The following is a 288,358-nucleotide window of genomic DNA, read 5'->3' on the forward strand; positions in this document are numbered from 1 at the left end:
ACAATATTTGTCTTTCTCTACCTCTGTTATTTCACATAACATAATGATTTCCAGTTCTATCCATGTTGTTACAAATGACAGGATCATATTTTATTTTATGGCTTAATAGTACTCCACTGTATATATGCAACAGATTTTATTGATCAGTTCCTCAGTTAGTAGACATAGGTTTCTTCCAAATCTCAGTTATTGTTAATAGTGCTGCAATAAACATGAAAGTTCAGATATCACTTCAATATAATGACTTTATTTCTTTTGATTATATACCCAGCAGTGGGATTGTTGGCCATACAGTAGCTCTATTTTTAGTTTTTGAGAAAGTTTCAAACTGTTCCCCATAGAGGTTATACTGATTCACATTCTTACAGTGTTGGAGGGTTCCTTTTCTCCAAATCCTCAAGAGCATTTGTTATTGCCTGTGTTTTGGATAAAAGTCATTTTAAGTGGAGAGAGATAATAAGTAATTGTCATTTTGATTAACAGTTCTCTGATAATGATGTTGATGACCATTTCCCATGCCAGTTTTCCATTTGTACACCTTATGAGAAATTAGTATTCAAGTCTTTTGTCCATTTTATATGAGATTATTATATTTTTTCTATGAAGTTCTTTGAAATTCTTATATATTATGGCTATCAGTCCCTTGCCAGATGACTGGTTTTGAAATTGTTTTTCTAATTCTGTGGGGTTTTTTCCACTTTGTTGATTTTTTTATTTGCTTTGCAGAGCCTTTTAAACTTGATGTGATTTTGTTTGTTAATTTTTGCTTTGTTTTACTTTTCCTGTGTTGTATTGCTCGAGCAATTTTTGCTGAGTTCAATGACTGGGAGAGTTTTCCATATGTTTTCTTGTTTCACAGTTTCATAGTTTCAGGATTCAGATTTAAGTCTTTAGTACAGTCTGATTCGATTTTTATATATAGTGAGAGATAGGGGTCTGCTTTCATTCTTCTGCCTGTAGATATTCAGTTTTCATAGCACCACTTCTTGAAAAAAAAAAAAAAAAAAAAAAAAGCTCTTTTCCCAACGTATGTTCTCAGCACTTTTGTCCAAAATGATTTTTCTGTGAATGAATTGAGTTATTTCTGAGTCCTTTAATCTGTTCAAATGGTCTATGTGCCTGTTTATTTGCCTGTCAACCATGTCATTTTGGTTACTATAGCTCTATAACATAATTTGAAGTGATAATATGGTTTCTATAGATTTGTTCTTCTTGCTTAAGATAGCTTTGGCTATTCTAGGTTATTTGAGGATTTATACAAAATTTAGATTTTTTTATTTCTGTAAAAATATCTGATATTATGATAGGAATTACATTATCTCTGTAGATTCATTTAGGTAGTACACATTTTAAAAATATTCATTCTATCATTTCATAAACAAGGCATACCTTTCCATTTTTAGGTGTCTTCAATTTTTTACATAAGTGTTTTATAGTTTTTTCTATAGCGACTTTACACTTTATTAGCTAAGGTAAATTTTATGTATGTAATTTTATTTGTAGTATTGTAAGTAATATTGATTTCTTATTTTTTCTCAGCTTGTTCACTGTTAGCAGATATAAATATTACTAATATTTATATGTTTATTTTTTATTCTACAACTTTGCTAATCTTATCATTATTGATCTTATAGCTGTTTGGTGGATTCTTTAAGATATTTTTCAAATGTAAGATTATATCATCAGCAAACAATAATAATTTGACTTATTTTTTTGTTTGTTTTTCTTCTGATTGCTCTAGGTAGAATTTTCAGTACTACCTTGAATAACAGTGGTGATGCTGGACATCCACTAAAATGTAAAATATTTTATAGGAACTACTTTCCTTTTTTTCCATTTAGTACGATGCTAGAGTAAGGTCTCTCATATATGGCTTTTATTATGTTGAGGTATGTTCTTTTTTGGGGGGTGAGAAGGTTTGTTATGAAGCAATTTCAAAGAAAGTGTGCTTTTTCAGCATGAATTAAAATGATCATATGGTTTTATTATTTATTCTGTTGATATGATATATTCCATTGATTGATTTAGATATGTTGAACTCTTCTTGTATCTCTGGAATAAATGTCACTTGGTGATGATAAACAGTCTTCCTAATGTATGGTTGAATTCATTTTGCTAATATTTTCTTCCAGATTTTTTGTATTAATATTTATCAAAGATATTGGCCTGTAGTTGTTCTTTCAGGTATTTCTTTGCTTTTGGTATCAGAGTAATACTGGTCTTGTAGAATGAATTTGAAAGTGTTCCTTCTCCCTGTATTCTTCAAAATTTTTTGAGGAGGGCTGCTATTAGTTTCTCTTTAAATATTTAGTACGGGCTGGGGATGGTGGCTCAGGTCTATAATCCAAGCAATTTTGGAGGCTAAGCAAAGTAGATCACTTATGGTGAGGAATTTGAGTGCAGCCCAGATAATGAAACCCTGTCTCTACTAAAAATAAAAAATTAGTTAGGTTTGGTTCTACCGGCCTGTAATCCTAGCTAGCAGGGAGGCTGAGGCACAAGAATTGTTAAATCCAGGAAACAGAGGCTTCAGTGAGCCACGATTGTGGCACTTTCCTCCTGCCTTGGTGACAGAGAAAGTCTTTATATTAATATTAATAATAATAATAATTTGTGGAATCAGCAGTGAAGCCATCTGATCTCAGATATTTTTAGCTGAAAGTCTTTTTATTACAGCTTTGGCATATTTACTTGTTCTTGATTTTTTCAGGTTTGAATTTTTCATGGTTGAATATTGGCATGTTGTATGGTTCTAGAATTTTTTTTTAAGAATTCCCAATGTATTGGCATATAGTGACCTTAGTGGTCATTATCTTTTGAATTTCCGGCCCATCAGTTCTAATGTTTTCTTTTCATCTCTAATTTTTTAATTTGTGTTCTCTCTTTTAGTTTATCTTGAAAACTAAAAGGTTTATCAATTGTATTTAGTTTTTCAATAAACCAACCTTTATTTCATTGATTTTTTCTTTTGTTTTCATAATAATTTCATTTATTTTTGTTTTCATCTTTATTATTTATTTTCTCCTTTTAATTGTGGATTTGATTTGTTTTTGCCTTTCTAGTTCTTTAATATGTATCAATAAGTGTTTTTATATAAAAGTTAATCTTTTTTTTTTTTTTTTTTTGAGATGGAGTCTTGCTCTGTCACCAGGCTGGAGTTGCAGTGGCATGATCTTGGCTCACGGCAACCTCTGCCTCCCAAGTTCCAGCAATTCTCCTTCCTCAGCCCACCGAGTATCTGGGGCTATAGTGCAAGCCACCACGCCCAGCTAATTTTTGTATTTTTAGTAGAGATTGGGTTTCATCATATTGGCCAGGATTCTTTTTTTATGTAGGCACTTGTAACTATATACATCATTCATAACTGCTTTTACTGTATTCCATAAATTTTGGGATAAATTTGGAATGTGGTGTTTCCATTATTTGTTTCAGAATTTTTTTAAATTTTCTTTTGAAGGTCTTTTTTAATTCACTTGTCATTCAGGAACATATTCTATTTATCTTTATGTTGATCCTTAGTTTTATTTTATTGCGGTCAGAGAAGACCCTTGATACTGTTTCAATTTTTTGAATGTTTTCATACATTTTTTACCTACTATACATCTTTGAGAAACAACCATGTTTTAAGGAAAAAAAATGTGTATTTTGCAGCCATTTGATGAATGTTTTATAAATATCTATTAAGTTTGTTTGATCTATAGTGCAGATTTCATCTAATATTTCTGTGTTGATTTTCTGTTTGACAAATCTGTCCAGTGCTGAAAGTATAGTGTTGAAGTCTTCAGCTATTACTGTATTGAGCCTATATTTCTTATTAGCCTTAATAATATGTGCTTTCAGTGTGGGTGTTTACACACCTAAAATTATTATATCCTCCTGCTGAATTGACCTGTTTGTCATGATTCAGTGACCTTCTTCTTACAGTTTTTGTCTTGTAATGTGTCTAGCGTGATATAAGCATAAATACTTCTGCTTTTTTTTTTGGTTTCCATTGACAGAATATTTTTTCTATTTTTTAAATTTTCAGTCTATTTGAGCCTTATAAATAATGTATGTCTTTTTCAGGCAACAGATTATCGGGCCTTGTTTTCTTATGTATTCAACCACTGTATATTTTTTGTGTGGAGAATTTATTCTATTTCTATTCAATGTTATTATTGATAATCAGAAACAGTTTACATTTTTCTATTTGCTATTTTATCAAATTTAGTTTTCCCTTCTCTTTTTAATAAAGGTAATATTTTCAGTTATATAATTTAATTGCTTTTTATTTTCTGTGTATCTGTTGTATGTTTTCTGATTTGACCTTGCCATAAGATAGGAAGATACTACTTTACAACCAATTATTTTAAGCTGATAACAACCTTGTTTCAGCAGCAAACAAACAAATGAACAAGCAAGAATAAAACTAGTAAACATTTACAGCTTAACTTTGCACCCCTCATTTTTAACTTTTTTTTTGTTTCTATCTTTATCTTATGTTCTGAAAAATTGTAATAGTTGTCTGTCTGTGGACGTAGAAGTCTATGGTGTTTACTTTCAGTTTTGTTGTCTAAGTTTGTCTTGTTTTTCTTGGCAAACATTTCACATACTTAAAATGTCTTGAGTGTTGTAATCTAAGATGTATCTGCATCAGGGGACACTCAAAATCCAGTCATGTTTTGGTTCTAGCAGACTTATATTGGTACTATCTTAATAATTTGGGTCAAGGTCTAGAATTCTCTGAATTTTACTGCAGAAATTTTTGTCCTGTTTCTTACTTTTTCTTAAGAAACTCTCTGTTTTGAGCCACCTGGAGTGGAGTGACCCAAGAACCCCTGCTGCCACCACAATGAGGAATGTGCTGGGTTAGAATTGAAGCCAGGACAGCACTGTGTTCAGCCCAGGGCCTACTGTAACCAAACCCTGACTACTGCCTTTGTTTGCTCTACATGCTGGGGCTCTATGATAATCAGGTGGAAAAGTCAGTTAAGCCTATGTTCTTCCATATGGGTGGCAAAATTCTCTGGGTCCATGGTTGGTCCAGAGTTGTCATCTGGGAGCCAAGGACTAGAGTCAAATATTTTACATGTTGACCTCGGTCTTCTATTGCACTGTGCCTCAGCTGGCAAAGAAATTACAAGACACAGTCTTCCTACACTTTTCTCTCCTTTTCAAAGGCAGAGGAACCGCATTTCCTGGCCATTGTGAACTCAAGTCCAAAGGACATAGTGCCAATCAGCTGCTGATATTGCTTTAGGACCCAACAGTTATTTAGTCAGCTTGTGTTAAATTTTGCCTTTCTGGGGTCACTCTTCAGGGCAGTGGTTTCCCCACTGTCCCAGTGCAGGTCCAGGTGTGTCATTTAAGATCCAAGGCCTTTAATTGGGCTCCCCAGTGGCCAACTTTGTGTTTTATTTTGCTGTGGAAGAGCTAACACCTATGGTGCAAGCTTACTCCCCTTTATCTTTCTCCATGTTTTTCTCCAGCAGAAAACGTCTTCTTCTATAGCCACCACAACTGGAAGTGAGTTGTTTCTCACCTGAAGCCAACAAATCTCAGATTCTTACCCAAAGTTTATGACATACTACCTTGTTACTGTTGTTTATTCAGGGTCCAAGCATTCTTCAGTTAGAAGACAATAAATGCTGTCAGGATTGTGTTTATTATTCTTCAAGGTAGCAGCTTCCCTTTTAGTCCAAAGTATTTCTAGACATATCATCTTGTAACTCAGTCCTGTATAGATGGCCTCACAAATCTGACTGCTGGCCTATTCTGTTGTGGCTAAGCTGGTATTCAAGATACAAAACGAAGTCTTCCTCCACTCTTCCCATTCTTTTATTCTAGTGGAAGAAAAGGATCTCTTTTGAGCTGTAAGCTTTGCAGGCTCAAGGTAGAGTAAGAGTGGAACGAGCACTCCCTTACCTGCCCCAGTTGATTTCTTAGTAGGTAATGTGCCATACCAGTTTACCGGCTTTGAGCCCAGTGAAGTTTTAGGTCTTGCATGAGTTGCAGGCATTGTGGCCTAGAGTGTCTTTCAAGTTTGTGTGTGATCCCTTAGCACTCCAGCCTAAAGTGGTGAGACTTGTAGAAACTCGAATTCCATCCACTGAGATGAACAATTTTTCTCTGGCTAGGACTTTTTAAAATACTTTCACAGTTTATGGGTATTACCTGAATTTTGTCTGATTTTGCTTTCTGCTGTAATGAGGTATGAATAGGTTCAAAGCAAAGTCTCACAATTGATCTATTCTCCACAGAATCTCCCTCCATGTCACAGCTGATGGATGAGTAACAAGTAACATTTGCAATTCACAAGTGGATCTTCTGCCTTTTCAGTGCCTCTTTCACTAACATGGAGACAAAAATAGAAACTATGAGTGCTCACTTAATTTTGTTTTTTATGAAGATGCTTTTTCTGTAGATAGTTGTTAAATTGATATGCCTATTATGGTATTATAAGTGCAAACTTCTATTTGAACATCTTGATCTGTCCTTATTCTAAATCAACTTTCTTAAATGATTGTACGTTATTCTAAAATGTCTTTGCATTGTACATTATAAACGTTTGGACACATTTGGCATTCTGGTTGTACTGGCTCTGGATTTATGATTATAATAGTATTTTACTCTGTTAAACTCACTAAGCAAATATTGTATAAATAGAACATATAAAAAGTAAGCCCTTGATCTTTGCCATCTCAAGCATATATATTTAGCTGAAACATTACTGTTCTTTCACTGGAAAATTTACCTGCTTGAAAATATTCAAAATCAAATAACTAAAATCCAGAAATACAAATGCAGAGTCTAGCACCAAGAATATTCAAAAGAGTTTAAATCTCAAGAAACATAATGTTCTGGTATCATCCAAAATGTAAGCACCTCAAATAACCCAATTTTGGAAGATTACAAGATAATTTATGACTTGTTTCCATAGAGGTTCTCCTGAACAGAAACACTACTCTTGTCAAATAGATATCTCCAAGTAAAATTTCAAATTACATTTTTTTTATAGTTTAAAATATCCCACTTTAAGTCAAATAAATATCTGGAAAATTGTGTAATTTGATAATAAGCTGTCTTTCAGTTGAACTGGCTTCTTATTATTTTTGAGATAAAAGAATGAAGCAGGTGAACTCTCCTCCTCAATACAGGAATGATTGCACATTTAATGCCTCAGCATTTAATTAATTAATGTGTTAACTTATTAATTAATTAATTTTGAGATGGAGTCTCACTCTGTTGCACAGGCTGGCGTACAGTGGCATGATCTCAGCTCACTGCAACCTCCACCTGGGTTCAAGTAGTTCTCCTGCCTCAGGCTCCCCAGTAGCTAGGATTCCAAGCGCAGGTGCCCAGCTAATATTTTTGTATTTTTGGTGGAGATGGGGTTTCATCATGTTGGCCAGGCTTTTCTCTTAACTCCTGACCTTGTGATCTGCCTGCCTTGGCCTCCCAAAGTGCTGGGATTACAGGTGTGAGCCACCACGCCCGGCCCTCACCATTTATTTTAATCAAGATGCTAGAATAATGAAAACAGTTTTAACTTCAGTCAAAAGAAGTTTATCTTAAGTCACAAAGTTCACTAAAAGTTTCATTGCTTTATGCAGGATAATTCTCAGTAAATAGTGCTAATCAAGTCTAGCTTTCTAAAGCAGATGTTGGAAAACTTACAGTAAAAGAGCAGACAGTAAATAACAAAGACTGTACCATTTGGTGTCTGTTGTTTTTATTCACCTCAGGCCTTGAAGTGAAAGTGGCTGAAGCTGCAGGTAACAGAAAAGGGGTGGCCAGTAAAGCCCTAGTCAGCAAGCCTTGTGCCTCTTCTCATTCCACACAGAAAAAGAGCCACACAGGGGGAGAGCATGGCAGGCAGTCCTGGCTCATTGCCCTTGCTAAATAGCTTCCTGCAGATGAGGCCCAGTCCCAGCACTAATTTAAAATGGGTCTGCTTTTTCTACTGAGTAATACTGCCCCAGTAAAGGGTGCATCTGTGGACCCACCCCTATACACATCTGAGGTTCTGCTGCAGCCCCTGATAAGGACACTTGACAGGCTTTAGATGAGTTCAGGCAGAAGAACATGAATGTCTGAGGGATTTTAGCATATTTTCTAGTCACTGATTGTATCTTATTCCTGAAGGGACAAGGGTCAGCTGAGCTTCTTGGGCAGGGGCCTTTGATGTGCTGTCCTGGCAGGGCTTTTCTTGCCTGTCAGATGCATGGGGTTTTAAGATGTTTAAAATAGCACAAATTCTTAAACCTCCAAACTTAGAAGCAGAACCTCCTCTTCTCTATGTTACCATTCTGCCCAAGTACTTATTTATTCATGTTTAAGATTTTAAATTTAGAAAACACTTTGACCACTTTTTAATTAAAACTTCCACGAATTTATTAAATTCTTATGTTGTCAGGTAGTACTTTTGAGGCATTCCTAAAAATATATTATAGTTTCAACTTTTTTTGTGACTGTCTGCATAATTCATTTGTGATTAAAAAAACCAGTATTGTAAATCTGCCAGGTATGGCTTTTAGAAGACTTTGACCTATTAGTAGCATTTTCTGACTCTCAAAATTTATTGTAGAAAAAGGGATCATGTAAGTCTATCTTGGAGTCAGATTAATAACTTTGTGTCATGAAGAATTTAGTATCAAAATTTACAAAAATTATGCAAACAAGTTGATATGTCCTATGTCTTGTTAATCTGGGTTGCTACAATGAATTTCATAGACTGGGGAGTTTATAAACAACAGGAATTCATTTTGTGCGTTTATAGACCTGGTCCAAGATCATGGTTAGCATATTCTTTGTCTGGAAAGGGATAGCTTTCTGCTTAATAGATGGTTATCTTTTTCATAGTGTCCTTACATGACACTATGAATAAGAAAGCCCCCTGAGTTCTTTTTTATACAGGCATTAATCCAATTTATAAGGTCTCTTTCCTCATAACCTAGTTACTTCCCAAGCTTCGACTACAAGTACCATGATATAGCAAATTAGATTTTATCATATACATTTGATGGGAACAAAAATATTTGGCTTATAGCATCAGGTAACCCTGAGCCATATGCACTTAGAAGAGTTGTATACTACTCTGTAAATATTTTCTGGTATCCTCTGGTTTAGAAAAAAATGGTGATTTCTGATTTAGCTATATCTAAGTTCTAAATTCTACAGTCTCCTGCACAATTTGTTTAAGGGACAGAAGAAATGTTGTAGGCAAATTGCCATTCAGTTTTAAGACAGTTCTTAAGAAGGTATGTTATCTTAATAAGAATAGGAGGCAGGAAAATGACAAAGTGCAGAAATAGATAAATCATAATGAGAAATGGTAAAAGGAACTCAGAGACATGGAAGTAAACTAGAAGACAAAAGAGTAGCAGGTTTACTAAAAACATAAGACTCTCCTGTTGCTAAAATTAGCCACTTATTTACATTTGGCTAGATACAAATCTAATAAGACAATTTTTTAGAGACAATGCCTTGCTTTGTCACCCAGACTGGAGGGCATCATTTGGGGCACACTATAGCCCCAAATTCCAGAGCTCAAGCAATTTACCCATTCTTGTCTTTTAAATAGCTGGAACTACAAACGTGTGCCATCATGCCCATCTAATTTTCTTTTTTTTACTTAAAATCAACTGATTATAGATGTTAAACCTGTCTACAGAATACCTTCATAGCAACACCAATGTTAATGTTTGATTAAATAACTGGGTACTATGGCTTAATCACATTGACACTTAAAACTGACCATCACACCATAGTCAGCAATTACAAGGAGCAAACTATTGATATACATAACAAACTGGATGACTCTCCAGTGAATTTTGCTAAGCAAGAAAGCCATTTCTAAAAGGTTACATGTAAGTCATTTTACTATAAAGACACATGCACACATATTTTATTGCAGTACTATTTAGAGTAGCAAAGACTTAGAACCAACCCAAATGTTCATCAGTGATAGACTGGGTAAAGAAACTGTGGCATATACGCACCATGCAATACTACGCAGCCATAAAACAGAATGAGTTCACGTCCTTTTCAGGGACATGGATGAGGCTGGAAACCATCTTTCTTAGCAAACTAACACAGGAACAGAAAACCAAACACTGAATGTTCTCACTCATAAGTGGGAGTCGAACAATGAGAAAACACAGACACAGGGAGTAGAACATCACACACCACGGCCTGTCAAGGGCTGAGAGGAAAGAGGAGGGAGAGCATTAGGAAAAATACCTAATGCATGTTGGGCTTAAAACCTAGATGACAGGTTGATAGGTATAGCAAACCACTGTGGCACATGTATACCTACGTAAAAAATCTACATGTTCTGTACATGTGCCTATCTAATTTTTATATTTCTTTTAAAAAAGATCTCCCTAGGTTGCCCAATCTTTCACATAATCTTTCACATAATCTTTCACATAATCTCCCTAGGTTGCCTAATCTTTCACATAAAGTGATCCTCCTGCCTCAGTAAACCAAATGGGTAAATTACAGACTCTAGCCACTTCACTCAGACTAATTAAACAATTTTTAATTCAGAATATTATTTTAAAGTTTCTGTTCTGTGTATCATCCAAAACATTCTGCTCATTGGACAGGATAAATATTTTTTAAGGGAATCTCTCCAATGAGCATTGTTCAAATCAAATGTTCCCAGAGTGGTCACAAAAGAATCAATTCTTGATGGAGTGAGGTTGTTCAGAAAGACAGTGACAAGGCCTGGTATAATGGCTCATGCCTGTAATCCCAGTGCTTTGGGAGTCTGAGGCAGGCAGATCACCTGAGGCTGGGAGTTCAAGACCAGCCTGACCAACATGATGAAACCCTATCTCTACTAAAAATATAAAAAATTAACCAGGCATGGTCACAGGGCACCTGTAATCCCAGCTACTCAAGAGGCTGAGAGAGGAGAATCACTTGAACCTGGGAGATGGAGGTTGCAGTGACCTGAGATTGTGCCACTGCACTCCAACCCATGGAACAAGAGCAAAACTCCATCTCAAAAAAAAAAAAATATATAGTGACAAGAATGAGAATTGCAATTTAAAAGTACAAATAGGAAATCAATAGCTTTTTCTGAAAGTAGAGAAAATATGGCTGTAGACAACTTCAAAGGAGATAGTACCATTTAGTAAAAACAAATGCTATACATTTTGTGTCTTGAGCTCTCATCCAAGTAGTGGGTCACCTCTGAATAAAGACACAAAAATATCTGCCTCCAGGAGGTGTAAAGAAAAAAAGGCACTCTCTTGATCACAAAACAAATGCACAGAATTAGGGAAGAAGAAAGAAGAACTTATTCCAATTGTGCATTTTTCCCTCAGAAAATTGTGTCTAAATTGATGCCTGAGCAGTGAGAAATGTAGATTCACTAGTGTGTGAAGCTGGCTCAGAAAATAGCCAAATAGGACATATTACTATGCTTATATGTTTATTCTCTGATTCTTCTCCCTATGATAAAATTTTTGATGGCATAACTCTAAACAATTATATAAATATTCAAAAGTACCTGAGATACTCAATGTAAAGACAAGATAGCTCAGATCTAAATGTGACTTATGACATTAGTACTTATCTGACAATCATGAGCAGAGGGTGGCTCAGTGAGTGCTGGTCAAATAATGGAGTCTAAGGTGAAAGTAAACGCAGAGGTTACTTCAGTAATACCTCCAAAATAACAGTGGCACATAATGGAGACAAGACCACCCAAATAAAATTATGAAAAGGCAATATATTTCAGCTTTGTTCCAACAAGGAAATTAGCCACCTTCACTTTTGTTCAGTGAAAACTCAAAGGCAAGCACAGGGTTTAAAAGCCACTGTTTCTGCAATGTCAGCTGTCACAGTAGAGAAGGCGATTGAGGCATATTGATGGACACCTTGTGAAGATTATGGAATTGCCACATGGACTTTCCAATAGGCCAAGCTGAAGAAATGGGAGCAACAAAATAAATAAGAATAACATTAATTTATAACCAAGATAATAAAATAAATATTTATGAGGCCATACTGATATAAATTGAATAAGAAAGAGGAAAACAAGAAGTGTTGTAGTCTCAACAGTGGACCAAGATGTAACAGTCTCTGGTTTTATGAAATTTTTTTTGACTCTAAACAACAAAATGAGAATCAGCAATGTTCCAAGCAAAAGTAAAAAATACTGCTTTAGTTTTCTATTAGTTTACTTTCTTTTATTAACTATTGCTCTGCTTTACAATTATAAACATTTTAGCTTTTCATGAGCTCTGTGTGATTTTCAGTTATCAAAAACATGCATTTCAGAACACCTTTTAAAATTTCAAAGTTGATTATAAACCATATTTTAAAGACAATTAAAACCAGACAACAATTGTCTTTAAATGACAAAATCTCCAGAGTGAATACAATCAGGAACACAATGAGCAAAGAAATTCAGTTGTTTTGGGGGTTTACAATAACCCAACAAAATAACCTGAACTGTGATTGATAGTACATATTCAGACATTAGAGCCTTAGATGTTCCATATGGTTTTAAAAAGTACATTAATATAATTCACTAAACTATAGCATGAAGAAGATTAGACATCACTTCGGCAATCTCATAAACCTAAACATGTCAAATAATCCTGTTTACCCCTTTTCTGGATACTTCAGGGCCTCTATATAGTTCCGAAAAGCTGGGCAACAGGGAGGACAACATTGAAATTGAAATTTGATTTTGGAAGTCTGCCATACACCAGCTAAAATTGCTTATATTCATAAAACAGGCAATAACAAATACTGGTGAGGATTCGAATAAAATGGTATCTTTGTACACTGTTGGTGGGAATGTAAATTGGTACAAGCATTATGAAAAAAAATTTGAACATTCCACAAAAAACTAATAATTGAGCTACCATATGATTCAGCTACCATGTATCTTACTGCTAAGCATATATCCCAGAAAAAAAGAAGTGAATATATCAAAGAAATGTCCGTGATTTTATGTTTGTTGCAGCACTGTTTGCAATAGCTAAGATTTAAAAACAACTTAAGTGTCCATTCTTCCAGAAGAATGTATGAAGAAAATGTGAAACATACACACAAAAGAGTACAATATAGACAATAAAAATAAAATCCAGTCATTTGCAACACCATAGATGGAAATAAAGTTATTATATTTTGTGAAATAAGCCAAGTACAGAGAGACAATGAACACATGTTCACACTTATTTAGGAACCTAAAAATAAAAACATATTTATACATAGCGGATGGTTGCCAGTGTCTTGGAAAGGTATTGGGAGGGAGGGGAAGAGGTGGGAATGATTAATGGTTGCAAAAACATTAGAAATAATTAAAAATACTTAATACTTAATAGCATACCAGTGACCATAATAAAATAATTGTGCATTTTGAAATATCTTAAAGATATAATTATATTGTTTTCAACACAGTGGTTAAGTACATGAGATTATGGATACCCAATTCCCGTATTTCACATTGCATGCCTATACCATGACATCTTATGTCACCCATAAATATATATACTTATTATATACCCAAAAAGTTAAAATTTAAAAAATATACTCATAATAATGTTAAGCATAAAGAAAATAACACAAAAGTCAATTAGAGATGTTAATTATATCAAAAGCTAAACAAATCTGAGGAAGTTTCAGCCAGAATAAGAAAAAAAAGGAGACCCACATAAATAAAATCAGAAATTAAAAACTGGATATAAAATGATACTACAGAAATTCAAAGGATCAGATGAGTAGGTTGCAAAAGTTTTCTCCCATTCTGTAGGTTGCCTGTTCACTCTGATGGTAGTTTCTTTTGCCATGCAGAAGCTCACAACCTACTCATCTGACAAAGGGCTAATATCCAGAATCTACAATGAACTCAAACAAATATACAAGAAAAAACAAACAACCCCATCAAAAAGTGGGTGAAGTATATGAACAGACACTTCTCAAAAGAAGACATTTATGCAGCCAAAAAACACATGAGAAAATGCTCATCTTCACTGGCCATCAGAGAAATGCAGATCAAAACCACAATGAGATACCATCTCACACCAGTTAGAATGGCAATCATTAAAAAGTCAGGAAACAACAGGTGCTGGAGAGGATGTGGAGAAATAAAACACTTTTACACTGTTGGTGGGACTGTAAACTAGTTCAACCATTGTGGAAGTCAGTGTGGCGATTCCTCAGGGATCTAGAACTAGAAATACCATTTGACCCAGCCATCCCATTACTGGGTATATACCCAAAGGACTATAAATCATGCTGCTATAAAGACACATGCACACGTATGTTTATTGTGGCACTATTCACAATAGCAAAGACTTGGAACCAACTCAAATGTCCATCAATGATAGACAGGATTAAGAAAATGTGGCACATATACACCATGGAATACTATGCAGCCATAAAAAATGATGAGTTCATGTACTTTGCAGGAACATGGATGAAACTGGAAGCCATCATTCTCAGCAAACTATCACAAGGACAAAAAACTAAACACCGCATATTCTCACTCATAGGTGGGAACTGAACAATGAGAACACTTGGACACAGGAAGGGGAGCATCACACACTGGGGACTGTTGTGGGGTTGGGGGAGTGGGGAGGGATAGCATTAGGAGATATACCTAATGCTAAACAATGAGTTAATGGGTGCAGCACACCAACATGGCACACGTATACATATGTAACAAACCTGCACGTTGTGCACATGTACCTTAAAACTTAAAGTATAATAATAATAAAATTTAAAAAAAGAAATTCAAAGGATTACTACTTATGCAAAGAAATTGGAAAATTTAAGTTGTCACTATCCTAGGCAAATATAACCTACCAAAATTAAGCCTGGAATAAAGGCAAAACATAAACTGCCCAATAAGAATTAATGAGATCAAAGTTATAATATAAAGTATTTTCTTGCCTCCAGCTTTTTTCTTTTTGCTTAGGATTGTGTTGGCAATGCAGGCTCTTTTTTGGTTCCATATGAACTTTAAAGTAGTTTTTTCCAATTCTGCGCCTTTATAGCTTGATGGGGATAGCATTGAATCTACAAATTACCTTGGGCAGTATGGCCATTTTCATGATATTGATTCTTCCTATTCATGAGCATGGAATGTTCTTACATTTATTTGTGTCCTCTTTTATTTCATTGAGCAGTGGTTTGTAGTTTTCCTTGAAGAGGTCCTTCACATCCCTTGTAAGTTGGATTCCTAGGTATTTTATTCTCTTTGAAGCAATTGTGAATGGGAGTTCACTCATGATTTGGCTCTCTGTTTGTCTGTTATTGGTGCATACAAATGCTTGTGATTTTTGCACATTGATTTTGTATCCTTAGAATTTGCTGAATTTGCATATCAGCTTAAGGGGATTTTGGTCTGAGACGATGGGGTTTTCTAAATATACAATCATGTCATCTGCAAACAGGGACAATTTGATTTCCTCTTTTCCTAATAGAAGATGCTTTCTTTCTTTCTTCTGTCTGATTGCGCTGGACAGAACTTCCAACGCTATGTTGAACAGGAGTGATGAGAGAGGGCATCCCTGTCTTGTGCCAGTTTTCAAAGGGAATGCTTCCAGTTTTGCCCATTCAGTATGATATTGGCTGTAGGTGTGCCATAAATAGCTCTTATTATTTTGAGATATGTCCCATCAATACCTAGTTTATTGAGAGTTTTTAGCTGACTAAAAACTACTTAATAGCGTATCAGCACTACTTAATAGCATACCAGTGACTATAATAACATAATTGTGCATAATTGTAGCCTTCTACAGTAACCAAAATAGCATGGTACTGGTACCAAACAGAGATATAGACCAACTGAACAGACCTGAGCCCTCAGAAATAATACCACACATCTACAACCATCTGATCTTTGACAAACCTGAAAGAAACAAAAAATGGGGAAAGGATTCCCTATTTAATAAATGGTGCTGGGAAAACTGGCTAGCCATATGTAGAGAGCTGAAACTGGATCTCTTCTTTATACCTTATACAAAAATTAATTCAAGATGGATTAAAGACTTGCATGTTAGACCTAAAGCCATAAAAACCCTAGAAGAAAACCTAGTCAATACCATTCAGGACATAGGCATGGGAAAGGGCTTCATGACTAAAAGACCAAAAGCAATGGCAACAAAAGCCAAAATTGACAAATGGGATCTAATTAAACTAAAGAGCTTCTGCACAGCAAAAGAAACTACCATCAGAGTGAACAGGCAGCCTACAGAATGGAAGAAAATTTTGCAATCTACTCTTCTGACAAAGGGCTAATATCCAGAATCTACAAAGAACTCAAACGAATTTACAAGAAAAAAACAAACAACCCCATCAAAAAGTGGGCAAAGGATATGAACAGACACTCATCAAAAGAAGACATTTATGCAGCCAACAGACACATGAAAAAATGCTCATCTTCACTGGCCATCAGAGAAATGCAGATCAAAACCACAATGAGATACCATCTCACACCAGTTAGAATGGCAATCATTAAAAAGTCAGGAAACAACAGCTGCTGGAGAGGATGTGGAGAAATAGGAACACTTTTACACTGTTGGTGGGACTGTAAACTAGTTCAACCATTGCGGAAGAAGGTGTGGTGATTCCTCAGGGATCTAGAACTAGAAATAACATTTGACCCTGCCATTCCATTACTGGGTATATACCCAAAGGATTATAAAACATGCTGCTATGAAGACACATGCACATGTACATTTATTGCTGCACTATTCACAATAGCAAAGACTTGGAACCAACTCAAATGTCCATCAATGATAGACTGGATTAAGAAAATGTGGCACATATACACCATGGAATACTATGCAGCCATAAAAAAGGATGTGTTCGTGTCCTTTGTAGGGACATGGATGAAACTGGAAACCATCATTCTCAGCAAACTGTTGCAAGGATAAAAAACCAAACACCACACATTCTCACTCATAGGTAGGAACTGAACAAGGAGAACACTTGGACACAGGAAGGGGTACATCACACACGGGTGCCTATTGTGAGGTGGAGGATGGGGAGCGGGGTAGCATTAGGAGATATACCTAATGTAAATGATGAGGTAATGGGTGCAGCACACCAACATGGCACATATGTAACAAACCCGCACTTTGTGCACATGTACCCTAGAACTTAAATTATAAAAAAAAAATTGTCAGGAAAAAACAGGTGCTGGAGAGGATGTGGAGAAATAGGAATGCTTTTATACTGTTGGTGCAAGTGTAAACTAGTTTAACCATTGTGGAAGACAGTGTGGCGATTCCTCAAGGATCTAGAACTAGAAATATCCTTTGACCCAGCGATCCCATTACCGGGTATATACTGAAAAGATTATAAATCATGCTGCTATAAAGACATGAGCATGAGTATGTTTTTTGCAGCACTATTCACAATAGCAAAGACTTGGAACCAACTCAAATGTCTATCAATGATAGACTGGATTAAGAAACTGTGGCACATATACACCATGGAATACTATGCAGCCATAAAAAAGAATGAGTTCATGTCCTTTGTAGGGACATGGATGAGCTGGAAACCATCATTCTGAGCAAACTATTGCAAGGACAGAAAACCAAACACCACATGTTCTCACTCATAGGTGGGAATTAAACAATGAGAACATTTCGACACTGGGGCCTATCATGGGGTAGGGGGAGTGGAGAGGGATAGCATTAGGTGAAATACCTAATGTAAATGATGAGTTAATGGGTGAAGCACACCAACATGGCAGATGTATACATATGTAATAAACCTGCAGATTGTGCACATGTACCCTAGAAGTTAAAGTATAATTATATATATACACACACATATATATATATACACACACACATATATATATATAAAGTATGTTCTTAAAATAAACCCAGGAACTAATGTCTTTGCAGCTGAATTCTACCAAACATTTATAAAAATTAATACAAGTCAAATTCAAACTTTTCTGAAAAATAGAGTAGGAGGTAATACTTTTAAAGTAACTTTACAAGACGAGTACTACTCTAATAACAAAACCAGACAAGAACACATCAGTGAAAAACTACAGGCCAATATCTCTTATAAATATTTATGAAAAATTTCTCAACAAAATACAAGCAAACCAAATTTCACCATGCATTAGAAAGATCACTCATTATGACCAAGTTGGATTTATTCCTTTGATGCAAGAATTGTTCAACATATGGGTAAATCAATTAATATGAAACATTGTGTCAACAGAAGGAAGGAATAAAGCCACATGATTATTTTAGTTAACTCTGAAAAAGCATTCGAATATATTCAGCACTCCCAATGATGAAACCCCTCAACCTGCTGGGTATAGAAATGACATGCTTTAACAAAATAGAATCCATATATTACAAATCCACAGCTAGTATGTTACTGAATGAAGAAAAACTAAAAGCCTTTCTTCTAAGGTATGAAATATGAAAAGAATGTCGACTGACAACACTTACTCAAGATAGTACTGGAAAACCTAGAGATATGAGATATTTGGAAATGTCACTTTTCTGGATGGAAATATCTGTAGCTGGTAGCTCATTTGCCTGCATTTTCTTAGGCCCACCGGGCTTATTCCACTAATTTGGCCTGGCAGGCTATGCTTGGCTTATGCTACTTGTCTGGATACCATCCTCTAAGAAAGATTACAAGTCAGGTGTGAAGCAGCAAAAGGTGTGTCAGCAAGAGTGAATTCTGGTTACTGCAGTCAGACACGCTGGCTGCTGCCATGTAGTGGGCAATTCCATCTGCCAGGTCTCTGCAAGGCTGCAGCTGGACCAGGGGTACTGAAAGTAGCTTTTATGACTAGCACTGAGAAATGTGGTGGTGCCTTGAGGCTTGGAGATGCCAGGAACCACAGTGCCCCAGAAAGAAAGTCATAACCTTGCCTCAGAAGCCACAGTGCCCCCAAAATAAAGTCACAAACTTGCCTCAGGGAGCTCACAGGTCTGAGGTTCCTGAAGACCACAACTTTTTTTTTCTTACTTTTTGCCCATAATGTGGGAACCAAGGGACATGTTTTAGCCCTGTTTGTGTTACAGCTTTCTTAGATTTGCCATTCGATAAGTTCCAAGTTCTTGTTCTGTGACTAGGAAGAATGATGTATGCAGACAAGTGAAGAGTAAGTAGGATGAGAAGGAGTTTTATTGAGTGATAAAACAGCTCAGAGAAGACCTGCAGTTGGTGGCTCAGTCAGGGTCTCCCTACAAATGTTCATCTCCTAGAAGGGAGAGACTTGTAGCGGAGAGCTCCTCTCTGCAGGCAGACCAGTCCTTCATCTCACCATCATCTATCTTCTTTTTGAGTCTGGCTGAGTGTAGGCTTTTTATGGACTGCAGTGAGGAAGAAGTGAGTGCTGATTGGTCCATTGGTTGCCATGGGTGGGCTCAGGAACAAGCAACACAAGTTTCCCTTCTGGTCTCTGGAACTGGTTGCCTGGACCCCAGGCTTTGGGCCCTCCCTGGCTTGAAGATGGGGTTTCATCTGAGTTCTGTCCCCTTCGGTCAAACAGCCTGTCTGCCTCCTGCTGCTGTAAATTGTTCCGAGACTGTTCATGCTAAGGGTCACCAAGATGCAAGCCCCAGGCTGCCCTCAGCACCCCCACCACACCACTGGTACTCCCTCCTGTGCTTGTTGGTGGCCAAAGTCTGCAGAGGGCCAAAATGGCAGGGGGCTGGCCTGTCAATTCTGCCCTGAGTGTGTGCATACTAGGCTGGGCTGCAACAGCACCTAGGCTCAGTGCCCAGCTTGCTCCAATACTGAAGGAGGCATCAACACTAGGGAGAATCCCGGCAGTGGGAGCAAGTACCCTCAAGCCCATGGGGAGGCAAAAGGGCATTTTCCAACCCTGAGAGTGCAGAAATTTCCAGCTTTGCAGTGGCAGAATGGCAGCAGCAGCTTTACCTGGGGAGTTACCACCCACCAACTCAGAAAGGGCACTGGTCCCACTTGTCCTCCAAGTGGAGACTGGCTCTGTGGAGCAAGCAGCCCCAGTCATGCCCTCTTGCAGCCTGGGGCAGGGAATCCATGTCCTCACTGGGCCTGGTTTGGTGTCTGGGGCAAGGGTGACATTTCTGTGAGATCGCTCAATGCCCCCCCACCCAGTGCTCAGGGTGGCCCAGGGCTTCCCCTTACCCAGGTTGCATCCCTTCTCAGGAAAATGCTTTCAGGAAGTGTCAGTCTCAGTGGTCACTCTGATATGGGGCAGACCCAGTGAACATGTGGCTCCACTCAGAGCCTCTCTCAAGGCACAAGAACCTGGCACCCTCAGAGGTGTAAGTGCCATGGCCATCCGATGTGGGCACCACTCACACTTCCCACCCTGGGCTCCTGAATCATGGTCTCAGCTCTGCACTGCAGGCCAGCCCCTGCACTCCATGTGGAAGTAACACACTACCCTTGTACCATCTCCACCTTGGGCCCTTCTTTGCCTGACCACGGTGCTCTCCTGTTGATAAGTGAATCAACCTGACTTTATTGCAGTGGCCTCCAGGGCAGTAGGCTCCCAGGGGCAGGCTCCAGTGACTGTCTTCCTCCTTCCGAAACCATCCTAGTAGTGGCAGTGTGTGAGAGCAGCAGTGTGGGGCCAGAGTTTAGAGCAATGAAGTCTCTGGGCCTGGGAACAAGTTTTGTGCAGTGGTGAAAGGATTGGAGCAGCACCATCAGCTGCCTCAGGGACACGGGGCATGGGGTCAGACTGCCACCACTGCTTCTCCCTCAGCCTGTCTTGCTGGCACCACTCATGCCTCACCACTGCAGCCTTTGTGATGGCAGTAGCTCCTCCAGACAGCTTGTTATTGCCATCACTAACTAGAGCAATCAGACAAGAGAACAAAATGAAAGACATCAAAATTGGAATGAAAGAAGAAATATTGTTTGCAGATAAAATAATCTTATATTTGAGAAAACCTAAAGTCTCCACCAAAAAAGTTAGAACACATGAATTGACTAAAGTTGCTAGATACAAAGGAAAACCCATAAAATCGGTCGAATTTCTATATGTCAAACATAAACCATCTGGAAAAAAATTAAAAATACTATTTACTATGGCTACAAATAAAATCCAATACCTAGAAATGTACTTAGCCAAATAAGTGAATGAGCTCTACAATAAAAACTTTAACTAACTGATTACATAAAGAGAGCACCAAACAAGTAAAAAAAAATTCATGTTAATGGATTGAATTTATTAATATTATTTAAACATCTATACTACCCGGACTAGTCTACTGATTCAGTGTAATCTCTATCAAAATACCAGTAACATTTTTCACAGAAATTAGAAAAAAAACACTTTTAAAATTATATGGAATTACAAAAAAAAAAGAAAAAGAAAATATGAACAACTAAAGCTGTTTTAACAAAAACAAAAACAAAAAGAACAAAAAAAACCTGATGTCAAATTATACTAAAAAGCCATAATAACCAAAACAGTAGGGTACAAAAAAAGCAATAAAAACAAATACAAAAACAGATGCATATACCAATATAACAGAAGAGAGAATGCAGAAATGAATTATCACAGCTACAGTGAACTTTCAACTTGTTTTCAATAGAGGTGTGAAGAACATACACTGTGTAGAAGAGAGTCTCTTTGGTAAATGATCCTGGAAAAACTGAATATCTATATGCAGAAAAATAAAACTAGGCCCCTATCTCTTTACATATAAAAATCAATCCACGCCTGTAGTCCCAGCTACTGGGGAGGCTGAGGCAGGAGAATGGCATGAACCTGGTAGGCGGAGCTTGCAGTGAGCCAAGATTGTGCCACTGCACTCCAGCTTGGGTAACACAGCATGATTCTGTCTCAAAAAAAAAAAAAAATCCAAATATACTAAAGACTAAAATTTAAGACCTCAATCTACGAAGCTATTACAAGAAAACTTTGGAAAAAATCTGAAGGACATTGGTCTAGGCAAAACTTTTTTGAATAATACCTCAAAATCACAGTTAATCAAATTAAAAATTGACAAAACTGATAACACTAAGTTGAAAATCTTCTGCAGAGCAAAACAATATCAAAATGAAGACACAGCTGACAGAATGAGAGAAACTATGCAAACCACTCATCTGTCAGGGGATTGATAACCAAAATGTATAAGGAGCTCAAACAACTCTATATAAATAAATTTAAAAATTTAAGTTAGATATTTACATAGATATTTCTCAAGAGAAAACATACAAATGGCAAACAGAAATATAAAATATGCTTAACATTATTGATCATCAAATAAATTCAAATCAAAACTATGATGATAGATATATTTTCTCACCCCAGTTAAATAATTTTAAAAAGACAAGCAATGATAGATGCTGGTAACGGTGTGGAGAAAAAGAGTACCCTCGTACACACTGGGTGAAAATATAAATTAGTAACACGAATATAGAAAACAGTTTGAAAATTCCTCAAAAAAACTAAAAATACACCTACTACATGGTCAAGTAATCCCATTCCTGGGTATATACCCAAAAGAAAGGAAACCGGTGAATCAAAGAGATATCTGCCCTTTTATCTTTGTTTCATCACTATTCACTATACTTAAGATTTGGAAGCTATGTAAGTATCCATCAGTAGATGAATGGGTTAAAAAAATTGTATACATATACACAATGGAGTACTATTCAGCCTTAAAAATAATATTCTGTCATTTATGGCAGCATATATAAAACTGGAGATCATTATGTTAAGTAAAATAAGCCAGACATAGAAAGAAAATGTTACATTTTCTCACTTACTTATGGTATCTAAATATCAAAATTATTGAAGTCATGGAGGGAGAGAGTAGAAGTGTGGTTACCAGAGGTTGAAAGGGCAGTGGGGGATGGTGGGGAGATGGAAATATTTACTGGATACAAAAAATAAGAATAAATACATAAACATGACCTATTGCTTGATAGTACAACAGGGGATTATAGTCAATTACAGGCTTTTCTCATGTTCTAAAATAACTTTATAATGTGTTATTTATTAGCTTGTTTGTAACACAAAAACATAAATGGTTGAGGGAGCATTTACCCCATTCTCCATGATGTGATTGTTACACATTGTGTGCCTTTATCAAAACAGCTTATGTATTTCACAAATTATACACTTACCTATGCACCAATAACAGTTAAAATTAATATAATTGAGAAAAAAATGTAAAAGTGTAATGAATTTTTACAAGTAAGAAAAAATAAGCGTTTGACTTTACAGTCAAACTTTCTTTAATATTGTGTCTGATTTTCCCATTCTTTATTTAGTTCTCCCTTTTTCCATCTTCTTCCTAACCTTGTTTCTTCCTTTGAACTAAAACATTTTTCTGCCTAATCTTTCAAAAGACATAAATATCCATAAATTGGCTCTAAAGAAATGAAGATGTGTAAATTACCCTTAAAAATTTAAAATAATTATCTGAGTAATGCTGAATGAGTGAAATAAAACTAGAAAGCTATATTAAATGAGAAAAAAGACTATTAAGAAAATAATACAAAGTATTTTTAAAAACCAGAAATTATGTCACCAAATAATAACAGAATTACTATGCAAAAAATTATCAAACTTAAGAAAAATACACTAAAAATAAATCTCAATGATCTCCAACTATGATAAACAGAAATAAATCAATAAGAAGATACACTATATGCAAAGTTTCAAAAGTTACAGATGAAAATGGAATCTTCAAGACAACAAGAGAAAAGTGATATGTCATCTACAAGGAATATCTTTTGAGATTACCTGTGGATTGTTCAAACAAAACCTCACAGGACCGAAGAGAATTTGCTGATACAGTCAATGTGCTGAAAGAATTCCATGCAGAAATACTATAAGCAAAAAAACTGTATTTCAAAATGAAAAAAAAAAAAGTCAAAAATAACCAAATGCTGAAAAGACCTTACTCTTTAGTTTCTGTCAAGAAAAGTGAATAAAAATCCTAATGACTCTCATTTCAACAATAAATTTTAACTTAACAGTAAATAAACATTTTAATAAATGTGAAGTGTCTACTCATTACCTAATTATCTTATAGAAAGTCAAAATATTTTACTTCATATATGATATAATGTTATGCTTGGAAAACTGCATATTCTCTGCCAAAGGCTCTTAGAGCTGACAAACAACTTCAGCAACGTTTCTGAGCACAAAATCACCATACAAAAATAAGTAGCACTTCTATACACCAGTAACATCCAAGATGAGACAAAATCAAGAATGCAATTCTATTTATAATAAACACAAAAAATCATAAAATACCTAGGAATACAATTAACCAGGGAGGTAAAAAGTCTCTATGATAAATATTACAAAACACTGCTGAAAGAAATGAGAGAAAAACAAATCGAAAACATTCTATTACTCATGGATAGGAAGAATCAACACTGTTAAAATGGCCACACTGCCCAAAGCAGTTTATAGGGTTAGTGCTATTGCTGTCACATCACCAATGACATTTTACAGCATGACTTTAAAACTATTATAAAATATTTACAAAACTAACATAAAGACCAAATAGCCAAAACAATACTAGGCAAAAATAATAAATAAATAAATAAATAAATAAATAAATAAATAAATAAATAAATGCTGGATGCATTACACTAACCAACTTTATACTATACTCAATGCTTCAGCAACCAAAACAGCATGGTACTGGTACCAAAATAGATACATAGACTAATGAAAGAGGTTAGAGTATCCGGGAATAAAGATGTACACTAGCAACCATCAGAATTTTGTCAAAGATGACAATAACAAGCAATGGTTAAAAAATATTTAGTAAATGGTGCTGGCATATTTAGCTAGCCATATGTAGAAGATGAAAACTGAACTGTTGCCTTTCATCATTTACAAAAATCAACTTAAGATAGTATAAACACTTTCACGTAAAAAGTAAAAATATAAAAACTCTAGAAGAAAACCTAAGCCATACTATTCTGGCCATGTGCTTTGGAAAATATTTCATGATAAAGATTCCAAAAGCAATATCAACAATAACAATTTGACAATTAGGACCTAAGTAAACTGAGGGGCTTCTGCACAGCAAACGAATATACCAACAGAGTAAACAATGTATGAAATGAGAAAAAAATTGTAAACTATGAATCTGATAAAGATCTCATACCCAGGATTTAGAAAACATTTTAACAAATCAATAAATGAAAAGCAAACAACAATCCTATTAAAAATGGGCAAAAGAAATTAACAGACACTTCTCACGAAAACCTCCATGTGTCGAGGAAAGATATAAAATGTTTAACATTGCTAATCATTACAGAAGTGTTAATTAAAATCACAATGAGATAATATCTCACATCAGTCTGAATGTCTGAGTGGATATTAATAAAAAGTAAGGCCGGGCGCGGTGGCTCACGCCTGTAATCCCAGCACTTTGGGAGTGAAGACAAGGGGATCACGAGGTCAGGAGATCGAGACCATCCTGGTTAATAAGGTGAAACCTCATCTCTACTAAAAGTACAAAAAATATTAGCCGGGCGTGGTGGAGGGCACCTGGAGTCCCAGCTACTCGGGAGACTGAGGCAGGAGAATGGCGTGAACCTGGGAGGCAGAGCTTGCAGTGAGCTGAGATAGCGCCACTGCTCTCCATCCAGCCTGAGCGACAGAGCGAGACTGTTTCAAAAAGAAAAAGTAAACAAAACAAACAAAAACTACAAAACCTGGTGGTAACATGGTGCAAGAAAAGGGAAATGCTTATACACTGCTTGTTAAAATGGAAATTATACATCAACTGCAAAATGAATTTGGATATTTCTAAAAGCATAGAAAACAAAATTAACATTCAACCTAAAGAACCCATTACTGTGTATATGCCCAAATGAATATAAATCATTTTACCATAAAGACTTATGCATGCATATATTCATTGCAGCACTATTTTCAAGAGTAAAGACATGGCATCGACCTTTATGTCCATAAATAGTGGAAGGCATAAAGAAAATGTGCTACATGTAAATGATGGAATACTACACAGAAATACTAAGAACAATTCTGTGTCATCTGCAGCAATACAGTGGTAGCTGGAAACTAGTATTCTAAGTGAATTTATCCAGGGACAGAAAACCAAATATTATGTGTTCTCACTTATAAGAGGAAGCCACACCTTGAGAACACATGGACACAAAGAATAAAGCTATAGATATGCAGACCTACTTGAGAGCAGAGGTTGGGAGAAGCTTGAAAATCAAAAACTAACTCTCATATACTGTGCTCACTACCTGGATTACAAAATGATTTGCACAACAAACCCCAGTGCTATTTAACTCTGTATCAAATCTGTACATGTACTCTCAAATTTAAAATAGCTACAATGTTTTAATTCAACAGCTTTAGAGTTCTATCAAACAGCATATAAAAATTATTAAAATTGTGAGCAGTTTATGAAAAAACTGCATAATAGAAAAAGCATAAAACAATCTATAGGTAACCAAAAATGTTAATCATTTAGAAACTGAATTAATAAAAATATTGTAGCCATAAAAAAGTGTAAATTCTAGAACACTTTTTGAACTTTTGAATGTAGAATTATAGAAAAAAATTGTTACCATCTTTATATCTCTGGGTATTCAGAATTAATCTCCTACTTATAAATGAGAATATGTGGTAGTTAGTATGCAAAGGTATTCCATGGTGTATATGTGTAACAGTTATTCTTTATTTAATATACTGTTGATGGATACCTAAGTTAATTTCATGTAGTTGCTCCTGTTAATTGTGCTGCTATGGACACAGGACTGTGTGTCTTTTTGGTGGAACAATTTATTATTCTAAATGTGTATCCAGTAAGGTGATTATTGGGTTAAATGATATTCCATTTTAGTTCTCTGAGAAATCTCCTTTCCATCTTAGGTGAATGAACATTTCCACCAACAGTGTATAAGCACTACCTTTGTTTCTACAGCCTTAGCAACATTGTTGTTTTGACTTTTAAATAGTGGTCATTCTGACTGCCGTGGAATGTTATATTATGGTTTTGGTTTGTGTTTCTTTGATTAATATTGATGTTGAGCCTTTTTAATGTTTATTGACTGCTTGTAACATAAAAATCAGAAAGTAAAAACACATAGGAAAAGTAACATCAGTAGGATCACAGAATGGGTGGATCCCACTTGTATACCCTCTCAGGGTAACAACATTTGTCAGTCATCCCTGGGCAAGTTTTTTATGTGAGCTTTGGGATACAGGTTGTCAGATAGAGGTTGTCAATCTCTGTTAGAGCCCAAGACCTAGAAAAGCTATTTTAAGAAGGCCTTCATTCACATGGCAAACTGAAAAGCGCATGGTTCAAGTTAAAGACCAGGAAATTGCCCACTCAACTTAGTCCCACTAAGAATTCTAATGTGATCTTGTAACTCCCTCCAATTTTTCCCAGTCACTATCTGGAAGTAGTCCTTCTCATCAATAGATTTGAAGTTACATATGTCCTTTTACAGCCATGTAGGCATGGAAAAAGCTTACAGACATTAGTTTTAACTGCGGTACCTAAAGCAGTTTGTGACTCAGTTCTAGCTCTCTCAGCTACAGTCCACAGTTAATAATTTCTGCATAAAACCCACAAAGTGACTGATGAAAATTCTTTCATGTATTAATTGAGAGCCACATCCATTTACCCTAGTGTCTTCTCTACTTATAAAAGTCCTGAGAGCAATATAGTTTTTTAAGACACCAAGGAGATATACATCTATGCAAGTCCTTTAGTTACATGACAACCAAAGGCCAACCCCACTGCAGATTCAGCAGCGGCTTAGTAACACAACTACAACCTCTCTCCATTGCAATCCAATGGGAGATTCAGTTATCCCAGGAATCCATAACTAGGCAAAACAATGTTTAAAAACCTAACATCCAAATTGGAAAGTGAAAGTAGAAAGGTTGCCATTTGTAAATGACATAATCTTATATATAGAAAACCATAGAGTACATAAAATAACTATTTGAAATAATAAGAATATTCAGTAAATTAGCAACATATAATATTAACATACAAACATTGGTTATACTCTCTAGTGTATCACTGATGATAAACTATCAGATAAAATGTAGAAAGCAATCACATTTATAACAGTATAAAAATATTAAGTTGGTGCAAAAGTGATTGTGTTTTTTGCCATTAAAAGTGCAAAAGTGGTGAAAATCACAATTACTTTCGTACCCATCTAACAGTAAATGTTATCAATGCATTTAACTAGAAGATAAAATATATTAAGATATTAATTGAAGAAGACACAAATGACTAAAAAGATATACCATGTTTTTAGATTTGAAGAATATTTTTAAAATGAAATATTATCCTGAATGATTTATAGATTTAATGCACCATCTATAAATATTTCAATGATATTTTTACAGTAATAGAAAACACAATTCTAAAATTTGTATAAAAACTACAAAAGACTTTAAATAACCAATGAAATTTTAAGAAAAAGCTAAGACTAGAGCATCATAGTTTCCAATTCAAAACTATATTTCAAGGCTAAGTTATATAAAAATGTGCATAAAAACTGACACAAAATTAATGGCACAGAATAAAGAGTCTCAGAATAAATTAATGTATATAAGACCAACTAATCTTTAATGAGGATCCCAATAATAATAATGCAGAATGTATGGTCTTTTTGAACTTGATACTGAGTAAACTATATACCCACAATCAATCAATCAATCAATCAATCAATCAATATATTTTTATGTCATACCACCCTAAAATAATTTGCAATAAAATGAAGTCATAATATATAAAACCCTGAAAATCTTAGGGAAACTCACACCCTAAAGGGAAGGGCAATAGACTGGCAGGCTTCAGTACCAACTAATTTAGATCCTTAGGTTCGTGAATGGATATAGGTAGTATACAGACAGTTGTTATAGTGGTTCTTGGGCAATACTCAGTACAGTGCTGCCTTCAGGTGTAATCAGGGTTGTCTCAGCTGTGGTAGCCACAGTGGTGGTTGTATCATCTTTCCTCCAGCTCCATGAAGCTCAACACGGAAAGAGATAGTGTTGCCATATCCTTACTCTTTAGTTTAGCAAGGTCTAAGTTCTTGCCATATAATCAAGAAGAATAAGACATGCGCATACCAGAGAATGCAAAACAAAATTGTACTAAGCAACAGAAAAGCTCTCAGCAGCTAGAAGGGATGTGAAAAGCGTTGCCAGAAATGTGATTGTGTTCTGGATCTTATTTGTGGCAAAAACAAGCAGGCTTCTGTGGGTTTCACAAAAATGGGAGGGGTAAAGTTCCCTGCTCTGACCCAGGGATGTTGCATCTGCACATGCCTAAGGTTAGCCATAGTGACTCCATCTGGGTTATTACCCATGAGTGTCTAAGCAAAACCCATGGTGTGGGGGTGGGTGTGGCAAAACGACAATGCTAAAGATATTACAATCAGGTCTGGATGAATGTATGGACATTTTGTTGATTTATTGCACCTGCACCTAAGTTGAGTCAGTAATTTCTGAGCAGACATCCTGGTGTAAAATGAAATTCTTAACCACATTTCTTCCCTCAAGCTACGGGGGAAGTGCAGATGTAGTCCCATGGGGGTTTTTTTCTTTCCCAAGACCCCTTCTCTCTATCTTCCTAGATAGCCTCTCACTTCCTTTTCTCTCAATAGCCAGTTTATTTGGGAGAAAATAAGGAAGAATATCAAGAGTGTCTGCTTGATAATTTAGATAATTCTTTCAGATAAATCAAACACCTCCAAGGCAGAACCACTGTGTCTCCAAAACCACACTGTTACTGGGCTAGTGGTGTCTCATATTGCAGGTACAGCTTCAGTGACCAAAAGCTTGGATCACAACATTGAAGTTTCTTTAAATATTATGATTACAGTGTGGTAGGAACAATATATGGCCATTGAAACTATTGAGTTATATCTGCCCTATGGTAAATAGCAATGTGGCAGGGGCAACACACAGACACACACAAGACGTCAATGTACCCTGTTATAATTGCTCTGTTTTGTATATATAAGCAGATGAGCCTACATCTCTCCTAAGAATATATTGTAATTTTAGGCTGAAATTTGAATTTAAATAAAATGTTTATGAGAACCAAATAATTTTTACATCTTTTCATGGTTAATAGTGTAGAAAATATTCTTAGTTTATTCTTCATATTAAAAAACTGGTGGGTAATTTGGTTATATCTCAAAGCCACATCTTTTACAGATTAATGAAATGCAGACCTAAACAGTGATGGCTATTCATTACTGTCATAACAGAAGATTTCTTAAGCCTTCCTACTTTGTGCTGTTCAGAAAATGAGGTAAGTTTCTGTGTTTTATCTTGTATTTGAGAATTTGAAACCTTCTTGTTGCCTCATTTAAAGTAACAGTTTCACTTGCCATTTGCTTAAAAAATAATAATTGTCTGCATTTAGAATAGAAATACCTATATTGTGGTTCAGTTGTTTTTCTCAAAAAACTATATTTTTCTCTCTATAAGCTTGCACAGCTATTAAGTGTATAATCGTATCTTCCTACTCCTACCTCTCCTAGTAGTATACATGAAGTAAAATAACCTCTTTGTCTAGGGATTCGAACCCACTCAATAACTGGTCCCTCTCATCTGGTCTTTTGGGCCAGCATGCACAGAAGACATTTTACCTGGATTAGGGTACAGAAGCATTTGTGAAGACAATGTGTTTTTAGCCAGTGTTTGAAAAACCAGAGAGAGCAGGCACCCTGTGCTTGTAAATGTATGAAAAACTGCAACAGCCAAAGCTTTATCTTCCCATATTGATGAGATCCCTTGTATCATCTGACCTCCAAAGCAGAGTAGCAACCTGCATACTTGATGTTCTGGATGCTTAGAATATTTTTGAAACAATTTCCAAATGCATAATATACTTATGAATAACGTGGATTCTTCCAGTAATCTTCCTACAAAGATTTTTCCACTTTCCTGGCAGATGTTATGGCTAATCTGGTTAGAACTTTTCTTTTTTGAATGTGAAATGTTTAGTATTCATTTTTCTGGGTACCAATCACTGACTATTATCATTCTTGCCCACATTCAGATCTAAGATTGCTGTTCTCAAGCTCCCCCCAATGAAGTCTTTGTCTCCACAGGACCTAGGTTGTTTTTGCAATGAATGAAATTATCTCCCAATTAAAAAAGAGGCATTGGTTGAACAATGCTCTATTGAATTTTGTAAATCATTTTACAAACTGCATGTGCACACAAGGCTCCATGACAATGAATTGCCTTAATCCATGGTTGCATATTCATCTCTAGTACTCTCAGAAAAGCAAAATGGACTTTTAACATGTAGTCCTCTGGCATAGTGAAGAAATTAGGTAATGAATTTGTTCATGAAACACTTTAAGTTTAACAGGCGTCTAACTCATATTTTATATACAGAATATCAGTCTTGAAAATAATATCAAATGACCATCTACTATAAGCATTGAATATACTTTACATTTATTGGGGAAAGTACCCTCAATATTTTCTTATAAAATGTAAACTTAAGATGTTCTCAAAGGTTTGGCAAAATGCATACCAGAGAAAGTTATTGTTACCATATGAGATGTGGAGCAACATGAGTGCTTTTGCTCTTAAGAATTTCTATCTGGACAAGATGAGGAGGAACAGAGTGTTATACTGAAAGTCCTGGACATGTGTAATATCTGGCACTGTGTGTGTTTGCACTTCAGAGGTTTTGATTTTAAATTTTAGAATTTTAGAACATATAAAATTAAATATATAGATTATAGAAATAGAATCAAGCTTAGAATATTTTTGAGCTGCTGTAAAACATATTTATGCTTTATGTTAAATATATGTAGAGAACTGTCTAAATTTCAAACAAAATACAAAGTTGCTTCATGAAGTAAAATTTTACACTATCGAAGCACATATTGCTCCTGAGGGAGGGCACTCTACGTAAATTAAGGGTAGTCCAACTATAAAGTGTTAATCAGGTATACAGTAGTGTATAGTAATGTTATGGACATTCACCTTTTCTCATTATTTACTTTGTTTGTCTCCCAGAGAACATACTGTCTTGCAGACTTAATTTATTATGAAAGCCCCACATAGGAATGCTATAAGTTAAGTCTTCCACATTATTTTAAGTGTACTCATTTATACTTACTTATGTTTAGTTACAAAGCCACGTTCCATTGTGTTATAACTGCCTACAATATTTAGTAGACTAGCATGGTATATAAGTTTGTAGCTTAACAACCAATGGCTACACAATGCATCATAGGTTTGTTGGCTATCACTTCTTGGTTTGTGAAAAATGCTATCCAAATGAAATATTTCCTTTAGTATGTGCTAGACTTCTCTTTTCTGTCTCTCATGGTTTGAAATAGATCTTATCTCTTCCTTTATGGTGTTTAAGAGTTTTGCTATAAACATACACGTGCATGTGTCTTTATAGCAGCATGATTTATAATCTTTTGGGTATATATATACCCAGTAATGGGATGGCTGGGTCAAATGGTATTTCTGGTTCTAGATCCCTGAGGAATCGCCACACTGACTTCCGCAATGGTTGAACTAGTTTACATATATTTAACAAACCTGCAGATTGTGCACATTTACCCAAAAACTTAAAGTATAATTTAAAAAAAAGAAAAAAAGAAAAAAGTTTTGCTGCAGGCTACAGCAATGTTGCTAAGCAAAATGAGCATTTGTCTTACTTAGCTGCCAAACATGCAAATCAGACCAACTGTTTTTAGAAGTACTGTCTCTGTCTCCACCCCAACAGCCACAGGCATGCATGGCTCAAGATATATTTTCTTACACTTTTCCCTTTTAGCTAAGTTGCCTAGACATGTCCACAGAATGCAAAGGCCTCACTGAACAGTCATGAAGGGGTGGAGAAGAGCAGCACCAGTCTCGGCTTCCTTAGCCTCTGCTGTCTTAGCCTGCAGGACCTTAGCCTCTGCTACCTGAGATGAGGGAGGGAGAAAACTGCAGCAGTAGTTGTGACCACACGGGGCCAACAGACAGATGCTTCTCAGCCATTGCACCCAAAGAATGTTTCTCCCCTGACCAAGGAATCCAACCCTGTCTGAATTGAGGGAAGGACACAAGGATTAAAGGAACCAGCTTGCACTGAGCAAGGGGTTCCTTCTCCAGGAACTTTTTTTTTTAGTTTAAAGAGTTTTTCTCATTTTCTCCACCTTTTCTAAGTGAGAGGACTTCCCCTTCCAGCATTCTATTTCTGAAAGGAAAGTTAATGGAGAATTGACCCCTGCTGGCTGATTGACCCCTGCAAGCAAATTTGGCAGGGCTTCTTTGCAACATTCTAAATGGATACTAACAGCCTTTGAAGTATCATTTTAGTCCCAAATTTGATTTCAAGTTTCAGGCTGAAGCCTTAAATAGAAATAACAGATTTCGGTGATCGAAAGCCAGGCAACAGGTACAATACAAATGGGCAGGATCAATTCCTGCTGACTAAATCCTCCACCCCATGGAAGAAGGCTATGCCCCATGACATAAACAAGCCAAGGAAACACAAAAGTTGTTGACAGCAGGAAGGCATAGGTAAGGGCAGTTAATTCTTATTCTCCAAGTTTTCCCTGCTTCATGGGGACATATCACATTGGTACCTATGGGAGGCAACTGCAAATGCCATAGGGACTCAGGGATAAAAGGTGGAAGGAAAGGGAGGATGCTTGCTTTCTCTCTCCATCACACATTGAGTTTTTGCTGAAAAAAAAAAAAGAGGGGCAAATGAGGGACACCTTTATTCTGTATATTTCAGAATGGGCAACCAGTTTACTTAACCACCCCAGCTCATACTTCTTTGGAGTGTATTCTGAACTATTAGTACTGCCTTGACCTTCAGAATCTTGAGAAAAAAAAACACTTCATAGCACTCTGCACAAAGGTTTTGCCAAATTATAATTTATAGCAAAGACTGGCTTGGGCTCAGGAAACAACCGTGTATTTTTCTACCATCTGGCATCTGAAAGTGTTTTGTAGATGTGAGGATAGATGGTCTGAGGCCCCATATGTGTATGCTTTCTATACCTTGCAAGACAATCCAGACCTTTGGCAACATTGTAGGATTGACCTAGCCCTCCCTTTTGCCATCTCAGGAAAGGTTGCAAGAGGCAAGACCAGGAAATTAAAAATGAGAGTCCCAAAGGGACTCCCAGCAGCAGAGCCAGGTCCCTCCAGCCCTGCTGTGCCAAGACCAGCTCGGCTGGGGAGACCCTAACCCAGTGGTGCTAGAGGAATTAAAGACACACACGCAGAAATATAGAGGTGTGAAGTGGGAAATCAGGGATCTCACAGCCTTCAGAGTTGAGACCCCCAACAGAGATTTACCCACATATTTATTAACAGCAAACAAGTCATTAGCATTGTTTCTACAGATATTAAATTAACTAGAAGTATCCCTTATGGGAAACGAATGGATGGGCCGAAATAAAGAAATGGGTTGGGCTAGTTAACTGCGGCAGGAACATACCCTTAAGGCATAAATTGCACATGCTATTGTTTGTGGCTTAAGAATGCCTTTAAGTGGTTTTCCACCCTGGGCAGGCCAGGTGTTCCTTGCCGTCATTCCCGTAAACCCAAAACCTTCCAGCTTGGGCGTTAGGGGCCATTATGAACGTGTCACAGTGCTGCAGAGGTTTTGTTTATGGCCAGTTTTGGGGCCAGTTTATGGCTAGATTTTGGGGGGCTTGCTCCCAACACTGCTTCTCTAGGTATCCTCCAACTTCTCCATCCAGCTTCAGCCTTTCACTTGCCCACTTCTAGAAATCCTCTTTTGAAACAAGCCCCAGTCTCCCTCTTTCCCCTCCAACATACACCCAGTGAATTTGGGCATAGTAAGGTCCAGGTCTTTTTTTTCCTACAGGACTCAGAGCAAACTGAGGATCTTGGCAGGTTTTCAGATGACCCTGCTAGAGAAATAAATGCTTTCCAAATTTCACTCAAATATTTGAACTCTCCTAGATAGATGTTATGTTCTTTTTTTTTGTTTTGTTTTTTGTTTCTTTTTTTTTTTGGAGACGGGGTCTCGTTCTGGTGCGATATTGGCTCATTGAAAGCTCCACCTCCTAGGTTCATGCCATTCTCCTGCCTCAGCCTCCTGAGTAGCTGGGACTACAGGCACTGACCACCATACCTGGCTAACTTTTTGTATTTTTACTAGAGATGGGATTTCACCATGTTAGCCAGGATGGTCTTGATCTCCTGACCTCGTGATCTGCCCACCTCGGCCTCCCAAAGTGCTGGGATTACAGGCATGAGCCACTGCACCCGGCCGATGTTAAGTTACTTTTGAATCAGACCCTGATGGACACTGAGAAATAGGGCACTCTGTAAGCAACAGAGAAATTTGAGGATGAGCTTGGCATAACACATAGCATAAGGGAAGGGGAAAAACATTATCCAACTGGAATAGAAGCAGTACCAATGGATGACCCTAAATGGGATCCCAATGACAAGATGAAAGACTGGAAGAGGAGACACTTTCAAGTGTGTATAATGAAAGGCTTATGTAGAACTAGTACCAAGCCACTTAATTATACTAAGTTGTCCATGATTGACCAAGGATTTGATAAACATCCCACTGCCTTACTGTTAAGGTAATGGAGCATTGGTAAAGTGCCCCTCTTTATCTCCTAACTTAGTTGAGGGACAACTAGCCCAGACCAATTCTGGTATCAGAAGAAGCTACAAAAACAGGTCCTGGATCTGGATAGTACTTTAGAGAACCTCCTGAAATAGCCACCATTGTATTTTATAATAAAAACGGAGAGGCCCAGAAAAGAGAGAAAAAACAGGAAAGAATAAGAAGACTTAATGGCTGCCAAGTAATCCCCACAAACTTCAGAATTCCCAGGGTGCACCTGGTAACTGTTAAAGATATGGCAAAAACAGTTATTTATCTTCTAAAGTTTAACTACCTCCATACAAAGTTTAATTTATTTTGTCAGGGTGAAACAACTCAGGTAAAATGTTTCTGTTAGTACGTTTCACTTCTTATCTCTGTAATCTTTGGCAATAAATTATTTCCTTTTACAATACACATGTTTAACCTATGCATACATAACTGTATAAAACGTGTTTCTCTCTGACTTAGCAGCCACAAAATTCCAAATGGTCAGACAATGGGAGCTTCAGATGATGGCTCCACTTACTAGGAACCCTTAGATAGACATCTGGGAGAAATCTGACTGCTGCTTTCCCTGTCAGCAGGAAGTAGCTTAAGACTGGTGGTCATCCAAATTCTAACAGCAATTAGATGTACCTCTTCAGGAAGGGCAAATGATATAGGAGAGAGATACGGTAATGCTGGATAGAAAAAATTGGTCTCTGGTGAGGTCTCTCCATCCTCTGGCCTATGGCAATGGACCTAGGTCAGGACAGGCACTCCTGTTTTTATGCCCAAATATTGCATTTCCCAAGAACACCATGTCCAGCCATGCCCTCCATCCTGTGCCTATAATAACCCTGAGACCCTAGTGGGCACACACACAAGTGGCTGGATGTTTAGAAGAACACACTAGCAGAAGAACACACAGGTGGCTGGACACTGAGAGGAGCAGAGGAATGGAAGAGCACAACAACAGTCACTGGCAGGCCATCAAGATGCAGAAGGACACTAACAATGAAGGAAATTTGGCTGGGGTTGTTGGAGGATAGTTCAGCCACTGAGCAGCCTGACTCCAGGGGAAAACCACCTTTTCACTGTATCCCCCTTCTGGCTTCCTATTTATCTGTAGTAATATGGTTTGGCTGTGTCCCCGCCCAAATCTCAACTTGAATTTTTCTCCCAGAATTCCTATGTATGGTGGGAGGGACCCAGGGGGAGGTAATTGAATCATGGGGTCTTGTCGTCCTGTGTTATTCTCATGATAGTAAATAAATCTCAGAAGATTTGATGGGCTTATCATGGGTTTCTGCTTATGCTTCTTCCTCATTCTCTCTTGCAGCTACCATGTAAGAAGTGCCTTTCACCTCCCACTATGATTCTGATGCCTCCCCAGCCATGTGGAACTGGAAGTTTAATTAAACCTCTGTGTCTCTTTCCAGTCTCAGATATGTTTCCTTATTAGCAGCATGAAAATGGGCTAATACAGTAAATTGGTACCAGTAGAGTGGGGTGTTGCTGAAAAGATACTCAAAAATGTGGAAGCAGCTTTGGAGCTGGGTATCAGGCTGAGGTTGGAACAGTTTGGAGGGCTCAGAAGAAGACAAGAAAATGTGGGAAAGTTTGGAACTTCCTAGAGACTTGTTGAATGGCTTTGACAAAAATGCTAATAGTGATATAAACAATAAAGTCCAGGCTGAGGTAATCTCAGATGAGATGAGAAACTTGGGAACTGGAGCAAAGGTGACTTGCATTATGTTTTAGCAAAGAGACTAGTGGAATTTTCCCCCTGCCCTAGAGACGTGAAATTTTGAACTTCAGAGAGATAATTTAGGGTGTCTGGCTGAAGAAATTTCTAAATGACAAAACATTCAAAAGGTGACTTGGGTGCTGTTAAAAACATTCCATTTTAAAAGGGAAACAGAGAAAAAAATCAGAAAATTTGCAGACTGATGATGCAGTAAGCCCTTGGTGCCCTGTGTCCCAGCTGCACCAGACATTGCTAAATGGGGAAAAGGTACAGCTTGATCCATGGTTTCAGAATGTACAAGCCTCAAACCTAGGTAGTTTCATGTGATGTTGAACCTGCAGGTGCACTGAAGTCAAGAATTGAGGTTTTGGAGCCTAAACCTAGATTTCAGAAGATGTATGAAAACACGTGGATGCCCAGGAAAAAGTTTGCTTCAGAGGCATGTCCCTCATGGAGAACCTCTGCTATGGCAGTGTGAAAGTGAAACGTAGGGTCAAAGCCCACACACAGAGTCTCTACTGGGGCACTGCCTAGTAGAGCTGTGAAAAGAGAGCCACTGCCCTCCATATCCCAGAATGGTAAATCCATTGACAGCTTGCACTGTGCACCTGGAAAAGCCACAGACACTCAGGGCCAGCCCGTGAAAGCAGCCAGGAGGGAGGCTGTACCCTGCAAAGCCACAGGGGTGGAGGTGCCCGAGACTATGGGAACCCATCTCTTGCACCTATGTGACCTGGATGGGAGACCTGGAATCAAAGGTGATTATTTTAAAACTTTAAAATGTCACTGCCCTGCTGGATTTCAGACTTCTGTAGGGCCTGTAACCCATTTGTTTTGGCCAATTTCTCCAATATGGATGACTCTATTTATCCAATACCTGTATCCCCATTGTATCTAGGAAGTAACTAGCTTGCTTAAAATTTCACAGGGTCATAGGCAGAAGGAACTTGACTTCTCTCAGATGAGACTTTGGAGTGTGGACTTTTGGGTTAATACTAAAATGACTTAAGACTTTAGGGGACTGTTGGGAAAACATAATTGTTGTTGAAATGTGAGAACATGAGATATGGAGGGGCCAGGAGTGGAATGATATGGTTTGGCTGTGTCTTAACTCAAATCTCAACTTGAATTGTATCTCCCATAATGCCCACATGATGTAGTAGGCACCCAGGGCGATGTAATTGAATCACTGGGGCCAGTCTTTCTTGTGTTATTCTCATGCTAGTAAATAAGTCTCAGGAGATCTAATAGGTTTATCAGCGGTTTGCGCTTTTACTTTCTCCTCATTTTCTCTTGCCACCACCATGTAAGAAGTACCTTTCTCATCCCATCATGATTCTGAAGACTTCCCAGCCATGTGGAACTGTATATCCAATTAAACCTGTTTTTCTTCCCAGTCTTTGGTATGTCTTTATCAAAAGTATGAAAATGGACTAATAAATGCAGAGAGCTATATTCATCATTTAAGAAAAACTTGGACTCATTATGCAAGCCCATGTGTGATTCAATTTTTCTACTACCTTAGGGGAAGAACTCCAGGACACAGGTCCTCTGTCCTTGCAATAAGGCAGAGGGTCTAATTGACCTGATTTATATGAGTTGCCTACAGGCATAAAACTAAAAAAGCACACTGTAACACATGCCCACTGGAACTTCAGGAGCTGTAAACATTCACCTTAAGATACTACCATGGGTTGGAAGCCCACACTTCACATGACCTGCCCATCTGCTTCTTCCCTTAGGGGTTTTGAGTAGCAGGGCACCAAAGAAGTAAGCCGTATCCCCATCACATGCCCTGTAAGGGGGTCAAGGGAACTTTTTCCATTTCAAAATGAAATAAAATAAGTGGAAAGACCTACCAAAAGAACATGCTGCAACTACACATCAGATAATATATCAAACACTGTGCTTCCTCAACTTGCAGCATGTTAAGATCATTTGCTTTCCTTAGTTCTATGAGAATATAAATTCAATTATGGGCAGTTTTTACCCAGTTCCATTAAGGTAACTTGTACTTTCATGTAAAAACACACATTTGTTTAATTTAGTGGAAAGCTGAATCATTCCTACAGTTGATGTCCAAAATCAACCACAATGCTTGGGGCTTTCTTATCTTCTGGCAAATATTCTCACCCTCTTTCTCAATCTCTCTCTCAGGTGAATAAACATTAGTGGAATAACTTGTCTCTAGGGCATCTATGTACAGAACATCAACACTAACATATACTAGTTCACCTGAGGTTTTAAAAAAGACAAGCAATCAGTACCTCATGAGCCTGTCCACTGCTAACTCCAAGAAAGAGTCCACCTGCAATATTAGCAACTACACTATTGTCTTCAGGGACATCTGCAGATGGGCACTTGAACTGTCATCTAAGAAAGGAAAAACACTGACCACTTCTGTAAGGAAAGTTGAATTACAGTATTCTCCTTTTTTAAGTCTATCTCTCTCTCTTTTTTATTTTTTATTTTGTGAGACAGAGTCTCACTCTGTCACCAGGCTGGATTGCAGCCTCCTGAGTAGCTGGGATTACAGGCACCAACAACCACTCCCAGGTAATATTTGCATTTTTAGTAGAGATGGAGATTCACTGCATTGGCCAGGCTGGTCTCATCTGGTTCCAGACCTCAGATGATCCTCCCTCCTTGGCCTCCTAAACTGCTGGGATTACAGGCATAAACCACCATGTCTGACCTTTAATGGATTAATTCAATGTTCTTGGATAATTGAATGGATGAATTCAAATGTTCTTGGCATTGAAGATAAGGTAGTACCATTCATAATTTAACTACTTGTTTGAAAAACCTTTAGGACACTAAAGATTATCATGTAAAGTAAATTTTTAGAGATTCTCTGTTTTCTCTAGTTACATTCACTTATCTTTAACTCATCTGTATCTCCAATATTAAATATCTGGATCTGTTTTAAGTGTGTCTTTGGAACCACAGTAAGGTTCTCTAGGCCTAAACACACATAAGGTTTTTTTTTTTTTTTCACCCTGTGAAAATGAAGAGTAATGCAGAGAGAAAAAAATTTCTCTCAGCTTGTTTATGTCATTTAGAGATAAACCAAACAATGCTTTTTATTAGAACATGAATTTCAGGCAGTTTACATCAAAATGTAAGGCCAGGCCTCTTTCTAAAATGGGGGGAGGGGGAAGGCTACCATTAGGAGATATACCTAATGTAAATGAAGAGTTAATGGGTGCAGCACACCAACATGATGCCTGTATACATATGTAACAAACCTGCACATGGGCACATGTACCCTAGAACTTAAGGTATAATAAAAACAAAACAAAACAAAAACTGACTGCTTCTTTACAACATGTCCATCCAAAGGGGTTATTTTCATGAGAGTTTTTCTTCTTACATATCCAACTATTTAAAATCATTTAATTTTTTTCTCTAGAAGAGAGAATGCTGCTTTTTATATACATAGTTTCTGTAGATTATTGCAATTACTATTTCAGTGTACTGGAAAAAAGCATCTATTTTTGTTACTATTCTTAATTACTTATTATACTTCTGAGAGCAGAGAGAAGTGCAACATCAATCATAATATTGAACAAAAAAACAATTTGAAGGTTTTAATGCAATATTTCTAGGTCTAAGAAAGGCCAGGTTAATTGTGGGGTAGGTCTATAAAGGAAATCAAGTGGCGATGCCTTTCTGTACAAGGTACTGACCTGAGTATTATCCTCTCTTTTCCATGGTGCCATCACAATTTTATGTTCATATGTAAAATGAAGGTCAAATTTTATAAAAATTTGTACATTCTTAATTACTGCATAAGTACACACTTCAGATTATCCCCATCTCTACAATTTTTGTTTTGTTTTGTTTCTACAAACTATCGAGTAGGAAAACACAAAGTCCTTTCTTTGAGGAATATTAGGCAATATTGAATATATTAGTCTACATCTTTAGCATTTTTTAAAAATTTTCTACCACACCGTAGGTGGCCTCAATTTAGGAGGCTGGAAACCCTTGTCTTTTAAACACAAGATCTAAAAACTGTTGGTTGACATACGTGGTTCTTTGAGGAAAACGGGATGATATTTGGAACATGTAGGAAATGCCTGTACTCATTAATGATGAAGAGCTTGAGACAATAAGCTGGCAAAAAGATTATATCTTAAATTTTTAAAGAATCAGGTTGGTCAACAAAGGTGTAACTAAATTTCCTGTTGGCTGAAGCAGAGTGTAAAACACATGGATTCTACTGAAAATGAAGGTTCTCAATTGTGTGTAAGCATGTCCCAGATGAAAGGACAAAAACACAAAAAGTAGATAGCTAATTTAGAGTCTCAGATCCTTTGTATCTGCAAAATATATATATATATATATGAGAGAGAGAAAAACTCTCAGAAAACCTACAGCAAACTTCTGTGTCACAGCTATGATAATTTGCTTTGTCACATTTCCAAAGCATCCCTTTATACCATAGCCCATCAGAAAATTGTCTTTACCAAACCTTTGTTTTATCTGCCAATGGCCTTTCTAGACTTTCCCTGGCTAAAAAAGACAGGGTGCTATGGCATTGCCAATAGTTTAGGGGCCATGCGGCATTCAGCTTAATGCTGCCCTTGTGCAGATAAAAGAGGGATGGTTCATAATAAAATTATATTTTATATTTCTATTTTCTGACTCAGAAGCTAGTGCCTGTTTTTCTTGGCAAAACCATGCACATTGTGCAAGTAAATAATGCTGCTATTCATAGACAGGTGTAGTTCTATAATCTCACATCAAAAATAGCCCCAAAACAGAGTCTACTAACCTAGGTAGGAGACTTGGCATAGGTAGAATTACAACTAGGATCAGTTGTAACTCTGTTGCAATTATACAACAACTGGGGTCAGTTATAACTGAAATTCTACTACCTATGATAACAATGTGGAAAACAGATACTTTTAAAAAAATTTTTTAACTATACTTTGAGTTCTAGGGTACATGTGCACAAAGTGCAGGTTTGTTATATATGTATACATGTGCCATGTTGGTGTGCTGCACCCATTAACTGGTCATTTACATTAGGTATATCTCCTATGCTTTCCCTCCCCCCTTCTCCCACCCCCCAACGGGCCCCGGTGCGTGATGTTCCCCTGCCTGTGTCCAAGTGTTCGCAATGTTCAATTCCCATCTATGAGTGAGAACATGAGGTGTTTGGTTCTTTGTCCTTGCGATAGTTTGCTGAGAATGATGGTTTCCAGCTTCATCCATGTCCTAAAAAGGGACATGAACTCATCATTTTTCTGGCTGCGTATTAGTTCATGGTGTATATGTGCCACAATTTCTTAATCCAGTCTATCATTGTTGGACATTTGGGTTGGTTCCAAGTCTTTGCTATTGTGAATAGTGCCGCAATAAACATACGTGTGCATGTGTCTTTATAGCAGCATGATTTATAGTCCTTTGGGTATATATTCAGTAATGGGATGGCTGGGTCAAATGGTATTTCTAGTTCTAGATCTCTGAGGAATCGCCACACTGACTTCCACAATGGTTGAACTAGTTTACATTCCTACCAACAGTGTAAAAGTGTTCCTATTTCTCCACATCCTCCCCAGTACCTCTTGTTTCCTGACTTTTTAATGACCGCCATTCTAACTGGTGTGAGATGGTATCTCATTGTGGTTTTGATTTGCATTTCTATGACAGCCAGTGATGATGAGCATTTTTTTATACATCAGTTGGTGGCATAAATGTCTTCTTTTCAGAAGTGTCTGTTCATATCCTTCGTCCACTTTCTGATGGGGTTGTTCATTTTTTTCTTGCAAATTTGTTTGAGTTCTTTGAAGATTCTGGATATTAGCCCTTTGTCACATGTGTAGATTGCAAAAATTTTCTCCCATTCTGTAGGTTGCCTGTTCACTCTGATGGTAGTTTCTTTTGCTGTGCAGAAGATCTTTAGTTTAATTACATCCCATTTGTCAATTTTGGCTTTTGTTGCCATTGCTTTTGGTGTTTTAGACATGAAGTCCTTGCCCATGCCTATGTCCTGAATGGTATTGCCTAGGTTTTCTTCTAGGGTTTTTATGGTTTTAGATCTAACATTTAAGTCTTTAATCCATCTTGAATTAATTTTTGTATAACGTGTAAGGCAGGGATCCAGTTTCTGCTTTCTACATATGGCTAGCCAGTTTTCCCAACACCATTTATTAAACAGGGAATCCTTTCCCCCATTTCATGTTTTTATCAGTTTTGTCAAAGATCAGATGGTTGTAGATGTGTAGTATTATTTCTGAGGGCTCTTTCCTGTTCCATTGGTCTGTATGTCTGTTTTGGTACCAGTACCATGCTGTTTTCGTTTCTGTAGCCTTGCAGAATAGTTTGAAGTCAGGTAGTGTGATGCCTCCAGCTTTGTTCTTTTGGCTTAGGATTGACTTGGCAATGCGGGCTGTTTTTTGGTTCCATACGAATTTTAAAGTAGCTTTTTTCCAATTCTGTGAAGAAAGTCATTGGTAGCTTGATGAGGATCGCACTGAATCTATAAATTACCTTGGGCAGTATGGCCATTTTCACAATATTGATTCTTCCTATCCATGAGCATGGGATGTCCTTCCATTTGTTTTTGTCCTCTTTTACTTCATTGAGGAGTGGTTTGTAGTTATCCTTGAAGAGGTCCTTCAAATCCCTTGTAACTTGGATTGCTGTGTATTTTATTCTCTTTGAAGCAATTGTGAATGGGAGTTCACTCATGATTTGGCTCTCTGTCTGTTACTGATGCAGAAGAATGCTTGTGATTTTTGCACATTGATTTTGTATGCTGAGACTTTGCTGAAGTTGCTTATCAGGTTAAGCAGATTTTGGGCTGAGAGGATGGGGCTTTCTAAATTTACAATCATGCCATCTGTAAACAGGGACAATTTGATTTCCTCTTTTCCTAATTGAGGAAATTTCTTTCTTTCTCCTGCCTGACTGTCCTGGCCAGAATTTCCAACACTATGTTGAATAGGAGTGGTGAGAGAGGGCATCCCTGTCTTGTGCCAGTTTTCAAAGGGAATGCTTCCAGTTTTTGCCCATTCTGTATGATATTGGCTGTGGGTTTGTCATAGATAGCTCTTATTATTTAGAGATACTCCCATCAATACCTAAATTATTGAGAGTTTTTAGCATGAAGGGCTGTTGAATTTAGTCAAAGGCCTTTTCTGCATCTATTGAGATAATCATGTGGTTTTTGTCTTTGGTTGTGTTTATATGCTGGATTAGGTTTATTGATTTGCATATGTTGAACCAGCCTTGCATCCCAGGGATGAAGCCCACTTGATCATGGTGGATAAGCTTTTTGATGTGCTGCTGGATTCGGTTTGCCAGTATTTTATTGAGGATTTTTGCATCGATGTTTATCAGGGATATTGGTCTAAAATTCTCTTTTTTTGTTGTGTCTCTGCCCGGCTTTGGTATCAGGATGATGATGGTCTCATAAAATGAGTTATGGAGGATTCCCTCTCTTTCTATTGATTGAAACAGTTTCAGAATGAATGGTACCAGCTCCTCCTTGTACCTCTAGTAGAATTCGACTGTGAATCCTTCTGGTCCTGGACTTTTTTTGGTTGGTAGGCTATTAATTATTGCCTCAATTTCAGATCCTGTTATTGGTCTATTCAGGGATTCAACTTCTTCCTCATTTAGTCCTGGGAAGGTGGATGCGTCCAGGAATTTATCCACTTCCTCTAGATTTTCTAGTTTATTGGCAAAGAGGTGTTATAGTATTCTCTGATGGTAGTTTGTATTTCTGTGGGATTGGTGGTGATATCCCCTTTATCATTTTTTATTGCAACTATTTGATTCTTCTCTCTATTCTTCCTTATTAGTCTTGCTAGCAGTCTATCAATTTTGCTGTTCTTTTCAAAAAACCAGCTCCTGGATTCATTGATTTTTTCAAGGGTTTTTTTGTGTCTCTATTTCCTTCAGTTCTGCTCTGATCTTAGTTATTTCTTGCCTTCTGCTAGCTTTTGGATGAGTTTGCTCTTGCTTTTCTAGTTCTTTTAATTGTGATGTTGGATGTCAATTTTAGATCTTTCCAACTTTCTCTTGTGGCATTTAGTGCTATAAATTTCCCTCTACACACTGTTTTAAATGTGTCCCAGAAATTCTGGTACATTGTGTCTTTGTTCTCATTGGTTTCAAAGAACATCTTTATTTCTACCTTCATTTCGTTATATATCCAGTAGTCGTTCAGGAGTAGGTTGTTCAGTTTCCATGTAGTTGAGAGGTTTTGAGTGAGTTTCTCAATCCTGCATTCTAGTTTGATTGCACTGGGGTCTGAGAGACAGTTTGTTATAATTTCTGTTATTTTACATTTGTTAAGGAGTGCTTTACTTCCAACTATGTGGTCAGTTTTGGAATAAGTGCTAAGTGGTGCTGAGAAGAATGTATATTCTGTTGATTTGGGGTGGAGAGTTCTGTAGATGTCTATTAGGTCCACTTGGTGCAGAGCTGTGTTCAATTCCTGGATACCTTGTTAACTTTTTGTCTCATTGACCTGTCTAATGTTCACAGTGGGGTGTTAAAGTCTCCCGTTATTATTGTATGGGAGTCTAAGTCCCTTTGTAGATCTCTAAGGACTTCCTTTATAAATCTGGGTGCTCATGTATTGGGTGCATATATATTTAGGATAGTTACCTCTTCTTGTTGAATTGATCCCTTTACCGTTATGTAATGGCCTTGTCTCTTTTGATTTTTGTTGGTTTAAAGTCTGTTTTATAAGAGACTGCGATTGCAACCCCTGCCTTTTTTTGTTTTCCATTTGCTTGGTAGATCTTTCTCCATCCCTTTATTTTGAGCTGATGTGTGTCTCTGCATGTGAGATGGATCTCCTGAATACAGCACACTGATAGGTCTTGATTCTTTACCCAGTTTGCTAGTCTGGGTCTTTTAATAGGAGCATTTAGCCCATTTACCTTTTAGGTTAATTTTGCTTTGTGTGAATTTGATCCTGTCATTATGATGTTAGCTGGTTATTTTGCTTGTTAGTTGATGCAGTTTCTTCCCAGCATCAATGGTCTTTACAATTTGGCGTGTTTTTGCAGTGGCTGGTACTGGTTGTTCCTTTAAATGTTTAGTGCTTCCTTAAGGAGCTCTTGTAGAGCAGGCTTTGCGCTGACAAAATCTCCTAGCATTTGCTTGTCTGTAAAGTATTTTATTTCTCCTTCACTTATGAAGCTTAGTTTGGCTGGATATGATATTCTGGGTTGAAAATTCTTTTCTTTAAGAATGTTGAATATTGGCCCCCACTCTCTTTTGGCTTGTAGAGTTTCTGATGAGAGATCTGCTGTTAGTCTGTTGGGCTTCCCTTGTGGGTAACCCGACCTTTCTCTCCGGCTGCCCTTAATATTTTTTCCTTTATTTCAACTTTTGTGAATCTGACAAGTATGTGGCTTGCAGTTGCTCTTCTTGAGTAGTATCTTAGTGGTGTTCTGCATATCTCCTGAAGATAAATGTTGGCCTGCCTTGCTAGGTTGGGGAAGTTCTCCTGGGTAATATCCTGATGGGTGTTTTCCAACTTGATTCCATTTTCCCCGTCACTTTCAGGTACACCAATCAGATGTAGATTTGGTCTTTTCACATAGTCCCATATTTCTTGGAGCCTTTTTTCATTTCTTTTTACTCTTTTTTCTCTAAACTTCTCATTTCATTTAATTCATTGATCTTTAATCACTGATACCCTTTCTTCCAGTTGATTATCTCCTGAAGCTTGTGTATTCATCACGTAGCTCTTATGCCATGGTTTTCAGCTCTGTCATGTCATTGAAGCACTTCTCTACACTGATTATTCTAGTTAGCCATTCGTCTAATTTTTTTTCAAGGTTTTTAGCTTCTTTGTGTTGGGTTCAAACTTCCTTCTTTAGCTTGGAGAAGTTTGATCATCTGAAGTCTTCTTCTCTCAACTCGTCAAAATCATTCTCCATTCAGCTTTGTTCCATTTCTGGTGAGGAGCTGCATTCCTTTGGAGGAGGAGAGGTGCTCTGATTTTTAGAATTTTCAGCTTTTCTGCTCTGTTTTTTCCCCAACTTTGTGGTTTGATCTACCTTTGGTCTTTGATGATGGTGATGTACAGATGGGGTTTTGGTGTGGATATCCTTTGTGTTTGTTAGTTTTCCTTCTAACAGTCAGGACCCTCAGCTGCAGATCTGTTGGAGTTTCCTGAAGGTCCACTCCAGACCAGGTTTGCCTGGTTATCAGCAGCGGAGGTTGCAGAACAGCGGATATTGGTGAACAGCAAATGTTGCTGCCTGATCGTTCCTCTGGAAGCTTCATCTCAGAGGGGTACCCGGCCATGTGAGGTGTCAGTCTGCACCTACTGGGGGGTGCCTCCCAGTTAGGTTACTTGGGGGTCTGTGAGCCACTTGAGGAGGAATTTCTGCCCATTCTCAGATCTCAAACTCCGTGCTGGGAGAACCGCTACTCCCTTCAAAGCTGTGAGACAGGGACATTTAAGTCTGCAGAGGTTTCTGCTGCCATTTGTTCAGCTATGCCCTGTCCCCAGAGGTGGTCTACAGAGGCAGGCTGGCCTCCTTGAGCTGCAGTGGGCTCCACCCAGTTTGAGTTTCCCATGTCCTTTGTTTACCTACTCAATCCTCAGCTATGGTGGGTGCCCCTTGCCCAGTCTCACTGATGCTTTGCAGTTCCATCTCAGACTGCTGTGCTAGCAATGAGTGAGGCTCTGTGGGCATGGGACCCTCTGATTCAGGTGCGTGATATAATCTCCTGGTATGTCATTTGCTAAGACCATTGGAAAAGTGCAGTATTATGGGGGGGGGGTGACCCAATTATCCAGGTGCTGTCTGTTACCCTTTCCCTTGACTGGGAAAGGGAATTCCCTGACCCCTTGCACTTCTCGGTGAGGTGATGCCTCGCCCTGCTTCAGCTCACACTCAGTGGGCTGCACCCACTGTCCTGTCCCCAGTGTCCAATGAGCCCCAGTGAGATGAACCTGGTACCTCAGTTGGAAATGCAGAAATCACCCATCTTCTGCATCGCTCATGCTGGGAACTGTAGACTGGAGCTGTTCCTATTTGGCCATCTTGGAACTGCTAAAACAGATACATGCTTGCGCAAAATAGCATCACTTGAATTTCTTAGCAGTGGCACTAATGTTAATCTATTCTACAGCCATAAAATATTCACGCTGTAGAAGTTGTTTCAGGATGGAAAACCCTTGGCTTTATTAAATATTGAAATATATCTTCATGGCCAGCAGCCATGTGTGAAGCAGCTGCAACCATCCCAAATATCCAGATCCTGGGCTTGTATTCTCTGCACCACCTCATCTTCACCCCCTTCTGTTGCATCTTGAGCTGGATTCATCTTCTCTTCTATGTTCCAAAATGGTTGTTTTACTCTGCAGACGGGAACTTTGCATTCTTGCTCCTAATCCAGCATAGTATAGCCATCATTTATCCTGTGGACTGTCTGCTGTTTGAATAGAACTGTAGGTGAGATGAAAATTTGAGAAACCAGACTGGTTTGCATGTCATGGAGGACACCTGCACTGCCTTGTGCATCTGTACAGTGTACTCAGATATTCAAATCCATTCCTCTGAGTTATTTGATACATTAAAATTGTCTCTTCTTTTTTGACAAGAGTCTGTTTTGTGGCTTTACTTTTGGTGTCTTATCCAGGATGGACTGTGACCTGTCTTAGTTTCTCCAAGTTTTTGCAGATGGGCTCATTTTTGCCTGCAAGTGCTATGGTAGAGAGTCTGCTTTTTTGGCCTGGCCAAGTTTTTATACTGGGAGGTCTTATTTCTTAAATTTGCAGAGTGTTCCAATCTGCCATGTCAACAAAGTTTTGAGACATATAATTCTTATGTTTGCAGGCATTGATTAAGCCTTTTCCATAGGCTCTGCTCTTGCTGGTAGAAAAGGTCCTGGTTGAAGTTGAGAACTGTGTACTTGCCTGTTGGTTGGATCTTCTTCTTCTATGCTTGATTGTTGTTCTAGCTTTTTTTATACTTGCGGCTTTCAGGATGGAATTGTGATTTTTCATGATTTGCCAGTAGACCATACTTCTGGAAATAACAGTTGTGGCCATGGACTATAAATTCTTCCATGGGCAAAGTGACAACAAGTTGCTTGCCAAACTGTCTGGGTGACTCCAATGGTTTAGCAGGGCTAATGGTCCTCTACGGTGCCCCATGGTTACTGCAGCCAAGTGTCCAGTATAAGGACACCTTGTGGGATAAGGACACCTTGTGGGATAAGTGGCTGCTATGACATTAGAGTTTTGTGACATCACTAAAGCAATGAGCAGTACTGCCTCTGGCATTAACCATTTTTTGAACTTTAGAAACATCCAATAAGCACCAGGACATAGATGGGAAATCTGATTCTGAGGTAATCCTGTTGGCTTTATGGGTTTCTCTTCTACTAACATTGTTTGAAAAAAATTGTTTTCCATCCCAAGTGCTTTGATGGGGTTAATTTTTTTGTCTTGAAGCAGGAAGATGCTACAGGACAATTAGTGATTATAGGACAAAAATAATTCTCTTAGAAAACCCCCAAAATATGTCTGGCTTTTCAAATCAGACATAAGAGATATAATTTTCTGCTTTTCTTCTCTCGTTTATTGCCTAATAAGTGACTTTAAAATGGGTAACTATCTTACAGTTCTGAAGTCTAGAGGAGCAGAAACATAATGTTGACTAGTTTTTGTTTTTGTGTCTATGTGAGTTGTCTCTCAAGCTGGATGTGGCAGTGTACTTACCATGCCATTAAATGGTCAATCCTTTCTTGTTTGAGTCTTATTCTTCCATGCTCTTACATGTGCCAATGATATAGGGTTAAGAGCCATCCATATACAAATATTTTACAGTAATTCCCCTAGTAAAAGTATTATATGCATACAAAGTCAAACTCAGACATTTTAAGCACAATGAGAAAACAAACAGAAACAAAACAATCCAAAAACACATGATTTTCTATCTTCTCTGGTACTTGGTAATTTTAGATCTATGTCTTTTTTTTTTTTAAACAGGAAATTTCTGAAACAACCTAATTGTCTGTGGTAAATACCAAGGATCTTAGTCTCACAGCCAAGTGGATCAAGGCTGTGGATACACACACCCATAGAATGAGTTTAGAGCAGGAGTTTAATAGACAAAAAGAACAGCTCTTCAGCATAGAGAGGAGCCCTGAGTAGGTTGCCAAGCTGTGCTAAAATCTCAGGGTTTTTGTAAATGGGCTAATGAGGAGGGCACTAGTGAGGAGAGGATGTCTTATCCTCATAAAACCTGATGATTTAGTTGGAACCAGGTATGCTTTCTGTATAGAGCAGAGTCTTTATCAACTCTCACCTTATTCCCTGATCAGGTAGGCAGACTTTCAGTCTCTGTTGCTCTGTGCTGCTTTGTGTTGCTTATCTGGGAGAGAGAGTTTGTGTGTCTATTCCCAGACATCTTAACAGCTGCAGGTATCTCTCACACTTCCACTTCTAGATTCGCTATTGTGTCTATAAGGAAAGGAATGTACTTATTAACACCCACTGTTTTTACTGGGACCCATTTGTAGGAGTGTGAAGTTTGGTGATTACCCAAGTGATCTCTCTCATTCTGTGCTCAAGGTGTTTATCTGTGATTTACAGTAGACTTATTCTTTGTTGAGTTGCCCGCATTTCTAGATTAATATTGGCTTCCACTAAGGAAAGACAAAGAGTTTGTCCTGGGGCCATGAGGATGCAGGCCTCCATGTAGGTAGGGTAAAATATTTCTACCTAATAAAGGAGTGGGACTTTCAGGCATAATAAAGGAGTCCTGTGTAAATAATATGTCCCCCCAACTACAAATAAGTAGTGGAGAAAAATATCAAGTTAGAGTCTTTTTTAAGACACCCACCATTGTTGTGACATGGGAAGAGGAGAGGCATGGATTGGTGAGGAGAACAGAAAGACTGGCTCCAGAATCCAGTGGGAGGCTTGCCCTCCTCCCTTCAATTTCCATTATCACCCAGGACTCCTGAGCAGTAATGGATGTTTGAACCATTGGAACCAGGGGTTTCAGCCCCAGAACCCATCAGTCCTGCTGGAGCATCTGTGAGAATGATTCCGTACTCACTGACCTCTGTCTTGGTGGTCAGTAGTGCAATCTCCAGTGGTCTTCACCACAAAAGTGGTCAAGGTGGCTTTTTCTTGTGGCTTGGGCAATTCTTCTTAAAGTGCCCTGGCTTTAACACTGGTAACAGGTAGCAATCAGTGGAAGTTCCTGGGGGATCCTGGACTCTGCAAGTCTGCAAAGCAGCCACTAGAGCCTCAGCCTTTCTCTTGTTCTTCCTGTTTTTCTCGTGGGCCTCCTCCCAGTCCTATTGTAAGAGAACAATGAGGCCACATTCAGGAGGTTCTTCAAGATACAATCTGGTCCTATAGCCTGTTTCTGTAGCTTTTTTCTAATATCAGGAACTGCCTGCTTTTCGGCTGCAGTAAGGGTTTGGCATAGGAGCAGCATAACATCCCTCCACTTGAGATTGAACACTAAGTTAAATTTTGAAAGGTCTCCAAATTCCTAGCCAGGTCATCAGAAGATCAGCCCAAGTCTCCCTCTATTTTCCTAAGGTCCTATAATGAAAGGAGAACATGTGTTTTAGTGGTGACCCTTCCATCTGGCATTTCTTATAGGGGTAGGAGTGAAGCAGGGGAAATGGTGAGCTTTGGACCTGGTGGAGGTGGGGGAGATTTTGGTGCAGTTGGAGGGGACCCTGGATAAGAGACACTGAAATAACTCGGGCACACATAGAATGCAAAGGTCTGCACTTGCAAAGGTCTGGGTTTTCTCCACAGGGCAAAGAAAGCCTGTTCATATCAAACTTTGGATCATTTGCTGTCCCATCTACACAAAAGATCTAATTGTTGGATAAAATTAGAATCAAGGCTCCTTTCAGCTGGCCAGGTCTCTTTATTCCTGAGACAGTAAGAAGGCCACACCATTGTGCAAAAGAAAATGAGCTGTTTTTGTTCAAAGTTCCAGGGTCAAAGGAGTCTCAATGTTTCAGAATGCACTCTAGAGAAGTGCAAGCTGAAGATGGCTTGTCATCCATCAAAAAAAGAGACAAAAGAAGAGGCATCCTTGTGTCTCTTGGTTCTTTTTAATGTGACCCAGATTGAAGGAGATGACCATTGGGGGACTCCCCCTGACCTCCCTCCTTGGTATCTGGGTCCCAACACCATAATTCCCATCTCATGATTGCAGGTGTAACCCTCAAACATGGTACAGAGAGGTGAAGTCAGCTGGACTTCCTGGGTCAGTGAGTGGGGACTTGGGGAACTTTTCTATCTAGCTAGAGGATTGTAAATGCACCAATCAGCACTCTGTGTCTAGCTAAAGGATTGCAAATGCACCAATCAGCACTCTGTAAAATGGACCAACCAGCACTCTGTAAATGGACCAATCAACTCTCTGTAAAATGGGACAATCAGCAGGATATGCACGGTGCCAAATAAGGGAATAAAAGCTGGCCACTTGAGTCAGCAGCGGCAAACACTGGGATCCCCTTCCAGGCTGTGGAAACTTTGATCTTTCACTCTTCACAATAAATCTTGCTGCTGCTCAGTCTTTGGGTCTGCACTACCTTTATGAGCTGTAACTCTCACCATGAGCATCTGTGTCTTCAATCTTGAAGTCAGCAAGACAAAGAACCCACTGGGAGGAACAAATAACTCTGAAAGCTCCACCTTTAAGAGCTGTAACACTCACTGTGAAGGTCTGTGTCTTCACTACTGAAGTCACCATAACCATGAACCCACTGGAAGGAAGAAACTCTGGACACATCTGAACATCTGAAGGAGGAAACTCCGGACATACCATCTTTAAGAACTGTAACACTCACCATAAGTGTCTGCAGCTTCATTCTTGAAGTCAGCCAGGAACCCACCGGAAGGAACCAATTCTAGACACAGAACCACAGGACCTAATCAATGGGGCTAGTAACTTTTACCCATGTGACATCAGTCCTTTTTCTAATAATAGGGTAATTATCCTCTGACCTCCTAGACCTGTGTGACTTGTGTGGCTCCTTGATAGATGAGCCTTGGCAGAGATTATGTAATAGTTGCATTTAAGCAAGACCCCTTAAAAGAGGGAGTGTACTGAACTGAGAATGTTTAGGTTCTAGTTAACTTCCAGATAAAAAAAATCCCCTTTCTATTTAGATGCCATTCTTGTTGTAGGCAGTATAGGTGTCTCAAGAGGACATAAGTGTCAAATGATGGTCTTCCTGCTAATGCAGAGAGTATTAAGACTAAAATTTCGTTTTGGAAGATATGTTACTCTTTACTGCTAAAAAGAGGACTAAAAGGCTTTTGGCAAAGGGCAGACAAGATTCCCCATGGAGAGGATTCCCATTCCACGATGTGGCACTGTAAGCACTGAAATACCAGGCAGTAACTGTCTCCATATGCTCTCTAAACAAAGGATGGAGAGGGAAGTTTAACTTGTAGCTACCTGTCCCCACAGCACACCTCCTAGAAGAAAAAAGGCAATTCACCTCATAGAGGGACTATCCAGTCTGACTAGTCAGTGCTGGCTTCTCACATGGAAAGCAACAACAACAACAACAAAAAGAGGCTAGGTAGAGAAAGGGGTGTTCAGTGATGGTTGTTTGGGAAGGAGGAGTAACCTCCTACCCAACCCCAGGAAGTGTTATTATTAGCAGTTAAACAGTCTTTGAGATTTGGTATAAATCCTCCTGACTGCAGAAAGTCACAAAAAATTGCAATCCCTTTACCTGCATTCCTGGTTACTAAGCCTGCTTAATTGAGTTATTTCACTGCTCTGTAAAAGATCCTGTGGCATTGCATCCAGAGAAGGGATGGGAGACACGATGATCTCAAAAAGTAAAGGAGGAAAATAACATTTGCAATAGGAAATCTTTGAGATACTGTGGCTGACACCCGGTTGGGTAGTTGGGAGGCTGGGGTCAGTCCAGAAACCTTTGAATAACACTGGGGTGTAGCCATGGCCAGAAATTCTCAGTTAATCCAAGACCTATTCAAGCTCCATGCAACAGCCAAGCTCTCCACGAAAATAAACTGGTTTTGACAAAGACTACATTCCCAGCACCCTGAGGGCACTAAGGGATTGACTAGGTCCTTCCCAGTAAGCCTCACATCTGAGTCTTCAAGACTAGCCCTTGTGGTTAGTCAGCCATCAGATGCTTGATGGTTTTTGATAGTTCTTTTAGTTAATAAAAACTGAGTGCATGCTAGCTGCGGTGGCTCATGCCTGTAATCCAATCACTTTGGGATCTCTAGAGATTGGGAGTTTGTGACCAAGCTGGCCAACATGGTGAGACCCCGTTTCTACTAAAAATACAAAAATGAGTCGGGCATGGAGGCTGAGGCAGAAGAATTGCTGGAACCCAGGAGGCAGAGGTTGTTGCAGTGAACGGAGATCATGCCACGGCAGTCAGCCTGAGTGGCAAAGTGAGACTCCGTATAAAAAAACAAAAAAAACAAAAAACTGAGGACAAGAAGCCAGAAAAATTAAAGTAGATGTTCACTCCTGTACTCACCTTTCAGGGAATACACCTTTAAATCCTGGGTGGGCCCATGAAATGAAGCAACCTTACACTTTATACTTGAAGTATATACTTTATACTTAAAGGGTTAAGTATAAAATGAACTGTAGAAAGGAGAAAAGGTGAGTTAAAAGGCAATATAATTAATGTATCTCTTAGAAAAATAAAATGCTTGCTAATTTAGTTGGGACTACATGTGCTTTCTTTACAGAGCAGAGGTTTTTGTGTTTTTTGTTTGTTTGTTTTCTTTTTTATCAGATCTCACACCATTCCCTGAACACATAAGCAGACTATTAATCTGTTGCTCTGTGTTGCTTATCTGGGAGGGAGCATTTCTGTGACTGTTCCCAGACATCTTCTTGCAGCTGCAGACATTCCTTCCCCTTTCTGCTTCTAGCTTCTACATTGTAGTGTGCCTAAAGGGAAAGGGATGTACATATTAAAGGCCACTGTTTTTACTGGAGCCGATTATATGGTGTGAAGTTCGGTGATTACCCAGCAGACACTCCCTCCTTCTGTGCTCAAGCTGTTTATCCATGATTTACAGCCTGAATTTCCATGCTGCCCTTTCTTAGGAAAGAAGTGATTTCTTTCAATGGTGTAAGTTAGAAAAGGAGCTATTTCTGAAGTTTTTTTGTTAGAAAAGTTTTCTTCTGGCTACTCTCTTTACCCTGTGTACCAAAATAATTTCTTTCTACTTCCTATAACATTGCCACAGCCAAAACTTCAGTTCATTCAGAAAACTAGCTATTTATAAAGATAGTCTGATTGTCATAAAATCTATTTATAATAAAATATTCTGGTTAGTCAGAAAATTGCTCACAATAATATTAAACAAACACAAATTATTATTAAATAAACAACAAATAATAATAATATTCACCTCAATGGAAATTTATCATGAAGTTGGAAAAGACAGACATCAATTCTTCTAATAGCCAATCGTGAGAAATTACTTGCATAATTATTCTTCAGATAAACAACCTCTGGCTTCCATGACAAAATTCCTTCACATAAATATTTCTCACACAGGGTTTAGGTTCCATTATTCTTCTATTTAGGGGGCTATCTGTGTTAGCTTACAGCATTTAGCAACAAAGAAAATGAGTTGTCACATTGTCAGAGCAGCATTATTTTGAAGTGTGGCATATACCCAATAAAAGCCCTAAAAGACTATCAGGGAGCTGGAGAAGAGCAGTTCTGTGATCTACCTCATCTGATTCATTGATATGTCATTAAGAAATTGTCTTCCTTACTTTGATGATCTATTCTATTACTATTAACGGGATGTCTCTCAGGGACAGGAGAGAGAAAAACTTTATTTTACAATTGAGAAACGGCTCCTGTGGGTTTACAAATATTCCTCATACGGTGTTTTCTTAATGTCATAGATTCTTAAGAACTATTATTTGAAGAAGAGCAGAAATACTGATTAGTCATAAGTTTGCTTTTCACTTATGTGTTTCATTTTCTGATTTTTGTCTGAGTGTGTTAATTTGAAGAACTAGTGTTTGTGCAATGAAATCTTTTCCTCAGATTGGTCTATTTTGCTGTTATAATTTCTGATTGTATTTAAAAAATGCTTGTAGTAATTATTTTTATCTCAAGAAGCTCAGCTTGGATCTTTCTTAAAATAGGATTTTAATCTCCCTGTGAGAATGAATTGTTCCACTATATGAATTAACTGTCTTGAATTATTTCAACTTTCTGCTCAATCTCAACTAATTTATTGCTATTCTGATTGTGAATTCTATCTCTGTAATTTCAGAAAGTACAGACTGATTGAGAGTCATTACTAGACAGCTGGTGTGCTCCTTTTGAAGTAAAGGGACCCTCCTAACTTACTGAAAATCCTGAGTACTTGTGCTGGCTCTTCTTAGCAAATGCAAATCAAAACCACAAACAGATAACACTTCGTATCAATAAGAATAGACATTATTTAAAAATATGAAAATTATGGAAGCTAGCAAGACTTCAGAAAAAAAGAAATACTTAGACCCAGTTGATGCAATGTAAATTCCTACAGTCAAAGTGGAAAGTAGTCTGGAAATATCTCAAAGAAGTCAAAACAGAGGGATCATTAAACCTACCAATCCCATTCCTTAGTAAATAATAATAATAATAATAATAATAATAATAATAATAATAAATAAATGGTGATACAAGAAAAAAATTTGTTTTCCTTCTTGGCTTTTAAATAACAAACACTTGAAATCAAATTAGTTGTTTTTAAAAGCTAGATTAATGAAGAAAATATGGATGAACATATGGTAAATATGGTCTATGTAGACCATAAAATACTATACAACCATTTACAGTAAAATTGGGTCCTTTGGAGCAACATGGATGGAGATGTTGCAAGATCACTTGGGCCACTGCGATGACTGCCTCTATCTGATATGAGAGTCACTAGATGCCAAGAGTGGGACTAAGCACTACCCCAAATTATTCCAAGTTTTCCCCTATGAATGCAACAGACTAGATAACATTTCCAAGTACCAAAATGAATTATGGGAGAAGTGGAATATTAATGAAAGATTGAAGAATCCAGAACATAAATTCTTAGCCATTAATGTACATTATAGCCCAATCATGGATATAATGTACATTAATGTACAAAATATAATGTACAAAATATAATCAGAGCCCAGATAGCCTCTGGGGCTGTCTATAGTTGAGTCAACAATAACTTTGTTAACAAGAAGAAAGCCCTATGTAGTGCCTGCCCAAGGGGACTGAGTAGTCTATGAGCAATCTTTTTGGAAGTTAACAGTTGGCCCTGGAAAAAGGCACAAGATTTAGATCCTGCCAACTTTTATAGGAGTAACTGAATTGATGTAACAATGTTTTCCATTTAATTAACAGAGACAGGATAACTTAACTATTTTCCCAGAAGAAGACGTTAAGGGTATCGTTTGTTCAACTGTAGGCATTTATTTCACATAAACGTCTCCTCCATAAGAATGTGGAAGTCTTATCACATTTAATCCCATTGCATTTAGCAGATTCTGATTTCAACTTCTAAATTTAATCTAAGGAAACACTTTCAAATGGGCCTTTTTTTTTTTTTTCTAAATCCAAGGGTGAGTACATTTTATTTATTTATTTATTTATTTATTTATTTATTTATTTATTTATTTTTATTATACTCTAAGTTTTAGGGTACTTGTGCACATTGTGCAGGTTAGTTACATATGTATACATGTGCCATGCTGGTGCGCTGCACCCACTAACGTGTCATCTAGCATTAGGTATATCTCCCAATGCTATCCCTCCCCCCTCCCCCGACCCCACCACAGTCCCCAGAGTGTGATATTCCCCTTCCTGTGTCCATGTGATCTCATTGTTCAATTCCCACCTATGAGTGAGAATATGCGGTGTTTGGTTTTTAGTTCTTGCGATAGTTTACTGAGAATGATGGTTTCCAATTTCATCCATGTCCCTACAAAGGACATGAACTCATCATTTTTTATGGCTGCATAGTATTCCATGGTGTATATGTGCCACATTTTCTTAATCCAGTCTATCATTGTTGGACATTTGGGTTGGTTCCAAGTCTTTGCTATTGTGAATAGTGCCGCAATAAACATACGTGTGCATGTGTCTTTATAGCAGCATGATTTATAGTCCTTTGGGTATATACCCAGTAATGGGATGGCTGGGTCAAATGGTATTTCTAGTTCTAGATCCCTGAGGAATCGCCACACTGACTTCCACAATGGCTGAACTAGTTTACAGTCCCACCAACAGTGTAAAAGTGTTCCTATTTCTCCACATCCTCTCCAGCACCTGTTGTTTCCTGACTTTTTAATGATTGCCATTCTAACTGGTGTGAGATGATATATCATAGTGGTTTTGATTTGCATTTCTCTGATGGCCAGTGATGATGAGCATTTCTTCATGTGTTTTTTGGCTGCATAAATGTCTTCTTTTGAGAAGTGTCTGTTCATGTCCTTCGCCCACTTTTTGATGGGGTTGTTTGTTTTTTTCTTGTAAATTTGTTTGAGTTCATTGTAGATTCTGGATATTAGCCCTTTGTCAGATGAGTAGGTTGCGAAAATTTTCTCCCATGTTGTAGGTTGCCTGTTCACTCTGATGGTAGTTTCTTTTGCTGTGCAGAAGCTCTTGAGTTTAATTAGATCCCATTTGTCAATTTTGGCTTTTGTTGCCATTGCTTTTGGTGTTTTGGACATGAAGTCCTTGCCCACGCCTATGTCCTGAATGGTAATGCCTAGGTTTTCTTCTAGGGTTTTTATGGTTTTAGGTCTAACGTTTAAATCTTTAATCCATCTTGAATTGATTTTTGTATAAGGTGTAAGGAAGGGATCCAGTTTCAGCTTTCTACATATGGCTAGCCAGTTTTCCCAACACCATTTATTAAATAGGGAATCCTTTCCCCATTGCTTGTTTTTCTCAGGTTTGTCAAAGATCAGATAGTTGTAGATATGCGGCATTATTTCTGAGGGCTCTGTTCTGTTCCATTGATCTATATCTCTGTTTTGGTACCAGTACCATGCTGTTTTGGTTACTGTAGCCTTGTAGTATAGTTTGAAGTCAGGTAGTGTGATGCCTCCAGCTTTGTTCTTTTGGCTTAGGATTGACTTGGCGATGCGGGCTCTTTTTTGGTTCCATATGAACTTTTAAGTAGTTTTTTCCAATTCTGTGAAGAAAGTCATTGGTAGCTTGATGGGGATGGCATTGAATCTGTAAATTACCTTGGGCAGTATGGCCATTTTCACGATATTGATTCTTCCTACCCATGAGCATGGAATGTTCTTCCATTTGTTTGTGTCCTCTTTTATTTCCTTGAGCAGTGGTTTGTAGTTCTCCTTGAAGAGGTCCTTCACATCCCTTGTAAGTTGGATTCCTAGGTATTTTATTCTCTTTGAAGCAATTGTGAATGGGAGTTCACTCATGATTTGGCTCTCTGTTTGTCTGTTGTTGGTGTATAAGAATGCTTGTGATTTTTGTACATTGATTTTGCATCCTGAGACTTTGCTGAAGTTGCTTATCAGCTTAAGGAGATTTTGGGCTGAGACGATGGGGTTTTCTAGATAAACAATCATGTCGTCTGCAAACAGGGACAATTTGACTTCCTCTTTTCCTAATTGAATACCCTTTATTTCCTTCTCCTGCCTGATTGCCCTGGCCAGAACTTCCAACACTATGTTGAATAGGAGCGGTGAGAGAGGGCATCCCTGTCTTGTGCCAGTTTTCAAAGGGAATGCTTCCAGTTTTTGCCCATTCAGTATGATATTGGCTGTGGGTTTGTCATAGATAGCTCTTATTATTCGGAAATACGTCCCATCAATACCTAATTTATTGAGAGTTTTTAGCATGAAGGGTTGTTGACTTTTGTCAAAGGCTTTTTCTGCATCTATTGAGATAATCATGTGGTTTTTGTCTTTGGCTCTGTTTATATGCTGGATTACATTTATTGATTTGCGTATATTGAACCAGCCTTGCATCCCAGGGATGAAGCCCACTTGATCATGGTGGATAAGCTTTTTGATGTGCTGCTGGATTCAGTTTGCCAGTATTTTATTGAGGATTTTTGCATCAATGTTCATCAAGGATATTGGTCTAAAATTCTCTTTTTTGGTTGTGTCTCTGCCCGGCTTTGGTATCAGAATGATGCTGGCCTCATAAAATGAGTTAGGGAGGATTCCCTCTTTTTCTATTGATTGGAATAGTTTCAGAAGGAATGGTACCAGTTCCTCCTTTTACCTCTGGTAGAATTCGGCTGTGAATCCATCTGGTCCTGGACTCTTTTTGGTTGGTAAACTATTGATTATTGCCCCAATTTCAGAGCCTGTTATTGGTCTATTCAGAGATTCAACTTCTTCCTGGTTTAGTCTTGGGAGAGTGTATGTGTCGAGGAATGTATCCATTTCTTCTAGATTTTCTAGTTTATTTGCATAGGGGTTTTTATAGTATTCTCTGACCACATACTGGGAAGTAAAGCGCTCCTCAGCAAATGCAAAAGAACAGAAATTATTACAAACTATCTCTCAGACCGCAGTGCAATCAAACTAGAACTCAGGATTAAGAATCTCACTCAAAGCCGCTCAACTACATGGAAACTGAACAACCTGCTCCTGAATGACTACTGGGTACATAATGAAATGAAGGCAGAAATAAAGATGTTCTTTGAAACCAACGAGAACAAAGACACCACATACCAGAATCTCTGGGACGCATTCAAAGCAGTGTGTAGAGGGAAATTTATAGCACTAAACGCCTACAAGAGAAAGCAGGAAAGATCCAAAATTGACACCCTAACATCACAATTAAAAGAACTAGAAAAGCAAGAGCAAACACATTCAAAAGCTGGCAGAAGCCAAGAAATAACTAAAATCAGAGCAGAACTGAAGGAAATAGAGACACAAAAAACCCTTCAAGAAATCAATGAATCCAGGAGCTGGTTTTTTGAAAGGATCAACAAAATTGATAGACTGCTAGCAAGACTAATAAAGAAAAAAAGAGAGAAGAATCAAATAGACACAATAAAAAATGATAAAGGGGATATCACCACCGATCCCACAGAAATACAAACTACCATCAGAGAATACTACAAACACCTCTACGCAAATAAACTAGAAAATCTAGAAGAAATGGATACATTCCTCAAATGGGCCTTAAGCACAATTGAAATACAGGCCTGGAGAAGCAAACAGGTGAGTGGTTAGCATGTCCAACTTTTGACTCTTCTGAGCTGGGCACCTGAGTATGTGATTGTTGGCCTTTTCTTTTCTGAAGCTTCCAAGAACATAGTTACATAAACCTGTAGTAAGGGCCTCACAAAGAGGAGTCAAAAGACTGTGTTTTAATTGTTAAAGGGTTAAGTATAAAATGAACTGTAGGAAGGAGAAAAGGTGAGTTAAAAGGCAATATAATTAATGTATCTCTTAGAAAAATAAAAGCACTTGGTAACAATACTCCACTTCTGTTTTATTCCATTTCCATGGGAATTCTGTGTTGTACTTATTCTAGATAGTTTCTGCTCAAAGAGGGCAGAAATATTAGGTCTCAAAGTGGAAATGATCTATTTGAAGTTAGAAATATTCATGAGTATCAAAAATTTAGAACTATCTATTAGATCATGAGGATGCCAGGTCTGGAAGGTCTCTCAAGAAGCCAGTATTGTAACCCCATACAGAGGGTGTAACAACAGTATAATCTGCAGTGCACAAGTATGCCTCTTCTTACAACCAGGTCTAAAGGTAAAAGTAGCCCCCACAAACAAAATTTTTCTGACCTGATAAAGAATTCTAACTATTCAGGGATGGAGCCAAGATGGCCAAATAGGAACAGCTCCAGTCTACAGTGCCCAGTGTGAGTGATGCAGAAGACAGGTGATTTCTGCATTTCCAACTGAGGTACAGGGTTCATCTCACTGTGGAGTGTCAGAGAGTGGGTACAGGACAGTGGGTGAAGTGCACTGAGCATGAGCTGAAGCAGGGCGAGTTATTGCCTCACATGGGAAGTGCAAAGGGTCAGGGAATTCCCTTTCCTAGTCAAAGAAAGGGGTGACAGATGGCACCTGGAAAATTGGGTCACTCACACCCTAATATTGCACTTTTCCAACAGTCTTAGCAAATGGCACACCAGGAGATTATATCCCACACATGATTCAGAGGGTCCTATGCCCATGGAGCCTCACCTATTGCTAGCACAGCAGTCTGAGATCAAACTGCAAGGCTGCAGTGAGACTGGGGGAGGGGCGCCCACCATTGCAAAGGCTTGAGTAGGTAAACAAAGTGGCTGGGAAGCTTGAATTGGGTGGAGCCCACCACAGCTCAAGGAGGCCTGCCTGTCTCTGTAGACTCCACCTCTGGGGGCAGGGCATAGCCAAACAAAAGGCAGTAGAAACCTCTACAGACTTAAATTTCCCTGTCTGACATCTTTGAAGAGAGTAGTGTTTCTCCTAGCATGCAGCTGGAGATCTGAGAACAGAGAGACTGCCTCCTCAAGTGGGTCCCTGACCCCCAAGTAGCCTAACTGGGAGGCAACCCCCAGTAGGGGAAGACTGACACCTTAAATGGCTGGGTACCCCTCTGAGACAAAACTTCCAGAGGAGTGATAAGGCAGCAACATTTGCTGTTCACCAATATCCGCTGTTCTGCAGCCTCCACTGCTGATACTCAGGCAAACAGGGTCTGGAGTGGACCTCCAGCAAACTCCAACAGACCTGCAGCTGAGGGTCCTGACTGTTAGAAGGAAAACTAACAAACACAAAGGACATCCACACCAAAACCCCATCTGTACGTCACCATCATCAAAGACCAAAGGTAGATCAAACCACAAAGATGGGGAAAAAACAGAGCAGAAAAACTGGAAACTCTAAAAGTCAGAGTGCCTCTCCTCCTCCAAAGGAATGAAGCTCCTCACCAGCAATGGAACAAAGCTGGACGGAGAATGACTTTGATGAGTTGAGGGAAGAAGGCTTCAGACGATCAAACTACTCTGAGCTAAAGGAGGAAGTTCGAACCCATGGCAAAGTAGTTAAAAACCTTGAAAAAAAAACTATACAAATAGCTAACTAGAATAAGCAATGCCGAGAAGTGCTTAAAGGAGCTAATGGAGCTGAAAACCATGGCACAAGAACTACATGATGAATGCAGAAGCCTCAGTAGCTGATTCGATCAACTGGAAGAAAGGCTATCAGTGATAGAAAATCAAATGAATGAAATGAAGTGAGAAGAGAAGTTTAGATAAAAAAGAATAAAAAGAAACAAAGCCTCCAAGAAATATGGGACTATGTGAAAAGACCAAATCTACATCTGATTAGTGTACATGAAAGTGACTGGGAGAGTGGAATCAACTTGGAAAACACTCTACAGGATATTATCCAGGAGAACTTCCCCAATCTAGCAAGGCAGGCCAATATTCAAATTCAGGAAATACAGAGAACACCACAAATACTTCTCGAGAAGACCAACTCCAAGACACATAATTGTCAGATTCACCAAAGTTGAAATGAAGGAAAAAATGTTAAGGGCAGCCAGAGAGAAAGGTCAGGTTACCCACAAAGGGAAGCCCATCAGACTAAGAGTGGCTCTCTTGGCAGAAACTCTGCAAGCCAGAAGAGAGTGGGGGTAAATATTCAACATCCTTAAAGAAAAGAATTTTCAACCCAGAATTTCATATCCAGCCAAACTAAGCTTCATAAGTGAAGGAGAAATAAAATACTTTACAGACAAGGAAATGCTGAGAGATTTTGTCACCTAGAAGAGCTCCTGAAGGAAGCACTAAACATGGAAAAGAACAATCGGTAGCAGCCACTGCAAAAACATGTCAAATTGTAAAGACCATTGAGGATATGAAGAAACTGCATCAACTAAAGGGCAAAATAACCAGCTAACATCATAATGGCAGGATCAAATTCACATATAACAATATTAACCTTAAATGTAAATGGGCTAAATGCTCCAATTAAAACACACAAACTGGCAAATTGGATAAAGAGTCAAGCCCCATCAGTATGCTGTATGCAGGAAACCCTTCTCACGTGCAGAGACACACATAGGCTCAAAATAAAGGGATGGAGGAAGAACCAACAAAAACCAAAAGAGACAAAGAAGGCCATTACATAGTGTTAAAGGGATCAATTCAACAAGAAGAGCTAACTACCCTAAATGTATATGCACCCAATACAGGAGAACCCAGATTCATAAAGCAAGTCCTCAGAGACCAATAAAGAGACTTAGACTCCCACACAATAATAATGGGAGACTTTAACACCCCACTGTCAACATTAGACAGATCAACGAGACAGAAAGTTAACAAGGATACCCAGGAATTGAACTCAGCTCTGCACCAAGCAGACCTAATAGACCCCTACAGAACTCTCCACCCCAAATCAACAGAATATACATTCTTTTCAGCACCACACCATACCTATTACAAAATTGACCACATAGTTGGAAGTAAAGCACTCCTCAGCAAACATAAAAGAATAGAAATTAACAAACTCTCTCTGAGACCACAGTGCAATCAAACTAGAGCTCAGGATTAAGAAACTCACTCAAAACCACCCAACTACATGGAAACAGAACAACATGCTCCTGAATGACTACTGGGTACATAATGAAATGAAGGCAGAAATAAAGATGTTCTTTGAAACCAACAAGAACAAAGACACAATATACCAGAATCTTAGGGACACATTCAAAGCAGTGTGTAGAGGGAAATTTATAGCACTAAATGCCCACAAGAAAAAGCAGGAAAGATCTAAAATTGACACCCTAACATCACAATTAAAAGAACTAGAGAAGCAAGAGCAAACACTTTCAAAAGCTAGCAGAAGGCAAGAAATAACTAAGATCAGAGTAGAACTGAAGGAAATATAGACTCAATAAACCCTTAAAAAAATCAATGAATCCAGGAGCTGGTTTTTTAAGAAGGTGAACAAAATTGATAGACCACTAGCAAGACTAATAAAGGAAAAAAGAGAGAAGAATCAAATAGATGCAATCAGAAATGATAAAGGGGATATCACCACCGATCCCACAGAAATACAAACTACATCAGAGAATACTATAAACACCTCTACACAAATATACTAGAAAATCTAGAAGAAACGGATAAATTCCTTGACACATACACTCTCCCAAGACTAAACCAGGAAGAAGTTGAATCTCTGAAGAGACCAATAACATGCTCTGAAATTGAGGCAATAATTAATAGTTTACCAATCAAAAAAAGTCCAGGACCAGATGGATTCACAGCCAAATTCTACCAGAGGTACAAGGAGGAGCTGGTACCATTCCTTCTGAAACTATTCCAATCAACAGAAAAAGAGGCAATCCTCCCTAACTCATTTTATGAGACCAGCGTCATCCTGATACCAAAACCTGGCAGAGACACAACAAAAAAAGAGAATTTTAGACCAATATCCCTGAAGAACATCGATTCAAAAATCCTCGATAAAATACTGGCAAACCGAATCCAGCAGCACATCAAAAAGCTATCCACCATGATCAAGTGGGCTTCATCCCTGGGACGCAAGCCTGGTTCAACATATGCAAATCAATAAACATAACGCAACATATAAACAGAAACAATGACAAAAACCACATGATTATCTCAATAGATGCAGAAAAGGCCTTTGGGAAAATTCAACAACGCTTCATGGTAAAAACTCTCAATTAACTAGGTATTCATGGGATGTATCTCAAAATAATAAGAGCTATCTATGACAAACCCACAGTCAATATCATACTGAATGGGCAAAAACTGGAAGCATTCCCTTTGAAAACTGGGACAAGACAGTTTTCACGACTCCTATTCAACATAGTGTTGGAAGTTCTGGCCAGAGCATTCAGGCAGGAGAAGGAAATAAATGGTATTCAATTAGGAAAAGAGGAAGTGAAATTTTCCCTGTTTGCAGATGACATGATTGCATATCTAGAAAACCCCATCATCTCAGCCCAAAATCTCCTTAAGCTGATAGGCAATTTAAGCAAAGTCTCAGGATACAAAATCAATGTGCAAAAGTCACAAGCATTCTTATACACCAGTAACAGACAAACAGAGAGCCAAATCATGAGTGAACTCCCATTCACAATTGCTTCAAAGAGAATATAATACCTAGGAATCCAACTTACAAAGGAAGTGATGGACCTCTTCAAGGAGAACTACAAACCACTGCTCAATGAAATAAAAGAGGATACAAAGAAATGGAAGAACTTCCCATGCTCATGGGTAGGAAGAATCAATATCGTGAAAATGGCCATACTGCCCAAGGTAATTTATAGATTCAATGCCATCCCTGTCAATCTACCAATGACTTTCTTCACAGAATTGGAAAATAACTACTTTAAAGTTCATATAGAACCAAAAAAGTGCCCACATTGCCAAGTCAATCCTAAGCCAAAAGAACAAAGCTGGAGGCATCATGCTACCTGACTTCAAAGTATATTACAAGGCTACAGTAACCAAAACAGCATGGTACTGTTACCAAAACAGAGATATAGACCAACAGAACAGAACAGAGCCCTGAGAAATAATGACGCATATCTGCAACTATCTGATCTTTGACAAACCTGACAAATACAAGAAATGGGGAAAGGATTCCTTATTTAGTAAATGGTGCTAGGAAAACTGGCTAGCCATATGTAGAAAGCTGAAACTGGATCCCTTCCTTACACCTTATACAAAAGTTAATTCAAGATGGATTAAAGACTTAAATGTTAGACCTAAAACCATAAAAACTCTAGAAGAAAACCAAGGCACAACCATTTAGGACATAGGCATGCACGAGGACTTCATGTCTAACACACCAAAGCAATGGCAACAAAAGCCAAAATTGACAAATGGGATCTAATTAAACTAAAAAGCTGCTGCACAGCAAAAGAAACTACCACCAGAGTGAACAGGCAACCTACAGAATGGGAGAAAATTTTTCCAATCTACTCAAATGACAAAGGGCTAATATCCAGAATCTACAATGAACTCAAACAAATTTACAAGAAAAAAACAAAAACCCCATCAAAAAGTGGGTGAAGGATATGAACAGACACTTTTCAAAAGAAGACATTTATGCAGCCAAAAGACACATGAAAAAATGTTCACCATCACTGGCCATCAGAGATATGCAAATCAAACCACAATGAGATACAATCTCACACCAGTTAGAATAGCGATCATTAAAAAGTCAGGAAACAACAGGTGTTGGAGAGGACATGGAGAAATAGGAACACTTTTACACTGTTGGTGGGACTGTAAACTAGTTCAACCATTGTGGAAGTCAGTGTGATTCCTCAGGGATCTAGAACTAGAAATATCATTTGACCCAGCCATACCATTACTGGGTATATACCCCAAGGATTATAAAACATGCTGCTATAAAGACACATGCACATGTACATTTATTGCAGCACTATTCACAATAGCAAAGACTTGGAACCAAGCCAAATGTCCAACAATGACAGACTAGATTAAGAAAATGTGGCACATATACACAGGGAATATTATGCAGCCATAAAAAAATGATGAGTTCATGTCCTTTATAGGGACATGGATGAAGCTGGAAACCATCATTCTCAGCAAACTATCACAAAGACAAAAAACCAAACACTGCATGTTCTCACTCATAGGTGGGAATTGAACAATGAGAACACATGGACAAAGGAAGGGGAACATCAGACACTGGGGCCTGTAGTGGGGTGGGAGGAGTGGGGAGGGATACCATTAGGAGATATACCTAATGTTAAATGACGAGTTAATGGGTGCAGCACACCAACATGACACATGTATACATATGTAACAAACCTGCATATTGTACACATGTACCCTAAAACTTAAAGTATAATAATAAGAAATTCTAACTATTTATTTAATATCAGCATGCAGTCAGATACAGCTTTAAACTATTGGTCCTCATCCCCAGGGCTATCTGATACACTTTCTAAATGTTCTTGAATGTACACACAGAAGTTAGTCTTAATTATTTTGCAAGGTTCCCATAATCAATCATAAGTAAATATGATGAGAAGTTAGGCAGAAAAATAAATAATATGTTGTCAATCCTGTCTAGTTTCTGAGAATAAATCAGGTTACATAACTGCCTCATTCAAAAGGTAGCATTGCAAATGAGCTAGTAATCTGCATGTGAAGAAGGCCCTCAAATTTTAATAAGAGCCATTTCTATGGAAATAAAAGAAATACATAGTTTAACATTTGACCAATTTATTAAGTTGTCAAACTAAAAGCATTATTATTTACAGAGAAGGAATATAGTGGTGGTATAATACTTTTTTTGCCTCTTTTAAGAGGAATAGTGTAGGAGTGTTTTCACGGAGACCAAATCAGAAACACAGACACACATAAACACGCACACACACGTGCGCGCACACACACACATCTATATATATATATATGCACTAACTTGGTAAGTTTAGCCCAAGAAGCACATAGCATTCAGCCTAAATGGTGGAAAGTAATAAAAACTCAGAAACAGTGGGCAGTACAAGAATCTAACAGCTTGTGTACTGGAGTTTTTAAATTATCATACTCTCTCAAGTTATGCTTCTTTTATTATTATTATTAGCTTTATATATTATTTTTTATTTTAATTATCCTCTTTCAAGTTCCTGTATTTATAAAGACAAATAATAGCAAGGGCAAGTTGTTCAAAAATTTAGTTCTTTTTTTATTCTCTTTGCCTGAGTATTTGCATTGAATGATACAATGAAAGTTATTTGTTATAAAGGCTCCTCTTAAATTGGCTTTGCTGGAACTTTGTTTAATTAGGATTATAGATTAGACTTTCCAAAGCCTTGACCTAAGCCAATGTTTTGTGTGTGCCTGCATATATTTGTGTTAATTGGATAAACTTCTCTACTGAGGGTCCCAGGATAATTTGGAGATCCTGGGCCTGTCAGAAAAGTACATGATTTAATCATCAGAGTTCAGGGAGCCTGTAGAGGAATCCCATAAACAAAAAATAGAGATAGATTTTCCAATGGTCTTTTAAAAAGCTGTATAAGTCAACTTTGATTTTTAAAGCAGTCTCTTTATATCTGAAAGTATGCCATTGCAGAAAAAAACTTTGGTAAGATAACAACTGCTTATAACGGCATTTTATAAGTCTAATGGAATGTATGCAAATAATTACACTGCTACATATTAAGTATAGTTAAATATAGTCCTCATTTTCTGGGGGTATCTGGTAGAGACAGAAAAAGACACTCCAACTTTTCTCGAAGTAATCAATCTTATTCAACTTTTATAAATTGCAAATAGCTTAAAAGAAAAAATATCATTGAAAACAAACCAAGAATAATAAACTAATTCAACAAAAAGTTATGAGAGTTTAGTATAATATTCTGTTAGTTTTGTCAATAAAATTTACTCTCTTTCTGATTAACATTGAATCAATAATCCTCAGGTATATTTTAGTTCTCCATGACAGAACAGTCCTGAAAGCTTTTGGCTCCATTCCAATGGCACAATTCTAACGTTATCAGGGACCCATTCTTAACTTATCAGGAACACATTCTTTAGTATACTCCTTAGAGTTTTGTAGCTGTTTACATACTGCCCTATAAAAAATCAAAGAAAAGGAGTGATTGTTGATGATAAAATTGTTAAAATCTCTATGATTATAAACAAAATCAACTATAAGTCTCGGTTACATATATGGCATACAAATATTTTGAATAATATTTGTAATTACAACTGATAACATATACTAAGAACAATTATAGGACACATAGTAATGGGAAATCTGTATGAATATAGCTCAGAGAAGCTTAAGCAGCATTATATTGCTATAGTTCACAATACTTTCTATATACAATTAATATACCAGATAAGCAAAATATGCCTTTTTTGGACTTCAGGCTACCTCATATTCAGAAAACGAATAAATAGATCAATAAGAGGCTTGATTTAGAATATGACTTTTAAAGCTTTTTAAATATATACATTTTAAACATTTGATGTTACAAAACCCAGAAAAAGATATCTTAAATACCTAAGAAAAGTTTTTACTTTGTTATATGGTAGACATATTTTTTTTGAAGGGAAAAACTGGTCAAATAAAATAATGTGAGAGAGAGAATCTGTATTTCTTCCCATTTTCTTTATCATTTATCCAAAGGAAAACAAAATTATTATCTTTTACTATATCATAAATATCCAGTTTAAAAAAGTAAGCAAAATTTTACATTTGCCTTAGTTTACTACGTTAAACTTGATTGATAGTATAACCTTATAAACAAATGTATTCAGCATTCTTTAGTTTGCTTATAAAGTAAGATTCTATAAACCTACGATAATTTTTTATAACTTCTGTGGAACAGTTGACAATCTCTGTAAAAACAACTTTAAAGAAATTTAAAAAAAAGTGTTTTAAAAGTTTCCTTATAAAAACCAAAGGCAAAAATTTTGGTTGCATATTACTGTAATTGTATTGTAAGGTTTTATATAAAGAAAAATCATTAAAGCCCCTTAACTTCAGGAAAACTGCTCCCAGCCACAGAATTTTTTTATTAATAAAAATTTGTTACAAAATTTTTTGTAACTGTAAAGCCAGATTTTACAAGCAGATTATGAGAAAGAAAGAAAAGAAAGGAAAACACCTAAAGTGACCAAAAGTTAAGTATAAACTATGGGGTCACTTTCTGTAGTATTTTTGTTTACTTACCTCAAGAATCAATATATAAAAATTAGGTCAGCTGTTAATATTTAGTTCAATTTTTGAAAGGAAAAAATTGGGGACTCTCAGTGTTCCAGGTAGATGACTTTCCCAGATAGGAGGGTGAAACAAGAGGTGCAGCGTGTAGAAGAAATCAGTGTTCATACAGAAATTTATGCATTCACAAATTCAAATAAACAGTGTGCTTCAAAATGAGTCCCAAATCAATAGTTTGGATAGGTCCTTGAAACCTCTTCCCAAGCTCTGAATTGCTCCATGGACAGCTGAGTCTCAGTCAAGCAAAGAGCTTCAGTGGTGCTGCACTTGACAATAAATACAAAGGCATAAAACATTCAAATAGCTTTTTGAGGAACCTATAGTCAAAAATTGCAGGACCATAGTGACACTCTAAGAGAGGCAGAAGGTGGCCAAATATTTATTGAGATCATATAGCTTACTTCCAAATGTAGCCATCTTTTTAGAGGTCACTTTCTTCTTTAGAAGTGTGTTGAAGGAAGTAAGGTAAAGAGGAGGTTTGCCAAACCAGAAACCATTTCTGTCAGTTGTTGAGAATTTTCTGAAAATTCTCATCAAAGAGTCAGCCAGGCATAAGCAGCTGTCACTCCTAGGTGCCCTCATTTTTGTTCAATAAAGTAATATGTCAGGTGCAGAGTAATCCACAGTGTGCAGCTCTTCTGCATATGGGCTACAGCTATTGTGATTAGAATGCAGATTCAGTCACTTTCTGCTTGCAGAGTCAAATTGACAAGAGTGATATACAGAAACTCTAGTAAACAGCAAGTTCTGCTTTAATTTCAAAACTAGCCTAGAGGAATAAGTGCAGGCTTTCTGTCTTTTTAGGGTATGATTTTACATTTGGAACAGAAAGGGAGTACTTTTAAAAGGGGCCTAACCTAATGGTCATTCAGATGAGGGAAGGGGGAAGGGAGCAGGTGGGGTTTATACCGGCTAGCCTACTGCCTTATCTACAGAGCAATTTACCAGGAGATTGTTGGCATTTTCCTAAGTCGGGATACTTCTGGTGATAAACTGACTGATATTTTTTAACGTATTCTGCTCATGGGAGTGTGTTTCATAGAAATTTAGTGTTTTATCTTCAGACAGTCTCCTGGTAGGTAAGAGTTCTTTTTAGGAACTGTAAGAGAGTAACTAGCCCTGTAGAAATCATCTACTGAAAGGTAGATAAAAGGCTACATCTGCCTTTCTAAATGGCCAACTAGGAAGTGGAGAACTAAAGAAATAAGAAAATAAGAGAAAGAAAAAAATACACCATCTCAGCAAAATGTGAGTAGACTTCAAATTATACTACAAGGCTTTAGTTATCAAAACAGCATGATGCTGATATAAAAAAAATGGCACACAGAACAATGAAACTGAATACAGAACACAAAAACAAGGACAAATACTCACTGCCAATTCCTTATTGACAAAGCAAACAAAAATATAAATTGGGGAAAGGACACCCTATTCAACAAATGATGCTGGGAATACTGGCAAGCCACATATAGAAGAATAAAACTGGATCCCATCTCTCACCCCATGCAAAAATCAACTCAAGATGGATCAAAGACTCAAATCTAAGACCAAAAACTATAAACATTCTTGAAGATAACATCAGAAAAATCTTGTAGACATTGGCTTAGGCAAATAACTCATGATTAAGACCCAAAACCAAATGCAACCAAAACAAAACTAAATAAATGGGACCTAATTAAACTATTCCTCCACATCCTCTCCAGTATTTTTTTTCCTGACTTTAATGATCACCATTCTAACTGGCATAAGATGATATCTCATTGTGGTTTTGATTTGCAGTCCTCTAATGACAAGTAATGATGAGCTACAGCTTTGTCAGTCACACTAGTTTTATTATTTTCTCCCGAAAATATCAGAGACTTTGAAGGAGAACATTATAAGCCTAACACAATCCAAGAAATTCTGTGGTTTTGCTTCTTGAAATGCACAAAACAACACCACAGAGATAGAAGGAATGCTAAGTATCAGCCATTCATGACACAACCAGAGAAATTTCATCAGACTTCAAAGAAAAGATAAAAAATCAGAGACCTAGAAATTGCCTGAAATGTAATTAACAATATGTCAAAAAGAACAAAGAAAACCTACAGCTGTGTAATATATTCATGGAATTTAAAATATCAATACAAAATTGCAACAGCATAACTAATCTGGTAGAAGAATTAAATGGCCATCTCAAATACAGTTTATATGAATTTAACCAATTAGAAGAACAACAATAAACATGGAAAAATGAAATAACCATGTCTATTAATGGATGCCTTAATTTGTAAAAATACACCAATTATAAAAGTACACAAAAGATAAGAAAGAGACAAAGAAGCAGAAAAGTTATCAGAATTTTTATTGTTCACATTCCAAAGTTTAGAAAAAATATGAACTCACAGATTTAGAAACTCAATGATCATATCAAGATTAATTTTAAAAGTTAATAGTCCTAGATGCATTTTAATCAAGTTATAAAAAGTAAAATTTAAAAAGTAATGTTAAATCTGTCAGTGGGAAAACTCATCCCACATAAGTGAGCTCTATCTGGGTAATTCCCAGTATTTCTAACAGGATTCTACAAAGACAGGAGATAATGTGATGCCATATTAAAAGTGCTAAGATAAAATTTAAAATACTGCTACCTAAGAGTAGTCTAGACTGCAAAGCTCTTCCTCGGATATGAAAAAAGGCACAAATAGATTTTTAAGTGAACGTCTTAAGCCTTTCTTAAAAGTCAATCTGTTAGATAATTAACTTCCAGATTCATTTTTTTTCTCTTGAAAATTATTTGTGTCTCACTCTTCAAAAGAAGACATTTATGCAGCCAAAAAACATAGGACAAAAGCTCATCATTACTGGTCATTAGAGAAAGGCAAATCAAAACCACAATGAGATACCACCTCATGCCAGTTAAATGGCTATCATTAAAGTCAGGAAAAAACAGATGCTGGAGAGGATGTGGAGAAACAAGAACGCTTTTACACGTTGGCGGGAATGTAAATTAATTCAACCATTATGGAAGACAGTGTGGTGATTTCTCCAGGATTTAGAATCAGAAAAACCATTTGACAGAGCAATCCCATTAATGGGTATATACCCAAAGGAATATAAATCATTCTACTATAAAGACACATGAACATGTATGTTTATTGAGGCATTGTTCACAATAGCAAAGACTTGGAACCAACCCAAATGCCCATCAAAGATAGACTGGATAAAGGAAATGTGGCACATATACACCATGGAATACTATGCAGCCATAAAAAAGGATGAGTTCATGTTCTTTTCAGAGACATGGATGAAGCTGGAAACCATCATTCTCAGCTAACTAACACAGGAACAGAAAACCAAACACTGCACATTCTCACTCAGAAGTGGGAATTGAACGATGAGAACACATGGACACAGGGAGGGGAACATTATACATGGGGGCCTGTTGCGGGGGTAGGGGACTAGGGGTAAGATAGCATTAGGAGAAATACCATCATCTACCTAATGTAGATGATGCGTTGATGGGTGTAGCAAACCACCATAGCACGTTTATCTATGTAGCAAACCTGCTCATTCTGCACATGTATCCCAGAACTTAAAGTATATATATATAAATTCTCCAAAAAATAAAAAATAAAAATTTTAAGAAAGCACAACACACCAGACAATCCCTTCTACGGCTGCTAGGATGATTATAATATAACAATGCTTATATGCTAAAGATTGTATGAACCAAGCCAAGCAAATTAGAGAGATCAAAAATTAAGCCAGGTGAATAGCTTACCTATGGTAATCAAATAGCCTATTTAATCTTCTGTAACTGTGTTTCTATAAGACTCAATCTATCCAGGTGCAAAAGTAGTGTCAACACTGATAAGCATCTACTTTCATATAGGTACATCTGCTGTCTTTTGATTACCATTTACTTTGAATATTTTTAATCCTTTCACCCTCATATTTTGGTGTACTGAAATCTAAAGATAGCTATTATCTTGGCATCAAATTATTGGGTTTTTTTCCTTTTTTATTTTACTTATTTTTATTTTTTACCACTTCTATTACATTAGGTCTTTTGGTTCAAAAAATAAAATCCAGGTACACTTAATTATTTATTGTTAACAACTTGCTACAGCAATTTTATTTTTAAATTTTGCCTGACTTTTGCAGTTCTTGTTTTGCTTTATTCCAATTTTACTTCCTTGATTTTGTTTTTGCTGTTGTCTAATTCCAGTTGTATACCGTATCTATTTTTTTTGTTGCTTTTGTATATGTAATGCAGAATTTTTTGTGATAACAAGGAATATTACCTAAAATGTCTTGTAATATTCTAATTTAAGAAGATATTATTTTATTTGAAGATTAACATGGTTTTTACATCCCCTCACACATTTTATAGTATTAATGTTCTACTATATATCAATTTATATTCAGAATCCATTGAGCAATTCTTTACAGGTGTATCTTATTGAAACTTTTTAAATTCTCATCCCAGAGTTACTAGTATTTAAATTAGATAATAATTATTTACTGTAGGTTTTCCTATATTATATTTTTTCCAAAAAATATTATAATTTCATGTTTTTTTATCATTGATTTGTTTCAAACAGTAAAACTGGTTAGGAAATTATTGTAAAGATATTCACAAGGAGATGAACATGCACAACTTTTTTTCTCTTTAAATGTGCTTTTTAAATATCAAACAAAGAGCTTTTCAGGTTAGAGTATTCTGAGCTAGCAATTCCTTATTTCTTTAGCACCTTCAATATGTCATTTCATTTTCTCCTTACTTGGTGATTTCTTTTATAAAGTGAGGTGATAACCTAATAGAAGATAAGTGATATGTAGCAAGTTTCTCCTATAGCTGTTTTACATTTATTTTTATCTTTTACTGTTTACAATTTCATTATAATGCTCCTTGGAGTATAAGATTTTTTATCTTGTTTTTTTTGAGTTTCATGAATTTCTGAGTTAATATTTCTCTTAGCATTTTAGATGGTTTGAACAGTATATTTCAATGCATTTTCTGCTTTTTTGTCTTTCTCTTCTGTCTTGGGTATTTCATAATTTGTCTTTTCATACAATTGACAGTAACCTCCCCACAACACTCTTACTTTAATTATTTTCCAAATGCTTTTGTTATTGTTGTTGGTGTTTCAATTGGCTGAACAAACCTGGAGAACAGTTTAGGCCACAAGGACTGCAAGTCTTTGGTGAGCCCAAGTGCTGGCTTGGTCCCAGAGACAGTGGACTGGAGGGAACATGCAACCTGCTGAGACACCAGCTGGGACAGTCAAGGATGTGCTGGCATCACCCCTCCACTAACCCTAGGCTGCACAGCTCATCGCTTTAAAAAAGACCCCTTCACTCCACTTATGGAGAGGCGAGGGGAAGAGTGGGGAGGATTGTCTTCTATGTTGGATACCAGCTCAGCCACAGCAGGATAGGATATGGGTCAGTCATGAGGCCCCCATTCCAGACCCCAGCTCCTGAACACATCCTGGGCTGGAAGGAAACCTGTTGCTTTCAAGGGAAGAACCCATTCCTGGCAGCATTCATCACCTGCTACCTGAAGAGCCCTTGGACCTTGATTAACCATCAGCAAGATCCAGGTACTACACTGAAGGTGTTGGGTGAAACTGGGAAACTCAGCACATTCCCAGCTGTCATGGCTACTGGCTGAAACCCCTTCCAGTTAAGAAAAGCAGAGGGAAAAGCAAAAGGGACTTTGTTGTATATATCAGATATCAGCTTAACCACAGGAGATTAGAGCACCAAGTAGGCTCTTGGGTCTCTCATTCTAAGACTTGTCTATTGAATGGAATTTCTAGACCTTCCTTGGGCCAGAGGGATGCCCACAGCCCAGAAGGTTAAGTCTCAGGCCAGGAAGCATTCACTAAGAATTGATTAAGAAGCCCTTGTGCCTGAAGGGTAAATTGATGGTAGGCTGGCAATACTCTCCATGGGTGTTTGGTCATGATAGCTACAAGGTGAGACTCCTCTGTCTTTGCAAATGGGAGAGAATACTAGGAAGGACTGTGTCTAATAGTTTGAGTTTCAGCTAAGCCATAGTGCTGTAGAACACTAAGTAGACATCTAAGGTTTTTGACTAGTCTCTAACTTCTGGAATGTCCCTCTGGACATGGCTGGGGACTGAGGAACTAGCTACCCTAATAGGAAGGACTTGTCTTGCAACTAGGTCTGGCTGGCTTTTCAACCTGCTTACTGTAGACCCCAAGGGACTTGAGCAACCATAGGCCATAGTCAGAGTGTGGTTACAGCAGCCCTTGGGTGAGACACAGTATTGTGCTGGTCTGACGTCTGATGCAGAGCAGTCCTGGTAGTGGAGGCCACAGGGGTGCTTCTTTTACACCACCAGAAGCTCTGGGTGGCTTAGAACAAAGAGAGACTGTTCATTTGGGAGAACGTAAGAAAGATAACAAGTGTATCTGCCTGGTAATCCAGAGAATTCTTCCAGAACTTGTGCAAGACCATCAAGGCGGCACCTCTATGAGTCTGCAAAACCACCGTGTTACTGGGTTTGGGGAGCCCCCTAAAGCAGATACAGTTCAGATCATAACAGCCAATTCCTTTAAAATATCTGAAAAGCCTCCTCAAAGAAAGAGGGGTACAAATAGACTCAGAGGAAGAAGGCTATTATAGATACTGAACTCTTCCATGCCCAAACACCAACAAATCTTTATAAATATTAACAACATTCAGGAAAACATGACCTCATTAAATGAACTAAACAAAGCACCAGTGACCAATTCTGAAGAAACAGAGCTATGTGAGGGTTCAAACAGAGAATTCAAAATTGCGGTTTTGAGGAAACAAAGATATTGAGGAAAACACACATATAAAATCATAATTCTATCAGATAAATTTAACAGAATAGAATAAATATAAGAGAATGGAATAAAAAAGAGTCAAGCAGAAATTCTGGATCTGTAAAATACAGTCGAAATGTGGGAGGATACCTCAGAGTCTCTTAATAGCAGGATTGATTAAGAAGAAGAAAGAATTAGTGAGCTTGAAAACACATTATTTGAAAATACATTCAGAGAAAACAACAATAACAAAAAACAATATCAGCGAAAATAGATTTTTAGACAAAAACTATCAAAAGAGATAAAGAAGGATTCTATATAATAATAAAGTTGTCAATTCAGAAAAATGACGTGGCAATTTTAATTATATATGTGCAAACACTGGAGCACCCAGATACACAAAGCAAATATTATTAGAGATAAAGAAAGAGATAAGCCCTGATACAATAATACCTGGAGACTTTAACATCGCACTTTCAGCATTGGACAGATCTTTCAGACAGAAAACCAACAAACATTGAATTTAATCTTCACTAGATACAGAATGAATCTAATAGATATTTACAGAACATTTCATCCAGTGGCTGCTGAATACATGTTTTTTTCTAAGCATATGGAGCATTCTCAAGCATAAAGTGTTTGTTGGATAAACAGTTTTAAAACATGCAATAAATGAAATCATGTCAAGCATCTTCTGAATATAGTAAGATTGGATTACAATGTAATAACAAGATAAATTTTGGAAATTATACAAATACTTGGACATTCATCAATGTGCTGCTGAATGACAAGTGGGTCAATAAAATTAGTAAAAGAAATAATATCATGGAGCACAAATAAATAATATTGAAAAAATAAAGACCAATGAAACAACATTTTTTTGTAAAGTTTAATGCAATTGACAAACCATTAGCTAGACCAGCTAAGAAAAAAAGTGAAAACATAAATAAATAAAATCAGTGATGAAAAAGGAAACATTATAGATTACTGCAGAAATTCAAAGGATCACTAGAGGCTACTATGAGCAAATATATGCCAAAAATTAAGAAAATCTTAAAGAAACAGACAAATTATTAAACATATATTACTTACCAGGATTGAGCCATGAAAAAATTCAAAACATTATCAGACCAATAACAAGTGACAGGATTGAAGCTGTAATAAAAATTCTTCAAGTAAAGAAAAGCCCAGGACCCAATGGCTTTGCAGCTTAATTTTACCAAACATATTAAAAGTACTGATCCCAGTTCTACTCAAACTATTCCAGAAAACACAGGTGGATACACTTTCAAACTAATTCTATAAGGTTAGTTGTACCCTGGCACTAAAAGCAAAGACACATAACCCCACAAAAAATCTTACACACCAATATATCTGATAAATATGCAAAAATCTTCAATAAAATACTAGCAAACCAAATGTAATAATACATTAAAAGGGTAATTCATCATGACGAATTGGAACTCATTTCTGGGATTCAAGGATAGTTCAGCATATGCAAATCAATCAATGTAATACATCATATCAACAGAATGAAGAGCAAAAATTATTTGTTCATTTCAATTGATGCCATAAAAGCATTTGATAAAATTCAACATATCTTCAGATAAAAATTCTAAGAAGAACTGAGGATTGAAGGAACATACTTCCACATAATAAAAACTATATATAACAGAACGACAGTTCATATTATCCTTAATGGTGTAAAACTGGAAGTCTTTCCTCTATCCATTATAATTATTAATGGCTAATTGCCACTGTCCTGACTGAAGATTTCTTTGGGTCTCTTATTTTGTGTTCTAGTAAACACAGTTGTTCAGGAAAATTAAAAGTTTTCTATTCATTTTGTTTTGGAATATTCTGCTCACCCTTCTTCTTAATAACTTGACACTGTTTTTGTTGCAGTTTTCTTATATGATGATAACTATCTTCCATTCAAAATAGATGTTTTTCTTGACTTTACATAGTTCTCCCCAAATAATATTTTCTCCTGTCCCAAAATTTTAACACATTGCATGTATGCCCTTACTTCGCTTCCACTGCCTCCTCTCAATATTATGTATGTAATAAAATGTCATCTCTGCTTAAGTAACTTAATCCAAACCATTACACCTTTTCTGAGTTCCTCTGTCCCAGTTTGCTCAATCTTGCCTGTGTTTCTTCCACCTAGTTCTGAATAACATGCTGTATTTCCTCCATTACTTCCAGATCTTACACATAAATATATAAATGGGCTAAAGATTGCTTCAGTATACTGGTGTCCAAATTGTTTATTTTTGATGGTGGACTAAGAGCTGTTAGCTAAAACCCCACTGGATTGAGAAAGAAATTTCCATACATTCACGTTTTTTTTGGAGACAGAGGCTTGCTCTGTCACCCAGGCTGGAGTGCAGTGACACTATCTTGGCTCACTGCAAGTTCCGCCTCCCAGGTTCACACCATTCTCCTGCCTCAGCCTCCCCAGTAGCTGGGACTACAGGCACCCACGACCACACCTGGCTAATTTTTTGTATTTTTTAGTAGAGATGGGGTTTCACTGTGTTAGCCAGGATGGTCTTGATCTCCTGACCTCGTGATTCAGCCACCTTGGCTTCCCAAAGTGCTGGGATTACAGGTGTGAGCCACCCCACCTGGCCAACATCCAAGTATTCTTAAGTAACCATAATTACTACACTTTAGTCATTCAATTTTTTAGGTGTGTAATCTTGCAAATTATTGCACAGTAGTTGCTGCTGATAAAAGCAAAGTCTTAATTAAACATGCCCAAACAAGTTCTCAACTCAAGGCCTTTGAAACTATTATTTTTGTAGGCATGTGGGACAACATAAGTGAGATATGCTTCCACTTGGACCCTCATTTGACCCAGAAATTACCTTATTCAACATCCTAATTGGAAAACCTGTACCTAAATTCTCTGTACATCTCATCTGTTAACTGGATCATATGGTAGGTCAATTTTTAGTTTTTAAAAGAAACTCCAAACTGATCTGTACAGTGGTTGTATTAATTTACATTTTGACCAACAGTGTACAAGGGTTTCCTTTTCTCCACATCCTTACTAGCATCTGTTACTGCGTATCTTTGGATATAAGGCATTTTAAATGGGGTGATACCTTATTGTCATTTTGATTTGAATTTGTCTGATTATCAGTGATGCTCAGCACCTTTTTCTATGCATGTATGCTCTCTATATATCTGCTTTTAAGTAATACCTATTTAGGACAGGCACAGTAGCTCATGCCTGTAATCACAGCATTTTGGGAAGCTAAGGTGGGCTGACCACATGAGGTCAGGAATTCAAGAGCAGCCCAGCCAAAATGGTGAAACCTCATTTCTACTAAAAATAAAAATTAGCTGGGCATTATGGCAGGTGTTTGAATGTCTCAGCTACTCAAGAGGCTGAGGAAAGAGAATCACTTGAACCCCGGAAGCAGAGGTTGTAGTGAGCTGAGATTGCCCCACTGCATTCCAGCCTGGTGGACAAAAAAAGATTCTGTCATTAAAAAAAAAAGAAAAGAAAAAAGAGAAAAATAAAGTTTATTTAAATATTGTGCCAATCTTTTGATCAAATTTTTTTGTGTATAGAATTGATAGAATTGTTTGAGCTCTTTATATTTCCTGGTTATTAATTTTTTTTGTTGGATAGGTAGTTTAAAAATATTTTCTCCAATTTTGTGGGTTATCTCTTCACTTTGTCGATTGTATCCTTTGCTATAAAGAAGCTTTTTAACTTGTGACCCCATTTGTCCATTTTTTTTCCCTCATAATTGCTTGAGCTTGCAGGGTATAGCTCAAGAGATGTTTGCCCAGACCTATGTCCTAGAGAAGTTCCCCAATGTGTTCTTATGCTAGTTTCATAGGTTTAGATCTTACATTTAAGGCTTTAATCCATTTTATTTTGATTTTTTCTTACGGCAAGAGATGTGGGACTGGTTTTATTCCTTTGCATGTGCATATCCAGTTTCTTGGCACTATTTATTTAAGAGACTGTATTTTCCCTAGTGTATGTTCTTGGCACCTTTGTTGAAAATTAGTATTCTGTAGGTATGAAGATTTGCTTCTCAAGTCTCTATTTTGTTCCATTGGTCTATGTGTCCATGTTTATACCAGTGCAATGGTGTTTTAGCTAGTATAATTCTGTAGCATAATTTAAAGTTAGGTAATGCTGTTCCTCCAGTTTTGTTCTTTCTGCTTAGGATGGCTTTGGTTATTCTGGGTCTTTGTAGTTCCAACTAAATTTTTGGATTTTTAAGATTCTACTTCTGTGAAGAATGTTGTTGGTATTTCTATAGGGATTGCATTAACTGTTTGGATTGCTTTGGGTAGTATGAAGATTTTAACAATATTAATTCTTCCAAACCATGAACATGAAATATTTTTCCATTTTTTTGTGTCCTTTTCAATTTTTTTTATCAATGTTTTGTACCTTTTATTATAGAGATACTTTATAACTCTGGGAAAGTTAATTCCTAGGTATTTAATTTTATGTGTGGCTATTGTAAATGGGATTACTTTTTATTTCTTTTCACATTGTTCATTGTTGGCATATAGAAATGCTACTGATTTTGCATGTTGATTTTGTATCTGACAACTTTACTGAATTTGTTTACCATTTCTCATAGTTTACTTGTCAAGTGTTTAGGTTTTACTACATATAAAATCACATTATCAGAAAATAAAAATAACTTGACTTCTTTAAAATCTGAGTACCCTTTATATTTTTCTCTTGTCTTGTTGCTCTGGCTAAAACTGACAGTACTAAGTTGAATAACAGTGGTAACAGTGGGAACTCTTGTTATGTCCCGGATCTTAGTATAATACAAGCTGTGGATCTGTCATATATGGCTTTTATGTTGAGGTATGTTCCTTCAATCTCTAATGTCTTTGAGGATTTTTATCATGAATATGTTTATTTTATAAAATGCTTCTTTAGTATCAATTGAAATGATCATACGCTTTTTACTCTTTACTCTGTTAATATGATGTATCATGTTGATTGATTTGTGTACATTGAGCTGTCCTTGTATCACTGGAATAAATACCACTTGGTCTTGACAAATGATTTTTCTAATATATTGTTGTATTTGGTTTCCTAGTGTTTTGTTGAGAATTTTTGCATCAATATTTATTAGAGGTATTGCCCCATGGTTTTTTATTTTTGATGTGTCATTGTCTGTTTCTGTGTTAGCATAATACTGGTGTTGAGGAATTAGTTTGAAAGTATTTCCTTCTTCTCTATTTTTCAGAATAGTGTGAACAGAATTGGTATTAGTTCTTCATTAAATGTTCAGTGAAATTTAGCAGTGAAGCTACCAGGACCCGAGCTTTTTTTACTGGAATATTTTTTTTTTATTATGGCTTCAATCGCACCATTTATTATTAGTCCATTTAGATTTAAAATTTCTTACTAAGTCAATATTGTTAACTTTGAATGTATCTAGCAATTTGTCAGTTTCTTCCAGATTTTTGAATTTATTAATATATACTTGCTTATACTACTCACTAATAATGCTTTGAATTTCTATAGTATCAGTTGTAATTCATTCTTTTATATATAGCTGGTGCTATTTACTTTGAACTCTTTTTTCCTTAGTCTGACTAAAGGTTTTTCAATCTTAAACTAAAAACTTTGTATTTATCTTTTTCATTGCTTTCTATTTTCATTTTTATTTATTTATTTGTGTTCTAATCTTTATCACTTTATTTCTTCTTCTAATTTTGGCTTAGATTTGCTATGCTTTCCTAGTATTTCAAGATGTATCATCAGATTATTTGAAGTGTTTTTGTTTTTTGATGTAGGTGCTCATAGTAATAAACTTTCCTCTGAGTACTGCTTTTGCTGAATCTCACAGGGTTTGGTAGATTGTGTTTTCATTATCATTTGTTTCAAAAAAGTTTTCAATCTTCTTCTGAATCTCTTCATTGACCCACCTGTCATTTAGAAGCATATTATTTAATTTTCAGTTATTTGTATAGTTTCAAAAAATTACTTGTTATTAATTTCTAGTTTTATTCCATTGATGAGAAGATGCTTCATATAATTTCAATTTTTTAAAATGTTTTGAGACATGATTTGCTACCTAAGGTATAGTCTATCCTTGAGAATGATCCATGTGCTGAGTAAAAGGATATATATTCTGAAGCTCTTAGATAAAATTATCTCTAAATAACTATTAAATTTATTTGGTCTATAGTGGAGATTAATTATGACTTTTTTGTGTTGTTGATTTTCTGTCTGGAAAATCTATCTAATCTTAACAGTGGGGGGCTGAGGTCTCCAGCTATTATTGTATTGGACCCTATTTCTCTCTGTGGCTGTAATGTATGTATTATATATCTCTTTGCTCCAGTGTTGGGTTCATATATCTTTAAAATTGTTGTATCTTCTTGCTGAACTTACTCCTTTATTATTACATAGTGAGCTTCTTTGTCTCATATAGTCTGGTCTTGAAATTTATTTTGTCTGGTAAAAGTAAGTGATTCTTGGACCTTTCTTGTTTCCAATGACATGAAATATATTTTCACATCACTTTATTTTCAGGCTATGTGTATTTTTATAGGCAAAGTGTATTTCTTATAGGCAACTGGCGAGTGTCTTATTTTTTCATACATTCAGCCAGTCTATTTTAATTGGATAGTTGAGTCCACTTACGTTCAATGATATTATTGATTATTATGAACTTATACCCTGCCATTTTGTGGTTTGTTTTCTGGGTTTTTGTATGTGTGTGTGTGTGTGTGTGTGTGTGTGTGTGTGTGTGTGTGTGTGTGTGTGGTCTTTTTCTCCTTTTTTCTTTTATTGCTGTCTTTCTCTAGCGAAGATAAGAGTCTCTGGTGATATGATTTAATTTTCTGCTTTTCATTTTTTGCATTTTTAAAATATTTTTTTGTTTGAGGTTACCATGAGACTTGCAAATGCTATCTTATAGCCCATTATTTCAACCTGATATCACTATTTGCATAAACTAACAAGCAAAAAGAAAACTAATAAAAACTCAGATTAACTTCAGCTTCCACCCAACTTTTCTTACTTGTTACTTCTATTTATATTTTACTCTACTGTGTCCTAAAATGTTGTGATTATTACTTTTTTTTTATTGCTTAGTTTTTCCACTTAGGATAACAGTAGTTTACACACTGTAGTTAGAGTGTTATTATATCCTGTGTTTTCCTCCATACTTATTTTTATCCATAAGTTTTGTACCTTCAGGTGATTGTTGATTGTTCCTTAACACTTTTTTCTTTCTGACTGAAGTACTCCCTTTAGGTTTGCTTGTAGAATGCATCTGGTATTCATGAAATCCCATAGCTTTTGTTTGCTGAAAAAGTCTTTACATCTTCTTTATATGTGAAAGATATTTTCACCAGCTATACTATTCTAGGATAAAAATGGATTCATTTGTCCTTTTTTTTCTTTCAGCACTTCAAATATGTCATGACATTCTTTCTTGTTCTGCAAAGTTTCCACTAACAAGTCTGCTGCCAGACATGTTGGAGCACCATTGTAGGTTTTTTTTTGTTTTTTTTTTTTTCTCTCTTGCTGCTTTTAAGATCCTTTATCCTTGACCTTTAGGAGTTTGATTATTAAATTCCCTGAAGTAGTCTTATTTGGGTTAAGTCGTCTTGGTGTCTATAACCTTCTTGTATTTGAATGTTGATTTCTTCCTGTAGGTTTGCAATAGTTTTCTGTTACTATTCCTTTGTATAAACTTTCTACCCCTATCTTTTTCTCTACCTCCTCTTTAAGGCCAATAACTCCAGAGGCTACTTTCTAGATGCTGTAGGCATGCTTTATTATTTTCTTTTTTTTCTCTGACTGTATATTTTCTGTTTGCCTATCTTCAAGCTCACTAAGTCTTTCTTCTGTTTCATCCATTATATTAATACATCTCTGATGTATTCTTCTGTATGCCAATTTTATCTTTTAGCTCTGGAATTTCTGCTTAATTATTTTAATACCCCATTATTCTCATGGAATTCTGAATTTATTCTCCGTGTTATATCAAATTTCTTTGCGTTTCAACACTGGTCTTCAAATTCTCTGTCTGAAATGTCATGTACTTCTGTTCCTCCAGGATTGATCCCCAGTACCTTATTGAGTTCATTTAGTTGGGCCACATTTTCCTGAATGGTACTGATGCTACTAGATATTCTAAGGTGCCTGGGTATTGAAGAGCTAGGTATCTATTGCCATCTTTACTATATGGGCTTATTTATAGTCTTCTTTTCTGAGATGCCTTTCCAGATATTGGAAAAGACTTGGATGTTGTGATCTACACTGTGTTTGCTTTAGGAAGTACCACAAGCCCCCAAACTCTGTGGCTCTTCTGGAGTTGTTAGACGTACTGCCTTAACAGTCTTGGACAGAATCTGGGAGACTTATCTGGATTACCAGACAGACAATTTTTTTCTCTTTACTTAGTTTCTCCCAAACATACAGAGTCTCTCCCTATGTTCTGAGTCATCTAAAGCTAGTCATGGAGTGACACAAGTACCCCTGTGGCCACCATCACTGTGATTATGCTGGGTCAGAACTGAAGCCAGCACAGTGCTGGGTCTCACCCAAGGCCTGCTATAACCACTCCCTGGTTACTGCCTATGTTAATTCAAGGGCTTGGGGCTCCACAATTAGCAGGTAGCAAAGGCAGGCCTTTGTTCTTCCATTTAGGGCAGAGGTTCCCCAGATCCCATGTGTGTCAGAAGTGCCATCGTGGAGTCAGGGCTGGATTCAAAAACCTTAGAAGTCTAGTTGGTACTCTACGGTATTGAGGCTGCCACCCAAACCACAAGTTGCAGTTGTTTCCACTCTTCCCTCTACTTTCCAAAGGCAGAAATTTCTTATCCCTTAGTTACCACTACTACCCTGCCAAAAGGACTACTGCCAGACTACCACAGATGTTTTCTTCAGGCTTGAGGTCTTTTAGGTTAGCTTTTGGTGAATGCTGCCTGGCACAGGATTCACCCTTCAGGGCAGTGGGCCTCTTTCTGGGTCAGGGAAGGTCCAGAAATGCCATCCAAGAGTCAAGTCTTGGAATCAGGTACTCTAAGAGCTCACTTTGTGCTTAGCACCTGTGGCAGTGTTGGTATCTAAAATGCAAGACGTCAAAGTCCCCTTTAAGTTTCTCTCCACTTTTCTAGAGTAGAAGTTGTTTTGCCCCATTGCCACTACAGTCTACAGTTGGTTATGTGCTACATTTCTCCTGAAGCTAGCAAGTCTCAGAGCATCACTCAAGGCCCTTAATGTAGTACCTGGGTATCACTGCTGTTCATTCAGAGCCCAAGGTTTCTTCAGTGAGCAGGCAATAAATGTTGACTGGACTGAGTCCTTTCCTTCAAGGCATCAGGTTCCCTTCCGGCCCAGAGTGTGTCAAGAAATGCCATCTGGGAGGTAAGACCAAAAATGGCAGGCTCAAAACTCTGTACGGTACCTTAACCTGCTGTGGCTGAACTGGTGTGCTAAGTGCAAAACAAAGTCTTTTGTATCCTTTCATGCTCTCCCCTTAAGTGAAGGATAGGAGCCTTTTTTGGAGCCATGAGCTAAAAAGCTTGGGGTTAGCACAGAGGTGATGCCAGGACTCTCTTTTCTGCCTTAGCTGGTGCCTCTTGTTCCAGTCAACTCCACTGTTTCTGGGCCTACTTCAGCAACAGGACTTACTTAAGAGATGCAGTGGCTTAGAATACTATTCAAGTTTACTTAGATACCAAGAGCATTTTGGCCCTCTATGGAGAGGTTTGTGGGCAGTCAAGTTCAGACCACTAGGACTGGAGATTCTCTTGTAGCTAGGGATGGTTTCAATGCTCCTTCTGTGGGTGGGCATCAGCTGACTTTGTTCTGATTTTCTTCTCTCCTTTAATAGGACAGCACTAAGTTCACTGCCTTGCAATTACTGTGTTGTTTCTACATCAGTGCCCACAGATACTTTCTGCCTACACAGTTGCTACCAGGGATTAGGGAGAGGTGGCTTTGGTGATTCAGGGATGGTTTTGTTGTTCTTGCTTGTTTGTTTTTTGTTTTTGTTTCAAATCTTCAGTGCCTCTTTCAGTGATATGAAGTTAAAATCAGTTACTGTAAGTGATCACCTGATTTTTTGGTTCTTACGAAGGTGTGTAGTTTTTTGTTTGTTTTTCTTTTATGTGTAGATAATTGGTAACTTGATGTTCTTGGGGTGAGGGGGAGGGCTGTAATCAGTGGAGCTTTCTATTTCCACCATTTTGTTTCTTTTCTCTCCAAATTTTTATTTATTGATTGAACTTTAAATTTTGTATATGCATAGTTTTCCAATATTTTTATTTGTTCCTGCATTTTTGGGATTTCTTTTACATCTAAGGAGTGTTTTATAATAATCATGTTTAATTCTGTTTCAGGAAATTCATTTTTGTAATTTTTTAAAAGATGTATTAATATTCTTTATTAGTTTTATTAATATTCTTTATCTGATTATATGTTTGCATTGAGTCTTACAGACTGGTTTAGGTTTGAAGTTTTTCTCTATTAGGCTTTTGTGCTGAAGATATTGCCTTTGGGATTACAGTTTTGTGAGTTCTAAGTAGGTCTCCTGGCTAAACTTGGTGCACAATAAAAACTGAATTTTACAGTCCAGTTACCAGGAGAACTAGTAGACTGGAGTTCTATCTGTATCCTGGGGAGATCTGTTCGTCTCCAAGGTCATGGACTTTGGGGGCTGGCACTAAGACAAATATTTTCTTCATGACTTGCAAACAGTGGGGTTTTCAGCATTTGTGCTGAAAGGTGTGGCTATCTATGATAGTTGGGAGAACTACTCTTATGTACAGACAGGTCCCTGGGCCTTTCATATTGCCTCATTCTTTTACTGAGCCATGCTAGAATTGACATACAATGTTATGTCATCAAAGACTAAGATATCTAAACCTTCTTCTGGCATCAAAATTAGGATATCTATTGAGATAATCATGTGGTTTTTATCTTTGGTTCTGTTTAAATGCTGGATTACATTTATTGATTTGCATATATTGAACCAGCCTTGCATCCCAGGGATGAAGCCCACTTGATCATGGTGGATAAGCTTTTTGATGTGCTGCTGGATTCGGTTTGCAAGTATTTTATTGAGGATTTTTGCATCAATGTTCATCAAGGATATTGGTCTAAAATACGCTTTTTTGGCTGTGTCTCTGCCCAGCTTTGGTATCAGGATGATGCTGGCCTCACAAAATGAGTTAGGGAGGATTCCCTGTTTTTCTATTGATTGGAATAGTTTCAGAAGGAATGGTACCAGTTCCTCCTTGTACCTCTGGTAGAATTCGGCTGTGAATCCATCTGGTCCTGGACTCTTTTTGGTTGGTAAGTAATTGATTATTGCCACAATTCCGCTCCTGTTATTGGTCTATTTAGAGATTCAACTTCTTCCTGGTTTAGTCCTGGGAGAGTGTATGTGTCGAGGAATTTATCCATTTCTTCTAGATTTTCTAGTTTATTTGCATAGAGGTGTTTGTAGTATTCTCTGATGGTAGTTTGTTTCTCTGTGGGATCGGTGGTGATATCCCCTTTATCATTTTTTATTGCATCTATTTGATTCTTCTCTCTTTTCTTCTTTATTAGTCTTGCTAGCAGTCTATCAATTTTGTTGATCCTTGCAACAAACCAGCTCCTGGATTCGTTAATTTTTTGAGGGGTTTTTTGTGTCTCTATTTCCTTCAGTTCTGCTCTGATTTTAGTTATTTCTTGCCTTCTGCTAGCTTTTGAATGTGTTTGCTCTTGCTTTTCTAGTTCTTTTAATTGTGATGTTAGGGTGTCAATTTTGGATCTTTCCTGCTTTCTCTTGTGGGCATTTAGTGCTATAAATTTCCCTCTACACACTGATTTGAATGTGTCCCAGAGATTCTGGTATGTTGTGTCTTTGTTCTCATCGGTTCAAAGAACATTTTTATTTCTGCCTTCATTTCATTATGTACCCAGTAGTCATTCAGGAGCAGGTTGTTCAGTTTCCATGTAGTTGAGTGGTTTTGAGTGAGATTCTTAATCCTGAGTTCTAGTTTGATTGCACTGTGGTCTGAGAGATAGTTTGTTATAATTTGTGTTCTTTTACATTTGCTGAGGAGAGCTTTACTTCCAACTATGTGGTCAATTTTGGAATAGGTGTGGTGAAGGCCTTTGACAAAATTCAACAACTCTTCATGCTAAAAACTCTCAATAAATTAGGTATTGATGGGATGTATCTCAAAATAATAAGAGCTATCTATGACAAACCCACAGCCAATATCATACTGAATGGGCAAAAACTGGAAACATTCCCTTTGAAAACTGGCACAAGACAGGGATGCCCTCTCTCACCACTCCTATTCAACATAGTGTTGGAAGTTCTGGCCAGGGCAATTAGGCAGGAGAAGGAAATAAAGGGTATTCAATTAGGAAAAGAGGAAGTCAAATTGTCCCTGTTTGCAGACGACATGATTGTATATGTAGAAAACCCCATTGTCTCAGCCCAAAATCTCCTTAAGCTGATAAGCAACTTCAGCAAAGTCTCAGGATACAAAATCAATGTACAAAAATTACAAGCATTCTTATACACCAACAACAGACAAACAGCCAAATCATGAGTGAACTCCCATTCACAATTGCTTCAAAGAGAATAAAATACCTAGGAATCCAACTTACAAGGGATGTGAAGGACCTCAAGGAGAACTACAAACCACTGCTCAAGGAAATAAAAAAGGATACAAACAAATGGAAGAACATTCCATGCTCATGGGTAAGAAGAATCAATATCGTCAAAATGGCCATACTGCCCAAAGTAATTTACAGATTCAATGCCATCCCCATCAAGCTACTAATGACTTTCTTCACAGAACTGGAAAAAAACTACTTTAAAGTTCATATGGAACCAAAAAAGAGCCCGCATTGCCAAGTCAATCCTGAGCCAAAAGAACAAAGCTGGAGGCATCACACTACCTGACTTCAAACTATACTACAAGGCTACAGTAACCAAAACAGCATGGTACTGGTACCAAAACAGAGATGTAGATCAATGGAACAGAATAGAGCCCTCAGAAATAATGCCACATATCTACGACTATCTGATCTTTGACAAACCTGAGAAAAACAAGCAATGGGGAAAGGATTCCCTATTTAATAATTGGTGCTGGGAAAACTGGCTAGCCATATGTAGAAAGCTGAAACTGGATCCCTTCCTTACACCTTTTACAAAAATCAGTTCAAGATGGATTAAAGACTTAAATGTTAGACCTAAAATCATAAAAACCCTAGAAGAAAACCTAGGCATTACCATTCAGGACATAGGCATGGGCAAGGACTTCATGCCTAAAACACAAAAAGCAATGGCAACAAAAGCCAAAATTGAAAAATGGGATCTAAGTAAACTAAAGAGCTTCTGCACAGCAAAAGAAACTACAATCAGAGTGAAAAGGCAACCTACAAAATGGGAGAAAATTTTCGCAACCTACTCATCTCACAAAGGGCTAATATCTAGAATCTACAATGAACTCAAACAAATTTACAAGAAAAAAACAAACAACCCCATCAAAAAGTGGTCAAAGGACATGAACAGACACTTCTCAAAAGAAGACATTTATGCAGTCAAAAAACACATGAAAAAATGCTCACCATCACTGGCCATCAGAGAAATGCAAATCAAAGCCACAATGAGATACCATTTCACACCAGTTAGAATGGCAATCATCAAAAAGTCAGGAAACAACAGGTGCTGGAGAGGATGTGGAGAAATAGGAACACTTTTACACTGTTAGTGGGACTGTAAACTGGTTCAACCATTGTGGAAGTCAGTGTGGCGATTTCTCAGGGATCTAGAAGTAGAAATACTATTTGACCCAGCCATCCTATTACTGGGTATATACCCAAAGGATATAAATCATGCTGCTATAAAGACACATGCACACGTATGTTTATTGCGGCATTATTCACAATAGCAAAGACTTGGAACCAACCCAAATGTCCAACAATGATAGACTGAATTAAGAAAATGTGGCACATATACACCATGGAATACTATGCAGCCATAAAAAATGATGAGTTCATGTCCTTTGTAGGGACATGGATGAAATTGGAAATCATCATTCTCAGTAAACTATCGCAAGAACAAAAAACCAAACAGCGCATATTCTCACTCATAGGTGGGAATTGAACAATGAGAACACATGGACACAGGAAAGGGAACATCACACTCTGGGGACTGTTGTGGGGTGGGGGGAAGAGGGGAGGGATAGCATTGTGAGATATACCTAATGCTAGATGACGAGTCAGTGGGTGCAGCACACCAGCATGGCACATGTATACATATGTAACTAACCTGCACATTGTGCACATGTACCCTAAAACTTAAAGTATAATAATAATAAATAAATAAACAAATAAATAAAATTTAAGAAAATTAGGATGTGTCCTGGTGTCTTTTGGAGTTACCAATCCTGCTCTGAGGCTGTGGCAGAGAGGGGCTGGATTCTATTTACATACTTGTTTCAAGATTCACAGTGCATCCAAAGTGAGGGTATAAATCTGTAGGACACAGCTGGACCTGATTCTCCAATGGCTTCATAGCAGGCAAAATATCTTATGTATCTGCAAACAACAAAAATAGAGATCAAATATTGAGATCTATATATATATTAGAGGACTGACTGAAAGTCACCAGTGAACAAGTTTGGTAAGAAATCCCGTGTGTTGTTTCTTAGGTTTTAAATTTTCCCAGAGTATAGCTGGGGGAGCTGAAATTGAGATTAAGATCAAAAACAAAAACTATTTTGTACACCATCTTGAGATGGTGGCTTTTTTGATATAACACCAAGAAATTTCTTTTGCAGGCAAAATTGCTCACAAATACCAGTTAAGAGATGCTGTTGTCAATCTAATCAGTTACCTTCCAGAATATTCTTTGGCTTAAGGGACTTCAAGACTATCTAGTTGTAACTTATAATAATTCTCTATTGATACAGAGTAAATTTGGGACTTTGGCAGTGAAGCTAACACAGAGACTCATCAGTAACTGCTGACAGATGGAAGCAGGCAAGCTTGTCTGGGTTTATTGCTTAGGTGTTCGCTACACAGGCATAGAAACTCTGCCTACCACAGAATGGACCTGCTCTTGAATAGAGAGGCAAGCCAATCCTGGTGGCACAGATAGATGAGTTCCCTTTAGGCTCCTGAGGGGAGAAAAAATACCTGAAACGATGCCTTAAAAAGGAGAGAATCTATTTTACAAAATAACATCAGGGTCCACTGCCAAGACAAGGGTCAGCAGGCAGATTTCATTCTGTTTAGGCTCTACTGCACATGATTCTTCTGCATCTTGTAGAAGATAGTTTTGTGATTAGGCTCCCAGAATACATGTGAATTTACCCAGCCAAAGGGGCTACTCTTGAGTCCAAATTAAAGAGAACAAATGGCATGTCTGCCACATGAATGTTTATTTGCAGTCTCAAAAATCATAGTTCTTGGGCTACACCAGCATTTTACAAATCTCACAGCTGAATCCCAATCACTTTATCAAGAAATAAAGAAACTTATGTCCGTGGATGGGTGCAGAATTCTTCTGTTTTGAAGAGACACAAAATGGTGACCTCATATTTCACCATCTTGCTTTTATCATCCTCTATCTTCTATTTTTAACAGCTAAAATGTTATTGTACAATGAACACAAAGATTTGCCATTTAACTTAATATCAAAACTATTCACTCTGCACCATGTCTGACAATCAGCAGTTTCTATGTGTGTGAGGTTATATGTTTGTGTGGGGGTGTAATTGATGTACAGTGGTGAGAAGCAAAAGATAAACCAAATCCCTATGAAATCTTTATGTCCTTTGAAACACTTTTAAGTTAAAACAGCTTTACTGTGATTTGTAATGTCCTAAGCAGCAGTGCAAAGACATGAGAGCTTTATACACTATGTTGTAACTCTCCATATGTAAATAGCATGGGGCTGTTCCAATGTGATTTTATTTCTGATATCTTCACCTTTTTTTTCTTAAGCTGACACTGTCATTTCTGAGTTTTCTTACATAATGATAATTATCTGCATTTAAAATACATGTTATCCTTAACTTTCAGTTGTTTTTCCCAATGTTTTCTCCTCTTCAACAAAGTGTCTACCCTGTAAGCATATGACTTTATCTCACCACTCCTACCTCCTTCCAGTGATACAAATTTGATCTCTGCCTAAGAGTCTTTATCCAAGACGTGACACCATTTCTTAAGAGGTCCTCTGTCCTAGCTCACCCATTATTTCCTGTGTTTCTTCCTTCTAGCTCTGAACAATATACTCTATTTCTTCCATTACTGCCAATCTGATATAGAAAAAACTGATAAATAAGTCAAAACAACCACTGTGTAGCATCTCTTAAGTTGTTTATTTTTTTTAACCGCAGACTGAGAGCTGTTAGCTCAAATTTTACTGGCACAAGAGACAAAATTTTGCACATCTAGCTATGTTTAAATGAGTTTCAATGAGTAGAATGTAGACATTAGATTTTCTTGGTGTGCAAATTCATAAACTTGGCTCAGCATTTGCTGAATATTAAATAAATGATTTTATTATATGATGCTAAGCCAGCATTAGAAGTAGAGCTTTTAAAACTTAATTTCTGGAAGGGTTTTGAAGCACCATCACAGTGACATACATCTTCTTAAACTCTTGTCTTATCCAGAAATAACCTTACTTAATTCAGCTTTACTGAATTGAAAAATCTGCACCTTTATCCTGTGTACAATCTCAATTTGTGAGGGTCTTTATCTGTTATGCAAAATTGCACAATAAAGATTGTTGTGTGGTATTTACAGCCATAATGAATTTGTTTTTCTTTACTACTTCTCATATCATTTATTCTTCAACAATCATTCTACCTCTGTTAGCTCACAGGTGCATTGCTACATTCAAATATTTACATATCATGTTATTTTTAAAAGCCAAAATGACACCTTTTCAGCATTTACAATTTTCTTGGTTATTTAAACCCCTCCAGCTTTATTCAGGAGCTGTTAAATATTGATAAGATAGAGGCTTGTTGCTATATGCTTTCAAGTGCAATTTCTCTTGAAATTTTCTCACCTGGAGTTTCCATGGTAAGTTGCTAAGAGGTATCACCTAGACTTTTAAGTGCATTATAGGATACACCCCACTAAGGAGCTGTCTTTCCCTTCTCTCCCTCTTTATCACGGGAGACAGAGAGAAGGAAAAGAAGGAGACTGCAGGAAGAAGACAGAGAAAAGAAAATACAATAAAGATACAAAGAGAAAAACCTATGATAAAAGACTTGCCGTGAGAGCTGCACTTCTTAATTCTCTCTCAGGAGTTCTCTTCTCCTAGACCAGAAGGGACCCATGATAGAGTCTTTGTTTTCCATGTGATTATTGGGAATTCTAAGCAATGAGTTAGCAGAACAAGGACTATGGGTGGGCTGTCTGCTAACGGTTTGTTAGTCAAGTTTGAGTTAGAAAGAACATCAGAAGACAAAACTGGGCTATGATGATGGCCACAGTGTTGGAACCTTCTGCCACAAAAATATGAGTAGGACTTAAGCCTTAGAACCTCGGAAGCCAATTCAAGGCTGACATGGTGAGTCTCAGGATGAGATAAACTATGGACCATGGGATGCCAGAGCACTTTCTCTTGTGAGGCACAGGAGGGCACTGTGTGGGACTGGCTCAACTCACTTTTCTTGCTTCTGCTCAAGATGAAAAAAAAGAAAAAAAAAGGAAGAAGTTTAAAGATGAAGACAAGGGAGAACATTTGGATTAAGTCAGAAGGAGTAGTGCTTTGGCCACAGCCAAAACCGAAGCTAGCCCACTTGGACATGCTGTGCTCCAGGATTCTGCCTACCAGCCTGTCCCTGGCCCATTGGTGTCCCCAAGAAGTCAATATCCTGACCTTCTAAAGCACAGTAAGTAAGTAGAATCCCTATCTTTACGGTCAGGTCCAGCACAAGCATTACCAAATATCAATATGAAGCTTTTATCTTCAGACTTTTCTATCAGAGTAGCACTAAGGCACTATTGTTGAGGTGGTTGTTCTGAGGATTTCTGCGAATTAACAACAGAGTAGCTAGCCCATTGGCCCTTTGAGGATACAGCAGCTTATATTAAGTTAATCAAGATAATGCCTAGAACAGAGATGGGTAAGTGATGACCTCAAATTTGTCCAAGAAGGAAGGAAGCTTCAAGGACAGTGGCCCTGAACCTCTGAGAATTCCTGAAACCTTGGAATTTTGGCAGCCAACCAGAAATGGGTCTAATCAGTTCCAGGACAGGACACAGCCTGCCCTTAGCAATGCTAAATCTTAAATGCTTGTGGTCTACCCACCATCCCACAACCTCTTCTAGAGGCCAAAGCAGAAAGGTAACCTGCCTCTTTGTTGTGACTGTGCTCTTACGTGGCTTCTCAGTCCAGCCTTGACAGACAGCTTCAGGCATACATGGGTCAGGTTACAGAAGCAGTTCCACATAGAAGCCCTTAGCCTATATCCATCAGACTGGGGCCTGCAGGAGCAAGCATTACTGGCTATTGAATACACGAAAAGGCTGCATATATCTTTGGCTTTTACTCTCTGCATGCATTGAATCCCTTTTGTCATTAGGATTCATAAAAACAGGATCCTACAGTCTTGGTGCCCTGTGTTCTTAAAGTTGTGCCATCTTTCTTCCAGCTGTGAAATGGTCCCTCTGCAAAAAGAATGTTCTAACAAATTTTTTTCTTCCACCACCATCCTTGCATGTGTAAATCTTTATTCTGCCCATCAATCCTAAAATCTGACTCTAATACCAAAGGCTCTTTTGTCTTTTTACAAAGACTTCTTAATGTTATTTTCCTCCAATACTAGACACTGGCCATTCTTACCCTTGCCTTAAGATGCAAATTAAAGACTGTTGTGCCAGCCTTTCCCAATACAGCTTTTGTCTCCACATGAGCAGGGCTGCTTTTTCAATGAATGACATTTTCGCCAGACCATAGGGAATTACCAGGTGAACAAACTTCCCTTTGCTTCTGTAACCTATCTCATAAACTGTGTATGTAATCAAGACCTCATGATGCTAAATTAAATTTCTTGTCTTGTACTTCTCTTTAGTGATCTCAGAGAATGGTAAACCACTTTCTGTAATCATAGGGTCCCCTTAAAAAGAAAGAAAGAAAACATGAAACAAAAGAAACAAGGACACATCCCAGAATACTATTTTTAGCATCTTTGGGCAGGAATTAGACAACAAAGGACTTCAGAGGTTTTGCTGCCCATCTGGGTCTACTGCTTGGGTCCAGTCAGGTTATACTCCCAGCCTTGTTGCAGTGGCTTCATGTCCTATGAAAGCCTGACCCATGACCACTCTGCTTTGAGGTCTTGAGCTGCTTTCAAAAAAAAAAAAAAGACATTTTGGTTGAATAAATATTCAAATATTATGCCTACCAAATAGGTTGGCCTGGAGTTTGACTGTACTGCACCTATGACCAAAAAAGACTAGAAGCGTGTCTGGGTTTTGCACTCTCAGACCAAACAACCCTAATCTTACAGAATTTGGTCAGAAGCAGGGAGGCCTAGCTGTATGATTCAAGTGAGTACAGAATAAGAGAAGTTAAAGACTCTAGAGAAGGGAGTGGTGGAGGCATATTATCCCTTTGCAGGTAGCAGGTTATTTTGGGGTGGCTTGCTAACACCCTTCCCATCCTCGCCAAGCTGGGCAATTAGAACAAGGTAGAACCAGCAGTTCTGTTATCTATTTCACAAAGGCTATAGCTGGATAGAAAAGAGAGAGAGGGTCTGAAAAGAGACTTGTCCAGATAATGCCTTGGTCATTTGGGGTCAAAGGTAGCTGTAGGACCCTTGCCACTGTGGCTACCTACCAGGTCTTCATTCCTATAAACATAATACTTTTCAATACAGTCATGTGCCAATGACTAAGTTCAATGATTGGAATATATACAATGGAGGTCTCATAAGATTATAATGCAACTAAAAAATTCCTATTGTTTAGTGATGCCATAGCGGCTCTGAGGTAGCATCGCATCCCTCAAGTTTTTGTGGTGACACTGGTGTAAACAACTGATTGCACTGCCAATTGTTTGAGTCTAGCATACATATTACATACATACAATACATAATTCTTATTAATGATAACAACCATCCATGTACTGGTATGTACTGTACTGACTATACTGTATTTTCACTATTATTTAGCATATACTCCTACTCTTTACAAAAAAAAAAAGTTAAGTATAAGACATATCAGGAGATATTCCAGTACAGGAAATATTTCAGTAGGAGGCATTGTTAACATAGGAGGTGACCCCTGCATGTGTGTTACTGCCCTGTAGACCATCCAGTGGAACAAGATGTGGAGGGGGTGACAATAATATTGAAGACCCTGTCTCTGCATAATACAAGGCTAATGTGTGTGCTCATGCTTTATATTTTAAAAAATGATTTACATGGAAAAAATTAAGTAACCATTATAAGAGCAGATACAAGCTTATATTATTGAATATAAAATTAATGTTTATTCATCTGTATAATACATTTATTTTAACCTAAATTTCATTTAAAGAGGGTCAAGCATGGGCATGGTGGCTCACACCCACAGTCCCAGCACTTTGGGAGGTTGAGGTGAGGAATGCTTGTGCATAGGTATTCAAGAACAACTTGGGAAGCAGGGCAAGGTCCTATTTATACAAAAACTATAATAATTAGCCAGTGTAATTACAGTGACTGTAATTCCAGCTACTAGGGAGGCTGAATCTGGTAGGTTGAGGTAGCAGTGGGTTATGACTGCATCTCTGTACTGCAGCTTGGGTGACAAAGTGAGACTTTACCTTAAAAACAAAACAAAACAAAAACCCTAAATAAAATTTTTAAAAAGAAAAAATAAAATTTAAAAAATCTAAACTTTAAACAAAAATTAAAAGTTTGTAAAGTAAAAAGTTACAGTAGCAGAGGTTCATTTACTATTAAAGAAAGGTAGTTTTAATAAATGTATATATTCTAAGCATACAATATTTATGTCATAGTAGTTTACACTAATGTCCTTGGCCTTTATATTAATTTGCCAATTATTGACTCATCCAGAACAATTTTCAGTCCTAAAATCTGCATTTTAGGACATGCATTTAAGTATGTTCCCTAAACAGTTATACCACATTGTACTCCTTCCAAAATATTTTTAGTATACCTTTTCAGTATTTCATATGTTTAGATAATAAATACCATTGTGTTATAACTGCCTACAATATTTAGTATAGTAACCTGCTATGTAAGTTTATAGTCTACAAATCTATACCATATAGTGTGGTATACCATGTAGTGCAAGGTATCCTGTCTTGTTTGTGAATGTACTCTAAAATGTTCAGCCAATTACAGAATTGCTCCACAATGCATTCAAGTCATTAATTGATGCTTGAGTGTATTTTTAACTAGCCTGAATTGGTAGAAATGTGAGTGAGAGAATTTTGTCTTACTTCTTCCCTTAGCGCACACACTTGCTGTAAATTCGGGGAAGTTAATTTGTCATATTATCCCTTCTGTGATCATTTCTCATTGATGTAGTATAAAGAAATAGAGAATGTGGAAGGACCTATCAAAGGAACATGATGCAACCACACTTGAAATACAATATCAACAGATGTGGTTCCTCCTCCAGCAGCACAGTATAAAACATGTTGCCTTGTCTTCTTTGACAGAAACATGAATTTAATATTTACCAACTGTAGTCAGTGGTCAGTCATGAACACTAGCACTACTTCCAGACACCCATCCACTTTCTATTTATTTTGGAAGCAATCTGCATTTTACACTTATATTGCATATGCAATTCCATGGCTATGCTTGGTACTTACTGAATTTGTTGCAAACCTCGTTGAAAAGGAAATGGTGATAACATGCACTAGCTCAAGTATAGAGTGGAGATGCTTTATTCTGCTCATCTTTTTACTACATTATTTCCAACCTCTTCTCGTGCTCTTGACTTTAAAGGCAGCAGAGTAGTTCTTTTGGAAATTGTACTACTTGATTAAAAAAAAAATAGGATGCAGAGTATTGCCACCTAACCTGGATTTCCTCGGTTATACTGTGTTTCCTAGTTTATCCTTGTTCTTAACTCCAGTTTCTAATATTAGATATCTGCCTCTCTACCAAGTGGAGTATTAGAATCTCAAGAAGCTTCTCTAGGCCACAGGTTATATGCCATTGGACTTTATTGACTTCCTCTGAGTACAGAGTTAAAGGCTGTTATGAAATAGACCATAGTTTAGGTACAAGGTAGTACTCAGTTCAATATGATATTTGTGGACATTTAGAAAACAAAAGGTTGTGATACAAAACGAGTTAGTGGGTTCAGCGCACCAGCATGGCACATGTATACATATGTAACTAACCTGCACAATGTGCACATGTAACCTAAAACTTAAAGTATAATTTAAAAAAAAAGTCAGAGTTATTGTTTCTGATGCACAGGCTAGTTCTGTCTTCCCTTTACATAACTATGGTGGTATCTGCAAAGGAAAAATGTTGAAAGTCTGGGAGACATATGGTTGTATGATCTCATGCTAAATATGCTTAGAAAAGAGTCTAGCCCATGTATAGCACAGTCCCTGTATCTAACTCTACTTGCTACGCAAATAGTATGGAAACAAGTTATTTCTTTTTCTAGAATGGTATCTTCTGGCATTTTTGAGCAGTGTCACTGTAGATCCCTGAGAAACTGGTACAGCAAAGAGTGAGTAAGGCCAGATAACATGTTATTAAATATTACAATGTATCTCTCTGGCCTAGTGTCATACCTGGAACCATTCACATCACATAAAATAAAAAAGCCAGATTTTGGCTGTGTATTGTTTTTCACCACTCTCCTGTTCATTACCTTTCATCTTATATACCTAAATATATTCTGGCTTTTGTTCCTAAAAAATTTTGAGACTATGGCCTCCTGCTTCTGCTCCGGCAGAGTGTGGCCATCATTCACACTTTAGACTATCTGCTGTTTTAATAGAACTGTGTATGGGATGAAAATTTTAGAAGGTAAACCAGTCTGCACTGGAACTTCTTTATTACATACCACAGAAGGCATCTTTACTGACTTGTCCACATGCTCAGTGTAGTGAGTATGAGTGGATTATTTTAATCCACTCCTCTAGGTCACTTGGAAAAAGGACATTGTCTGTCTGGTTTTGGCACCAAAGTCTCTTATGTGTAAGTCTTGGTGTGACTCTTTGCCAAGAAGCTCAGTGCCTCATCCCAATGCTGCTTTATGTGTTGTACGTGTGCAAATGTGACTCATATACAGTAGTAGAAAGAAGCAAAAAACAAAGTGAAACCCCATGAAATCCATGTGGACTTTGACACTACTGCAGTACAACTGCATTAATGTGATTGGTAGTGCACCAAGAAGCAGTACAAATAGGTAAAAGCTCTATTCAACTCTGTTGTAACTACTTAAACATCCACACGTAAATGAAAGGGCATAGCTATGCTTTAATACATATTATTATGGTCACTTAAATTTGAATTTAATGAAAATGTTTATGTGACCATTTTTTTAGTGATTTATAGTTGTAAAGAAATAATCTTATTTCTTTGATTGTATAAAAACAGGTAGACGGTGGCTAGCTACAGGCCAAAATTTCTCAACCCCTTGTCTGAGGAATCAATAAAGAAAGACATAATTATATTTCAATAAATATCTGTTTCACAATTCTGTATTTCTTTTGCCTCTGTACTTTGTGCTTTAGTTGTTAAAGTCTTATAAAACAACTAAATAGGTTTGTCTTTCTGTGTTTTTTTGGAAATTTCTCTTTACCCTCTTCCTTTAATAACTAAACCTTGTTTCTCCTCCAGTTTTCCAAATGATGATAATCACTTGATGTCAATATAAATGTTTTATTTGTCTTTCAATATTTTATCTCATATAATTTTTCCTTATCTCTATAACTTTCACATCTGTTAAGGATATGGCCTTAATATTCTACAACTATTTCCTCTCAATTATGTACATATAGTAAAATTCCAACTATGTGTATGCATTGCCATCTGGTCCATAATTACTTTTTATATGTTCCTGTGTCCCAGCACTCCGCAATCATGCCTGTATTCTCGTCTTCAATAATATGCTGTCATTCCTCCATTACTGCCAACATATGATGTATAAATAACTAATATACAAATGAGCCAATGAGGGATTCTGTTTGTTTACTGGTCACCAAGTAACTTATTTTTTTCACTGCAGCCTAACCCTTCCAGAAGCAAAGCTATTGTTTTATATATCCAGTTATATTTATAAAGGAAGTCAAAATAAACAGATTTTAGCCATTATATTCTTTTGGTTTGAAATGCCCCAAAAACTTTGCTAAATATGTGTTTCAGATAAAATAGAAACTTTTCTGCGCAACCCCAAGACCAGCAGTGAACTTGGAACTTTGGGATGTAAATTCCTTTTATATCCCAATGTAATGGTCTTTTCAGCAACATTACTTAGATATAATTTCTCTTTGACTCTCTTCTTTATTCAAAATCACCTTAACCTATTTAGCACTTGAATGATAATTCCTGCACCTCAACTCTCTTCAGTCTCATACTGTGAGAGTCTTTTCCTCTCATCCAACAATCTGAAATAAAAATTGTGTGTGTTACTTCCTCCCATGGTCATTTTTTTTTTGATGACCAGCACCCATCCAGCAATACTTCTATGCATTGCTTCATACAGGTAAATTGCCAAAATTAAATGTTCACCCATGTTGTTCTTTTTTTAAAAGCTCAAACAGCATATTTTTTATCATTTAGCCTTTTTCTGCTTTTTATACCCCAAAAGATTCATCACCAGGCATCTATTGGCCATTGATGAGAAAAAGCCTTGCTACTATTGACCTTCAAGGTGCAATTGCTGTTTTAATTCTCTCACTCACTCTCACTGCTGGGTTGCCAAGTGGCATCACCCAGACAAATCAGACCCATCTAGAATATGACTACCTGGAAGTCTTTTGCCCTCCTCCCATTCAGGATGATGGCTCCTTTTCTGGGAGAGGTAATAGAGAAGAGAAACTAGAGACAAATTACAAAAAGGAGAACCAGTTAAATGAAGCCTTAACACCATTCGGTGAGAGCTACTCTTTTCATCAGTCTCTTCCACAAATGCTCTCTAAATTTTGTTACTAGAAGGCAGCAACCTCAATGTCAGGGTTCAAGGTGTTATTATTGGGAATTTCCATCATGGTTAAAGTGATGGGTTAGCAGGACTATGGGTGAGCTATCTACTTACAGCGAGTGTGTCAAATTGGGGTCAGACAGAAAGAGCAGCAAGGAACTAAACTGGGCCATGGTGATGACATTAGAAAGTCAGCATCTCCTGGCACAACTGTGTAAGCATGGCAACTGTCTTGGGCTCTCTGAAATCAATCCAAAACCCACCTGGTGAGTTACTAGATGACAGATCGTGGGGACCCTCTACAGCCAGAGCACTCTTCAACCTGGAATACAAAATAGGGAACTGCAAAATCTGGCTTTTTGTACTCTTTTTCTCAATGATTAGAGAGATGAAAAGATAACGAAAAGGTGAGGGTAGGGATACCAGGAAGCAGTTGGACAAGGCAGAAGGAACAACAATGCAGCTATATCCACAAGAAAATCCAGCACTGTGAACTGTGCCTTGGCTATTTGCTCCTGCTCCTTCACCTCTGCCTGGCTCACAATCATCTCCTAGAAGCAAAAATTCCTTAAAGCACAGTCACGAAGCAGTATTTCGTCTTTATTTCCAGGTCCAGCTGAAATATAACCACATTTAAATAATGCGGTTTTCAATAATTTTCTTTATCAGAACCTCCCATCAGAGTCCAAGGGCAGAATTTGTTGAAGTGAGTGTTTTGACAGGATCTAAGAAAGAGTATCAGGACAGCTCAGGGACCCTATAGGGCACTGGAGGCACCAGGTGAGTAAAACAACATGATATGTAAAACAAAGACATAGGTTACTGCTGACATGGGCTATGGCCAGGGTGGAAAGAGGCTTCAAGGACTGTGAAAACTAACCTTTGTACATTTCCAAAATTGTGATATTTTGGAAGCCAAGCAGGAGCTGTTCTGATAGGTTTCAGGATAACGGCCTGCCATCCTGGAGTTGCTGATGAAATGCCTGTCATTCCCTATACAAAGAAAGGCTGTTTGCAGGCTTACTTACCATTCACTTGCCTGCCCACGTATGCAGAAGTACAGAATGGGAGTGAGAAGGAAGGAGTCAGGTGACCTTTCAGGTTGTTGGTACGATGCTCTGGTTTGCTTTGTTGTGCTGACTTGGAGAGAAAGCTTAGCACACGATTCTGGGTATAGAAGCCTTAATGCCTAAGCAGCTCCTGGCTTAGGTTCACTGCCCTGAGAACTGCAGAAGCATAGACAACATGTTTTTTCATGCAAGTGAAAGCTGTAAAAACCTATAACCTTAATAGCATGAATGTATTGATTCACTTATATCATCTTGCTCAAAAGCAGAGCAGGATTTTACCACCTTGATATTATGAGTACTTAGGATGTTGCCACTTATTTTTCAGCTGTGAAAATGTCCACTGCAGAATGCAGCATCTTCTAGAAAACCTTCCTGACAAGTTTCTTTCCTCCATCACTGTCTCAGGGTATGAGATTTTTAGTTTGCTGACAAATCTCTTTTGTCTGCTGACAACTACTTCTATGAATCTTTCCGCATACCAGACCCTGACAAAATTCACCCATATACTAAAGGTCCCAATAAGAAACTCCTAGCCCCAGCTTTCCCCAATGTACCTCTGTCTCCACAAAACCTGGGCTACTACTGTACTGAATTACATTTCCTCCCCACCAAATAAGATGCCGGTAAACAATCTTTCATTTGCTTCTGTAATCCATTTTACAAACTGTATTTATAATCAAGGCCCCAGGATGCTAGATGGACCCAACATTCAGTCCCATTTCTAATGCCCATTTCTAATGCAGTAAGGGCAAGGGACTTTGCAAATATGGGATTCCTTGACAAAGACAGAGAAAAATAGAAAGAAAAACAAACAAGAACACATCCTATAATACATTCATTACTATGGCATATATGAACATGAATGGGGTAGTAAAAGCCCCTACAGATGTCTGCTTTGTATCTGGGTCTGCTCTGTGAGTCCATCTGAGTTATTTCCAGACCCAGGACAGTTACATTATGTCCTGAGCAAGCCCAAAGTACAGCCACCTGCTTTGAGATTTACCCTTTTATTGTGCCCCTCCCTTAAAGCTCTTATCATTATTTTTTGATCAGCCAGGGAATGTCCTGTGTCAGGTCTTGAGTTGGTTGATAAGCAGTGGCTCTAAGAAAGGTCAGCTAAGTTGGGCTGGTACACTCTCAGCCCTTTGACATCTCCTAATATATTGGCCTAGCAGGAAAAACAGTCAGAGACAAAGCAGGAGTGTACCTGAGATGAAGCGGAATTTAAGAATTGGAAGCTCAAACCCTGACACTTCCTGGCACACACACTGAGCTACGAAGTATTGTGTAATCTCTAAGGTCAGGCTTCTGGGTTCCTGAGAGACTCACAGTGGAAGACAACTGCAAGTCAGGTGCAGGGGTCCTCTGTCTTCTGCAATGGGAAGAAAGGCACTTCTGGAATTTTCTACTCAACTTTTCCCCTGTATTACGTAAAATAGGATTAAGAAGCAAAAAAAAAAATTTTTTTAGACGGAGTCTCACTAGGTTGCCCAGGCTGGAGTGCAGTTGCACAATCTCGGCTCGCTGCAACTTCTTTCTCCTGAGTTCAAGTGATTCTCCTGGCTCAGCCTCCCCAGTAGCTAGGATTACAGGCACATGTCACCACACCTGGCTAATTTTTATATTTTCAGTACAGACAGGTTTTCACCATGTTGGCCAGACTGGCTGGTCTCGATCTCCTGACCTCGTGATCCGCCCGCCTCAGCCTCCCAAAGTGCCAGGATTAAAGACATAAGCCACCACATACATCCCCATAAAAAGCAAATTTTGAGCAAAGTTGTATCTTATCAACCAGGATTCAGATTGGAGACCACCTGGTAATACTGAGTGCTGTATGCTTTTGCTTTCAACCAGCATCATCACAAATGTCTTCCAAAGCCAGGATCCCTCTAAACACTTGCTTCCCTCCACTGATATGCACTGTGACCCCAAAATGGTGGAGCAGAGAGTTAGTGGCATCTCAGTCCTTCAAATGTGCACCACTATTATTGTACAGTAGCAAGGGACTACCAAGTATGGGCAGATTCTTGACATCATACACTTGGACTACTTACTTTAGACTTCTTTTCTCCTGAATACAATTCACTGCCAGTTGACAGACATCCACAAAGTTTGAAAATAGGGACTGTGTGACCCAACTTATGACACAGTCTGAATTACTGTTGGCATGATCATTGCTATTGCTCTCAAGATAATGCAATGATTTTTCATTAGTTGAGAACTCTGTGCAGAAAAAATAAAATAAAAATATATTACTTCAAATTACTAACTTTTCTTCATGAGAAGCAGCCAGAATGGAAACACAAAATTCCCACAGAACATAATTGGTATTCTATGCTTTTGAGAGTAACTGCCAGTCCAAGGAAAGTGATTACAATGTGATTGAATTTTTTTAAAGCATGGCATGTTGTAGCAGTTGTAAGTTAGCATGCCTTCATTATGTTTGTGTCATTGCTGAGGTAAATATTCTACTTCACTGCCAGTCCTGTGAGTCTAGCATATATATATACACACATACAGATACACATATGCACACACACATTAAAATACATATGTATTTATATATAAAAATATATAATATATAAATATATAAATGTATATATGTATTTTATATATATTAAATATATAAATATAAAAAACATAAAATATATCTCATATATAATAGAATAGTATTATTTAATATATTATACATATTTATATATAAAATATATTATCTATTATATATGATATAAAACATATTTTAATATATATTTATATATAAAATAATTACCTGTTATTAAGTTTTATGTATGGAACATTTATATATTTACATAATACAATATATAACATATATTTATATATATAAATGCTCAATACATAAAATTTAATAATAAAATGTAACTATTTTAACAACAAATGACTTACATATTGCCTATATCATACTTTTTTATTATTACCCTAGAATATGTTTCTTCTATTTTTTATTTTAAATTTTAGATTTTGTGGATACATAGTAGGTATATATATTTATGGGGAAAATTACATATTTTGTTACAGGGATGCAGAGAGTGATAATCACAATAATAAGGAATGCGACATACATCCCCTCAGGCATTTATCTTTTGTATTGGCAACAGTTCAATTAAAGTGTTTTAGTAATTTTAAACATACAGTTAAATTATTATTAAATATAGCCATTCTGTTGTGCTATCAAATACTAGGTCCTGTTCTTCCTTTCTAATTATTTTTGTACCCATCCCCCCCTCGCACATCATCCCCACTACCCATCCGAGCCTCTGGCAACCATCTTTCTACTCTTTATCTCCATTAGTCCAATTATTTTGATTTTTAGATCCCACAAATAAGTGAGAACATGTGATGCTTGACCTCTAGTTTCATCCATGTTTCAAATAACAGAATCTCATTTTCTTTATGCATAAATAGTACTCCACTCCATTGTACCACATTTTCTTGATCCGGTCATCTATTAAACAGGAATGTAAAATAGTACATTCCTGGTGAATCACTGATCATCAGGGAAATGCAACATCAACATCATTAATCATCTGGGAAATGCACATTAAAATTACAGGGAGATACCATCTCATGCCTGTTAAAATGGCTTGTAGCAAAAAGACAGGTAATAACAACTGGCTTATAGCCAAAAGACAGGCAATAACAACTGGCTTATAGCCAAAAGACAGGCAATAACAACTGGCTTATAGCCAAAAGACAGGCAATAAGAATTTCTGACAAGGATGTGGACAAAGACAGGCAATAACAATTGGCTTATAGCCAAAAGGATGTGGAGAAAGGCAATAAAAATTGGCTTATAGCCAAAAGACAGGAATAACAATTTCTGACAAGGATGTGGAGAAGATGGAACTTTGTATGAACAGTTTTGAGGTCTCTCAAAAAACTAAAAATAGAGATACCATATGGTCAACTAATCCCATTGCTGGGTATACACTCAAAAGAAAGAAAATCAGTGTGTTGAAGAGTTTGTTATAGCACTGTTCACCATTGCTAATATCTGAAAGCAACCTGTGCCTATCAACAGAATAAACTTCTATTATTATTTAAGTTAAGTTGATGTTAGCCTCACACAGATTCTTCAGCAACTATTCCAGTAGAATACATTGTTGTCATGGGAGATAACAGCTGCACACCTGTCATTCAAAGATGTAAGACAGCTCCACACCTGTTTACTTGAAAAGCTTTCAGTAAGACAAGGTGTGAAGGTGGAAAGTGGCTATATTGACATGTAACACAGTACAGGCCTAGTACAACATGCATGTTTGTAGCTCAGTTTTTATAATGTTGTAAATGTAAAAAAAAAATTAAAAACATTCATAAGAATGTACAGAAATAAGATATTGTTTGTGCACCAGTACAATATACTTGTATTATAATTTTAAGTTAAATTATTAGAATATAAATTTTAACAGAATTTCCAAGTTTATGGAGTGAAAAATCTACAGTATCTGGTAAGTTTTTGAAGAATGACACTTTATAAGATAAATTTAATGCAGCCTAAGTATATAGTATTTATAATGCATAGTAGTGTACAGCAGGGCACTGGGCCTTCACATTCATTTACCATTCACTCACTGACTTACCCAGAACATCTTTCTGTCCTGCATTCTTCTCTCATTGTAAGTACTCTATATAGGTGTACCATATTTCACATCCTACATAACATGTTTACTGTACTTTTTAAATTTTTACACATGCTTAGATGTAAAAATACTACTTTGTTATAATTGGCTTCAATATTTAGTATAGTAATAAATAGGATTGCAGCCTACAATGGATAGGCTATATGTTATAACTTTGGCATGTAGTAGGCTATATTTATTTGTGAAAGTAAACTCTAAATTGTTCACTCAATAATGGAATTGCCAAAAATGCCTTTAAATCATTAAAAAATGCTTTAATGTATTTGTAATTAGTTTGCATTGGTGGTGCCAGTGGGAGAATGGGAAGCTTGTCTTACTTTTTCCTTCAATCCACACACTTTCTGTAGCCCCAGAGTAGTTAATTTATAGTATTTATTTTCTTAGATGATGCATTACTAGGGCTTTTATAAGGGAAAGAGGAAGTGGCAGGAACTCCCAGAGAAACAGGGTGTAACCACACTAAAAAATTGAAAAGCAGTTGCTCTGGTTTCTCTTCTAGCAGGATGCTATATAACATGCTTTTTTTTCTTACCTCTATAGACCTTTGAATTCAATAGCAAATATTTTCTGCAGGACTCCTCCATGTCATCTAGGTTCAGACACTCACCCAGCATCTCTTTATTCAGGCATCAACCTGTACTCTGCATGTACATTGCATGTACATCTACCACAATGTTTGGTCCTTGGTGATGTTGTCGAACCTATCTATAGAAGGAACAGGTGGTCAAATGTTAATATGCTTTTCAACTTGTTCCACTAGTGTATTAAATAGATGCATTTTATCCATATACACTAGCCTCAATGTATTCTCTCTCTCTCTTTCCTTTTATTGTCTATTAGATGAACAAACCGAGGCAGAATATCTTGCCCCTAGGATTCCTGTCTGTAAAAACCAACAGTAGCATTTTCATTTGTTCCTGGGACATTACAGAAAATGGGGGGCACTTGCTCAAGAGATTTCCCACCGTGAACACTGAGAAAGAATCCATGTTCAAAACTTAGAACTACATTACTGTAGGCTTCTAGGGGTTTCTGGGGATAGCAGCTAGGAATGGATGAGGGAAAATCTTAAACTGGATTATCTCAGGTATGGAAGGTTAAGTTATTCTATCCTGCCCTGCTTCTCACTCTATTCTGCCTATTCCTTTTCTTTGGTTTCAGTATTGAATGCAAGACAGTATTCCCTTTGCTAAGTGTACTGCTGGTCTAGAAAATATTTAGTAATATGCAGATTGTCTAGCAGGATGATTTTTAGGGGTTCACATTTTCTAGTTTATAAGATCTTTCCCTGGAAACATCTCTTTCCCAATATTAGATATTGGCCAATATCCAAGTTGCAGCTTTGAAACCTTAGGAAGTCTCTTTGGACCACAGTGCTTATGTAGATTGCCTTTCTTCAGAGGAGATGCAGAGAAATGCTTGGGAAATGCATTTCCCCCATCTTGACATCTAATTTAGAACAAAAATATTTTCTCACCTAGAAAAATATTGTTTCCTTTGAAAGGAGACAGTTCTCAGTCTTCTTTGCAACTTCCTATTAACCAATGACTGCTTTCTTACTTTACCCTATTCAAACTGTTTTCCTGCATGGGAGAGTTGTGCCTTTTTTCAACCTCAATTACCTTTCTGAAATGTAAAGGGAAAGGGAAAGCTTTCTGACTTAATTATAATAACTCTAGGCTCTGGCAATGTGTGTTTGATTCTTTCTGGAGATAAAGTACACTACCATGTGTTTCTTCCTCTTGAGAGCAGTAAAAAGTGGAGTGGGAGCCATTGAGATGAGAGAAAAAGGAAATCATAACTCTCTGATGTATTTTGTGCTGGTGATTTCTCCATCAGGGAGACAAGCTTGAGCTTAATTACTGTCCAATGGAGTTAAACCCCTTGGCTGGGGAAGGGGAAATCTCCCATGGCATGTGGCAGAATATGCCAGCCAGATGCCCTGGGTGCCTTGGGTCATGCATCCCAGCCCAGCAGGGAGGGGAGAAGTGAAAAACTGCTGCTCACTAGTCCGTCTTGTAAAAGGAATGAAGGCCATGTAAAGGACCCAGACCCCTTAAGCTCAGATGTTCGAAGATAAAAAGGCTTACAAACCACAGTGAGAGGTTTTGATTCCCTATTTTCCTCACCACTTCTTCAGGCCCCACATGGCATGCCTAAAAATATCGCAGGACATTTCCTTAGTTCAGCTAAAGATAAGATCCTTGTCTCATAACCACAAAAATTTAGTCTCACAGATGGTTTGAAAGGTGAGTAAAGCAAGGCTTTATTGGGTGAAATTTTTTTAAAAAAGGAAAAATAGGGACTCTCCACAAGGCTAGAGTTCCTCTCATTTGCTTCCCGCCTCACAGTTTGAATCCCAGGTTTTACACAGGAATAGGAGGGGCAAGGCTTCTCCCCACTGCAAATGTCATGAACTTCCGTGGCTCCATCTCAGTGTGCATTCCTCCCAGTGTGCAGGTTCGCTGACATTTTGCAAGAAACCCCCTCACAACTTTCTGTCTCAGCATAAAATCAGAATAAAGCTATCATTCTTTCTTGTGGTCTTTAGTGCAGCTCTCTTTCTAAAGTCCTAAAAGATAAAGACAAATGCAATAGAAATTGCCACACATTGCTTCAGTAATGTTCACAAAACCATAATGTTTTAGAAGCCACTCCTCTCTTTTTTTCCCCTAAGTTGGATACATATTTAGAGTATCCATGAGACAAATTACAGGAATACAAGCTGTCTCAAATCATTAAAACCACATGGGCATCCCACCCAGAAAGCTGGCTAAGTGACTTGGTGTCACCTTGTTCACAGCAGAAGTTGTAGTCTACAGCCTCTATTCTTGCCACCAAACTTTTGATTTCCAATGAGAATTAAAAGCCCACAGTTCCAGCATGCAGGCCACATGTCTGAAAACAACCTTTAAAACTACAACCCAGAACAAAGGAAGGGACTGTGATTCTTAGAGAAGTAAGTGCTTTTCAACTTCAAATCTCAGGCCAAGCATAGGCTCATTTAGGAATTTGGTGCCACTAGCATGAGGCAAAACATATATTAGAGAAGACTCACTCTGAAATAAAACCATGTAACAGGTTTTTACCAGAGAAACTAAGTGACCTAGGCTGAGTAGGCAAAATGAGCCCAGCAGCCCCCAGTCAAACTTGGGCAAAAAAGTCACCAGCCAATAAGTTTTTCTGTGACACTCACAAGGCTAAAGTTTATTTTCCCCTGTGGATAAAGCAGTTTTTATGAAAAGAAAATAGTAAAATAACTATTTCATTGGTCTCTTTTTTCATAATCAAGATAATCTTGAATTAGTTAACAGCATAAAAATTTTTATATCAACACTAGTAGCAAAGTCAGCCAATTCAAACTAAGCAAAAAATACATATGTAAGCAAAAGTATGTATACTTTATAGTTGTAGACTTTTAAAAATAACGATTTGTGGACCAGACACTATGGCTCTCACCTGTACTCCCAGAACTTGGGGAGCCTGCGGCAGGCAGATCACTTGATCTTGGGAGTTCAAAACCAGCCTGGCCAATGGTATGAAACCTGTCTCTAAAAAAAAAATACTAAAAATTAGCCAGATATGGTAGCATGTGCCTATAGTCCCAGCTGCTCAGGAGGCTGAGGCATGATAATCACTTGAACCCAGGAGGCAGAGGTTTTAGTAAGCCAAAATTGCACCACTGTACTCTATTCCAGGTGACAGATGAACATGGTCCTGACATAAAGCAATACAAATAAAAACAAAATAACTATTTGAGCACTATACATGAAATGTTTCTTGATGTAATTTGGCCATTCAATATAAAATGTGCACTAAAACAGGCCATCCTTTGTAACTAGATGAAGTCTAAGAAAACTTGGCAAACAATGTTTAAGAGTTTCATTTTGATAATTTCAATGTCATTTCTCTTTTGGTAAGTTTCTCTAGTTCAGGGAGATATTTGATGGATTGCTGATTAAAAATCAGTTCTCTGGTGCCTTGTCTTTGTTTTGATTTTCATTTTAAATTATTTGTTTCTCATCGGTACAGCTACAGAGAGAATTTTTAAATCCAGACTTTTAAAAATCACAAACTTTATCAATGAATCTTGAGTCCCTAGAAAGAAGTATTATGACACCAGAGTAGAGATGGAGACAGTTTTTGGGTGTTTTGTTTTGTTTTGAGACAGAGTCTCACCCTTTCACCAGGCAGGAGTGCAGTGCCACAATCTTGGCTCACTGCAACCTCCACCTCCAGGGTTCAAATTATTCTCCTGCCTCACCCTCCCGAGTAGCTGGGACTGCAGGTGTGCACCACCATGGCCAGCTAATTTTTATATTTTTAGTAGAGATGGGGATTCACCTTGTGGGCCAGAGTGGCTTCGAAGTCTTGACCTCATAATCTGCCTACCTTGGCTTCCCAAAGTGCTGGAATAATAGGCGTGAGCCACAGTACATGGCTGAGAGTTTTAAGAGAGATGAAATGGGGTGGTTCCAAGATGGCCAAATAGGAACAGCTCCAATCTACAGGTCCAAGCCTGAGCGACACAGAAGACGGGTGATTTCTACATTTCCAACTGAGGTACCAGGTTCATCTCACTGAGGCTTGTCAGCCAGTGGGGGCAGAACAGTGGGTGCAGCCCACGCAGCATGAGCCAAATCAGGGTGAGATATCGCCTCACCCGGGAAGTGCAAGGGGTAAGGGAATTCCCTTTCCTAGCCAAAGGAATCCGTGACAGACAGCACCTGGAAAATTGGGTCACTTCCACGCTAACAAAGTTTTTCCAATGGTCTTAGCAAACGGTACAAAAGGAGATTATACCAGGCGCCTGGCTTGGAGGGTCCCACACCCACAGAGCCTTGCTCATGGTTAGCACAGCAGTCTGAGATCCAGCTGCAAGGCTGCAGCAAGGCTGGGGGAGGGGCGCCCACCATTGCTGGTTGGTAAACAAAGCAGCCAGGAAGCTCAAAATGGGTGAAGCACACTTCAGCTCAAGGAGGCCTCCCTGCCTCTGTAGACTCCACCTCTGGAGGCAGGACATAGTCAAACAAAAGGCAGCAGAAGCCTCTGCAGACTTAAATGTCCCTGTCTGACAGCGTCAAGGAGAGTAGTGGTTCTCCAAGCATGGAGTTTGAGTTCTGAGAATGGACACAGTGCCTCCTCAAGAGGGTCCCTGACCCCCTGAACACCAAGTAGCCTAACTGGGAGGCACCCCCCCAGTAGGGGCAGACTGACACTTCACATGGCTGGGTACCCCTCTGAGAGGAAGCTTCCAGAGGAACGATCAGGCAGTAGCATTTGCTGTTCAGCAATATTCACTGTTCTGCAGCCTCTGCTGCTGATACCCAGGCAAACAGGGTCTGGAGTAGACCTCCAGCAAATTCCAATAGACCTGCAACTGAGGGTCCTGACTGTTAGAAGGAAAACTAACAAACAGAAAGGACGTCCACACCAAAACCTCATCTGTACATCACCATCATCAAAGACCAAAGGTTGATAAAACCACAAAGATGGGGAAAAAACAGAGCTGAAAAGCTGAAAATTCTAAAAATCAAAATGCCACTCCCTCTCCAAAGGAACACAGCTCCATGCCAGCAAAGGAACAAAGCTAGATGGAAAATGACTTTGACGAGTTGAGAGAAAAAGGCTTCAGAAGATCAAACTTCTCTGAGCTAAAGGAGGAAGTTCGAATGCATGGCAAAGAAACTAACAACCTTGAAGAAAGATTAGATGAATAGCTAACTAGAATAAACAGTGTAGAGAAATCCTTAAATGACCTGACGGAGCTGAAAACCATGGCATGAGAACTACGTGACAAATGCACAAGCTTCGGTAGCTGATTCAATCAACTGGAAGAAAGGGTATCAGTGATTGAAGATCAACTGAATGAAATGAAGCAAGAAGAGAAGTTTAGAGAAAAAAGAGTAAAAAGAAATGAATAAAGCCTCCAAGAAATATGGGACTATGTGAAAAGACCAAATCTACGTCTGATTGGTATACCTGAAACTAACGAGGAGAATGGAACCAAGTTGAAAAACACTCTGCAGGATATTATCCAGGAGAACTTCCACAACCTAGCAAGGCAGGCCAACGTTCAAATTCAAGAAATACACAGAACGCTACAAAGATGGAGAAGAGAAACTACAAGACACATAATTGTCAGATTCATCAAAGTTGAAATGAAGGAAAAAATATTAAGGGCAGCCCAGAGAGAAAGGTCGGGTTACCGGCAAAGGGAAGCCTGTCAGACTAACAACGGACCTCTTGGCAGAAACTCTACAAGCCAGAAGAGAGTGGGGGCCAATATTCAACATTCCTAAAGAAAAGAATTTTCAACCCAGAATATCATATCCAGCCAAACTAAGCTTCATAAGTGAAGGAGAAATAAAATCCTTTACAAACAAGCAAAGGCTGAGAGATTGTGTCACCACAAGGCCTGCCCTACTAGAGCTCCTGAAGGAAGCACTAAACATGGAAAGGAACAACCGGTATCAGCCACTGCAAAAACATGCAAAATTGTAAAGCCCTTCGATGCTAGGAAGAAACTACATCAACTAACGAGCAAAACAAACAGCTAACATCATAACGACAGGATCAAATTTACGTATAACAATATTACCCTAAAAGGTAAATGGGCTAAATGCTCCTATTAAAAGACACAGACTAGCAAACTGGATAAAGAGTCAAGACCCATCAGTGTACTGTAATCGAGAGACCCATTTCACATGCAGAGACACACATCAGCTCAAAATAAAGGGATGGAAGAAGATCTACCAAGCAAATGGAAAACACAAAAAGGCAGGGGTTGCAATCCTAGTCTCTGATAAAACAGACTTTAAACCAACAAAGATCAAAAGTGAAAAAGAAGGCCATTACATAACGGTAAAGGCATCATTCAACAAGAACAGGTAACTATCCTAAATATATATGCACCCAATACAGGAGCACCTAGATTCATAAAGCAAGTCCTTAGAGACCTACAAAGAGACTTAGACTGCACACAGTAATAATGGGAGACTTCAACACCCCACTGTCAACATTAAACAGATCAACGAGACAGAAATTTAACAAGGATATCCAGGAATTGAACTCAGCTCTGCACAGAACTCAGTTCTGTAATAGATATCTACAGAACTCTCCACCCCAAATCAACAGAATGTACATTATTCTCAGCACCACATTGCACTTATTTCAAATTTCACCACATAGTTGGAAGTAAAGCACTCCTCAGCAAATGTAAAAGAACAGAAATTGTCAGAAACCGTTTCTCAGACCACAGTGCAATCAAACTAGAACTCAGGATTAAGAAACTGACTCAAAACCACACAACTACATGGAAACTGAATAACTTGCTCCTGAATGACTACTGGGTACATAACGAAATGAAGGCAGAAATAAAGATGTTCTTTGAAACAAGAACAACGAGAACAAAGACACAACATACCAGAATCTCTGGGACACGTTTAAAGCAGTGTGTAGAGGGAAATTTATAGCACCAAAAGCCCACAAGAGAAAGCAGGAAAGATCTAAAATTGACATCCTAACATCACAATTAAAAGAACTAAAGAAGCAAGAGCAAACACATTCAAAAGCTAGCAGAAGTCAGGAAATAACTAAGATCAGAGCAGAACTGAAGGAAATAGAGACAAAAAACCCTTCAAAAAATCAATGAATCCAGGAGCTGCTTTTTTGAAAAGATCAACAAAATTGATAGACTGCTAGCAAGATTAATAAAGAAGAAAAGAGAGAAGAATCAAATAGATTCAATAAAAAATGATAAAGAGGATATCACCACCGATCCCACAGAAATACAAACTACCATCAGACAATACTATAAACACCTCTATGCAAATAAACTAGAAAATCTAGAAGAAATGGATAAACTCCTCAAAACATACACCCTCTCAAGACAAAACCAGGAAGAAGTTGAATCTCTGAATAGACCAATAGCAGGCTCTGAAATTGAGGCAATAATTAATAGTTTACCAACCAAAAAAAGTCCAGGACCAGATAGATTCACAGCTGAATTCTACCAGAGGTACAAGAAGGAGCTGGTACCATTCCTTCTGAAACTATTCCAATCAATAGAAAAAGAGGGACTCCTTCCTAACTCATTTTATGAGGCCAGCATCATCCTGATACCAAAGCCTGGCAGAGACACAACAAAAAAAGAGAATTTTAGACCAATATCCCTGATGAACATTGATGCAAAAATCCTCAATAAAATACTTGCCAAACAAATCCAGCAGCACATCAAAAAGCTTATCCACCATGATCAAGTGGGCTTCATCCCTGGGATGCAAGGCTGGATCAACATACTCAAATCAATAAATGTAATCCAGCATATAAACAGAACCAGTGACAAAAACCATGTGATTATCTCAATAGATGCAGAAAAAGCCTTTGACAAAATTCAACAACCCTTCATGCTAAAAACTCTCAATAAATTAAGTATTGATGGGATGTATTTCAAAATAATAAGAGCTATCTATGACAAACCCACAGCCAATATCATACTGAATGGGCAAAAACTGGAAGCATTCCCTTTGAAAACTGGCACAAGACAAGGATGCCCTTTCTCACCACTCCTATTCAACATAGTGTTGGAAGTTCTGGCCAGGGCAATCAGGCAGGAGAAGGAAATAAAGGGTATTCTATTAGGAAAAGAGGAAGTCAAATTGTCCCTTTTTGCACATGACATGATTGTATATCTAGAAAACCCCATCATCTCAGCCCAAAATCTCCTTAGCTGATGGGGAACTTCAGCAAAGTCTCAGGATACAAAATCAATGTGCAAAAATCACAAGCATTCTTATGCACCAATAACAAAGAGAGAGCCAAATCATGAGTGAACTCCAATTCACAATTGCTTCAAAGAGAATAAAATACCTAGGAATCCAACTTACAAGGGATGTGAGGGACCTCTTCAAGGAAAACTACAAACCACTGCTCAACAAAATAAAAGAGGATACAAAAAATGGAAGAACATTCCATGCTCATGGGTAGGAAGAATCAATATCATGAAAATGGCCATACTGCCCAAGGTAATTTATAGATTCAATGCCATCCACATCAAGCTAATAATGACTTTCTTCACAGAATTGGAAAAAAATTACTTTAAAGTTCATATGGAACCAAAAAAGAGTCTGCATTGCCAAGTCAATCCTAAGCCAAAAGAACAAAGCTGGAGGCATCATGCTACCTGACTTCAAACTATACTACAAGGCTATAGTAACCAAAACAACATGGTACTGGTACCAAAACAGAGATACAGACCAACAGAACAGAACAGAGCCCTCAGAAATAATGCTGCATATCTAGTCATCTGATCTTTGACAAACCTGACAAAAACAAGAAATGGGGAAAGGATTCCCTGTTTAATAAATGGTGCTGGGAAAACTGGCTAGCCATATGTAGAAAGCTGAAACTGGATCCCTTCCTTACACCTTATACAAAAATTAATTCAAGATGGATTAAAGACTTACACGTTAGACCTAAAACCATTAAAACCCTAGAAGAAAACCTAGGCAATACCATTCAGGACATAGGCATGGGCAAGGACTTCATATCTAAAACTCCAAAAGCAATGGCAACAAAAGCCAAAATTGACAAATGGGATCTACTTAAACTAAAGAACTTCTGCACAGCAAAAGAGACTACTATCAGAGTGAACAGGCAACCTACAGAATGGGAGAAAATTTTCGCAACCTACTCATCTGACAAAGGGCCAATATCCAGAATCTACAATAAACTCAAACAAATTTACAAGAAAAAAACAAACAGCCCCATCAAAAATTGAGTGAAGGATATGAACAGACACTTCTCAAAAGAAGACATTTATGCAGCCAAAAGACACATGAAAAAATGCTCATCATCACTGGCCATCAGAGAAATGCAAATCAAAACCACAATGAGATACCATCTCACATCAGTTAGAATGGTGATCATTAAAAAGTCAGGAAACAACAGGTGCTGGAGAGGATGTGGAGAAATAGGAACACTTTTACACTGCTGGTGGGACTGTAAACTAGTTCAACCATTGTGGAAGTCACTGTGGCAATTCCTCAGGGATCTTGAACTAGAAATACCATTTGACCCAGCCATCCCATTACTGGGTATATACCCAAAGGATATAAATCATGCTGCTATAAAGACACATGCACACGTATATTTGTTGCAGCACTATTCACAATAGCAAAGACTTGGAACCAACCCAAATGTTCAACAATGATAGACTGGATTAAGAAAATGTGGCACATATACACCATGGAATACTATGGAGGCATAAAAAATGATGAGTTCATGTCCTTTGTAGGGACATGGATGAAACTGGAAACCATCATTCTCAGCAAACTATCACAAGGACAAAAAACCAAACACCGCATGTTCTCACTCATAGGTGGGTATTGAACAATGAGAACACATGGACACAGGAAGGGGAACATCGCACACTGGGGCCTGTTGTGGGGTGGGTGGAGGTGGGAGTGATAGCATTAAGAGATATACCTAATGTTAAATGAGGAGTTGATGGGTGCAGCACACTAACATGGCACATGTATGTATATGTAACTAACCTGCACGTTGTGCACAAGTACCCTAAAACTTAAAGTATAATTAAAAAGAAAAAAGAAAATGTGGCACATATACACCATGGAATACTATGCAGTCATAAAAAACGATGAGTTCATGTCCTTTGTATGGACATGGATGCATCTGGAAACCATCATTCTCAGCAAACTATCACAAGGACAAAAAACCAAACACTGCATGTTCTCACTCATAGGTGGGAATTGAACAATGAGAACACTTGGACACAGGAAGGAGACCATCACACACCAGGGCCTGTCGTGGGGTGGGTGGATGGGGGAGGGATAGCATTAGGAGATAAAGCTAATGTAAAAGACAAGTTAATGGGTGCAGCACACCAACATGGCACATGTATACATATGTAACAAACCTGCACGTTGTGCACATGTACCCTAGAACTTAAAGTATAATAAATTAAAAAATAAATAAATAAAAGAGAGATGAAATGAAAAGGAGAAGCAAGCAAAGAAGAAAAGAAGTTGTCTGCACCATTTTATTTTATTTTCCTAGTTAATGGAGTATCTTTGTTCCAACTGAGCATACAGGTCAACTAATTTACAGGTTTTACATGGCTTTTGCTTAGACAACCAAAGTCTTCTCCCATTTGGGGCCAAATATTGTTACACAGACTGAAAATACACATAGTTAAACAAAAGTCAGCATTAGATTAGACTGAGTTATAAGTGGTTTCAGCTTTTTAGTATTGCTTTTATTCTGTGAGACATGAACCCAAAGAAAATTCAAAATCTAACCTGACCAGGATCCCATTTTTTTTTGTTTGTTTGCTTGTTTGTTTGTTTGTTTGTTTGCAACTTCCACCTCTTGGATTCAAGCAATTCTCCTGCCTCAGCCTCCTGAGTAGCTGGGACTACAGGCCTGTGCCACCATGCCTGGCTAATATTTGTATTTTTAGTACAGACTGGGTTTCACCATGTTGGCCAGGCTAGTCTCGACCTCCTGACCTCAAATGATCTGCCCACCTTGGCCTCCCAAAGTGCTGGGATTACAGGTGTGAGCCACTGTGCCCCACTGATCCTCTAGATTTTGGCTTGAATCCACAGTCCTGGAAAAGGGTGGAACTGAAACTCACAATCATAGGCCACAATGGTGAGAAACCAAAACCCATAATACCCATAACAAAACACTTCTAGTGTGGGGCATAAGCCCACAATTCTAAAATGCAAGGGTGGTTTCAACCTTATAATCCTATAATGAGATCAAACACAAGTAAAGGTACAGGCATACATTTTAATAAGGTACTTACCAGAAGGCATCTAATATGAAAGCAGTGTCTTTTGCCATAGGAGATTAGACCTGAGGGGGCCTCAGGGAACATAAAAGACACTTAAGAGCATCACAGTGCAGAATCAAAAACTCCACACCAAGCCTCTAGAGAAACTAATGTAGATGGTCACTAAGGGTTGGTGAAATGGGCCTGCATTTCACCAAGGAGCTTCAGCACCCCAGATAGGTTTAGTCTCATCTAAGGTGCCAGGCTGTTATTGAGCAAAAAAGTGTTTGCTACTTAACACATTAGAAGACAATACCATGACACTTTGTTTTTGAGAAAAGAAATGCTTTCTATTTCAAGTCCACTCAAAAGAAGACAAAAATATCAAGCTCAAATATATCTTCTTGTACTGGCTTAAAACACTATTTTTATAAAAAATATTCAGAAGGTGAATACTGAAATTAACAGGAGACTGGCTGGAAGAAAAAGAAAGTCTGGAAAGTCCTTGGGTATGTGTGCTTATTGTTTATGTTGCATGTGGGCCTTACGTGAAAGTTTGAAAAAACTTCTTACAAAATATTTGGTGGAAATTTGGGTTTTGACATCAGCAAGCTTGTTCTGCTAAGATTCACTAGACTGCCTTCATCTTTTGGGGTCTTCCTTATTGTCCTTCAGGAAAGGAAATAGTTGCCACTTTTGAGGATTTGAAGCTCAGGATTTTTCTTTTACTTTATCTACATAAAAAGCATACTAATATAATTTTTTATTCCTTAGAGTAGGTAGAAGTGGAATGGCAACAATGGAGATGAGACAAATATGTCTCCAAATGGAATGGCTACTACTACTTTGATTTGTTTTTAATAATGTTATACGGGAATATAGAAAAAGATGCTGAAAGTATGAAAACTTTCACCAGCATTCCATAATCTCTCCAAAAATAAAACCCCCAATTTACTTTGTATGTATTGGAAAACACAAATAACCTCATAGAAATGGAATAAGGTGAGGTGAGATTTATGTCTATCAGGTAAGAGAAAAAGAGTAGATTGTCATAGAATAAAGAGTTTATTTCATATTTGAACTTAAAATAGTGAGGGCAGCACACCAAAAATAGAAAACAAACCCAGGCAAAGCTGACAAAAAGGCTCTTATAGCTTTAGTTGTATTGTAGGACTACAAAAGGAATAGAGTAATCTTCTAAATTTTGAAGAAATACATTTGTGAGCCAATATAATCTTCTATTCTCATCTTGGGTAAAATAAAAGGAAAATCTTGAGTCCAGATTTCTCAGTGTTACAACAACAGAAATTTCCTTTCATAGAAAAAAATAAAGAAGTCCCAAAAGGTAAATGTAGTAAAAACATTCTGTAAATTACATTGAGGACTTACTGTAAAAAATATATATATATTCTCCTGTTCAAGTCATTCAGTAAATGATAAATTATTATAAATATATAGATAGTCTAGAAATACTAACACAATATTTTTAAAATCATATGTCAATAGTCTTTTTTTTTTTTTGAGAAGGAGTCTCTCTGTCACCAGGCTAGAGTGCAGTGGCACAAACTCGGTTCATTGCAACCTCTGCCTCCCGGGTTCAAGAGATTCTCCTGCCTGAGCCTCCTAAGTAGCTGGGATTACAGACACACCCCACCACACCCAGCTAATTTTTCGATTTTTACCATGTTGGTCAGGCTGGTCTCGAACTCCTGACCTTGTGATCTGCCTGCCTCAGCCTCTCAAAGTGAACAATCTTTTCAAAATGTAGCACTGTATCTTTCTTCTTTTACAGATTCCCAAGAGAAAGAAAGCTGAGAAAGAACTGTTCTCTGTTCAATCCGACAAGTCACACAGATTTCTCATGATTTCCAAGAGACATCTTGTGTCCTCCAATTGTTGAATATCCAAGAGCTCCTCCCTATTTCAGAGTGACATATATAAACCCCCAGAAAGCATCTGGGATGCTGAACATCAGTTTGTTTCTTTGTGCAAAAATTAGTATTAGAAAGAGGACACATCAAATAGCATGACCTCAGGATTAGTCTACCATTCTCTTCTGGTATTCAATACAGGTCACTTTCTAAATCCCTAAGAGAAAGTGGCAATTGGAGTATGATTGCTGCTTCTTGCTTCAATAATCTCACAAATCTATTTTGCTATAGCAATAATTTATCTAATTATTTTCTCTTAACTTGGTCATTTAACAGAAGTAGCTATGGTATGCTCAAGAGAAATACAGCCTTCCAAAACCATTGCAGCCACCTGGGCATTTCACTCAGTTTGCCAGTCAATTTGATCCTGCATTGTTCATAACAGAATTTGTAGTCTATGACTCCTACTCTCATCCCTAGTCCTCTGGTTTTCCCATGAAACCTGAAAAAACACAATTTAGTGTGCAATCCCCAGGTGTGCAAAAATTTAGAACTACAACACACCAGGAAAGGAGGAGCTTCAACTCATGAGCAAGTGCATGGTCTTGAACTTCTTCCTGGACACTTTTAACCAGGAAAACCACAGCCAAAGGAAAACCTCAAAATCAATGCCTACTGTCATGCTAGAGATATGTCTCCAATTTCAATCAGAGCAGTGGACTGGAACTCCTCTACTAACTCAAGAAAAAAGACCTCCAAAACTTTAAACTTGGCCAGGGTGAAATGGCAGATTCTCTGTAGTGAGAAAAGAAAACAGTTAGGCAGTTAGGGTGCATCCTGGATAAAGCTCCTTTAACAGAGAAACAGCCTGAAAAATCAGGCTGCAGGGACAGATAAGGGTGCTAGCACAGGAAACTGGCCCAGAGACATGCATGCAACTGTACTAGTAAAGGAACAAGGTGCAATATAGAATGCCTCAGTCCTTTGTACCATAGACATGCTCACAGCTCAAATGAAAAAAGAATAAGGCCTGACATAGAAACACCTCAGTTCTTTGTGCCTCAGAAATGCCTGAGCTACACTGATAAGAGAGAAGCCCTAACATAGAAAAGCCTTTGCCTTTGGTATAACCATCAGGCTCCCAGAAAATAGTATCTTCTTTTGTGGGCATGTATACGGTGGGGTGTGGTGGGCTCTAGTGGAACTTTCTTTTTTTTTTGGACATGCTTTGGACTGTGATCCCAGCCTCTGTGAATCACCACTTCAGTCCCTGATTGGTCCCAGGTCAAGCTCCAGTATTAAAAATACTGCACTCATTCATACCAGGCAGAAGTCCCCACAGCCCAAGCTTAGTAGCACTTTCAACAAGACTTCCCAGAGATCAATCAGCACATTTCCACCCTTCCCAGTTCATTAAAATCTTGAACTTAGCCTCACTGTTGGCAAACATCTCAAGCCCCCTCTCTCCATCGCAGAGAGCTTTTTTTCCCCACTTATTAAATTTTCACTACAACCTCACCCTTGTTTCCAGACTTCTTAATTTTCTTTATCATGAAAAAAAGAACTCCTGATGATACCTCACAACAAGGGACTGCTACTTTGTGGTGCATTGGTGAGACTGTAACATCTTTGGTTCATTGGCCAGGAAAAAGACCCATCAAAAGAGTGAGTAGAAGTGGATTCTTAACTTTTTACTTTCATTTCTGACATTTCTCAGCCTCAGTATTTTCAAGAGTAAGTGAAACACTGGGCCCCTGTCAGCCAGTTAAAAGCCAGTAGTGTGGCTGCAAGCCCTAAAAGACTAAGGAGACAGGTGTGCTGGAGAGGATTTTGCCAATCCCATTTTACCTTAAAATGTTGAGAATGTTGGCTGTGTTTCAATTTAATTTTCTTTCACTGACTGCTATGGCTGTTGGCTCTGTGGCTTCATAACCTAAAGGCCCATGGACTGGCCCTATTGGCTGATAGTATTTCAGGGAGTTTTCACTAGGATTTCCAGCCTTTCCCATTGCATTTGCTTTCTTTCTTTTCATTACTATTATGGCTTCTATCCCTTCTTTAAGTACAAAGTTGTGAATATTTTTGCAACCTGAGAATATAATCTTCTTGGGTAAAATCAGCTGTTTCTTAGTAATCAGGAATGTAATTCAAAGAGTTACTGATTTTGTGATTTTCTAGAAACAATAGGAACTTAATGTTTTAGTCTAATTTTTCACCTTTAAGGGCCTTTTTGCCTCAATAATAAACATTGATGGCACTGAATGGGAAGATATTCCACTGAGTGAATACCCTTCTATTTGTTTTTTTTTCTTTCCTCCCTGTAAGAATTCAGCACTGCTCAATGAATCTAAATGCCTCCTTTATTTTTTTTTGAGACAAGTTAATTTTCTTTTGCTGCAAGGCATACTGTGGGGACAGGTTTGTCAAGCCCCAAATATCTCTTTCTAAATTCTGTCTGGAAAGAATTTGGAATCAAAGTTACCTAACATTTCAAACCTTACAGCTCCACATAGTGGAGTGGGATTTTCCTCTGTGGGGAGCCTTGTTGACCCCTCACACCAAATCTTTACTTTCCCAATTATTCTTCCTCCTACATTCCTCTAACAGTGATCAGACTCCATAACTGATCTATAGGCAGAAAACTTTCACTTTCAGAAGTCAAGAGGAAGCTGCTCTTCAGAGCAGTACCCATCAAAGAAAAAATACCCATTTATTCCTATGTTCTTTCAGGTACCTGTTCTGCATCCAGCTACACTGGCTTTTAAATAAACAATGGATTTTATATTTGGGAATCAATTCATCCATTTTCTCTAGGATTTCACTATTTCACTAGGGACATGGCAAAGGAAGCCAGGGACAGTATTAAGACACTCTTCATTAAAGGGCCTCCCCAAATTCAACTACTACATAATCCCTCCCAGGCTCCTGGAATACCTCGGGAGCATTTTTGAAATGAGGAATCACCAGCAGAGAGCTAGGGTATCATGCACATAAACATGATTACTCTTGCCAGCTAGTTCCTCCAGATCCATGGATGAAGGTCATGATTGAATTCATGGATGACACTATGATGGTCACCAGGCCTCAGAGGACATTTAAGGGAAGAAATTATGGGAGACACTTTTTCTATTTTCTTTCCTCCTTGGGTAATTACTTCAAATGAAAAAGAAACTAAGGTACACCTTCTTTTCCTCTCTCTTTTAGATGAGTAACAAACCATCTTCAGCCTGCAGTCTTCTCAAATGCATTCTGAAACACTAAAACTGCTGTGACCCTCAGACTCTAAGAAAAAAATTCCTCATTTTTTTTGCACAAGATTGTTGCCATCTTACCAACTGCAGGAAGGGCAGAAGGTCTGGCCTCCTGAGAGAAGTGTTAATTTCAATACTATCCAACAACTAGATCTTTCTGCTAATGGGAGAGAAAATGATCCAAGTTTCCATATGTACAAGCTTTCTTTTCCTTGTGAGACAACCCAGATTTTTATAAGCATTGTAAAATTGACCCTGCCCTCTTGGCAGTCATATCAGACAAACCTACAAATGATAATTCCCCAAAGTCAGAAAGACAAATTCCTGGGGAACCCTCTAATGCACCTTCTGGATGCCCTACCTGATCCCCTTACCTGGGGTTCCATTTACCATTTTATGAGATCCTCTGGATATGCCACCTAAGTAACACACCCAACTTCACTGTTGCCCTTACAAGAAATGTCTGATGGACATGGTGCTACTATACTTAAACTTTCTTTTCCATTTCAGGACCTTAGACAAATAAAGGGGGACCTAGGCAAGTTTTCTATGATCCAGATAGATATGTAGAGGCCTTCCAAAATTTAACCCAAGTGTTTGATCCTACCTGGAGAGATGCTATGTTACTTCTAAACCAAACCCTAACTGTCAGAAATACAGGCAGGCCTACAAGAAGCAGAAATATTCAGAGACAACATATCTCCTGTAGCAGTCTAAAAGTCTACAAGGAAAGATATCTAGAAGAAGATATGCTAAAAGAGCAAAGCAAGGCCAGGCGTAGTGGCTCATGCCTGTAATCCCAGCACTTTGGGAGGCTGAGGCGGGCGAATCATGAAGTCAGAAGATCTAGACCATCCTAGCTAATATGGTTAAACCCTGTCTCTACTAATAATACAAAAAAAATTAGCTGGGTGTGGTGGTGGGCACCTTTAGTCCCAACTACTCGGGAGGCTGAGGTAGGAGAATGGCATGAACCCAGGTGGCAGAGGTTGCAGTGAGCCAAGATCCCACCACTGCACTCCAGCCTGGGCAAGAGTGTGAGACTCTGTCTCAAAAAAAAAAAAAAAAAAAAAAAAAAAAAAGAAAGAAAGAAAAAGAAAAAGAAAAGAGAGAGAGAGAGGAAAGGAAGGTGAACAAATAGCAAAATCTCCATTCCCAATAGGGAGGAAGGCAGTGCCCCTTTGAACCTGTAATTGGAATTCCATTAATTATGTAGATGAGCGGAAAAGAAAACACTTTCTAATGTGCATACAGGAAGGCCTATGAGGGACTATAGCCAGACATTTTCATTACTCTCAGCTATCCATGATATATCAAAAGCCAGATGAAAATCTGTCAGCTTTTGTGTAAAGGTGGAGAGAAGCTTCAGTGAAACACATCTCTCTGTATTTTGATTCTGTTAAAAGACAGTTAATCCTAAAAGAAAAGTAAGACAAGTTCAAACAGGCCACCTGTTCAAACAGCACCCTAGAGAACTTCCTAAAAGTGGCTACCTAAGTCTTTTACAAGGAGCTAGGAGGAGGTCCAGGAGAAAAAAGAACAGAGGCTCCAGTGGCCTCATTATAGGCCTAAAAAATCCAGGATTCATGAGGTGTGCCTGCTAACTGCTACCAATGTGGAAAGCCAGGACATGTTAGCAAGAACTGCTGTGACAAAAAAAGGAAGCCATCTTGACTCTGTTCAGCCTATGATGGGGTCCACTGGAAGTAAAACTGTCCCAGGAAACATAAACCAGCAGGTCTGTGGGTGCAGTCTCCCAGATAGTACAGCAAGATGGAGAAGTCCCAAGACTCAGTTCCCTTGCACCAACGGCTCAAGCTGCCATCACTATCCAGGAGCACTGGGTGATTCTGGAGATGGAAGGGAGAAAGGTAGACTTCTTTCTGGACACTGGAGTTTGTCTCTCTGTTCTCCTTTCTAATCTAGGCCTTCTATTCTCCCATAGCACAAATGTGGTGAGCATTTCCAAAAAAAATTCCTTAGCTATCTCTTTCTAAGACCTTTGTCATAGTTAGGGAAACCTGCTATTTACCCATGTTTTTTAAAACCATGCTTGACAGTCACAATTCTTAACTAGGTAGAGATATCCCAGCCTATATGTGAGCCAGCATCCTAATGACTCCAGAACAAAGTCTTTATCTTCATTTCATGGAAACCTGTATTAACCCAGAAGTATGGGCAACTCCAGAAAAAATTGGCTGGGCTAGTCATTGTACCAGTACAGATTCACCTTAAGTATCCCACTTATTTTACTAAATATCTCCTAAAGTCAGAATCTAGGAAAGGGCTAAAAGCCTTCATTGATAACCTAAAAGCACAGGGCTTTCTTAGGCCCTGAAACAACCCTTGCAACACCCCAAAATTAAAAGGGCGGAAACACAATAGGAAATGGAGGCTAGTTCAGGACTTCTATCTCATTAATGAGGCTGTGGTTACACATCATCTGCTAGTTCCTAATCCTTATATATTGCTAACTTTGAGGGAATCCAAAGTTTCACAGTTCTAGACCTGAAGAATGCCTTTTTCTGAATACCATTGCACCCTGACTCTCAATACTTGTTTGCCTTCAAAGATTCCCCAAAAGACCACCCAGTTAACCTGCATGGTGCTGCCTCAGGGATTCTGAGACACCTCTCACTTGTTTGTTTTGGCATTTCCAAAAGACCTCTCTGAATTCTCTCATCTTCAGATTAAAATTTTACAGTATGTTGATGACATTCTACTTTGTGTCTCAATTGACAGGGCTTTGCAGGAAGGCACTAAAGCTATTCTTAATTTCCTAGGTGACAGAGGGTATAAGATTTCAAAATCTAATGCTCAGCTTTGTCAAATTTCAGTAAAGTATCTAGAGGAGATCAGAACATTGGGTGAAGAGAGAATTAAGTGGAAAATTTCCCCTTTTCCCCTTTCCAAGCCCCTCAGCTAGGTGGCTTTTTGGGCATTATAGGTTTCTGCAGGTTGTGGATACTGGGGTACAGCAAAATACCTTGCCTCCTACATGGCTTTGTGAAAGAAACTCAGAAAGCTAAAATTCACTCCCTGACCTGAGAACCTGAGTTTCAAAAGGCTTTTAACCAATTAAAACAAGCCTTACTTAAAGCACCTGTCACCAGCCTTCCCATAAGAAATTCATTTAATCTTTATGCCTCAGAAAGGAAAGGGATAGCCTTGGCAGTTTTTACTCAGGCCCAATGTCCAGCCCAGTAGCCAGTCAGTTACCTAAGCAAGAAGATCAACTTGGTGGCCAAAGGATACCTAGCTTGCCTCTAAGCAGTTTCAGTAGTGGCCTTGTTTGTTTCAGTAACTAATAAGGTGACCATGGGGAATGTCTTAACTGTTCACACACCCGTCATGTAGCAGGACTGCTGCACTCTAAAGGAAGATGCTGGCTAGCAGAAAATTGCCTTCTCAAATATTAAGCTTTGCTGCTGGAGGGATCTGAAGTTCAGTGAAAAACCTATCCTTGCCTAAACTCAGCCAACTTCCTCCCAGAGAAAACTAAACAAGCTGAACATGACTGTGAACAGATAGTAGTCCAAACCTAAGAAGCCATGCAGGACCTTAAAGAACTTCCCTAGAAAACCCAGACTAGACCACTTTTAATAATGACACCTCTTTTGTAGAACAAGGAACCCAAGAAGCAGCATATACTCATGGAACAATAGCAACCCTGGGTGAAATTATTGATGGTATGTCTCTCTCACAGGCGCCAGTGCTCAATTAGCTGAGTTAATTTGCCCTCATGAGGGTGCTCAAACTAAGGAAAGGAAAGGTCGTAAGCATTTATACTTATTCTAGATATGCTTTTCTGGTTTTTCATGCCTTTTTGGAAAGAAAAACACTCACTAACTCCTAATGGTTATCCCATGAAATACCATCAGGAAGTTGACAGAATGTTGTCCTGTTTTTCTTTCACAGAGAATGGCAGTAATATATTGCAGAGTTTACCAGAAGTGGATAGATAACATCACTGAGGGAAACAGACTAGCAGATTAAGCAACTTAGTCAGCAACAAAAAGATTAGAGTGATGTTACACACTCGAAGCTCTTCCAAAGTGGGAATTTTCCAAAGAGAAAATAAAGCCTCAGTATTTCCCTGCAAAGATAGAATAGGCTACTTCTGAAGGATACATTTTTCAGTCCTTGGATGGTTACAGTGGATGGAAGGAAAATTCCACTTGTCATCCTCCAGTCAGTGAAAAGTTCCTGATGTCCTTTACCAAGGTTTTCACTTAGGAAATGATAAAACCTACCAAGTAGGCCAGAGATTGTTCTCAAATAAAAATATGATAAAAACAGTAAAACAGATTTTTAATACTTGTGAAACCTGCCTTAAAAATAATTCCCTCTAGAGATGGCTTCTCTGCCAGAGCTCAACTTCACTAACTAGGTAAAGACATTTCCATGCCAAACAGAAAAGGGCTCTTAGTAAAAGCAGTAATCAATGAGATAATTACTCTCTTTGAACTCCCTCAACACTTCCAAAGAGACAATGGCCCCTCATTTAAAGCAACTATTACCCAAGGTGTCTCAAGAGACCTGGGCATACAATGCTATCTTCATTGGGCCTGGAGACCACAGTCTTCAGAAAAGACGGAGAAAATAAATAATATTATTAAAAGACTTACCAGGAAGCTGTCTCAAGCAACTAACTCTCTCGGATTACTCTTCTTTTCATGGCCTTAATCTGGATGAGAAACACCTTTTTAAACTTGTTGAGTCACTTTAAAAATGGTATATGGACAGGCTTAAATAAACAAGATTTCTCATTAGATCAGGAACTTATGAAATGGTTAAACATATAACCTCCCTAATCCACTTCCAATGTGAATTAAAACTATTATCAGAATTCCATCCGTGAGAACTGCACCTAACTCGTTTTAACCCAGAAGACTTGGTACTGGTTAAGGCTCTTCCCTTTTTTTCCCTGTCTAGACCCAGTTGGGAGGGACCTTATACTGTCCTCCTCTCCAACCGCTCAGTGGTGAAGTTTGCAGGAATCAACTCTTGGATTCATCATGATCTAGTCACAGCTTGGAAAGCAGAGACAGCAGCCCCTAACAATCAAGAAAAATTTAAATGAGTAAAACTTCAGAAGGAAATTATCTACTACATCATACTTATAGGAATTATTTTGCTTACTTTTTTTTTTCAGTAGGGTTTTACACTGTGGCACCTTCTGAGTGGAATATTGACCAGAGTCTCAACAGCCATAAACTTTTGCTGAATTATTATCCTTATAGCAGAAATAGTAGTCACAGATTAGATTATGTTACTATCAAGTTTACTAACATTCACTGTTAAATGGAGCAACGTTTCACACCCCTTGGCTCTTACAAAATCAACAATCACTCATCTACACAAAAAGACTAATTTCTGGGTTTGCCCTAATTGTTGAGTTCAATATCAGTGAGGGATCTTTTGCTGTTTCAGAACTCACTGTTAGCTCTACCTTTATACATTATAGACTTTCAAGGTATAAATAGAACATGGTATGAGTGCACTTTTGACTCCAGTTGAAAGATACATCCCTCCAGGGTAAGAAATTGGCCAAGCTTTCACTTCAGCCCGTGACTGTTCCCAGGCCTAGGTTCTGGGCCAAGCTGAGTAGGCTTCTCCAAGACAGGCTGCAGAGCAGACAGCACATTCTTCCCTTTCTCAGTTCATAGAAACCCTTGACTCAGCCTTATATTGGGCAATCCTCTTAGGCCTCCTCTCCAGTGTAAAGAGCTTTTTGTTGTTGTTATTAAACTTTTGCCACGACTTCACACTTGTGTCTACACTCCTTAATTTTCTTGGTTGTGAGACAAAGATCTCTGGGTCTACTCACAATGAGAGACAAGGAGAGACTGCTACATTGTCTTGCATTGGCAAAACTGTAACAGTAGCATCTCAGTCCCAAGAGCAGTTTTATCTGCTAAAGTTCAGAGCCACCAAGAGTAGGCATAGTACATCCTGGGGAGGACTCATCCCAAAAGTAATGCAGTAGAACAGGCTTTTGTGCCACAAGCAAAGAGGCAATTTTTATGTACCCAGGCAATTTTAAGTGACCCAGAGTAGTAAATTCAAATATTTTAGTACACTGAGTAACTGAGTAGGTGCAGAAGGCAGGCTTCTCAAATTTTTTTATCCAAAATACAGTTTTATTCAAACAGAAGACAGTCTAATATAAATGATAACCATGCTCTGCTGAAGCAAGAATAGGTAATGAAATTCTGCAATTACAGTAAACTCTTCTGCTTAAAAAAGCAGTGGATTATATGAGTTGCTGATAAAGTGCTAGAGGATAAAGAAGGGTAAGATGATATAGACAAGGCCAGGATCTGGCTATTTTGGGAAACAGGAACAGCTCTAGATGTGGCTGAAGGCCATATAGACATATTTGATATTTAATAAACTAAAGTGTTATTTTCTTTTGCTCAGTATATCCCAGGGCTTTGGACAAGAATAACTTGAGTGTCACTACTTATAAAATCAGGCGATATCAATTTGGAATGAAGGATAACTTACTTCTACATCTAGCCAAGCTAAGCTAGGGTATAACTTCACTAGCCAAGTTAGATGCAGGCAGTGAACTACATAGTCTGCTGTAAGTATATTTTTTGTTAGATTATATAACTATATTTTGCCAGCACAGAGGAGACCCTGAACTAGTTGCCCACTAGAAGGCCAGTTCTGGGGTTTTCGTGAATTGGAAAGGATAATTAATGTGTTTAGTCTGTGGGCTGTCTTGGAGATTATGTGACTCAACTTTGCCTGGGATGAATCAAGGGGACAAGTGAAAATTTATAGAGGTTGATTAGCTTGGTCAGGACCTATTAGGAGCTGAAGTAAAAACTTGCCCCAAGACCTTGGCCCAGGACCAATCAGAGGCTGAAGTGATAATTCATATAAGGCCAATTCTCAGTCCAAGAAAAGGAAACTGCCCACTGAAACTACTAAAGCCCACTGTGTTCATGCCAAAAAAAGGGGAAGACACTTTTTACTGAGAGACCACTGACTATACAAAGGGCAAAGTCATCATTATGCCAGGTCTTGTTCCCTATCTGAATGAGCTGAAAGTTTGGGTAAATTTTTATCCAGTTGGACTGGTGGTACTTTTATTTTGCAGCTGCAGGCATGTCTCCAGGCAAAACATCCTGTGTTACTTTCCTTATCTGTGCCCACAGGTTGATTTACATTCCAGGCTGCTTTTTATGTGTTGTGGTGATGAGGCATTGACTTACAGGTTGGGGGCTGAGGACCCTTCCCTTGCTATCTACCTAACACAAGCCAACTAACTTGTTTCAGTCCCCCCTCAGTAGTAGAGACAATAATTGCTGTTAGGGAAATTGGGTCTTGATCTTTTTGGCTACTTCCTGCTGGAAAGTAGTGTTGTATAGGAAACAGCAGCTTCTGGGGCCAGTTTAAGGGTCCTCAGAAGAGAGGCACATCCATACATGGTCTCAATTGAATTATCCTTTGGAGCTCGATAGTTTTTAGGTGAGAGGGAATAATTCAAGTTATAGTAAGTATGCAAGCTCCAAACATTAACAGAAAACATAAAAAAGAGAGGTCCTAGTAGAAGAGCTAACCAGGTCCAAAATGAAGACGAATCCATTCAAAAGGGACTGTACCAACTGGAAACAGAGTTTTAGTTTGTCCTTAATTTGTTAATAATTGTAATTTGGTTTTGACGCATTTGTAAATTTTTCTTTTCCTGACTGGAACTGTTGACCCAGAAACAGTATGTTTTATTTAAGACTGCACAGGCGCCCCCTACTTTAGTCATAAAGACATTAAGAGTTTGTTTATTTTGCTTTACACCAAGTCTAAAAAATGTAGGGATTATTGTTGGGCTTCTATGGCTGCTACAGTTGCTTTCCACCCTTGTACCATGACAGAAATATTAGGAACCGATATTTCAAAAAGGACATATCACCAAACTAAAATAGTCCTGTGGCTATTGCATGTCCTAGTTCTGTTTTTTTTTTTAACATTAAATCAAATTGTCACATGTATGTCCTTTTCAGTTTTCTGTTTTAGTTAAATTTTCATATGATAGCATAAGGATAAGTAATCTTTAGTTTTGCTGTGTGTAAGAGAATGCACTCTCTCTAAAAAAAAAATAAAAAAATGTATTAAAAAAATAAAAAAATCCCAGATTGGGGATTTCACCCGGCAATGCTACCGTGATAGAGGGGTTTAAAAATAACAGAGTGGAAACCACTGCCACTATAGTGTATGTTCCTTTTTAGTGCCTGGGGAGGATTAAGTGTAGCCGGGAGTCAAAAATAAAGTCAAGTCCCATTCCCTGGAGAAATAGTTCTATGCTGTAGTTTAGGGAGATTTTAGCTGGATTTAGTTCAGGCCTTTAAGGTCACCTTCCCTACATTTAATGGGAGTATTCTCAAGATAAGTATATTTATACAAGTATAAGCATCCATGGTACCATTTTGAACTTTACGTGTTGGATGGAAAACTTTTTTGGCAAATATATATTTAAGATTATGAACACAATATGTCCTGGCTAGTATCTTAGATAACCCTTTTTACAGGGGTTATTGTTCCAGATATCCCCTGTCCATTCACAAATTTGCAGAGTACTACCATTATTAAATATTATACAAGAGTCTGGAATTTCATGTGTGGGCAAATTTTGGAAAGACCATATGTTATTTATTACCTGATAATACAGTTGGCAGGGGGTGGCATTTTTGCCCAGGGTAGCAATTCCCAGTGAGAATTCCACCTGGGAAGTTTGGCTAGATTGTTAGAGAAATTTCCATAATCTAGCCCAATGTTTGCTATTACCCTTGTTTCTTCTTAGTCTCTAGATCACTGTGCTTTTAGCAATTATAAGCATAGTGTTGCAATATTTAGTTTCCAAAGTCTGGTATTTTTCCTCTGCTCTTAAAGCACAGGGAGGTTTTTTTTTAAATTAGCTTAAGAACGTGAGTTTTACCTTTGGGGTGTGTGTCTTTTTGAGTGGAGTTAAAAATGCTTTCATACAATGTTTTATTTATACCTATTAAATCCTTAATTGTTAAATATAAAGCCTGCAGAGGAAACACTAAGATAGTGAGTCCCAGAGTATTAAAGAGTTATTTGGTGTTATTAAACTGAGAAAATGATTAAGGGCAAACTTAGCAATCAGCCTTGCTGTATAGATGAGCAATGGCTGATACTATGTGGTCCAAAGGATGTGAAGCATTACTACATCTAACAGTGAATGTTAGTAAATTTGGTAGTAACAAAATCTTCATGTTTATTTTTATGTTGACTATTATACCTGCTATAAGAATAATGACTAAGCAAAAGATTATGGCAATTGAGACTCCTATCTGCTATTTCATTTAGAAGGTGCCACAGTATAAAGTCCTACTGCAAAAAGCAAAGTAAGCACCACAATTTCTGTAAGTATGATGTAATAAATTTCTATTTAAAATCTTAATTACATGGATATATAATTTCCTCTTGGGGGTCTTTGTGGTTACAAATGTAATCACGTGGATTGGTAGAATCTTACTACAAGTATACATTAAAGGAAAGTTTTAGTATTTGACAACACATCTCAAGAAAAAGGTAGAAATGACTAAATGTATCTGATAAGGTAAAGTTGATATTGAGCTGAACAGATAGTTCTTAGTAACTTAATCATTTTTTGTAATTTTTGATGGAATTTTCTGGCTTTTTGAAACTAATATTTGAAATGCTTTTTTGGGCTGTCAGGGGTCATTCCCCCTGCATTCCAAGACTTTATTCCAGTGTGATGAATCTATGAGTTGAGTCCCACAATCTTTACCACCGAGCAAGGGTGGAGAAAGATGGTGTGAGGTCCCTACCAGTTGGAACATAGAGAGTGAAAAAAAGGGAAAAGCCTTTGCAAGTATCAACTCTCCTGAGTTGAACAGAGGTGGCACTAGTTTTGGGGATTTTATTTTGATAGCTTTTTTAATTTCTGCTAGAAGTAGGACAGGGAGATTACATATTTAAAAATATAGAAGTTTCTTGATATAAAGTTATTGGTAAGGAAAGGCTGTCCATACACTATTTTAAAAGGGCTCCACCCCAACCTTAAATGGGTGTTCTTTCCCCACATTAAGACTACAGGAAGGAGAGCAATTCAGGGGAAATGAGTTTTTTGAGAAACTTCCCTAAGTGTCTTTTAATGGTATCATGTTTTTTTTATCTTCCCTGAATACTGGTCTCCTAGCACAATAAAGGTCATATTGTGGCCAGACGTGGTGGCTCATGCCTGTAATCCCATCACTTTGGGAGGCCGAGCTGGGCGAATCACTAGGTCAAGAGATTGAGACCAACCTGGACAACATGGTGAAACCCTGTCTCTATTGAAAATGCAAAAATTCCTCTCCCTCTCCCTCTCCTTCTTCGGTCTCCCTCTGTTGCCGAGGCTGGACTGTGTTGCCGAGGCTGGACTGTATTGCCGTGGTCTCGGCTCGCTGTAGCCTCCCTGCCCTGGGCTCCCGTGGTTCCCCTGCCTCGGCCTGCCAAGTGCCTGGGATTGGAGGCGCGCGCCGCCTGGCCTGACTGGTTTTTGTATTTTTGGGGAGACAGGGTTTTGCCCTGTTGACTGGGCTGGTCTCTGGCTCCTGACATCGAGTGGTCTGCCCGCCTCAGCCTCCTGGGGTGCTGGGATTGCAGAAAGAGTCTCACTCACTCAATGCTCAGTGTTGCCCAGGCTGGAGTGCCAGTGGCGTGATCTCGGCTCGCTGCAACCTCCACCTTCCAACCACCTGCCTTGGCCTCCCAAAGTGCTAAGATTGCAGCCTCTGCCTGGCCACCACCCCGTCTGGGAAGTGAGGAGTGTCTCTGCCTGGCCACCCATCGTCTGGGATGTGCAGAGCCCCTCTGCCCGGCTGCCCCATCTGGGAAGTGAGGAGTGCCTATGCCCGGCTGCCCCGTCTGGGAAGTGAGGAGAGCCTCTGCCTGGCCGCCACCCCGTCTGGGAAGTGAGGAGCGTCTCTGCCTGGCCACCCATCATCTGGGATGTGAGAAGCACCTCTTCCCAGCCACCCCATCTGTGATGTGAGGAGTGCCTATGCCCGGCCGCCACCCCATCTGGGAGGTGAGGAGCACGTCTGCCTGGCCGCCCCTTCTGGGAGGTGAGGAGCGCCTCTGCCCGGCCGCCCGATCTGGGAAGTGAGGAGCGCCTCTGCCCAGACGCCACCACGTCTGGGAAGTGAGGAGCATCTCTGCCCGGCCGCCCATCATCGGGGATGTGAGGAGCGCCTATGCCCGGCCGCCCCGTCTGAGAACTGAGGAGCGCCTCTGCCCGGCTGCCCTGCTGGGATGTGAGGAGCGCCTCTGCCCAGCCGTCACCCCGTCTGGGAGGCGAGGAGCGCCTCTGCCCGGGCGCCCTGTCTGGGAGGTGGGTGCCTCTGCCCGGCCACCCTGTCTGGAAGGTGAGGGGTGACTCTGCTCGGCCGCCACCCCATCTGGGAAGAGAGGAGCACCTCTGCCCGGCCGCCGCCCTGTCTGGGAAGTGAGGGGCGCCTCTGCCCGGCCGCCCTTCGTCTGGGAGGTGAGGAGCACCTCTGCCAGGCCACCCCGTCTGGGAGGTGAGGGGCGCCTCTGCCTGGCCGCCCCGCCTGGGAAGTGAGGAGCGTCTCTGCCTGGCCGCCCTTTGTCTGGGAGGTGGGGAGCACCTCTGCCCAGCCGCCCAATCTGGGAAATGGGCACCTCTGCCCGGCCGCCCTGCCTGCGAGGTGAGGGGCGTCTCTGCCCGGCCGCCCCGCCTGGGAGGTGAGGGGCGCCTCTGCCTGGCTGCCCTTCATCTGGGAGGTGGGGAGCGCCTCTGCCTGGCCACCCTATCTGGGAAGTGGGCGCCTCTGCCCAGCTGCCCCATCTGGGAGGTGAGGGGAGTCTATGCCTGGCCACCCCGCCTGGGAGTTGGGGAGCGCCTCTGCCTGGCCGCCCATCTTCTGGGAGGTGAGGAGCACCTCTGCCCAGCCACCCATCATCTGGGAGGTGAGGAGCACCTCTGCCCGGCCACCACCCTGTCTGGGGAGTGAGGTGCGCCTCTGTCTGGCCACCCCTGTCTGGGAAGTGACGAGCGCCAGGCCGCCCCATCTGGGAAGTGTACCCAACAGCTCCGAAGAGACAGAGACCATCAAGAACGGGCCATGATGACGATGGCGGTTTTGCCGAAAAGAAAAGGGGGAAATGTGGGGAAAAGAAAGAGAGATCAGATTTTTACTGTGTCTGTGCAGAAAGAAGTAGACATAGGAGACACCACTTTGTTCTGTACTAAGAAAAATTCTTCTGCCTGGGGATGCTGTTAATCTATAACCATACCCCCAACCCCGTGCTCTCTGAAACATGTGCTGTGTCAACTCAGGGTTAAATGGATTAAGGGCGGTGCAAGATGTGCTTTGTTAAACAGATGCTTAAAGGCAGCATGCTCGTTAAGAGTCATCACCACTCCCTAATCTCAAGTACCCAGGGACACAAACACAGCCGAAGGCCGCAGGAACCTCTGCCTAGGAAAAGCAGAGACCTTTGTTCACGTGTTTATCTGCTGACCTTCTCTCCACTATTATCCTATGACCCTGCCACATCCCCCTCTCTGAGAAACACCCAAGAATGATCAATAAATACTAAAAAAAAAAAAAAAAAAAAAAAGAAAATGCAAACATTACTGGGTGTGGTAGTGTGAACCTGTAGTCCCAGCTACTCGGGAGGCTGAGGCTGGAGAATCGCTTGAACCTGGGAGGTGGAAGTTCCAGTGAGCCGAGATCATGCCAGTACACTCCAGCCTGGGTGACAGAGTAAGACTCCGTCTAAAAAAAAAGGTCATATTGCATGCTTAGTGCTTTTGGGACCCTCAGGGTAACACCCACTTTAAATGAGGGGCTATTGTCACTTCGGAGGTATTTAGGTAGTCCAAAGTGTGAAATTATTTTATTGACTATTGTTTTTATCACCTTAGAGGCCTTTTCTGTTAGACATGGAAATGCTCTTACCTGGTTAGTGAAGGTATCCACCCACCCCAGGAGGTACTGAATCTCCTTTATCTTTGGCATATAGGGAAAAGCCATTTGGCAGTTATCCCTTGGACAACTTCCCATTTTTTGAGTTGCAGGGGGTGGGGGGAAAAAGCCAATTGTTGAAGGGATTGTTTTTGAGGCAGGTGTCACAAGCATTAACAATGTGTTTGACTGTTTTGGTAGATTTTTACCTGAGGACAATCTCTGGGCAAGTTGATATTTTATCATTTCCCAACTGAGAAGATAAGGATCTTAAGAACTTTTCACTTACTGGATGATGGGAAGTAAGGTTTGCCATTCTCTGATTACAACCATCCTGAGGGCTAAAGAGTGTATAATCAAGGGGTAGCCCATATTTTCTTTGAAGGGGAATACTGAGGTTTTATTTTTCTCATGGAGCTCTCCCAAATTAGAGAAGCTTCAAGGGCACAGGTACCTTGGGTGTTGTTGCTGCTGACTTATCTGTATTTTGTTATCAGCTACTTTATCTATCCCCTTATGGTGTCCTTTGCAATGCAATGCTGCCACTTCCTACTGAAGGAAAACTGAGGACAACAATCTATTTAAATAGGAGACCCATTAACAGTCATAAAATGTCTTTCTTTCCAAATAGCGGCATGCGCATGGAGATCTATGAAAACATACTTGGAATCAGTATATGTCTTATCTGCCTTTCTTTTGCTTAGTTCAATTACCCTTATGAGGTCAATGAATTAAGCTAATTGAGCACTTGTACCTGATGAAGGAGATGTGGTTTTAGTAAAGTTATTCAGGATGACTATTGCATACTCTGCCCTATGGGTTTCTCATTCTACAAAATAACTTCCATCTGTAAAAAGAGTACAGTCTGAGTTTTCTAGCAGAATTTCCCTGAGGTCTTCTGAGGCCTCATATGTTTGTATCACTATTTGTTCATAATCATGTTTATGTTCTCCAGTTTCCCTTCAGAAGAAAGTGACTGGGTTTAGGCAAAGACAGGTCTTCAGCTGAACTGCAGATCCTTCCAACAGCAAAGCTTAATATTTGAGGAGGTGATTATTTGTTAGCCAGAGAATTCCTTTAAAGGACAGCAGTCCTGCTACATTATGGGGGCATGTAAACAGCTAAGTCATTCCCCATGTCACCTCAGTAGCTTCTGGCACAAGCAAGGCCTCCACTAAAACTACAGTCGGGGCAAGCCAGCCATCCTTTAGTCCCCAGTTTAAATTCCTTGTTTAGGTAATCAACTGACTGCTGGCTGGACCTTAGGCTGATGTAAAACTGTCATGGCTATCCCCTTTCCTTCTGAGACAAAGATAAAATGCATTCTTTATAGGAAGAGTGAGGACAATTACTTTAAATAAGGCTTGCTTTCAATGATTGAAAGCATTTTGAGCCTTGTTTCCAAATTAGGGAGTTTTAGCTGCTTGAGTTTCTTTCATAAGGTGTTATTAACAGCAGTTATTTTACTATACCCAAGTATCCACAATCTATGGAAAACTGTAATGCCCCAAAATTCTTTTAGCTGTTTCATGGTTTGGGGAAGGAGAAAAAACTCTATAGGCTTACTAGTCTTTTTTCCCCAATATTTTGTTCCCTTCTGACAAAATTAGACCTAAGTACCTTAGATTTTACTGAAGTTTGTCAGAGGTAAGGTTCAGATTTAGAAATTTTTTACCTTGTATATGCTAGAAAATTAAGAAGAACCTCAATACCTTCTTAAAAAAGACCCACAGCTGGAGCACAGAGGAAAATATTATTTACATATTGTGAAAGTTTAATCTAAGAATAACAGAACTTAGAAAGTCTTTTGATAATGCTTCCCCAAACAAGTGGGGGTTGTCTCAGAACCCTTGATGCAGTACTGTCCACATTAACTGGGTAGACTGGCTGCAGGGATCCTCCAAAGCAAACAAGTATGGGGTGTCAAGGTGCAATGGTATGCAGAAAAAAGCCTTTTTAAGGTCCAAAATTGTGAACCATTTAGTTCCCTCAGGTATTTGAGTTAGCAAAATATAAGAATTAGAAACTATCAGATAGATCGAAACTACAGCTTTATTAATGAGATGAAGTCTTAAACTAGCCTTCATTCTCCACTGGGTTTCTGTATCTCTAATATTGGGATGTTGCAAGAGCTGTTGCAAAGTCTGAGAATGTACTATTATTTTAAATTATTAATAATGGCTTGTAGTTCTTTTCTAGCTTCTGGCTATAGAAGGATACTGCTTCTGCTTAGGAAAAGAAGTGATGACTTTACAGTGAATCTGGACTGGAGTGGCTGTAGCCCAGCCTCTTTAACATTGCTTTTTACTAAAAAAGAGACAAAGAGTCTGTACGGGAGCTATAAATACGATGGCTTCCATACAAGCTAGAATATCTCTACATATTTAAGGAGTCAGACTCTCAGGCATAATTAAAAACACATGAGTAAATAACAAGTCTCCCCAGCTACAACTAAGAGACTGTGAAAAATATCAGGTTAAGAACTTTCCAAAGATGCCTACCAGGGTTGTGACATGAGAGAAGGGGAGGCCTGGATTGACAAAGAATGCAAAGAGACTGGCTCCTGATTCCAGGTTCCAAAAGGAAGTCTACCTTTCTCTCTTTTACCTCCAAAATTACCCGGAGCTTCTGGAGAGTGATGGCAGTTTGAGCCACTAAAGCTGGGAAATTGAGCACTAGGACCCTGTAATCCTGCTGAATTATTTTGGAGACTGGGTCTAGACCTTGTGAGCTACATATCAAAGGAAAATTTGACTTCTAGTAGTCTTTACCACTGGCTGGACAGGGTTGAGGTGGCTTATTCCTGCTATCTGGAAAATCCATTTTGAAGTGTCCTTGTTTGCCACATTGGTAGCAGTTAGAAGACGCAACTCAGGGATTCTGAATTTTATATTCCTGTAATGTGGCCACTAGAGCCTCTCGTTTTTGTTGTATTTTCTCACTTTCTCCTGGGCCTCCTCCCAGTCTCTGCTGTATGAGACCAAAGTAGCCCCTTTCTAGAGATTATCTAGAGAGCTATCTGGACCTATGACCAGTTTCTTCAACATCTTTTTGATATAAGAAGCTGGTTGTATAATAAACTTGTTTTTTTTTAAATTAATTGTCTCTCAACTAAATTAGGATATAGATAGGTGTGTTTTACTAATGCCTGTCTCAGCCTTTCTATAAAGGCTACGGAGTTTTTCCATCTGATTTTTTGATTTATTATGAAGAGCTTATATTAATTAAGAGGTTTGATCCTGGAAGGCCTTTTCAAGCCTTCCAGTATGCATATCAGATAATTCTTTTCCATTCATTTATAGAAATATTGGGATTCCAATTGGGATTTTCAAGGGGTATTGCATCCTTTCCTATTGGGAATGAAAATTTTGCTACCTTCTCACCCTCTTCTTTCATTAGAAGAAATTTTGCTACCTTCTCACCCTCCCTTCTGCTAGATTTTTCCCTTGCAAACTTTTAGACAAACTCTAGGGGATGTGTTGTTCATCTCCAAATGTTTCTGCTGCCTGTAAACCTGCCTGCTTTTCTGCAACAGTTAGGTTTGACTTAAAAGTATTATAGCATTTTTCTACATAAGATTAAACACTTGGGTTAAATTTTGGCAAGCCTGTATATATCCATCAGCATCATTAGAAAACTTGCCCAGGTTCCCCTTTATTTATCTATAATCCTTCAATAAGAATGGAACACAAATCCTAAAGCACTATGGACATGTGACATTTTCTGCTATGGCAAGAGTTAAAGAGGGAATTTCTTAAGTGACACAACTGGGGCAGCTAATAATTTGGTTATTAAGATCCCAGAATAAGTGAGACAGGGCACCCTGAAATTCCATTTGGGGTTCCCTGAGGGTTTGTCTCTTTGACTTTGGGGAACTGTCCTTTCTAGGCTTCCCTTACATGGTTGCAAAAAGGTCAGGGTTAACTGTACAATGATTACAAACATTGAGTTGTTTCACAGGACAATGTAAGCCTGTACATAGGGAAGCTCAGACCATTTTCCCTACCACCTAGAGAAAATATCTAGTTGTTAAATAATATAGAAATCAAGACTTCCTTTAGAAGGCTAAGTTTATTCATTTCCAATATGGTAATATTGTTTTATAAGCCTTATGGGCAATAGAATATAAGCGATTTTATTTTCAGGATTTTAGGTCCAAAGGAGTTTCAGGGATTCAGAATGCAGTCAAGGGGAGTACAGACTGCAAATGGTTTATTACCCAACTAAAAAAAGAGGAAAAAACAATGAGTTTATCAATACTCTTCCTTCTACTGGTGTCCCCCAGAGTGAAGAAAGAGAGAAAGTGCATTTCCCTTCTCCTCCTTCTCCCTCTCCTGTGGGTCCTGGTGACTGTCATGAATGCTGTCCTATGAATGCAAGTGTGACCTTCACCCAAGAACCCAGAGGAGCTGGTAGGCAAGACTAGTCATGCCCATCTGCATAAGCCCTTGGTTTTCTGCCCTACTGGAATCTTAGACCCACTCAGCCCAAAAGGCTTCTAAGGTACTCCACACGCCTGGAAGAGATAATGTAGTATTTGGACTCTGGCAATACTTTTTTAATGAAGGAAGTGTTTTAATACCATCCCTGCTATGGTACCGGTTAAAAATCAGAATCCCACAAAATAGGAGGGACTAACTTCCAAACGTAAATTTTCTTTTATGTTTACATCCCAAAGTAGTCGAATGCAGAATGGGTGCTTCAAAAAAAGCATACAAATTAAATAGCTTCCCTTCCATTGATGACATCATTATTGAAGCAAAGTCTGTCTTTTCAGGATGGCTTTCTCTCGGCTGTTGAAAGTAGAGTTTTCTTGTCTACAAATAGGAGATGGGCCTGATTACCGATAGACAAAAGTAAAAGGGGCTGGGCATGATGGCTCATGCCTGTAATCCCAGCACTTTGGGAGGCCGAGGCTGGTGGATCACCAGAGGTCCAGAGTTCAAGACTAGCCTGAACAGCATGGAGAAACCCCATCTCTACTAAAAATACAAACAAAATTAGCCAGGTGAGGTGGCACATGCCTGTAATCCCAGCTACTCAGGAGGCTGAGGCAGGAAAATCACTTACACCTGGGAGATGGAGGTTGCACTGAGCCAAGATTATGCCACTGCACCCAGCCTGGGCAACAAAAGTGAAATTCCATCTCGGAAAAAAGAAAAAAAGAAAAAAAAAGTAAAAGGAAAAAGGAATTGGGAAACTAGTCGTTTGTGGTAGAGTGCTGACAAGACTCCACATGGAGAAAAATTTCACTCCACTAGGTGGTGATGTAGGGTTAGATATGTGAGATAAAACTCTGACTTCAAATTCTTTTCAGGAAAAAGTTTGAAAGAGAGGTTTGGGGTTTAATAGGCTTTCCCATAGCATGCTCCCCAGAATAAGAAAATTAATTTATCTCATATAGAAACTTTAGATTCATTGGACTATGCTGGAAGCATCCTCCTCAGAATAAGAAAATTAATTTATCTCATATAGAAACTAGATTCATTGGATTGTGCTGGAAGCATCCTCCCCAGAATAAGAAAATTAATTTATCTCATATAGAATCTTTAGATTCATTGGATTGTGCTGGACTCTTATACAGAATAAAAAACAATACAAATAGAAGAATATTCACTCAGGAAGAACTATTATCCCACATGGTGCCATGAGTGTCTATTATTAAGGGATAGAAGGGTCCTTATAAGGTAAGAATTTAGATGGAAATTTGAATCCCTTTGTTTCTAGGAAACCACAAAAATAACAATTTTTTTGAATTACATTTGTAATTATTAAGACACTGACTAACTCTACCCAGCAGGATTATATCCCTAGCTTGCAAAAACACTCACAACACTGAATACAAAATAGGGATTAGAGACAAGATATCCACAAGAAAAAAAAGAATATGTGACGAGAAAAGACTAGAAGTTTTTTTGCTGACACCCTGATGGGCTGTTGGGAGCTAGATGTTAGTCCAAAGACCCTCAGGTAACACCAAGATATAGCCCCAGCTGGAAATCTTCAGTTGGCCTAGAACCTCCTTTCAATCCCACATCATGGCTAGGCCCTCTGTGAAAGGAAACTGGATTGGAATAGACAAGAAGCCTCAGAAATGAAAGTAAAGGGTTAAAGTTAAAAATATGCTTTTATTCAACTTTCTGATGAATTCTTTTATTCTCGATCAATGTACCAAAATATGTTGCAGTCTCACCAATGCACCAAGATTTAGCAGTCTTTCATTGTTTGAGATAATCGTCAGAGTTTTTTTTTTAATCCAAGACAATAAAGGAGTGCAGGCAAAAGGATAACGTAGAAGCAGAAGTTTAATAAGCAAAAAGAGAAAACTTTTTGTGAGCAGTGGCTGAGGCCTGAATTGGTTTCCCACTATGAGGCCAGTTCTAGGATTTTTATAGACTGGAAAGGATAAGGAATGTGCTTAGTCTTGGATAACAGCTTGGCCTGGGACCCTGGTCTGAAGCCAACTGGAGAGCTTGGCCCAGTGCCAATCAGGGTCTAAAGTGATAATTCACAGAGGCCAGAATTGCTGTCCACAAAAGAAAATAAAACTACCCAGTGGAACCTGCTGGAACCATCATGCCCATGTCCACAAAAAGAGAAAAAAAAAATGTCCTGATCATGCTGACTCCACAAAAATAGGATTTTTATGCCATGCCTTCTTCACTTACCTTAGTGAGCCTAAGGTTTGCATAAGTTCTTATCCAAATGGGCCAGAGGTTCTGTTTTTTTTTGTGTGTGCCAGCCACAAACATGTCTCCAGGCACAGCACCCTGTGCTAGTTTTCTTATCTGTGCCTTCAGCTTGATTTGTTTTTTCCAGGCTGCTTTTTTTTTTTTTTTTTTTTTTTTGTGAGATGGGAGTCTCGCTCTGTGTCCAGGCTGGAGTGCAGCGGCGTGATTCTCGGCTCACTAAAATCTCCGACTCCCTGGTTCAAGCAATTCTCCTGCCTCAGCTTCCCGAGTAGCTGGGATTACAGGCAGGCGACAACACGCCCAGCTAATTTTTGTATTTTTAGTAGAGACAAGGTTTCACCATGTTAGCCAGGATGATTTTGATATCCTGACCCCGTGATCTGCCCTCCTCAGCTTCCCAAAGTGTGGGGATTACAGGCCTGAGCCACCACACCCAGCTCCAGGCTCCTTTTATGTTTTATGGAAATGAGGCACTGACATTCCCTGCTCTGGAGGATCTCTGGGGACCCTTTTCTTTCTATATAACTAAGGCCAGCTAACTATTTTCATTTTGAGAACTCACTATCACAAAAAGAGCAAAGGGATGTATGTGCTCCCATTATCACATTACCTGTTAAAAGGCCCCTTCTCTTATATTCTTTATTACAATTTGACATTATATTTTGGCAGAAACATAAATCCAGACCATATTATACTACCCCTGACCCCTTCCAAATTTCACATGGCAAAATACAGTTGTTATCTATTTCCAAGAGTCTTTCTAGTGTTAACTCTTTTTGGCATTAATTTAAAAGGTCCACAGTCAAAAGTTTCATTTGAGAAAAGACAAGTTATATCTGCCTATGAGCTTGTAAAAAAAAAATTATATACTGATAGGATACAATGGGGATACAGGGGCTGGCCGTGGTGGCTCATACTTGTAATCCCAGCACTTTGGGAGGCCAAGGCAGGGGGATCATGAGGTCAAGAAATCGAGACTATCCTGGCTAACCAACATGGTGAAACCCATCTCTACTAAAAATACAAAAATTAGCTGGGCACAGTGGCACACGTCTGTAGTCCCAGCTACTCAGGAGGCTGAGGCAGAAGAATCGCTTGAACCTGGGAGGCAGAGGTTGCAACAAGCCGAGATCGTGCCACTGCACTCCAGCCCGAGAGTGAGACTCCCAGGCTCACTCTCAAAAAAAAAAAAAAAAAGAAAAAAAAAAAAGAAAAGATACAATGAGGGTACAGGAGTTGGGTAAATACATTTGTTCTCAAAGAAATAAATTAGCCCAAACAAAGGTATAAAAGCCCCATGCAAGTTCTAAAGCTAGCAAAGCAATTATTAAATTTCAAAGTTCCAAAATAATTTTTTGACTCCATATCTCATATCTAGGCCACACTGATGTAAGAGATGGGCTCTCAAGGCCTTGAGTAGCTCCACCTCTGTGGATCTAGAGGCCACAGCCCCCACAACTGCTTTCATGGGCAAACATTGAGTGCCTGAAGCTTTTTCAGATGCATAGATTAAGCTGTCAGTGCATCTAACATTTTGGTGCTTGGAGGGCAGTGGCCTTCTCATAGCGCCACTAAGCAGTGCCTCAGTGGGGACTCTGTGTTGGGACTCCAACCCCGTATGTCCTCTCTACACTGACCTTGTAAAGGTTCTCCATGAGGCCTCAGCCCCTGAAGTGGACTTATGGACATCTAGGCATTTTTATACACTACTCTGACCTTGCAGAGGTAACATTATTTATGAAAATCAATTTTAAATAACGATAAATAATATTGAAAAAATAACTATGCTCTTTTATTTACAAGTGGAGAGTTCAGCATTTACAACAGAGTATCTAGAGCTCTCATTTCTTTGGACTGTTGCTTGGCACACTACCAATCACAGTAATACAGTTATAACTCAACAGTTGCGAGGGCCATGTGGATTCCATAGGGTTTCACTTTTTCTTTTGCTTCTAACTACTACACACAAACACACACACACACACACAGACACACAAATTGGTGATGTGTCAGACATGGTACATAGTGAGTAAACTTGTGTTTAACTCAGTAAATGTTTGTGTATATTGTGCAATAACATGATAACTGTTCACAGAATATAAAATACAGGGTGACCTCAGCAATATGGTGGAAAAAGTGGTCACCCATTTATATCCCCTGACGACAATGATTCTGTACCCATCCATACAAAGAAGTATCTTTCTTGCTCTGTGGGAGTCTTGGGATTCAAGTAGGTGGTTGTGAAACTCTGGTGGAGCCCAAGGCCTAAAAACGGAGATATTGGGAGTGCAGACATATACCCGTGTGGCAGATTATTCATTCTAATTTATTCTATTTATTCCAATTTATTGTAATCCGAATGGCTACTTTGGCTCAGCTACAGCCTTATATGTTCTTGACACTGTGACTGAAACCATAGGTCAAGAAAGGGTCACATGAACTAGAGCGTAGGCAAAAAGATTTTTCTGTATCCCTACCTTTGTCTTGGCAGTAAACCCAAATATCATTCTATAACTTGACTGCAAATTCTTTCTCCACCGTGATCCTAGCTTAATAGTGCTCACATAAGGACCCAAAGGGAAATGCCCATCTGTGCCATCAGAACAAGCTAGCCTTTCTTTATGCCACAACAGTTTCTGTTGGGATGATGCTATTATGGCTCCAGACCCCTCTGCTACAGTCACATAGTTACTGTCATTTTTGAAAATGGCTATGAGATGTACCTGGATAGTCTTGCAGTTCTGTCACCATGCGTACTCACAATGGTACACAGTGAGTAAATTTATTAAAGTTTGGGCAATTTTGTGGCACACAGAGATATTATCTAGTAGTGTCTCTGCAGATAACACTCTATACTAGACCCCACTGTGAATCTTGAATGAAGTCTGTAAATTAGCTGCAGGTATTCTTACCTTCAACGTGAGAGTGGTCCCGTTAATACTGGTACCCACCAGAAGGCAGTTTATTCCATGACATGTGCAGCTAGCTTAGACTTATCAGCCTTTGCTATAAACAAAACAAAACTTTGTATTTCAAGTCAAGACTATCTCAGCCATAGACTGAAGTAGTGTGGTTATCCTGGGGACTTATTCAAACTTAAATAAAGCCCTTCTAGAAATCCAAACTAAGCCACATCTGTCAGTGAACTCAAAACAGAGCTACTTTCTGCAAACCTAAAGATGAGTCCAGACTTGAACTTTGAAGTAATTGTGGGGTAAAGGGATCCCTAATACAGCATGGCTGCTCTACCAAAAAGCAGCAAAACTGCTTCTTTAAGTAGGTCCCTGATTCTATTCCACCCAATAGGGTAAGACCTTCCAAGTAGAATCCCCAGCCACTTTCTACAGCCAAGTTTGAGTGGGTAACAAACCAATACCCATCTGGGGTAAAACTCCTGGAAGAAGGGGCATGTTGGCATCTTTGTTGTTTTTCAGTCTTCACAGGTGATACCTCTAAGTACAGAAAATCTCACACAACTAGAGTCTGAAGAAGACCTCTAGCAAACTTCAGCAGCCCTCAGAAAGAGTGGTGAAACTGTTAAAAGAAAAACAAACAAACAGAAAACAACAATAATAAAACCACGTCCAAAAATCAGCAATGTCATTGTAGGTAGATAAGCCCACAAAGATGGGAAAAAGAGCAACACAAAAATGAAGAAACTCAAAAAGTCACAGTGTTTATTTTTCTCCAAATGACAACAACACATCTTCAGCAAGGGTCAGAACTGTAATGAGTGTGAGATGGCTGAATCAAAAAAAGTAGGCTTCAGAATGTAAATAAAAATAAACTTTGCTTAGCAAAAGGAATATAGTGTAACCCAATGCAAAGAAGCTAAGAATTATAATATAACAAAACAGGAGCTAACAACTAAAACATCAGATCTAGAAAGAAATATAACCGACCTGATTAAGCTGAAAAGCATACTAAAAAATCTTTACAATGCAATCACAAGTATTATAGTATTAGTAGAAATATTAAAATAATAGACTGAGTAGAGAAAAGAATGTCAGAGCTTAAAGAATACCTTTATGAAATAAGACAGGCAGAATATATACAGAGAAAATAATTAAAAAGAACAAAACTTCTTAGAAATATTAAATTATCTAAAGTGAACAAATGTAGAACTGATTAAGGTATCTGAAAGAGTGGAGAATGAAACCAATTTGGATAACATACTTCAGGATATTTCACAGTAGGAGTTCCCCAACCTAGCAAAGTAGGCTAACGTTCAAATTGAGAAAATGCAGAAGACCCCAGAAAGATACTCCATGAGAAGACAAGGTTCAATACATACAATCATCAGATATTCAAAGATAAAAATGAAAAAGAAAATGTTAAAAGCCACCAGAGTGAAAGACCAGGTCACCTACATAGGGAAGACCATCACACACAGCAAGCCTCTCAGCAGAAACCTTACAAGCCAGAAGAGATTAGGGGCCAATATTCAACATGCTTTAAAAAGAAATGAACCTAGAATTTTACATCTGGCCAAATGAAGCTTCATAAGTGAAGGAGAAAATAAGATTCCCTTCAGACAAGCAAATGCTGAGAGAATTGGTAAGCATCAGACCTGATTTATGAGAGCCCCTAAACAAAACACTAATTGTGGAAAAAAAATTACCAACCACTACAAAAGACACTAAGTGAACACAACAGGGACACCATAAAACAGCCTCATAAACAACTCTGCAAAATAAAAAGTGAGCATAATTATAACAGAATAAAATTTACGCATAACAATACTAACCTTAAATGTAAATGAGTTATCTGCCCCAATTTAAAAACCCAACATGGCAGGTTGAATAAAAAACCAAAATCCATTAGTATGCTGTCTTCAAGAAACCTGTTTTATAGGCAAAGACACATATAGGCTGAAAATAAAAAAATAGAGAAAAATTTACCAACCAATTGGAAAACAGAAAAAAAAAAACAGGGGTTGCAATCCTAGTTTGTTTAAAAGTTGCTTCAACTTTAAACTAATAAAGACTTAAAAAAAAACACACACACATACACAAAGAAGGGCATTACATAATGTTGAAAAGTTAAATTCAACAAGCAAAGTTAACTATTCTAAATATATATGCTCACACTACAGAAGGACTCACATTTATAAAACACGTTGTTAGAGATCTTCAAAGAGACTTAGACTCTAACTCAATAAGTGTGAGACCTTAACATCCCATGGAACATATGAGAGAGATCATTGAGACAGAAAATTATCAACAATATTTAGGACATGAACTCAGTCCTAAATCAACTGTACCTAAGAGATATCTTAGGAACTCTGAATATACATTCTTATCATAACCACATGGAACTTACTCTAAAATTAGTTACCTAATCAGAAGTAAAATAGTTTTCAGCAGATGCAAAAAGACTGAAATTATAACAAATAGTCTCTCAGAGGACAATTACAGAGTGCAACAGCCACTACAGAACACCAAACAGGTTGGCGCATAAGTAATTACGTTTTTTTCATTGTTGAAATTTGTTGTTTGATACCAGAATTTATTATTTAATAAATGTGGTTATCATTATCATGCGCATTTCACTTTGTGTTTCTTTGTTACTTATTACTTGATGTTTATTTTAGACTATGCAAATAATGTTACACAAAAAACAAATTTGAGGAATTTTCTTATTCAAGTTCAAAATGGGTCACAAAGCAGTAGAGAAATTTTGTAACATTAACAATGCATTTGCCCCAGCAACTGCTAATGACCGTACAGAGCAGTGGTTGTTTGAGAAGTTTTGTAGAGGAGACTAGGGCCTTAAAGATGAGAAGTGAAGTGGCCAGCCATCAGAAGTTTACAATGACCAATTCAAAACTATTATTGAAGCTGATCCTCTTACAACTTCATAAGAAGCCACTACAGCCACTACTAAACACACTGAAGTAAACAGAACAGTGAGTTGCCAAGAACTCAATGTCAACCATTCTATAGTAATTTGGCACTTAAAGCAAATTGGAAAGGTGAGAAAGCTCTGTAAGTGGGTGACTCATGAACTATTTAAAAGGTAATTTTTAAGTGTCATCTTCTCTTATTCTACAAAACAACCATTTCTCAATTAAGTTGTGACGTGCAATGAGAACTCGATTTTATATAACAACCAGCAAAGACCAGCTCAGTGGTTGGATGCAGAAGAGGCTCCAATAAACTTCCGAAAGGTTAACTTACACCAAACAAAGGTCATGGTAACTGTCTGATGCTCTGCTGGCCTTATCTACTATAGCTTTCTGAATCTCAATGAAACTATTACATCTGAGAAGCATGCTTAGCAAATCAATAAAATGCACCAAAAACTGCAATGCCTGCAGCCTCACTGGTCAACAAAAAAGGCTCAATTTTTTTTCTATGACAATGCTTAACTACACATTGAACAAACAATGATTGAAAAGTTAAACAATTTGGGCTACGAAGTTTTGCCTCATCCATCACATTCATCTGATATCTTGCCGACTGACTAACTACCACTTCAAGCGTCTTGATAACTTTTGACAGGGCAAATGATTCTACAACCAGCAAAATGAAGAAAATGCTTTCCAAGACATTACTGAATTCTGAAGCATAAATTTTTATGCTACAGACATAAAAAAAATTTCTTATTGGCAAAAATGTGTTGATTGTAATGGTATTTATTTTGATTAAGAAAGATGTGTTTAAGCCTAGTTATAATAATTTAAAATTCACAATCTAAAACTGCAATTACTTGCCCTCCAACTCAGAACCCAATATCCAAAAATTTATGCAAAGCCATACAACTATGTAGAAATTGAGCAACATGCTCCTCAGGGATTAGGAGTAAATAATAAAATTCAGGCAGAAATTAAAATTTTGAGACTCTATCTTAAATGCAAGAAACATCTCAAGTTAACCTAACATCACTATGAAAAGGACTGGAGAACCAAGAGCAAAGAAAACCCAAAGCTAGCAGAAAAAAAATAAACAAATAACCAAGATCAAAGCTGAACTTGCAGTGTTCAGACGACAGGAGTCACAAAAACGTCAAAATATCAACCAATTAGGAGACTTTCTTGAAAAAAAAAAAAAGACTTCTACCTAGACTAAAGAATAAGAAAAAGAAATTTCAAAGAAACACAATAAAAAATTATGAGAGATATGGCCATTAGAGAATACCACAAACACCTCTATGTACTAAACTAAACAAATCTAGAAAAAAATTAGATAAATTTCTGAACATATATACCCTCCCAAGCTTGAGCCTGAAAGAAATTGAATTCCTAAAGAGAACAATAACACATTCTAAATTTAAGGCAGTAATAAATTGCCTCTGAAAAAACAAACAAACAAAAATGCATTACCTGATAGAGTTGCAGGTGAATTCTACCAGAAGTAGAAAGAAGAGCTGGTACCATTTTTCTGATACTATTTCAAAAACTTGAAAAGGAGACATTACTCCCTAACTCATTCAATGAGGCCACAATTACCATGATACCAAAACCTGACTGAGATACAACAACAACAACAACAACAAAAAGCTTAGACTAATAACTTTGATGAAAATTGATGAAAAAATTATCAACAAAATACCGATCAACTGAATCAAGCAGCACATCAAAAAGATTATCCTCCACGATCAAGTATGTTTTAAAGAGTATCCTCCATAATCAAATGTGTTTTATTTCCCAGATGCAAGGTTGGTTCAACATACATAAATTAATAAATATTTGAATTTATTAATATTCAGATTAACAAATCTAAAGGCAAAAACCAAATAATTATCGTGATACAGGCAGAAAAGGCCTTTGATAAAATTTAATATTCCTTCACGTTAAAAACTCTCAGTGAACTAGACATTGAAGAAACATATCTCAAAATAATAAGAAACCTGCATGATAAATCCATAGACAATATCACACCTAATGGGCAAAAGCTGGAAGCAATCTCCTTGAAAACTGGCCCAAGACATCGATGTGCTCTCTCAGCAGTCTTATTTGAATCAGTATTGAAAGCTCTGATCAGAGCAATCGACAAGAGAGAAAAATAAACTATCTTTAAATATAAAGAGAGTATGTTAAATTGTCTTTGTTTCCAGATGACATAATCTTACGTATAGAAAAACCCAATCATCTCAGCCCCAAAGATTTTAAGCTGAAAAGCAACTGCAGCAAAGTCTCAGCATACAAAATCAGTGTATAAAATTGCTACGATTTCTATACACCAACAACAGTCAAGCCAAAAACAAAATCAGAAACAAATTTCCATTCACAATTATATCAAAAAGAATAAAATACCTAGGAACAGCTAACAAAGGAAACGAAGGAGCTCTTCAAGGTGAACTACAAAACACTGCTCAAAACAATCAGAGGACAAAAACAAATGTAAGAACATTTTATTCTCGTGCACAGACAGAATCAACATTGTAAAAACGGCCATACTGTCCAAAGTAATTTATAGATTAAATGCTATTTGCATTAAACTACCATTGACATCATTAAGAGAATTAGAAGAAACTATTTTAAAATTTATATGAAATAAAAAAGAGCCCAAATAGCCAAGGCAATACTAAGAAAAAAGAAGAAAGCCAGAGGCATCACATTATTCAACCTCATACTGTACCACAAGGTTACAGTTAAAATATTAAAGTCATCAGGAGTAGGTGGAAAAGCATAAGAGATTCAATTGATGTTAACAGAATGTGGTTACTGAAGGGGACTGAGAAGCACAATACAGTCTCTATGATTAGACAACCCAAAGAGACACAAAACAAGAACCATAAATTGATTAAAATTTTATGCTGGTTTGCCTAAAATATTTACACATCAATTCCACTGAATTCTTACAATGAATGAATGGCATTAGATGTTATAGTCACCTTTTGAAAGAACAGAAAATACCAAGGCAGATAACTTGTTCAACTCAATCAGTTTTAGGATGCAAAAGCAGCTGCATATTGCAAAAAAGAGCCAGGTACTAGACTTATTAAACCAATCTGAAGAAGAGTAAAGTTAGAGAAATTTGTCTACTGTATAGACTTACTGTAAAGGTATAGTAATGAAGACTTTGTTATTTGGCAAAAGGGGACAGACATAAATCAAGAAGCAACACAACAAATAACGGAGATATTGACTACAGAAGTCCAGCCAACAGATTTTTAACAAAAAACACAAAGCAATTAAGTGTAGCACAGATAACTTTTCTATTGCTGGTGCTGGATCAGTAAGCTGTCCATTGAGAAAACCTTAACTTTGGTCTGAGTCTGACATGTTTTGTAAATAAAACTGATTTTTCTCTACTCTTCCTTCCCAAAATTGTTAAAAACTACATTGACCATGCTACTGTCGTAGTGTTTCCTAACCTCAGTTCTTCACTCTTACATTCCAAGAAGTGCAAATGATATCCATAGTCTCAAAACACACATATTTTATTTTTAATAAAAAGAATTGAGTTAAAAATAGACAATAGGTAAGTCACTAATTTCTCTTTTTACTCTATTATTTTTGGCCTCAACATATAATTAAATTATACATTGCTTTTTCCTACAATGAGAACAAAGGGGAGAAAAAAATAGAATGAAGGTCGAGTATTGAAGCACTAAAATATTTTAAAGATACAGAGACAAAATAGTGGAGTCCAGAAACACAGGGGAAAAAATTAATAAAGTAAAGGTATATACTTGGTCTTTCTCAAAATTTATTTGTTCCTATTCAGAATAGAATGAAACTAATTTAGGAAATTACTCCCATAAGCAAGCAGGAATGCTACTGGCAAGAGATTTCTCGGCATCAGGGCATAGACTTTAAGAACCGAGCTTTATTCAAAAACCACTAAGAATTAGTATATAAAAAAATTGGAAGTGAAAAATTCTAGATAGGAAAGAAGCTTTTTCTGAGGTCCTGACCAGGGATTTAAGAAGACAAAAAATATTGCTGCTGTCAAAATTCTTGCTGAGGAGAGCAGGAGAGTTGTAGAAAAGGCATCATTGAAGGAAGACAAGCAGCTGAGGAGCCTGAATCCTTGTGTTACTATTCTTCCCTTCAAAGATATGGATGTGGTCTGTGAGGAGTGTTAGGAATGTATTTTTATGGTTTGCTTTCTCCCCAGAATGTTCTGTTTATTGCCCTTCCTCTGACATTATTCCTGAGCTCTTGGCATTTTTTTAACGTACCTCTTCTTGAACAAGATTCACACCCTCTTTACCCTGACCCAGCTTCTGCCACCACCGTCACCTCTCCAGGGGATGGTCTCTTGCCGAGCCCTTTAATGTTCGGGATTCTCCAGTATAATCATTTACAAACAAGCAGAAATAGACTGTTGACCAGTGGTCAGTCTTACCTCAATTTAAAATGTACAAGTTTTAGGCTAGGTGCAGTGGCTCACACCTGTAATCCCAGCACTTTGGGAGGCCAAGGTGGGTGGATCATCTGAGGTCAGGAGTTCGAGCCCAGCCTGGTCAACATGGTGAAACCCCATCTCTACTTAAAAAAATACAAAAATTAGCCAGGCGTGGTGGTGACAACTGTAATCCCAGCTACTCAGGAGGCTGAGCCAGGAGAATCACTTGTACCTGGGAGGTGGAGTTTGCAGTGAGCCGAGATGACACCACTGCACTCCAGCCTGGGCAACAAGATTAGAGTGAAACTCTGTCTCAAAACAAACAAACAAACAAACAAAAAACAAACAAATATACAAGTTTTATTTGGTCTCAGCTTCCATGTGTTTTGGGATCTTTCTGCTTCCTTAAATTTTTATGTTGATTACGTGGCTGTGCACAGGTTGGCCTATATCAGTTTGGTCTGGTCTACTGGGGCCTAGTTCTCAAGATCACTCTAAAACTATGTCTCTCATAATTTTGTTTAATAATCCCCATCTTTGATTATATTGTCAACTAGGTAAGAGTGTGTCAAAACAGTGACATATTTGTTAGTATGTCATTTCATTTGAAGAGGACTATTTGACATATTACAGATGCTGCATGCAAACATTTAAAAGTTTTGAGAGAAGCCAGGCAGACTGTTTTATGGTGAATAAGGTCTTGTTATTGGAAGAACAAAAAGATTTTAAATAATCTTCTTTTGTCTTATATTCAAAGGACTTTTAGTATGTTCATGTCCTCATGAACAAAACCAAATGAAACTTTAAGGTAAAATAATGATCCAAATGAGATGACTCATACTAACCAAGCAGCTTGTCAGTTAGTCTACTGTAATTGCCTTTGCAAAATAACCAATGTATTTTTCTATGGCCAAAAAGCAGTCTCAGTACTGATAAGCACTTACATAAGCATAGCTCGCTCTGCTCTCTTTTGATTATTGTTTGCTTGGAATAGATTTTTTTAATCCCTTTACTCAAATATTTTGTGTGTCCGTAAGTATAACGTGAGGCTTTTATGCAGCACATTGTTAAATATTGGGAGCATTTTTAATCACCTTTTTTTTACACTGTCATTTTACTGGATAATTTAATTTATGAACATTTAAAACATTTAAACAGCACAGGAGAAACTGCCCCCATGAGCCAATCACCTTCCATCTGGTCCCTTCCTCAAAACGTGGGGATTACAATTTGAGATGCCATTTAGGGGGGAAGAGAGCCAAACTATATTGTTTCACCCCTAGTTCCTCCCAACTCTCATGTCTTTTTCACATTTCAAAACCAGTAATGCCTTCCCAATAGTACCCCAAAGTCTGAACTCATTTTGGCATTAATTCAGAAGTCCAAATCTAAAGTCTCATCTGAGAAAGGGGAAGTTCCTTTCGCCTATGAGCCTGGAAAATTAAAGCAAGTTAGTTACTTCTAAAATATAATGGTAATACAGGCATTGGGTAAATGTTACCATTTCAAATGGAAGAAATAGGCCAAAGCAAAGGGGCCACAAGCGCTATGCAAGTACAAAACATGGCCAGGCAGTCATTAATCTTAAAGCTCCAAAACCTCATTTGACTCCGTATCTTACATCCAGGGGATACCGATGCAAGGTGTGAGCTCCCACAGCTCTGTCCCTGGGGCTTTGTAAGGTACACCCCCTGTGGCTACTTTCATAGACAGGTGTTGAGTGCCTGCAGCTTTTCCAGACACATGATGCAAGCTGCCTGAGGATCTACCATTCTGGGGTTTGGAGGATGGTGGTCCTTTTCTCATAGCTCCACTAGGCAGGGTCCAGTGGGAACTCTGTGTGGGACTTCCAATCCCACATTTCCCTTCCACACTGCCCTAGCAGAGGTTATCCCTGGGTGCTTCACCCTGAACAGACTTCTGCCTGGACTTCCAGGCATTTCCATATATCTCTGAAATTTAGGCAGAAGTTCCCAAGGTTCAACTCTTGTCTTCTGTGCATCCATAGGCCTAATACCATTGGCCTAACTGCCAAGGCTTGGGGCTTGCACCCTCTGAAGCAAAGACCCAAGCTGTACTTTGGCCCCTTTGGGCCACAGCTGAGGCTGGAGAGGCTGGAATGAAGGGTGCCAAGTCCCAAAGCTGCACAGGGCAGCACGACTCTGTGCCCAGCCCAAAAAACTATTTTTCTTCCTAGGCCTCTGGGCCTGTGATGAGAAGAGCTCCCTTGAAGATCTCTGACATGCCCTAGAGTAATTTTCCCCATTGTCATAGCTATTAACATTAAGCTCCTCATTAGTTATACGAATTTCTGCAGTCAGCTTTAATTTCTCTCCAGAAAATGCTGGGTTTTTTCGTCTTTTCTATCACATGGTCAGGCTGCAAATTTTCCTAACATTTATGGTCTGTTTCCCTTCTAAACATAAGTTCCAATTTCAAATCATATCTCTCAAATTCAAAGTTCCATAGGGCAGGAGCAAACTACCACCATTTGCTGTGCTAAAGCACAGCATGTGTTTCCTTTACTCCAGTTCCCAAGAAGTTCCTCATTTCCATCTGATACCATCTCAGCCTAGACTTCATTCTCCATGTCACTACCAGTATTTTGGTTAAAAAATTCAAGTCTTTAGAAAGTGCCAAAATTTCCCACATAATCCTGTCTTCTTCTAGGCCCTTCAAACTGTTCCAACCTCCCCCCATTACCCAGTTCCAAAGTTGATTCCACATTTTCAGGTTTTCCACAATACCCCATTCCTGGTACCAATTCTCTGTATTAGTCTGTTATCACACTACTCCAAAAATACAACCTGAGACTCGGTAATTCATTAAGAAAGGATGTTTAATTGACTCACAGTTCTGCATGGTTGGGGAGGATTCAGGAAACTTAAAATCACTGTAGAAGGTGAAGGGGAAGAAAGACACATCTTATATGGAGGCAGGAAGCTGAGAGAGTGAAACTGCAGAACATTTTTAAAACCATCAGCTGTTGTGAGAACTCCCTCACTATCATCAGAACAGCATGGGGGTAACTGACATCATAATCCAATAGCTTTGCATCAGGTCCCTCCCTTAACACATGGGGATTATAATTCCAGATGAGATTTGGATGGAGACACAAAGCCAAAGCATATCAACAACACAGCAGTATTTATCTAATGGACCTAGGAACTATCTCTTTGAAACGTAAACATAAAGAGAGAAGGTGCCCCTCTGTTTCCAGTTTCAGTAAAAGGTAAGAACTTAACCTCAGTAGGTGCTTTTCTCTGAACTGCAAAACAACCTCTTGAGATTAAAAATATGAGAAGTCAGTTTCTCTTCTGATTAAAGACAATTAGCTATATAACATGTGGTCCCCTGTTACCATTGTAAACTAAGGGTATGTGACAAATGGTGCCGTTAAATTTTCTTTATTAAAGACTACTGATCAACCAGTAATTTCTTTTAAGAAAATTTGTCTATCTTGAAGACTACCTTGATGCTTAGCTATATAAAAGGCGAGATTTGTTTTTGACTTTGTAATCTCTTGGTTGATTTTCTACAATGTACATTAAATTCATATTTCATATTTTTAACAGTAAAACTGATTTCATTCTCTACTGTCTTTGTGGAGAGGACTTCTGGGTTCAGAGAAAATTTTATTTTTAATGTTATGGCTTCATCACTAGGCTTTTAAAAACAAAACCATGAAGACTTAAATTCCTTAAAACCAGTAGTGATGATCAGGGTACTACCACTTACCTTGCAGAAAAAAAGAAAGAAAAAAAAAGGATTAGGAGGATACTACACTATGTATATGATGGCCAATTATATGCCCAACAAGTAAGATAATTTAGAATAAATGAACAAAGTCCTGATACATACATACTATTTACCTTGCAGAAAGGGAAAAAAAAGGATTAGGAAGATACTATACTTTGTATATGATGGCCAATTATACGCCCAACAAGTTTTATAATTTAGAATAAATGAACAAATTTCTGGTACATACAAACTACCAGAACTGACTTGGGAATAAATACAGCACGAATTCATAATCCAAACTAAGGCCTAGGACCATTTAAAAAATTTACATCAATCCTCGAATGTGTCCAAAAACACAGAAGAAAAAGGGACACTACACAGTTCATTCTGTGAAGCCGGGATTATATTGATCCTAAAGTCAAAGTCATCACACGATACAAGCCAATATATCTTAACACAGATGCTAAGATTCTAAACATAATAGTACACACACAACAAATCCAGTAAATTAAATGATTGTATACCATAATCAAATGGAATTTGTCTTGAAATAATTTGACCTCCACAGCCAGTCCATTTGAGACATTCGGTTAAGCCATGATTTATTATAAGATTCAGATGCTTAGTCTCACTCCTTCCTATGTATATTTACTTTCCATTTCCTGTATATATTTACTGTCTACTTTTTGTCAGTATTCCGCTGGGTGCTAGCAATTGTAAGCAACAGATGCGGCCTCTGTACTTACATGCTTTACTGTGAGGTGGTGAGGTAGAGAAGATAAGACTGAAAAAAATAGGCCGGGCGCGGTGGCTCACTACTGCAATCCCAGGAATTTGGGCGGCAGAGGCGGGAGGATCACTAGGTCAGGGGTTTGAGAGCCTGGCCAACATGGTGAAACCCCATCTCTACTAAAAATACAAAAATTAGACGGGCAGATCGCGCCCCTGCACTCCAGCATGGGCAACAAGAGCGAAACTTCGTTGTCAAAAAAAAAAAAAAAAAAGAGAGAAAAGTGATAAACATTCTGAACATAGAGGGCCTTGTCCTAAGCCAGTCCTCCAAATTCACTGTATAAGAGTAAGGGCTCTCTTAAAATTTAGGCGTTTACAGTTAAATGACCCACGAACTTCTGAAACTGGAAGACCGTTTTTTAGCAAAGGAGAATACTCCAGGGCCCCGCCCATTTCATCCTTGACTCCACCTTCTCCATGCTGAGTCCCGCCCCGCTTCCTGTTTATTCATCCTGCAGCAAACTCTCCGGTATCCTGATGGAGTCTACTAGGTGTCAGTCATTTGGCCGTGCCTCAGCCGAAGAGAGGCGGGGAAAAGCATCGTAATCAGCTGCGTCGCCTTTTGGTGACGCCAGAGAGTGCGCGTCAGCAGTTTATTAGAGAGCTCTGTAGCCAGCCTCTTCTGCGCACCCACCTGCTGCATCTTAGTTCAGTCGGCTCTTAGAGTAGTAACCGCCAGAAAGGAGTCGGAAGAGGTCTCACGAGGCTGTCATCACCGCCATGCCCAAGAATAAAGGTACTGCTGTAAGCCTCTGGGACTATACCTCGGCTTGCTCTGCCAGTAACCCCGACGCCTGTTCCAGGCCGCAGTGACTGTTCTAACGGCGGTACTGGCCACTGCGACCCCAGCACTGTGTTCGGGAAAGGAGCTGGGAATGCCCTATTTGGTCACATTGGGGTGGGACAGACGCCATTTTTGTGGGGCCTCCTTCGGAAGATAGCGGGCTTTTGCTGCTGATTTCACGCCAGACGGAAAACGTATAGGTAGGGACGGTTGAGGGACCTTAACCGGACGGCCTGGCTTTCCAGAATAGGCACATGCAAACACTTCCCTGCTACTTTCCTGGAAGCGGTTCTTAACTTTGAAGACTTACCTATCTGGACAGTTAAAAGTATTGCTAAGGATACTCCCTTTTCCTTGTTAAACAGTGGGGAAGCCTTGAAGCATGTTTAGGTTCATTTCTGGCGTTTTACTCTACCCCATCCCTTTATAGAGTGTAACATTCTTTTGCAGAAGATTTGTTACCTATTTAGGCAGGTTTTCAACTTCCGTATCCGATAAATATTGTGGGAGTAAAGATATCAACGTTCCCTTCATTCTGAGGCTAAACTTTCACACGAAACTTAGACTTGAAAATAAGTTTACTCACAGCTTCTAAAGTAGGAGGTCTAACCTCGGTAGAACCCTTTCTCAGTCATTTCTGAAAGAAATTCTCGTTTTTATACACCTGAGGTAATCTCTCACTTTTAGTGCCCTTGTAATTGCTTGAAGAAAACTGTAGGTGGAAACAAAATATTATTTTCCACAGGAGGGGACCATGTTTTATAGTCCACAAAAACTCTGTTTAGATTATTCCTTCCTGGGACCCAGACCAATTTGTCTTCTTTTTACTTGCCTGTTGGCAGCATGGAATCTGTTTCATTTTCTCTTTTTAGCTGTCACGACACACAGCTCTTGAGGTACTTGGTGACAGTACAGTGCAGTCTTTCCTGGGCATTACTCTTTGCTCTCCCGAAAACCCACTAACGGGTTGTGTGTATAATAAGGTTTTATTTTATTTTATTTTATTTTTTACTGCAAAATTATTGGAGGATAAAGTGTATTCTGGGAGAAGTCTAATTAGAAAGAGTTAGCAAAGGCTTATGCTTTTTCACTAACATTTTCTCAGATGGTACTGAACAACTTCAGTAGGTATCTTGTTCTCACCTTTATTTCTAGTGATGAGATTCCCAGTTCTCTAAGCCATCAGCTCTAAAGATCAGAGTATCTCCCTTTGCAAAATGTCCATTAAATCTTTGCTGATGTTATTATCCCTGTACCTGACTCTATCCTTAAATAGTAAGGCTTCCTTTATTCTTGTAGGGTAGAACTTTTAAACTGAGTGATGCCTAAAAATGTTCTCAATAAAGAGAGTATCTCCAAAACACGTCGGATTTGTTTAAAGAGGAAGTGTGGATTTTTTGATCTTAGAAAGGAAACGAGATAAAATATTAAACGACTTTAATTTTTGTATGATCATGCCTAGCCTCATTCCTCTAAAATATAATTTAAAGTGGATTCTGTTACATGGTATCACAATAGAAGGGGAATGATCAGGGTTTGGTTAATCCTGGTAAATTGAAAACAATTTTTTTTTTATCATATGTGCCTCAGAAGGCACACAAAAGAAGTATAGTGGCCGGGCGCGGTGGCTCACGCGTGTAATCCCAGCACCTTGGAGGCCAAGGCGGGTGGATCACGGGGTCAGGAGATCGTGACCATCCAGGCTAACATGGTGAAACCCCCTCTCTACTAAAAATACAAAAAAAATTAGCCGGCCGTGGGGAGGCTGAGGCAGGAGAATGGCGTGAACCCGGGAGGCGGAGCTTGCAGTGAGCCCAGACCGCGCCACTGCACTCCAGCCTAGGCGACTGAGCAAGACTACGTCCAGCCTAGGCGACTGAGCAAGACTACGTCTCAAAAAAAAAAAAAAAAAAAAAAAAGAAGTATAGTAATACAGTGAACTCCTAGAAATCCATACCTCTAGGAATTATAACCTAGATTCATTAAAGTCCTCTGTTACCCTTCCCAAATTTATTTTTCTTAAGATAATACCCATCCTGAATTGAATGTTTTTATTGTTGTGTAAAATTAGTGTTATCTTCTGGGCTACTTACTTGAGGGATACTTTTGAAGACCCCTAAATATTATGAGATGAGACTTACTAATGTAGAAATAAAACTTGCTCATTTGGTTTTCTGTGTCTTTTTTGTTGTTGTTTTTTTCGTTTGAAAATCCAGATGCCTGTCAGTATTGTCGTGGTGAGGTTTATCCAAATAAACATGTAAATGAGCATGGGCCATATGTGGAATTACTTTTTCTTTGCATGCATTAAGCTGGTATTCTACAAAAATCTTAGAAACCCATCCTCACATCAGGAAAAGGGCATCCTTTGGCCTATACTTGTGAAGAGCTAGAGTAAGGTGCTCCCCACCTTTGAGATTGCTAAAGTTGTCATTCTTTTGGAAATTTATGAGCTAATCATCATTTAGTCATTTGAAAAGCTGCCAAACTTTTGTAAAACCCAGTAAGGAAAGCAGGTATGATCTTTGTCCTGACGCAGCTAAGTTCAGGCACGATTAATTGCTCGAAATATAGAATGTGTTTTCCTTTGTAGAAATTTAGTTTTGGCATGCCCTAAAATGCATCAGAATCTGGATAAATCACAGAGTTCTGGAAGCCCAATTGTCTTCTATAGTGGCACAGAACAATGTGAGACTGCCCCAGAGGTAGTGGGTGAATTCAAGAAGTTAGATGTCTGGCTTTATGGTGGCCAGGTATATGTTTTATTCTATTTGCAGTGTTAACATTTTTATTCAAATTCTTCAATCGATCCCTTAATATTACTGTAATTTGTAGCCTTTCTCCCTCCTTTTGGAAACGGCCGCTACTTTGGTTTACGTTCTCTAATGGGGATACAATGTTATGGAGAAGTACCCCAGTCCCTTGATAATTCAATAGAAAATATCACAAGGAAATACTCTGGATGTGTTTAGTAATAAGCAAAAACTTAAAAATAGAGTGAAACATGATGGCAGTTGAAACAGTTATCAAAAGTCTAAGGAAGTGTGTATGTAAACTTTAAACTAGAAATTATATTTCTATTCATTTATCTTGTGAAATTTGTTTGTAGAATAATATTCAATGCAGCATTATATAATAAAATTAAAACATTGGAAGAAATTAAATTATTAAGTATACTTTAACCATTAAAATGTTGGTCCAGATCTGCAGTTATTGAAATGAAAATGAATATTCAGGACAAATTATTTAGTGTAGTTAAAATATGCTGTAGAAGAAAATGAATGAAGTCCTGTTTTTATTTGGAAAGCGTGAACAAAATATTCATAATAGTTATCTTTGGGTGATAAAATGTTTCTATTATATAGTTTCATATAAGATGTATTCTTATTTCAGAAGTATCCAAACAAATGTCCAAGAAGGATAGTATTGATATATATCGGGTAAAAGACTTAAAGAGAACCTTTGACAGGTCCTGTTAATGAGGTAATATTAATGTTGTAATGTAAATAAATTTAAACACATTTATTATGTGTTTAAATGATATATTTTTAATTTTCCTGCAAGTGGTTTCAAAAACACACTTCAAAAGCCTTATTTTGTTTTATAGTTTAGTTTATATGATATTATGTAGATTTTTACATTAATTTTTTATCTACTCTTTTAATTAATTAGGTAAAGGAGGTAAAAACAGGCGCAGGGGTAAAAATGAGAATGAATCTGAAAAAAGAGAGTTGGTGTTTAAAGAGGATGGACAAGGTAAGACTTTTCAACTTAGGCTTCTTTCATTAATATGTTTTGTTGTTGCTGTTAATATAAATTTCAGTCTTTCTCCTAAAGGAATCTTAATCATTATCCTGAGCCGTTGTCCCTGTGTTTCCATTTCTCTTTTCCTCATTTCTCATCATCTACATTTCTCCTGTACTTGTTCATTAAATAATGATTCCTTGGATATACCAAGTCTGGATAGCGGATTCGATGGAAGCATTTTTGTAAATATACGTTCAGTATTTTGTGTGGAAGAACACAATCTAGCTGATGCCTGCAATCCCAGCCCTTTGGAAAGCGAGGTGGGTGGATTGCTTGAAGCTACGAGTTTGACACTAGCCTGGGCAACAGGGTACAACCGTGTCTCTACAAAAAAAAAAAAAAAAATTAATGGGGCATGGTGTTACACAACTGGAGTCCCAAGTTCTCTGGAGGATGAGGGGAGAGGATAATTTGAACCCAGGAGGTCTAATCTACAGGGAACTGTGAGGGTGCCACTGTATTCAGCCTGGGTGACAGAGCAAGACCCTGTCTCAAAAAAATACAAAAGTTCAGAGCAAATTAAGCATAGACTGTGATCATTAAATATTCCATACATTGGTAATGAGTAATGTTGTACACTATTAGACCATGGTTATTTATGAGGATAAAACCTCAAAACCTTTTTGAACCACAAGTTCTTCAATGCAGCTAGCACATAATCATAAAATGTAATACAATTCTAATAATTGACTAACCCCTTGAATTGATAAACGATGTACAGACTAACATACAAAAAAAAAATAAAGTAAATTTATTGGGCCACTTGCTTTTTTTCTTCTTTTTTTTCTTTAAGTGATGAACTTAAGAAAAATTTGTGATATTAGTACACAAAAAAGTTGCATGTATTCTTCACCTAGATTCACCAATTTTTAACCTTTTACATCTTTTACTTTATTTCTATCTCTGAGTATCTGCATGTATACACGTTTTTCTAACTATTTTGAATTTTTATACAGATAACTAGTAACATGAATTTACAGACTTTAGCGCTAAATACTTCAGCATATGTCTCCCAAGATGAAGCACTTCTCCTTTACTAACTACAAACAACATATTTAACTTTAATGTAATACTGTTATCTGCTTTATACCATGCTGTTACAAATAGGTAACCACTAACCGCATGTGACTATGTAGATTAATTTAACTTACAATTTAGATATGTAATAGTTCCATCACAGGCAAGTTTTCCTGAAGAGTGCTAACCTCATAGGTAATCTATATTCAAATTTCTTCACGTTTAATTATTTTCACCATGAATACATTTATTGTTTAATAATTTATAAGAACAGCTAGGTATGTTTCTATAGAATTTTTGGTTGTCATTTATGTTCTAAACAGAAGCCACTAAAAAATCAACATCTTTTAATTATATGAAACATATTTTCTGGCAAAAGACGTTTATTTAGCCTTCATCTTTTTCACTTCTAATATATGTTGACTTTACTTTCAGGACCAGTTTTTTAATTTTCATTCTCATTTTGTTTTTATTTTTCTCCATGTTTCAAAAGTGCTTAATGATAAGCTGAGCTCACTGGATTTTTGTAAAATGGATCAGTTGCCACATATATAACCCCTCAATGTAGCTTTTTTTTGTTTGTTTTTTTTGAGGCGGAGTCTGGCTTTGTTGGCCAGGTTGGAGTGCAGTGGCATGATCTCGGCTCAGGGCAATGTCCGTCTCCTGGACTCAAGCAGTTCTCCTGCCTCAGCCTCCCCAGTAGCTGGGATTAGAGGTGTGTGACACCATGCCCGGCTAATTTTTGTATTTTTAGTAGAGATGGGGTTTCACCATGTTGGCCAGGCTGGTCTCGAACTCCTGACCTCAGGTAATGCACCCGCCTCGGCCTCCCAAAGTGGTGGGATTATAGGCGTGAGTAACCATGCCTGGCCTTTCACTCTTATTTTCTAAGAACTTTAGAATAATCACCGAGATATTCTAAAGTAAACAGGAATTTTTAATGGTTAAGCTATTATTTGTCTTTGTCATTTCTGAGTTTAGGGATAGTGAAGATAGAGTTAGGCCTCATGTGTGAGAGACTGATGTAGCATTATAGTGTATATTTTGAAATGTGCCACCGTGATGTTCAAAAGTAGAGTGTACAGTCGTGAAAACAACAGTTGACTTAATCAAAATGAGTGGGTAATTAAAATGCCTCTAGTAACAGAAATAGCTTGTCATGGAAATGGCATTTGTAACCCTGAACAAGTTACTTGACTTAGTCTTTTATTTATTCTAAATATAAACGTGTTAAAGCATATGAGCATAGCTGGAAGAGGTGAAGAAGTTGACAGATAAAGAATTCTCTGGTTTCCCTAAATAAAGTTAGAATATGTGTCATTTTGAAATATGACTCTGAATAAATTACTCAAGCTTTTTGCTATTTGTTTTTTCCTGTTTTTCTTTGTAAGTAGTTTGATCTAATTTAGCAGTAAATGAAGCTTTTATTAACAGGTAAATTTCTTTTTTTGTTGTTGTTATTGTTGTTGTTGTTGAGTTTTGATCTTGACATCCAGGGTGGCGTGCAGTGGTGCTATCTCAGCTCCCTGCAACCTCTGCCTCCCGAGTTCAAGCCATTCTCCTGCCTCAGCCTCCTGAGTAGCTGGGATTACAGGCATCGGGCACCACACCCAGCTAATTTTTCTATCTTTAGAAGAGACAAGGTTTCACCATTCTGGGCAGGCTGGTCTCAAACTCCTGACCTCAGGCAATTCACCTGCCTTGGCCTCCCAAATTGCTAGAATTACAGGCATGAGCCACCATGCCTGGCCCAATAGCTAAATTTCAGTCATTACATTTTAACAAATGTGGACCAAGATCTCAACCTTTTTTTTTATCTCCTCTCCTCAGAGTATGCTCAGGTAATCAAAATGTTGGGAAATGGACGATTGGAAGCATTGTGTTTTGATGGTGTAAAGAGGTTATGCCATATCAGAGGGAAATTGAGAAAAAAGGTAGGTGTGTAGGTTACTTTTCAATAAAAATTTGCCGCAAAAAATGTCTCTGCTTTAAATACATGGTCCAAGCAATTTATTTTTGTGAGTTCCCAAAATAATTTATACAGCAATGATTCATGTGACAATGTGAATAAATAGAAAAAGTCTTTGATAACTTTTAGATTTACTTTTAAAGAATAATTTGTTTGTTTAACTTCTGTTGTATTCCTACCAGAAATGTTTACTCTGATATTAGTATTGAAGAAACCAGACAAATCTAATATATAACACAAATGGTCTTGACTCAGATGTTAATGCTGTGAAAGAATGAAAAATCTGGGAATTACTTTAGCTTAAAAGAGATTGATCGGTGCATATCCCTTTGTTAGGTTTTGGATTGGGGGAAATAGTTTTAGGTGGTACTAGGAAAATTGGAATATGGAATATGTTAGAAACTCTATTTGTTAGTAATACCACATCAGGTAGTTTTATAAATTACACTGATTAAAAGTCTCTACTACTCAGATTTTTAATTAAAATAATAAAAACTTATTTTTGGCTGAGCTCTGTGGAAGTATTAGCCAGCATACACCTGTAGTCCCAGCTACTGAGGAGGCTGAGCCAGGAGTTCAAGGTTCCCATGAGCTAAAAATTGTGCTAATGCTCTCCAGTCTGGGTGATAGAGCGAATCTCTATCTCAAAAAGAAAAAAAAAAAAATCTTTCTGGTATGTTAACATTCTTTCTTTTCCAAATTAGTGGCATTTTAGGGATTCTCTTAGTCCATTTGGGCTGTCACTGACTGGGTAGATTATAAAAAGCAGAAATTTTATTTCTCATAGTTTTGGAGAAAGAGAAATCTATTTAATATTTGGTGAGGACCCATTTCCTGATTATTATGTGGTGCCTTCTGGCTTAGTCCACACATAGTGGAAGGGATGAATAAGCTGCCTTGGGCCTCTTCTTTAAAAGCAAAAATCCCATTCATGAGCGATCAGCTGTCATCACGTAATCACCTCCCAAAGGCCCAACCTCCTAGTACCATCACCTTGGGGATCCAAATTTCAATATAAATCTTTTGAGGAACACAAACATTAAGACAAGAACAGGTGCTGTATTTATGTAGATTGGGTGCTTTATAGTCATTTTGTGTAGATACATCTTCTGTATTTGGGACAATTATATGTCTCTCAATTTCTGAGACAAAGGATCATCTGACATTTTAAACTCTTGAGTAATTGAAATAAAATTGCTGTATATTTTTTAACATTCTAAATAAGAAAATTTTAAGAAACTCAACTGGGTACTATAGTTTTTTCATGCCATACCTTAACTATGTACTACATACAACTATACTACAGATATATATATTTCAGGGTTTTTTTCTAATTTATTTTTATTTTTTGAGGCAGGGTCTCACGCTGTTGTGTAGGCTGGAGTACAGTGGCACAATCACGACTCACTGCAGCCTTCACCTCAAGCAGTCCTCCCGCCTCAGCCTCCTAAAGTAGTTGGCAGGCACATGCCACTACACCCAATTTTTTTTTTTTTAACTGTTTGTACAGTCTAGGCCTCTCTGCGTTGCCTAGGATGGTCTCAAGCTCCTGTGCTCAGGTCATCCCTGTGGCTTAGCCTCCCGGAGTGCTGTGATTATAGGCATGAGACACCTCTCCCGGCATCTAATTAATTTTTTTTTTCACACTTGGTGAATAGTATACCTGTCTTGTGGGAAGATTCACTAAACATTCTTTTTATTATTTGTTTTTATTTTTAAAATAATCTGCAGTAAATTTCTTACAGGTTTGGATAAATACATCAGACATTATATTGGTTGGTCTACGGGACTATCAGGTAAAAATAACATTTAAAGTTGTGGTATGTCTGTGTTTAAGCAGTTGTTAATGTTTGGAAGGTAACTATACTAGCATCTTTGACCCATTCCAGCCCAGGTTGCTTTCTCACCATTCTGCCTGCCATCATCATTTATTAAGGGCCAGTTGTATTTCAGACTATAGTATTTTTCAAATTTGACATAATTCTCACTGATAGTAAATGGTACATATATTTTTGTGGAAAGACATAAAGTTTTTAATTCTTTGTTTTCATTGTTAATATAATGTGCAGTAAATATTTTCTTGCAGGCTTGGGCAAGTACTGTAGACCATCTGTCCTCATCCATTTAAAGGCCAATGGTGTTTCAGGCATTCAGCTAGGTATTTCAGACATTGTAGTTCCCAAATGCCGGTCTGTTAAATAGTATTGGTGCAGGCTGAATTTTCAGTGCTCTGAAGTCAAATTAGAAGATACATAGTTACGATGTTTTTCATGGAGCACAATTGTTTGCTTACCTTTTTAAATATATATTTTAATAACTTTTTTAAATGAGAAAGTGTATAAGGTAGTAATTTTTATTAGTGTTCTAATTTGGCAAAGCAAAATTGAATAATCTGGAGACTCATTTACCTAATATTATTTTTAACATTATTTTAATATTTTGAAATTTAAAGTTCTTGAAATCCAAATCTGGGAAACCACAAGTCTAGTTGATGCAGCTGAATAAGTCTGTTCTCCTCTAAAAGTTTTATAGTTTGGTAGTGTAAAGTTAAGGCATACATACCAAGTAGTTAATGGTACAAAATGTTGTAAAGTACATGCTATAAAGTGAGCGGTATATAACAAAGACAGTAGTAGCTGTTTAATCTCCAACCTTCATACTATTTACATGTTGTAGGTCTGTAAAATACATTTGATTTCTACTCATGGAATTCATCACCATTGTTTAACCACATTGAGAAACTACTGCTATGTCTATATTTTTATTCTCTTGATATTAGGTGAAGTTTTCTGTAGTCATCTGTCAAGTCTAAGTTGGTTTGTAATGTTCAAGTCTTCTGTTGATCTTTTGTCTGATTGTTCTTTTCATTACTATAAGTGGCATATTGAAGTTACTTTACTTTTCATCTTGAGAATTTCTACTTTTTAAATTACTTCAGTGTCTTTATTGACTTTTTCTGTTTAGTGAAATACCATTTTCATAATTTCCTTAATATTTTTAGACATTATTTCTTTTTAAGTCTTAGATAAACTAAGTCCAACTTCTGGGATTCCTCAGGAATAGTATTTTTTTTTTCCCTGTGTTTGAGCCACTTTTTTAAATCTTTTTTTTTTTTTTAAACCGAACAATTTAACTACAACATAGCAGTTCTGGAAATCAGATTGCTGCCTCTCGGGGCTGTTGTTGATACTGCTTGTTTGGTGACTTTTCTGAACTAATTCTTTGGCCATTGAATAGTTGGTTAGTTTAGTGGGCAGTTCATGTTTGAACTAAGATTTCATTAAAACCACCAAGAATTTAATCATTTAAAGAGGAATCTTGTACATGTAGAGGAATACTTTGAGCATTCAGCCAATGTTGGTAAACTGACACCTCTTCCTTAGTCTTCATTTCTTGCTGTGCAGGATCTCAAGTTCAGTCAGGGGTAATATTAGGGCTTTCCTATGTCTTTCTTTATCATGTGCACTACTCTGAACGTATATTTGGCCTGTTAGATTTGTAGAAGTATGTTGGACTTTACAGATTTCCTATGGATATCTCATTCCAGAGCTTTTGCGAGTTTTTTGGTTTATTTTTTGTCTCAACTGTTACTACCACTTAAGGCATGTTAAAAAATTGCCACAGATTATTTTTTCTACAAAAGCCCTGTGGGGTAAACCACAGTGATTAAGCTCTGAATCAAGTGAGTTAAAGAAAAGTTCTTAAAATGGAAGTTTCCGGGAACTGCCAGGAAATTCTCTATAGAATGGTGTTATCAAAGAACTTCGGACTTGGTCTGTGCTTTTCAGTAGCTGCTATTGTGTTGGTTTTTATTAAACTGAGGTAAGGAATGGGAATAGGGGAACTTAAAAGCCCACACTGCTTTTTCTTAGTAAGGTTCACCTATTTTTCGTGAATAAACGCTCCTTAGTGTTTATTGCATTCATTTGGTTAATTTTCAGATTTCTGATATATGGATTTTGACCATGTTTGTCAATGTTCTTATTTCTTTTCTGAAGGAACAAATTTTAGCAAGTCCTTATTCTGCCATTCCTGCAATCACTGCAAGAAAGCATTTATTTTGATAAGACTTAATTACACATTGACTTTGTTTCTTTTTCATATATCAAATAAAAAGTTGTACTGTGCTTTTAAAATGTTATTTTTATGTCCATTATATTATTCGAATTATCATTTTAACAAAAACTGGTTTGCACATTACAGTTTGAAAAGTGTTGGTCTATTTCATACTGCCATTGTGACAGATCACTTTAGTTTACATCTTACTTATATTGTAAATTGTAAGCAATCAGAACCCCTCCTCACCCCAAGTTGGATAAAATACTTTCAAATGGGGAACTGTGAACATCTGAGGAAAGTGATTCTTAGTGTTGGCATTAGAAACACCCACCCAGAAGAACTTTTAAAAATATGCATTCATGTACTACACCCCAGGCAGGTCTACTTTCAATCTTAAGGAAGTAGGTATGTATTTTTAAAATCAAGCTATTTTTCAAGTTCCATAGACAATTCTGTTAGATAATCTATACTAAGAACTACTGATGCATAGAAAAGTTTATTATTGTTGTTTTTGTTTTTTTGAAGGAGTTTCGCTCTGTTGCCCAGGCTGGAGTGCAGTGGCTTGATCTCGGCTCACTGCAAGCTGCGCCTCCTGGGTTCATGCCATTCTCCTGCCTCAGCCTCCTGAGTAGCTGGGACTACAGATGCCTGCCACCACGCCCAGCTAATTTTTTGTATTTTTAGTAGAGATGGGGTTTCATCATGTTAGCCAGTATGGTCTCGATCTCCTGACCTCATGATCCGCCCGCCTTGGCCTCCCAAAGTGCTGGGATTACAGGCGCGAGCCACCGTGCCTGGCCTAGAAAAGTGTATTACCTTTTTAACATCATTATTCTTTACTCCATTTTTAGTTTTGAATTGCAGTGTTTGACCTTAAAAGTTTTATATTACAATTTTTTTAATTAGTCTTTTATTTTTTCCAAGAGACTTCTAATTAAAAGGGAATAGTAAATAAAAGCACTGTGCTTGCCTTTTGTGCTTTTATTAAAGTGAAATCTCTACAATCTTTCCTAAGCTGTTAATCACTGTTTACTAATGAACATAAACCACTTCCTAATTATTCAGACTCAAGAATTTTTTTCTAGAGGGTATTGGGGTAGGCAAAGAAAAGCAGGAGAGTTTGTAACAAACAGTATGTGGGATTTTTTTAGATGTGTTCAATTTGAAAGTAACTTGTGAAACAACTGGTGATATTTTGGTATAAGACGTTTTGAAAGTTATTTGTTTATTTCTAAGGATAACAAAGCTGATGTAATTTTAAAGTACAATGCAGATGAAGCTAGAAGCCTGAAGGCATATGGCGAGCTTCCAGAACATGGTAAGATCAAAATGATTTTATCTCCTCATTATTTGATATTAATGTTTGTTGGTATTTAGGTGAAGGTATTTCCGTAGAACTCTTGTTTTACATACTGTTTTAGTGTATACTTAAAAATTTGTTATAAGTAGTCTTGCCTATACTTCAGTTTACTTATGATACTTTGGAAAAGATATTAATAACTGGAAATCTCTAATAAAAACGTTATGAACTTGAAAGTAGAAGTCTCTAATAAAGAGATTATGAATTATGAAAGTTCCTTTAGTGACAACTTTATAAATTCATAAGCTCTGGATTTGTATATAAGATCTGTCAAAGAAATACGTTTTTTATAGTGTTTTTCTAAACAGTTCTCAAGACTGGCAGTTTTCATTTAAGCAGAGGCAACAAATGTAATACTAATGTTTGATTATTATAGAAAAAAGTATTCATCTTAGCAAAGTTTTAACTATGGGATTATTTTTAACAAACAATTGTGTTTTCTTTTTCTTAAAGACAAACACAATGCATACTTACTGCCGAAAGCTTGACAAGATTAAAATAAGTCCCTCATGACACCATCAAAGAGAATATGCACTGTTGTAAAGCCTGAGTATTTTACTTGGCAGCTATTTTCATTATTTATCATATTGCATTTTATGAAAAGATTTTTATATAAACATGAAGATCTTGATGAAATTATTGGCATTTCAGGAAGTGCTGAAATGTTATTGGAAGTGATGAAATTATTGGCATTTCAGGAAGTGCTGAAAGTTTCGCTTTCATTACTTGGGGATAAGCATGATCATGATTTAACCAAGTATTTCTCACTGATTTGATAAGTCTGTTTAAATAATTGGTTAACTAGTTGTTGTAATTTCAAGAGAACTTTATGTATTTTGAGGATAAGTTGTTAACCTGTGCTCAAATCCTTTTTGAAGGCTACATGGAAATGGTTGGCTATTGAGTTAGCATAATCAGTCTGCCTACCATACTTAAAGTACCTTTTGTATATGTGCTAAGTGAGAATTAAAAATACCTTTTAAAAACAAATGAAAAATACAGCACAATACAGCACATTCGTTCTTTGTTTTTTGAAACAGAGTCTTGCTCTGTCACCCAGGCAGGAGTGCAGTGGCACCATCTCAGCTCCCTGCATTCTACGCCTGCCAAGTTCAAGCTATTTTCCTGCCTCACCCTCTGCACCCTCTGAGACTACAGACATTTGCCACCATACCTGGTTAATTTTTTATTTTTTTATTTTTAGTAGAGACCAGATTTCACCATGTTGGCTAGGCTGGTCTCGAACTCCTGATCTCAAGTGATCTGCCTACCATGGCCTCCCAAATTGGTGGGACTACAGGTTATATAATCAGTATGTCTGTTATTTTACCTTTAGCTAAAATCAATGAAACAGACACATTTGGTCCTGGAGATGATGATGAAATCCAGTTTGACGATATTGGAGATGATGATGAAGACATTGATGATGTAAGTAAATAAACCTAACAGGTATTTTGTTTTATCTATGCATTATCTATAAACTTTACAGTCCTTTGGGATAGTATTTACTGCAAAAATCAATTTTAGCTTCGGCAGTAGGCACTTCATAATCAACGTTAAGTAAGAGTGTCTAAAGAGATAGTTTTGAGAACACGTCCTCTATTAAGAGAAATGCTTAGTATGTTAAAAGAAGAATTTTGTTTGAACCAGTTTGATGCAGCACTGAAATTACAACATACTTCAAAGGTTTGTTAAAATGAAGGGCCTGTTGCCAGGACATGTAATAGAATTACATGGTTGAGCATCAGTTTGTACTGGCCAGACTCTTGTTTTGGAGTTAGTTTGTGCTTATTTTGTGGAAATGATTGTTTTTCCTAGTAACAAAGCAGCGCAGTTCACAAAGCAGTAAATGCTTCAGCTCTCTTTTTCAGTTAACTATATTGAAATTAAATTCACTTTGATTTTTCTTCCCTCTCTTGAGAGAGAGAGAGGGAGAGGGGGAGAGAGAGAGAGAGAGAGAGAGAGTGTGTGTGTGTGTGTGTGTGTGTGTTTATTGGATATGGAATTTGTTGGTATAGCTTAGACTTCATTTGGGCTTAGGTTTTTTTGTCAATATCCCTATAATAAAATTGTTGTTCAGGAACCACCTGTATATACACACCCAAAAGTTATGATTAACTAGGTACTGAGAAGAAATTATAGAATACCTAAAGCAGTCATTCTTGATGTAATCTGTGCAATTTACCAGAGCTTTTAAAAATTATAAAGTCCAGCGGGCGTGGTGGCTCACCCCTGTAATCCCAGCACTTTGGGAGATGCGGGCAGATCATGAGGTCAGGAGTTCGAGAACAGCCTAACCAACATGGTGAAACCCCATCTCTGCTAAAAATATAAAAATTAGCCAGGCATGGTAGTGCACACCTGTAGTCCCAGCTACTCAGGAGGCTGAGGCAGGATAATCACTTGGACCCAGGAGACAGAGGTTGCAGTGAACCGAGATTGCACCACTGCACTCCAGCCTGGGCAATAGAGCGAGACTCCATCTCAAAAAAAAAAAAAAAATTACAAAGGCTAAACTTTGGAAAGTCTAAGACAGACATAGGTGATGGTCACACACTCCATTGAGAACCATTGTTCTACATCAGGGTTCTCTACAGCTTTTGTTTTACCAACATGTTTATTAAGATTGTTTCCAGACTGTTCAGAGGAGTAGAAGGATTTTTAAATTTATTTGTAAACATTCAAATACTCACCAACAATATTGTACAATTTACAGTTTTTCTCTGCTTCATCTATCACACCCATCCTTCTATTCATCTGATATTACACCTTATATTTTGGCACATTTCCAAACTATTACTTACACTTTGAGTTGAAGAAAATAAACTGAGTCCTTAATTGTATTGTATATATGCATTTATAAATTTTTACAACATAAAGTACTCTATATTTACAAAATTTTTTAGTTTTTTTTTCTTTGGAATTGTTTCTGAGTAGTACTTAGTAACACTACTCTAATGTAATATAAATTTTAAAGTATACCCAAAAAGAAAATGAAAAGAGATGAAAAATGCATTGTTCTTGTGATCCCAGGAAATCTGAGACAGGTCTCAGTTAATTTACAAAGTTGATTTTGCCAAAGTTGAGGACGCACCCATGACACAGCCTCGGGAAGCCCTGAGGACATGTACCCAAGGTGTTTGGGGCACAGCTTGGTTTACTACATCTTCAGGGAGACATGAGACATCAATCAATATATGTGAAAAGAACGTTGGTTCAGTTTGGAAAGGGAGGGCATCTTGTTAGCCTTTCTAAAGGAGGCAGTCAGCTATGCATCTAACTCAATGAGCGAAAGGATAACTTTTGAATAGAATGGGAGGCCGGTTTGTCTTAAGCAGTTTCCACCTTGAGTTTTTCATAGTAATTTTGGGGGCCAAAGATATTTTCGTTTCACATTCTAATATTTTCTTCATGTACCTCCCTTTGGGGACCCTGAGCCAGAGGTTTTTTGGGGGATTAAACAGAATTGGCATTTACTTCATGTTGCAATAACCAAAAGCATAAATATTTTGTTGTAGATTAAGGGCAAATCTGAACATTTCCACAGTTGGTGGCCTTGGAGGCCTCTTTGGAAAATTCAGAGAACCTATCCAGACTACCTAGTGGAACACAAAGCTACAAACACAGATGTTAGAATAAGGATCTAGACATGGCTAAGATTTTTCTCAGGGAGTGGGGGGGAGTATCTTAGAGTTATGCCATTTCCTTTGGAACTAGGCCCATTAAGGTAACGGGAAGGAATGTAAAGACAATGGCTATTAAAGGAAGTTTAGTTTCTTTTGAGTTTCTTTTGCTTATTACAAGAGAACACTGTAGATTTATAGATGTTCTAGTTTTACTTCTGTGACTACATGGACTCAGAATTTGGTTACGACCATATTTATCCCATTTTTAAAGGAATTACATCTATTTTGTCTGTGTCCACCCTCAGAATATAAGATCTGTAACCACTACCACAAAAGGAAGTAAGGACATGCAAAACTTCAAAAATGTTCTGATATATGATATACAATAACATTCCAAAAGAGCATAAAGATTTACTGATAACAAAAAGGAAATAAGAAAATCTAATATACAGAATACTCAGTTCAAAACGATTTACTTCACAGTTTACCACTGGGAGTCTTTATATGCAGTAGAATGTTGTAATAAGAGTTATTTTTCTATGGATCTGATGTTCTTTTCAATTACAGATCTAAATTGAACCAAGTGTTTTTACATGACAAGTTCTCTGAGGATGGTTCTACAGTTGGGATTTTGGCCATCATCAACCAAGAAGAGAAATTCATTTAGTGTGTAGTTTCTGAAAGCAAACTGATTTATTTTCATTGTTTTAAAGTATTTATTTCTTTAAAAGCTGAGGACACTGAATTACCTTAAGTTAAATGTTAATACTTTATTGTTTTGATGTAATGGAACTTAAGGATAAAAGACCATAATATTTGCTGTTAAAATAAATAAACGAGTGCCTTTCCTACTGTGATAACGTCAAGTAATTGGATATTTTGAATACATTTCTGCCTGATAATCATGCTGGGTTCTAATAAGCCCTACTTCCACCTAATCTGTTTACAGTCTTTTGGTATGTTTCAGTTACTTAGATGGTCTCATAAGGTTTCTGATACAATTTGAAGACAGAAATCTGCATTTAGAATCAGAAAACATGGACATATTTTTCATATTTATCTAGTCATATGTAATTTTATGCTAACATTGATAGTTTATAAATCCTTTTCATCCTTTGTGCCTCGGTTATTAAGGAAAAAAAAATGTCCAACATACAGTTTTTAAAGTGTGGCAGTTTTGAGTAGTAACTTAGAATGTATAAGATTAAGAGTTAAAGAAACCGAACAATAAGTGGCAACCAATTATCTTAACATTGGAAATACTGGGGTGCCATTTTGTTTTCAAAAGTTATTCATTGTAATCCACTGTTTTGGCTTTCATGAACAAGTAAATTACAGTGTATAAATGAAAAGCAATTTCATAATAAATTCTATAAACTGAGCCATTCTCAGACTGTCTCTAAACTGCCATAGGAGGAAGCAACCGTACTGAATGGAAAGATAGTTTCAGCCTAGGTGCAGTGGCTCACACCTGTAATCCCAGCACTGTGGGAGGCCTGTGGGGGCAGATCACCTGAGTTCAGGCATTCAAGACCAGCCTGACCAACATGGCAAAACCTCATCTCTACTAAAAATACAAAAATTAGTGGGGCATGGTAGTGCACCCCTGTATTCCCAGCTACTCAGGAGCCTAAGGCAGGACAATCGCTTAAACCTGGGAGGCAGAGGTTGCAATGAACCGAGATCTCATCACTGCACTCCAGCCTGGGCGACAGAGTGGGACTCAGTCTCCAAAAAAAAGAAAAAAAAAAAAAAGGTCGTTTCAGTTACCTGAATGGAAGAGCCACAACAAGTAATGTAATAAAAAAAAGAGCCATGTGTAGCGGGGGGCAGTGGCTCAGGCCTGTAATCCCAGCACTTTGGGAGGCCGAGGCGCGTGGATCACGAGGTCAGGAGATTGAGACCATCCTGGCTAACACGGTGAAACCCATCTCTACTAAAAATACAAAAACTTAGCCAGGCGTGGTGGCGGGTGCCCCCAGCTACTCGGGAGGCTGAGGCAGGAGAATGGCATGAACCCGGGAGGTAGAGCTTACAGTGAGCCAAGATCGTGCTACTGCACTGTAGCCTGGACAACAGAGCGAGACTCCGTCTTGAAAAAAAAGAGCCATGTTCAGTATATTTTTGGCCTAACTTTATGTTGTTACTGCATTTCATTGTGCGTACCGATTTATTTATTTATTATTTTTTGAGTCGGAGTCTTGCTCTGTTACCCAGGCTGGAGTGCAGTGCAGTGACCCAATCTCGGCTCACTGCAAGCTCCGCGTCCCGAGTTCACGCCATTCTCCTGCATCAGCCTCCCCAGTAGCTGGGACTACAGGCGCCCGCCACCATGCCCGGCTAATTTTTTTGTGTGTTTTTAGTAGAGACGGGGTTTCACCTTGTTAGCCAGGATGGTCTCGATCTCCTGACCTCGTGATCCACCCGCCTCGGCCTCCCAAAATGCTGGCATTACAGGCATGAGCCACCGCGCCTCCCATTCCCTTCCCTCCCCTCCCCTTCCCGTGCCCGGCCGATTTTTTTTTTTGGATACATGCTAGTAAGAATTTATATCATAATCTTCCCTTTTAAAGTTTTGTTCTGAAAGTTATAAGGTGAATATAAAGGCTGGACTTGTTAAGAGTTTACTGGGTACTGTTAAATCTTACATAACTTTAAAAGGAGAGTCTTTGTCAGATGAGTAGGTTGCGAAAATTTTCTCCCATTTTGTAGGTTGCCTGTTCACTCTGATGGTAGTTTCTTTCGCTGTGCAGAAGCTCTTTAGTTTAATTAGATCCCATTTGTCAATTTTGTCTTTTGTTGCCATTGCTTTTGGTGTTTTAGACATGAAGTCCTTGCCCAGGCCTATGTCCTGAATGGTAATGCCTAGGTTTTCTTCTAGGGTTTTTATGATTTTAGGTCTAACGTTTAAGTCTTTAATCCATCTTGAACTGATTTTTGTGTAAGGTGTAAGGAAGGGATCCAGTTTCAGCTTTCTACATATGGCTAGCCAGTTTTCCCAGCACCATTTATTAAACAGGGAATCCTTTCCCCATTGCTTGTTTTTCTCAGGTTTGTCAAAGATCAGATAGTTGTAGATATGCGGCGTTATTTCTGAGGGCTCTATTCTGTTCCATTGATCTATCCAGAATCTACAATGAACTCAAACAAATTTACAAGAAAAAAACAACCCCATCAAAAGGTGGGTGAAGGACATAAACAGACACTTCTCAAAAGAAGACATTTATGCAGGCAAAAAACACATGAAAAAATGCTCACCGTCACTGGCCATCAGAGCAATGCAAATCAAAACCACAATGAGATACCATCTCACATCAGTTAGAATGGCAATCATTAAAAAGTCAGGAAACAACAGGTGCTGGAGAGGTTGTGGAGAAATAGGAACACTTTTACACTGTTGGTGGGACTGTAAACTAGTTCAACCATTGTGGAAGTCAGTGTGGCAATTCCTCAGGAATCTAGAACTAGAAATACCATTTGACCCAGCCATCCCATTACTGGGTATATACCCAAAGGACTATAAATCGTGCTGCTATAAAGACACATGCACACGTATGTTTATTGCGGCATTATTCACAATAGCAAAGACTTGGAACCAAGCCAAATGTCCAACAATGATAGACTCGATTAAGAAAATGTGGCACATATACACCATGGAATACTATGCAGCCATAAAAATGATGAGTTCATGTCCTTTGTAGGGACATGGATGAAATTGGAAACCATCATTCTCAGTAAACTATCGCAAGAACAAAAAACCAAACACCGCATATTCTCACTCATAGGTGGGAATTGAACAGTGAGATCACATGGACACAGGAAGGGGAACATCACACTCTGGGGACTGTTGTGGGGTGGGGGTGGGGGGAGGGATAGCACTGGGAGATATATCTAATGCTAGATGATGAGTTAGTGGGTGCAGCACACCAGCATGGCACATGTATATGTATGTAACTAACCTGCACAATGTGCACATGTACCCTAAAACTTAAAGTATAATAATAAAAATAAATAAATAAATAATAAATAAATAAAAGGAGAGTCTTCAGTTAGTTTGTGAAACATGGTATTTGTTCTCCTGAAAATTTTTCAATAATGAAAATATAAAGGGAATCTGTCATCCCATGGTTTTAGTAATACAAATATATATGTGAGAGAGAGAAAAACTTCCTATGGCTTCTTAAAATCTTGCCATTTTATTTATTTAATGTGAAAACTCTGGATTCAAAATCTAAGGCCAGAAAGTTGGTACATTATTAAATCTAAGAATAAGAAATAAAAGCTCACAGTATATGCAATAATCCCACTTACAGTAACCACAAATAAAACAAAATAGCTAGGAATACAGGTAACCAGAGGTGGAAGATTCCTAAAAGGAGACAAAACACTGTCAAAAGAAATCAGAGATGACACAAATAAACATTTCATGCTACTGGGTTGAAAAAGTCAATATTGTAAAAAATGGCTATACTGCTGAAAGCAATTTTTAGATTAAACTACCAATGCCATTCATTCTTCACAGAACTAGGAGAAAAAAAAATTAAAAATTCATGTAGAAACAAAAAAGTACCCAAATAGCCAAGCAATCCAAAGCAAAAGGAACAAAGCTTCAGGCCTCACACTGTCTGACTTCAAAGAATACTACAAAAGCACAGTAACCAGAACAGCTTGGTACTTGCGCAGAAACAGACACATAGACCAATACAATAAAACTCAGAAATAAAGCCACACATGCATAATCATATGATCTTTGACAAGGCCAACAAATGGGGAAAGGACTTCTCATTCAGTGACTGATGCTAGAATAACTGGCTAGTCATATGAATGCAGAATATTAAAGCTGGACTTGTGTCTTTCACCATATACAACAATTAAGGCTTCAATCTGGGAAAGCTGACTGGAAAGAAAAACTCAAGATGGATTAAAGATTTAAATGTAATACCACACACTAAAAATTCTGGAAGAGAGTATTTCTGCTACTGATGAGCAAGATTGCTGAATGGAAGGTTCCACTTATTTTTGCCACCACAGGAACACCAAATTTAATAACTGTCTCAAAAATGAAATGAAAAACCTGGTGAGCTCTCACAGTACCTACTTCTAAATTAATACTGCTGGAAATGGAACTAAAGAGAGTAAGACAGACAGTCTTGAATTACAGACCCCACCTCTGCCCACCCACCAGCAGTGGCTGTGTGGCATGGCAAGATAATGTGTGCTAGTGAAAGGGAGAACACAGTGATTGTGAGACTTTGCATTTAACTCAGTGGTGTCTTGTCACATTGGAAAGCAAAACTGTGCTAAACTCAGCTGATGCCTGTCTATGAAGGGAACATTTAGACCAGCCCTAACCGGAGAGGAATTGCCCATTCCAGCAGTCAGAACTTGAGTTTTGGCCAACCTCACCACCAGAAGCCAAAGTGTTCTGGTGACCTACATAATCCTAAAAGGTAACCTAGGCCACAAAGACTGCAAATCCAAGACAAGTGCTAGTTCTGGGTTAGGCTGAAAACCAATGAACTTGGGGGCCACATGAGACAACAGCTGGGTTGGCTGAGGGAGTGCTTTCACCATCCCTCCCTCAACCCCAGGCATCACAGTTCATGACTCTAAAAGATACCCCTTATTTCCACTTAAGGACACAATAGAAAAAAGTAGAAAAGACTTTGTCTTGCATCTTGGGTACTAGGCCACAGTAGGATAGGGCAACTGGTCAGTGTTGTGAGGCCCCACTATTTATAATAGCCAAGATTTTGAAACTACCTCAGTGGCCATCAACAGAAGGATGAATAAAGAAATGTGCTACAGATGCGACAGATTTCTATTTAGCTATAAAAATAATTAGATCCTGTAACTTGTAACAACCCAGATGGAACTAGAGTTTATTATGTTAAGTGAAATGAGTTGGGTACAGATAGAGAAACTACACATGGTCTCACTTATCTGTGTCGGAGCTATAAGTTAAAACAATTGATATCATGGAAATAGAGCATGGAAGGGTAGATAATAGGCTGGTAAGGGTGTGAGAAAAGGGGGACAGTTAATGGAGCTATAAGTTAAAACAATTGATATCATGGAAATAGAGCATGGAAGGGTAGATAATAGGCTGGTAAGGGTGTGAGAAAAGGGGGACAATTAATGGATACCAACACTATTTGCAATGAGTGAATATTATCTAGTATATGCTACCACAATTGAGCATAGGTGAAAATAATTGTATTTTTAAAAAATAACTAGTCAAAATTAATTACATATTTTTAAATAACTAAAGGAATAGAAAGATTGTAACACAAAGGATAAATGCTTGAGGTGATGGATATGCCATTTGCTATTATGCATTTCATGGCTGTATCAAAATATCTCAAATAAGCCATTAAATGTGTGCACCTTGTTTGTACTTCCCCCAAAATTAAAAATTAAATTCTGAAAGACAAGCTAAGAAATACTCTCCTTGATGTCAATTTTGGCAAATAATTTTGGGCTAAGTTACATATAGCAATTGCAACAACAAAACAAATATAGGCAAGTGGAACTAAAAGACTTATGCATGGCAAAAGAAATTGTCAACAGAGCAAACAAATAACCTACAGAATCAGTGAAAATATTTACAAACTATACATCCAACAAAGGCTTAGCATCCAGAACATGTAGTAAACTGAAATGAATCAACAAGGGAAAGCCTCATTAAAAAAATGGGCAAAGATCATTAACACTTTTTATAAGATGTACAAGTGGTTAACAAATACATAAAAAAGCGGTTCAGCATCACTAATCATCACAGAAATGCAAATCAAAACCACAATGAGATATCAACTAACACCAGTCTGAATGGCCATTATTAGTAAGTCAAAAACCAACAGAGGCTGGCAAGGCAATGGAGAAAAGGAAACACATATAAACCCTGTTGGTGATAATATAAATTAGTCCAGGCACTGTGGAGAGCAGTTTGGAAATTTCTCAAAGAACTCAAAACTGAACTACCATTCAACCCAGCAAGCCAACTACTAGGTGTATACTCAATAGCAAATAAATTATTCTACCAAAAAGACACATGCACTCATATGTAATCACTTCTGTTCACTATAGCAAAAACATGGAATCAACCTTGGTGGCCATCAGTGGTAAACAGGATAAAGAAAATATGCTGTATGTATGCTGTGGAACACTATGCAGCCATAAAAACAATGAAATAATACTGTTTGCAGCAATATGGATGGAGTTAGAAGCCATAATCCTAATCAATGCAGAAACAAAACCAAATACCACATTTTCTCACAAATTGAAGTTAAGCATTGAGCACACATTGGCATAAATATAAAAACTAGATGACTGGAAATGACAGGTGGGCGAGGGGATTGAAACCTACTTACTGGGTACTGTGCTACCCACCTGAGGTGATGGGATTTGTACTCCAAAACAGTATCCCACGATATTCTCATGTAACAAATCTGCACCTGGACTTTTATATCTGAAAGTTAAGATTTAATAATAATAAATAAGAGAAGACATGAATAACCAAAATCAGAAATAAAACAATTACAATGATTAGAATAGAACTACAGAAAATTATTACAGACTGTTATGAGCAACACTATCAAACTGGAAAATTTTAAATGACATTGATAAATTCCTGGACATGTAAAACAAAATCAGAAAAAAAATAGATAACCTCAACAGACCAGTAATAACAAAACTGACTCAGTAATAAAATATTTCCAACAAATCCAGAACCAAATGGCTTCATTGCTGAATTCTACTAAACTTTAAACATAGAACTAACATTAATTTTACCTGTCTACTCAAACAAAATTAAAGAGGCATGGCTTCTCCCTAATTCCATGAGGCCAACATTACCCTGATACCAAAATTATACAAAGATTTAAGAAAAAGAAACAACTACAGGCCTATATTGCTGATTAGCAGAGATCCACAAATTCTCAACAAACTACTAGCAAAGTGAATCTAATAATACATTTTGAAGATAATACCCCATGATCAAGCAGAATTTATCTGATGAATGAAAAGATTTTCAACATATACAAATCAACATGGACACATCACATTGAGAGAATAAAAGACAAAAATGACATTATCTCAATAGATGCAGAAAAACATTTGATAAAATTCAACATCACTATGATTTATGAAAACACTTTGGCATGGAGTGAATATACTTCAACATAGTAAAGGCCATATATAACAAACACATAGCTAATATCATGAATGTGGAAAAGCTGAAAACATTTTCTCTAAAAACTAGAATAAGACAAGAATGCCTTCACTCAGCACTCCAGTTCAATATAGTATTACAAGTCCAAAGCAGAGCAACAAAAGAAATTTAATTCAAATTGAAATAAGGGCGGTCAGATTATCTCTTTGTAGAAAAATCTAAACCAATTGCATATTGAAGAAACCTAAGAAAGCCTGCTTAAAAGCCAACACCTAACACTAATTAAAAGAGTTTTCTGTGAGATCCAGTAAAGACGGCGATCCCCCTTTTTTTTTAATCACTTGTATTTAACTTATTCCTGCAATTTTTAGTCACAGATACTAGGAAGAAAGAAATGCATTCAAATGGAAGGTTTGGACATCTTTTATGTCTTCCAAAGGGAAAAGGTAAAATTATCTCTAGATGCAGATAGCACGTTCTTACATGAAGAAGAGCCTAAAGACTCTATCTCCCTGTCCCGTCCCCACAAAATACCCACAAAACAAAACTATAAACACTAGTAAATGGACTCGGTGAAGTTCCAGAATACAAAATCAACATACAAAATTAGTGACGTTTGTATATATCAATAACAAACTGTCTAAAAGTAAAATATAAAAGTATTCTTTGAAAAGAGTGAAAGACAAATGAAAAAATCATTTCATTTGTATTAAGTACTACAGTTGGAGCAAGCAATAAAAATGTTCAAATTCTAAGAGAACAAACTAGTGAGAAAGTTAGTTTGGAGACTGAGGACTTTGAAGAGTTCCACATACAATGAAGTTTCTAAAAAGCCATCTGCATTTTCAGGGAAGGATACATGCTCAGAAAGTCCCAGTAGTTCTTTCTCTAACCTTTGTTTTATCTAAAATGTTCAATATAAGCAGAGAGAGTAAATATTGATAAGGAATTGTAAACAACTGTCCAATCATTGAAGAAGTACGCTACAAGGAAAAAAAAAAAACTCTTTGGACAATGGAGAATATTTTTCTACTTTTTCTTCCTATCTTCCTACAGGTGTGTAAAAAATTTCTGTCAAACCTCAAACTAGTAACAAGCAAAATGAACAAAGGTTTTATGACCCTGAGGGACAAAAAACAAATAGAAAGCCTTCATTATTGTTCACTTTATTGCTATGAGATGCCTTTCAGCCTGTAGTGGAGAGAGTGAACACTGAGATAAAAGTAGTGGATTTCCTGATTTAAGGATATGGACATACTGGTACTGGAACCAATCCCTCATGGATACAGAAATATGACTGTGTAGACTGTTCTCAAAAACATTAAAAATAGAACTATCATATAATTAAGCTATCCTTTTATGTACATTCAAAGAAAAAATAATGGAATACAGTTCAGCATTAAAAATAAAGTTCTGCTATTTGGGAAAACATGGATAAACCTGGAGAATATTAACAAGACACAGATAATGCAAATAGAAAAAATACTAATATTGGATGATCACACATATGTGAAGCTTTTATAAGTGAACTAGATAGAAGATAATAGTAGAATTCTAATTACCAGGGAGAGGATAGGTGTGGGAAAAATTAGGAGATGTTAGTTAAAGGGTTTTAAGTTTCAGTTATGTAAAATAAATAACTTCTAAAGATAATTGCACAGCTTGGTGACTAGAGGTAATACTGTATGTACTTCAAATGTTAAGACAGTAGATGTTAAGTATTTTTTTGCAAACAAAAATAGTAACTTTGGAAATCTAAATATGTGAATTAGAGTGACTATAGTGATTATTTTGCCACAAATAATGTATATCAAAACATGCTGTACCCTTCAAACATACAATTTCAATGTCATTTTTAAAAAAAATTATTTGCGTATATTTTCATCAGGAATACATTTGTTGATAGTTTCCTTTGTTGTTGTGTCCTTGCCTGGTTTGAGAATCACAATAATAATAACTTTGTAGAATGAATTAGGAAGAAGTTTATTCTCACTGACTTTTTGGAATAGTTTTACCATAAATTTTATCAAGTCTTCTTTGTGTGGTTGTAGAATTTGGCTGAAAATTCATTCATTCCTGGTCTTTTTTCTTGTTTGGGAGATATTTATTACTTACTTAATATTCCTACTCATTACTTTATTGCTGATTCACTCTTGCTACTTGTTGCTCTGTTCAGGATTTCTCTTTTTTCCTTGTACAATCTTGGTAGCTTGTATGTTTCCAAGAACGTATCCATTTACTCTTGTTTTCTACTTGGTGAGCATATAGTTGTTCATAAAAACCTCAACAAAATACTCTCAAGTAAAATCCAATAATACATTCAAATATAATATACCATGACGAGTGATTTTATACAAAAATGCAAGGTCAAGATATCCAAATGAATAAATGTGATTTACCACATAAACATAATTAAAACAAAAACCATGTAATCAGAACAAATGCACAAAGAAGATAATGCCTCAAATTTTTTTCAAAAAGGTCATAGACAACAAACTCACAGCCAACATCATACTGAATGGAAAAGTTTGAAAGCATTATGTCTAAGAACTGACACAAGATAAGGCTGTGTCTACTATCACTCCTAGTATTTATCGTAGGAATAGTAGTTCTAGACAGAGAAGTCAGGCAAACAATGGAGACAAAAAGTATCCAAATTTTTGGGAATGCAAAAGTTATACTTGCTTGCTGATAATATTTTATATGAAGAAACATCTTAAAAGTTCCACCAAAAACTGTTTGATAAATAAATTTGGTTTCAGGATACAAAACCAATGTACAAAAATTAGTAATGTTTCTCTAAACAAATAACGATTCAAATCATTCATTCAAATAAGCACTCTGACTTTCCAGTGCCAGGCTTTTTTGGTTACTGAAGCCATGAAGTATTGTTTGAAGTTGAGTAATGTGATGTCTGCAGCTTTATTCTTTCTGCCTAGGATTGGTTTGGCCATTGAAACTATTGTTTGATTTTAAATAGATTTCAAAATTGATTTTTCTAATTTCTGAAAAAAGTCATTGATAATGTGATAGAAATAGCATTAAACCTGTAAATTGATTTCGGCAGTGTGACTGTGTTAAAAATACTGATTCTTGCTCTCCATAGCATGGAATATATTTTTTAAAATCTCTGATTCCATTCATTAGTTTTGTAATTTACCTTGTAGACATCTTTTACCACCCTTGTTAGCTTTACTCATGAATATTTTACTCTTTCTGTGGCCATTTGATAGGATCATATTATCAGTTTGTTTATTAGCTTGGACCTGCTTGCTTTATAGAAAGCTATAGATTTTTGTGTATTGATTTTGCATCACAAAACTTTGCCAAAGCTACTTATCAAATTTAGAAGCTCCGGTCACAGATTATTAGGTTTTGAAAATTGTCAGTTCATGTATTTTGCTAGGGTTTTTTAGGTATAGAATTCTAAGATCTGTACAAAAAGGTAGTTGGTTTCCTCTCTTCCTATTTGGAAGCCTTTATTTATCTTACCTGATTTATCTGGGTACTATCTTGAGTAAGAGTAGGAATCCTTTACAAAATCGATGTGCAAAAATCACAAGCATTCCTATTCACCAATAAACAAACAGCCAAATCATGAGTGAACTCCCATTAAGAATTACCACAAAGAGAATAAAATACCTAAGAATCCAACTTACAATGAATGTGAAGGACCTCTTCAAGGAGAACAGCAAATCACAGCTCAGCAAAATAAAAGAGGACACAAACAAGTGGAAGAAAATTCCATGCTCATGGATAGGAAGAATCAATATCATGAAAATTGCCATACTGCCCAAGGTAATTTACAGATTCAGTGCCATCCCCATCAAGCTACCAATGAATTTCTTCACAGAATTGGAAAAAAAAACTACTTTAAAGTTCATACAGAAACAAAAAAGAGCCTGCATTGCCAAGACAATCCTAAGCAAAAAGAGCAAAGCTGGAGGCATCACACTACCTGACTTCAAACTATACTGCAAGGCTACAGTAACCAAAACAGCATGGTACTCGTACCAAAACAGATATATTGACGAATGGAACAGAACAAAAGCTGCAGAAATAACACCACACATCTACAACCATCTGATCTTTGACAAACTTGACAAAAACAATCAATGGAGAAAGAAGTCCCATTTAATAAATGGTGCCGGGAAAACTGGCTAGTCATAGGTAGAAAGCTGAAACTGGATTCCTTCCTTACACTGTATACAAAAATTAACTCAAGATGGATTAAGGACTTAAGCATAAGGCTTAAAACCATAAAAAGCCTAGAATAAAACCTAGGCAGAGAATGATGGTTTCCAGTTTCATCATGTCCCTACAAAGGACATGAACTCATCATTTTTTATGGCTGCATAGTATTCCATGGTGTATATGTGCCACATTTTCTTAATCCAGTCTATCGTTGTTGGACATTTGGGTTGAACCATCATTCCCAGCAAGCTATCGAAAGGACAAAAAAAACAAACACTGCATGTTCTCACTTATAGGTCGGAATTGAACAATGAGAACACATGGACACAGGAAGGGGAACATCGCACACCAGGGACTGTTGCGGGGTTGGGGGAGGGGAGAGGGATAGCATTAGGAGATATACCTAATGCTAAATGACGAGTTAATGGGTGCAGCACACCAACATGGCACATGTATACATATGTAACAAACCTGCACATTGTGCACGTGTACCCTAAAACTTAAAGTATAATAATAATAAAATTTAAAAAAAAAAGTATGGAGATTTCTCAGAGAATTAAAAGTGGATCTAACATTCAATTTAGTAACCCCACTACTGAAAGGAAAAAAATCAGTATATCAAAAGGACACCTATGTTTATTGCAGCACAATTTACAATTGCAAAGATAGGAAATAAGCCTGAGTGCCCATCACCTCATGAGTGGATAAAGAAAATATGGTGTATCTATACCATGGAATACTACTCAGGCACAGAAAAATGAAATAGTGTCTTTTGCAGCAACATGAATGGAACTGGAATCCAGTTATTCTAAGTGAAGTAACTGAACTCAGGAATGGAAAACCAAATATTGCATTTTCTAATTTATAAGTGGGAACTAAGCTGTGGGCAAGCACAGGTATACAGAGTGGTATAATGGACATTGGGGACTCAGAATGTAGGAGGATGGATGGAGGATGAGGTATGAAAAATTACCATTTGGGTACAATGTACACCAGTCGGGTGATGGGTGCACTAAAACCCCAGACTTCACCACTGTACAATCTATCCATGTAAACAAAAACAACTTGCACTCCTAAAGCTATTGAAAATTAAAAAAAGGTAACATAGATGTTAAATAGAAACAACTAAATGTAAATATAATTATGTTGACTTATGTGGGGAATATTTAGAAGAATAACAAACAATAAAAAGTACAATTTTTGGTTAAAAAACAAAAACAAAAACAAAACACCAAACCTAGGCAATACCATTCAGGACATAGGCATGGGCAAAGGCTTCATGACTAAAACACCAAAAGCAATGGCAACAAAAGCTAAATTAGACAAATGGGATCTAATTAAACTAAAAAGCTTCTGCACAGCAAAAGAAACTATGATCAAAGTGAACAGGCAACCTTCAGAATGGGAGAAAATCTTTGCAATCTACCCATCTGACAAAGGGCTAATATCCAGAATCTACACAGAACTTAAACAAATTTAAAAAAAAAAAAAAAAACCCATCAAAAAGTGGGCAAAGGATATGAACAGACACGTCTCAAAAGAAGACATTTATGCAGCCAACAGACACATGGAAAAATGCTCATCATCACTGGTCATCAGAGAAATGCAAATCAAAACCACAATGAGTTATCATTTCATGCCAGTTAGAATAGCAGTCATTAAAAAGTCAGGAAACAACAGATGCTGGAGAGGATTTGGAGAAATAGCAACACTTTTACACTGTTGGTGGGAATGTAAATTAGTTCAAACATTGTGGAACACAGTGTGGCAATTCAGCAAGGATCTAGAACTACAAATACCATTTGTTTTACAAATAGAATCAGCGATCCCATTACTGGTATATACTCAAAGCATTATAAATCATGCTACTATAAAGACACATGCACACATATGTTTATTGTGGCACTATTCACAATAGCAAAGACTTGGAGCCAACATCAGTGATGGATTGGGTTAAGAAAATTTGGCCCATATACACCATGGAATACTATGCAGCCATAAAAAGGATGAGTTCATGTTCTTTGCAGGGACATGGATGAAGCTGGAAACCATAATTCTCAGCAAACTATCACAAGGACAGAAAACCAAACCCCGCATGTTCTCACTCATAACTGGGAGTTGAACAATGAGAACACATGGACACAGGGCAGGGAGCATCACACACCAGGGTCTGTCACGGGTGGGAGCCTGGGGGAGGGATAGCCTTAGAAGAAATATCCAATGTAAATGATGAGTTATGTGTGCAGCAAACCAACAAGGCACGTGTATACCTGTGTAACAAACCTGCACATTGTGCACATGTACCCTGGAACTTAAAGTATAATTAAAAAAAAAAAAAAAAATAGAAATCCTTGTCTTGTTGCAGTTCTTAAAGAAAATACTGCAAGCTTTTGCCTTGAGGATGTTGCTTGTTACTATTTTGAGGTATGTTCCTTTAATACCTAGATTTTTTCTTAGGATCCTTAACATGAAGGGATGTTAAAATTTATCAGAAGCCTTTTTTTAATCCCTTTAGATAACTGATTGAGTTTTGCTTTTAGTTGTGTTTATGAGATGAATCACATTGATTGATTTGTATGTGTTGTACCAACCATTTCAGAGATTAAGCCTATCGGTGGATTAATCTTTTGATATAATATTGGATTTGGTTTGCTAATATTTTGTTGAGAAATTTGCATATATGTTGATCATAATGATAGCCTGAAATTTTCTTATTTTACTGTTGCTTTAACAGGATTTTATTATCAAAATGCTCCTGGCCTCATAGAAATAGCTGGAGAGGAGTCTCTTCTCTTCTTTTTTTTTTTTTTTTTTTTGAAATAGTTTTAGTGGAATGGCATCAACTTCTTTTTTATATATATCTGGTAAAATTCAGCTCGTCCTGGGCTTCTTTTGGCTCATAAGCTTTATTACTGGTTCAGTTTTGTAACTCATTTTTACTTTATTCAGGATTTCCATTTCTTCCTGGTTTAAAGTTGTGAGTTTGCTGGTTCTCAGACATTTATCCATTTTTATAATAGTCTCTGAGGGATTCTTTGTTTTTTCTCTCTGGTCAGTGGTAGTGTCATTTCTTATTATGTTTATTTTGATTTTTTTTGCTGTGTTAATTTAGTTAGTGACTGCTGATCTTACTTATTCTTTCAAACAACAAGCCCATGAATTGGTTGATCTTTTGTATGGTACTTCACATCTCTATTATGTTCAAATCAGCTCGGATTTTGGTTATTTCTTCATTTCTGCTAGATTTGTGGTTGGCTTGCTTTTTTTTTTTTTTCTGGTTCCCCTAGATATGGTGCTATGTTGCTAATTTGCAGTCATTCTCACTTTTTGTTGTGGGCATTTAACACTGTAAACTCCTTTTAACACTGTTTTAGCAGTGTCTCAGGGGTTTTATTATGTTGTACCTTTCTTTTCATCAGTGGCTAATAAATTCTTGATTTCTGCCTTATTTACTTAAAAGGTCCTTCAGGAACCAGTTGTTTAATTTCCATGTAATTGTATGGTTTTCCACAATATTCTTAGTATTCTTAGTATTGATTTCTTTCTTTCTTTTTTCTTTTCTTTTGTTGCTGTTGTTGTTGTTGTTGTTGTTGTTGTTGTTGTTGCTGTGGTTCCAGAGTCTGGTTAGTATAATTTTGTTGTTGTTGTATTCTAATTTGCTGATATTTGTTTTACAGCCAGTTTTTTGGTTGGCTTTACAGTATCTGTTGTGTTCAAATGGGAAAAAAAATGTATTCGTTGGGAGTTTTGTAGGTATCAGGGCATTTGGTCAAGCATTGAGTTCTGATCTTGAATATCTTTGTTAGCTTTCTGCCTTAATAACTGGTCTAATACTGCCAGTGGTGTGTTGAAGTCTCCTGTTATTATTGTATGGTTATCTAATCTCTTCATAGGTCTACAATAACTTGTTTTATGAATCCTTGTGCTCCTGTATTGTGTGCATGTACATTTAGAATAGTTAGATTTTCTTGAATTGAACTCTTTACCATTATATAATGCTTTTTTGGATAATTGTTTAACATCACTTTTGTCTGAAATTAGAGAAACAACCCCAATTTTTCAATCCTTTTCATTTGCTTGAAAGATTTTTCTGTTTCTATTTATTTTGACCATATGGGTGCTAATGCATGTGAGTTGAGTCTCTTGAAGACAGCGTAGAGTTGGATCTTGCTTCTATATCCAAGTTATCACTCTCACCTTTTAATTGGGCATTTAGTCCATTTACATTCAGAGTTAATAATGACACGTGAAGATTTGGTTCTGCACCATGTTGCTAGTTAATATGCAGAGTTGATAGTATACTTGTTGCTTTTTAGTGCTAATAGTCTTATGTACTTAAATGTGTTGTTGTCCATACTTAGCACTTCTTTAAGGATCTCTTGTAAGGCAGGTCTGGTAACAAATTTTCTTAGCATTTCCTTTTCTAAAAATAATCTTTTTTCTCTTTCACTTCTGAGCTTAATTTAGCTGGATATTAAATTCTTGGTTGGAGTTTCTTTTCTTTAAGAATGCTAAATATATGCCCCAATTCTCTTTTGGCATATAAGGTTTCTGCTGACAGATGAGTCACTTGCCTTTTCTCCCTAGAAAACATTTTTTCTTTGATTTCAACCTAGGAGAATCTGATGTCTACATATCTTGCAGATGGTCATCTTTTATACTATCTTGCAATTGTTTTCCGCATTAGTTGGATTTGAATGTTGGACTTTCAAGTGAGATTAGAGAAATTTAAATGGATGACATCCTTACATATGTTTTGCGAGATGCTTGCTTTATCTCTCTTTTTTTTCAAGTAAGCAAATGAGTTATAGATTTTGTCCTTTTTCCATAATTCCATATTTCTTGGTGGTTTTGTTCATTCTTTTTCATTTTTTATTTTTTTGTGACTGAATTATTTTAGAGAACTGGCCTTTGAACTCTGAGATTCTTTTCTCCTGTCAGTCTTTCCTGTGGTAAAAGTTGAAATTCTATTATGATATTCTTGAAATTTGATTTTCAGCTTTATAAGATTTTTTTTAATGGTCATTTTTTCTTTCAATTTTCTGTGTCATTTTATTGTATTCCTTCCATTCCTTTGATTGGGTTTTGACTTTCCCCTGAATCTCAATGATTTTTTTTTAAATCTATATTCTGAATTTTCTGTCTGTTTTCTCCGCCATTTCAGCTTACCTAACAACCACTACTGGCAAACTACTGCAGTCATTTGGAGATAAGGAGACACTCTGGCTTTTTGAGTGCTATAGTTTACATGCTAGTTCTTTATCATCTGTGTGGACTGATACTTCTTCAATATTTGAAGTTGTTGTTATTTGGGTGCTTTTTTTTTTCATTTCTTTTTCCATGCAAACCACCATGGCAAGTGTATACCTATGTAACAAACCTGCACATACTGCATATGTACCCCAGAACTTAAAGTTTTACAATAAAAAATAAAAACCTGTTCAGTTTAATTAAAATGGACATTCAAGCTTTGAGTATATTCAAAAGGCCTTTATGTTTCTCTCTTCCTAAATCCTGTTTTCCTCAAAAAGATTTTTTACTCAGTCAAAAATTACTTTCCTCTTCTCTGTCTTGCTACTCTTGGTGGATGCATAAAAGACCTAGAATTACTTCTGGTGACCTGGGACTCCCTTGGAAAACAGAAAAGCTGCCACAAATTCCATTTTAGGAAAAATATCTGTTGTCCTTATGGAGCCCCTGGAATAAAGGTAAGTACCTCTTAAAATCTGTCTTTGTCTTCCAGCTATGCTTTTGTATTAGGCCCTGAAAATTGTTTTCTTAGCTGTGTTCTTAAAGGGACTCACCTGAAGGCCAATAATCCAATTAAGAAATTAGCAAATGTAAATCTTATAACTACTGGATCTTCTTCTGGTTGTCTGTGTGGCTATATATTTTTATGTGTGCAATGTCTATTAAAAAGAGCTCTAATTAATTAATTGGCCTAAGAAAAATAAGCACTTAAATATTTATAAGGAAAATATTAAGCAAAGTAATACTGTGTATATTGCCATTTTACTTTATTATTCTGTTGAAGCAAAATTGTAGGGTTGTATTATATGTGTGTGCTTTTGCTAAATGTCCCAGTTAGCTGTGCTGAGATATAACAGTACTATTTATGGTTTAAGTTTTGATTCTTAGATATTTTCTCCAGCATTGACATTGTTTTCCAAAAACACACTAAACTGTATTGCACAGTTCAAAATTTACTTAAGGGATCAATCTAGGCATTGTTCTTGGTCTTAAATTTAATGTCAAACACAGGAAATATTCTGTTTCACTATATTAATTTTAATCACATAATATATATATATCACTCTATTAATTTTCAAGGGTTTTTCTTTCACATTTAAAAACGTGATAACAAGTATTCACCTTCAATGTTTATAAAACCTTAATGTCTTTATTAATAATTTTATTATAAAATTTCATAAACCATGTTTTTCAAAATAAGTTTATAACAAATCTAGCTTCCCAGATATGCTAATAGTTAAGTATGTCAGTGTACTAAGTAAATCATTGACTTGTACCCATTGGGAATATTTAGTGTTATTGCCTTTGCAGTGAAAAAAATAATAAAACCTTTCATTTTTAAAATTAGATTAGAAAATGTGACATAACTTGGGACTTTAGTAGTGTATACACTAGCATTAGTTTATACACTACTTTTGCCACTGGGGAGTTCAAGCTGAAATGTCCCTCAGTCATATAGCCATGGAATACATCTTTCATTCATAAATTCTGCTCAGATAATTAAATATTTTCCCATGTAGGTTATTTTCACTTATATTATTAAAAAAAAACTAGTTCAGTTTAATTTTTTTGCATGTAGAATATTGCACATTTTCTGTAAGTGAGTCATTAAGATTAGTATCTATGTAGGTTCAGTCAGATCCAACCATGTGTTCAAGTTATACTATATAACCCTCTAAAATACATAGAAGTATTACTACTTTGCCTTTAACAAAACTCAAGACTCAGTTTTAATTTATTAATCCAGCATTTGAGCAACAGATTTTTAATTCCCAAAGTTGGGAAAAAAATGAGAAAACAATGAGGGAAGAAAGAACCAGTCCTTAGTGTCACATTTTTTTCCCCTTGGGGTTATAAGTTAGAGTCTCCTTCTTTCAAGAACACTTTTATTATAGTACACATATAGACTTGATTTTTTTGTGTCATTGTATAACTCTCATGCTGAGGGTCTAGCCTAAAAAAGCAAAAGAAAATTGTCTTCATTGTACCAACATATTCATGACTTAACAAGATCATAAGGGAACAAAACTTTGGATTCAAGCTGAGTGAAAATACCATTTCAGTGAATGTGTTCCTAAGAGAAACCAGAATTGGCAGTTAATTTAGTCATCTAGAAAATCTCAGTTCCCACCAGTAAAAATATCCTGAGTGGCTAGTGCTCTTTGATAAAAATCTGGCATACTGAATAAATAATGTTCATGTGGGAGCCAGCAACTAGGTAAATCTTGCCTTTAGTATAATCTGCAACCACAGAAATAAAGCCAGCACTTTTCAAACTAATAAGCCTTCCTTGTCAGTATCATAAAGAATATTGCCTAATTGAACTTGCTCCCATTGATGTAGTAGTTACTTATTTCTACCTAACAACTCACCTTCTGAGTTTCCCCAAGTTTTTTCTTTTTTAAAAAAGCATTATATTTGAGAGCTACTTTGCCCAAATTACAAAGTGAGTCAGTGTTTTTAATTTGAAGGGACAGTTAAAAAGAAAAAGAAAAAGAAAGAAATGATTTGTTCCCTGTTTTAGCTATGCATAAGTGTTTCTAGCAAAGGAAGGGTAGAAAAGAGTTGAAAATTATTTACAATACTTGCTACTTAGAAATACAGGGCCTTTTGAGGGTAGTATGTATGTTAATGGTTTTCATTATGTACTTATTCCTGTTAAAACAAGCAGTTGGCCAGTTGTGGTGGCTCAGACCTGTAATCCCAGCACTTTGGGAGGCCAAGGCAGGCAGATCACCTGAGGTCAGGAGTTTGAGACTAGCCTGGCCAACATGGCAAAACCCCATCTTTACTAAAAATACAAAAATTAGCTGGATGTGGTGGTGCACACCTGTAATCCCACCTACTCAGGAGGCTGAGGCAGGAGAATTGCTTGAACCCAGGAGGCAGAGGTTGCAATGAATTGAGATGGTGCCACTGTACTCCAGCCTGGGTTACAGAATGAGACTCTATCTCAAAAATAAAAACAAAAAAAACAAACAAAAAAACAAACAGGCAGTTTCTTCTTCGAGTATGCCCAAATAACAGTATTCCTAAAATCTGACAAGTACCCTGTTAATTATTTGACATTCCTTGTCCCCAGTACCACAGGCCACTCTTAACATCACTTGCTTGCCTAGATAAAGTTCTGCATTTCAAGCAGTGTACGTATTTCCCTGTGGTTGATTATAGTAAGGACAGAAACATATAAGTAACCATGCCCCAACTATACTGGAAGAAGTCAAACTTCATCTGCATCTACCAAATAATAATCATAATTATGAAAACTTAACAGGTTTTATATTAAAGTTAAAATTTGCTAAGAGTTACCATTATAATGTAATTAAAACCGCTAAACATGGATTTACATGCAAGGTGTATAAAAAGATTAAAATGTATTTTTATTAAAAATTATAAGAAGGCCTAAAAAATGTACATTTTGCTTAAGAATAAAAATAACCTTAAAGTTAAATAAAATAAAGCAGATGGTTTAAGCAAATTGTAAAAAAATTGTACAAATTAATCCTGTAAAGAATTACTCAAAAAGGTATTATATGGTTTTTTTCCTGTTAATTAAACGCCACAAAGTTTTCTTAAAATGCTAATCTAATCTACTCTTTTTTTTTTTTTTTTTTTTTCCTTTTGGGACAGAGTCTAGCTCTGTCACCCAGACTAGAGTGCAGTGGTGCAGTCTTGGCTAACTGCAAGCTCTGCCTCCCGGGTTCATGCCATTCTCCTGCCTCAGCCTCCTGAGGAGCTGGGAAGGTGGTACTACAGGCACCCACCACCACGCCTGGATTTTTTGTATTTTTAGTACAAATGGGGTTTCACCATGTTAGCCAGGATGGTCTCGAACTCCTGCCCTCCTGATCCGTCCGCCTCGGCCTTCCAAAGTGCTGGGATTACAGACGTGAGCCACCGTGCCCCGCCACTAATCTGTTTAGCAAAACTTGTCAAGGGGTATAATGGGTATGTAAAATCTCACTTCATATTCAAACTCATTAAAATTAAATAAAATTGTCTATACGGTATTATTAAAATTAGGGTTAACATTAATGACAAACTAATGCAAGGGTAAAATTTAACTTTCTCTCTTAAACAGAATTTTCATGTAATAGAAAAGGCTAATAAATGGTTTTTGCTTTTCCAGATTGTTAACTCATCATTTTGGCAAAACAAAACAAGACAAACAAATTTATGGTAATCTAATATTCTATTTCGTAACATCAAAGGTTTTAAATTTTAAACGTATGTAACAGGCTTCCCCAAATCAAACTTTAGTCTCAAGGTGGTTTTTCCTAACCCTTGGCTTTTGGGTGCTGCATAGGACCCCTGAACCATCCAAAAAAGAGATAAACAGAATTATTTGTCAATATAAAATTTCCAAAATAATGTATAATAGGTTATATTTTAGGGAATAATGTTAACATACGTTTCAAAACTGTATGGGATGTCTAAGGGTCTCCTGTCTGAATATGCACTATTAATCACTACTGAGGTTGTTATGTTGGATTACTGTAAACCACAGAAATAACCAAATGTATTTGTCAATTGTGTTTCTAACTGTATCCAAACTGGACATTTTGTTACTTACAGACAATGGTATTTTGTTTTAATTCTCTTCGAAACATGGTTTATATTGAAGCTGTGGAACCTTAACAAGTACTCTTAAATGCAGGTTACAACTACAAAACATACAGAACTCATGAAAAGCTAAAATGTTTATAAATATCAAGCAAAACAGAGTAATAAAATGAACTAAACTAATAGAAAACAAAAACAAATTTTTACCTTTTGCTTAGAACACTGCTAATCTTTATTTTATTTTTCAGAGTGAAGAAAACTTGTCTCAAGCTAGCAACAGCCTTTAACAGCTAAGTAAAGTATATTCCTGTAAATGGAATTTAAAGTGTTTGTTCCCCTCTGCCTAGTTCCTCTAGAATTCGAAAACTAGTGATAAGTGTTCATAAACTGCAACAATATAGTTGTTTACATCAATGCAATAAGAATCTATTTTCTTTTGTAACAGAATACAATGGTAAAAACTGCTTATTTTACCAAAGCTTTGACAGGAATGATATGCTCTCCCTTAAGGAACTGAACTTGTGGAGCTAATAAAGCTCTTGAAAAACTGGCCTAATTTTCTGTGTTCACAGTCCCTGTACAGGGTTTCCAATCTATAGTAAGTAAAGAATGTCATTTTCTAACTGGCCAGGAACCCCAGGTTATTGTAAATCATCAAGGAGAGGAATTCACCCAACTCATAGGTATGTAATGGTAAAAATTCATGGTTAGGTTTGGATTCAATATGTCTTATCTCAAATTCCTTCTATATAACAAAGTTCCATCAAAGCTGATTTATTTATTATTTTTTTAATTCTGCCCTCAGAATCTTAATTGTAAAAAAAAAAAATTCTACAGATATCTGCACATGAAATGGTAATTCACTGATGAATTTTTATTACTTTTTTATTAAAAGGTAATTCACTAAAGAATTTTTTTATCATTATTATACTTTAAGTTCTAGGGTACATGTGCAGAACATGCAGGTTTGTTACATATGTATACATGTGCCTTGTTGGTGTGCTGCACCCGTTAACTCATAATTTACATTAGGTATATCTCCTAATGCTATACCTAGCCCCTCCCCAACTTCACGACAGGCCCCAGTGTGTGATGTTCCAAACCCTATGTCTAACTGTTCTCATTGTTCGATTCCCACCTTTGAGTGAGAACATGCAGTGTTTGGTTTTCTGTCCTTGTGATAGTTTGCTCAGAATGATGGTTTCCAGCTTCATCCATGTCCCTACAAAGGACATGAACTAATCCTATTTTATGGCTGCATACTATTACATGGTATGTATGTGCCACAATTTCTTAATCCAGTCTATCACTGATGGACATTTGGGTTGGTTCCAAGTCTTTGCTATTGTGAATAGTGTCGCAATAAACATACGTGTGCATGTGTCTTTATAGCAGCATGATTTTTAATCCTTTGGGTATATACCCAGTAATGGGATGTCTGGGTCAAATGGTATTTCTAGTTCTAGATCCCTGAGGAATCACCACATTGACTTCCACAATGGTTGAACTAGTTTACATTCCCACCAACGGTGTAAAAGTGTTCCTATTTCTCCACATCCTTTCCAACACCTGTTGTTTCCTGACTTTTTAATGATCACCATTCTAACTGGTGTGAGATGGTACTTCCTTGTGGTTTTGATTTGTATTTCTCTGATGGCCAGTGATGGTGAGCATTTTTAATGTGTCTGTTGGCTGCATAAATGTCTTCTTTTGAGAAGTGTCTGTTCATGTCCTTTGCCCACTTTTTGATGGGGTTGTTTGTTTTTTTCTTGTAAATTTGTTTGAGTTTATTGTAGATTCTGGATATTAGCCCTTTGTCAGATGAGTAGGTTGCGAAAATTTTCTCCCATTTTGTAGGCTGCCTGTTCACTCCGATGGTAGTTTCTTTTGCTGTGCAGAAGCTCTTTAGTTTAATTAGATCCCATTTGTCAATTTTGGCTTTTGTTGCCATTGCGTTTGGTGTTTTAGTCATGAAGTCCTTGCCCATGCCTGTGTCCTGAATGGTATTGCCTATGTTTTCTTCTAGGGATTTTATGGTTTTAGGTCTAACATGTAAGTCTTTAATCCATCTTGAATCAATTTTTGTATAAGGTATAAGGGTGGAATCCAGTTTCAGCTTTCTACGTATGGCTAGCCAGTTTTCCCAGCACCATTTGTTAAATAGGGAATCATTTCCCCACTTCTTGTTGTCAGGTTAATCAAAGATCAGATGGGTGTAGATGTGTGCTATTATTTCTGAGGGCTATGTTCTGTTCCATTGTTCTATATCTCTGTTTTGGTACCAGTATCATGCTGTTTTGGTTACTGTAGCCTTGTAGTATAGTTTGAAGTCAGGTAGCGGCATGCCTCCAGCTTGGTTATTTTGGCTTAAAATTATCTTGGCAATGAGGGCTCCTTTTTGGTTCTGTATGAATTTAAAGTAGTTTTTTTCCAATTCTGTGAAGAAAGTCATTGGTAGCTTGATGGGGATGGCATTGAATCTATAAATTATTTTTGGCAGTATGGCCATTTTCACAATACTGATTCTTCCTGTCCATGAGCATGGAATGTTCTTCCATTTGTTTGTGTCCTCTTTTGTTTCATTGAGCAGTGGTTTGTAGTTCTTGAAGAGGTTCTTTACAGCCATTGTAAGTTGGATTCCTAGGTATTTTATTCTCCTTGAAGCGATTGTGAATGGGAGTTCACTCATGATTTGGCTGTCTGTTTGTCTGGTATTGGTGTATAGGAATGCTTGTGATTTTTCACATTGATTTTGTATCCTGAGAGTTTGCTGAAGGTGCTTATCAGCTTACGGAGATTTTGGGCTGAGATGATGGGGCTTTTTAAGTGTAATTATGTCATCTGCAAACAGGGACAATTTGCCTACCTTTTTTCCTAATTGAATACCCTTTATTTCTTTCTCTTGCCTGATTACCCTGGCCAGAACTTCCAACACTGTGTTGAATAGGAGTGGTGAGAGAGGGCATCCCTGTCTTCTGCCAGTTTTCAAAGGGAATGCTTCCAGTTTTTGCCCATTCATTATGATATTGGCTGTGGGTCTGTCATAAATAGCTCTTATTATTTTGATATATATCCCATCAATAACTAGTTTATTGAGAGTTTTTAGCATGAAGGGCTGTTGAATTTTGTCAAAGGCCTTTTCTGCATCTATTGAGATAATCATGTGGTTTTTGTCTTTGGTTCTGTTTATATGCTGATTATGTTTCTTGATTTGCTTATGCTGAACCAGCCTTGCATCCCAGGAATGAAGCCAACTTGATCATGGTGGATAAGCTTTTTGATGTGCTGCTGGATTTGGTTTCCCAGTATTATATTGAGGATTTTCGCATGGATGTTCATCAGGGATATTGGTCTAAAATTCTCTTTTTTTGTTGTGTCTCTGCCAGGCTTTGGTATCAGGATGATGTTGGCCTCATAAAATGAATTAGGGAGTATTCCCTCTTTTTCTATTGATTGGAATAGTTTCAGAAGGAATGATACCAGCTCCTCCTTGTACCTCTGGTAGAATTCGACTGAGTCCATCTGGTCCTGGACTTTTTGTGGTTGCTAGGCTATTAATTATTGTCTCCATTTCAGAGCCTGTTTTTGGTCTATTCAGGGATTCAACTTCTTCCTGGTTTAGTCTTGGGAGGGTGTATGTGTCTAGGAATTTATCCACTTCTTCTAGATTTTCTAGTTTATTTGCATATAGGTGTTTATAGTATTCTCTGATGGTAGTTTGTATTTCTGTGGGATTGGTGGTGATATCCCCTTTATTATTTTTTATTGCATCTATTTGATTCATCTCTCTTTTCTCCTTATTAATCTTCCTAGCAGTCTATCAATTTTATTGATCTTTTCAAAAAACCAGCTCCTGGATTCATTGATTTTTTAAGGGTTTTTTGTGTCTATCTCCTTCAGTTCTGCTCTGATCTTAGTTATTTCTTGCCTTCTGCTAGTTTTGAATGTGTTTGCTCTTGCTTCTTTAGTTATTTTAATTGTGATGTTAGGGTGTCAGTTTTTGGCCTTTCCTGCTTTCTGTTGTGGGCATTTAGTGCTACAGATTTCCCTCTACACCCTGCTTTAAATGTGTCCCAGAGATTCTGGTATGTTGTGTCTTTGTTCTCACTGGTTTCAAAGAACATCTTTATTTCTCATTCATTTCCTTATATACCTAGTAGTCATTCAGGAGCAGGTTGTTTGGTTTCTATGTAGTTGAGTGGTTTTGAGTGAGTTTCTTAATCCTGAGTTCTAGTTTGATTGCAATGTGGTCTGAGAGACAGTCTTTTTATTATTTATGTTCTTTTACATTTGCTGAGGAGTGCTTTACTTCCAACTATTTGGTCAATTTTGTAATAAGTGTGATGTGGTGCTGAGAAGAATGTGTATTCTGTTGATTTGGGATAGAGACTTCTGTAGATGTCTATTAGGTCCACTTGATGCAGAGCTGAGTTCAATTCCTGGGTATCCTTGTTGACTTTCTGTCTCGTTGATCTGTCTAATGTTGACAGTGGGATGTTAAAGTCTCCATTGTTGTGTGGGAGTCTTAAGTTTCTTTGTAGGTCTCCTAGGACTTGCTTTATTAATCTGGGTGCTCTTGTATTGGGTGCATATATATTTAGTTTAATTAGTTCTTGTTGAATTGAGCCCTTAACCATTATGTATTGGCCTTCTTTGTCTCTTTTGATCTTTCTTGATTTAAAGTCTGTTTTATCAGTGACTAGGATTGCAATCCCTGGTTTTTATTTTTGTTTTGTTTTCCATTTTCTTGGTAGATCTTCCTCCATGCATTTATTTTGAGCCTATATGTGTCTCTGTACGTGAGATGGGTCTCCTGAATATAGCACACTGATGGGTCTTGACTCTATCCAATTTGCCGGTTGGTGTCTTTTATTCAAAGCATTTAGCCCATTTACATTTAAGGTTAATATTGTTATGTGTGAATTTGATCCTATCATTATGACGTTACCTGGTTATTTTGCTCATTAGTTGATGCAGTTTCTTCCTAGCATTGATGCTGTTTACAATTTGGCATGTTTTTGCAGTGGCTGGTACCTGCTGTTCCTTTACATGTTTAATGCTTCCTTCAGGAGCTCTTTTAGGGCAGGCGTGGTGGTGACAAAATCTCTCAGCATTTATCTGTAAAGGATTTTATTTTTCCTTCACTTATGAAGCTTAGTTTGGCTGGATATTAAATTCTGTGTTGAAAATTCTTTAAGAATGTTGAATATTGGCCCCCACTCTCTTCTGGCTTATAGGGTTTCTGCAGAGAGATCTGCTGTTAGTCTGATGGGCCTCCCTTTGTGGGTAACCTGACCTTTCTGGCTGTCTTTAACATTTTTTCCTTTATTTCAGCTTTGGTGAATCTGACAATTATGTCTTGGAGTTGCTCTTCTCGAGGAGTATCTTTGTGGTGTTCTGTGTATTTCCTGAATTTAAATGTTGGCCTGCCTCACTAGGTTGGGGAAGTTCTCCTGGATAATATCCTGAAGAGTGTTCTCCAACTTGGTTCCATTCTCCCCGTCACTTTCGGGTACACTAATCGGACATAAATTTGGTCTTTTCACATAATCCCATATTTCTTGGAGGTTTGTTCATTTCTTTTTGCTCTTTTTTCTCTAAACTTCTCTTCTTGCTTCATTTCATTCATTTGATCTGCAATCACTGATACCCTTTCTTCCAGTTGATCAAATCGGCTATTGAATCTTGTGCATGCATCACGTAGTTTTCATGCCATGGTTTTCAGCTCCATCAGGTCATTTAAGGACTTCTCTACACTGTTTATTCTAGTTAGCCATTTGTCTAATCTTTTGTCAAGGTTTTTTTCTTATTTGCGATGGGTTCGACATCCTCTTTTAGCTTGGAGAAGTTTGTTATTACTGATTGTCTGATGCCTTCTTCTCTCACCTCGTCAAAGTCATTCTCCCTCCAGCTTTGTTTCATTGATGGTAAGGAGCTGCATTCCTTTGGAGGAGAAGACGTGTTCTGATTTTTAGTATTTTCGGCTTTTCTTCTCTGGTTTTTCCCTATCTTTGTGGTTTTATCTACTTTTCGTCTTTGATGATGGTGACCTATAGATGGGGTTTTGGTGTGGACGCGCTTTCTGTTTGTTAGTTTTCCTTCTAACCATCAGGACCCTCAGCTGCAGATCTGTTGGAGTTTGCTGGAGGTCCACTGCAGACCCTGTTTGCCTGGGTATCACCAGCGGAGACTGCAGAACACTAAATATTGCAGAACAGCAGATGTTGCTGCCTGATCCTTCCTCTGGAAGCTTCATCTCAGAGGGGCACCCAGTTGTGTCAGTCAGCCCCTACTGGAAGGTGTCTCCTAATTAGGCTACTCAGCAGTCAGGGATCCACTTGAGGAGGCAGACTGTCTGTTCTCAGATCTCCAACTCCATGGTGGGAGAACCACTACTCTTCAAAACTGTGAGACAGGGACGTTTAAGTCTGCAGAAGTTTCTGCTGCCTTTTGTTCAGCTGTGCCCTGCCTGCAGAGCTGGAGTCTACAGAGGCAAGCAGGCCTCCTTGAGCTGTGGTGGGCTCCACCCAGTTCAAGCTTCCCAGGTCCTTTGTTTACCTACTCAAGCCTCAGCAATGGTGGATGCCCCTCCCCCCACATCCCTGCTGTCTTGCAGTTCAATCTCAGACTATTGTGCTAGGCTCCGTGGGCATGGGGGCCTCCAAGCCAGGCATGGGATATAATCTCCTGGTGTGCCATTTGCTAAGGCTGTTGGAAAAGCATGGTATTAGGGTGGGAATGTCCCGATATTCCAGGTACCATCTGTCATGGCTTCCCTTTGCTACAAAAGGGTATTCCACGACCCCTTGCACTTCCCAGGTGAGGCAATGCCCTGCCCTGCTCCATGGGCTGCACCAACTATCTGACAAGCCCCAGTGAGATGAACTTGGTACCTCAGTTGGAAATGCAGAAATCACCCGTCTTCTATATCACTCAAGCTGGGAGCTGCAGACTGGAGCTGTTCCTATTCAGCCATCTTCGAACCTTATCATCAAAGCTGATTTAAAAGGCCTATGTAGCAAATAATTATTCTTGCTGCACTGTATATGAATAATTAAGACAAATATAATAAAGCAAACAGTCCTACCATGATTTGTCTTTTAATAAAAATGAGAAACTGAAGAGAGAAAATTATATTTCAAAAACTGTAGCCCACCTGTTGTTAAATTCTTGCCTTACCTAATGTTTTTCAATTTTTATTATTTTCTACAGTTGAAATTATATTCATTTCAGAAATCAACCCTGGATACATCACACTCAAGTCAAAGCCTATAGAGCTAAGAAAGCAACCCCTAACAGTCCAGAAAAATTTCCTATCAATGCAAAAAAAAAAAAAAAAAGAGGAACTCTTAAGCCAAAAATTATAAAGAAGAATCATGGCCATTTTGCGGACAACTACCCAAAAACATCTACAGACAGTGTTGCTCCTGCAGTCAATCCAACAACAAAAATCTCCCCACCCTGCCATCATCAGGAAGCAGCCGGAAAGAACATGTCACACCTCATCCTTTTATAAACTATAGGGTCTAGTCTGGAATGACATAGCTGGAGCACCATCGTCTTAAACAAACACCACCACTTTATGTTCCAGCTACCTTTCTGCCCTCATGCATTTTAAGGAAATCACTTCTCTCCTAACTGCAAGCATCCAGAAAGAGCAGATAGTAAAACACAGATAAGACAGCTCAGGCACAGAGGGAGATGGAGGAAAGTCTCATGGGTAACTGCCAAACTTCACCCGCAAACAATGGGCCCTAGTAAAACAGCCTTAATATGCTCATTCCTTTCCCTTTAGGTGGACTAAGATAGGGAATCTAAAAGCCTACTGTGCAGTATGCCTACAGCTGCAGAGAAATGTATGGGAACAGACACAACTCTCCCTCCCAGAGAAGCACAACAAAAAGACACAGAAGAAGTCCAAGCCTCTGATAAACTCTTCCACCCTGAATCCTTAAAAACTCTTAGTCTGTAAGAGAGTTTGTCTCTGACCTAACTCAGCCAGAAGCTTCTTTCAAGGTGGTTTTCTCTAAAATAAACCTCTGTTGACTGGTGAGCCACCTTTCCTGTTTTTTCCCTCTTTCTTTAATTCTTACAGTAGCAACTTTAGGATATTTTTGATATAAATATTTATATTGTCCGATTTTTTTTTCAAGAAAGAGTCTTCTGCATTTTCTTTGTCCTTCTGTGTTCTGCCATAACAGAGTACCATAAGGTAAAACATGAGCTCCAAACCTTAAAATATAGGTTGTTAAGGTTCTGAAAATATTAGCATCTGTTTAGATAAACTTAGATGTTTGTCTCCAAAACAGAAAAAACTAAGATTACCCTCTTGTGCTGTTTTATGTTCTTGAGAGCTTGAGTTATGACCAAGTGGGACTGCTCTTTTGTTCATTATCTGAGGGATGTAATTTTTTGGTCACATACAGTGTGAGGCTAAAAATTGCTGAGAACATGAGACATATAATATTTTAAGCAGGGCACTCTTTCTTTAACTTATCAGATGAGTTTGTATTAATAAAAAGTTTTATCCAAAAAGAAACTTTGGTCATCTGAACCCTTGTTGCTTGGCTAGTCCTAAAATGATACAATTTTAGCAGAGCCTACCTAGTGTTAAAGATTAATGGGTCTGTGAAAGGCAGTGCCACAAATCTGTGAGATACTGGAGGCACTGTAAACATAAATATAGTCTAGGGTTAATCATCAGTGGCAACAGACTCCTTTGCTGTGTTAATTCATTCTGGAAATAAATTTTGGGGAAGTATGGAAACAACCTCTTCAATACCCTCTAACAGAACACCTATTATTTTTATAACAAAACTTATTCATGGAAAAGAATCTCCTGAGCTTTTGTTAAGAATTTTGTATATTAAGTCACTACTAGAATAAGTAAACCATTGAAAATGTTCATCATAAGTGGCCAAAAGATTGATTCTTTATAATAAAAATGCACCTACTTTTAAAATATAGTATTTTAGATAGCTCTAATTCTAAAAAAAAATGCTTTATGTGTATTTATGGAAGAAGCAAAATTTCAAAAAGACACATAATAGTGTCATGAGCAAGTTTTAGAAATTGTATTGACAACATTAAATAGTAGAATCTACAGCAATGATAAATTATTTTCATGCTCAAACTGTCTGCCTTGGATTCTCTTTCATATTAACAAATTATATACCAGGATATTACATACCCTGTAGGCTAATAAGTAGGATTCAGTTCCTTTCTCAGCTGTGGCTAAGATATAATTCACACTCAGGGAACCAATACCTTGGAAAGTTAAGTCTTTTACATTTATAAATGTTGGTTTGATATTTATTTGACTCAACTTTTTGAAGCACCCATTTTTTATTCATTTTTTCCTTTCAATTTCTTATCTTACTGATGATTTGTTTGTTAATTTTGTTTGTGGGATACATGAGACAATTAGTATTTTTGTGTTGATGGTAATCTTAGAAACTGAGGCCCTAAACAATGTGGTAGAATAAAAGGTAAGTTGTACCCACTATTATGCAGAAAAAAACCTTTTCTTTCTTTGGCTGTCATTGGGGTGGTTTTGAAGCTTGTGAAAACTACTTTTCACCTCTATTTAGATATTTAATCTGTTTTTGGTTAAGTCACAACATTGATTATGGTTTATTGATTTTGATGAATAACTTGAAAAGGAGCCTTTGCTTTTAAAGAATATCAACAAATTTCAAAAACCAGGAATACTTGTTGCTTGTCCTTGCTAAAATATGAAAATAAGAAATTTGATATAATTATTTTAAAGAGCAGTAGCATCACAATTTGTTTTAATTAAAAGCTAATATTTAGGCTATGTTTTTAAAAAGCATTTGTACCTTTTGTCTTATAAATCTTGGTCTCTCGGAAGTTGATTTAGTTAACTGAAATTCTTTTTCAATTATATATATAGCCTTCTGGTGTGCTTTCTTCCTTGTTGTCTTAATTTTTCCTGAAAAATGGTAAAATATAAATGACATTCTAGAAAGCTTAGAATCTCACCAAATTTTCTTTTATAAGAATTTTTCTTCCATCTATTTCTACACATCCCTCTTTTTTGCTATCTTTGTTACCACATGAATAGTTCTACCGCAGACTTTAATGACCCTGAGATTTCTGGAGGAGCACAGCAAAAAAGTATCAAATACAACCTTTGAAGTTGCTCCCCTCACCTCCCCTCCACTCACCTCCCCTCCTCTCACCTCCTCTCCCCTCCCCTCTGATCTCTTTGACATTTGGGGTACCAGAAATTACTTTTTACTACAAGAAAAAACTTAACCTTTTGTGTGAAGTAACTGGCAAATCACTGGTGAGAGTTGCAGTTTCGGAGGTGACTAACATCTATTGCAGTAAATGGTTACTACTGCAGGAGGCTACTCATTTATTTAAGTTTTTAAATTAGAAAAGCAACGTTTAAGCTTTTGGACGCTATAGGAACACTTGCCACTTGGGAATACACTTTTCCATGGAGTTGGGTGGAACACAGAGTGGGCCACTGGAATTGAGTGGCCCACCAGTCTCAGAGTAATCATTGTGGTTTTCACCATTGCTCCTAATTAGTTCTAATGGCAAAGCTGCAATGACTTTTGCACCAACCTAATAGATGCACTATGGAAGAGTTGTTAGGTTTCATGGTATTTTCCCCTTTTTGAGGATCTAGGATTTAATGTAAATTTGGATCCTTTATTTTGGGCTATATAGAGGTTCTGCCTTTTAGTTCCTGTTTTTACATATGTGAGTACTTAGTTTTGAACATTGCAGCTGCTTTCTTGACCCCATTGGTTAATAGAATTTGCTGTAAGAAAGTGTCCCAGTTGGAAAATGATAACAATTATTTTACCTATTTAAATAAAATTGGCCTTCTAATACAATTTTCTGGTAAATTTCTATAATTTTATATCACCTTGAAATAAGTTTTTAATTTTTTTTTCATTTAGGCCATTCTTAAATTGTTTTTAAACTTCTATTGGTACACAGTAGGCATATATATTTATGGATGGGTTACATGATATGTTTTGATACATTGTATGCAATGTGAAATAAGTACATCATGATGGGGTATCCCTGCCCTCAAGCATTTATCCTTCGAGTTACAAAAATCTATATACCCTTTAAGGTATTTTAAGATATTCAATTATTATCGACTATGGTCACTCTATTGTACTGTCAAATAGTAGATCTTATTCATTCTTTCTATTTAGTTTTGTTTACCCATTAACAAACCTCACCTTTCCCACTGCCACCTAGTACCCATCCCAGCATCTGGTAATCACCATTCTGCTTTCTATCTCCATGAGTGTAATTGTTTTGATAGTTAAATCTTACAAAAAAGTAAGAAAATGCAATGTTTGTCTCTCTGTGCCTGATATATTTTACTTGACATAATAACCTCCAGTTCTATCCATGTTGTTGCAACTGACTGACCCTCATTATTTCTTATGACTGAATACTACTATATTGCCTATAAACACAACATTTTCTTTATCCATTTATCTGTTGATGGACACTTTTATTGCTTCCAAATCTTAGCTATTGTAAACACTACTGGAAAAAACATAGGAGTGCAGGTATCTCTCAATGTATTAATTTCCTTTGTGTGTGTGTGTGGAGGAGGAGGGGCAGGCATATATCCAGCAGTGGGATTACTGGATCATGTGGTAGCTCAACTTTTAGTTTTGTGAAGAACCTTCAAAATGAGTTGACTGAAAATGTTTCGATTTGTGCCTAGATTTTCTATTATGTTCCCTTGGTCTCTGTGTCTGTTTTTATGGCAGCATCATGGTGTTTTGGCTACTGTAGTTCTATATTTAATTTGAAATCAGGTAATGAAATTCCTTCAGTTTTGTTCTCTGTGTAGAATATCTTTGGCTGTTCTGGATCTTTTGTATTCTCCATACTGGTTGCACTAATTTACATTCCCACAAACAGTGTATGAGGATTCCCTTTTCTCCATATCCTCACCAGCATTTGTTATTTAGAAAAAAAAGAAAAAAGCCATTTTAACTGATGTAATGATATCTAATTGCAGTTTTGATTTGCATTTATCTGATGATTGATGATGTTGAGTACATTTTCATATGCTTGTCATTTGTATGTCTTATTTTCAGAAATGTCTATTCAATTTTTTTGTCTATTATTAATTGGATTATTAGATGGTTTTCTATAGGAGTTGTTTGAGCTCCTTATATATTATGGTTATTAAAACCCTATCAGATGGGTATATACCAAATATTTGCTCACATTCTGTTGTCTCTTTTTTGTTGATTATATTCACTGCTGTGTGGAAGCTATTTAACTTGATGTGATCCCATCTGTTCATCTTTGCTTTGGTTGCTGGCCCTTGTGAGGTATTGCCCAAGAAATTTTTGTCCAGACTAATGTCTTTTGAGATTTTCCCCCAAAGTTGTCTTACTGTAGCTTAATAGTTTCAGGTCGTATATCTGTTTATAATTTAGTTTGATTTGATTTTTGAGATGGGGTAAGAGATAGTTGTCTTTTTTCCAGTTTTCCCAGCACCATTTGTTGATAAGACTGTCTTTTGCCCAGTGTAGGTTCTTGTTACCTTTGTCAAAAATGAGTTGATTGAAAATGCTTGGATTTGTGTCTAGATTTTCTTTTGTATTCCCCTGGTCTCTGTGTCTGTTTATATGGCAGTATCATGCTATTTAGGCTACTATAGTTCTGTATTTAATTTGAGACCAGGTAATGTAATTCCTCCAGTTTTTTTCTCTTTTTGTAGAATATCTTTTGTATAAGGTGTAAGGAAGGGATCCAGTTTCAGCTTTCTACATATGGCTAGCCAGTTTTCCCAGCACCATTTATTAAATAGGGAATCCTTTCCCCATTGCTTGTTTTTTTCAGGTTTGTCAAAGATCAGACAGTTGTAGATATGTGGCGTTATTTCTGAGGGCACTGTTCTGTTCCATTGATCTATATCTCTGTTTTGGTACCAGTACCATGCTGTTTTGGTTACTGTAGCCTTGTAGTATAGTTTAAAGTCAGGTAGCGTGATTCCTCCAGCTGTGCTCTTTTGGCTCAGGATTGATTGGTGATGTGGGCTCTTTTTTGTTTCCATATGAATGTTAAAGTACTTTTTTCCAATTCTGTGAAGAAAGTCATTGATAGCTTGATGTAGATGGCATTGAATCTATAAATTACCTTGGGCAGTACGGCCATTTTCACGATATTGATTCTTCCTACCCATGAGCATGGAATGTTCTTCCATTTGTTTGTTTCCTCTTTTATTTCATTGAGTAGTGGTTTGTAGTTCTCCTTGAAGAGGTCCTTCACGTCCCTTGTAAGTTGGATTCCTAGGTATTTTATTCTCTTTGAAGCAATTGTGAATGGGAGTTCACTCATGATTTGGCTGTCTGTCTGTTATTGGTGTATAAGACTGCTTGTGATTTTTGTACATTGATTTTGTATCCTGAGACATTGCTGAAGTTGCTTATCAGCTTAAGGAGATTTTGGGCAGAGACAATGGGGTTTTCTAGATATACAATCATGTCATCTGCAAACAGGGACAATTTCACTTCCTCTTTTCCTAATTGAACACCTTTTATTTCCTTCTCCTGCCTGATTGCCCTAGCCAGAACTTCCAATACTATGTTGAATAGGAGTGGTGAGAGAGGGCATCCCTGTCTTATGCCAGTTTTCAAAGGGAATGCTTCCAGTTTTTGCCCATTCAGTATGATATTGGCTGTGGGTTTGTCATAGATAGCTCTTGTTATTTTCAGATACATCCCATCAATACCTAATTTATTGAGAGTTTTTAGCATGAAGGGTTGTAGAATTTTGTCAAAGGCCTTTTCTGCATCTATTGAGATAGTCATGTGTTTTTTGTCTTTGGTTCTGTTTATATGCTGGATTACATTTATTGATTTGCATATATTGAACCAGCCTTGCATCTCAGGGATGAAGCCCACTTGATCATGGTGTATAAGCTTTTTGATGTGCTGCTAGATTCTGTTTGCCAGTATTTTATTGAGGATTTTTGCATCAATGTTCATCAAGGATATTGGTCTAAAATTCTCTTTTTTGGTTGTGTCTCTGCCCGGCTTTGGTATCAGGTTGATGCTGACCTCATAAAATGAGTTAGGATTCCCTCTTTTTCTATTGATTGGAATAGTTTCAGAAGGAATGGTAGCAGGTCCTCCTTGTACCTCTGGTAGAATTCGGCTATGATTCCATCTGGTCCTCAAGATGGATTAAAGACTTAAACATTAGAGCCAATACCATAAAAACCCTAGAAGAAAACCTAGGCATTACCATTCAGGACATAGGCATGGGCAAGGACTTCATGTCTAAAACACCAAAAGCAATGGCAACAAAAGACAAAATTGACGAATGGGATCTAATTAAACTAAAGAGCTTCTGCACAGCAAAAGAAACTGCCATCAGAGTGAACAGGCAACCTATAAAATGGGAGAAAATTTTTGCAACCTACTCAGCTGACAAAGGGCTAATATCCAGAATCTACAATGAACTCAAACAAATTTACAAGGAAAAAAACAACCCCATCAAAAAGTGGATGAAGGATATGAACAGACACTTCTCAAAAGAAGACATTTATGCAGGCAAAAAACACATGAAAAAATGCTCACCATCACTGGCCATCAGAGAAATGCAAATCAAAACCACAATGAGATACCATCTCACACCAGTTAGAATGGCAATCATTAAAAAGTCAGGAAACGAGGTGCTGGAGAGGATGTGCAGAAATAGGAACACTTTTACACTGTTGGTGGGACTGTAAACTAGTTCAGCCATTGTGGAAGTCAGTGTGGCGATTCCTCAGGGATCTAGAACTAGAAATACCATTTGATTCAGCCATCCTATTACTGGGTATATACCCAAAGGACTATAAATCATGCTGCTATAAAGACACATGCACACATATGTTTATTGCGGCACTATTCACAATAGCAAAGACTTGGAACCAACCCAAATGTCCAACAATGATAGACTGGATTAAGAAAATGTGGCACATATACACCATGGAATACTATGCAGCCATAAAAAATGATGAGTTCATGTCCTTTGTAGGGACATGGATGAAATTGGAAATCATCATTCTCAGTAAACTATCGCAAGAACAAAAAACCAAAGACTGCATATTCTCACTCATAGGTGGGAATTGAACAATGAGAACACATGGACACAAGAAGGGGAACATCACACTCTGGGGACTGTTGTGGGGTGGGAAGAGGGGGGAGGGATAGCTTTAGGGGATATACCTAATGCTAAATTATGAGTTAATGCATGCAGCACACCAGCATGGCACATGTATACATATGTAACTAACCTGCACATTGTGCACATGTAACCTAAAACTTAAAGTATAATTAAAAAACAAAAGAATGTCTTTGGCCATTTTGGATTTTATGTGGTTTTATATAACTTATAGAATTCTTTTTTCTATTTCTGTGAAAAGTAATATCGTTGCATTGATACTCCTAATCCATAAATATGGAACATTTTCCATCTTTTTGGTGCCCTTTTAAATTTCTTTTATTAATGTTTCATAGTTTTTATTATAGCTATCTTTCACCTCTTTAGTTAATTCCTAAGAGTTTAATTTTATGTTTCGCTTTTGTAAATGAAATTACTTTTTTGTTGCTTTTTCAGATTTATTGGAGTTGGCGTATAGAAATGCTACAGATTTTTGTATGTTGATTTTGTATCCTGCAATTTTACTAAATTTATCAGTTCTAATAATCTTTTGTGAAATCTTAAGATGTTCAAAATGTTCAATTTTATCAACTGCAAACCATGATAATTTGATTTCTTTATTCCCAATGTAATGTGATTTGTATCTTTCTCTTGTCTGATTGCTCTAGCTAGGGTTTTCGGAACTGTGCTTAATAATAGTGGTGACAGTGAGCATCCTTATTGTGTTCCAGATCTTAAACGAAAGTCTCGTCATTTTTTCCCCATTCAGCATACTAGCTGCATGTCTGGCATATATGACTTTTATTATGTTGAGCTATGTTTCTTCTAACTCAATTTTTTCAGGATTATTATAATAAAGAAATATTAAATGTTATCACCTGATTTTTCAGCATCAATTGAAATGATCATATGATTTACATTTTTCATTTGTTGACATGATGTAGTACACTGATTTGCACATGTTGAGCCATCCATTCATCCCTAGAATAAATCCCACTTGGTCATGATGAATGATTTCTCTAATGTGTTTTTGAGTTATGTTTGCCAATATTTTGTTGAGGATTTTTGCATCAATATTTATCAGAGATATTGGCCTGTGTTTTTCTATGGTTTTGATGTGTCTCATGTTTTGAAATCGGGTTAATGTAGGCCTTGCAGAATGAGGTTACAAGTATTCTGTCTTCCACTATATTTCAGAATAGTTTTGCATAAGATCAGTATTCTTCTTTTAATGTTCAGTAGAATTCAGCGGACAAGCCATGAAGTCCCAGGTTTTTCTTACTGAGAGACATTTTATTATGATTCTAATTTCATTACTTGTTATTGGTCTATTCAGGTTTTGGATTTCTTCCTAGTTTAATTTTGGTAGGTTGTTTGTATCGGAATGTGTTCATTTCCTCCAGATTTTCTTAATTGTTGGCATATACTCTTCATAGTAGCCAAGAATAATCCCTCAAATTTATGTGGTATCAGTTGTAATGTCTGCTTTTTCATTTATAATTTTACTTATTTAAATCATCTCTCTTTTTTAGTCTTTCTAAAGGTGTCAGTTTTGTTTAACTTTTCAAAAATATCGATTTTTGTTTAATTGATCTTTTGAATTTTTTTAACTTCAATTTTGTATATTTCTGCTCTGATCTTTATTTTTTTTTTCTAGTTTTGGGTTTGGTTTGCTCTTGTTTTCTAGTCCTTAAGACGCATTGTTAGACTGTTTATTTGAAATTTTCCCCTTTTTTGATATAGGCACTTACAAACTTTCTTTTTAGTACTGCTTTTTTGTATCTCATAGACACATTATGTTTCCATTATCATTTGTTTGAAGAAAATTTTTAATTTTCTATTTCTTCATTTACCGTCCTGTTATTTAGGATCATCTTGTTTAAGTTCCCTGTATTCATTAATTTCCATTAACTTCCAAGCTTTCTCTTGTTATTAATTTCTAGTTTTATTTAATTGTGGTCAGAGAAGATGTTTGATATTATTTAAATTTTTGAATATTTTAAGCGTTTTATGGCTTAACATATGGTCTATCCTTGAGAATGATCCATATACTGAGGAAAAACAATGTGTATTCTGCAGATCTTGAATGAAATACTCTGCAAATATCTACTACATACATTTGGTCTATAGTGTAGATTAAGTCTGTTGTTTCTTATTTTCTGTCTGAAAGATCTGTCCATGGCTGAAAGCAGAGTGTTAAAGTCTCCAGCTATTATTATTGTACTGGGGTCTATCTTTGTCTTTACCTCTAATTATATTTCCTGTATATACATGGGTGTTCCAGTTTGGGGGGATATTTATTTAAAGTTGTTATGTCATCTCATATCAAAACCATCTCAGACTTTGTTTGTCTAGAAAAGTCTTTATTTCTCCCATTTGTTTGAAGGATATTTTCACCAGTTATACTATTCTAGGGTAACTTTTTTTCATCAGCATTTTAAATATATTATGCCACTCTCTCTTGGCCTCTGAGGTTTTCACTAAAAGTCTTCTGCTAGATGTGTTAGAACTCCTTTGCATGTTATTTGTTGTTTTTCTCCTGCTGCCTTTAGGATCATTTCTTTATCCCTGACCTTTGCAAGTTGGACTATTAAATGCCTTGAAGTAGCCTTCCTTGGATTAAATCTCTTGGGGTTCTATAACCTTCTTGTACTTAGATAGAGATATGTCTCTCTAGGTTTGGGAAGTTATCTGTTCTTATCCCTTTAAATAAACTTCCTACCTCTCTCTTTTTCCCCACCTTCTCTTTCAAGCCAATAACTCAGATATGCCATTTTTAGGCTATTTTATAGATCCTGTAGGCATGCTTTTTTTTTTCCTATTGTCTCTTTTGACTGTGTGTTTTCAAATAGCTGTCTTTAATCTTACTAATTCTTTCTTCTGCTTGATCCATTCTGCTATTAAAGGACTCTGAGGCATTTACCAGTAAGCCATTTGCTTTTATTATCTCAAGAATTTCTGCCTAATTATTTTAAATTATTTTAATATTTTTGTTAAATATATCTGATAGAATCTGCATTTATTCTCTGTGTTATCTCTAATTTCTTTGAGTTATCTTAACACAGCTGTTTTGAGTTCTCCATCTGACAGGTCACGTATCTCTGTTTCTCCAGGATTGGTCCTTGGTGCATTATTCTGTTCATTTAGTGAGGTCACGTTTCCCTACATATTGTTTATGCTAATAGATGCTCTTTGGTGTCTCAGCATTGAAGAGTTAGGTATTTATTGTAGTCTTCATTATCTGGGCTTATTAGCGATCCTTCTTGAGAAGATTTTCTAGATATCAGAAAAGACTTGAATGTTGCAGTTCAAGTTATTTCTGGTTTAGGGGACACTCCAAGCCCAGTGACACTCTGGTGCTTGCAGTGTTGTAGAGGTACCATTTTGGTGGTCTTGGACAGGAGCCAGGAGAACTCCCTGGATTACCAGGTAAATATGCTTGTTCTCCTCCCTCATTTGCTCACAAACATACAGTCTTTTTCTGTTTTTGTTGTGAGGCAGCTAAAGCTGAAAGTGTAGTGACACAAGTAGGCCTTTTGCCACCACCACTGTAAATGCTAAGTCAGATTTGAAGCCATCTCACTTCTAGGTCTCACACAAGGCCTCTGGTAACCACTCCCTGGTTACTCCCTTTGTTTGCTCCAGACCCTGAGGTGCTACAATTGACAGGTGGCAAAGCTAGCCAAAATTTTGTCCTTCTTTTCAGGGAAGCAATTTTTCTCAAGCCCCTCATGGGCTTAGAAGTGCCACACAAACAACAAAATGCAGTCCTTTCCACTCTCTGCTTTCCAAAGACTGTGGCCACTGTCACTCCAGATTATGAGGAATACTATCCGACTGAAACTGATGATTCCTTAAGGCCCAGTGTCAACTAAATCAGCTTATGATGAATGCTGTCTAGGCCGGTACTCACCTTTCAGGGCCATGGGTAACTTTCTGGCCCAGGGAAGGTTTACAGATACCATCCAACAATCAAATCCTAAAATTAGGGACTCTCCAGGCACCTGCCTGATGCTCTACCTTCCTGTGGTCATGCTGGTACCTACAGTGAAAGACAAAAATCCCTTTACTTTTCCATCACTTTCCTTGAGCAGAAAGTTGTTTTGCCTCTTAGCCACAGCAACTGGTAATGTGCTGAGTTTCACCTGAAGTCAGCAAGTCTCTGAGCTTCATCCAAGACCCTCAATGTAATATCTGGGTGTCACTGCTGGTTATTCAGGGGCCAAGGGCTCTTCAGTCAGCAGTTGGTGAATGCTGCCAAGCCTGAGACTTTTCCTTCAAGGCAGCAAGTTTCCTTCTGGTCCATGGTGTGTCTAGAAATGTCATCTGGATTTTAGGGCTTGAAATAGGGGCCTCACAACACAAACCAGTGCCAGGTTCTGCTGTGGCTGACGTGGTACGCTAGATGAAAAACAAACTTATTCCCATTACTTTCTCTCCTCTCCTCAATAAGAAGAAAGGAGACTCTTTTGGAGTCATAAGGTATTTGGCCTGAAGTTAGGTGAGGAGTAATGCCAGCATTCCCTTGTCTTTCCCAGCTAATTTCTCAGTATGCCATGTGCCCCCTCAGGCTACTGTCTTTGGCCTAGTTCAGCACTAGAATTCACTAATAGTTGCAGTTCTTGTGGCCTAAACTGTCTCTTAAGTTTAGTTAGAGACACAGAGTACTGTAGCAAATTTAGATCACTGCATTCAGTAATACCTATCTGGCTAGGGCTTATTTAAGTATTCCCTCCAAGGCAGGATCCTGGCTGAGTTTGTTCTGGTTTTCCTTTCTGCTCTAAAAGGACAGCACTGAGTTCAATGCCTCAAAATTATTGTTCTCCCTTTCCTAGTGCCCAGAGATACTCTCCACACCATACCACTGATTAGGATGGTGGGGAAGAGGCGGCATCAGTAATTCAGGACTTTTATTTTCCTATCTCATCAGTGCTTCTTTCAGTTATATGAAGTTATAAACAGATACTATGAGTCCTAACCTGATTTTTGGTTCTTACGGTGTTTTTTCTGTGTAGATAGTTATTAAATTGGTGTCTTGGGGGGGGAACAATCAGTGGAACTTTCTATTCTGACACTTTGCTTCACCTCCCCCATTTTTAATACCTTTTTTAAAAAAACTGTTTAAATTCTCTGTATTTTTTTATGTATAAATTTGCTTTTCTCTTTTCTCTAAAACCTGATAAGGGCTTGGTTACTTGGCATAGACAAAGTTTGGGCAGAGATAAAATTTAATACAACTCTTCTTTTGAAATATTGAGCTTTCATGACTAAAATGAGCCCTGTCTTACTGCTGAAATTTTAAAATTAAAGCTACAATTTGTATTTATATTTGTAGTGTTGTATATATTTGTGCACATGTCTGTGTTTATATATGTCTACATGATACCAAATTAACTTGTAAATAAATAAATACTGATAAATTAAGTAAATAAATCCAAATGTTTTTTAACTTTATGTGACTCTGGTAATCTTTGATAATAAAAGCCCATTTTAAAATTGTTAGTAAAATAAAATGTCTTTAGAATGTTGAGCTTTTTGCCCATATCTATTTTTCAGAAAGGTTTATACTTTCTCTGACAGATATTTTGGTAAGGTAATAAACCGTGCTTCTGTGATGCTTCTGGTATAAAATTAAGAGGCATGTTGGTGAAGTTTTTGGTTTTGAGCCTTATGGTGAGGCTTGGGGACACTGTGTTTTTGCAGTGCCTGGATTACCAGATACAAAGCAAATCCAATCACAATATAGCCCAATTCTTCATCTAGCCCTGCTTTTTGGCCATGCTGAGAGAAGTTGGGCTTTCTAGGCATTAACTTCACAGGTTTGTCCTCTATCTTGTCATCTTCAGTTGAATGACAATTAAAATTGCTTTCTAAGTGTTTTACTGAAAATTAAGCTTATTAAAAGTTAATATTGTAAATAATACAGGTAATTTAACCTATCAGATTTTTTTAAAAAAATTCTATATGCAGAGTACATAAGGTAAGTAGAATGTGTTTTTGGTAAAAAATCTTACAAAGAAGTCATTAGTGTGTGGTTTTGGTTGAATAAAACGTAATTTTCTTTAGCTTAGATATTATTTAAAGTTATTTTTAATTAAATTTTTATATTTCCATAGGTTATTGGGGAAGAGGTGGTGTTCGGTTACATGAGTATGTTCTTTAATGACTATTTATGCGATTTTGGTGCACCATCCCCTGACCCGTATACACTGCAGTCAATTTGTGATCTTTTATTCCTCATCCCTTCCCAGCCTTTCTTCCTGAGTCCCAAGTCCTTTGTGTTATTCTTATGCTTTTGCATTCTCATAGCTTATTTCCCACTTACAAGTGAGAACATATGATGTTTGGTTTTCCATTCTGGAGTTACTTCACTTAGAATAATAGTCTCCAATGTCATCCAGGCCACTGAGAATGTCATTAGTTTATTTCTTTTTATAGCTTAGTATTTGTATTCCATCATGTATACATACATATATGCACATACATACACACCACAGTGTCTTTATCTGCTTGTTGATTGATTGACATTTGTGTTGGTCCCACGTTTTTGCAATTGCAAATTGGGCTACTATAAACACACATGTGCAAGTATCTTTTTCATATAATGATGCCTTTCTCCTGGGTAAGTACCCCAGTAATGGAATTGCTGGATCAAATTGTAGTTCTACTTTTAGTTCTTTAAGTAATCTGCCCATTTTTTTCCATAGTGGTTGTATTAGTTTACATCTCCACTAGAATTGTAGAAGTGTTTCCTGTTCACCGCATCTACACCAACTTCTATAATTTTTTTATTTCTTTTATTATGGCCATTCTTGCAGAAGGAAGGTGGTAGGTAACACATTGCGTTTCCTGATCATTTCCCTGATCATTAGTGATGTTGACCATTTTTCATATGTTTGTTGGCCACTTGTATATCTTCTTTTGAGAATTTTATATTCATGTCCTTAGCCCAATTTTTGATAGAATTGTTTGATTTTTTCTTGCTAATTTGTTTGAGTTCCTTGTAGATTCTGGATATTACTCCTTTGACAGATGTATAGATTGTAAATATTTTCTCATATTCCATGGGTTGTCTGTTTACTCTGCTGATTGTCCCTTTTGCCATGCAAAAGTTATTTAGTTTAATTAAGTCATAGCTATTTATCTTTGTTTTTATGCATTTGCTTCTGGGTTATTGGTCATGAAATCCTTGTCAAAGCAAATGTCTAGAAGGGTTTCTCCAATGTTATCTTCTAGGATTTTTATAGTTTCAGGTCTTAGATTTAGGTCCTTGATACATCTTCAGGTGATTTTTGTATAAGGTGAGAGAAGAAAATCCAATTGTATTCTCCCATATATGGCCTGCCAATTATCCTAGCACCATTGGTTAAATAGGATCCTGTCCCTACTTTATGTTTTTGTTTGCTTTGTCGAAGATCAGTTGGCTCTAAGTATTTGGGTTTATCTCTGGGTTCTTTATTCTATTCCACTAGTCTATGTCCTATTTTTATGCCAATACCATCTTGTTTTGGTGACTGTGGCATGATAGTATAGTTAGAAATCAGCTAATGTGATGTCTGGAGATTCATTCTTTTTGCTTAGTCTTGCTTTGGATATGTGGGCTCTTTTTTGGTTTCATATGAATTAAAAAAATTTTTTTCTAACTCTGTGAAGAATGATGGTGGTGTTTTCATGAAAATTGCATTAAATTTGTAGATTGCTTTTGACAGTATGGTCATTTTTACAATATGATCCTAACCACTCATGAACATAGAATATGTTTTCATTTGTTTGTGTCATTTATAATTTATTTCAGCAGTTTTGTAGTTTTCCTTGTAGAAGTTTTTACCTCCTTGGTTAGGTATATTCCTAAGTATTTTATTTTTTGCAGCTATTGTAAAGGGGTTGAGTTCTTGATTTGTTTCTCTGCTTGGTCAATGCTGTTGTATAGAAGAGCTACTGAATTGTGTATATTAATTTTGTATCCAGAAACTTTGCTGAATTCATTTATCATCCTAGGAGCTTTCTTGAGGAATTTTTAGTGTTTTCTAGGTCAATAATCACATCATCAGCAAACAACAAGAGTTTGACTTCCTCTTTAATGATTTTGATGCCATTTACTTTTTCTCTTGTCAGATTGCTCTGGCTAGGACTTCCAGTGATATGTTGAAGAGGACGGTGAGAGTGGGCATTCTTGTCTGGTTCTAGGTCTCAGAGGAAATTCTTTCAACTTTTCTCCATTCAGTATTATGTTGGCTGTGGGTTTGTCACAGATGGCTTGTGTCACATTGAACTATGTCCTTTGTATGCCAGTTTTGCTGAGAGTTTTATTTATGAATAGATGCTGGATTTTGTTTAATGCTTTTTCTACATCCATTAACATAATCATGTGATTTTTTGTTTTTAATTCTGTTTATACAGTGTATCACATTTATTGTGTTCTGAATATTAAACCATCCTTGCCTCCCTGGTACAAAACCCACTTGATCATGATGAATTATCTTTTTCATATATTGTTGGATTTTTTTTGTTATTTTTATTTAGTATTTTGTTACTTTCATTTAGTATTTTGTTAAGGATTTTAGCATCTATGTTCATCAAGAGAATTGGTCTGTAGTTTTCTATTTTGGTTATATCCTTTCCTGGTTTTGATATTAGGGTGATAATGGCTTCATAGAATGAATTAGGGAGGGTTTCCTCTTTATCTTGTGTAATAATGTCACTAGGGATTGATACTAATTCTTCTTTTAATATCTGGTAGAATTCTCCTGCGAATCCATTTGGTATTGGACTTTTTTTGTGGGTAGTATTTTGAATTGCCATTTTATTCTTGTTGCATGTTATTGGTCTGTTCAGGGTACCTAATTCTTTCTGATTTTAGCTAGGAGGACTGTATGTTTCCAGGAATTTATATATCTTCTCTAGGTTTTCTAGTCTATGTCTGTAAAGCTGTTCACTGTAACCTTGAATGCTTTGTTTTGCTTTGTTTTTTGTATTTCCGTTTTGTCAATTGTAATTTTGTTTCTAATTGAGCTTATTTAGATTTTCTCTCATCTTTTCTTAGTTAATCTTCTTAATGGTCTACCAATTTTATTTGTCTTTTTGAAGAACCAGATTTTTTATCTTTTTTATTTTTATATTTCAATTTCATTTAGTTCTGCTCTGATACTGGTTATTTCCCTTCTTCTGCTGGGTTTGGATTTTGTTTGTTCTTATTACTCTAATTCCTTGAAGTGTGACCTCAGATTGTTTGTGGTGTTCTTTCAGACTTTTTGATGTAGGACATTTACGGCAAGGAACTTTTCTATTAGCACTGCCTTTGCTGTATCCCAGGGCTTTTGAGAGGTTGTGTCACCTATTGTCATTCAATTTGAAAAATTTTTAAACTTTGATCCTGACTTCATTATTGATGCAATAATCATTTAGAAGTAGGTTATTTAATTTTCATGTATCTGCATGGGATTGAAGAGTCTTTTGGAGTTGGCTTCTAGTTTTATTCCACTGTGGCCTGACAGAGTACTTGCTGTAATTTCAATTTTCTTAAATTTATTGAGCCACCTCTGGTGGCCTATTATATGATCTATCTTGGATACAGTTTCATGTGCTGTTGAATAGAATGTGTATTCTGTGGTTGCTGGGTAGAATGTTCTGTATATATCTGTTAAGCCCATTTGTTCCAGGGTATAATTTAAATGCATTGTTTCTTTCTTGACTTTCTGTCTTGATGGCATGTCTAGTGCTGTCAATAAGAGTATTGAAGTCCCCACTATTATTGTGTTGCTGTCTATCCCATTTCTTAGGTCTAGTAATAATTATTTTTAAATTTGAGAGTTCCAGTGTTAAGTAGATATATATGTAGGATGGAGATACTTTCTTGTTGGAGAAGGTTTTTATCATTATATAATGCCTCTCTGTGTAATTTTTTTTTCTTTTTCTTTTTTTTTTGGAGACAGAATCTTGGTCTGTCACCTAGGCTGGAGTGCAGTCGTGGGATCTCGGCTCACTGAAACCTCTGCATCCCAGGTTCACACCATTCTCCTGCCTCAGCCTCCCAAGTAGCTGGGACTACAGGTGCTCGCCACCACACCTGGCTGATTTTTTTTGTATTTTTTTAGGAGAGATGGGGTTTCACTGTGTTAGCTAGGTTGGTCTCAATCTGCTGACCTCATGAACTGCCTGCCTCAGACTCCCAAAGTGCTGGGATTACAAGTGTGAGCCACCATGCCTGGCATCTCTCTGTGTAATTTTTAACTGCTGTTGCTTTTAACTTTATCTGCTGTAATAATAGCTACTCCTGCTTGCTTTTGGTGTCCGTTTGCATGGAACGTCTTTTTCCACCCATTAACCTTAAGTTTATGTGAGTCCTTATGTGTTAGGTTAGTCTCTTGAAGGCAGCAGATATTTGGTTGGTAAGTTCTTATCCATTCTGCAGTTCTCTATCTTTTAACTAGAACATTTAGGCCATTTGCATTCAACATTAGTGTTGAGATGTGAGGTACCATTCCATTCATTATGCCATTTGTTGTGCATATACTTTTTTGTTTGTTTGTTTTAAATTGTATTTTTGTCATATAGGTCCTGTGAGATGTATGCTTGAAAGTGGTTCTGTTTTGATGTGTTTCCAGGATTTTTTTCCAGATTCAGAACTCCTTTTAGCAGTTCTTTCAGTGCTGGCTTGATAGTGGTGAATTCTCTCAGCAGATGTTTGTCTAAAAAAAGACTGTATCTTTCCTTCATTTATAAAGCTTAGTTTCACTGGATACAAAGTTCTTAGCTGAAATTATTTTATTTGAAGAAACTGAATATAGGGCCCCAATCCCTTCTAGCTTGTAGGGTTTCTGCTGAGAAATCTGCTGTTAATATGATAGGTTTTCCTTTATAGGTAACCTGGTGCTTTTGCTTCACAGCTTGTAAGATTCTTTCCTTCATATTAATTTTAGATAACCTGATGACAATGTTCCTAGGTAATAATCTATTTGTGTTGAATTTCCCAGTTGTTCTTTCAGCTTCTTGCATGTGGATGTCTATCTGTCTAGCAAGGCCAGGGAATTTTGTTTCTTTATTTCCCCAAATATGTTTTCCAAACTTTTAAATTCCTTTTCTTCTCCAAGAATGCCAATTATTCTTAGGTCTGTTTGTTTAACATAATCCCAGACGTCTTGGATGTTTTCTTTATATTGTCTTACTCTTTTTTCCTTATCTTTGTTGGATTGGGTTAATTTGAAGACCTTGTCTTTGAGCTCTGCAGTTATTTCTCCTGATTGATTGTATTACTGAGACTTTCCAGAGCATTTTGCATTTCTGTGTGTATATTTTTTCCTGATGTTTTGATCATCTTTTATTTATGCTATTTCACTGAATATTTCTCCCTTCACTTATTGTATCTTTTAAAAATTTTCTTAGATTGGACTTCACCTTTCTCTGGTGCCTCTCTGATTAACTGAATAACTTACCTTCTGAATTATTTTTCAGGTAAATCAGGGATGTCCTTTTGGTTTGGATCCATTTCTGGTGAACTAGTGTGATTTGGGTGTTAGAAAACTTTCTTTTGTCATATCATCAGAGTTGATTGGTTGCTTCTCATTTGGGGAGGCTCTGTCAGAGGGAAGGTCTAGGACTCAAGACTGTTGTTCAGATTCTTTTGTCCCATTGGGTGTTCCCTTGATGTAGTACTCTCCCACTTTTCCTAAGGACATGGCTTCCTGAGATCCGAGTTGATCATTATCTCTCTTCCACATCTGGGCATCCAGCAAGTGTCTACCAGGACTCTAGTGAACAGTCTGTGGGCCTGTCAGCCATGGATACCAGCAACTGCTCCAGTGGAGTTGGCAGGGGGGTAAAATGTACTCTGTGAGGGTTCTTGGCTTTGGTTGCTTAATGAATTTTTTTTTTTTTTTTTTTTTTTTTTTTTTTTGCTGGTTGGTCTCCTGCCATAAGGTGGTGCTTTCAAGAGAACATCAGCTGTGTAGTATTGGAAGAAACAGGCAGTGGGCATAGTTGTAGAACTCGCAAGAGTATATATCCTTTGCCTTCAGTTACCAGAGTGGGTAGGGAAAGACCATTAGATGGGGGCAGGACCAGGCTTGTCTGAACTCAGACTCAGGCAGGTCTCACTGCAACTACTATGTGATGGGGTTGAGATTCCCAGGTCAATGGATTTATATTGCTAGGAGGATTATGGCTGCCTCTACCCTGTCATCCAGGTATTCATGGAAGTGAGAAAAAGCCAGCAGTCATAGCCCTCAGCCAACTCCCACACAACCCAAAGGGCTGGTGTCACTCCCATCATGCCCCCTCCCACCACCCCGCCAACAGCACCAAGTCTTTTTCCAGGCTGGGGGCGAGCAAGGGTGAGAACTTGCCTCAGGCTCCCCACATCCCAGGTGCAAAAGCAAGTAGATTGTTCGTTTTTACCCTGCCTGTGGTGTTTGCAAACCAGATTAGTGCCCTCCCTCATTTCTGGCCAGGAGACTTCTTAATTGGTTCAAATTTTACAAAATTCAGCTGAAGGTTTTTGTATCCCTGTGGCCCATTCTCAGTGCCTCTGGGAACCATGTGAGGCAGGGCAGAAATGGCTTCCTAGGGGAACCAGCAAGCCCACATGGCTTTTTCCCACGGCTTTATCCTTGTATTTCGCATGACTCTCTACATTGACTCAGCTATAGGTAAGTCCAGAATGTTCTCCTATAATCTAGACCTTCAGTTTCCCCATTGGGGGTGTGTTTTTGGGGGTGGACAATCTCCCTTTCCCACTTCCACATTTGGGCACTCACAGTATTTGGATTGTTTCCCTAGTCCTGCAGGAGCAATGCTCTTCCTTGAGACAGTCTGTGGGTTCTCTTGGCTTTTCTAATGTATTCCTGCAGTCATTCCAGAGCAAAAGTTCATGTTGTAAGCCTCCACACACTACTCTGTCCATCCAACTGGGAGCTGCAATCTAGTCCTGCCTCCTGTTCACCATCAAGGAGATGCTTCTTTGAAGGATGTTTTAAATTAAATATATATATATTTTTTTTTTATTTGGAGTCTCACTCCGTTGCCTAGGCAGTGGCACGATCTCGGCTCACTGCAAGCTCCATCTCCTCAGTTCACACCATTCTCCTGCCTTAGCCTCCCAAGTAGCTGGGACTACAGGTGCCCACCACCATGCCTGGCTAATTTTTTGTATTTTTAGTAGAGACAGCGTTTCACCATGTTAGCCAGGATGGTCTCGATCTCCTGACCTCGTGATCCACCCGCCTCAGCCTCCCAGAGTGCTGGGATTACAGGAAATTAAAGAAATTTTTAAATGACACTAGATGAAATAGATATAGAAAGGCTGGGGGAAAAAAGAGATTGAAAACAGTTGTAAGAAGCTATAAAAGTTTATGGAAATTTTGGGTCCAAACTTACCAAGATTAGGTAAATATGTTTCTGAGATTTTATTTAGAATAGGTTTAGTATTAATAATACACAGATACAAAGACAAAATTTAGTTTTGTGTTTTAAAGATTTTTGTGTAGTGTTAATAAAATGTAGTAAAATAATTTTTTACCTTTGATTAGACTTCAAAAAAAAAAAAGAAAAAATCTTGATTCAGGCTGTCTTTGTTGTTCTGTGGATTATTTGAAAAACAGTATTGTCTTTATTAAAATAAAAGTTTTTTTGGTGTTTTTGAATCTTTCAGTCAACACTGTGCAAAATATATGATTCTGTATTAATCAAGTATTTTAAGCTTTTGATATGTCAGACTTCTCAAAATCAAATTTTAAATTTTAAATGAGGTTGTTACTTTTACCTAACATTTAGACAGTCTAAAAAGGTCCCCCATAAAGTCCAAGAGAGACATATTAGGATTATTTGGTAAGATAAAGTCATACAAATGCACAATCAAATATAATGTTTGACCTTTTTTCTTTACTTTTTTATAGCTATGTTATTAATATGTGTTCTAAAATGTAATGTTATATCTAAAATGTTATATATTGGTATAATTTATCAGTTTATGATTATTTTATTCAATTATTTTAAGCCACAGTGAGGAGAGAGGCCCTTTCTCCTACTGTCCCCTGTCTCCAAAGAACAGGAGAAAGTGAAAATTGAAAAATAGCGGCTGATCGGTGCCACTGGCCAGGCCTGTAGGTTAAAGATTAACGCCCACCCTAACTGCTTGTGCTATCTATACATAACAGACAATGGTATGGAGAAATACTTGCCCTGCTTCTCCCTACCGCTAACATATGTGGACATAGTCATGCACACCATGCTTGCTGAATCTATCATGACCCTTTCACGTGGACCCCTTAGAGTCGTAAGCCCTTAAAAGGGTGAGGAACTCTTTCTTCAGGGAGCTCAGTTCTTGAGATGCAAGTCCGCTAACACTCCCAGCCAAATAAAGCCTCTTCGTTCTTTAATCTGGTGTCTAAGGGTTTTGTCTGTGGCTCATCCTGCTACATTTCTCGGTTCCCTGACTGGGAAAGGAGGTGGTTGACAGATGGTCAAGGCAGCCCCTTAGGCAGCTTAAGCATGCCCTGTGGAGCATCCCTGTAAGGGACCCCAGTCAACTTGGGTGACGCGGATCCTACGAGCACTGCCAGGTAGGCATTTGCTCAGGTAAAACACCTCATTGGAGTGGTGCAAGGCAGGACCCCGCAGATGATCAGTGCAGCTGCTGAACACCGGGAAGGAACCTGACACTTGGAGTCCAGACATCTGGAACATGGTAGGACTAATCCTGGGAACTTGCCCATTCCATTTGAGTGGAAGCATGGCCTGATCACCCATGATGTGCCTTTATAGGCAGTTTGGTCTCAGTTTTTATTTTGATTTGGCTTGGCTTATTTGAAAAAAGGGAAAGTAAATGTGAATGAATGCTTGTGTTTGAGATGGACACCTGATGGACAGTGGTCACTGTCTAAAGTGAGTGTTGAGCCCCAAGCTGCAGTTCTGTAGGATACCTCATATGGCTAAGTGGTAGTTTGTGCTGGCACCTGGTACCAGTCTTTCTAAGCTAAGAGGATCTGAGATTCCCACGAGGGAAGTGACCAGTGATGGGAGAGTCGAGTGAGTGAATGCTTTACCCTTTCCCTTCTTGTGGCATGAGAGTTGTTTTTCTCTCCAGGTGGAAGACGGGTGAGAGACAAAGTAAGCCCACTCCATTAGGAACTATGTTAAAGAATTTCAGGAAAGGTTTTAATGGAGATTATGGAGTTACTATGACCTCAGGAAAACTTAGGACGTTGTGGGAGATATATTGGCTAGCATTAGAAGTGGCTTGGCCAAGAGAAGGAAGCCTAGACAGGTCTCTTGTTTCAAAAGTACGGCACAAGGTAACAGGTATATCAGGACATATATCAGGACACCCAGACCAGCTTCTATACATAGATACCTGGTTACAGCTTGTATTAGCCCCCCACCAAGATGGTTGAGAGGACAGGCCGCAACAGTACTAGTAGCTACGGGACAGACAGCCAAGGAAGAATCCCACTCCACCAGCCAAGGAAAGTCAGCTCCTAAAGTCCTATCTGACAAGACATCAGAGGATTCATGGCAAGAAATAGCGCCAGTGACACTCACCTTTCATCAAGAAGGAAAGCTTCTCAATCCTAAGCCCAGTGTGCCTGAGCTTCCACAAGGCTTCATACACCTAAACCACCCAGAGTAGAGAAGGAAGGATGTGAGACCTTGGGAGAGACCCCCTCCCTTGGTAGCCTGTTTGAGGCCTAGAACTGGGACACAAATGCCCCTGAGAGAGCAACTGTATACTGAGGTAGACAAGGATGGTCATATGGTGGAAAGGCATGCCTTTGTTTACCAACCCTTCATCTCTGCTGATCTCAACTGGAAAAACAATACTCCATCCTATATTGAAAATCCTCAAGCTATAATTGATTTGCTCCAAACTATAATCAAGACCCACAACCCTACTTGGGTTGATTGCCACCAGTTGCTCATGTACCTCTTCCACACAGATGAAAGGAGGAGAGTGCTCCAAGCAGCAACTAATCACTTGGGGCAATTAGTTGGAGAACATGTTCTGGCTGATTACCAAAACCCCTAAGAGTACATACGGATCCAGTTACTAGAAAAAGACCCCCGGTGGGACTCAAATGAAAGACTGGGTATGCAAAGCCTAAACAGGTACAGGGAAGCCCTCTTGGAAGGGTTAAAGAAGAAAGTTCAGAATAACTCAAATGCTAACAAGGTCTCTGAAGTAATTCAGGGAAAAGAAGAAAGTCCAGCACAATTCTATGAGAGACTGTGTGAGGCCTATTGTATGTATACTCCCTTTGATCCTGATAGTCCTGAGAATCAGTGCATGATTAACATGATTTTAGTTAGTCAAAGCGCAAAAAACATTAGAAGGAAGCTGCAAAAAACAGGCTGGGTTTGCAGGTATGAATATACTTCACAGCTGTTGGAAATATGTTATCAGGTGTTTGTGAACAGAGATATGGTAAGCCATAGAGAGACTTGCAAAGAGAATGAGTGCCAGGCCAGACAGAATGCCGACTTGTTAGTTGTGGCTATGGTGAAGAAGGGGAGGTCCTGGAAAAAATACCCAGTCCAATCACCCATGCATGCAGTGTAACCAGTGTGCTTACTGTAAGGAAATAGGACATTGGAAGGACAAGAGCCCCCAGTTGAAAGGGGAACAAGGTGACTCTGAGCAGGGGGCCTCAGACAAGGATGAAGGAGTCTTGTTCAGTCTTGCAGAAGGGTTATTGGACTAAGGGGGACTGGGCTTAGGTGACCCCAACAAGCCCATTGTCAGGATGACAATCAGGGGCAAGGACATTGAGTTTCTTGTTGATACTGGTGCTGAACATTCAGTAGTAACCACCCCAGTCACCCCCTTATCCAAAAAGAATATTGATATAATCAGAACCACAGGGGTTTCCGCAAAGCAAGCTTTCTGTTTGCCCCAGTCCTGCAGTGTGGGTGGGGGTGGGGGGAGTGGGGCATGAGCTAATTCACCAGTTCCTGTACATGCCTGACTGCCCCTTGCCTTTACTTGGAAGGGACCTACTTAGCAAGCTGACAGCCACTATCTCTTTTACAAAGCACAGCTCTTTACAGCTAAAGTTACCTGGAATGGGAGTCATAGTGGCCCTTTCGCTTCCTTAGGAGGAAGGGAGACTCTACATAACTGAGCCAGGCCAAGAGATAGGACCAGCTGTGGCTAAGTGGTGGCCAAGGGTGTGGGTAGAAGACAACCTTCCAGGGTTGGCAATCAATCAGGCCCCTGTACTCATAGAAGTTGAGCCTGCGGCCCAGTTGGCCAGGCAAAAGTAGTACCCAGTCTCCAGAGAAGATCTTGAGGGCATCCAGGTCTATCTCAAGTGCCTAAAGGCCTTTGGAATTATAGTCCCTTGTCAGTCTCCATGGAACACTCCCCTCCTACTTGTTCCCAAGCCAGGGACCAAGTACTACAGGCCAGTACAGGATTTGCACTTGGTCAACCAAGCTACAGTGACTTTGCATCCAATGGTACCTAACCTGTACACATTGTTAGAATTCCTGCCAGCTGAGGACAACTTATTCACCTCCTTGGACCTGAAAGATGCTTTCTTTAGCATCAGACTAGCCCCTGAGGGCCCAAAACTGTTTGCCTTTCAGGGGGAGGATCCAGGGTCAGGTGTCATCACTCAGTACACTTGGACACGGCTCCCCCAAGGGTTCAAGTACTCCCCCACCATCTTTGGGGAGGCACTGGCTCAAGACCCCCAGAAGTTTCCTTCCAGAGACCTAGGCTGCGTGCTGCTCCAGTATGTCGATGACCGCCTGCTGGGACAACCCATGGCAGTCTGGTGCACCAAGGGAATATACCCTTCTCCAACACCTGGAGAACTGTGGGCATAAGGTATCCAAGAAGAAAGCTCAGCTCTCCAGACAGCAGGTACGTCAGCTGGGATTTACTATCTGACAAGGGGAGCACAGCCAGAAAGAAAGCAAGTCATTTGCAACCTGCTGGAGCCTAAGACCAGAATGCAGGTGAGAGAATTCTTAGGAGCAGTAGAATTCTGCAGGTTGTGGATCCCAAACTTTGCAGTATTGGCTAACCCCGTGTATGGAGTCACAAAGCGGGGTGAAAAGGAACATTTCAAATGGGGATCCCAACAGCAATGAGCTTCTCATTAGTTAAAAGAAAACCTCATGTCAGCCCCAGCCCTGGGGCTACCTGACCAGACAAAACCTTTTACACTATATGTGTCAGAGGGAGAATAAATGGCAGTTGGAGTTTTGACCCAGAGTATGGGGCCCTGGCCAAGGCTGATGGCCTAACTCTCTAAACAACTAAAGGGGGTTTCTAAGGGTTGGCCCCATATTTGAGGGCCTTGGCAGCAACAGCCCTGCTAGCAAAAGAAGTGGATAAGCTAACTCTTGGGCAAAATCTAAACATAAAGGCCCCCCATGCTGTGGTCACTTTAATGAATACCAAAAAACATCATTTGCTAATGAATGCTAGACTAACTAGATACCAAATCTCGCTCTGTGAGAATCCCTGCATAACCACTGAAGTTTGCAACACCCTGAACCCTGCTACCTTGTTTCCAGTATCAGAGCCCAGTTGAACATGACTGTGTAGAGGCGTTGGACTCAGTTTATTCTAGCAGACCTGACCTCTGAGACCATCTTTGGACAACAGTAGACTAGGAGCTGTGCATGGATGGGAGCAGCTTCATCATCCCACAAGGAGAGAGGTGTGCGGGATATGCAGTGGTAACCCGCACATTGAAATGCTGTCATTGAAGCCAAATCGTTGCCCCAGGGCACTTCAGCCCAGATGACCGAACTTACTGCTTTAATTCAGGCCTTAGAGCTAACTGATGGTAAGATTGTAAACATTTACACTGACTCTGGGCATGCCTTTTTAACTCTCCAAGTACATGGGGCATTATACAAGGAAAAAGGCCTGTTGAACACTGGGGGAAAATACATAAAAGATCAGCAAGAGATCCTGCAATTATTAGAGGCAGTGTGGAGACCCCGAAAGGTGGCAGTCATGCATTGCAGAGGACACCAGTGAGCTTCCACCTCGATTTCCCTGGGGAACTCCCAAGCTGACTCAGAGGCTTGAAAATCAGTATCCACCCCCTACTGGGCATCAGTCACAGCCCCCCTGCTCCCTCAGGCACCTGACATTGTACCTACTTATTCTAAAGAAGAGAAGGACTTTCTTCAGGCAGAAGGAGGGCAAGTGATAGAAGAGGGAGGGATTTGGTTATTGGGCAGAAGAATAGCCATGCCGCAAATGCTAGGAGCCGCAGTCATACTGGCTGTGCATGAGACCATCCACCTAGGACAAATGTCATTTGAAAAGTTGTTAGGCTGGTACTTCTACATCTTGCACCTGTCAGCCCTTGCGAAAACAGTGGTGCAGCAGTGTGTCACCTGCTGGCAACACAATGCTAGGCAAGGTCCAACAGCCCCTCCTGGCATACAGTCTTATGGAGCAGCCCCCTTTGAAGATCTCCAAGTAGACTTCACCGAGATGCCCAAACATGGAGGCAACAAGTATTTGCTAGTTCTAGTGTGTACATACTCTGGGTGGGTGGAGGCCTATCCAACACGGACTGAGAAAGCTTGTGAAGTAACCCGCATGCTTCCCCGAGATCTCATCACTAGGTTTGGACTGCCCTTATGAATCAGCTCAGACAATGGCCCAGTGTTTGTGGCTGACTTGGTATAGAAGACAGCAAAGCCATTGGGGATCACATGGAAACTGCACCTACCGACCACAAAGTTCTGGAAAGGTGGAGCGGATGAATCGCACTATCAAAAATAGTTTAGGGAAAGCGTGTCAAGAAACAAGATTAAAGTGGGTACAAGCTCTCCCTATGGTATTGTTTACAATTAGATGTACCCCTTCTAAAAGAATAGGATATTCCCCTTATGAAATATTATATCATAGCCTCCTTCCCATACTATGGGGACTCCCAGGCACTCCTCGAGAGCTAGGTGAAATTGAGTTACAGTGACAGCTACAGGCTTTAGGGAAAATTACACACAATTTCAGCCTGGGTAAATGGGAGGTGCCCCATCAGCTTATTCTCCCCAGTTCACCCTTTCTCCCCAGGTGATCAGGTGTGGATCAAGGATTGGAACATAGCCCCCTTGTGGCCACAGTGGAAAGGACCCCAGACCAACATCCTGACCACTCCCACAGCCATACAGCCTGGATCCACCACAGCTGCATAAAACCTGCAGCACCTGTCACCTGGAAGGTGAGACCAAGCCCAGATAATCCCTGCAAAGTGACTCTGAAGAAGATGACAAGCCCTGCTCCAGTCATATGTGGAAGCTGACTGGTCCATGCATGGCTGAAGCATGAGGAAACTCATCATGGGCCTCATTTTCCTTAAAATTTGGACTTGTACAGTAAGGACTTCAACTGATCTTCCTCGGACTGAGGACTTTTCCCAGTGTATACATCAAGTTACTGAGGTAGGGCAAAAGGTTAAAACAGTCTTTCTGTTCTATAGTTATTATGAATGTACTGGAACTCTAGAGAAGAACTTGTCTATATAATTCCACTCTATGAAAGTTATGTAGCCCAGGAAGTGACCAGCCTGATGTGTGCTATAACCCATCTGAGCCCCCTATGAATACAGTTTTTGAAGTAAGATTGAGGACTGGCAACTGGGGAAATGCTGATATGAGTACAGTAATAACTAGAACAGAAGAAAAAGAATTCCCAAACAAATTATCTTAAAATTTGATGCCTGCGCGGCAATCAACAGTGACTTGTATGGAAATAGAATAAGATGTGGCTCTCTAGATTGGGAAAGAGGTTATATAGTAGAAAATAAGCATGTTTGTCATGAATTAGGACTGTGTAGTGATGAATGTAGTTACTGGTCCTGTGTCATTTAGGCCACCTGGAAAAAAGATGAGAAGGACACTGTTCACCTTCAAAAAGGAAAGAGTAACTCTTCCTGTACTAGTGCTCACTGTAACCCATTAGAACTACTAATTGCCAATCCCCTCGATCTCTGTTGGAAAACAGGAGAGTATGTAACTCTAGGAATCAATGGAACTGGACTGGATCCCCAAGGAAATATTTTAGTCCAAGGGTACGTCCACAGGTGCTGTCCCAAACCAGTGTTTCAGACCTTTTATGATGAGCTGAATCTGCCAGCACCAGAGCTTCTGAAAAAGACAACTTATTTCCCCAGTTAGCAGAAAATGTAGCTCATTTCTTCAATGTTACTTCTTGTTGTGTATGTTGGGGAACCACTGTGGGAGACCAATGGCCTTGGGAAGCCTGAGAATTGGTGCCTACTGATCCAGTTCCTAACATAATTCCAGTCCAGAAAACCCAAACTAGCAACTTCCGGGTTTTGAAAACCTCAATTATTGGACAATACTGAATAGCTAGAGAAGGAAAAGACTTCGCCATCCCTGTAGGAAGGCTCAATTGTCTAGGACAGACGCTGTATAATAGCACAACAGGGACGGTCTCCTGGTGGGATGTAAACCATACTGAAAAGAATCCCATCAGTAAATTTGCTAAATTACAGACTGCTTAGGCCCCTCCAGAATCTCACTGAGACTGTACGGTTCCCACTGGACTATACTGGATATGTGTAGGTACAGAGCCTATACTCAGTTACCTGATCAATGTGCAGGTAGTTGTGTCATTGGCACCGTTAAGCCATCCTTTTTTTTTTTTTTTTTTTTTTTTTTTTACTGCCCATAAAAACAGGTGAGCTCCTAGGTTTCCCTGTCTGTCCCTCCTGGGAAAAGAGAAGCATAGCTATAGGAAATTGGAAAGATGATGAGTGGCCCCCCTGCCAAAGGATCATACAGTAGTATAGGCCTGCCACATAGGCACAGGACAGCTCATCGGGATACCAAACCCTCATCTACATGCTCAGCCAGATCATATGATTACAGGCCATCTTAGAAATAACCACTAATGAAATTGGCAGAGCTTTGACTCTTTTATCCTGGCAGGAAACCCACATGAGAAATGTCATCTATCAAAATAGATTGTCCTTAGACTATTTGCTCGCAGCCAAAGGAGTCATCTGTGGAAAATTCAACTTGCCTAATTGCTGTCTGCAAATAGATGATCAAGGACAAGTAGTTGAAAATATAGAGACATGACTAAACTGGCACATGTGCCCATGCAGGTTTGGCATAGGTTTGATCCTAGATTCCTGTTTGGAAAATGGTTTCCAGCTCTAGGAGGATTTAAAACTCTTGTAATAGGAATAATAATAGTGTTAGGAACCTGCATGTTACTCCCCTGTAAGTTACCCTTATTTCTGCAGTTACTAAGAAGCTTCATTACCACCTTAGTTCATCAAAAGACCTCAGCACAAGCATATTACATGAATCACTATCGATTTATCTCACAGGAAGATTTAGACAGTGAGGATGAGAATGAGAACTCCCACTAGTGAGTGAGGTTCTCAAAGCGGGGAATGAGGAGAGAAGCCATTTCTCCTACTGTCCCCTGTCTCCAAAGAAAAGAAAGAAGAAAAAACTGAAAAATAACAAACTGATCAGTGCCACTGGCCAGGCATGTAGGTTAAAGATTAACCCCCACCCTAACCACTTGTGCTATCTTCAGACTACAGACAATGGTGTGGGGAAATACTTGCCTTGCTTACCCCCACCGCTAATGTATGTGGACACAGTCATGTACCTCATGCTTGCTCAATCTATCATGACCCTTTCACATGGACCCCTTAGAGTTGTAAGCCCTTAAAAGGGCCAAGAACTTTTTCTTCAAGGAGCTTTGTTCTTGAGACGCAAGTCTGCCGGTGGTCCTGGCCAAATAAAGCCTCTTCCTTCTTTAACGCAGTGTCTGAGGAGCTTTGTCTGTGACTCATCCTGCTACAACAGAACAACTCAAATTTTCTGCGTCCTTAACCATGATGATCCTCAATCTTTTTATTTGACAAAACAATTATTTTATTTTGATTGTTCTCAAAAAGTGGTTATAATCAATCACACTTTAAAATTATATTATTTCCAAAAAATAAATTTGTATTTTATAAATTAAAATCAAAATATAAAAATTTTATATTGTTTCTGATAACTTTAGAGATTATATGATTAGAGTAGATAAAAACTTACAAAATGCTAAAAAAGAAATGCTGATATGTTCATACATGTTGCTAACACCAAGTAGAAAAAAATTAACTAAAGGGGATAAAACTGAGAAAATAGTCAAATAATTGTTGTAATTTTACTTTAAACTATTGCTGCTTTATTTTGTGTTTTTTGCCAAAGTTAAGAAAACCTTATTTCTTTTTATGCTATTTATAACTTGTAAAAATGATTAAAATATACTTTTATAAGACAAATTAAAGCTTTTGCCTTTATCTCTATCTAAAGTCTTCAAAATTCAAACACTATTTTATGAATCTTCTGATTTTATGAAAAGATAGTTATGTATATGAATTCAATAAAAAAGAGATCTGTACTTTCCTGGTAGCAGCACACAATTGGAGTCATTAGAAATTTTACCAAGGCATTGATTTAAAATGAATATTTTCAAATTTGACCAGACTGCTTCAAAAATGATTTGACTTTATGGAGATCATAAGAAGTCGTTTAAAAAGACTTGCCTTACTTCTAGTCTACACTGCTTATAGTTTTCCTGACCTTTTACCCAACAAGCTTGTTATAGACAACTTGATATAAACTTAAAAAGTTGGAGCTTATATATAAGCAAGTTTAAGGCCTCTTGAGTATAAATTACTCAAGGATCTCCAAGGAAGACTTGAACTATAACCCAAAAAGTTTGTCAAAATGCCATTTAAACTAAAAATGTTTCTGAGATTCTTAAAAACTAGTTTTTAGACTAATTAGTTCATTAGGGTTTTTATTGTTTTCATAAAAATAAATTTTATTCAAAATATTTTTATGGCCAGGCATGGTGGCTCACACCTGTAATCCTGGCACTTTGGGAGGCTGAGGTGGGTGAATCATGAGGTCAGGAGTTAGAGACCAACCCATCTCTACTAAAAGTACAAAAAATTATCTGCGGATAGTGGTGCTCACCTGTAGTCCTGGCTACTCAGGAGGCTGAGGCACAAAGATTGCTTGCACCCAGGAGGTGGAGGTTGCAGTGAGCCAAGATCACACCACTGCACTCCAACCCTGGTGACAGAGAGAGATTCCCTATATATACATGTATATATATTTACATCGATCATATAGTGAGTCTTAACTGTGAGAGACATTTTGCAATGCCATCTTTTGAAGTGAAATACATTTGTTTAATTTTACTGATATATTCTCAGGAATCAGAGATTAATTCAACAAGATATTAAATAAAATACATAATATTTATTCTTTTCTACTTATCACAATCTTTTCCCCCTTCTTTCTATGTCTCTTATCAAAACTTCTGACTTAAGCTTCTCAAACTCTGCTTTTAATATCTCAAATGTTCTAAATGTAAAAGTTTTATAGAGAGGACTGAAGGAAATCAAAATATTTTACTTTGAAATATTTTTATTTGATATATTTGAGATGGCTATGCAAAGGGCCTGCAAGGAGAAGAAATCCTCAAAGCTGTTTTTTTTTTTTTTTTTTTTAAAAAAGAGTCATATTTGCATAGAAAATTTACATTAATGCAGCCAGACTTAGAAATACTGAGTGACAAATTTAAAAAGCTGGAAAAAAAAATGTACTATTCTATCTGAGGACTGCCTTCTATGAGATTTAATCTATATAACAAGATAAAGTTTGCTAGCTAGGCCTTCTCTTCTCCTCTTTCTATAACTTAAGCATCTTTAGTTCTAGTTGCAATTTGACATAATTTTTTGGATTATAGTTTGCTCACTGTAACTTGTTTTTTCATGCTTCAAGCATCCATTTTTTCCTCTAAGCTCAATTAGTATAAAAGCATTAAAGATCTGGCTGTTTATTTGAATTTTTATGTTTTATATAATGCTCATACATGTTAATAAATTTATATACCCATTTATTTTTCAAAATGGCAGACAGGAGGTAGTGTTAGCATGCCTTTCACCCTTGAAAGAAAAAATAGAGGGTAGAAATTCACACTATGAATTGTTTTTTTCAAGTACCACTTTGAATCTTAATAGGAAAACTGAAAGAATCCACACAACCTTTAAAAGAAGTGGCGGCCGGGCGCGGTGGCTCACGCCTGTAATCCCAGCACTTTGGGAGGCCGAGGCGGGTGGATCATGAGGTCAGGAGATCGAGACCATCCTGGCTAACAAGGTGAAACCCCGTCTCTACTAAAAATACAAAAAATTAGCCGGGCGTAGTGGCGGGCGCCTGTAGTACCAGCTACTGGGGAGGCTGAGGCAGGAGAATGGCGTGAACCTGGGAAGCGGAGCTTGCAGTGAGCCGAGATTGCGCCACTGCAGTCCGCAGTCCGGCCTGGGCGACAGAGCGAGACTCCGTCTCAAAAAAAAAAAAAAAAAAAAAAAAAAAAAGAAGTGGCAAGCTGATTCCTACTCTATGAAGCAGGTAAAAAAATGTTTCCAGAGTGTTAAAGTTAGAAAGCCTGCATCTGAGCACACAACCCTAGGTAATCTGAACATCCAGATTACAGGAGAAGCCCTTAACCCTACCCAAAGAGATTTAGGGGGCCACATGAAATGTAAAAGTAGAAGCAGCAGCAGAAAGAACCTTGTACGCATTCCTAGTATCCAGCATGAGCTGAGGGAAGTCATCCATGACTACAACTCACAAGGGCCTTCATGAAAGTCAAACAATGAGATCAGGGAGTGTCACAGTGTGGAAGGAGCTCCCAAGTGAATTTTGTAATTCTCTAAATGGGGAGAAACTTCCTCGAACACAACTGGGGACAAGTGTGAGGATACTGTAGACAGGAGCACAGGAGCTGGGCAGCCAGCTTCACATGAAGACATAGAGGGTCATGGAATAGAAATCAAGGTTGTTATCTCTGCAGGGAAGCTTACAAAGTGGGGAAGATCTGAGTTGTGTGTGCAAGCTACCTGGATTTAAACAAGGTGCTGTTAATGGGGCACTGTTCAGGTGAGACCAGCTTTGTCAGGTTTTTGGGACCTGGGTGAGGCTTATAATTTCCTGCTACTCCCCACACCATTTGTGAACTTTACTGCCCAGCAGAGGCAGTTTTACTCCCTTCTGGAATATTACCTAGTGACCTGGATATTTTCTTCTGGAATATTACCTAGTGGAATATTACTTTCTGGAATATTACCTAGTGACCTGATAAACACAGTGGCCACAGCTGGCCCTGCCCAAGGAGAGTGTGAGCTCATACCTAACACTGACCCCACCTAATGGTATTTCTCTACCTACCCTGGTAGCTTAACACAAATAACATAAACTTTTAGGAGTTTTATGACCCCATCTATCACCTGAGAACCCAGAATACTTCTACAGAAAAACAAAGTAAGCACAAATCTTACTGCTACTACCACAGCTGGTGCTCTCTTTTATATGCCATCTCTTGGTGGGAGGCCAAACTGCTTAGGCCATTACAGCATCTCTCAGCAGAAGAGCACTGCTCCTAGGAGTGAGAAAATAGTTATGGGAATCTCAGCTAACACCACTGCCTACAAAAACCTGGCCAATGACAGGTCATAAGTGTGTACATGTTACAAGTTCATTACAATTAAAATCAGCATTCAAGAAAGCCATCACATTAAGTTTATATACAACTAAGGAATCAAATGGTGTATGTCATTCCCCTGCCACCTCTAAGGGAGCAGGCACTGGTATCTACTACTAGGAGACCTGAAGTCAGGTTGCATCACTAGATCCCTTCCAGACATTTCCCAGCACGAGCTTGAAGTTTGGCAGCCCATCTGGGTAGCTAGACTCAGAAGAGCAATAACAATAAATGCAGTGCAGCTCTCAGAAAGTTCCATTCACAGGAGAAGGAAGGATCGTGCACCATATCAAGGGAACACCCAGTGGGACAAAGGAATCTGGGTGGAAGGCCTTCCATCCATTATCTTTCCCACTGGTGGGAAGCTTCTTACAGCAAAGACATAATTGCAGTGCTAGTTAAAGCAGGGAAATTCTGTACCTCTACCCCAACAGGCAGGCAACCTCCGTGATTGTAAAGAGGCTTGGAGAAGAGGTCTGTTCCCACTCCCACCCCCTGCCACACCGTATACCTTTGCAGACAGAGCTGGGGCTTGTCTTATGGGATGCAGCATGAATTAATCTACAGGCAAACTTCCGGGAACAATTCAGGGTAATTGCATCCCCGCAGGAGGAGTGCTTCCCTGATTCAGACCCGCACAACAGGCAGAGTCACAATTTCTGTCTACTTGGAACATAAACGTTCCTATGGATGATAAGAGGTACCTGTTTGATCTGAAAAGCTAAAATATGGGACAGGAATGAGGCTGAGAGGCAGATAACTTTTCTCCTTGTCTGGCAGGGGTGCTAAAGTAGCTCTCCCCTTCACTTTGATAAATCCTCAGCACATCTAATTGAGAGCTCCCACAGCCACCTTCATCAAAGGTTGGAACCTCTACCCAACACTGGGTATTACATCTTCCTAGATCTACCCACATTAGCTACAACCAGTGTCTACCCAGGGTTACCTGCCCTATTGACTGAATCATCAACTCAGTAAATAAAATCCTGGGGGGAAATTAAATAAATAAATGAAATGTACACATTTTAGGGGGAAAATTAAATAAATAAGTGAAATGTATACCACTTGAGAATGAGCTAAGCTTCAAGAGATCCCTGCCATTCCAAAACCATAGAAGCCAGTGAACTCATCCACATACCAAGAACATTACTACTACAACCAGCATCTCAGAAAGCCAGCACAAAAGGACGCTCTATAAGTAAAAAAAACTCATACAGGGTCATCACCACTACAAGCACCAAGAACAAAATTAAGCTAAAATAAACTATAAACATCAAAGTCAGATTATTAGGAATAAGAAAAAATAATCAAGTAAAAAATAAATTCAAGAAAAACTTAAAAAAATAGTTTATCCATGTGAGAAGAAACAAGAAAGGTATTCTAATAATATGACAAAACAGGCTCTATAATTCTCTCCAGAGATTATACCAGCTCCCCAGCAGTAAATCTAAACCAAGATGAAACCTCTGAAATGCCAAAGAATTGAGAAGATTGATTATTATGATACTCGAGAAGATATCAGAGAAAAGTAAAAAACAACCAAAAATTTTAAAAATAGGATATGAATTTTTAAATTTCCAAAGAAATAGCTATAATAAGAAAAAAGGAATCAGAACAATCATAACTTCTCTGGAAATTAAAGACACACAGGGGAATACTAAACACTGTGGAAAGTTTCAATAATAGATAAGAACAAGTAGAGGAAAAGATTTTAGAGCTCAAAGGCAAGACTTTTAACCCAATGAAACAAAGACAAAATAAAAAGAATTCAAAAACTGAACACAGTCTCCAAGAAATATGGAATTATGTAAAACTGACAAACCTAAGATTAATTGATGTTCTTGAGGGAGAAGTCTAAAAGTTTTGAAAACTTAACTTGAGGCAAAAATTGAGAAAATTGTCTCTGGCCTTGCCAGACATCTAGACAGCCAAATGCAAGAAGCTCAAAGGATTCCTGGGAATTTTATTGTGGAAAGATCATCATCACCAAAGAACAGAGTCATCAGAATATCTAAAGTCAAAATGAATGAAATAATTGTGAGTTATATGTGAAACGGCAGGAGATCGGTCAGAGTGGTGGGAGAAATTTATAGGGAAAGGAGCAGGCCTTCTGAAAGGTCAGAAGCCTCTGCATAGCTTCAGGGGAGAATAGCTGAAGGCAGCTGTTCTCTATCTCTGAGGCAGACAGCAAGCGGTAGGTACAAGGAAGTGTAGGGGAATTTATCTTAAACAGGCTTATTCACTTATATTGACCAGGAACTGATGCTTGATCATCCAGGTGCATGACACTCCCTGAAAGGGGAACAATAAATATTAATTTCCCACAGATTGTGTTTGCTCCAGGCTCTCAGCATTATGCCTGCACTGAATAAAAGCAAGCAGCTCTAGCTTCTCGAGGCTACACTTTGGCCACTAGAGCTAGGCAGACCCCTACCGGATCTTACACTGCATACCTGTGTCTAAGTATTCCTTTTATCTGTCACTCGGCCAGGGTCTGCACAAAAAACATGGCAGGTAGTGTCCTTTGTGAGGAACACTGCAATGGATCACAACAGAACCCTCAAAAATGAAGGTGAAGTGGGCCGGGCGCAGTGGCTCACGCCTGTAATCCCAGCACTTTGGGAGGCCGAGGCTTGCAGATCACGAGGTCATGAGATCAAGGCCAGCCTGACCAACATAGTGAAACCCTGTCTCTACTAAAAATACAAACAATTAGCTGGGTGTGGTGGTGCGTGCCTGTAGTCCTAGCTACTTGGGCACTCTAGCCTGGGCAACAAGAGTGAAACTCCGTCTTAAAAAAAAAAAAGAAGGTGAAGTGACTGCACAGTAAGTAATTTGTGTCTGTTCAGCATTCCCAAGTTGAAGGGGATTTTCAAGCTAGGGTTTCACCATGGGACAACAGTTACCAGCTCAACAGCAACAGTATATAAAAGTATTGAAACAGCTACTTAAAGCAAGTGGAGCCTCGGTTTTGCAGGCTCGATTAAGGAAACTAATGCAAACTGTTGTTTGCCATAACCCCCATGGTTACCTAAAGAAGGCACATTAGACTTAGAGCTCTGGGACTAAGTGGGGAGAAACTTAAATGACATCATGCAGAAGGGCAACATGTCCCAGTAACATCTTTAACGTTATGGGCCTTAGGTAGGGCTGCTTTGGCCCCACTCTACACAGAATAGCCTAAAAAGGGAAGGGAGGAAGAACTATCATCTACCTTACCTCCTCCTCCTCTTCCCTCAGACCCACTGTTATCAAGTAAAGGTGCCACACAGGAGACAGAGATTTTCCCTGAGCCCCCTCCACCAATAAATTGGAAAAAAGACAGATGATACACTACAGTTATGGGACCCTAACTTAGGAAAGCATATTAGAAGGGGAGCTCTTGGCCTACCCAGTGATGCAAGATCAACAAGGAAATCAGGTACATAAACCCATTATTTTCAACACTTACAAGGAAATGAGAAAAAACATTAGAGAAAATGGAGCTGCTAGCCCATTTACAAAAGGATTAATTGAGGCCATAGCAAACAACTACCATATAACCCTGTGGGACTGGTCAGTATTAGCTAAAACAACTTTAGAGGCCAGTCAATACCTCTAAATGTCATGAGTTGTGAGGACAACAAGCCAATCAGAATCAATAGGCCAAGCAAAACATAATGGCTGCTACGTTCAGGGGAGGGGTCCCTGTATTAATGCACAACAACAATTAAATTTTGTCCCTCTTTGCACAAGTATCTTTGTGCATTCACAGGATCTGGGACCAAATTCCCCAAGGCAGAATTCATCAGGGGGCTTTTGTAAATGTTTGACAAGGGCCTCAGGAGGCATTTGTTGAATTTATCAGTTGGTTGACCCACGCAATTGAGAGACAAATTACTCATGACTAGGCTGCTGATATCTTATTGTTGCAATTGGCTTAAAAAAATGCTAATGTAGACTGCCAGCAAGCAATGTAGGCAATCAGAGGAAACGCAGCTACAGTCAGGGGAACTTACATGAGGAAGTCAGCTGGTGCAGACTGAAACACACAAAGCCAGAATATTGGCAATGTCATTACAGCCTCCTAAAGTGAAAAGAGAGAAAAACCCAAATTGTTTCTATGTGGAGAACCAGGTTATATGAAGCAGAAATGCCCCAATAGTAAAGACCAAAGTAACTCAGGAAAAGAACCTTCTTCTATATGCCCCTGAGGTAAAAAGGGACAACACTGGGCAAATCAAAGTAAGTCCAAATTTGATAAAAATGGCAACCCCCTAAGTAATTAAGTTGAAAACTTCAGCAGCTTTCCTAGATCAGATGGAAAGCCCTCAGTCCTCTTTCTCAGAGCAGCCACCACTGGGAACTCACAACTGGACTTACTCTGCCCCAACAAATTAGTGCTAAAAGAAGAAGACCCTAAAAGGGTTGCAACAAGAGTCTGGACCCACTGCCTCTGGAAACAGTGGGATTGGTCCTAGGGTGATCCAAACTATCCTGTAAAGGAATCAATGTGCTTACCAGAGTAATTGATAGTGATTATCAGGTGACATATTAGTTATGATGTAATCTAAAGGACTACATATGCTCTCCTATATCTAAGATAGCTGGATTACTACTTACTATACTGGGTTCCCAATGCCCAGGGAAAGGAAAGGGGACAAGGATGTTTTGGAAGCTTGGGAGCCACAGGAGTATATTGGGACCAGTTAATCCCTGATCAGAAACCCGTGATTACCTTAAAAATGGGAAATAAAAATTTTACTGGCCTGTTGGATACAAGGGCAGACATTTCGATCATTAATGATTAAAACTGGCCAGAAACTTGGCCCTATGTCACTCAGAATTAAAAAAACTGTCAGCATTGGGAAAGCACCGACAGCCAAGCAGAGCATGCACCTCCTAACATGTCATGATCTGGAGGGAAGAAAAGCAGTTATACAACCTTTAATCATCCCCATCCCTGTTAATCTTTGCGGATGGGATCTGTTAGTCCAATGGGGGGTCACCTTGCAGACCCTTTTCTAATAGTGGCCACTGCTGTATTTCCTCCCCTACTCCTGACATGGCTCTCTCAATATCCAATTTGAGTAGAACAGTGGCCTTTAGAGGGAGATAAATTACAATGAGCCCATGAATTAGCTGAGGAACAATTCAAACCAGTCATACAGAACCATAAAACAGCCCTTGGAATTTGCCTGTTTTTGTCATTCCCAAAAATTCTGGTAGATGAAGAGTTTTGCATGACTTACATGCTATCAATGCTAATTTGCCCTGATGGGGCCCGTTCAACAGGGTCTCCCTTTTCAGGTGGTGATTCCTCGAGACTGGCCCATAGTCATTATTGACTTAAAAGACTGCTTTTTATACTAGTCCCCTTGCAGAACATGACATATAATAATTTGTGTTTGCAATACTAGCTATCAATAATGAAAGTACAGCTCACCAATTTTGCTGGAAAGTATTTCCTCAAAGAATGCTAAACAGTCCTACCATGTGTCAGTATCATGTAAATCAGGCTTTGCTCCCCAGTAGAAAATAATTTCCTAATTGTGAGGTCATCCATACCAGCAGCCCCAAAGGAGCCAATACTTTTGAGTTTATATGCCTGTCAAAAGGACACAGTTATGAGGTTTAATCATAGCACCTGAAAATGTACAGATGTCCTCCCCTTGGAAATATCTTGGATACATACTAACTTCCTGGTCCGTAAGACCTCAAAAGTTTAAATTGAATACTAACACCTTACACAGCTTAAATGATTGTCAAAAATTACTGGGCCCTATTAACTAGCCCTGCCCCACCTTGGGCATAAGTACTGACAAATTACAGAACTTGTTTTCATCCTAAAGGGCAATGCAGCCCTGGACTCACCCAGTACTTAACCCCCACTGCAAAAAGAGAAATTGAGGAAATAGAACAAGCTATTTTTCAGGGGCAACTATATTGAATAGACCCACAATATTCAGTCCAATTGCTTGTTTTTCCTACTAAGCATTCTCCAACAAGATTAAAAGGACCAATGGTCCCAGGGCTATGCTTCCTAGAATGGGGTTTTTGGTCACATACTGGGACTAGAACACTATCTCTCCATGTCCAGCTATTTAGTAAGTCATCTATACAGGTAGAAAACGATGCAATCAATTGCAAGTTTATGACCCTGATGTCATAAGAATACCCTTAAGTAAAAAACAATTTGAAGCACTCCTGCCCCTATTTCTATACTTTGAGATAGCACTCTCTGATTATGAGAGCCATGTAGAACATGCTCTTCCCATTGACAAACTACTTCAGTTCTTATCTCATGTTCCCGTAGTTATGCCTATGTAGGTAGTTCACTCCCCCATACCTAACACATTTATGCTTTTCACTGATGGCTCTGGTAAATATGGAAAAGCAGCTACCTGGTAGGAACCACAAAACTCCCTCACTCGATCTGAATTTACTAGTACTCAGAGAGCTGAGGTTACAGCCCTAATATTGACCCTGGAAATCTTTTCCACTCAGCCCATCAATATTGTTAGTGACTCTGCTTACTCCGTTTATTTATTGCAAAACCTCAAAACAGCCCTCATGTCCACTACTGAGCCCACCCTGTGTGCCCTTTTTCTTCAACTTCAGCAATGGCTGGATCAATGAAGACATTATATTTTAATTACACACATTCAGGCCCACATCTTGCTGCCCAGTCCACTAGTTCATGGCAATGATTAAGCAGACCTGAAAGTTATGACGTCAGTGCTTGACCAAGCCACCCAATCACATCACTTTTTCCACCAAAATTGGAGAAAATTAATTAAACAATTTCAACTAACCCAAAGACTACCTAAACAAATTATTTTACAATGCACAGATTGCCAGCACACAGGCACATCCCATCCTTCAACAGGGGTTAACCCTGGAGGACTAGAACCTAATCAGTTATGGCAAAAAGATGTTACACATGTCCCTGAATGTGGAAAACTAAGATACGTACATGTATCTGTTGATAACAATTCCCATCTAATTAGTGCTCATGCTCTTTCTGGAGAGTCCACATGATATGTCATTAAACATCTTTTCTTAACTTTTGCATTTATGGGGCAGGCCACCAAAATTAAAACTGGTAATGGCCTGGCTTTTACACCTGCTCAGTTTCAAAAATTTTGTCACACATGGAACATCCAACATTCCATGGGTATCCCATATAACCCCCAAGGACAGGTCATAATAGAATGTGCCCACTCCACCCTTAAAAATATGCTGAGAAAACAGAAAAGTGGGAATATGAGTAAGGACCCTGCAACACTATTGGCACAAGACTTATTTACCCTTAATTTCTTAAATTTAGGTGATAAATTTCCATCAGCTATAGAAAAGCACTTTGCAAAAGCCCCTCAAGACATAAAATCTGTGGTGTTATGGAAAGATGTAAATAGTAATATATGGTGTGGTCCACATGACTTAATGTGGGGAAGAGGATATGCTTGTGTTCACACCCCCTCAGGTCTTCTTTGGATTCCAGTGTGAAGCATCAAACCATACCATGGCATGGCTGGGACCCCATCCGGTAGCAGAAATGAAGGAAATGACCCTGCAGGACCCGCAGCCCCAGATGATGCAGCTTCCTCAGGTGACACAGGCCCCAGACATTACCTGGGGGTTGCTGAAGAAGACAACTCAGGCTGAGCGAATCTTGCTTCAGACAAAGACACCATTTACTCCAGATAATTTGTTCCTCACTATGCTTTCTGTTACGTAATGCAACTGTCATAGGGTATTAACATTTCTTATTCTCTCACTTTGCCTGCAATCTGCACCTACTACTCTCTATTGGGCCCATCTTCTGGATTCACCTTTCTTCTGCCCTGTTACTTGGGTGGACACCCCCTTCCCAGCCTCTAACAACATGACTACTTGGCTGGGAGGGATTGACATACCCCGTTAGGGTCCCTTCTTAATGACACATGTTGGGCTGAGATGTCAGGTAACACTACATATCACTCCACAATCCTCCCACTGAATGTAAGTTATAACAGTGCTAAACCTTACTGTGTGCCTGCCCAAAAACAATTATGGCTACATTGTGGCAAAGGAAATGCCTTAACATTCTTGGTTGCAGGTAGCCTCAAATCAGGCAGTGCAAACAATGGCACATTCCCTGATATTCCTCTCTGTGCTAAAGAACAAAGCCAGGAAAGTAATGGATTCCACTTTGGCTATAGTGCAGTGGTGCAATCATAGTGCACTGCAGCCTCCAACTCCTGCTCGAGCAGTACTCCTGCCTCAGCCCCCACAGTAGCCAGGATTACACACATGTACTACCATGCCAGACTAATTTTTTTTCTTTAATTTTGTAGATATGAGGTCTCACTTTGTTCCTCAGTCTGGTCATGATCTCCTGGGTTCAAGCAGTCCTCCTGCCTCAGCCTACCAACATGGCAAAACCACCTGTCTACAAATAATACAAAAATTAGCCAGGTATAGCGTTATATGCCTGTAGTCCCAGCGGCTCAGCAAGCTGAGATTGGTGGATCACTTGAGCTCAAGGCATGAAGACCACATGCCTGTAGTCCCAGCTGTTAGTCCAGACTACATCACTATGTAAGCTCCCTGCTATTGTGCAGAGCTTGGTCAAAGTGTAATATTTCATAGGGGGTTGGACCATGTGAAACATCCTGCCTGATATTTCACATCATCATAAGGCAGATAAAGGCCCAACTAAATAAACATCCCTATCATATTTTACTGGGCAAAGGTCCAAAGAACACCATGATGACATCCTGCTGGAAGACCAGAACTGCATCATCATGAGAACATCTTATCAATATCCTGCCAATAGCAAGCCATGCTGCCCAGACTCCTCCCACTCATACCTATAAGTAACCCCACTCTGTAAGCACTTGTGGGCTCTTGCATTAGGCTGGTCTCCCACTTCTGCAGGCTTTATGCTATCCATAAAGCCTGTATTTGCTGTTGAGTTGCCCTCTTTCTACATGTATGTCTTTCTTTAACCCTTGCCTTCCTTCCAAAACCTAACATTTTGGTGCCAAAACTCAGGATGGGGATTGGGTTCTAATGGGTAACTCTCCTCTTGCAACCTGGAAAGCAGCAATCAACAAAAACTAGACCTGGACTTGCTTCCATGTCCTGAGAGGACTCCCTGTTCCCAGCTCCATTCCCTTATTCTCTTTACTTCTCCAGCCCTAGGTTAACCTCCAGATGCTAATCAAACTCCTCTTTTTCCTTCCTTCCCTTTTTCAGGCTGCTTCAGGAAGGATTAATCCTATTGCTGGACATCACATCCAACACAAGTCTCCAATTAGTGAGTGAGTCTCCCTTCCTCCTTTCCAGATTTCTCTGTATTTTTGGTTTCAGAAAATCTTAGCACTAGGTGAGAGGTCTCCCCAGTCACCAGGTTACTGTGGCCTGCCTTCTCAGGGGACATCTTCAGAACACACACCACTCTGGCTGCTCCAGTCACTGGGGGAGAGCAAAGAGCTGCAGGGATGCCCCAGATCTTGAATGGGGTACTCACTCCCATCCTCTAAAATTTCTTACCCTTCCAGCCACAAATACAGGGCAAGGCTCCTTAAAAACTCCACAAGACACTACACTCAGATGTCTCATCTGGAAACTCTAAGAGTTTCTCTACTAAAATGCAAAAAAAATTAGCTGGGTGTGGTAGTGCCTGCCTGTGGTCCCAGCTACTCAGGAGGCTAAGGTAGGGGAATCACTTGGACCCAGGACATGGAGGCTGTAGTGAGCTGAGATCATACCACTGCACTCCAGCCTGGTGACAGAGCAAGACTCCATCATATAAAATTAAATTAAATTAAATTAAATTAAATAAATAAAATAAAATAAAATAAATAAAATAAAATAAAACAAAACAAAATAAATAAAATAAAATATAAAATAAAATAAAATAAAAAATAAAATAAAATAAAATAAATAAAATAAAATATAAAATAAAAAGATAAAATAAAATAAAATAAAATAAAAAAACCTAAACACTTTATTCACTCCTGTCACATGTCTCATCTGGATCCTCCAACCCTGTGGCTTGGCGGAGTCCATTAAAACTGAATGCCTTGCTTTGCCTTGCTTTCTTTTGTACTTTCCTCTGTAATATTGGCTAGCCCAATGTAAACTGGACATAATAGTCAATGACCAAAAAGCAAAACTTTCAACTTCCAAATTCAACATAATCTACAAAACTTCCTTCAATGCAATGGGAAATGATCCAAAGTGCTTTGCTTATGTCCACTCATGGCTCTCTTTCTCTCTTTGCCAATCCTGTTCACTTTCTGAAATCCTCATCTTCAATTAAAAAAAAAAAACCCAACCCACAAAAATGTCTCATCCTCTGGACAAGCTTCCCCCTCTAAATTCAAACCAGCCAGCAAACAATGTCTCATGTCCAACCCGCTTCTGCCAAAAACCAGGCACATGCCCAGAGGCCCTCCAAAGTCCTCCCATTATGGGAGGTGGCAGGGCTGAAGGCATAATCTGAATTCGTATTCCCTTCTCCCTAGCCAGCCTCTTCCAGCTAAAAAGAGACTTGGCTCATTTTCCATGGATCCTACATCCTTCATCAAGGGATTTTTGTATGCCACTCAATCTTATAAACTTATTTGGCACGCCATATGTCATCCTCCCTTCCACCCTCACCTGCAGGATAGGGAACACATCTGGACAGCCACCCAGGCCTATGCAACTACCCTCCACCAAAAAGATGTTGCCCATAACCCAACAGTTCTGGGATCCTAACTGTCCCCAGAACTAATCCCAATTGGGGTTATCAGGCATCTTCCACAGACAGACAGAAACAAGACCATATAATATCATGCCTCCTACCTGGCATGGATAAAGCTGCCTCTGCTGTTTTTGTCTCCTGCCATTCAAAGGCAATGAATAAATATACCACCTTAAACCCTAATACAAGTAAAAGCAGAATCAACCTCCATTTACACTTTATTTTCCAGGCAGCCCCTGATGTCTAAAAGAAACTTTAAAAACTGGAGTATGGCCCTCAAACTTCCTAAAGAGATTTACCCCAAGTGGCCTGTAAGGCTTTTAACAATAGAGAGGAAAATCTGAAAACCCAGATGCTTAAAGAACCCAAGCTAAATACAAAATGCTGGCAGCTGTGATACAACAGGGTTCCCAACACATACAGAAATCCTCAACCTTGGAACAAACTTTGTCAAGAAGCCTGTCTGAAGTATGTTTAACAGGGTCACTGGTCAAAAGCCTGCCCTAATCCCAGGTGACCCTCAAAACCTTACCCTATCTGTGATATAAAGGAACTCTGAAAGCCATCCTGTGCTCAGCAAAACTCTATCTTGCTTCACCACCATTAACTGAAGACTGATGAGGCCTGGAGTCCACCCCCACCACCATCACCACCTCAGAACTCAGGGTAACACTTTCAGTCACTGGTAAGCCTCTGTCTTTTCTCTTTCACATGGGAATGCAGTTTCACCAGAATATTGTGGACCTCTCCTCAGTTCTATCTCTATTGTGGGCATCAATGGAATCCCCTCTAGGCACAAAGAGACTGGTCCTCTATTATGAAACCTATTCAACACCCTCTTCTTGGTTATCTCTCAATGCCCTACCCCTACCTTGGGGTGGGACATACTAAGTAAATTCTGGACCTCAACACAATTTGCTTCCTGCAGTTCTAACCCTTTTGTTTTCCTCTGCCAACTGAATGCTTCCCTCTCCTTTCCCTCATCATCATTTATCCACCCTTTTACCTTCTGTTAATCATAAAGTTGGAACATTTCTAAACTCACAGTAGACGCACATCACATGTCAGTTAATAGAACCCTCCAAAGACCAGGGGCAGTGGCTCATGCCTGTAATCCCAGCACTTTGGGAGCTGAGGGGCTCAGATCACGAGGTCAGGAGTTTGAGACCAGTGTAGCCAATATGGTGAAACCCTGTCTTTACTAAAAAAATACAAAACCTAACCAGGCATGGTAGCATGTGCCTCCAGTCCCAGCTAGTCAGGAGGCTGGGGCATGAGAATCACTGAAACCAGGAGGCAGAGGTTGCTGTGAGCTAAGATCATGCCACTGCACTCCAGCCTGTGTGACAGAGCGAGAGTCTGTCTCAAAAAAAAAAAAAAAAAATAGAACACTCTAAAACCCCTCAATATTCCCTTGTCAGTCTCAATATCTCCTTAACACAATTGGCCTTCGGGGCCTTAAACTTATTATCTGTAAACTTTTACAAGCTCAAATTCTCAAGCCTGTCAACTCTTCCAACAACAACCACATCCTGGCTGTCAAAAAACAGATGGGTCTTACTGCTTGGTCCATCATCTCCCAAGTTGTTAACCAGGCAGCGGTGCCAATCCACATGGTCCCGAACCCATATACTTTACTCTCCCAAATGCCCCCAGAACTACATGCTTCTCAGTGTTGGATCTAAAGGATGCCTTTTTCACTATTCTGTTAAATCAAGCTTCCCAAAATCTTTTTCCCTTCAACTGGTCAGATCTCTATACTCATATTTCTACCCAATGAACATGGACCATAATACTCCTGCAGGGACTCTGGGATACCCTCCACTTATTCGGACAAGTCTTCACCAAGGATGTAGCTGAACTTCCCCTTGCTTCTAGAACTCTGCTCCAATATATTGATGACCTCCTCCACTGTAGCCCCTCCCTTAACCTGTCCATCCACACACCACTCAACTTTTAAACTTCCTCCATAGTCAAGGATATAATATCTCACCCACAAAGGCTCAGGTAGCCCAAATCCAGGTCTCTTACCTTGGACTTGTTCTAACCCCAAATTCTCAGGCTATCCCAGACCAATGAAAGGACCTAATTTGGGCCATGCCCCTTTGCCACAGAAAGACCTCTTCTCCTTCTTGGGGCTTGCAGGCTACTTCTGGCTGTGGATTTCCAACATTTGCCTGCTGACCAAGCCACTTTACACAGCTTTACATGGTCCCATTTTGGAATCCCTAAATTCAGCTTGTCCCATCAATTCCCACTTAAAAAAACTAAAAAATGTCCTTTTAATGGCTCTGACACTGGGACTGCCAAACCCCACCAAGCCCTTTATTCTGCATGTACATTCTAACCAAGGCCTTGCTCTTGGATTACTCTGCCAAACATACAGCAACTCCCCACAAGCCATTGCATACCTCTTAAAACAGCTGGACTCTGTCATTCAAGGCTGGCCACCCTGCTTAAAAATCTTGGTTGTGGACATATTGCGGGCCTCAGAGGCTGAGAAACTCACACTCCACCAATACATTAGTATTGCATCTTCCCATAACCTACAGAATCTCATAAGCCATCAATATCTTCTATCCCTGCCACCTACCCACTTACAACAGGTCCATGCCTTATTTATAGGAAACCCTCTAATCACCTTCCAGAGATATAAAGCTTTTAACCCAGACACCCTCTTCCCTGTAGACACCTCTGACTCTAAGCTCTCTCATACCTGCCTGGAACTCTCAAATTCTTCTTCCCTCTCTTCCCACTTCCAACACATTTTGGGAGCCCCTTTACAAGGAACACCTACATGGTTCATTAACAGAAACTCTTTTCAAGAGCCATGTCCAGCTTTATCCCACTTTATCACCCAAAGACTAAACACTCTCCCAAGTAACCAGCCAGAAACACATTGATACCATTCTTCTCCTCTGCCAGGTCTGGTATCAGTGCCTCCAGGAAAGCAACTCTGAAGCTGAACACCCACTGCTTCAAAACCCAACTATGAGTACATGGCCCCTATTCAGCTGTAAAAGACAGATACTCAACAATGACCCCCTTCATTCTTAAACTAAAAGGCAAGAATGTTAGTCCAAACTGCAACATTTTGTAAGCTCCCTTCCTTCTTGCAGACTTTGCAAGAATATTAGTCCCAACTGCACCATTATGTAAGTAAGCTTCCTGCTATTGTGCAGACCTTGGCCAAAATGAAACATTTCATGGGGTTTCAGGCCATGAGAAACATCCTGATTAACTACCTGACCACAAGGCAGACAAAGGTCCAACTAAAGAACCATCCCTGTCATATCTTGCTGGGCAAAGTTCCAAGGAATACCACAATGTCATCCCACTGGAACAAGGACCAGAACCACCTCACCATGGGAATATTTTATCAATATCCTGCCAGTAGCAAGCCATGCTGCCGAGAACCCTCCCACGCATAGCTGTAAGTAACCCCCACCTGTAAGCAACAGTGAGCTCTGGCATTAGGCTTGTCCCCTATTTCTGTAGGTTTTATGCTGGACATAAATCCTGCATTTGCTGTTGAGCCATCCTCTTTCTGTGTATGTGTCTCTCTTTAACCATCACTTTCCCTTCAAAACTCAACACTGCTACTCAGAAGGCTGAGGTGGGATGGTTACTTGAATTCAGGAGGCTGAGACTGCAGTGGTTCATGATGACAACATGAACTTCAGCCTGGGTAAAATAACAAGACTCTATCTCAAGTAAATAAAATAAATAAATGAAATGAAAATGAAAATAAAATTCTGTTATTTGCAACAATAGAGATTAACCTGGACATTTCTTCAGTTAAATAAAAATTAGGCAGAGAAAGGCAATTACTTCATAATCTCACTGCTTTGTGTAATCTGAGAAAACTAAATTCATAAAACGAGAGTATAATACTGGTTACCAAGAAGGAGAAATCATGAGGAGAGATTCCTGTCAAAGATTACAACATTTTGGATGCATAGAATAAACAAACTTAAGACATCTGTTGTATAAGCATGACTGTACTTAGTAATATATTCCTGAAAATTGCTGAAAGTAGATAAATATAGGAAGCAATGCATATGACAATTAGTTCTATGTAGCCATGTACAACGTACAGTAATTACTATCTCAAATGTATTTCCAGAATATAATTTTGTACACAATACATATATGTAATTTTTCTTAGTCAATTAAAGCCCATAACAGTAATTTAAATTAAAAAAAAACCTCAGTGGAATGAGGTTATTTTTGCATCTAAAGCAAGAACTAAAGTTGGTGAGTTTTTCAAATGCATGTGGGACTACTCTCTCAAAATGATCATCCTTCACCTTTCATTTGGGGTTTTCTAAGAATTCCTGATTTCTGAGGCTCCCAGAAAGTTATTTTTTTGACAGATACGTTGTAAAATTATTATTGCTCTAAGGAGATACAGGCAGGAGACCTTGTATTCTGTCATCTTGTTTATGTCACTTTTACATTCTTCTAGTTTTAAGGACAATTTTATCAAATATGGTATTCTTGCTTAGCATTAGTATTTTCTCTTAGTGTTTTAACTATATCATCCAATACCCTTTTCAGCTGCAAAGTTTTGCTGAGACATAAACTGGTAATGTTTTAAAAATTCATTGTATGTAAAGAGCCTCTGTTCTCTTGGTGCTTTCAACAGTTTTTGTGTGTGGTTTTTCAAAATTTAATTATAATGTGTATCAATTTGCGTCTCTGGATTTATTCTAGTAGGTGCTATTTGAGCTTCTTGAGACTTTATATCCATTTATTTTATCACATTTGGGACATTTTCAGGCATTCTTTTTTAAAAGTTAAAGCCTTCTTCTTCAACTCAGGCTGCAGTGCATTGGCATAAATATTGGGGCTGCATCTTCAAATTCCTAGGCTCATGCAGTCCTCACACTCAGCTATTTGAGTAGCTGAGAATGTGGGCCTCTCCCTCCATATCTATTTTTATTTTTTTAAATGAGGCCCTGCTATATTGCAAATGCTGATCTCAAACTCCTAGCTTCAAGCAGCTCTCCCATTTCAGCCTTCAACTCCGTGTGTTGACAGGATTGAGTGTCTATGCTCAAGTCCTGTTTTTTCAAAAAAATCTCAGCTTTTTCTATTTTCCTTTTGGAAGTACTACAATGTATACATTGGTTCTATTTGATTATGTCTCATAAATACTTCAAGCTCTCTTTATTTGTAATTATTTTTTTTCTCTTCTGAGTCTATATTTTAAATGGCCTGTTTCAAATTTTATTGATTGTCTGTTTGATGAAATTGGCTGTTGAACTGCCCTAGAATTTATTTTTTATTAATTATTATTATTATTTTTCGAGATGGAGTCTTACTCTGTTGTTCAGGCTGGGGTTCAGTGGCACAATCTTGGCTCACTGCAACCTCCTCCTCCTGGGTTCACATGATTCTCCTTCCTCAGCCTCCCGAGTAGCTGGGACTACAGGAATGCATCAACATGCCCAGCTAGTTTTTGTATTTTTTAGTAGAGACAGGTTTCACAATATTACAGGCTAGTCTTGAACTCCTGACCTCGTGATCCACACACCTTGGGCTCCCAACATGCTGGGATCACAGGTGTGAACCACCATGCCTGGCCTCTAGAAATTTTTTTAAATTCAGTTGTTGACATCTTTATCTCATCTAATTTTTAAATAGGTTTTATTTATGTATGAATATTCTTATATTCAAATATCTTTTTTACTTCACTTTTTTCTGTGTTTTTAAGCTTATTCCCCCTTAACTGACTTTTTTGAAGTCCTTGCCAAGTAATGTGTAGATTTTCCATTTTTAAGGTTGATTATTAAAATTTATTTTACAAATAAATTTCATGACAAAGAAGCAGTTTCTGCTTTTTTTGTATGCCTGTAATCTTTGTCAAGACTCAGGCATTAGGAAAAAAAGCCACCTCCTCTAGTCTTCACAAATTTTCCCTGTGCAGGAAAAAGCCATCATTAACCAGCCCATCTACAGATTTTGAAGATTTTTTCAAACTTTTCAAAGGAATGCATCTTCTCTATGTTTGTGTATTTCCAGTTAAAGAGGGATGCCCAAATTTTATTCTTGGGAACCTGTAGCATTATTATTTCTCTGAATTTTGTTCATGGTACTATAGTTTTCTCAGTATCTGCCATATCATGGGATCTATTGTTCTTGGCAGTACCCAAACTGTCTTTCAAACCTTGCCACTGTCCCATTTGCTATCTTTGGGAAACAGAGATATAAACTATTCCTTAGGAGAGTCTCAGCAAGCTAGAACACTGCAAACACATTTGATTTTTATTATTAAAAATTAAGAGATACATCTTTGCTAATATGAGGGAGAAAGCCAACAGACATGTGCAGAAAATACAGAAATCTTCAATAAAATTTTACCCAAAGGGAAAAAAATTATAAAGATAGACAATAATCAAACTGTCAAAAACTTAGGTCAAAGAAAAACTTCTTAGATCTACAAGAAATAACAAGTATGTCACATATAAAGAAGTCCCAATATGACTATCAACAGACCTCTTTGTAGAAATCCTACAAGTCAGGAGACTTGCATAACATACTCAAAGTGCTGAAAGAAAAAATGAGGAAAACTACCCTTTTAGAAATGAGGGGAAAATGAAAACATTGTAATGCAAACAAAACTGAAAGACTTAATCACCACTAGGCCTGCCTTCCTGTAATTGTAGCTGTAATGATTAGGCTAAACATAATTTTATCTTTAGTTCAAGGTTAAAGGGGAAAATTACTTATAACTATAGCTAAAATATATTATCAAAGGATGTGTATTACAAAATAATGTAAGTATAGACATCAAATATATTAAAAATGGGTAAAGTAAAAGATAGCATTGTTAAATGGAGTCAAACTTAAGTTGTTATCAACTTGAAATAGAATGTTGTAGATAAAAGTTGTTCTAAGAAAGCTTTATGATAACCAAATAAAATATCTACTGAAAATTCAGGAAACAAAAGTTTAAAAACATTCAAAATTTATACTACAGGAAATTAACACCACAAAAAAAGCAAGAGAGAAAGAAAGAAACAGTTTATCTGCAAATAACAGAAAACAACTAAATGGCAGAAGTCTTTATGTATCAATAATTACTCTGATGTAATGGAACAAAATGTCAAACAAAAAATACAGCAAATCAATGAATAAAAAATAAAACCAAATCACATACTGCTTATAAGAAACTCAATTCACTTTTAAAAACACACATAGACTGAAAGTGAAACTATGAAAAAAGAAAATGGAAACCAACAGAAAATGGTTTCCAAAAAGAAGTCAACAAACAGCAGGAATAATTATGCTTATATCAGATAGAATGTATTTTTATCCAAAACAGTAGAAAGAAACAGAAGGAGCAGTATATGATGATACAAAGTAATTAAGGTAATATTAAAATTATAAATATATATTTATACATGACATTTGTATATAACATTAAAGCACCTAAATATAAATAGTAAATATTTAAAACCTGGGAAACTTCTGGCTGACAACTGTGAATGCAGCTTCAATATGGGAAAGGGGAAGATAGTGTCCATCTGTAATCCACCTTTCCACTGGATAACTGTGAAAATCACCTGAAGAGAACCTTGTTTTTCTCAAAACCTGGAGGTCACTTGGGGGGTGGCTGAAAAACTGTGAGAAGGAAAACCCTGGGAAAGGGCCTAGAAATACTTCCAAAACAAGGACCCAATAGAAGGGTGTCATTTTCAACCCTGACTTGTACTAATCTTAGTGAGATTTGTCAACTTACCAACAGATGCTGCTGTGGGCATTACAAGAGTCTTGAGTCAGAGATTGGACTGTTGGGTCTCAAGCAGGGATGAAACCCCATAGAAAAAACTCAGTGGCAACTGTGAAGTGCACTGCAGAATTAGCATTGGAGATGGGCTCCTGTTGCTTCATGAGATCAGAATGGAAAAAGATTTGCTAGAGAGCCTTGGTTTTTCCCAAAAAACAAATCACTGTGGGTGATGATGAATATGAGATATAAACCCAATCTTCATGTGACTTTACTGAATATCCAGCTCACACTTCTCTTGGACCCCCTCTTCAGAGCTGACCCTTATACTCACCAATAGGGGGCCTAGTGTATGATTTAAAAACATGAACAAACTGTAATCTCACATTACTGCTCTGTTCTAAGATGCAAATAGGAACAGCTCCCATCTGCAGCTCCCAGGGTGATCAACGCAGATTATGGGTGATTTCTGCATTTCAAACTGAGATACCCAGTTCATCTCATTGGGACTGATTGGACAGTGGGTGCAGCCCACATAGGTGAACCCAAAGCAGGTTGGGGCACCGCCAAACTCAGGAAGCACAAGGGGTCAGTGGACTTCCCTTGACCATGTCATATTATACCTGGAAAAATGGGACACTTCTGCCAAAATACTGCACTTTTCCCATGGTCTAAACAATGGGAGATTCTCTCCCATGCCTGGCTTAGCAGGTTCCAAACCCACAGAGCCTTGCTCACTACTAGCAAAGCAATCAGAGAGCAACCTGCAAAGCGCACCATGGTGGGGGAAGGGGCATCCGCCATTGCTGAGGCTTGAGTAGGTAAACAAAGTGGCTGGGAAGTTCAAACTAGACAGAACCCACCACAGCTCAGCAAGGACTGCCTCTGTAGACTCCACCTCTGTGGGCAGGGCATAGCTGAACAAAAGGCAGCAGAAACCTCTGCAGACTTAAACATCACCATCTGACAACTCTGAAGAGACCGGTGGTTCTTCCAGCATGGTATATGAGCTCTGAGAATGACAGACTGCCTCTTCAAGTGGGTCCCGGACCCCCACGTAGCCTAACTAGGAGACATCACTGAGTAGGGGCTGACAGACACCTCAAACAGGGAGATGATCCTCTGGGATGAAGCTTCCAGAGGAATAATCAGGGAGCAATATTTGCTGTTCCATAGTATTTGCTGTGCTGCATCCTCCACTGGTGATACCCAGGGAAACAGGGTCTGGAGAAGGCCTCCAGCAAACTCCAACAGACCTGCAGCTGAGGGACCTGACTATTAGAAGGAAAACTAACAAACACAAAGGAATAGCATCAACATCAACAAAAAGGACATCCAAAAGAAAACCCCATCTGTAGGTCACCAGTATCAAAGACTAAAAGGAGATAAAACCAGAAAGATGGGGAGAAACCAGAGCAGAAAAGATGAAAATTCTAAAAACCAGAGTGCCTCTTCTACAAAGAATTGTAGCAATGGAACAAAGCTGGATGGAGAATGACTTTGACAAGCTTACAGAAGTAGGCTTCAGAAGGTCAGCAATAACAAACTTCTCTGAGCTAAAGGAGCTTGTTCTAACCCATCGCAAGGAAAATAAAAACCTTAAAAAAAGGTTAGATGAATGGCTAACTAGAATAAACAGTGTATAGAATGATCTGATGGAGCTAAAAATCATGGCAGAGAACTTTGTGATGCAAGCACAAGATTCAACAGCCAATTCAATCAAGTGGAAGAAAGGATATCAATGATTGAAGACCAAATTAATGAAATAAAATGAGAAGACAAGATTAGAGAAAACAGAGTAAAAAGAAACAAAGCCTCCAAGAAATATGGGACAATGTGAAAAGGCCAAATATATGTTTGATTGGTGTAACTGAAAGTGATGGAGAGAATGCAACCAACTGGGAAAATACTCTTCAGGATATTATCCAGGAGAATGTCCAACCTAGCAAGGCAGGCCAACTTTCAAATTCAAGATATACAGAGAACACCACAAAGACACTCCTTGAGAATAGCAACCCCAAGATATAGAATTTTCAGGTTCCCCAAAGTTGAAATGAAAAATTAAATCAAGAGGAGCGAGAGAGAAAGGTCGCATTACCCACAAAGGAAAACCCATTGGAATAACAGCTGATCTATTGGAAGAAACATTACAAGTCAGAAGACTGGGGGCCAATATTCAGCATTCTTAAAGAAAAGAATTTTCAACCCAGAATTTCATATCTAGCCAAACTAATCTTCATAAATGAAGTAGAAATAAAATCCTTTACAGAAAAGCAAATTCTGAGAGATTTTGTCACCACCAGGCCTACCTTACAAGAGCTCCTGAAGAAAGCACTAAACATGGAAAGAAACAACCAGTACCAGCCACTGCAAAAACATGCTATATTGTAAAGTCCACTGATGCTATGAAAAAACCGCATCAATTAACGGGCAAAAATACCAGCTTACATCATAATGATGGGATCAAATTCACACATAAAAATATTAACTTTAAATGTAAATGGCCTAAATGCCCAAACTAAAAGACACAGACTGGCAAATTGGATAGAGTCAAGCCCCATCAGTGTGCTGTATTCAGGAGACCCACCTCACGTGCAGAGACACATAGGCTCAAAATAAAGGAATGGAGGAAGATCTACCAAACAAATGGAAAACAGAAAAAAAAAAAGCAGAGGTTGCAATCCTAATCTCTGATAAAACAGACTCTAAACCAAAAAAGATCACAAGAGACAAAGAAGGCCATTACATAATGGCAAAGGGATCAATTCAACAAGAAGAGCTAGCTATCCTAAATATATATGCACTCAATACAGGAGCACCCAGATTCATAAAGCAAGCCCTTAAAGACCTACAAAGAGACTTAGATTCCCACACAATAATAATGGGAGACTTTAACACCCCACCATCAATATTAGAAAGATCAACAAGACAGAAAGTTAACAGGGATATCCAGGACTTGAACTCAGCTCTGCACCAAGCAGACCTAATAGACATCAGCAGAATCCTCCACCCCAAATCAACAGAATATACATTCTTCTCTGCACCACATTGTACTTATTCTAAAATTGCCCACAAAATTGGAAGTAAAGCACTCCTCAGCAAATATAAAAGAACAGAAATCACAACAAACTATCTCTCAGACCACAGGGCAAGCAAATTAGAACTGAGGATTAAGAAACTCACACAAAACCACACAAATACATGGAAACTGAATAACCTGCTCCTCTATGACTACTGGGTAAATAACGAAATGAAGGCAGAAATAAAGATGTTCTTTGAATCCAATGAGAAAAAGGACAGAATGTACCAGAATCTCTGGGACATATTTAAAGCAGTGTGTAGAGGAAAACTTATAGTAGTAAATGTCCACAAAAGAAAGAAGGAAAGATGTAAAATCGACACACTAATATCACCATTAAAAGAACTAGAGAAGCAACAGCAAACAAATTCAAAAGCTAGCAGAAGACAAGAAATAACTAAGATCAAAGCAAAACTGTAGGAGATAGAGACATAAAAAATCCTTAAAAAAAAAATGAATCCAGGAGCTGCTTTTTTGAAAAGTTCAACAAAATTGATAGACCACTAGCAAAACTAATAAAGAAGAAAAGAGAGAAGAGTCAAGTAGATGCAATAAAAAATGATAAACAGGATATCAGCACCAATCCTACAGAAATCCAAACTACCATAGAGAATACTATAAACACCTCTATGCAAATAAAGTAAAGAATCTAGAAGAAACAGATAAATTCCTGGACACCTACACCCTCCCAAGACCAAACCAGGAAAGAAGGTGAATCTCTGAATAGACCAATAGCAGGCTCTGAAATTGAGGCAATAATTAAGTGGCCTATCAAACAAAAGAAGTCCAAGAGCAGACAGATTCACAGCCAAATTCTACAAGAGGTACAAAGAGGACCTGGCATCATTCCTTCTGAAACTATTCCAATCGATAGAAAAAGAGGGAATTCTCCCTAACTCAATTTATGAGGCCAGCATCATCCTGTTACCAAAGCCTGGCTGAGGCACAACAAGAAAAAAGTATTTTAGAAGAATATCCCTGAAGACCATTGATGTGAAAATCCTGAACAAGATACTAGCAAACCAAATCCAGCTGCACGTCAAAAAGTTTATCCACCATGATCATGTCAGCTTCATCCCTGGGATGCAAGGCTGGTTCAACATATGCAAATCAATAAACGTAATGCATTTCATAGACAAACCAATGAGAAAAAACACATGATTATCTCAATAGATGCAGAAAAGGCCTTTGACAAAATTTCACAGCCGTTCATGCTAAAAATCTCAATAAACTGGGTATTGATGGAATGTATCTCCAAATAATAAGAGCTATTTATGACAAACACACAGACAAAATCATACTGAATGGTCAAAAACTGGAAGTATTCCCTTTGAAAGCTGGCACACGACAAGGATGCCTTCTCTCAACACTCCTATTCAACATAGTGTTAGAAGGTCTAGCCAGGGCAATCAAGCAAGAGAAAGAAATAAAGAGTATTCAATAAGGAACAGAGGAAATCAAATTGTCCCTGTTTTCAGATGACATGATTGTATATTTAGGAAACCCCATTGTCTCAGCCCAAAATCTCCTTAAGCTGATAAGCAACTTCAGCAAAGTCTCAGGATTCAAAATCAATATGCAAAAATCACAAGCATTCCTATACACCAATAACAGACAAACAGAGAGACAAATCATGAGTGAACTCCCATTCACAATTGCTACAAAGAGAATAAAATACCTAGGAATCCAACTTAAAAGGGTTGTGAAGGACCTCTTCAAGGAGAACTACAAACCGCTGCTCAATGGAATAAAAGAGGACACAAACAAATGGAAGAACATTCCATGCTCATGGATAGGAAGAATCAATATCATGAAAATGACCATACTGCCGAAGGTAAATTCTGGATTCAATGCCATTCCCATCCAGCTACCAATGAGTTTCTTCATAGAACTGGAAAAAAACTACTTTAAAGTTCAAATGGAACCAAAAAGAGCTTGCATTGCAAAGACAATCCTGAGCAAACAGAACAAAGCTGGAGTTATCAGGCTACCTGACTTCAAACTATACTACAAGCTACATTAATCAAAACAGTATGGTACTTGTACTAAAAGAGATATATAGTCCAATGGAACAAAAAAGAGGCCTCAGAAACAACACCACACATCTGCAACCATCTGATCTTTGACATAACTGAATAGAACAAGAAATGGGGAAAGGATTCCCTATTTAATAAATGATGCTGTGGTAACTGGCTAGCCATATATAGAAAGCTGAAACTGGATCCCTTCCTTACCCCTTATACAAAAATTAATTCAAGATGGATTAAAGACTTAACTATTAGACCTAAAAACATAAAAACCCTAGAATAAAACCTATGCAATACCATTCAGTACATAGGCATGGACAAGGACTTCATGACTAAAACATGAAAAGCAATGGCAACAAAAGCCAAAATATACAAGTGGGATCTAATTAAACTAAAGACCTTCTGCACAGCAAAAGAAACTACAATCAGAGTGAACAGGCAACCTACAGAATGGGAGAAAATATTTGCAATCTACCCATCTGACAAAGGATTAATATCCAGGATCTACAAAGAACTTAAACAAATTTACAAGAAAAAAAAACTACCTTATCAAAAATTGGGCAAAGGATATGAACAGACACTTTTCAAAAGAAGACACTTATGCATCCAACAGCCACATGAAAAAATGCTCATCCTCACTAGTTATCAGAGAAATGCAAATCAAAACCACAATGAGATACCATCTCATGCCAGTTAGAATGGTGATCATTAAAAAGTCAGGAAACAATGGATGCTAGAGAAGATGTAGAGGAATAAGAATTTTTTCAGCGTTGGTGGGACTGCAAACAAGTTCAACCATTGTGGAAGACAGTGTGGCGATTCCTCAAGGATCTAGAACTGGAAATATCATTTGACGCAGCCATCCCATTACTGGGTATATACCCAAACGATGATAAAGCATGCTGCTATAAAGACACATGAACATGTATGCTTATTGCAGCACTATTCACAATAGCAAAGACTTGGAACCAACCCAAATGTCCATCAATGATAGACTGCATTAAGAATTGTGGCCCATATATACCAAGGAATACTATGCAGCCATAAGAAAGATGAATCCATGTCCTTTGCAGGAACATATATGCAGCTGGAAACCATCATTCTCAGCAAATCTGTTCTCACTCAGGTGGGAACTGAACAGAACACTTGGACACAGGGCATGGAACATCACATACCAGGGCCTGTCAGGGGGTGGGGGGCCAGGGAAGGGATAGCATTAGGAGAAATACCTAATGTAAATGACAAGTCGATGAGTGCAGCAAACCAACATGGCACATGTATACCTATGTAACAAACCTACACGTTGTCCACATGTATCCTAGAACTTAAAGTATAATAATAGTAATAAAGAAACTCATATTACTAATAAATACACTTATATAGTTAATGCAGAGAACTGGAGAATGGTATCTTCAGAAATGAAAACCAAAACTAGCATAAATAGCTACAGTTATATGAGATAAAACACACTTCAAATTGGAAACAGTTGGCCCAGCACAGTGGCTTGTACTTGTAATTTCAGTGGTTTGGGAAGTCAAGCAGGAGGTCCATTTGATCCTATGAGTTTGAAACCAGTTTGGGGAAGAGGTTCATACAGACCCACTTCTCTACAACCAAACAAAAAATGATTTTAAATTTAGAATTAAGAGCAGTGAAAATCGAAAAACACAATTAGATATTATCTCAAATCATTACTGGATATATACCCAAAGGAAAATAAACATTTGACCAAAAAGACACATACTTCTATTTTTATCACAGCAAAGAAATGGAATCAACCTTATCTTCATTAATGGTGGATTGCATAAAGAAATATGATACACATACACAACTCAACACTATGCAGTCATAAAAAGGAATGAAATTATGCTTTTGTAACATGAATGCAGCTAGGGACCATTATCCTAAGGAAATTAACACAGAAACTGAAAATCAAATATGGCATGTTCTCACTTATTTAGGACTCAGGCTGACCTATACTGCCTAGAAGAGCAAGCTCTCTTGGGTATATGTTTTATTACACAATCTGCCCCTGACATTAAAAAAAAGCTACAAAAAGCCATCATGGGACCTCAAACCTCTATGAGTCAACTGTTAAATGTGGTCTTTAAAGTTTACAACAATAGAGATAAAGTAAAAGATGTGATAGTAGACCCAGAATTAATAGCTCCAAAGTGCAATTATTAACAAATCCTTTAATCCCTTTTCACCATCAGAGTTATCTACCCTTAGAAAGTACCACAAGATCAGCCACTGGGATGTCTAGACAGTAGTCCCTGACTCACCATACCCTGGGCCAGGATCACTGGGCCTACTATAAGCAAAAGGGCCTTTGACAATGATAATTTCCTAACTGTCCCTGAAAACAGAAAGAGAAAAAATCTCCCTATTACTTCTAGAGCTAACAGACTTCATCCACTAGCCCCAAAGAGGTGTCTTGCTCAAGTAAGTTTACTGGGAGTCTTGGACCCTTGACCTGACGGAAAGCTTCTTGCAGTAGAGGACAAGTGAACAGTTTTTTGTCAGAGTCTCTGCTGCTGGATGAGCTCTCAGGTTGCTCAGAGACCCCGAAGTCTCCCATTGAGCACTGCTGTTCACCCCTTCCCTTTCCTTTTTCTTTCTTTTTTTTTTTTGAAATGGAGTCTTGCTCTGTCACCCAAGCTGGAGTGCAGTGTCACAATCTTGGCTCACTGCAACCTCTGCTTCTTAGGTTCAAGATATTCTCCTGCCTCAGCCTCCTGAGTAGCTGGGATTACAGGTGCCCAAAACCACACCCGGCTAATTTTTGTATTTTTAGTAGAGATGAGATTTCACCATATTGGCCAGGCTGGTCTTAAACTTTTGACCTTTTGATCTCAGCCTCCCCAAGTGCTGTGATTACATGCATGAGCCACTGTGCCCAGCACCCCTTCCTTTCTTATCTGATGCTGTAAAATCCCCTTCCTTGTCTCTTCCTCTTTTCCATGCCTATTGGGGCAAAAAACAAAACAAAACAAAAAACTGGCCATATATATGGGTTCCAATTTTGCAAATAATTTGAAATCTGTTGTCTCCTGTAGGTTAAAACAATAATTAATGTGCTTGTTTAAGTGTGTACACAGGTATTTTGGTGTATGTTAGGTCTAACATGCTATCAAATTGGCTTATAAATTAAAGAGGACTCATAAATTTCTAAACATATTATAAAAAGAATGTTGTGTCTCCTAAAATGTAACATAAATATTTTTACCGAGGTAAATTATTAATGTCTTAGATTTTAAAATGGTTGAAATGGTTTTAAATGGGGACTAGCTCTGTGTGGTATCTTGTTTTTTGGAGGTTGTCTACATAAAAGTGTTGTAAGTGAAAAAGTTAAACACATATGAATAGAACAGATGCTTAAATAGTGAGTTTTTGTATAGTTAAAAATCTTAAAATTATCAAATGATTTTCATCTATAGAATTCCAATGCCTGGTGGACAGTTCAGGACTTCTTGCTTCCTAGGTTTTATATAAAATGTCCCAAGGAAATGTATTCTTTATTAGGAAAATGATTTCTGTCTAATTCCAAAGTTATTAAAATGGAAGTTCAAAATATGATGAGATCAGTGGTAGAAAAAAGAGATATTGAGAATTTTATGAATAGAAAATGTGATTTTTTTTTTTGCTAGGAAGAATATATGAAGAAGGAGTAATTTGTTATAAGGATGGATACTTACAGTAAACTCTCGTTCTAGAGTAGAAAGATTGGTTTTAAGAAAGAGGTAGTATAAGAGAAGTCAGAAAGTCCAAACATGTTGTATATGATCCGTGTAAGTTGTGATAAGGTTCATAAAGTGGAATTTATAAAAGTAATTTTGTGTGTGATTAAGCTAACTATACCTAAAAGGAAATTGTTTATAACAGTCTCTCTTAAAAAAAAAAGTTATATGTGTTAAAACCAAACTTTCTTGACATTAATTTTCTAAATTGCCAATTTTACTTTTCAATCTTTTAATCTATTTCTTTTTTAAAAAAATTGTCAGATTTATATAACTCTCCTTTAGCTTTTTGTCAGCTCCTGTGAGTTTTTCTCTGATTTTCATTGTTTTTATTGCCTGGTGCTAAGGTGTTTTGTCTTAATTTTATGCCTACATTCACAAGGTTCCCCAACATAAAAATAAAACATTGCTCTTCTCCACAAGGGAAAGAAATGGTTCCCTGTTCAACCAAAAGAGTTAGTTTTACTAAAAAGAAGAATCCTTGTTGATCAATTTCAATAAAATTGTAATTTCCACTGGGTATTGTTAAATATCATCCCCACTGTTACACATCAGAAAATAACTACTTAGATAGACCTATCAATGATTAAACCTGTTTCTTATGAGTCATAGCCACAGAAGGAGGATGCCACAATCTATCTCAGCAAACCTCAGGAAAACTTTCCTTACCTGTTTTAAAGAATCAGCACTCAGCCAGAGTGGTAATGTGCTGCTGCGTGTGGGAATAGAGACATTATTTTCATGTCTTCATGACTGTAATACTTCTTTTCTATCACTTTAGCCAGCCACCTCTTCCTGGGAAATGCCTCTCTTCTTCTTAGATGTTGAGACCACCTAAGGCTCAAACAGACACTATGCTACCACTGTTAGTGTTCTATGCTGTCTCAATTATCTTGATTCAGGGTGGGTGGAAACTGCCAAGACCAGCTTAGTCATGGAGACCCTAACTTAGTGGTGCTAGAGGAATTAAAGACACACAGAAATATAGCCATGTGGAATGGGAAAATCAGGAGACCCACAGCCTTCAGAACTGAGAGCCCTGAACAGAGATTTACCCACATATTTATTGACAGCAAGCCAGTGATAAGCATTATTTCTATAGATTATAGATTAAAAGTATTCCTTATGGGAAACAAAGGGACAGGCCAAAACAAAGAGATTGGCTTTTGCTAGTTATCTGAAGCAGAAACATGTCCTGAAGGCACAGATCGCTCATGTTATTGTTTGTGGTTCAGGAACACCTTTAAGCAGTTTTCTGCCCTGGGTGGGCCAGGTGTTCCTTGCCCTCATTCTGGTAAACCCACAACCTTCAATGTGGGCATCATGGCCATAATGAACATGTCACATTGCAGCAGAGATTTTGTTTATGGCCAGTTTTGGGCCCAGTTTATGGCCAAATTTGGGGGCCTGTTCCCAACAGACAGAAAACTTTAGAATAAATATTTCAAAAAATTGTAGTGACAGGAAATCATTTTTATGGTTGCTAGGTTTGTTATTAGCATCCCCAGGATAGAGAGTTCTATCTTCTGACCTATTAAAAACATCTCATAGCCATGTTCCCAGATTTCCTAACTAACCAGAGTGATCCCAGAGCACACAAACCTTTAGTACTTAAGTGGAAATCTCCCTAACTTAATGGCTTCTACCTGAAACCCTCCCCACCACCATTACTTGTATCTGGAAAATTAGGTATTTATATCTCCAGTGCAGTAATGATTCTTTTGCACCAATGTTGTCTCATTAAAACAAAAGTAGAAGCTTCTCTGTGATGCTCTGATCCAAATATAGGTGACCAGTTTGCAAGGCCACAGTGTAGTAAATGGAATTCCACTTGTGAGGAGACCATATGCAGTGCCTTCTCCCAGAGTTAGAAAATACAAGTGAAAAACAACTACTTATTATGGGAACATGAGAGTATTGCCCTCGTTAAAAAAAATAAATAAAAATTGTTACAGCACTCCCAGTGAAATGAGAAAAATATCTTTATGGATTCAACTTGGCCTAGCAAAGGATTAGCATCACACCCTGCAGGCCATCTTTTTATATCCCAATTTGGCTCCTTTTTCTTTGTGGCCATGAATAGGAAGGAGTCATGCTTTGTGACTACTTCCAGCTGCCTGGGGAGTCACATGTTCTTTTAGATGTAGCTTTCACTTATATTTGAAAACTTCAAACAGAGGAAAATGTAATTGGCTACCTTTGCCCCTCTGGGTGTCATTGTCTGTTACCCCATAGGACCTTAGAAAACCAAAAGTAAGCAAGCAATAGGGTTAATTCTGGCAGAAATTAAGGCAGCAATACGACTAGTGGCACACTGGGGTTGCTTTGCTTGCCTCAAGATAACTCTCAAGAACTTTATTTAAATCCTTTAGATTCTAAATCCTAGAATCCTTAGCCACCAACAAAAATCAGGCACTACAGGGAATTCAAGAGTGCTTAGACTCTTTGGCAAATGTAGTTCTTGATAATGGAGTACTGTTGGATTGTTTACTGACATGACAAACTGAAGTCTGTGAAGTTAAAAAACTGCTGCACATATATTAACAACTCTGAACAGGTTAAGGTTAACATTCAAAAGATCTATGAGCATGCTACCTGGTTACATAGATATAACCAGGACACTGACCCCAAATATGTCATGTTAACTGTCAAAAATCACTTTCCTAGTCTCACCTGGACTTTACATCTCCTAGGACCTTTGATAGCTGTCTTGCTGTTACAATTCTTGACCCTTACTTCTTTAACTTCTTAGTAAAGTTTATGTCTTCTAGATTATAACAGTTCCAAGTAAAGGCAATGCAGGCACAAACCTGCCAAACAACCCTGCCTGCTGTCTGAGAGTTTCCTGAAAGTTTTCTGCTTCCAGGCCCCTTAAATTAGGTATCCAGTGAGTTTTGCTTCTCTGAGAGTAGACAGGGTCTACATCCATAAACGCAGCAGGAAGCAATTACAGAAGACAGACCCCTGCCCTTCTGTAGCCCCTTTAAGATTAAGGAGGAGTTTCTAATCTCTGGAGAGGGAATGAGGCAAGAGGCAGGACTAGAATCCAGAGGCTCAGGCACTGGACCAAGTTAAGGACTAGCTAAAACAGGGATGGGGCAGAAGCAGTCTTCCATAACATATGACCCCAGTGTGCAATATCAGTTTACCATTGCCATGGCAATGGGACTGGGACATATCACCTCTTTTCAGGGCAGTGACCAGATGACCCAAAAGTTACTATCACTTCCTGGGAAATGTCTGTATAAACCACTTCTTCATGTACATGTAATAAAAAGTAGATATAAATATAACTGCAGAACTGCCACTGAGCTGCTACTCTCAGCATACTGCCTATGGGGTACCCCTGATCCATGAGGATCAATACTTCGGCTGCTACTGTGCACTGCCACTTAAATAAAAGTTGCTGTGTAAAACCACTGGTTTGCCCTCGAATTCTTCCCTGGGAAAAGCCAAGAACTCTCTTGGGTAAACCACAATTGTGGGGCTTACCTGCCCTTGAATTAGTATTACTTTAGGTCTCTTTTCATTAGTGATTTATTTGGATATGCTTTTCCTCTTGTTTAGCCTACTTAGGGGTATATCAATTTTATTTATTTACTTGAGCCACCAACTTATTTTTTCATAACTTATTTCTATTTTCTTTGCTTTTACTATGTTCTTTTTACTTGTGTTAATTTTGTTTGCTTTGTTTTGGCTTTCTTAGTTTCTTAAGGTGCATGGTTAGGTGATTTATTTGAAACCTTTCCATATTTTTGATGTAGGTAATAATTGCTGTAATCTTCCTTCTTACCACTGTTGTTATATTACCATGTTTTGCATAGTTTCCACAGTTTCTTTTCATGTTAATTTCTAGTTTTACTTCACTGTGGTCAGAGAAGATACTTCATGTAGTTTGAATTGAAAAATTTTTGTGCAGACTTGTTTTGTGGCCTAACATGTGGTCTATACTTTGTAAAGTGCCAGGTACTAAAGGGAGGAGAGTATATTTTGCAGTTGTTGGGCCTAATGTTCTACAATTATTTCTTAAGTTTATTTGGTTTAGAGTTCAACTTACATCCATTTATTTCATTAACTTTTGTCCAATGATTTGTCTAATGCTGACAGTCGGGTTTTGCATTTTTAAACTGTTTTTGACTTAAAGTTTGTTTTCAGTGACATAAATGTAGCTACCTCTGCTTGCTTGTTGTTTTAATTTTTACATCCCTCCGTCTTCAACTGGGTGTTTTTGTATGTGAAAAGAGATTTTTACAGGTTTCAGAAAATTGCATCATGTTTTATTTCCATTCAGGTAGTATATATATTTTTAAGTGAAATATTTAATTCACTTATGTCTAAGGTTATTATTGATCTATGAGTTTTGTTAGCACTATGTTGTAAATTGTTTTCTAATTGTTTTGTTCTCCAGTTTTTCTCTTACTGATTTTCATTCTGGTTTGGTATTTTAGTGTAATGGGATGTGTTGAGTTCTTTATTTTTTTCATTTGTGTGTTTTACTTACCTATGAGTTTTAAACTTTTTGGTGTTATCATGATAATAAATATTATAAATATTTTTCTTTCTCTTCCACATGTAACACTCTGTTTTGCATTTCTTATAGGGACAGTCTAAAGAAGATAAACTCTTACATCCTTTTTTTTTTTTTTTTTTTTGAGACAGGGTCTTGCTGTATCATGCAGGATGAAGTGTAGTGGCATGATCTCAGCTCACTGCAACCACTGTCTCCCAGATTCAAGCAATTCTCCTGCCTCAGCCTCACAAGTCCTGGAACTACAGGAAGGTGCCACCGTGCTTGGCTAATTTTTGTATTTTTGGCTACTTTTTGTATTTTTAGTAGAGTCAGAATTTCACCAGGTCAGCCAGGCTGGTCTCAAACTCCTGATGTCAAGCGATCTGCTTGCCTCCTCCTCCTAATATGCTGCTATTACAGGCATGAGCCACTCTACCCAACTGTACATTGCTTATTTGCTTGACAAAAGCTGTTCATACTTTATTTATAAATATTTGTTTTGCTGGATATCATATCCTTGGGTGGTAATTTTTTATTTTATTTTATTTTTTATTCCAAGCACTTTGAATATATCATTTTATATTCTCCAGCTTGTAAGGTTTCTGCTAAGCATTCCACTTTTGGCCTAATGAGATTTCCTTTATAGGTGACTAAATGAGTGTACTTATCTTACTGTCTTTTGCTTTGACTTTAGACAGTTGTGCTATAGAATTTAATCTTTCTGAATAATATCTCTTTGGGGATCTTCAGGCCACTTGTATTTGGGTGCCTAGATTTTTTGCCTGACTTCAAAAATTTACATAGAATTTTTTTAAATAGGTTTTTAAATCATTTTATTTTCTCTTTGCCCTTTGTTACACAAATAATGCCGATATTTATTTTCTCTAGGTTTTCTCAAATGTCATAAATTCTTTCCTCAATCTCTTTTAGCTTCAAGTCTTCCAAAAGACTTTAAGTTTTGAGATTCATCTGCTTGATATACTCTATTGTTGAAAATTTTGGACATTATTTTTAATTCAATGAGTTCTTTACTTTCAGTATTTGTTTCTTTGTTTTATGTTAAAAAACTCTCTAGTAAATTTCATACATATATTCTCAATTGGTTTTCTGATTTCTATGTCTTATTTTTCACAACATGTATCTCAAAAGCTTCTATAAAATCAGCCATTTGAATTACTTATCTGGAAGATAATTATTACTATTAGTTATTGTTATAGATTTGGTGTGTACAAGTGTACTTTTCTTACATGGATATATTGCATAGTGCTGAAGTCTGGGCTTTCAGTGTACTCACCATCTGAATAGTGAATATTGAACACAATAGGTAGTATTTCATCATTCATCCCCTTCCCAAATTCTTATCTTTTGGAGCCTTCAACATTTATTATTCCACTCTGTGTGTCCATGTGTACTCATTTATTAGCTTCCACTTAAAATAAAAAATGTGTAGCATGTGGCTTTTGTCTCCTCCTCATTTCATTAGAACAATGGCATTCCTTCCATCTATATTGCTGCAAAACACATAGTTTCATTCTTTTATTATGACTGGGTACTCTTCCCTGATGTGGGTATGTTTGTAACATATTAAAATCCAATTATTTATTAAGAGATGTCAGGCTGATTTTATAACTTTACTATTCTGAATGGTGCAGTTGTCTTTGTGACATAATGATTTCTTTACTTTTGGGTAGATATTCAGGAGTGAGATTGATGAATTGAAGGATTGCTTTATTTGCAGATTTTTCAGGAGTTCTCTGTTTTATTTTCCACAGAGAATGCACTAAACTCCAACAACTGCTGTATATGCATTTTCTTTCTTTCATATGCTTGCCAATATTTATTGATTTTTGACTAATAATAATGAATGTTCAAACTGGTGTAACATAGTATTTCATCATGATTTTAATTTGGATATCTCTGACAGTTAATGATGCTGAGCATTTTATTTATTGGTCACTTGTATATCTTCTTTTGAAAAAGAATGTTTGTTTTCCTTGACTACTTTTTTTTAAATTATACTTTAAGTTCTAGGGTAAATGTGCAAAAGTGCAGTTTCTTTACATAGGTATACACGTGTCAGGTTAGTTTGCTGCAAACATTATTTCATCATTTACATTAGGTATTTCTCCTAATGCTATCCCTCCCCCTGTCCCCTACCCCACAACAGGCCCCAGGGAGTGATTTTCCCCAGCCTGTGTCCAAGTATTCTCATTGTTCAATTCCCACCTATGTGTGAAAACATGCAGTGTTTGGTTTTCTGTCCTTGTGATAGTTTGCTGAGAATGATGGTTTCCAGCTGCATCTATGTCCCTGCAAAGGACATGAACTCATCCCTTTTTATGGCTGCACAGTATTCCATGGTGCATATGGACCACATTTTCTTAATCCAGTCTATAATTGATGGACATTTGGATTGGTTTCAAGTCTTTGTTATTGTGAATAGTGCTGCAACAAACATATGTGTCCATGTGTCTTTATAGTAGCATGATTTTTAATCCTTTGGGTATATACCCAGAAATGGGATTGCTGGGTCAAATAGTATTGCTAGTTCTAGATCCTTGAGGAATCACCACACTGTCTTCCACAATGGTGGAAGTAGTTTACACTACCACCAACAGTGTAAAAGTGTTCCTATTTCTCCACATCCTTTCCAGAACCTGTTGTTTCTTGGCTTTTTAATGATTGCCATTCTAACTGGTGTGAGATGGTATCTCATTGTGGTTTTGATTTGCATTTCTCTGATGACCAGTGATGATGAGCAGTTTTTCATGTGTCTGTTGGCTGCATATATGCATTTTTTGAGAAGTGTCTGTTCATATCCTTTGCCCACTTTTTTTTTTTTTTTTATACTCTTAAGTTTTAGGGTACATGTGCACATTGTGCAGGTTAGTTACATATGTATACATGTGCCATGCTGGTGCGCTGCACCCACTAATGTGTCATCTAGCATTAGGTATATCTCCCAATGCTATCCCTCCCCCCTCCCCCGACCCCACCACAGTCCCCAGAGTGTGATATTCCCCTTCCTGTGTCCATGTGATCTCATTGTTCAATTGCCACCTATGAGTGAGAATATGCGGTGTTTGGTTTTTTGTTCTTGCGATAGTTTACTGAGAATGATGGTTTCCAATTTCATCCATGTCCCTACAAAGGATATGAACTCATCATTTTTTATGGCTGCATAGTATTCCATGGTGTATATGTGCCACATTTTCTTAATCCAGTCTATCATTGTTGGACATTTGGGTTGGTTCCAAGTCTTTGCTATTGTGAATAGTGCCGCAATAAACATACGTGTGCATGTGTCTTTATAGCAGCATGATTTATAGTCCTTTGGGTATATACCCAGTAATGGGATGGCTGGGTCAAATGGTAAACCTTTGCCCACTTTTTGATCGTTTTTTTTTCTTGTGAATTTGTTTAAGTTCTTTGTAGATTCTGGTTATTAGCCCTTTGTCAGATCCCATTCTGTAGGTGGCTGTTCACTCTGATGGTAGTTTCTTTTGCTGTGCAGAAGCTCTTTAGTTTAATTAGATCCCATTTGTAAATTTTGTCTTTTGTTGCCATTGTTTTTGGTGTTTTAGTCATGAAGCCTTTGCCTATGCCTATTTCCTGAATGACATTGCCTAGGTTTTCTTCTAGGGTTTTTATGTGTTTAGGTCTAATATTTAAGTATTTGATCTATCTTGAATTTGTTTTTGTATAAGGTGTAAGGAAGGGATCCAGTATCAGCTTTCTACATATGGCTAGCCAGTTTCCCCAGTACCAGTTATTAAATAGGGAATCCTTTCCTCATTTCTTGTTTTTGTCAGGTTTCTCAAAGATCAGATGGCTGTAGATGTGTGGTGTTATTTCTGAGGACTCTGCTTTGTTCCATTGGACTATATATCTCTTTTGGTGCCAGTACTATGCTGTTTTGATTACTGTACCTTGTAGCATAGTTTGAAGTCAGGTAGCCTGATACCTCCAGCTTTGTTCTTTTCACTTAGGATTGTCTTGGCAATGCAAGCTCTTTTTGGTTCCATTTGAACTTTAAAGTAGTTTTTTCCAATTCTGTGAAGAAACTAATTGGTAGCTTGATGGGAATGGCATTGGATCCAAAAATTGCCTTGGGCAGTGTGGTCATTTTCACTATATTTATTCCTTCTATCCATAAGCATGAAATGTTCTTCCATTTGTTTGTGTCCTCTTTTATTTCGGTGAGCAGTGGTTTGTAGTTCTCCTTGAAGAGGTCTTTCACATCCTTTTAAGTTGGATTCCTAGGCATTTTATCCTCTTTGTAGCAATTGTGAATGGGAGTTCACTCATGATTTGTCTCTCTATTTGGTATTGGTGTATAGGAATGCTTATGATTTTTTCACATCGATTTTGAATCCTGAGACTTTGCTGAAGTTGCTTATCAGCTTAAGGAGATTTTGGGCTGAGATGATGGGGTTTTCTAAATATATAATCATCTCATCTGGAAACAGAGACAATTTGACATCAAGACCCTTTATTTCTTTCTCTTGCCTGATTGCCCTAGCCAGAACTTCCAACACTGTGTTTAATAGGAGTGGTGAGAGAAGGCATCCTTGACTTTTGCTGGTTTTCAAAGGGAATACTTCCAGTTTTTGAACATTCAGTGTGATTTTGACTGTGGGTTTGTCATAAATAGCTCTTATTATTTTGAGATACATTCAATCAATACCTAGTTTATTGAGATTTTTAGCATGAAGAGTTTTTGAAAGTTGTTGAAGGCCTTTTCTGCATCTATTGAGATAATAATGTGGTTTTTGTCTTTGATTCAGTGTATGTGATGGATTACATTTATTGTTTTGTGTATGTTGAACCAGCCTTGCATCCCAAGCATGAAGCCAACTTGATAGTGGTGGATAAGCTTTTGGATGTGCTGCTGGATTCGGTTTGCCAGTATTTTATTGAGGATTTTTGCATCTATGTTCATCAGGGATATTGGTCTAAAATTCTCTTTTTTTTGCTGTGTCTCAGCCAGGCTTTGGTATCAGGATGATGCTGGCCTCATAAAATGAGTTAGGGAGGATTTCCTCTTTTTCTATTGATTGGAATAGTTTTGGAAGGAAAGGTACCAGCTCCTCTTTCTACGTTTGTTAGAATTTGGCTGTGAATCCATCTGGTCCTGGACATTTTTTGGTAGGTAGGCTATTAATTATTGCCTCAATTTCAGAGCCTGTTATTGGTCTATTCAGAGATTCAACTTCTTCCTGGTTTAGTCTTGGGTGGGTGTATGTGTCCCGGAATTTATCCATTTCCTCTAGATTTTCTCATTTATTTGCATAGAGGTGTTTACAGTATTCTCTGATGATAGCTTGTATTTCTGTGGGATCAGTGGTAATATCCCCTTTATCATTTTTTATTGCATCTGTTTGATTCTTCTCTCCTTTCTTCTTTATTAGTCTTGCTAGTGAGTTATTTCTTGTCTTCTGCTGGCTTTTGAATTTGTTTGCTCTTGCTTCTCTAGTTCTTTTAATTGTGATGTTAAGGTGTCAAATTTAGAGTTTTCCTGTTCTCTCTTGTTGGCATTTACTGCTATAAATTTCTCTCTACACCCTCCTTTAAATATTTCCCCAACATTCTGGTACATTTTGTCTTTGTTCTCATGGTTTCAAAGAACATATTTATTTCTGCATTCATTTTGTTATTTATCCAGTAGTCATTCAGGATCAGATTGTTCAGTTTCCATGTAGTTGTGCAGTTTTGAGTGAGTTTCTTAATCCTGAGTTCTAATGTGATTACACTGTGGTCTGAGGGATGGTTTGTTGTGATTTCTGTTCTTTTATATTTGCTAAGGAGTGCTTTATTTCTAACTATGTGGTCAATTTTGGAGTAAGTGTGATGTGGTGCTGAGAACTATGTATATTCTGTTGATTTGGATGAAGAGGTCTGTAGATGTCTATTAGGTCTGCTTGGTGCAGAGCTGAGTTCAAGTCCTGGATATCCTGATTAACCTTTTATCTCATTTTTCTGTCTAATATCCACAGTGGTGTGTTAAAATTTCTCATTACTATTGTGTGGGAGTCTAAGTCTCTTTGTAGGTCTCCAAGGACTTGCTTTATGAATCTGGGTGCTCCTGTGTTGGGTGCATATATATTTAGGATAGTTAGCTCTTCTTGTTGAATTGATCCCTTTACCATTATGTAATGGCCTTCTTTGTCTCTTTTGATCTTTGTTGGTTTAAAGTCTGTTTTATCAGATACTAGGATTGCAACCCCTGCCTTTTTTTGTTTTCCATTTGCTTGTCGATCTTCCTCTATCCCTTTATTTTGAGACTACCTGTGTGTTTGCACATGAGGTGGGTCTCCTGAATACAGCACACTGATGGGTCTTGACTCTATCCAATTTGCAGTCTGTGTCTTTTAGTTTGGGCATTTAGGCCATTTACATTTAATGTTAATATTTTTATGTATGAATTTGATCCTGTCTTTATAATATTAATTGGTTATTTTGGCCATTAGTTGATGCAGTTTCTTCCTAGTATTGATGGTCTTTACAATTTGGCATGTTTTTGCAGTGTCTGGTACTGGTTGTTCCTTTCCATGTTTAGTGCTTCCTTCAGGAGCTCTTGTAAGGCAGGCCTAGTGGTGACAAAATCTCTCAGCATTTGCTTGTCTGTAAAGGATTTTATTTCTCCTTCACTTATGACTCTTTGTTTGGCTGGATATAAAATTCTAGGTTGAAAATTCTTTTCTTTAGGAATGTTGAATATTGGAACCTACTCTCTTCTGGCTTGTAGAGTTTCTGCCAAGATATCTGCTGGTAGTCTGATAGGCTTCCTTTTATGGGTAACCTGACCTTTTTCTCTGGCTGCCCTTACTAATTTTTTCCTTCATTTCAATCATGGTGAATCTGAAAGGCATATGGGTTGCTCTTCTTGAGGAGTGTCTTTGTGGTGTTCTCTGTAATTCCTGAATTTGAATGTTGGCCTGCCTTGCTAGGTTTGGGAAGTTCTCCTGGATAGTATCCTGAAGGCTGTTTTCCAACTTGGTTCCATTCTCCCCATCACTTTCAAGTACACCAATCAAACATATATTTGGTCTTTTCACAAAGTCCCATATTTCCTGCAGGCTTTGATCATTTCTTTTTACTCTAATCTTGTCTTCTCACTTTATTTCATTAATTTGATCTTCACTGATATCCTTTCTTTCACTTGACTGAATCAGGTATTGAAGGCAGTGCATGCATCATATAGTTCTTGTGCCATGGTTTTCAGCTCCATCAGGACATTTAAGGTCTTCTCTACACTGTCTATTCTAGTTAACCATTTGTCTAATCTTTTTTCAAGGTTTTTAGCTTCTTTGCAATGGGTTCAAACATTCTCCTTTAGCTCAGAGAAGTTTGTTATTACTGACTTTCTAAAGCCCACTTCTTTCAGCTTGTCAAACTCATTCTCTATGCAGCTTTGTTCTATTGCTGGCAAGGAGCTGCAATACTTTGGAGGAGGAGATGCACTCTGGTTTTTAGAATTTTTAGCTTCCCTGCTCTGGTTTCTCCCCATCTTTGTGGTTTCATCTGTCTTCATTCCTTGATGTTGGTGATCTACGTATGGGATTTTGTTGTGGATGTCCTTTTTGTTGATGTTGATGCTATTCCTTTGTGTCTGTTAGTTTTCCTTCTCACAGTGAGGTCCCTCAGCTGCAGGTCTCTTGGATCTTGCTGGAGGTCCACTCCAGACTCTGTTTGCCTGGGTATCACCAGTGCAGGCTGCAGAACAGCAAATATTGCAGAACAGCAAAAATTGCTGCCTGATCCTTTCTCCGGAAGCTTCATCCCAGAGAGGCACCCAGCTGTATGAGGTGTCAGTCAGCCACTACTGGGAGGTGTCTTCCAGTTAGGCTACATGAGGGTCAGGGACCCAATTGAGGAGGCAGTCTGTCCATTCTCTGAGCTCTAACAGCATGCTGGGAGAACCATTGGTCTCTTAAGAGCTGTCAGACAGGGACACTTAAGTCTGCAGAAGTTTCTGCTGCTTTTTGTTCAGCTATGCTCTGCCCTCAGGGGTGGATTCAATGGAGGCAGCAGGCCTTGCCATACTGCAGTGAGCTCCACCCACTTCGAGCTTCCTCAGACACTTTGTTTACCTACTCAAGCCTCAGCAATGGTGGACAACCCACCACCTGCCCAGCTGCTGCTTTGCAGGTTGATCTCAGACTGCTGCACTAGCAGTGAGCAAGGCTTCTTGGGCATGGGACCCACTGATCTAGGCATGGGACCCACTGATCTAGGCATGGGATATAATCTCCTGGTTTGCCATTTGCTAAGACCATTGGAAAAGTGCAGTATTTGGGCAGGAGTGTCCCATTTTTTCCAAGTACCATCTGTCATGGCTTCCCTTGGCTAGGAAAGGGAAATTCCTCAACCCCTTCTGCTTCCTGTGTGAGGTAATGCCCAACCCTGCTTTGGCTCACCCTCCATGGGCTTCAACCACTGTCCAACAAGTCCAGTGAGATGAACCATGTACCTCAGTTGGAAATGTAGAAATCAAACATCTTCTGCATGAATCACAGCTGCAGACTGGAGCAGTTCCTATTGGCCATCTTGGAACAGAATCTCCCTCTGACTACTTTTTAATGGGATTAAAAAAATTTTTTTTCTCAGTGGTTTAAATGGAAAGACCTCTTTTCCAGCTCTAAACTTTTTCTTCTGCCTGGTCTAGCATATTGTTAAAGTTGTCAACTCTATTTGTAATTTCTTCAATACATTTTTATTTCCAGAAGTTTTGGGTTTTTTATTAATAATATGTATTATTTTTCGGATTTCTTTGTGTTAGTTTTTAACTTTATCTTGTATTTCATTAAGCTTCCTTACAATCTATATTTTCAATTTTCTATCTGTCATTTTGGGACTTTAAATTTTGATTAGAGTACACATTGTTAGAGAGTAGGTATGATCTTTTGGTTGTGTCATAACACACTGATTTTTCCTACCATCAGGATTCATATTATGGTTTCTTTTCATCTAGGCAAGCTGTAATTTTTTTATATATTTCTATTTACTTTTGTTTGGATAAGATGTCATTTTCTCACTTTAGAGCATGATTGTCACGTATGTTGTGTATGGTCATTTGGTTTCTATCCTATGTGCTGTTTCAGCAAAGGCTACTGGATGAATTTTTTGCTTATAGGTAGCTTTCATGAAGTGGCTTCCATAAATGTTGGTTGTAATAATGATGCACGCAGCGTATAAGCAGGGTCACTGCCTTCTGTAAAACTGGGGTTGTGAAGGTCTTAGAAAGCTGATTTTATTCCTTACCATTGTGTTTTTTTGTCAGCACGTTTTATATTGAATTGTAGAGTTTAACCTCCATGCTGGTAGGTGGTGCTTATAGGGAAGAGCCATTGTGGCAGAAGCAGATGGGATCTGCTTGATCTTTGTTTACTGGGAGGTGTTTTCTCTTGTTCCTGGTGATGCACTTGTTTGTGGAATATATGGTGTTATGAATTTCCTGTTCAAGGCATGCAGGGGTGGGGAGAAAGTCAGCTGGACCTGGATTTCTATACTTGTCTTTTAATGTCCCAATGTCAAGTAAAGGCACCAGCTATAATCGGGGGGACAGGCAAACTCCTGATGAGTGGAGGACACCACCAGCAGGGGGACTGCATCGGCTCCACGTTCTCAGAAAGCAGAAATGTGGTTGATTCTCTGTATCTCCCCTGTCCCAGGGCTCCTGACTGTCAGTTCAAGCAGAAACTGACATCTACTTCCAGGGCACAATGTAGCATACCATGAAAAATACCTGCCCTGTTGTTCTCTGCAGAAATGGCTCCAAGGTAAAATGTCTTTCCTTAGCCCAATACAGACAGAGATGTTGTTCTATTTTTCAATGCAGATATGCTGTTGCTTCATGCAGAGAGGGAGAAGACCGCCATTTTTTGGTATGTGTGAATGTGTGTCAGCTATGTGATATGAGCTTGTTGGGTTTGCCTGATGTCAGACGCTAGTAGAGGCAATCAGGTGCCAGTCGTGGTGGACTAGGTTAGGCAATCTTCCAGTTTCTACCCTAGATGACCCTCTGGATGGTATGCAGAAGTCCTAGAGGGACATAATTGGGACTGAGTTTTCCTAAGATACCCAGGGTTTAGGTGATGTCTGTAATGGGAATGGATAGACTAATTCTCAGGACACTGACAGAAAGCTCAGGCATGGTCAGGGTGCCTGTGCTGTGGACATGGCACCAGAGAATGCAGGCCCCACCCAAGGGAGGCAAACATCTCTGAGCCATGTAACCTGCTCACACCTCCATCCAACAACAACAGCAGTATCTGACCCTGGCACACACAAAGGCATCCAGTCTCTTTGCTCTCTGCTCAGACTGGTGGTGGGAGCAGTGTTACAGCTGGCAGCCCTAGGGCACACTGGAAGCATTTGGGGCCCAGGATCTCAGAATGGCCCAAGGATGCAGTTAAAATGCTTGGTGGGTTGGGGGGTGGGGGTGGTACTAAACAGCTGTTCTGAAAGTCTGCTACCAGTGAAGGTGGTCCCCTCTTAGTGAGACCTATGAGATGTGCACCCTGTTTATGGAAATCTGCCATCAAAGAAGGCAGGTCTCTCTCAGTGGGAGCAGTGGAGGGAGACAGCTATGAGACTCACAGTTTTCTCATGCCCTTATCTCACAACCGTAGCAACAAAATGAATTGCTGATGAATATGAAGCTACCCGGGCTCTCAACTTTCTCTTCAGCCTGGCAACAATGGCAAGGGCAGCAGTGAAAGCCCCTGGAAGGCCACAGGACTCCAGGGTCTGAACTCTTAGGATTGCAGCAGTTTGCTGCTGAAAAAGTTAAGTAGGGGAAAGGATTCTGTGTTGCAGGCCCATCAACAGAGAAGGCTGGCCTCCTTGGTGGAAATAGTGGAGGCAGGCATAATTGGTGTCCAGTTCACGAATTCCTCCATCCTCCAGCATCAGGGTTGGTATCTGTCCTTCAGGCTTGCAAAGGAGCTCAGTCTCCCTACTCCCTCCCTGGTTCAGTGGTGGCAGCCACAGTGACTTTGCTGGTGGCAGTGGCCTCAGGGAAGAATGCAGGTCTCTTGGGGTCCATGCCATAAGAATGGCACCTGACAGTGGCTGCTTAGGCTTTGAAAGCCTGCCAGGAGTATGCAATAGAGGGGAGACTTAAGAGGCTCTCCCTTAGCTGGGATTGTAAAACTCCAGTAAAACACTGATGTCTCAGGAGTTCATCTCTTACACCTTCCCTGTGTCAGACAGTCTCTCCCAGCTCTTTGCCAATCCTAGCCCAGCAAGCTGCCTGGCTTAACTCTTATTTGCCTTCCATAATTCTCATTGCTTATCTAATTAAATCCAGTGATTTTCTTAAACTATCTGTTTGAAGTGTGAATATTTGCTTGCTGTTTTGATCTTCTCCATGGAAGAGGTGCCATTAGCTGCATCTAGTCAGACATCTTGAACTGGAACAATTAATTATTTGTTTTTACTGGGATCTGTTGCTTGAGAGCTATTGTGTTTCTTTGTGTCATATTTTCTTTTTGAAGGAATATTTTCTTTGTTCTTATGTTGAGATCTGTGCATCTGATGAAACAATCATTTCTTCTAATATTTTAAATTTGCTTTTGTAGGGGAGGATGCTTTTCTGAAGGTGTACACATGTTGTTGGTTTGGTAAGGCACTTTGGCTTTAATTTGGGTTTATGCAGTAGTGTAATCTCTATAAATTTTTGGCTGTAAACAACAGTATCTATGATTTCCTTGGTGACTTAGCATATATTTATTAGTGAAGGCAACAATGACGTTTTGTTGGGGACTGTGATGCCAGGTTGGGCAGTCTTGGTGCTTCAGTGGTAATAGTAAGCTAGTCATGCCTGTCCTTGGATCTTAGAGTGACGTATGCTGGCACTAATGTTAGTGGGTCTAGGTGGGCTGATTCTTCAGCCTCCAAGTGGATTCCTTGGATGACACAGTGGCTGTGGTAGGCCAGGCATGTAGGTAAGTTTCTATGCTCCTGGGCAAATATTATGTAAGTGATGGCAGTAGTGGTGGTAAAAGAATCCACTAAAACCCAAGAAGTCTGTGCTTATCTGGGCAGTCATTACAGCAGGCTGTGTGAATTAGTCTGTTGATAGCAGATGCAGGTAGGTACCAGCTGTAGTGATATTATCAGGTTGGGATGGCCTGATCTCATGCCGCAAGAGAACTGTTCATGTGCCAACAATGGTAGACTGAGTTGGGTAACTTTCAGGCCCAGGGATAATGTGCTCAAGAACCGGGTGGAAAATACCAGGCTGGGGAACTTGCCCTCTGGCACTCTGCTGGTGTTTTTATTTGTTAACTGTGACAGTCAGTGATGGAGTGGTCCCCAGGATGTTGGCAGAATGCTCAGGTGGAGGCAGCAGTGGTCTCACTGAATCAGCTCCAAAGCAGCCCATAACAACAGTAATGGGATTTCTTCACAAGGCATATGAAAGTGGCAGCCTTCACCTCTCTTTACCTGGACTGCTGGTGGCAGTGGCAGCATTAGCCATGGCCCCAGAGCAGAATGCAGCCCTTTGGAGTCTGTACACTCAAATTGCAGTTGGATTTTAAAATACCTTTTTCATCTCCCCCAGTCCCAATGCCAGAGAAGTAGCCTTAACTAGTAATACAGTGAACAGTGAGTTTTACCTCAATCAGGAGAAAAGTCAGCAGATTTAAAGTAGACAGAGAAAACATTTAGAGATAGGCAGAGAATTTAGAAGATTACATGTTAAATTTATAGTTGCGGAGGTTTGGTTTGCTTGTTTAAATAATGACTATTTGAGCTCTGAATTTTTCTTGATGCAATTTGGCCATCAGTTTAAAAATATGTGCTAAAACATGCTGTAATATATAGCTACTTGTAGTCCAAGAAAACCTGTCATGACTTCATGCTTAAGAGTCTTGTTTATTATTTTAAAGTAAAACCCCATGAGAAAGCCCTTCCAATCTAGGGAGATACTTGCAAGTAAGTAAGGGTACTAACTGGAGGTTGGTTGTCCAGTGCCCTTATTGTTTCAGTTTTGGATGGTTTATTTCCTACTGTAAGATATTAGCAAAGCAGAAATGCTAATAACAAATAGCGGGCCATATGTGCTACATTGAGCAGCTATTGCTAATGGCTGTTATTCGCCTTATGTTTTTTTTTCTCTCCCTTTGACTAAGGTAAGTGTGGAGGCTCAGAGGAGGTGGGGTGAACAACTCATATTTGTGCCCCGGGACAAGTTAATTACTAATTATTTGTCACAAGGAGTCCCTTATAGGACCACTGCATATCACAAAGATTATGTCTCTGACATTTTCACGAGACCTCTGGTCACCTGGAGATGGCAAATCAAAATCTGACTGGAATAAGAAAATGCCTTTTGTTTTTGTATTTTTTCCTAGGCTTAAACCTAGGAAATTTTTAATAAGTCATGTGTTGCTGAATCTTATTATAAATTATATTACAAGAAAAAGCAGCAGTACAACCTGGCCAACCAGATTACCTTACATAACTGTTCCTTTCTAGCATCTTTCAGTTAGGAGAATTTAATTTCTTGAGATACAAAAATATTCTGGAAAAACTTTATCTTTTATAAAAGAGTATAAACCACTGGTAAATAAAACTCATGACCATCAATCAAGTGGGAGGTCTGAGATTTTCTCAGGAAGGTTTCATTCAGTCATCTGCAGATATGAAGGAAAAATTGGGGTTCAAAGGGCTGATGTTGGTATCAAAGAACTCAGTTCCTGTAATGTTCCAGATGATCTTGGGATGTGTACTCTGAGGTCCCTGCATGATTGTTAAAATTGTTAGCTATAAAAAAGGGGGGTCTTATATAGAATTAAAGTTAGCTTTTTTTCAGAGTCTTACTGAGCATTGCAATTCAAGAGAGTATTTGCTCCAGGTAAGATTCAGCTCATATCCACCTGTGGTGGCTACAGGGTAAGACTCCTTCTCTTTGAGAAAAGTGAAGGGTAAAGTAAAGGACTTTGTCTAGCACCTTAGGTATCAGCCCAGCCACAGTGGAGTTATGGGGTCTATGATTTCAGGCCTTGGCTCTAGGATGGCATTTCTGGACCTTCTAGGTCCAGAAGAGAGCCCACTGCCATGAAAGGTAAGTCACAGGTTTGGCAGCATTCTCTACTAGTTGACTTAAGACACCTTGGGCCTTAAGGGAACATCAGTGGCAGTCTGACAGTGTTCCATGTGGACCTGTGTTGGTGGTAGCCATGGAGTGAGGTTCCTCTGTCTTTGGAAAGTGGACAGAAGAGAGAGAAGGACTGCAGTTTGTGGTTCAGCTCAGCTGCAGTACAATAAAACACCAGGTAGCCTTTAATATTTTAACATTAGTCCCTGGCTGCTGCGTGGCACCTTTGGAACTGCCTAGGTCATGAATAATTTACCACTCTGAAGGGAAGGACCCAGTACTGGCTGGCTTCATGACCTACTGATTGTAGAGCCCCAGGGCCTTGAGCCACCCTAGGTGGTAGGTAAGAGTGGTTAGAGCAGGCCATGTGTAAGATCCAGTGCCGTGTTGGCGTCTGGTCTGACCCAGCACAATTCTGCTGCTGGTGCCCACAGCAGTCCTTCTGTTATTACACTCCTGGCTCCAAGTGGCTTATGAGAGGAAAAGACACACATACACACACACACACATTCCATTTGGTAAGAAGCAGTGTTTGTGTTATTACTCTCCTGGCTCCAGGTGGCTTATGAGAGGGAAGGACACACAGACACACACACACACACACACACACCATTTGTTTGGTAAAAAGCAAGAGAGGAGAACAAGAGTCTCTGCCTGGAAATCCAGAGAATTCTTCTGTGTCCTGTCTGAGACAATCAGGTGTTACCTCCATAAGTCTGAAAGAACCATAAGACCACAGGACTTGGGGTGACCCCTAAAGCCAATATATGTTAGAACACAATACTCAAGTGTTTTTAAATATCTGGAAGCCTTCCCAAGAAAGAGAGGTACAAATAAGCCCAGACTATGAAGACCATAAGAAATATCTAATTCTGGCCAGGTGCTGTGGCTCATGCCTGTAATCCCAAAACTTTGGGAGGCCGAGGTGGGTGGATCACCTGAGGTCAGGAGTTCGAGACCAGCCTGGCCAGGGTGAAACCGTGAAACCCTGTTTCTGCTAAAAATACAAAAATTAGCTGGGCATGGTGGCAGGCACCTGTAATCCCAGCAACTTGAGAGGCTAAGGCAGGAGAATCACTTGAACCTGGGAGGTGGAGGTTGCAGTGAGCCTACATCATGCCATTGCACTCCAGCCTGGAGGGCAAGAGTGAGACTTTGTCTCAAAACAAACAAACAAAAAAAAGAAATACCTAATTCTTCGATACCCAGATACAGACAAACATACACAAGTACCAAGATGATCCAGGAAACAAGACCTCTCAAAATCAACTAAATAAAGCAACAGAAACCAATCCTGGAGAAACAGATATGTGACCTTTCAGATAATTTAAAATAGCTTTTCTGAGGAAACAAAATATTCAAGATAACATAGGAAAATTCAGAATTCTATCAGATAAATTTAACAAAGAGATTGCAATAACTAAAAATAACCAAACAGAAAATCTGGAGCTGAGAAAATGAGTCTTTAACAGCAGAATTGTTGAAATAGAAAAAAGCATTAGTGAACTTGAAGACAAGCTATTTTAAAATACACAGTCACAAGAGTCAGAAAAAAAAGAAAGAACAATGAAGAATGACAACGTGACTTAGAAAATACATCAGAAGGGCAAATATAAAGGTTATTGGCCTTAAAAAGGAGGTACAGAAAGAAATAGGGATAGAAACTTAATTCAATGGGGGCTTATGCCTGTAATCCCAGCATTTTGGGAGGCCAAGGTGGGTGGATCACCTGAGGTCAGGAGTATGAGACTAGCCTGGCAAACATAGAGAGAAACCCCTTCTTTACTAAAAAATACAAAATTTAGCCAGGTGTGTTGACAAGCACCTGTAGTCCCAGCTAC

General features: G+C 38.1%; 1 protein-coding gene, 1 long non-coding RNA gene and 2 pseudogenes across 15 annotated transcripts; 2 read left to right on the forward strand and 2 right to left on the reverse strand.

The window, feature by feature from the left end:
* Positions 1-50,369: 50,369 nt before the first annotated feature.
* TTTY10 (testis expressed transcript, Y-linked 10) lies at positions 50,370-160,439 on the reverse strand. 13 transcript variants are annotated; one of them, NR_197944.1, is made up of 10 exons: positions 160,030-160,439; positions 109,192-109,364; positions 106,056-106,224; positions 103,812-103,924; positions 103,195-103,253; positions 92,276-92,380; positions 54,796-54,905; positions 53,113-53,172; positions 51,352-51,591; positions 50,370-50,746 (listed from the first exon to the last, which is right to left on the reverse strand). It is a non-coding gene; the product is annotated as a testis expressed transcript, Y-linked 10 (long non-coding RNA). The 13 variants fall into 13 exon arrangements; NR_197935.1 differs by lacking the exon at positions 103,812-103,924 and adding an exon at positions 103,960-104,157; NR_197940.1 differs by lacking the exons at positions 103,812-103,924; positions 109,192-109,364 and adding an exon at positions 103,960-104,157.
* Positions 154,614-155,488, reverse strand: KDM5DP1 (lysine demethylase 5D pseudogene 1; annotated as a pseudogene).
* A 260-nt stretch (positions 160,440-160,699) lies between the features above and the next one.
* EIF1AY (eukaryotic translation initiation factor 1A Y-linked) lies at positions 160,700-178,078 on the forward strand. 2 transcript variants are annotated; one of them, NM_004681.4, is made up of 7 exons: positions 160,700-160,811; positions 164,532-164,615; positions 167,514-167,617; positions 169,398-169,448; positions 172,948-173,029; positions 174,408-174,499; positions 177,265-178,078. In NM_004681.4, the coding sequence occupies exons 1-7, from the start codon at positions 160,796-160,798 to the stop codon at positions 177,268-177,270; spliced, it is 435 nt and encodes a 144-aa protein (NP_004672.2). In that variant the 5' UTR covers positions 160,700-160,795; the 3' UTR covers positions 177,271-178,078. The 2 variants fall into 2 exon arrangements, with proteins under 2 accessions (NP_004672.2, NP_001265541.1); NM_001278612.2 differs by lacking the exon at positions 169,398-169,448.
* On the forward strand, positions 195,038-196,986 carry FAM8A9P (family with sequence similarity 8 member A9, pseudogene; annotated as a pseudogene).

This window comes from Homo sapiens, chromosome Y (genome assembly GCF_000001405.40).
Source record: "Homo sapiens chromosome Y, GRCh38.p14 Primary Assembly".
In the NCBI taxonomy this organism is placed as follows: Eukaryota; Metazoa; Chordata; class Mammalia; order Primates; family Hominidae; genus Homo; species Homo sapiens.

Coding starts and splice junctions, on each gene's coding strand:
- EIF1AY (NM_004681.4), top strand. Junction 169,449..172,947: donor TTGGTCTACGGGACTATCAG/GTAAAAATAACA, acceptor TTTATTTCTAAG/GATAACAAAGCTGATGTAAT. Junction 173,030..174,407: donor TGGCGAGCTTCCAGAACATG/GTAAGATCAAAA, acceptor TTTTACCTTTAG/CTAAAATCAATGAAACAGAC.